Here is a 266,187-nt window from a genome sequence, read left to right as displayed (position 1 = left end):
TCCAGAAATAAGAAGTCTTTGCACTATTTGGAGGGTAATATCTGGGGAGGGTTTTTTTTCCAGATCTAGATGTTCCTTTGAACTCCCCCTCCCTCCACCTTGGTTTTCTTGACATGATACAATAATGGTGTGCCATTGCCTTATTCTGAGGTATGGAGGGTTATGGGCCCCTTTTACAAAGCCTTGGTGGCAGTAGCATGTTAAGGTCGGATGGGGCAGACCACCCCAAGACCCATCTCAGTGGGGGCGCCAACACCTCTCTGTTCCCCACGCCATACTCGTACCTTCCCTTCCCTACCCCCATCTCTTTAAATCTTCGACAGTGCGAGCAACCTTTCCAGCCTCCTACTCACGCCGGCCTGGCTCCCCCATAAAATCATTTCCGGGTCACGAGGCCAGGAAGTGATGTCAGAGGAAAAGTCAACACCGGCGTGAGCAGCAGGTCGGAGAAGCTGCTCATGCTGGTGATGATTTAAAGAGTTACGAGGGAAGGGAGGGTGTGAGTGTGGCGTGGAAGGAGGGGGCAGGTGGCATCACAGCCCCGGGTTCCTCCTACCCTCGCTCGGCCACTGTGCAGTAGTGATTCCTGCCCTACAAATGCAGTGCAATCCATTTAATTTCTATGGGCTGTGTCACATTTGCCATTCTGTAAAAGGGGCCCTAAGTGGCTTATTCAAGGTTTGCTAGAAGCTGCTATGGGATTTGAACCAGGGTCTTCTGGTTTCCAGCCTGCTGTGCTAACCATTCGGCTACTCCTCCACTTTCTGTGAGGAATTAGTACCCCAATTAATTAAATGTAGAATTTTATAGGAGATTCATTTTTATAGAGATAAACAACAATCAAAAAATTTGATCAAAATTAATTATGATATTAGAAAATTTAATCACAAGATTAATCATAGCATGTATCCCCCTCATCCAGCATCTCTCCTTCTACTCTCCCCCCCCCCCATCAGGAGATCAGGATCTCAGCTTTCTCACCCCTCTGCCCCTCTGTTTCTTTTTAACTCTTTCACTTCTATGCCAACTGTGAGTAGCGACTCAAACTCGCTGTTCAGCTAGCCCTGAGCATTTCTGTTTCTGCATAGGCAGGACTAGAACAGAAGGAAAGCTTGAGTCCATTATAAACAGCAGGTATATGTTGCTGCTCACTGCTGGCAAAGAACTAAGGGCTAGATTCACTAAGCCCACCGATCAACTTCTGACCACTTAGTGGCCCCTTTGCGACCCGATTCACTAACCTCTGTCCCGATCATCCTCCGATCCGCGCATGCAAATAAGGGGGAACAGTATTTAAATGTAGGCAGGAAGCGATTCACTAAAATAAAAAAGCAATACCGACTGGACTGGCCGATCCAAAAATAAGCAACTGCTGAGGACCAGATGGTCTGCGCATGCGTTGGGATCGCTATAGAGCGATCCTGGCAGGCTTTTGGGGGTGTGATTCCAATTGCCCTCATTTGCATGAGGGCGATTCATGAATCAGTCCCCCGGACATGGATCGGATAGGATCCCTCACAGATCGGATCCGATCCATGCCCTTAGTGAATCTAGCCCTAAAAGGTTTAAAAAGGTATGGCAGGAAGGTGGGGTAGAGAGTGGAAGGAGAAATGCTGGATGATTAATTGTGTTAATCACATTAATAATGCATTAACCCTCCCTTTTACAAAACGTGCCTTTTAGTGCCGACCAGCACAGTGCTGTGCACTGCTCCGATACTCATAGGAACTCTTTGAGCGCTGGAGCAATGCATAGCATTCAGTGCACTGGCTGTTGCTAAAAATTGATTTTGCAGTTTTGTAAAAGGGAAGTATATGCATTAGAGAATGACACGGGGACAAATTTTTCCCCATCCCCACAGGAACTCAATTTCCCCATCCCGTCCCTGTGAGTTTTATTGCTGTCCCTTCTCCATTCCTGTAAGCTCTGCCTTAACTGCACAAGCCTCAAACTCTTATGATTTTAAAGGGTTTGAGGCTTGTGCAGATGAGGACAGAGCTTAGGCATTGGTGGAATGAGGCATTATGACATCACAGTCTGAGCTCTAGAATGTTGTTACTTATGATTTTAAAGGGTTTGAGCTTGTGCAGATGAGGACAGAGCTTAGGCATTGGTGGAATGAGGCATTATGACATCACAGTCTGAGTTCTAGAATGTTGCTACTTATGATTTTAAAGTGTTTGAGGCTTGTGCAGATGAGGACACAGCTTAGGCATTGGTGGAATGAGGCATTATGACATCACAGTCTGAGCTCTAGAATGTTGTTACTTATGATTTTAAAGGGTTTGAGGCTTGTGCAGATGAGGACAGAGCTTGCAGGAATAAGGCAGGGACAGGAAAAGAACTGGCCGGGATGGGAAAATGAGTTCCCGCAGGCATGGGGAAAAATTTGTCCATGTGTCATTCTTCTTCCCTGGGAAGAGAAACCAGGTACCAAGTATTCAGAAACTGACAGAGTCCACCTAAGGGAGACTCCATCTATGCTAGTGCTGGATCCAAAAAAATCAAGGTGATTGGGATCAATCAAGGTGATGGGATCAATACAAGAGGTCCTCAAAAACCAAAGCTCATGTCTCATATATAGCTATGCTCAGCACTGCCATTGAGCCATTACTCTGGCTTCCTGCTTTTTAACTAAATTCCACACATTAACTATCCCTGCAGTGGCTCCATCCAGGATACTGTGATGACTTATGTGAGATTGGATGACTATTGTATAATTCTACTTCAGGCTTTAGGACAGGACATGGTATTTCCTGTGATTCACTCTGAAAACAGTAACACATTCAGAGCTGCTTCCTTTTGTTATTAATTCCGAGACTACTCTTAGGTGCAAAAACAGACTGTAAATAAACCACAGGTACTGCTTATTCCTGAAACATAACATAACATTTTATTTTTATCTTGCAAAGCTTGCAGATCGATGTGGATAATAGAACAAAGAGAACTGTATATACGCAGCAAATTACAATTATAATAATCACATTTCATGAAATCATTCTAACATAACACTAGCAAAATCCTAGAAACATCTTATAAATGTAGGATTTTAATGATTTTTTAAAGTGCAAGTAAGAAAATGAATATCAACAAGGAATGAAATTTAAGTTCCAACTTGCAGCCTGATAAGATATCAAACTCCCCTGTTATCTCTTATAAGTACAACCTTTAGCTGAAATGAAAGCAAAAAATGTTAAGTTACGCAAAGACCTTACAGAAGAGGAAAAAATTAAGTGATTTACTAGATAACAGACCATGGAATACCCTGGGATGCATTGGGAGGGGCCTAAGGTCCTGATTAGCCTAGGCACCTAAAGCCACTAGGGGGAGGGTCTTAGGCACCTGGGCCAGTCAGGGCCTTACGTCCCTCCCAGTTCATCCCAGGATGTAGTGGGAAGGGGAAGTCCCGCCATTTTGAAGAAGCGGGCCTTCGCAAAAAGTAAATTTGACCATGTCTCACCGCTCCCGTCCAAGCTTCACTGGCTTCCGATAATCTTCACTTTAAATGCGCCTGCCTAACTTTCAAGATCCTACACGGCATCCTTCCTCCCTTTATTCCACTTTCTTGGAATTCCTCAAGTCCTAATACCACCAGATCCACCCAAACTACCCTTCCCCTCATTAAAAGATATTTCCCATGCAGGAAAACTAGGGACTTCCCTCCCCTTCAGAATCACTGAGCTCTGGAACAACCTTACCTCCCCTCTTCGGAACCTGAGCTCCCTCCAACTTTTCCGTAAACATCTGAAAACCTGGCTATTCTCAAAAATGTAATTCTTCCTTCTTCTCTGGTATACTAAGCCCCTCTAAACATTCTTTATACTATGGCCTATAACCCTTCATTGGAGTTCCTCTTCTATCCCAACTCCGGTAAACCGTGCCAAGCTCTACGATATTTGCTCTATTAATAATAACAAAATCTCAGATTAAAACCAGTTAAACTACTCACAAAATTGTATGCAAAGTTGTGTGCAAAGTTGCGTACAAAGGAGCAAGATGTACCCCTTAGGCATGTCCCTTCAGCATGACATCTGAGGCTCGATACCTCTGGACTGATGTTGCTAATATATTAGCAGGTGACATCATCAAAGAAGCACTGAAGCGCCAAGTTCAAACAGGGAGCTCACCCCTTCTTGATCCAAGTAGTGAGACAGTTCTCCTGCGTGCAGGCAACAGCTCATAGTGTAAAAGCAAGTGTCTTCTCTGGACCGAAGCACCATGTTCAAACTGGGAGCTCACCCCTTCTCTCTCCAAGTAGCAGTCTAGAGGAAGGCTACTAAAATGGTGCGTGGTCTTCATCATAAGGTGTGTGGGGACAGACTTAAAGATCTCAATATGTATACTTTGGAGGAAATGTGGGAGAGGGGAGATTTGACAAAGACATTTAAATAACTATGTGGTGTAAATGCACAAGTTGAGTCTCTTTTATTTGAAAGGAAGCTCTGGAATGAGAGGGTATAAGATGAAGTTAAGAGGTGATAGGTTCAGGAGTAATCTAAGGAAATATTTTTACAGAAAGGGTGGTAGATGCATGGAACAGTCTCCCGGAAGAGGTGGTAGAGACAGAGACTGTCTGAATTCAAGAAAGCCTGGGAAAGTATGTGGGATCTCAGAGAGAGAGGAAGAGATAATGGTTACTTTGAATGGGCAGACTGGATGGCCATGTCTGCCATCATGTTCTAAGTTTTCCTGCATGCAGGCAACAGCTCTTAGTGGAAAAGCAAGTCCCTTCTCTGGACCGATGCCACTAATATATTAGTGGGTGATGTCATCAAAGAATTCTAAAGTGTCAGGTTCAAACAGAGATCTCACCCCTTCTCTGTCCAAGTAGTGCGACAGTTCTCCTGTATGCACGCAACAGATGATAGTGTAAAAGCAAGTCCCTTCTCTGGACCAGTGCCTCAAGCATTTCTGTAAGAAGCTGTGGCTCACAAGCAGCTACAATTAACTGTCACTGCAAGACATTACTTTGCTTTCTTGGTGACTGGGACCTATAAGGTAAGTGATATTTAATTGCTGTCCAGAGGTACTTAAAAGGGTAACGGTAAATATTGCACCATTCTGGAGACCAGCCTCTCTCAGATATTGTGCCGGTACAAGTGGTTCAGAAATAAGCTGCCATAATAACCCAAGGCATGTAACACAAATGTGTGCAATATTCTCATTGTATACACAGAGGATAGACAGAGCATTCAGTGAATGCATTCTGATATTTGACAGACGTCATTAAAATTATAGGAAGGAGCAGTTTTCCATAGAAAAGGAATTTCAAAGGCCAAGCATTCTGATCTGAAGCTGGAGGGAGGAAGGTTTCAGAGGAAACATAAGAAAAATATACACCTGGCAAAATCTAATGGCAGAAACAATGGAGACCAGCGATATGACAGATGTTTAAAAAATAAAATAAACTGGTTTCCAACCTTTGTTGTCTTTCTACCTCCCCTTTGCTGTTAGCTTGCCTACACCCAGATTCTGTTTCCTGGTTCTCCTTTCCTTTCTCCATCTCCACAGTCTTTTTGATATCTACCGTATTCTCTTTTCCATGTCACCAGGGAGGAATTTACTCCCTAAGTACCTCTAGGCACAGGAGGGGGAGGAATGTTCCCCTCTAGCATTATGCAAGTAGAAGAGTGCCTTTCTCCAACATGCCTACTCATGAAAAGCACTCCTCCATTCCAGCAGCACCATCCTGCCTGCATCTCATCAGACTGGTCCCCTTAAAAGTACACAGGTGGGCCAAAGGGCCATCAGAACTAGGACAATATCCCTGGCCCTTTTAAAATCAAGCGCCAACAGTGTTCAGATGATGACACTGAGGGGTGTAATTACCAGTATGCGTTAAAGGAATAACATGATATTTCCCTCTTAGAAATGAAACATGAAGGTAGATAAAGGCCAAATGGCCCATCCACAGCATCCACTATCTCCTCCTCTCCCTAAGAGATCACACGTGCCTGTCCCACACTTTCTTGAACTCAGATAGTCTTTATCTCCATCTCCACGCATCTACCACCCTTTCTGTAAAAAAGTATTTCCATAGATTACACCTCTCATTCCGAAAATTAGCCTCTATGGGTCTGTAGTGAGATGGTGAGGCAGTGGAGGCTATGTGGTCTTTTAGAATTGGGGTGATAATTATCTCATTGACCTCTAGAGGAAACTGACCTTCTGAAAGGAGAGTTTGTACCCATTCCATGAGTTGAGCATGGAATTGCACTGCGGATGATTTTAGGAGGTACAAAGGGCAACTATCAAGTTCGCATGAGGTACGGGTATATTTTCGGCATATCTTATTCAGTTCAGACCATGTTATTATTGGGAAATCATTCTGAATCCTACCACTGCAACAGCAGAAATAATTGCCTCCTCCAAAAGGCCAGTAATCATAAATTGGGCCCTAATGGTTAAAATCTTACTTTTTAAAAATTCTACCAGTTGGTTCCCTCTAGGCAGGAGTTGGTGTCTGTGAGCTCTTTTAAGAGTTTAAACAGGTTTTTCTTGTGTCTTGTACAGGTTTTTCTTGTGTCTTGTACCTCTGTTCCCACCAGTTTTGAATAGTAAGATTTCCTTTTTTGTTTCAGCTGAATCTTGTACAATTTAACCGCTTCTCTCTATTCCTTCTTTAGGAGCTCTAGGTTTATTTTTCTCCAGTCTCTTTCTAGTTTCCTACATCGTCTTTTGAGTAGAAGTAGCTCATAATCAAACCATTTGTCTGCTCGTCTATTAATCTTGTACTTTATATATTTTGGTGCTGTCTCATCTAAGATTACATTACTCAATGAGGGCCACTGTGTTACGAATTCTATTGAGCTGTAGTCCTTACTTATAGAGTCTGATATATTCCAGAATGTGGTGGTATCTATTCTCTGTCGTGTCTCATAGGTTGATCTCTAACTTTCTTTTCTGGCGCTATCTTTCACCCAATTAATGTTAAAGGTGTACATATAGTGGTCTGACCAAAGCGAGCCACCCCAAATCCCATTAATACAGTGTTACCACCACAAAAGATAGGAAAATATTCTCCTGTCATCAAATAATAATTAAAGAAAAACATTTTATGCAAAAAAAAATCTAGCAGTATTTTACTAAATGAACCTTAAATATCTGCACTTTATTGTGAAAAATAACAGAAATTTAATATACTTCACTAATAGCTAAACACATACACTTTAGTATAGTCATCTATCTACCAATGGCGTACACCAAAGTATGTTAAATTTCTGTTATTTTCCACAATAAAGTGTAGATATTGAAGGCTCATTTAATAAAATACTGCTAGAGTTTTTGCATAAAATGTCTTTTTATCATTATGTGATGATAGGAGAATGTTTTGCTATTCTTTTGTGGTTTTAAAACTGTATTAATGGGGTTCTAAGGAATCCAACCCTACTTGTTATAAAAAGCATATTGGAGACTCTGTAATGTTATTTCTGTACTGATTTATTGTTCTTTTTTAATAAAAAAAGACTTGACATAAAATGTATTTTTATCAATATATCATTACTGAGTTTTTTTTTTATTAATGTATCATTATGCTTCTAGCAGTTCAGGCTTGGGAGTAGAGCCTGCATTACAGTTCTGCCACGCTGGTTAGGAGCAGAGTCCTGTGTATGGAAAATCCCATGACCTCTATACAATCCCCTTGAGGAGTGTATGATTTAGGCTAAGTTCTTTCCCACCACTTACTAACAAGCACATACTACTGTATATGCAAGGGATTCAAAGCAGAACTAACTTACAGAGCAAAGCATCAACTCCTGTTCCCAAGTTACTGCCAACTTGGAATCTGATTTCAAATCACCGCATAGAAATCTCTGTAATACACTGAGCACTGAGTGGTCTGTCAGTGACTGAAACACATGCTTGTACCAGTATACAGTCACACCCCACTAACATCCCTGCCTGGCCTCTGTGTATGTGGACTGAACAAAGGCTTTGTGCATGGAGGACAGCAGCTATTCAGCTGCAAGATTGTGGGTACACAGGCTGGAAGAGGACCTGCACACATAATGGCACCCAAAGGGAATGTTTTTACGATGTCACATCTAGTTAAATATATATATTAACGTTGAGATTTAAATGCAGTTTTGTCTTCATTCTGCTCCAAGACTTTATGGCACAAACAGTATGGTGTTTACAAATGTCATTGAGGGCCCTAAGAAGTCATACTGGATGCTTCAAGCTTCCTGGGTACACTGGGGGAACCTGAGTGTGGCCTCTAAATACCAGACTAAAGGAGGAAATTATCAATGTGGACTACTATTAAGAGAAGTTATTTTACCACTAATGTATATTTTTGCCAAGGTCCCATTTAATGAAGTCAGACCCAGGTTAAATAGCACATCTTAATGGTAGCCCATGTTGATAACAACCTCCCAAAGACTGAACGATCTTAAGGAATAGATGCGTCCCAAAGGTCAAGGTAATGCTTAGAGATTCTGAAGAGCCAAATCTTTAGAAGTCACATCCACACCTGGGGAATTGTCCAGGTGTTACCTGGAAAATCTAGGATTCCAGGTCTCTGGAAAGAAATCAGAAAGCTTTGGATACCACTGGAGTTGGCTCAAGTAGGTCCAGGGTTACCATATGGCTGGCTCCAGATAAAAGGAAGACAGATTGAGACATCCAGGTTTTACTTCCATTACTTTCAATGGAAGTAAAATCTGGATATCTCAATCTGTCCTCCTTTTATATGCTGACCCTAAATGTGACTGTTACCACCGTCTTCATTTGATTCATACGGACCAGAAGAAGATTGAGGCAGCAGTTACATTGGTCTGCAAAGGCTGCAGGAAGACAAACTGGCTGTCTGTACAGATGAAAAAGGAAGATAGAGATGGCATAAAGTTTGCTCACATATGCTGGAAAAAAGCAGTGTGGTGGTGGTGGGCTTAGAGGCAGCAGTACTGTGGCAGCTAATGCCGGTTAAAGGAAGTGGGGGCCTTGTGGTGACTGGTGGCCCACACTGTCTAACTGAGGCACATAGCAGGGCTGTAGCTAGCTTTGTGCAGCCGCTGTAGTTGCATGGGGCACAAGGGAAGTCAGTGCACCAAAACTGTGCCCTGTCCACTGGCTTCCCTTGCTGACAAAAAGGAAGTGGGCAGGGCAGCAATGTGACAGCATTCGGAAACGTGTGGCACACGGTGCATTTGCCGCTTTTGATGCTCCTGAGAGATAGTAATGGCTTGCAGTCCCATTGGAGACCAGAAGGAGGCAGATCTAGTTAAATTATTTCATTGCAACCACAGCTGAACAGGCATGAGAGATGAGGCTGCTGAGTAGAGAATGACATGGGGACAAATTTTTCCCCATCCCCGCAGGAACTCTACTTCCCCATCCCATCCCTATGAGTTTTGTCGCTGTCCCTGTCACTGCCCCATTCCTGTAAGCTCTGCCTTAACCACACAAGCCTCGAACAGCTATGATTTAAAAGCGTTTGAGGCTTGTGCAGATGAGGACAGAGCTTGCAGGAATGGGGCAGGAAAAGAACTCGCAAGGACGGGAAAATGAGTTCCCGCGAGGATAGGGAAAAATTTGTCCCCTTGTCATTCTCTACTGCTGAGGTCAAAAAGAAGGAGCGTGTGTATGGCACAGACACATACTTGGGAAGGAAAAGAGAGGTTAATCTCTCTGCCAATCTGAGTATAGTGAAAGGAGACAATAGTTGGTGCTTTTCTTCCCCTACCCCCCCCCCTCCCCACACAAACACACACTCACACTAATCCACCTGGGTGGAAGAGACTTTGCATTTACCCCTTCCCCCTGTGGACCAAATCTCAGGGTGGTTAGAACTCTAAAAGTTCCTAAGTATGGTCACATGAAGCCTTAAAACTTCATGGCGAATAAAACTATGGAGGCCTGTACAACGGAGTGTACAAATAAATAACTCTGCCTTAGAGCAATCAACCTAAAAATGTTTTTTTTAACTTTCATGTTTATTGAGAGTTTATGAATATACTGTGCATCGTAACCTTTCTAAACCAGCTTTTCTTACTAAAAGGAGCCTTTTGATTAGGGCCAGAAGCGAGCTAAATTTCACAGCATTACTTGCCTGCCAAGCACTGGGGGCACAGTACACACCCCGTACAGCAGCACAGCTCAGCCACAGGCTAGCAGCTGGAATGCTCTCACCATGACTGAGGTGCTATTGCATTACAAAGCACTAACCACCCCCAGGATGGAAGAGTGCCAACCCGCCAGCACATGTGGCCAACTAAGCAACAGATTTTGCAAAACCAGAGGAAAAATTTATTTAAAGACTTGTACCAGCAAAGAAGGGGGGAAACACATGAGAAATGTAGAAAAAACTGTATTACAACAAAAAGCTGCTTTAATCAAAACCTGATACAGGAACAGTTAAGAAGAGGTGAACTAAAACTAAAGATAAGAGACTGGTCATTGCAGCATAGGACAGTGGACGAAGGACAAGATGGCTCAAAGCCAGCATAGTAATAACTCTCTGGGAAAAGAAGCAATTACGTTGAACAGGACTGCAATGTGCTGATTTCATAAGGCCTGTATGCAGAAAAGCACAACAAAAGTCAGAAGAGTAGCCTACTGACTAGAGCAGTGGGTTCAAGTCCAGTCTCTCCCACTGGTGGTCCCTGTGTCCTTGGGCAAATCACCCCAATCACCATTGTTTCAGGTAACAACTTAGACCAATGGTCCCAAACTCAAACCCTTTGCAGGGCCACATTTTTGATTTGTAGGTACACTTTCCCCTCCGTATTCGCGATGGTTAGGGGCAGAGCCGGCCCGTGAATATTAGAAAAACGTGAATAATATTTGGGCTGGTTCTGCCCCTAACCACCGCTTCCCCCGGTTATTTTAAGCCCTGAAAGCCGCCCCCCCCCCCCTTAGCCTTATCTGGTGGTCTAGCGGTTTTTCAGACAGAAGCGATCTTCCCATGCTCCTGCCCCGTGCAGATCACTCACAGGAAATGGCTCCCTTGAGCTCCCGTAGTCTCTCGAGCCATTTCCTGTGAGCGATCTGCACAGGGCAGGAGCGTGGGAAGATCGCTCCTGCCCCGAAAACCTGCTAGACCACCAGGTATGGCTTAAGGGGGGGCTTACAGGGCTTAAAATAGCCCCAAAAATGAAAAAGCATTTTTTGTTTTAAAACCACGAATAATTGAATCCGTAGATATGGAAACCGCGAATACGGAGGGGGAAGTGTACTTGGGGGGTCTCAGAAAATATAGGTGATGTTTTATTAAAAAATGACAATTTTGCATGAGGTAAAACTCTTTATAGTTTATAAATCTTTCCGTTTGGCTAAGTCTTAATAATAATATTGTAATCTATAGCTAAAGAGACATATGATCAAGAAACTATTTTATTTTACTTTTGTGATTATGATAAACATACTGAGGGCCTCAAAATAGTACCTGGCGGGCCGCAAGTTTAAGACCACTGACTTAGACTGTGAGCCCACTTGAGTAGGGGCAATATCTTATATACCTGATCCTAATTTACTTATTATTTCTATAGCACTGTATATTTAGTTTATTTAAAATAGTTTATTTATATCCCACAAATCCAACAACATTAAAACATTCAAGAGACAGTCCCTGCTCAGTAGACCTTACAACATTGGAAAAGGTTTTAAAATCCCAATTGCTTTATTAAGAAGATCACTGAGATCACACCCCAAGCAGAGAATGAAAAAGTTGCAGCCACCTACGACATTCCCATATCAGTTGATAAAACGTTTGATGCATGAAAATTGGCTATTAAGGCAAATGGGAAAAAGGCTATTCATAGAAATGGTGTTGCCAAGCAAGTATTTTGTACTAAGTAAGGAGAGAGCATCAAGTCCCAAGAAAGATGCAGAGGTTGTCTCAACTGCACTGGGTACCATCGGCTTGATTCAAAAGAACTTCCAAGTTCTCACTGATAAGCTGCTGCTGCTTGTTTGTGCTACACATTCTGACCTTCAGTAGGAAGCTCTTTTCAGTACAACAAAACTAACTAAGTCTGACAGCATGAGACTGGATTAACATGATCTAACTTACAAGTGAGGCTCATTCCTGGCCTCAGAGATATTACCTAAAAAAAACCCCAATTTCTGCTTTTGTTCTTTAACATTGTAACATAGTAGATGACGGCAGATAAAGACCCAAATGGTCCATCCAGTCTGCCCAACCTGATCAATTTAATTTTTTTTTAATTTTTTCTTCTTAGTTATTTCTGGGCAAGAATCCAAAGCTCTACCCAGTACTGTGCTTGGGTTCCTACTGCCGAAATCTCCGTTAAAACCTACTCCAGCCCATCTACACCCTCTCAGCCATTGAAGCCCTCCCCAGCCCATCCTCCACCAAACGGCCATATACAGACACAGACTGTGCAAGTCTGCCCAGTACTGGCCTTAGTTCAATTTTTAATATTATTTTCAGATTCTAGATCCTCTATGTTCATTTCACGCTTCTTTGAACTCAGTCACCGTTTTCCTCTCCATCACCTCTCTCAGGAGCGCATTCCAGGCATCCACCACCCTCTCCTTAAAGTAGAATTTCCTAACATTGCCTTTGAATCTACTAACCCCTCAACCTCAAATTATGTCCTCTGGTTTTACCATTTTCCTTTCTCTGGAAAAGATTTTGTTCTACGTTAATACCCTTCAAGTATTTGAACATCTGAATCATATATCCCCTGTCCCTCCTTTCCTCTAGGGTATACATATTCAGGGCTTCCAGTCTCTCCTCATATGTCTTCTGGGGCAAGCCTCCTATCATTTTCGTCGCCCTCCTCTAGACCGCCTCAAGTCTTCTTACGTCCTTCGCCAGATACAGTCTCCAAAACTGAACACAATACTCCAAGTGGGGCCTTACCAATGACCTGTACAGGGGCATCAACACCTTCTTCCTTCTACTGACTACGCCTCTCTTTATACAGCCCAGCATCCTTCTGGCAGCAGCCACTGCCTTGTCACACTGTTTTTTCGCCTTTAGATCTTCGGACACTATCACCCCAAGGTCCCTCTTCCCGTTCGTGCATATCAGCTTCTCTCCTCCCAGCATATACAGTTCCCTCTGATTATTAATCCCCAAATGCATTACTCTGCATTGAATTTTAGTTGCCAGGCATTAGACCATTCCTCTAACTTTTGCAGATCCTTTTTCATATTTTCCACTCCCTCTTCGGTGTCTACTCTATTACAAATCTTGGTATGATCTGCAAAAAGGCACACTTTTCCTTCTAACCCTTCAGCGATGTCACTCACAAACATATTGAACAGGATTGGCCACAGCACCGAACGCTGAGGGACTCCACTACTCACCTTTCCTTCCTTCGAGCGACTTCCATTAACCACCACCCTCTGGCGTCTGTCCGACAGCCAGTTTCTAACCCATTCATCACTTTGGGTTCTAACTTCAGCCCTTCAAGTTTGTTCAACAGCCTCCTATGAGGAACTGTATCAAAGGCTTTGCTGAAATCTAAGTAAATTACATCTAGCATATGACCTCGATCCAGCTCTCTGGTCACCCAATCAAAAAATTCAATCAGGTTCGTTTGGCACGATTTACCTTTTGTAAAGCCATGTTGCCTCGGATCCTGTAATCCATTAGATTCAAGGAAGTACACTATCCTTTCTTTCAGCAACACTTCCATTATTTTCCCAACAACCGAAGTGAGGCTCACCGACCTGTAGTTTCCTGCTTCATCCCTGTGACCACTTTTATGAATAGGGACCACATCTGCTCTCCTCCAATCCCCAAGAATCACTCCCATCTTCAGAGATTTGTTGAACAAGTCTTTAGCTCCTTCAGATAGCTAGTGCCCTTTGTGAAGCGGATAGTTCATTCAGGGCCACTCTAATGCCAGCAGAACTATGCCCTTCCCTGTACCCAGGGTTGAGCATTTCATCCCAACAGCTTGACTACCAAGAAACTCAACCACAGCAACCTGTGGCTAAGCTATCAGGTTGCCCAATAGTAGAGAGATGTTCACTGGTGTCTTCTCAGAGTAGGTCAAGTTTGTAAAGATCTAGTAGAAAACAGTCCATATCCCCATAGCAAAGAAACTAACTGTAGCAAATAAAGGAGTCCTTTTAATTCGCTGCAGGAGGAAAGGTATTGCTTACTGGTAGAGCTGCTGCCTCTGCACCCTGAGGTTGTGAGATCAAATCCCAGTACTGCTCCTTGTAGCCCTGGGCAAGTCACTTAATCTTCCAGTGCCTACTACTTTGAATGCTAAAGGCAGTATACAAGTCCTCTTTCCCTTTCCATTAGTGCATCCTAACACATGACTTTCACATGCAGCAAGCCCATTTCTAGAACAGCTGTAAAGGCAGCCTTTTAAAATTATTTCTCTTTCTGGCCATGCACTAATATTAGCAATAGTACACAGCCACTGAAATAAATTTAACACAGGAGACCTTACCGCCTCCTATTCCTTTACCTTCCCTATTTCTATCCTCTCACCTCCATCAAAGATCTGTCCATTCCTTTGTCCCTCACTCTCTTCATAGTCCTCTCTTGTCCCCTTTCCCCAGCATCCTTTGTACTCTCTTCTCTAATATTTCTTTCTTCCCTTCCTCAGCATCAGCACCCCTAGCTCCTCCTCCAATATTCATTTATCCTCTTTTTTCAGCCTTAACCCCACCATCCATTCTTTTGCCTCTCCATTATCACTGCCCCTTATTAATATCCTTACTTCTCCTCACACAGTATTCTTCTCTTCCTTCTTTCACCTCAACCCAACCCCTGCATCTGCCCCACTTCCTACTTCCATCCTTATGCCCTCTTCCCACCTTCCCTCTTGTCAGTCACTAGCTCCCTTCTTCCCCATCTCCAAGCCCCATCCCCCTTTTTCCACATGCCACCTTGTCAGCCTTCAGCCCCCCTCTCCCAGCTCCTGTCCTTAAATCAGGCCCATCTTCAAGCCCTGTCTCCTATATCCCACCTACTCCCTTGTTATTCCTCACCTACACTCCCCATTTCACTTCCCCTAGTTAGCATCAACCCCTTCTGATGCCAGCAGGCAGCCTGCTAGTTTGGAAGAATGCAGCGCAGGGGAAAGATGGAAAGAGGAGAGAGTGTCATATCAGCTGCCCCATGGAGGTAGGGAGAGATGCCAGACCAAAAGAGAAGGGGGAGCAATGATGACAAGTTGTGGATGAGAGGAGAGAAGCTAGACCCATGGGGAGAAGGAGGGGAAGAGAGAGGCAGTACCATAGGGATGAGGCAGGGGAGAGATGCTGACCCTGGGGTGGGAATGCAGGAGAAAGGGGAAAAGAAGGGAGAGTACATGAGAAGAGGGAGAGGGATGGGAACACAGAGGGGGCAGATACTGAACATGGGGGAATGGGGCAAAGACACAAAGGGAGATGATGGAGAGGAGAGATAAAGAGACAGAGGGAATGACTGTGAACATGGAGAAAGGATAAGGTCTGTAAGAGATTTAGCGCTATATAAGACACCACATTAAATTAATTTAATTAAATTAAATAGAAGACAGTGGAAAGCAGAAGACAGATGAGACTAGAGTGAGTGGGAGGAAGGGTGGGTGAGTGAGTGAGTGGGGGAAGCAGCAGAAGATAGATGGGGCTATGGAGTGTGGGTGGAAGGGAGGAGAATGGAGCAGAAGGTTGATGAGACTATGGGTATGGGTGAAGGGGATGAGAGGAGAGGGGAATGGAGCAGATGATAAGATGAGGCTAGGGAGTGTGGGTAAAAAAGAAGGAGAATGGAGCAGAAGGTTGATGGGGCTAGGGGTCTGGGGAGGGGAGGGGAATGAAGCAGAAGGTTGATGGGGCTAAGGTGAGTGGTTGGGAGAAGGATCTGAAGATGGATGGGACTAGGAGGTGGGAGTAGAACTGGCCAGGGGAAGGAACAGAAGATGGGGTGGCTAGGGAAGGAGCAAAAGCTGGATGGAATTAGAGGTGAGAGGAAGAAGTGGAATAGAGCAGCTTACTAAGGGGAAGGAAGTTTCACAAGATGGATATGACTAAGTTATGGGGTGGAGTGGATAAAAAGATGATTGAGCTTGGTGATTAAAATGGGAGAGTGTTTGCTCCCAGAACAGGGGGTTATAGATAGGAGACATGGAGTGGGAATTTTGAAGGGATAATGAATACTTGGTAGTTTTAAGTATGAGGAATGTATATTGATGGGTTAGGAGAAAAGAAAGGGGAAAAAGAATGGGACTTGATATACCACCTTTCTGTGGTTTACATATTGTATATACATGTACTTATTTTGTACTTGGTGCAATGGAGGGTTAAGTGACTTGCCCAGAGTCAAAAGCAGCTGCAGTGTGAATCCAACCCAGTTCTTCAGATCACTGCACTAACCACTAGGGATAAGAGAAGAAGGCAAGAAAGGAAGATGACAACAGGAAAAACTGAGAAGACCGGAGAAAGGATAATAGGCATTGAAAAGGGGTTGGGTATGGAATGAAAGGGATAGGTCAATGAAGGAGTTGAGTGAGGAAGGAAATGGGATTAAAAAGATATAAGAATGATCTTAGAAGCAAGAGAAGGAAGAAGAGACAAAGAGGATGGAGCTGGGAATGATAAGGTGATTAGATGTAGTGTAAGGTAGATGAGGGCTAAAAGGGTGAGTACAGAGTAAGGGAATAGGGGACTAAGGAAGTATGTGAAAGATGGGGGGAGGGAGACATATAGGGGACTATGGAAGTGTTGGAGAGGGAATGAGAGGTAGATGATAAATGAAACAGAGACTAAGGACTAGAGGGTGAGAGAAAGGGATATAAATGCAGAGAAGTGAAAAGTGTGTGTGTGTGGGGGGGGAGGGGGGGGGGCCATAAAATGAAAGATCAGTACCAGACAGATATAGAGAAGGAAAGGAAGAAAAGAGGCAAGAGATAAAATGGAAAAGCCAACCTGGAAAAGAATTTGGGAGAAATAAGAAAAATAAAATGCTCAGACAGCAAAAGTAGAAAAGAAAAAATTATTTTTATTTAATACTTTTAAAAGAACTTCATCAGTGACTGGAAATTTAGAAGGTAACTTTATAAGGCATTTTCTGTAGGTGAAGTATATTTTACACACAGAAAATGATTCTTAGTATATACAGTAAAGTAGATGTAAAACGTAGGCACACAGAAAGATTGCGCCTACGTTTATGCAACTTGTGTGAGACACTCCTAGGGACTTTGTTTGTACAAAGCTGGGCGGAGCTGTGATGTATGTTGTGCATGGTTTGTACAATGCACCAAAAGCAAAAACAAGACTCCCTAGAAAAATATAGATGGATACAGAGTGGAGATTAGGAGGAATGATATTAATCAAATGTAGCTAAAAATGCTAAGTTAATAAAGTACAAAATGAAAATGTCAAACACATTTTGAAACTTTTTTATATATATATGAGGAGATACGGTATCAGTGAATAATAGTGCTACCCAGCACTTTCAGTTGACACATCAATGTTGGAAATCGGCTTTACTGTCACTGCTAGTTCACATCATGTTACTTACTCCTCTAAGGCAGGGGTAGGGAACTCCGGTCCTCGAGAGCCGTATTCCAGTCGGGTTTTCAGGATTTCCCCAATGAATATGCATTGAAAGCAGTGCATGCAAATAGATCTCATGCATATTCTTTGGGGAAATCCTGAAAACCCGACTGGAATACAGCTCTCAAGGACTGGAATTCCCTACCCCTGCTCTAAGGGCTCCTTTTACAAAGGTACGCTAGTGGGTTTAGCGCACGCACCGGATTAGCACGTGCTATAGTGTGCACTAGCCGAAAATCTACCGCCTGCTCAAAAGGAGGCCGTAGCGGCTAGCGCATGCGGCAATTTAGCACACGCTATTCCGCGCATTAAGGCCCTAGCGTGGCTTTGTAAAAGGAGCCCTAAATTTTCTTTCATGAGAACTTAACTGAGTGCCCCTTCTTTTGAAAAGTGAACAAAATGATAAACACTGTTTCAACGAAATGGCATGCACTTCAATAACCACTTATTTCTTTTTTTTTTTTTTTTTTTTTTTTTTTTTTTTAGTTCAATAAATTTTTATTGAGTATTTTGGAAAAAATACAATGAGCAATTCAGATACATATAACATTTTGTATATATATGATCTATAAATATGCATTTAACTATAAAGGACCATAATATTAAGAAAAGCTCAGAGTAATGAAATTATTTGTGAAGATTGTATGAGAAAAGAAAACGAGATAGAATAAAATAAAAATTAAAAGAGAAAGGAAATGAAGAGAAAAAGTGAAGAATAGGTAGGGGAAGACAGAAGTGTCTACAAAGTAGAGCGAACATATGAGTCTAAGAATGACCAGGGTGATTTTTTATTTTTCATATTCGTGGATATTCTGAGCGAGACTCTATTTTCATATGCATATGATTCATATCTATGGTACATACAAAGAGAGTTCCACCAAAACGTATAATTTAATGACGAAGATAGTTTCCAATTTTTTAAAATATGCATGAGAGCAGTCACGATCATGGTATCAATAAGTTTGGGAGGGCAATTTGATTGTGTGAAACAGGGATGTTGAGATCGAAGGATTATAATGTCCATAGAAATCTCTTCCGAGCAGTTAGTGATAGATTGTATGGTGTTCCAGACTTGGGTCCAAAAAGGGCGGACCAAAGTACAATGGAGAAACATATGATCAAGAGTTCCCTCTTCTTTCAAACAGTTCCAGCAAACGGGATCTTGTTTTAGTTTGGCTTTCCACATGCGAAATGGGGTCCATATTGCATTCCACATAACAAAGAGCATTGACTGTGAAACTCTAGAAGATAAAAGTGGGCGGTTTGTTGAAGACCAAAAGAGTTCCCAGTCAATGTCCGAGAGTGGAATGGTTAATATATTATCCCAGTGTTTCATAGTATGATATGAAAAAGTAAAGGATTGATCTCTTAGAATATTATAGAAAAAAGATATAGCTTTTCCTTTTGATAGAGACCACGAAGACCAGTGGTATATAGTATTTTTGGAAGTCATAAAGTCATATTGTATATACACAGAAGATAATATTTCATTGAGTAAAATCCATTGTGAATAAGCAGAGGATGGTAGCAGGTATGTGGAACAGAGTATATCAAAAGGAATTGTCGTATTAAGAGTAAATAGTTGATGAACAAACCATATACCTGCCCGCTGCCACCGTTTCCATGAAAGGGATTTGCCTTGGTTTTGTATTTTGGGATTATTCCAAAGGGATATGAGTGGGCTAACCCTAACTGAGATTTCGGCTATATCATCTAAGTGATGGAGAGCATGCTGCGTTGAAATGAAAAGAGGATATTTTCTCAAGTGTCTGGGTATTGATATCGTTAGTAAGCAAGAGATGTGAAGAGGTTTGCATAGAAAACATTCCATTTCAAACCAAGTAGGAGGGTCTTGAGAAAAGGAGTCATTAACCCAGTAGGCTCCATATTTAGCTAATGAAGCAATATAATAGTGGTAGAAATCAGGGAAGTTAAGACCACCGTTAATTTTAGAGGCCTTCAGCTTGGCTAGAGCAATTCGAGGTTTTTTCTTGTTCCATATAAATTCAGATAGTTTCCTATTTAGCCAATGGAAAAATGATTTCTGGCATAAAAGAGGGAGCATTGAGAGAATGTAATTAATTTTAGGTGCTAGGGTCATTTTGATGGATGATATCCTGCCCCACCAAGACAAGTATAGTGGAGACCACCGAGATGTAGTGTTAAGAACTAAGTTTTTGATTTTGGATATATTAAGATTTTGAGCAAGGACTGGATCTTTGTGTATTAAGATCCCCAAATATTTCACAGCTTCATTTGACCATGTGAATGGGAAGTTAGTCAAGTCTGATTGGAGAATGTTATTGTTCAGAGGAAAGATTTCTGATTTCTCCCAATTGACAGAGTATCCTGAGATGCAAGAGTATTGTTTGATGATGTGTATAAGATGAGGAAGAGAAGATTGAGGGTTCCTAAGAAAAATTAATACATCATCAGCATAGGCTGCTAATTTGAAGTCTCGGTTTAAGGAGGGGATACCGTTAATTAGTGGGCTTTGTCTAATAGCAGAAAGAAGAGGTTCCAACACTAAATTGAAAAGTAATGGTGAGAGAGGACAGCCTTGCCTAGTGCCTCTGTGAAGGGGAAATTTATTGGATAAAGAATTGTTAATTAGAATACGAGCGGTAGGACTGTGATAGAATGTTTCTATCCACTTCGTGAAAAATGAGCCAAAATTATACCATTTTAGGACATAGAAAAGAAAAGGCCATTCCACTCGATCAAAGGCTTTTTCAGCGTCTATAGCTAGGCCTATTATTGGGTCTGTCAGTGTTTTAGCGTGAGCATTGATATGGTGAAAGAGGCGCAGATTATCTCCTATATATCTTTGTTTAATAAAACCCGTTTGATCTTTATGTATAAGGTGTGGGATCGCTTTGGTGAGTCTTAATGCAATTAATTTTGCCATTATTTTATAATCTAAATTGAGGAGAGATATAGGTCGGAAGTTTTTAACCAAGGTGGCGTCTCTGTCAGGTTTAGGAATTACTACAATGGTGGCTTCAGTGAAATTAAATTGTTTATCTGGATTGGAGTGAAGGAAATTATAGTATGTAAGTAGATGGGGAGCTAAGATGTTTCGAAATTGTTTATAAAATTCGTTAGTGAAACCATCTGGACCAGGGGCTTTCCCAGTCGGTAGGGAAGATATAGCATTTTCTATTTCTGTTGTGGTTATCGGAGAATCTAGTTCCAATTTAACAGGGTTCGATATGGTCGGGTGAGATAAGGAGGAGAGAAAAGAGTCTATATCTGATTCAGGGGCCGCAGATTCAGATTTATATAATGAAGTATAAAAATTTTCGAATTGAGAAGAAATTGAAGATCTGGTTTTGACTAATTGTCCTAATGAATTTTGGATAGATGTGATATATAGTCTTTTAGATTTAATTTTAAGGTATCTGGCTAAGGGACGACCCATAAGATTATCACCCATATAATGGCCAGAGTTAGAGATGAAGATATCCCGTCTGGCTGTGCATGAAACTAGAGTATTATATTCATATTTAAGTTTTTGGATACTTTGGAGAATAGTTGGGTCATGTAAATGATTAGACATATGTTGTAGTTCTAGTGTTTTAATAGAGTTTTCTAACTCTTTTTCTTTTTTCATGGACTGTTTTTTTTTCCAAGAGGCAATTTTTATCAATTCACCTCTAAGGGTTGCTTTGTAAGCTTCCCAGATTATGGAAGGACAAATTTCAGGATCTTTAGAGTTATTTTCAAAGAATTCTACTGTGAATGAATTGATTTTTTCAATAGTTTCTTCATCTAAGAGTAGGGCGTTGTTTAGTCGCCAAGATGGAGATTCTTTACGTGGAGTCGAAATAGAGGTGTATAAAGAAATGGCAGCATGGTCCGTAAGAGAGATTGGATGGATAATAGTATTAGTAAGGTCTTGAATGAGTGAAGAGGATATGAGAAAGAAATCAATTCTCGAGTATGTATTGTGTGGTGGTGAAAAATGTGAGTATTCTCTACCTTTCGGGTAAAGTAATCGCCAAGGATCTACAAGGGAGAAGGCATTTTTTAGAGCTTGAAGAGCTGTGAAAGATTTGGATTTGGATGGTTTACCAGAAGAAGATCTATCAATATACAAGTCTTGGATTTGATTAAAGTCCCCTCCCAATATTAGAGAACAAGAACTGAATTCAATTAGCGCTAACTGAATGTCTCTAAAAAAGTCTGGGTGATCTTTAACCGGGCCATATATATTGAGAAGAACAAAATCCTTTGAGTGCAACGCAGCATGTACCAGACACCATCTTCCTTCCGTGTCTGTTTTAATTGAATGAATAGTGGGGGAGAGATTATCTTTAAGAAAGATTGAAACACCATTTTTCTTTTGATGAGTTGCAGGGGAATATATATGAGTGGAATATCCCTTTAGTTGAAATTTCGTGGCGGCAGCGGATGGGAGGTGGGTTTCTTGTAAGAAAATTACATCTGGATGTTTGTTGGACACATAATTAGATATCTTTTTTCTTTTAATGGGATGATTTAGGCCATTCACATTAAAGGAAAAGACATGTAGGTCAGCCATAATATATGATATGCAGTGGAGAAATATGCAGTATATCACATTTGTCGAGAAAGAATGATTGATATAATATTGAGGTTAAGTAGACACTCCTGTCTAAGAAGAAAGGTATAATAAGTATTGAAATAAAAAAGAAGAAATCAGTAATAACAGCATAATATGTGGTCAGAAAGGAATTGTACCAAACTATTATGCTTATCTTAAAGTATTTTAAAGATGCTCTTATGAGCATAAAATGACACACGTAAAGCATCTAACAAAATCCACACCTAATTAGTAATATAAAAAGTGAGATTAGTGTGCTTAACTTATTAGGTTATACAAAGTATGTATTTCATTACATAGCATATTAAGATAAGAACTTATTGGTTCAGACTAAGATAACTAAAATAGGATTGATTTAATTGAACAAAGACCTCAAAATAAACTGTATGGTATCAAGTAAAATTAAGTCATTGGGGTATTATTGATCATAGTCTCAGGCATAGAGTCTATAAATAGTTGTGCGGTTATTTTGTCTGTGAATGTGTGTGGTTTCCCATCTCTCCATATGCGTAAAGACGCCGGATACACAAGTGCAAATCTCACTCCACGACGATGAAGCGTGGAACATAGTGGCACCATTGTCTTGCGAAGGTTGGATACATGTAGGGAGTAGTCGTTAAATAATAGTAATTTTTGACCTTCATATTCAAGTCGACCTTTTTTCCGAAAGGCTTGCATGATGAGCTCTTTGTCTTTCCAGTTGATATATCTAGCAATAGCTGCTCGTGAGCGGTTGTTGTTTTTTGTAGGTTGTCCCAAGCGGTGAGCCCGTTCGCATAGAAAACCAGTCTCAGGGGTCACTAGGCCAAGTTGTTTTGGGAGCCAAAGTTGAAAGAATTGGTATAGATCTTGATCAGTACGGAGATCAGGTAGCCCTATAACTCGTAGATTGTTGCGGCGTTGTCGATTCTCCTGGTCATCCAAACGTATTGTCAGTGATGCTACTTGATTTTGCAATGCAATTACATTTTCGCGATCTTGCAAAGTTGCATCTTCATTTTCAGACACCCTTTGCTCCACTGCTGCAATTCGTCCAGCCTGTGCTTCAAAACGATCGTTAATACAGTCTACAGCCAATTGTAATTTAAGAAGTTTATCTTCCAGGGCCGCAGTAACCATTTTTGAGATTTCTTGAGCCCATTCACCCCATTGTGTCGAGGTTATAGTTGGGGTCGGTGACGTCGCCATTTTGAATTCTGAGCAAGGTGATTTATGTTTAGGCGTTTTTGCCGATCTTACCGGCATTCCTATCTAATGCACCCTTTTAAACGGCTACACATATATAGGTAAGACAGAAATAATTTGAATAATATTTGTTCGTTTGTTAGATGCGCTCACTTTTACCCACAATCGCTGGGAAATACAAGATCACAAAAATGCCACAAGCTGTGATTATCTAGCTTATTTAAAATTCCATGTAGAGAAATTGAGTAGCTATAGAGTATAGACAATTTCATATATGGATGATGATATTGTGTGCAGGCTACACATGTACAAGAGCTCAGTGGTTATATCAGTATATGAGTAATCTATATAGTAAAGTCAATTTCACAAGTGTTTTGGATAATCACAGTGTAGATGATTGATGATATTGTGTGCAGGCTACACAGATTTAAGAGCTCTGTAGGTAAGGCAGAAATAGTTTGAATAATATTTGTTTATTAAGCACACTCACTTGTACCACAGCCTTTGGGATATACAGGTTCATAGGAGTGTAACAAGGTGTGATTATCCAGTTTATTTAAAGTTCCATGTAGAGAAATTGGATAGCTATAGATTAAAGTCAATTTCGTAGGCGATTTGAATGTTCGTAGTGTGGATGGTTGATGATATTGTGTGCAGTCTGATTTAAAGTCACCCAAGTGAAGCTAATCTGAATGATATCAAACTATAATGCTGAGCTCTTTGGAAAGCTCATACTCTAGTAACTCCTTTATGTGAAGAGATGTTTTTGACTTCAGGCTTCTTAACGGTGAGCAGTGCTGGAGAAATATTTTCCCCCTTTTTTTTTTTTTTTTTTTAATTTTATGTCGGTTTTATTTTATGTCAGGTTTTCTTCTTGAGGGGAGAAAGGATCAATCAAGGCTGGAAGAGGGAAACGGCTCCCCAGAGCCTGAGCCCCCAGGAGGTGTGAATGTCAAGGCTTCCTACCTCTGGCGTAGCCACAATTCCGCCATGACACACGGCCTGAAAAAACGGGCGATCACAAGCCTCCTGCTGCTGAGCAGCGCCAGAGAGACTCCATCCCCTTCCCTCTCCTTCTTTTTTTTTTTGTATCAATTATTCTCTCCCCTATTCCATGTTGGCCTCGCAGGCACCAAGCGAACGACTCTCACCACTGACTCACTCGCGCTTTCAGCGTGGTCCAGGATCCAATCCCCTGTCCGGGGCGTCTTTCCCTCGAGAGGACCTGAGGGGCCAAGAGCTCCGGCGGTAAAATATATTGCTATGTAAGGAAAATCATAGCGTATAAGCACAGTTTTATTAAATTAGGCGTGTGTATAGGGAGCCGTTAAGCCATCCGCTTGTTCCTCGTGGCGATCAGGCCACTTATTTCTAGAAAATAAAAAATAAAGTTCAAAGCTGCCTCAAAGTAAAGACATAGGTGCCCAAAAATAAGGCTGAAATCATGGCTTATCCCTGAAGTTTCATAAGCAAATCACTGGCCTCAAATGAGAAACACCAACGCTTATTTCAAAAACACCAACTACTAAGGATGGTATCTCGTGTGCTTGGCGCTACCGAGGTCCCCGTTTCGTTCTTTTCGTCAGGGATTTGCGTCTGAATCCTAATTGTAGCTAACTAAGCTTTTGAATAGAGGACAGCATTTTCTAAATGGAGGGCCAACATGGTCTATGACTGAAGTACGTGCACTAGTACATGTACAGATTACCCACATATATAGTATTTACGCCTTCTTTGGAATGTACGTAAATTTGTATTAGAGAATTTTAAAGTGTGCTACAGGGACTGGTTTTAGGTACCTGTTTTATGAAGGCACATAGGTGCCAACGTTGCCTTTATTAAACATATAAGCACAAAATTTTCTTAATCATGGCCAGGGCAGGATTAACCAATAAGCCCAGTAGGCACATGCCTAGGGCCCAAAATGGTGAGGGGGGCCCGATGAAGGAGAACATCAACATTGTTTTTTCCAAATGGCGATGGGCCCCCCTCCAACATCGATCAGCAACGCCCCCCCCCCCCCTGATCAGCAACATGCCCCAACCATCGACAGAAAGTAAGACAAGTAAGCAACGTGGGTAAGAAAGGCAACGGAAACTGTAATTTTGCAAGCAGTACTGCCCAAAGCTTCCGTCTGACGCAGCTTCCTGTTTCCGCCTGGGCGCATGGTGGGGTGGGGCGGGGCAGGGGGCCCAGTGTACTTGTGTGCCTAGGGGCCCTCGACAAATTAATCCTGCCCTGATCATTGCCCATAATTCGTTAAAGCTGAGCTCCTAAATTTGTGCCCTATTTTCAGGCAAACTTAGAAGCATAACTTTTCAGCTGAAAATTTGTGGTAATTTAGGAGCAATCAGCAACAATCAGTGTTTTGCTGACCCCTGCTAGTGCTTAAACCTGGAAATTCAATGATGGGCCATGTGCAAGGACTGGTACTGAATTTCTGGGTTTGCTGAACCGGCCAACACACAGCTAGTTAAGTGCGAAATTTAACACTTAACTGGCTATGGGTTACCACATAAACAGAGGACCTGCCTTTTACGCAGTTAACCTGGATGGTTACGTTCTGAATATCAGCACTTAACCAGCCAAGTGCTGACTTCACAACACCTCCAAAATAGCACTAACCGGTAAAATGTCACTGAAAACTAGCAGTTAGTCCTGAACAGGTGATTAAACAGGCAAGGATGCATTTCTGGCTAGTTAAATTGTATTGAATATCGACCCCTGAGCTTATAAATTTAGTCCTGCCATTCATTTGCAAAGTTATATGAGCCTAGTGCTGAAAATCAGTGCTATGCTCCTAACTTTTTTCACCTATCCTAAATCCACCCCTGTAGTCACCTATTTGTTTATGCTCCTAAACTTAGCAGCTCAGTGAAAATTTGAGTACCGTATATATTTATGCATTCAGCCCTAATAAATTTTCCAAGGCCAATCTGAAATTAGATCCCACAATTAGTTGAATAAATCCTGGACCCTTTGGGGCAATTCTATAACTGGGAACCACATCAATCACCATGCTCAGGTGCGCTGAGCATCAGTATCTATAAAGGCATCTGTGAGCACTGATGCTGTTATATGTAGAATACTGGTGTTAAACCCAAAGATCCATGCACAATGATAGATGTGTTAATGCCAGATTAATGGCAAGCATGAGTGCACCTAAGTGTTCCATGATCTGTACTCAGCTCTCTGTAAGCTGTGCATGTATCTGTGCAGAGGGCAGGATTAATTCTTCGAGGGCCCCTAGGCACACAAGTATACTGGGCCCCCCTAGCTCTGCCCCGCCCCTAACCTGCCCATGTCCCGCCCCCAACTCGCCCATGTCCCGCCCCCATTTATCTGTTTTCTTATTTACTTCTTTATTTCCACTTGTATTTCTTTTTTAAAATTCAAAACAAACAAAGATTAACATACCAGTGAACAGTTTTTCTTCTATGCAACCCCCAAACATCTCTGAACAAATCCCCCTTCCTTCCCTTCCCACCTACTTACCCAGGACTTTAACTCTGAACCCTTTCCATGCATATATAAAAGTGTTCAAATATTTGTAAAGCAGTAATATTATCCGAAATATAAGTCTATATTAATAACCAAGTTTACAACGCCTCTCAACTGCCTCACTCTACATCAGTGGTCTCAAACTCAAACCCTTTGCAGGGCCACATTTTGGATTTGTAGGTAGTTGGAGGGCCTCAGAAAAAATGGTTAATGTCTTATTAAAGAAATGACAATTTTGCATGAGGTAAAACTCTTTATAGTTTATAAATCTTTCCTTTTGGCTAAGTCAATAATAATATTGTAATTTATAGCTAAAGAGACATATGATCAAGAAACTGTTTTATTTTACTTTTGTGATTATGATAAACATACTGAGGACCTCAAAATAGTACCTGGCAGGCCGCATGTGGCCCCCGGGCCGCAAGTTTGAGACCACTACTCTACATCAACCAACTGTAACCCATATGTATGTATAAACAACTAAATCTGTAACTCCTCTAGTACGTTTCACTCCATGTAAGTTAACTTGCAATGAAACAACAAGGCAAGCAGTCCACCAAAGAATCCAACATGAAACAAAAGAAGATTGGCAAAAAATAAGGAGATTCAAATCAGATTAATTCAAGGTGCTCCCAAGAACCATGCCCTTATGCATTTCGCCAAACAAGACTAGTCAACGCTAACAAAAAAACATGTCTTTCATACAAACAGGTCACAGAAAACACCTTCACCTAGTATGGAATATGTAATCACAAACTAACCTCTCCCCCCTTTTACAAAACTGTAGTATGGTTTTTAGGCACGGCCAGCGCTAAAAAATGCTCTACAGTTTGTAAAAGGGGGGATAAAATATAAATATGTAGACAAAGGTTAAATAAAACCACCAAGAAGCTGGACTCTGCATACAATGCAACACCACAGAAACAGCGATGCATGTCCCCTAAAGCAAAAAAAATAAATAAATAGAAAATTTTTTTCTACCTTTGTCTTGTCTGGTTTCTGCTCTCCTCATCTTCTTGTCAATATCTTCCTTTCATCTTCTGTCCTTATGTGCCACTTCCAGAAACTGTATGCCTCCCCCTTCCATCTTTCCCTTCACCCTCATTGGTCTGGCATCCATCTTCTTCCATTCCCTCCTCCAGTGGTCTGCCATCTCTCTCCTCTCTTCTTCCCTTCCTTCTCCCCACCCCCATGGTCTAGCATTTCACTCTCTCCTCTCCCTTCCCACCACTTTCATCAGCATCAGCCCCCTTTCTTTCCCTCCAACCCAATTCCATCCAGTATCCTTCCCTTTACCTGCACACAATCCATCAGCATCTGCCCCCTTTCTCTCCCTCCACTACCCTTCCATACCACGCTGCCCCACCATCCTTCCCACCACCCTTCCATACCATCCTGCTCACTTTCTCTTCCTCCACCACCCTTCCGTACCATTCTTCTCACAACCCTTCCATACCACCCTGCCCCCTTTCTCTTCCTCCACCACCCTTCCATGCTCCTTTCTCCCCCTCCAAACATTGCTGCTGGCTCTGCCCTCTGAGCTTCTTTGCCCGAAAGCAGAATTATAACAGCTGACGGCAACGCCCCCCCTCCCCCCCGCAGCAAAGGCAACGGGCCCCCCTCCTGGCAGCAACCACAATTCAGCCAGATCTGTTACTGGAAGGTCCCACGATGACTGCTTCTGCCAGTTCATCCCCCTCCGACGTCACTTACTTGCTCCAGAAGAAGTGATGTCGGAGGGGGATGAACCGGCAGAAGCAGTCATCGCGGGACCTTCCAGTAACAGATCCGGCTGTATTGCGATTGCTGCCGGGAGGGGGGCCCGTTGTAGTTGCTGCCGTGAGGGGGGGCCCGTTGTGGTTGCTGCCGGGAGGGGGGCACGTTGCAGTTGATGCCGGGAGGGGACCCCGTTGCCTGCAAGGTGAGTTGTCCTCCTTCAGTGGGCCCCCCCTCATTGTTTTGGGCCCTAGGCACTAGTGTGCCTATTGATTAATCCAGCCCTGTCTGTGCATGTCAGAATACTACATTAAATTGTACTGGTTGAAACTGGAATACTGGATACATTACAAACTGTTGGCAATGGTATACTTATGTGTACATGGGTTAGCGCCAAGGTACCTAGTGGATAGTATTCTGCCATATGTTCCGCTCCCGAAACTGCATTCTGTGGAACATGCTGAATTGTTTATCCCGCCAGTTAAACAATTGCAGTTGAAAGTATCTAGGGCAAGCATGTTCTCCTTTATAGGGCCAAAGGGACGCAAAATAGGCGACCTTGATGCTCAATCTTTTTATTCATTCATTACCCAACATGTACGTATTTCGGCCATATGGCCTGCCTTAGGGGTCTTATCCTTAATGAGAAGCACTTTGTTTTCAAATCGCGGACGACACAAAACTCTCCAGTAGGGTTAGAACTGTTGAGGAATGTAAAGAACTACAAAGGGACCTGAACAAACTGAGTGAGTCGGCAAACAAATGGCAGATGAGCTTCAATGTAGAGAAATGTAAAGTCTTGCACATAGAGAAAGGAAACCCGATGTACAACTACATGATGGGGGGGATGGTACTGGGGGAAGGCAGCCTAGAAAAGGACTTGGGGGTTTTGGTGGATAATACAATGAAGCCGGCGGCACAATGCACAGCAGCCTCAAAGAAGGTGAACAGAAGTTGGGCATTATCAAAAAAGGTATCACTACCAGAACGAAGGAAGTTATCCTGCCGCTGTATCAGGCGATGGTGAGTACTGAGTTCAATACTGGTCGCCGTACCTTAAGAAGGATATGGCGATACTCGAGAGAGTCCAGAGAAGAGCAACAAAAATGATTAAGGGCATGGAAAACCTTTCATATGATGAGAGGCTAAAGAAGCTGGGGCTCTTTTCCCTGGAAAAGCGGAGGCTTAGAGGGGACATGATAGAAACTTACAAGGTCATGAAGGGTATAGAGAAAGTAGAGAGGGACAGATTCTTCAGACTGGCGGGGGCAACAAAAACAAGAGGGCACTCAAAAAAATTGAAGGGAGACAGATTCAGAACAAATGCTAGGAAGTTCTTCTTCACTCAGAGGGTGGTGGACACCTGGAATGCGCTTCCAGAGGAGGTGGTAGAGCAGAGTACGTTATTGGGTTTCAAAAAGGGATTGGACGAGTTCCTGAAGGAAAAGGGGATTGAAGGGTACAATTAGAGGGATACTATACAGGACAATGTTAAGTAAAAGATCACTTACAGGTCATTGATCTGGGGGGCCGCTGCGGGAGCGGACTGCTGGGCACGATGGACCTACGGTCTGAGTCAGCAGAGGCGATGCTTATGTGCTTATCCTGTGGTTTCCCGCTTCATGAAAGGCCTTTTCCACGTTCATCCGCCCCTTAAACCTCCTCCTGTGGTTTAGGATCTTAACGTGGTCCTTGCGTGCTTGATGAAACCCCCGTTTGAGCCGCTAGCGCGGGCTCACTTGAAGTATCTTACCTGGAAGGTTGTGTTTCTTATTGCTCTCACTTCTGCCCGTCGGGTCAGTGAGCTTCAAGCCTTGGTAGCGGACCCACCTTTCACTGTCTTCCATCATGATAAGGTGGTTCTCCGTACCCATCCTAAGTTCTTGCCTAAGGTTGTTTCTGAGTTTCACATCAACCAATCCATTATTCTTCCTGTGTTTTTTCCCAAGCCCCGTTCTCACCCTGGAGAAGTGGCTCTGCATTCTCTTGATTGTAAATGTGTGCTGGCCTTCTATTTGAAGCGCACTGCTTCTCATTGTTTTGCTCCCCAGCTGTTCCTCTCTTTCGATCCAAATCGCTTGGGTCGCTCTGTTTCTAAACGGACCATTTCTAACTGGTTGGCCACTTGTATCTCTTTTGTGGTGCGGTGTTCAGGGGGTGGGGGTTCCTCGGCAGGAGGGCTTGAGCTCTCTCCTGCCGGTATTGTCAGGGGGTTTTGGAGGTGGGGGCCTGCGCTTCGACAGGAGGGCTTGGGCTCCCTCCTGCCGGTATTGTCAGGGGGGTTTGGAGGTGGGGGCCTGCGCCTCGACAGCAGGGCTTGGGCTCCCTCCTGCAGGTATTGTCGCAGGATGGTTGGGGTGCCTGCAGGAGGCCCTGATTATGCCCCTCTATGCTCTAATCTGTAATGGTAACTCATTCTATAGTGCAGTAAAAATATATGAGAACAAAAGTACAATGCTATTTCTATTAAGAAACAGCTTTAACTGAAAGAAATGACAATAGAAACATAGAAACATAGAAAAAAGCAGCAGAAAAGGGCTATAGCCCACCAAGTCTGACCATTCCAAGTATCCCCTCCCCTGAATTTACTCCCTTAAAGATCCCACGTGAGTATACCATTTTCTCTTAAAATCCGTCACGCTGCTGGCCTTTATCACCTGGAGTCTGTTCCAATGATCCACTACTCTTTCGGTGAAGAAGTACTTCCTGGAGTCGCCATGAAACTTTCCTCCCCTGATTTTCAGCGGATGCCCTCTGGTGGTCGAGGGTCCCATGAGCCAGAAAATATCATCTTTTGACTCGATGCGTCCCGTGATGTACTTCTATGTTTCAATCATATCTCTCCGTTCTCTTCTTTCCTCAAGTGAGTACAGCCGCAATTTTTTAAATCTTTCTTCATACGTGAGATCCTTGAGCCCCAAGACCATCCTGGTGGCCGTTCGCTGAACCGACTCGATCCTTAGCACGTCCTTTCTGTAGTGTGGTCTCCAAAACTGAACACAGTACTCCAAGTGAGGCCTCACCATGGCTCTGTACAACGGCAAAATAACTTCAGGTCTCCTGTTGACGAAACCTCTGCGGATACACCCCATCATTTGTCTTGCCCTGGAGGAAGCCTTCTCCACTTGATTGGCAACCTTCATGTCCTCACTAATGATCACCCCTAGGTCGCGTTCCGCCGTGGTCCTAACCAAGGTCTCACCATTTAGTACATAAGTTCTACGTGGGTTTCTCTTACCCAGGTGCATTATCTTGCATTTTTTAGCATTGAAGCCTAGCTGCCAAGTAGTTGACCATTGTTCCAGCAACAGTAGGTCGTGTGTCATATTATCAGGTAATAAGCTTTTGCCTACTATGTTGCAAAGTTTGGCGTCGTCGGCGAACAGTGATACCCTTCCTCTAAGTCCTTGCGTCATATCTCTTATGAATAAGTTAAATAGAATCGGGCCCAGGACCGAGCCCTGCGGCACTCCACTGATCACGTCCGATGCTTCGGATGGGGTACCGTTCACCACCACCTTCTGAAGTCTACCGCTCAGCCAATCCCCAACCCATGTAGTTAGAGTGTCTCCTAATCCTATCGATTTCAGCTTGTTCAGTAATATTCGATGAGGGACGCTATCAAATGCTTTACTGAAGTCCAAATATACCACGTCCAGTGATTCTCCGGCGTCCAGTTGTCTAGTAACCCAGTCAAAAAAGCTAATCAGATTAGATTGGCAGGATCTACCCTGGGTGAACCCGTGTTGGTGTGGATCACACAGTTTTTCTTCGTCTAGGATTGTGTCAAGATTCTGTTTGATCAGTGTTTCCATGAGTTTACACACTATAGACGTGAGACTCACTGGTCTGTAGTTTGCTCTCTGTCCTGCAGCCCTTTTTGTGGAGTGGGATTACGTTGGCGGTTTTCCAGTCCAAGGGGACCCTTCCTGTGCTTAGGGAAAGATTGAAAAGAACAGATAATGGTTCTGCCAGGACTTCCCTTAACTCCCTGAGCATTCTGGGGTGTAGGTTATCCGGTCCCATGGCTTTGTTTACTTTGAGTCTTGATAGTTCGTCATAGACGCTACTGGGCGTAAATTCAAAATCTTGAAACGGGTCTTTCTGGTTATCTCCCGTCTGCAGCTGTGGACCAGCTCCCGGCGCTTCGCGGGTGAACACTGAACAGAAGTATTTGTTTAGCAGTTCTGCCTTCTCAGAATCTGATTCCGCAAAGTTACCGTCCGATTGCTTCAGGCGTACTATCCCATCTTTGTTTCTTTTCCTGTCACTAATATAGCTGAAGAAAGATTTATCCCCTTTCTTAATTTTCCGTGCTAGCTCTTCCTCCATTCGGAGTTTGGCTTCTCTGACTGCTGTTTTGACAGCTTTAGATCTGTCTAGATAGTCCTCTTTCGCCCCCTCTCTGCCTAAATGTTTGTAGGTGATAAATGCGTCTTTTTTCTGTTTAACTAGGTCTGAAATTTCTTTACTGAACCATTGGGGTCTTTTGTTTCTCCTGCGTTTACTTACTGGCAAATGCAGTTTACTTACTGGCAAACCGTTTATGTATTGGTCTGTTGCTTCGTGTAGGATGGACTTCAGAGACGACCACATATCCTCCACATTGTCAGATATTGCTTGTTTATGTAGCTCCTGATGGACAAAATCTCCCATGCGGTTGAAGTCTGTGCCTCTAAAGTTGAGAACCCTTGCTGCTGTGTTTGTCTTAGGGAAACCTTTCTTGAGGTTGAGCCATACCATATTATGGTCGCTGGAGGCCAGTGTGTCTCCTACTGAGACTTCCGTGATGTTATCTCCGTTGGTGAGAACTAGGTCTAGTAACGCCTGGTCCCTGGTGGGCTCCAATACCAATTGCTTGAGACGTGCACCCTTTATGGAGGTTAATATTCTTTTGCTGCTACCCGTAGTCACGGAGAGTGTGTTCCAATCTGCATCTGGCATGTTGAAGTCTCCTAGCATTACTGTGTCCCCGCGCAGTGTGATGTTCTCTATGTCCTCGATTAATTCCATGTCTTTGTCCTCCTGTTGCCTGGGAGGTCTATATATCACCCCAAGGTATAGGCATTTTTCATTCCCTCTGGCAAGGTTCACCCAGAGGGATTCCCCGGTGTATCTAACATCTGTGATTCTGGTGGTTTTGATGCTTTCCTTAGTGTATAGCGCTACTCCTCCTCCCAATTTACCCTCTCGGTCGAAACGAAGTAGGTTGTACCCTGGTATAACTATATCCCACCCATGCGATTCCGTGAACCAGGTTTCGGATATCGCTATCACGTCAAGATCGGCGTTTGTTATCTCAGTCTCTAATGCTAGAATTTTATTGCCCAAGCTGTGTGCATTAACATACATAGCCCTCCTTATCTGTGAAGAGATTCCTTTACGAGCTAGTGTGGCTCCTAAATTATCAGTGATATTTCTCCCTGAATTATTGTGGATATCATTGGTACTTACCTTAGACTTGGTAGTGTGAGTGCAACTTGCCTCCTCAGGGTGGTTTCTTACTGCTCTGGGATATAAGTATGTACCCTCCCCCAACTTACCTAGTTTAAAGCCCTATGGAGTAGGCGAGCCAATCGATGTCCAAATACGTTTCTACCTCTTCTGGTTAGGTGGAGTCCGTCTGGTCCTTGTAGTCCCTGGAGCATCTCGCCGTGGTTTAGGAATCCAAAGTTCATTTCTATGCACCATTCTCGGAGCCATTCGTTAGTCCGTTGAATACGCTCTTCTCTAGCTCTGCCTTTGTTTCTTAATGGAAGAATTGATGAAAAGACCACCTGTGCTCCTATCTGCTTCAACTTCTTTCCCAGCGCTCCAAAATCTCTGGGGATGTTCTCTGTGGCATTCCTAGCAGTGTCGTTTGTGCCTACATGGATGAGAAACATGGGAAAATGATCATTAGCTTTTAGAATTTTGTCTAGGCTAGTGGTAATATCCTGGATCCTGGCTCCAGGGAGACAGCAGACCTCTCTTGACTGCAAATTAGGCCTGCAAATTGGTCCCTCGGTGCCCCTTAGCATGGAGTCACCAATGATTACCACTCTTCGTTCCTTCCGAGGGGGCCGGTCTGCGTGCTCTGGATTTGACGTTGTGAGCTGGGTATCCTCATGAGTCCCTTCTGCTATTTCCTCGGTGGTTCCATCCTGTAAGATCTGAAATCTATTTCTGAAAGTTAGCTGTGGTATTGATGAACGGCTATCCTGTTGAAGAGAAAAAGAAGAAGAAGAAGAGAGTGAGAATGAGGTGGGTTTACTTCGCTTGCCCGTAGAGGATGTTATTAGTTGCCAGGGGCCAGCATTTCCAATCATCTCCTTTACTCCAATCATTGTGTTTAGTGCTGTAGGTTTGGGCGTGTCGAGGGTGGACCTGTCGTGGGTTCTCTCTGTGATGTGTGACAGTTCCAGGATGGCGTCGTCGATGAAGGCCTCGTCATCCCTGATGCTCCTCAGGCGCTTTACCTCCTCCCTGAGGCTCAGTAGTTCCTGCAAGATATCCTTGCCTAAGTTTCCTAGCTCCTCTGTCTGCGTAGAGACTGTAGTGCACTTTTTTAATGTACAAAAGATGAATGGATCTACAAGTTCTTTGTTCTGAAAAGGTCAAAGATAATGACACCAAGGTGTCCAACAGTAACCCATGAAGAATTTTAAAGACTAGACAAAAACATCTGGACTTTACTCTAGAATGACCCAGAGAACATTGGCCAAAGGTGACTGCTGAGTGACTTGCAGAGGGACTGAAGGGCTGGTGGCGACCGGCAGAGAGGCCAGTACATGGTACTGGGAGCTGCCCAAAGACTCAGAGGGCCAATGAAGGCTTGGAGTGGACCTGGAGAGGAATGGAGGGCCAGGGAGGACCCGGAGATGACCAGGAAGTGCCTGGAGGGACCTGGTCACATGTTTTAATACAGTGTATGTGAATAAAGTGTTACTGTTGTTTTAACAGTGCTTGGTGAATGAGAAGGAAGACCAGAGGTGCCTAGGGACAGATATGCGACGGGTGTTGGCTGCTCGGCCTGATCACAGTTTGTCAAGATAAATATGGATGTATTCATGTAACCCGTTCTGGGCTACCCTGGGATGACAGGCTAGAAAACTAAATAAACTTAAACCTAATCCATCCAGTGGTCATCTTTTAGTTTGGACACCTTTTTGGCATTTACTGTATTTGTTGTAAAAGCAACATCCAAACTGTGTCCTGGACATATTCCAAAATGTTCGATTATGGCAGAAAAAGTTCTGTCATAAGCCCTCTCTAATCCCGCCCACACCATGCCTCTAACATGTCCCCTTGTGATTTAGACAAATTGTGGATGAAAAGCACAGAAATCCATCTAGAAAATAGGGTTTGACAATAGGGTTTGGTGAGAAAAACATCTTTCTCTCCCTTTATGCCACTTTTTGGATGTTTTTTTCTTTTTTGAAAATGAGTCCCATAGTGTCATAGGCTCATACTTATATACTTCTTACTATAACTTCTCAGTGAGCCACTTTATAAAGGGAGGATGCCTAATCTTCATTAGTTTGAATGTTTGTTCTTCAGATAAATATTTTTAAATTCAGCATGCTTTTCAACTTATAATGAAAACTTATTAAAATAGGGCATTTATATAATGAGTTGATGAGTAAGAAATATATAGCATGAGCTTATGATATTTGCATTCATCTTCTGAAGATCTGACTTCTATATAAAATTATTTGGGCAAAAAGTTGAGCATATGTGCAGCCACATGCATGCCTCTCCTTTATAGGTACACCATGAGCCCTGGGAGTGAGTCAAATGCTGGGCATGGATCGCCTGGACATCTGCAGGCTAATTTTCTAACAGGGTGCCTATGTTAATTGGGTAGGGAAGTGCCTACAAAAACAGTGAGCATGATATTTAGGCCTGCTTGGGAGCAAGTCATAAGAACATAAGAATTGCCGCTGCTGGGTCAGACCATTGGTCCATTGCGCCCAGCAGTCCGCTCCCGCGGTGGCCCCTAGGTCAAAGACCAGTGCCCTAACTAAGACCAGCCCTACCTGCGTATGTTCCAGTTCAGCAGGAACTTGTCTAACTTTGTCTACATGTTAGTGCATAAAGTACATGCATATGCCTATATCTGGCTTATTCTTACTGTCCTGCCTTGGGTAAATGTATTAAAAAAAAATCAATAAGTGCTAAAAAAATAATAAATAAAATGTATAAAATATGCGTATAAATCATGACTCTGCCCAAATTCCACCCCCTAGAATTATGAGCCAGCTTGCACCATGAGTATTTTTAGGCATGATCTAATGTATTCATGTAACCCGAAAAAGGTTTATAAAATTACCCTCGTTATGTGCAGGGCACACAACTTCTTTTAAACAAACAAAAACCTCAGACCTCCACTAAGCAAAGAGAAAAGCAACAAATGCCAGTGTTCAGAGTAGCTGAGCCAGCAAGTCCCAGGTTTATTGAAATAGAATGATAGCAACAAAACACAAATAACAAATACATATAAATACAATGAAGGCGTTACAATATGAAACATCGAGTCCCAAATGCTATATTGGATTCATATTCTACCATCACCACTTACATTGACACCAATTTGGGATCAGCTACTGACCATATTGGAACAGCATGTGGGACTCCATGTTTCATATTTTAGAGTCAGTGACTTCCTTCATTGCATTTATATATATTTGTTATTACTGTGTGTTTTGTTTTTATCATTCTATATCAATAAACCTAGGACTTGCTGGTTCAGCTTCTCCACTTTTCCAGTTTCTCTGAGAACCTGAGATCAAGACTTTCAAAATACTGAAAGGAATCGACAAAATAGAGCAGGAAAAAAAAATTATTTACAATGTCCAATGTGACACGGACAAGAGGACATGGACTGAAGCTAAAGGGGGACAAGTCCAGGACAAATATCAGGAAGTTCTGCTTCACGCAACGAGTGGTGGACACCTGGAAACCTCTTCCAGAGGAGGTTATTGCGGAAACCACCATTCTAGGATTTAAAAGCAAACTAGATGCACATCTTACGAGAGGCATAGAGGGATATGGGTGACTAAAATTACGCCAGATGTATACCAGGCTGGGCCTCCTCGTGTGCAGATCGCCGGACTTGATGGACCGAAGGTCTGATCCGGAGATGGCAGTTCTTATGCTCATCCTCGGACTTTTGTTTAAATCTTCCAGTCTGGAGAAGTGTGTGGTGCAGTGGTTGGAGCTACAGTCTCAGCACCCTGGACTTGTGGGTTCAAACTAGAGGTCTGCACGGGAACGGGGATCGCGGGAATCCCGTGAGTCCTGCGTGGATCCCATGGGGATACCCCCCTGACCCATGGGACTCCCACAGGGACCCCCCCCCCCTCTGGCCCACAGGACTCCCAAAGGGATGGAAGCAGGGTTCAACTTACTGAGGCCTACCTAAATTCCGACACAGCTGAGAGACTAGTCCGGCACCGTGGCAGACACAGCCATGCTGAGTAGTGAGCTCAGCATGCACACAGCTGAAAGCCTTGCTGATTGGTCCTGTGGCACGGCGGGGCGGGAACAGCAAACAAGGCTCTCAGCTGTTTACATGCTGAGCTCACTGCTCAGCATGTATACAGCTGAAAGCCTTGCTTGTTGATTGGTTGGCAAGGCTAGAGCGGGAAGTCACAGGATACAGTATATTGTATTTAGTGATCCAGCTAGCACCCCTAAAGCCCTGATACTGGCAAGATTCGAACTTGAAGAGAGTGACCCGAGGAGACATGATGGAAACGAGCGATTTTTTTTTTCTCAGACCCAAGCTGAGGACGGAGCAGCAGTGAGCACAACAGGCAGGAGGAGGTACTTATCAACTTTCTTTCTCTTTCTCTCATGCTCAAATTCTTCCATATCCTGTCTCATTTTTACTTGGTTTCCTATTCCCTATTACCACATTTCTACCACCTGTTTGCTATCTTCCTCTCATTCATGTCCTCTCTATTCCCCTAATAACCATATAGTTCTATCATTTCCACTTCTCTCCTCACTCCTTCTCTAGTAGCTTTACATTTCCTTATTTCTTCCCCTTCACCCATCAATATCTTTTTGTCCCATCTCTTTCCTCCTGCCCCCATCTTTCCTTCCTTCCATCCTCCCCTTCACAACCATTATCCAATATGTCTTCAGAGAGGCAGGAAGATATGGCAGCCAGCGGGCAGGAGGAGGTGCTTCAGAGAAGCAGGAGGATTCGGCAGGTAATTTTTGAATTCATCTGTACCTTTTCAAATAAAGATATCACCAGGGTCGTCAATTCCACAGTTTCTTTTGTGTTTGCGCTGGTGTTTTCCTAGTGGAATCTCTGGTGGAATCCTTTTTTTGTTTTCTGTTCAGGTAATTAATTTATAAACCCCCTGTTTTATTAAGGTGTGCTAGTCGATTTAGTGTGCACTAAATGCAGACGTGTCCATTATATTCTATGGATGCGTTAGCATTTAGCGCACGCTAAATCGACTAGCACGCCTTAGTAAAAGGGGGAGGGGGGAATATAAGTTAATTACCTGAACAGGAAACAAAAAAAAGGTTCCACCAAAGAGATTTCACAAGGAAAACAGCAGCATAAACACACAAGAAACTGGAATTGATGATCCTGTCAGAAGTAATTGCTGCTTTTTATGGGGACAGGCAGGGATGGAAGGGATTCCTCGTGGGGACGGGTGGGGACGGAAAGGATCTGGGCGGGGACGGGAAGGATCCTGGTGGGGACGGGTGGGATTTCTGTCCCTGCCCAACTCTAGTTCAAACCCAACGCTGCTCCTTGTGACCAATGGCAAGTCACTCAGTCCTCCATAGCCCCAGGTACGTTAGATAGATTGTGAGCCCACCGGGACAAATAGGGAAAATGCTTGACTATCTGATTGTAAAACCACTTAGATAACCTTGATAGGCGGTATATAAAAACCTAATAAAATTGAAACTTAAACTTGATGTCCAGGGTGAGTGGCATTAGGATAGAATGTTCTAAGCACCAGCCCCTTATTCTATAATCTAGTGCTAGTTTGGTACTAATCAGTATTCTACAATCTTAGCATGCAAGTCAGAACCCACAAGCAAGGTGGAGCATCGACGGGTCCAGCATATATGCATATAAATTACAATACTGTAAGTTATACTCCAAAGTGCTGCATTGGTGTGCACTCACATTTGCTATTAACAATGTTGGTGCACAAATGCTTATGCTAGGCACCCAGATGCCTTTATACCATTAGGGGCTGATTTTACAAGCAGAGTTCCGACTAAAGGCTGAGGTAAATGTCCTACCACCATCTCACCAGCCAATCTGGACACGTTTTACAAACAAATTAATGCGGTGAAGGATGCCTACAATATAGGTGTCTGTCATTGTGCCTACAGAGGTGTCTAGGCACGCCTACTGATGCCCATGGCTGGTGTAGATGTGGTTTCTACCCGAAGTGGCTTTGGGCATCCGTAAGTGTCCCTATTTGTCTCTGTAGATGTGAGACAGACGCCTCAAAAGTAGGCATGTAAAATTCTGGCCTACATTTTGATTGACACGTGATCGGTGGCTGCTTCTTAGGCGGCCGCTGAGATCAGCGTCCTTTAGAGAATCAGGCCCATAGTGCTTAATGCGCTGCTTCTTGGCACTTAACTTTTGGCAGCCTTTGTAAAATAGCCCCCAGAAAATGTGCATGGCTGGCTTAAAGCATGAGCCAGATGAGGCACTGGCTCAGGGTATCAAATGTCTATTTCATTGATTCATCCTTCACAGTGGTAAGGGCATGTTTCTTTGCTTTTATAAGAGTTGGCTCTGGGCGCCATAACTCCAGCTCATAGTGGCATAGTAAGGGGAAGCGGTCCACCCTGGGCGCTGTCTTGGTGGGGGTGCTGGCACCCATCCTCCTTCCCCCCCCCAACACACACACATGCCCATTTACACGTGCCCATTTACACGTGCCCATTTCCTTCCCCCGTACCTCCTTAATGTCCCGGGCATGAGCAGCAACCCCAACCTACTGCTCACGCCAGTACCAGCTCTTCTTCTGATGTCACTTCCTGGATCTGCACCTAGGAAATGGCATCAGAGGAAGAGCCAACGCTGGTGCGAGCAGCAGGTTGGAGTTGCTTTCCGCGCTGAGAACATTAAAGAGGTACAGGGGAAGGGAAGGGGTGCATGCATGCGGCAGGAGGTGGCAGGGAAGGAGCGGATGGGGTGGAGCAGAGAAGAGGGCTCTACTAATATTCAAGCTATTTCTTTTACTTGATGTGTTTTACAGCTCAATGGTAATGTTTGTTCATTTATACATTACAGTTTCATTATTGATATTATAACGTTATATGAGCATATCAGAACCTTAGTTTTTGTGGAGTTCTCCATGTCCCTCCTTCTCCTGTCTTCTACTCTAGAGTTCTTGCATGCTTTGGAATGAACTGAAGGAGGTACCAGACTCTTTGGAGGTTTCAAAAGCTGTGATTGACATCTTTCTGAGTATGCTTGTGAGAATGGAAAGAGTACCCTAAGGTACTGGAAAAGATATTATCAAGGTAAGAACCTAATCTCTTTATCTTCACAGACCCAGGCACATTTGTACTTACAGTTTTGGTGTTTTTAGCATGCCTTTCACCAGCTGGTTTGCCCCTGATGCAGCCATATAGGCAAAATGCAGCATCAGGCACATCCTTGTGGTCTTGGGAATACTCTTAATAAAAACCTTATATTTGGATTTTGTTTGGTCTGCTTCTTTGTTTGTCCCACAGTGGATCTAGTGGACTGGCTGCCTACTTGTTGTTTTTTTTTTATCACTGAGGTAATCTATACAGGGCAAGGAACTGAAGGGTGGAATAGAGAGAGCATTCCATATGTGATGAAACCTGAGGGTAGAGAAGCAGAAGGAATGTACAGACAAGGCAGTTTGGGAGCATCTGCTGGTTGAGAGCTGGGAAAGGTAGCACAGTAATATAATAGATGACAGCAGAAAAAGACAAGTGTGTTCCATTCAGTCTGCCCAATAAGATAGATTCATAGTACTTATGTTACAAGACAACTGACTGTGAAGTAAAGATCAGAAAAAGGGATCCTGAGGATGCAACCCCTCCAAGCCCAATGAGACTAAATTGGCACCCAGTTTATAGAATATCTCCCAAAGTTAGGCACCTACATGCAGTGTGCTGAGCATTCCAGGCTGCATGATATCCTTAAAGGGCGATGCTCTTAAGACTATTTTTTCTCTGTCTCCATCCACTGGTAGATGGACATAACCCATTCGTTCTGGACTAGTCTGGCATAGATGTAAAAGAAAGTGCCATGATTAAGATAGCTTGGGGAAATCCACTGCTTATTCCTAAGATAAGCAGCATATAATCTATTCTCTTTGGGATCTTGCCAGGTACTTGTGACCTGGGTTGGCCACTATTGAAAACAGGATACTGGATTTGATGGACCTTTGCTCTGTCCCAGTATCACAACGCTTATGTTCTTAACTGGGTTTTGCCTATGCCCTCTATGCTCTGCCTACATTTCTCCCCCTTGCATTTTACTTGCTAAGCAAGTTGCGTGTTTCAACAGTGCTTAGAACCCAACTAGCACTTAGGTGTATGTATATTCATGTGCATAAACACTAGTATTCTGTAATTTTAGTAAGCAAATGGCACTTACATTTAGGTGCTAACGTTATAAAGGAGATTGTGGCTGACACCTAAAGGAAATGTTACTGAAATATGTGCTGAAGCTGTAGTTAACCCTCAAACACACCATTGGTGCAAGAAGAACTAGGGAGATCATGGGGGGAAATTCATAGTCAACATAGCAGGAATAAAACCAGCAGCAGTTATTGGCATGCTTTGTACATGCATCTCTATATTCATATCTATGTTTGTATGTCTGTACATACACACATATGTGTGTATGCAACCATACCTACTAGAAGCTTGTGTCAGTTAATTTCAACAGTTACTTATACTGTTTTACTTTCACAGACCCATATGCATCTGTCCACTCTCTCCCTTTGTTTTTTAAAACTTGGTAAAGAGACTGGTTATTTCTTGGCTCTCCTTTTGGCTGTATGAGTCCTTGCCATGTCCACACTGCCTGTTTCATGGAGGGTGATGTGCCACACAAAAGTTTGTAATTGTAGGTGTGCCTTTGATTTGAAAAGACTGAGACACATAGAACTAACTGATTAACAGTCTCTGGCCAGTAGATCTCCAAACCAGTTGAAATCTCTCCCTGCCTGCTCTCCTCTAGCTTGGTGGGACAGCAGAAATCCATGGACCCTTCATTACAGTTTGCCAGGCCTTCTCACAGTGTTTATTCCCCTTGTACTTATCCATCAGTCCACATAGAAGTGCTCCTCACAGAAGTGCGCCAAAATTCTGTTTGTGATCGATGCCAAGGTGTCCCCCATTCTCCCAGTGCCAAAAAACGCTTGAAGCAAGACCCAAAAATGGAACCCAAGTCTCCTACATGGGCAAAGGAAGGCCCATTCCATGGAATGTAGTTCAGCAATGACAACTTCATTTTGCTCTATAGAAGCTCTGTGGTGTTTCTGAATTACCATCCCAGACAGACTCTACGCAGTCTTAACACTGGACAGCTAGACCATAATTTTTATTGAGTTATGCACAATCTAAACATTGCCTTTGGTCATATATTCATAGTAGTGATTCAGTCTTTAGTGTGCTAGGAGCCTTGCATCGCTGTTTTCCAGAACGATGATTGTCGACGCAAAAGAAGTGCTAATGTCCTGTGATATATCCTCTTTGCCACTGGGTAGCATTCTCATGTAAACCTAAAAATTATAATATGATTAGGTAGGTTGATAATAGCACTGTAAATGTAAAACTAGGAGTAACAGACATCAACATATTCTGAAGTACAGAATATCCACACCCCATTTACCTTGCAGTCCCAGGAAGTGATACAACACCCCCTCTCCCCTCCCCCTTTTATCAAGTTGTGTTAGGGTTTTTTATTGCCAGCCACTGTGGCAAATACTCCGATGCTCATAGAATTCCGATGAGCATTGGAGCTTTTACCACAGCAGCCGGCGGTAAAAATCCCTAACACAGCTTGATAAAAGTGGAGGAAGGAGGGGGAGGCAGATGCAAAGTTTGCCTCTGTGGCTGCAGTCACTGCTTACATGTTTGCCACCTGTTCGCCACTGGTCCCTAGCCTCTGGAATGCACTGGGGCTTGTCCTGATTTCAGGCTCGATAATTTCGGTTGAGGAAACCTGTTGGAACGCAGATGATGAAAGCCTGGATCGTTGGGATGCCGAAGCTATAAAAGAAAAGAAAAGTAAAGAGGAAACAGAATTACTACATGCTGCCTCATCAGTGTCCTACACAAAAAAATAAAGACAAAGAATGACAGAGGAAAAGGCTGAAAAGACCTCTTAGAAATTCTGAGATTCAATTGAATAAGGTGGAACAATCACACTCAAAATGTAGTACTAGCTTCACAATTAATATGTGGCACATTTACATTACTTTATGGCCACATAGTAGAAGTTTTTTTTACTGCAAAAGGCCACATGGACCACTAAAATGGTAGGGGTTTTTTTGTCCTTTGTAGTGAATGAATAATGTGCAGATGTGAGCTGGCTTCTGTAACAATAAGCCATCTTCAGCTATGCATTCTAAAAAGGCAAATCTATAACTGGGCACCCCCATTTACATTGTACTTGGGCACGTAAAGATTTAGAATACTTGCATGCGTAAATAGCAGCAAAGCGACTATGTATGATTTTATAAGGGTATTCATAAGCAGCATAGCAAGGGGGTATTTGCATGGGTGGAACTTGGGAGAGGCATGGGTGGTTCTGCACTTACACACTCAACTTACAGTTATACGATTTTATTGTTATACCAGGTCAATGGCTGGTGTAACTGAGTGTGTAAATGTAAGGCTTACCTATGCTGGTATTCTATAACGGAATCTGGGTGCCCAGATGCCATTTTAGAATAAGATCTCACCACATGGCATCAGGATGCCTAAATGGAAGTGCCCACTTATAGAATTCTTCCCTAAGGCTGCCTGTAATCAATAGCAGGGATCCTGAAAACATCATCAACCCTGCGGCCACAGCTAGTCACTAAAACTTAAAGAGTATCAACTGTAGTGTTACTAATTTGCTTCTAAAAGGGAATTTTAGCACAAAAAATAAATGGAAATAGTTTTTACTAGCTGATTTAATTTTTCCTTCACTGTGTCATCTTTTCTGATGTTTTATGGTTTCATTTCTTTTTCCTGCCTTGTTCTTTTATCTTATCCTCTCTTTCCATCACCTTTTATCTAAAGAAGAACAGCTCTGCAAAACTATTCCCTGATAGACTGGATGAGAAGAAACAATAGCTGACAGCATGCATAAGGTTAGCAGTAAGAACCGAAGCCAGGCATGAGTTCTTCAAGATGGGAAGGAGTAAGATGAAAGACTGTGTATAATGGCTCTCTGATAAGCATATATGGAAAGGGATATGGAAAAAGGCCATGTGTGATGGTTTCCTTGTAAGAGCTGGCTGGGGTGAAGGGAAAAGGCCATGTGTGATGGCTTCCAGAGATGAGTTGACCAAAGAGAGGTCAGAAGCAACATTTTTCTGACTTTACAGGGGAAGGAGTGAGGAGAAAGTAAAGCGGAAAGAGAAGCTGTGGCAGGAGATAAAGCAAGAGCTCTTGAAACTCACAGGTAAGAGGTGGACTGCTACGCCCAATATAGGGGGTCGCAGAACGAACTCTGGAAGGAGGTCGTGGGGTCTTCATTCCTGGAACCATTGAAAGCACATGGTTAACATTTCCACTTATTGCATATATATTTACACATAAGGACACAAGAGCTTAAGAAAAGCCATGCTGATTCAGGTTGCTGTCCACTGAGCCCAGTATCCAGTATCACCAAATTTAGATTTATTATAACTCATTGTTCTTTGTCCACTATTCAACCATACCACCCCACTCATGATTTTATAAACTTTAGCCTTTCCTCATAGGGGGAGGCGTTTTATCCCCTTTAACATTTTTGTTAAAGGGTTAGGGTTCTATTTGACCTGGGTATATATTTGTGAGATGGGACAACCAGAAATGACCCAGTGCTAAAAGCATGGTCCAGTGGCATCTTTAGACAAAAATATTTGGTGTGGCAACCAGAGGTCAAGCCAATCTGATATTTTCACACTTAGCTTCAACCCACCCACCCACCCCCCTTGGAAAAGTCAGACATAGTTTACAAAAATAATAAAAACATTATAACAAAATCCAAATCTCAATAAAAAATAACTGAAAAAAATGTGTTTTAAAAGATTTTCAGAAAGTTGGAAGAGATGAAAGAATTCTAATCCCAACAGGAAGTTCATTCTAAATAGATGTGAAAATATATATAAAGGATCGAGAAATATAACCCAGGAATTTTATTCTTTTAAGAGATGGAAAAGATATACATCGAGAAGTTCTAGACTTTATAGATCATAATGAATTCAAAGAAATTGAGACTAAAGGCCCAAAAAATTCCATGTAAGATTTTAAATGTTATGCTACTACTAGGTGGATAAACAGGAACAAATGAGTCTACAGAGAATATTATCAACTCATTGGCAGGGCAATCTGTGCTAGCCTCTAACCTGGCACATATAGGTTTTCCACCTAGGAAGCTCTCACTTGCACTCCCTCTGCAAACCAGCCTACCCATGGAGAGAATCATCAGTGAGGCCTGCTGCCCAGTTTTCTTCAATCCCTCCCCTCTCCTTCTTCCTCTCCATAGTTCCTGAGAGGAAGTCTGTGTGGGATAGCAGGCTAGTTCTCAGTGCTGGTGTGACTTAAATTGATGAATGATCCTACCAGTTACCTCTACTCTGCTGATATGATTGTGAAAGAGGTTGGCTGGAGACTGGCTGATGGTCTTCTGGGGACCTGGCTGGCTCACACTTGGAAAAGTTGGCACTACTGCAGGGCCTACCCACAAAACACGTGTGATGAGGTGAAGTTACAAAGGCAATAAAGTGACTCTATCCATCTATTACATTACATTACATTAGTGATTTTTATTCCGCCATTACCTTGCAGTTCAAGGCAGATTACAGAAGAGGATTTCTGGACATGTCCAGAGGTGTTACAGAGTAGAGTGGGTTGCTTCAGAGGATTGAAATGTTTCATACGGTGTTAGTTAGTCTTCATGGATTTCTTGAATAGCAAGGTTTTTATTTCTTTTCTGAAAATTTTGTAGGCTGGGGTCGCGATTAGTAGATTGGAGAGTCGGAGAGATTGGAGAGTTGGAGAGTTATTGGCATGCTTTGTACAAAAAGGAGAGATTTGAAGTGGGATTTAAACTTGGGTCCCCTGATTTACAGTTCACTGACCAATAGGTTACCATTTAGACCTGTCATGCTCAGAATGCCCATGATATCTGATGTTGTCAGGGAGCCTACTTTCCCTTTCCAGTATAATTTCAGAGGTGAGGAAGGGAGGCAGAAATTACTGGGGAATTAATGAGGGGGTCATGCCTTAATCCCTCCAATGGTCAGCTACTCAATCAGGGCACTTTTTTTTATACCCTGAACATGATTGAAACAGGTCTAAGAAGATACCTTTCTTTTTTTTTTTTTGACTAGGAAGTCTCTTCCTGTTCAATTATTGCTGTTGGATGTCCTAAATTTGGGTCCTCCCTAGTCTCTCCTTTAACATGTCCACAGCATGCCTCCTTGCTATTTGGCCAACGTGCAGTATAGGACATCCAGATTCTGCCTTTCAATAATTGTGATGTGGACATTTTGAACGATTTGGTTGTCCTGTCTCCTTGATTCTTGACCACACCTTTGATTTCACCCATTGTATGCACCAAAATTGACGTTAGTAGATTCCTGCATTTAACCAACTTGGTGTGACTTCTCATGCCACAAGTGTGCACCTTAGCAGCACACATAAGGAGCAGAAAATGCTCCTTAGTGTGCTTCTTTGTGCGCGATTGTGTGCGCAATTATCTACTGATTTGGGCACTATGTTCATTCCCTTACTTCTTTTTGTTTTCGTGGTTTTTGTTGTGGCATCAGGAAGTTTTCTTTCCACTATGATGCCCTCTGAACCCATTTCAATTTTTGGGGGTCACCATCCCTGTTCAAAATTCATTTGTGTAAGTCTTTTAAATGTCTGCTCTTTATGATGGAAGCACTTTTTACTTAGGGATCTTATTATCCATTATTCCTAGTTTGTATAACTGAAACTTGGTTAGCCATTATTGAGTTCTTTCTCTCAGGCAGCACCTCTGGGCTACTCTTTCTTTTATAACAATCATGAGGGGGAGAGAGGAGATGGGCTTGCTGTCCATTATTTGTTTCATCTAAGGTTTTTTACATCATTTGGCCTGGTTGTTACTGAATTCCTTGATTTGGTTCAAGAACTCTCATTGATACAACATGTGACCTCAATAACTCATCAGGCTGGCCATCTCTTAGTTGTTTTCTTGGCCTCTAAGGATTTTTGCTCTGCTGTCTCTGGTTCTCTTCTACTGCCTGTGCCATGGACAGATCACTTTTTACTTCAGTTACTGTTCAACTTAATTGAGTGCCTCCTATTGTTAGTAGAAGGGCTTACAAAAACCTCACATCACTTCTGTTTGCAGCTCATCTTTCCTCCAAATTTTCAGACTTTTCTACTCTTTCTCTGAGTGATCAATTTGGTGAAGGTACATGCCAACTTCCTCAGGAATGAAGCAGGGTGAGGAGACTGGAGTGGCAGTACTGTATTTATTTGACTGGCAGCAGTGATAGTACCATTCCCTTAGTGAGATTCACAGCAGCCATACTAGAGGGGAGTTTTCATGTATGCGGCCTTATGGAAAAGCAGCAATATTTCCTTCTCACCATGCCAATGTTTTCTTCGTCTGGGAGGAGGAATTATCGTTGGAAACAGTAAGGTCAGCAAGAAGAGAAGGGAGCTCAAAACTGCTTGTCTGAAACTGGGGTGACAAAAGGAAGGCAACCCATTTTTCTGGAATTGCATTTGCACTCCACCCCCCCCCCCCCCTCCATAGCGATGCTTATGGTGTGATTGCACCATGGACCTATATGGCACAAAATAGGCCCAAACCAAACATTTATAGTACCGTTCCCTCTTCCCTGCAAAACCCAAGAGTTTGGCCCCCAGCAGAACACTCCGCTTTAGCATAGCCGCAGTAATATGTATCTGTAAATCCTGGGTCCATTGGGTAGCCAAAGTAGGATAATCCAGTTCTCCAGCCAGCTCCTGAAGAAATCGGTAATGAAAACGCAAAGGTATGGGCACCTGTGCAGTCAAACAAAAGGATTCGGACAGTTTCTCCTGAATCTCCTGTGATAAAGCTGAGCCAGGGAGAGAGTGAACATAATGTTGCAATTGTCTGTAAGAGAACCAGTCCGTTGCCACTAGAGTAAAAGAGTCCTGTAATGTCTGAAATGATTGAAGCATGCCATCCGGCTGTAAGACTTGAGACAAATAATATAGGCCCTTTTTGGACCACAAAGCGAGAGCTCCAGGACTCATGCCAGGGAGGAAATCCCCATTTCCAGCTATAGGTAAACACGGGGTCACATCAAATCGAACACCCAATTGAGTACAGAGTTGCTTCCAAACTTTGTGCACTGGTAATAATAACAAATCCCCAAAACGCAAAGCCCGTAGAGGCAGGCTCTTCACATGCAGCAAGTAGCTAAAATGGTATGGAACAAAAGCTAGGCATTCCACCCCAGTAGCTGAAAAATGTGAAGTTCCACAAAACCAAATCAGTCATATGCCTAAATTGACAAGCCAGATTGAGCCTGCCCAAGTGCAATAATCCCAGACCCCCCTGAGCAATAGGTAAAGTAAGAGTATGTAAAGGAATCCTAGAGCATCTACCACTCCATAAAAACAAAAGTAAAGATCTATGAAACAAGCGGAGATGACAGCGCTTGAGAAGGAGGGGCAAAGTCTGAAGAAGGTATAGCCATTGAGGGACCACCATCATATTATACAAAGCAATTTTACCCAGTAGGGTCAAAGGGTAAGATCGTCAAGTCTGCAGTCTTTGTCCAGTTTTAGTTAACAAGGGGAGAATGTTAAGAGAATAAAGTGTAGTCAAATCCCGTGGTAGAAGAATGCCGAGATAATGAATAGAAGAGGAGGCCCATACCAATGGAAAAGTGCCCCCCCACCAAGTGTCCCGAACTTCCTGCTGTAAGGGAAGCACCAAAGACTTCTGTGGGTTTAGTGTCAGACCAGAAAACAAACGAAACTCATCCAAAAGTTTCAAAGCACGGGTCAAGGATTGTTGTGGCCGCGCCAGGGCCAACAATAAGCCATCCGCAAAGGCTAACACCCGCAATTGTGAAGAGCCCTCTGGCAGCCCAACCAAATCGTCATCCCTCAATATTGTTCGAAGAAGTGGCTCCAGGTATAATAGAAAGAGTAGAGGGGATAAAGGGCAATCCTGACGCGTCCCTCTACCAACCGCAAAAGAGCGCGTGGGGATCCCATTCACCATAATAGAGGCCAACGGAGCTGAGTATAATGCCTGTAGAGCAGAACCAAACCAGCCTCCAATACCCACATACTCCAGAACTCAAAAAAGATAAGGCCATGGAATCTGATCAAACGCCTTAGCGGCATCCAAGCTCGCGAGAATTCCTGGGGTCGATGTCGATTGGGCTCTAGACATAGCCAACAACACTCTCCGGACGTTCACAACTGAGTGTCTGCCCTGTACAAAACCAACCTGCTTGGGAGATATAATACTAGGTAGGAGAGGTGTCAGGCGATTCGCCAAAATTTTTAGATCTACATTAATAAGAGAAATGGGACGATAAGATTCAACTTCATCTCTAGGTTTACCAGGCTTGGGGAGCAATGTAATAGTAGCAGCATTTGCGTAAGGTGGAAACAACCCGGCCTCCGAAACTGTAACAAAATAACCCAGAAACGGTTCACACACCTGCAGAGCCAACATTTTAAAAAATTCAACTGAAAACCCATCAGGGCCCGGAGCCGTACAAGAGCGCAAGTTCTTGATCACCTTTTGGATCTCTGTGCCCTGTATAGGCCGATTCAAAGCTTGTCTCTGCAGGTCCGTGAATTTCGGCATGCCCACATCTTCTATGTAGTCCAGGACATCGGGACCACAATAAGGGCCTGGGCTAGCATAGAACTCCGAAAAATGGCGATAAAAAGCATCCGCTATGTCATCCGGCTTCGTATAGTAGGAATCTGGGCCCGTCCAAATTCGTGAAATATATCTATCGTCCTGCCAATTCTTAGTTAAAGTGGCCAACATTCTGCCCGTCTTATTTCCATAACGATAATATCTATACTTCCGATAGAATAGCGAGTGTTTAGTACGATCATATAGTAAGGTATTAAGGGCAACCTGGGCCAACTGAAGTTCCTCCCGTAAAGCAGGGGTAGAATGTTGTAAATATCTGGCTTTCAATTGAGAGTAATGTTTTTCCAAACGAATAATACCATTCGAAATACATTTGCGACGGGCCGCCATGTAAGAGATAATATGCTCCTGCAAAACAACCTTGGCCGTCTCCCAGAATAGGGCTGAGTCCGATTAGTGGTGGCCATTAGTGAAGAGCTAATCATCCCAACTTTTACGCAAATCAGGATCATCTTGCAAATACGATGGGAAATACGATGGGATACCCCAGGAAATGTCCACCCAAATGAGGCAATGATCGGACACCTCCATGGGTCCAATAGTGGCCTCTGCAACCCGGGGGAATAATGATTCTGAAACCAAAAGATAGTCTAGGCAGGAAAAAGTCCCATGGGCACGAGATTGATGAGTGTAGTCCCTTTCAAAGGGATGGAGCAACCTCCAAGGATCTACCAAGCCCAGGGATTTACATAGAAAAGGCACTCCTGTGGGTAAAGCAGTAGGGCTAGATCGATCAAGCGAGGCATCCAACACCTGATTAAGATCCCCAGCCACTAAAAGGGGCAAAGATGTGTCCAACAGACTCAAAGAAACCAAAGAAGTAAAGTAAGTCTGAGAATAAGTATTAGGGCCATAAGTAACCAATAACCGAAAGTCAATACCCTGTAAGGAGATATGGAGCAGTAAACATCTACCCTGCGGATCTTGATGGAGTAAGGTGACAGCACACTTCAAACTCTTACGGACCAACAAGCAGATCCCAGCCTTTTTCCCCTGGGAGGAAGCAAAATATACAGAGCCTACCCAGCCCCGCTGCAGTTATCTATGTTCCTCTACCGTTAATTTAGTCTCTTGGAGATAAGCCAAATCGGCATGATGGTGCTTCAATTGTCGTAAGATCTTTGTTCGTTTAACCGGGGACGTTATACCAGAAATGTTCCAGGAAATTGGATCATCAAAAGTGAAAAGAACCATAGCGACAGCACTCAACTTCAAAAAAGGGAATTATGATGGCGTGAGGAAAATGGTGGGAAAGAAACTCAACGGCAACGCAAGGAAGATGGAGTCTGTAGAAAAAGCCTGGTCCCTACTCAAGGGCACAGTGCACGAGGCACAGAACCTGTACATCCCCAGGTTCAGGAAGGAGTGCAAAAAAAATCGAACAAAAAACCCAGTGTAGATAACAAATGCAGTGAAAAAGGCGATAAGTGACAAGAAAGCATCGTTCAAAAAATGGAAAATGGACCAAACAAAGGGCAACCAAAAGGAGCACAAAGAACACCAAAGGGAGTGTCACCGTGTAGTTAGGAAAGCTAAAAGAGAATATGAGGAGAAACTGGCGGGGGAAGCAACAAACTTCAAATCGTTCTTCAGGAACTCAAAACGCTACTTTTCAAAAAGCATATTCAAAACACCTAATCTCCTCTTCCACATACACCGACCAGGTTACCCACTCCCTGACACCATATCCTCAACCGACCAAAAAAAAAAAAAAAAAAAAAATAAAACCTAATTCTTCCTACCGATTTATTACCTACCAACGCCTGGAAAAAGATTTGATATGTAATGTAATATAACTGCTCTCACCCAATGTTACCAAGTCTATACTCATTCTGTAACTATGTCTTACCCTAAATGTCACGTACCCTCCTGGAAATGTCCAGCTTCTTCTTATGTAATCCGCTTTGAACCGCAAGGTACAAGCGGAATAGAAATCACTAATGTAATGTAATGTAATGTAATGTAATGTAATGTAAGGTACGTGAAGGGGAAGCAACCGGCAAGGGAGGAAGTGGGGCCATTGGATGATGGAGACAAAAAGGGAGTGATAAAGGAGGAAAAAGAGATAGCTGACAGGTTGAATAAGTTCTTCACGTCAGTCTTCACGAGGGAGGACACATCCAATATTCCGGAACCCGAGGACATCGTAAATGGGGATCGGGATGAAAAGCTAGTCCAACTAGAGGTAAGCCAAGAGGATGTCCTGAGGCAGATAGACAGACTAAAGAGCAACAAATCGCCAGGTCCAGACGGCATTCACCCAAGGGTACTCAAGGAACTAAGGAACGAAATAGCAGAGCCACTTCGCCAAATATGTAACCTATCCTTAAAAACTGGAGAGATCCCGGAGGACTGGAAAATAGCAAATGTTACGCCCATCTTCAAGAAGGGTTCAAGGGGTGACCCGGGAAACTATAGGCCGGTGAGCTTGACCTCGGTCCCGGGAAAGATGATGGAAGCACTGATTAAGGACAGCATCTGTGAACACATAGAAAACAATGGACAGCTAAAGTCGAGTCAGCACGGCTTCTGCAAGGGTAGGTCATGCCTCACAAACTTATTGTACTTCTTTGAGGGGGTAAACAGCCAGGTGGATAAAGGGGAATCCATTGACATCATTTACCTTGACTTCCAAAAAGCCTTCGACAAGGTACCGCACGAGCGACTGCTTAAAAAGCTGTGGAAACACGGGGTGCAAGGGGAGGTCCACCGATGGATCAAGAACTGGCTGGCAGGCAGGAAACAGAGGGTTGGAGTAAAGGGCCATTACTCAGACTGGCAATGGGTCACGAGCGGAGTTCCGCAGGGGTTGGTGCTGGGACCGCTCCTGTTCAATATATTTATTAATGACCTGGAGGCGGGAACAAAATGTGAGGTTATTAAATTTGTAGATGACACCAAACTCTACAGCAGGGTTGAAACCACGGAAGACTGCGAAGATCTGCAAAGGGACCTAACGACACTAGAAGAATGGGCCAAAAAATGGCAAATGAGCTTTAACGTAGGGAAATGCAAGGTCATGCATGTAGGGAAAAAGAACCCGATGTTCAGCTACAAAATGGGGGGATCACTGCTAGGGGTAAGTAACCTTGAAAGAGACCTGGGAGTGATGGTAGACACAACTTTGAAGGCGTCGGCACAGTGCGCCAAAGCCTCAAGAAAAGCAAACAAAATGTTGTGTATCATTAAGAAGGGTATCACGACCAGGACGAAGGAAGTCATCCTGCCACTGTATCGTGCAATGGTGCGCCCGCATCTGGAATACTGTGTCCAGTACTGGTCGCCGTACCTCAAGAAGGACATGGCGGTACTTGAGGGAGTCCAGAGAAGAGCAACTAAACTGATAAAGGGTATGGAAAACCTCTCATATACTGACAGACTGAAAAAGCTGGGGCTGTTCTCCCTGGAAAAGCGGAGACTTAGAGGAGACATGATAGAAACCTTCAAGATCCTGAAAGGTATAGAAAAGGTAGACAGGGACAGATTTTTCAGATTATGGGGAACCACAAGTACAAGGGGGCACTCGGAGAAATTAAAAGGGAACAGGTTTAGAACAAACGCCAGGAAGTTCTTTTTCACCCAGAGGGTGGTGGATACATGGGACGCGCTTCCGGAGGCTGTGATAGGCCGGAGCACGTTACAAGGCTTCAAAGAAGGTTTGGATAGGTTCCTAGAGGATAAAGGAATTGAGGGGTACAGATAGGAGTAGAGGTAGGTCAAAGGGATAGTCAGGGACCACTGCTCAGGAAATGGGCCTGATGGGCCGCCGCGGGAGCGGACCGCTGGGCGAGATGGACCTCTGGTCTGCCTCAGCGGAGGCAACTTCTTATGTTCTTATACATACGAAGTGTGCTATCACCCATGGGCTCCAAACAGGCAATATATATAGAACATAGCATACATATCCCACACCCGAGTGCCCAGCCTCACCCAAGTGTTTACCATGAGACACCCAGCAAATAACAAGTCAGAAGATAGCAATTGCAGAAAACAAAAACCCAAACAAAAGACATTACAAAATAGTACCTTATATAGCAACCCTGTGGACTGTTCCCATCCAAACCCTCCATATCCCTCCCCATCCCTGAACAAACCCAGAAAACATATCCCTAGGAATATGTAGTAGGTCCGTGAAAGACACCAAACGGGACCCTACTCTTCACATAACAGTTATAGAACCAAAAACAAGAAGGAGCATCAGTAAAGAATACTAGGCTAACCAAAAAGAGCCGCCATGACCTTGAAGTACAAAATAGAAAACCCCAGACAGTCATGGAGGCTCTGCAGAGGAGCCAAGAGTAACATTAATAAAATCTGCAGCCTCTGTAGCCACAGTAAAGGAGTGCCAAGTGCCATCATGCTGGATCTTCAGCAAAGCTGGATAGACAAATAGAAATTGATGTTTAAGATCCACCAGCTTCACACAAAGCGGGTAAAAGGCCTTTCTCCGTTCAGTCAGGGCTCCGAGTAGTCCTGACTAATGCGAATAAAAGAGCCCTTTAATTTCAGAGAGTCTCGTTTAGCCCTGTACTGGCGTAAGATATCCAGTTTGTGCCAATAATTCAAAAATTTGGCAATAACCACACGCGGGTGGGACTCACGAGTAGGCCGCACTCCAAGGCGGTGGGCCCTCTCCAGGCACAGAGAATCTGAGGCCACGGTATCCGGAAACTCCAGTTCTAGCCATCCTTCCAATTCAGCAAGCAATCGCGCATCCGGAATAATTTCAGGGACCCCCAAAAAACGCAGATTGCTGCGACGGGAACGGTTCTCTAGATCATCAAATTTGTCCGCCTGGAGTCGTCCGTCTCCTGCAGAGCTGCGAGGTCTAACTCATGCGAGTTGATCATGTCTTCCGCCTTAGACACCCGCTGTTCCAGATCTGTAGTGCGAGCTGCAGTGTCGGTGAGCAATTGTTCCAGGCGGTTCATTTGAGCAGCCAGAGTTTCTATTTGGGGGTCCAAGACCTGCGCTACCGCAGTTTTGATGTCGTTGAGCGCCGTGTCTTTAAACTCCGACACAGCAGTGCTGGACACAGCCGCCATCTTGGTCTCACCAGGTTTCGGGCGTTCCCTGTCCTTACGAGCTGGTTTCATGCGCGCTGCTTCTTGAGAACGCATTAAATATGTTTCCATGGGTCCCGGGCTCATCCGCCACTGTAAGAACCCGCCAGGGTGCCAAATCAGTAAGCTAACACTCCAGAAAGAAGAGCAGGGCCCCGGAGCCGATCAGGAACACGTCCTTATCAGGTCATAGCGTCACGTGACCCCGCCATATGGTATATTTAGATTTTAGCAAAGCCTTTGATAAATGTCTAATAAACTGAGTGCCTTCGGGATGGGCCCCAAAGTGATGGGCTGGGTCAGAAACTGGTTGAATGGAAGATGACAGAGAGTAGTGGTCAATAGAGATCGCTTGGAGGAAAGGGATGTTATCAGTGGGGTGCCTCAAGGTTCTGTTCTTGGGCCTGTTCTATTTAACATTTTTATAAGCAATATTGCTGAAGGTCTGTCATGTAAGATTTGCCTCTTTGCGGATGATACCAAAATCTGCAATAGAGCAGACATCCCAGATGGTGTGAATAACATGAAGAAAGGCCTAGAGAAGCTTGAAGAATGGTCTGAAATTTGGCAGCTAAAATTTAATGCTAAGAAATGCAAAATCATGCGTTTGAGCTGTAAAACCCTAAAGGAATGGTACAGTTTAGGCGGTGAAGAACTTATATGCACAACAGAAGAGCAGGACTTGGGTGTGAATGTATGTGATGATCTTAAGGTAGCCAAACAGGTTGAAAAGTGACAGCAAAAGCTAGAAGGATGCTAGGGTGCATAGGAAGAAAAGAATATTGTATACAATTCCAGAGACTGCACCTTCAAAAAGATTTAAAAAGGATGGAGACGGTCTAGAGTAGGGGTGTCCAACCTGCAGCCCAAGGGCTGCATGCGGCCCCATGAAGTATTTTGTGTGGCCCCGGTCAAGGGCGATGCAGTGTTTTCCTCTGCTGCTCCCAGGTGTTTACCATCTTGCCGGCTCCCTCCTCTGTCTTGCCACAGCGTTTGCACATTTGTGCGGCCCCAGAAAAATTTTTTGCGGCCAATGCGGCCCAGGGAAGCCAAAAGGTTGGACACCCCTGGTCTAGAGGAAGGCTACTAAAATGGTGCTTGGTTTTCATCATAAGGCATATGGGGACAGACAAAGATCTCAATATGTATACTTTGGAGGAAAGGCGGGAAAAGGGAGATACAATAGACATTTAAATACCTACATGGCATAAATGGCATGAGTCGAGTCTCTTTCATTTGAAAGGAAGCTCTGGAGTGAGACGGCATAGGATGAAGTTCAGGAGTAATCTAAGGAAATTCTTTTTTACAGAAAGAGTGGTAGATGCGTGAAACAGTCTCCCGGAAGAGGTGGTAGAGACAGAGACTTTGTCTGAATTCAAGAAAGCCGTGGGGTAAGCACGTGGGTTCTTTTAAGAGACAGGAAGAAATAATGATTACTGTGGATGGGCCGACTGGATGGGCCATTTGGCCTTTATCTGCCATCATGTTTCTATGTTTCTATATAGAAACATAATAATCATCTCAGTTTATTTTTTAAATAATCACCTCATTTCTATTTGATTTTTTTTTTTATAGCCTCAGCACACTGGGCTGAACATTTCAACATACTATTCACAATAATTTCCAAATCCTTTTTACAGGTAATGATTCCTGACAGAGAACCCAGCATTTTGAACCTGTAATTGGGATTGTTTTTCCATATACAGATCACTTTTCACTTGCTCACATTAAAGATTAAAGATCCTCTGTCATTTAGATATCTGATCTCTAGTCTGACAAGTTCCTTTTGCAATTCTTCACAATTATCTGCTGTTTTCATGACTTTGAATAATTTTTTGCCATCTACTATGGGGGTAATTTTAAAAGCCAGAGGTTTATGGATTAGTGCAAGGGACTTGAGCTTGTAGAACAATGCATAGAGCAGGTCTAAAGATGCACATGTATGGCTATTAGATTATACAGGTATATCAGATCAAGTTTAGATTGGTTCACCTCATATTTTAAAGACCGAACATCTAAAGTTTCTTTCAATGGATCTTCCTCAGACTTGTTCCCAAATGAATTTGGCATTCCACAAGGCTCAATACTTTCCCCTCTTCAACATTTTTCTGGCCCCTCTGATCACCCTAGGGCAATCTATTGGCTTTTCTGTTTTTGCATACACAGATGACATCCAGTTAACCTACCCAATTGACCTCGATAATCCAGATGACATTTCTACCATTAATCAAAAGTTGGAGAAAATAAGTAATTGGCTCAATTCTAACAAGTTATCGTTCAGTGTTAATAAAACTAAATCTATGGTTTTCCCATTCAAGAACAGTTTAACTTTACCCTCACCCACAGAATTTAGGTCCACCCCAATCCAGGCCGTTCAGACCATTAAGCTTCTGGGAATCACCTTTGATAGGAAATTAACCTTCCATGAACATATTAGCTCCGATTTTGGAAATGTTTTTACCGTCTCCGCATGATACGTTCTCTTGCCAAGCTACTTGACCACTCTTCTTTAAACACCCTCATCCACTCATTAGTCATCTCTTGTCTGGACTATGGTAATGCCCTATATAAAGGAATTACTAAGAAAGAGATTAGGCGCTTACAAATAGTCCAAAATCATTTTCAATGCAAAAAAATTCGATCACATCACGCCTCTTCTGTTTAAAGTACATTGGCTACCTATAGAACACCATATCACTTACAAAATTATGTTGCTGACATTCAAAACTAGAACAGCAGGGCAGCCTGAATTCATTAATAGACTTCTGATCCCTCTCAGCGCTCTCTTCGATCATCTAACCAAAATCTGCTTTTAATCCTCTCATTAAGACATATTAATACTATAAGAAACAACATTTTTTCCGTCTCCGCCCCCTCGCTTTGGAACTTGGCTCTGAACTATATAAGAGAGATCACATCGTTAGATAACTTTAAGTCCAGCCTAAAAACATTTTTTTTTAAAGATGCTTTTGAAGTATGACCATCCTTTAAGGGCATTTTAAGTTAATGCTAGTCTTGCCTTTCTGGCTAAAACCTGTATTCCCCCTCCTTCTTGTTTTTCCCTTTCTCTGTTCTTTCCTATACAAACTTTTGTAGTTCTCCCCTCTCTTCTTGTGCCAGATTGACATGGTCTCAAGTTTCAAGTTTCAAGTTTATTAGCATTTTTTGAATCGCCTATCGAAATATCTAGGCGATGTACACTCTAAAAGCCACAGATAGTGGTTTCACATATATTTTTGACATAATACAGACAATTTAAAACAATTTTAGAGAACGACCATTACACCTGCCTGTTAGTCTAGTAATCTCATTTTTGTTGTTTTCCAGTAATATTTTAAATTGTATGTTGTTTCTATGTTTTGCTTTAAATTTTTGTAAAACTGCTTTGAATCTTGATAAGGCGGATTATCAAATTTTAATAAACTTGAAACTTAATATTTCATAAAAGATTTTTGTAAAAATCACATTTTATGTGAGCCATTTTGCACCTTTGTAGGGAGTAAGCAGTTGATAAATTTAGAGATTAGATTAGAGTAATATGGCAGCAGAGCAGTGAGTTGAGAATCAGGGAGGTTGGGCAGCTCTTTATTTCTTCATTGCCCGTTACAAACCAGAGATACCAAAGGTGGACTTGATACCAGAAGGCAGACTTTTCCTATTTTTGAACTCATGTATCCCAATTCAGTGTGTTATTCATAGTCCCTGATTCTACCCTTTGAAATCAGCAGGACTGACCTAAAATCTCCCTCTTTAAACTGGGCTCTCTAGCTCTAACCAGTAAGCATTTGAAGCATGTGCTTGCTAAGTTCCAGTGTCCAGTCATAAACTATTACTGCTACTATACCTACAAATATTTTTATCTTATTCATTTATACCCTGCCTATAACTAAGCAGCTTATAATCATATACATAAACAATACTGTAAAATAAACATGCCTAATAGTAAAATATCCACATAATACATCATAGCAAATCATTCACTGGGGGTTCACTGCTATACCTGTAGTACCTCAAAATTGGAGGGTGGCCAATAGATAGGTATAGACCATTGCTCAGGAAATGGGCCTGATGGGCCGCCGCGGAGCGGACCGCTGAGCAGGATGGACCTAGGGTCTGCCTCAGCGGAGGCAACTTCTTATGTTCTTATGTTCTTAAATTTTAAAAAGGATTCCAGGGGAGATAAGGGAAATTACAGACCGATAAGTCTGACTTCAGTGATGGGTAAAATGGTGGAAACAATTATAAAAAATAAAATTGTGGAACATGTAGACAAACATGATTTAATAAGACAGAGTCAGCATAGGTTCAGCCAAGGGAGATCTTGCCTTACCAATTTGCTTAACTTCTTTGAAGGTGTGAATAAACATGTGGATAAAGGTGAATTGGTTGATGGAGTGTATCTAGATTTTCAGAAAGCTTTTGATAAAGTTCCTCATGAGAAACTTCTGAGAAAATTAAATAGTCATGTGATAGGTGGCAATGTTCAGTTGTGGATTAGGAATTGGTTATCGGATAGAAAACAGAGGGTAGGGTTAAATGGTCATTTTTCTCAATGGAGGAGAGTACACAGTGGAGTGCTGCAGGGATCTGTAATGAAACCAGTGCTATTTAACTTATTTATATATGATCTGGAAATTGGAACGACAAGTGAGGTGATTAAATTTTCAGATGACACTAAACTGTTCAAAGTTGTTAAAATGCATGCAGATTGTGAAAAATTGCAGGCAGACTTTAGAAAATTGGAAGACTGGGCGTCCAATTGGCAGATGAAATTTAATGTGGACAAATGCAAAGTGATGCCCATTTGGAAGAATAACCCCAATCACAGTTACCAGATGCTAGGTTAGTGGCTAGTGTCCAAGAAAAGGATCTGGGTGTCATTGTAAACAAAATGATGAAACCTTCCGCTCAATGTGTGGCAGTGGCCAAAAAAGTAAACAGGATGCTAGGAATTATTTAAAAAGGGATGGTTAACAAGATTAAGAATATTATAATGCCCCTGTATAGCTCCATGATTTGACCTCACCAGGAGTACTGCGTTCAATTCTGGTATCCTTATCTCAAGAAAGATATAGTGGCACTAGAAAAGGTTGAAAGAAGAGCAACCAAGATGATAAGAACATAAGAGTTGCTGCTGCTGGGTCAGACCAGTGGTCCATCGTGCCCAGCAGTCCACTCCCGCGGCGGCCCCTAAGTCAAAAACCAGTGCCCTAACTGAGACCAGCCCTACCTGCATACGTTCCGGTTCAGCAGGAACTTGTCTAACTTTATTTTGAATCCCTGGAGAGTGTTTTCCTCTATAACAGCCTCTGGAAGAGTGTTCCAGTTTTCTACCACTCTCTGGGTGAAGAAGAACTTCCTTACGTTTGTACGGAATCTATCCCTTTTTAATTTTAGAGAGGGCCCTCTCGTTCTCTCTACCTTGGAGAGGGTGAACAACCTGTCTTTATCTACTAAGTCTATTCCTTTCATTATCTTGAATGTTTCAATCATGTCCCCTCTCAGTCTCCTCTTTTCAAGGGAGAAGAGGCCCAGTTTCTCTAATCTTTCACTGTACGGCAACTCCTCCAGCCCCTTAACTATTTTAGTCGCTCTTCTCTGGACCCTTTCAAGTAGTACCGTGTCTTCTTCATGTACAGCGACCAGTGCTGGACACAGTACTCCAGGTGAGGGCATACCATGGCCCGGTACAGCAGCATGATAACCTTCTCCGATCTGTTTGTGATCCCCTTGTTAATCATTCCAAGCATTCTGTTCACCCTTTTCGCCACTGCCGCGCACTGCGCAGATGGCTTCATTGACTTGTCAACCAGTACTCCCAAGTCTCTTTCCTGGGAGGTCTCTCCAAGTACCGCTCCGGACATCATATATTCGTGTATAAGATTTTTGTTACCAACATGCATCACCTTACACTTATCCACATTGAACCTCATTTTGCCATGTTGCAGCCCATTTCTCGAGTGTGTTTATGTCATGTTGCAGATCTTTGCAATCCTCCTTCATCTTCACTACTCTGAATAACTTAGTATTGGCTGCATATTTAATCACTTCACTCATCATGACAATTTCCAGATTGTTTATAAATATGTTGAAGACCACGGGCCCAAGCACTGAACCCTGTGGCACTCCACTGGTGATGCTTTTCCAGTCTGAGTATTGTCCATTTACTCCCACTCTCTGTTTCCTATCTGCCAGCCAGTTTTTTATGTGTAAATATTTTTTATTAAATATTTCAATAAAGTGCCAGCAAGCAATACAGAGACGAACAGAGTTCTCAATAATGTGCACAAAATAAACCATTACGCCCACCTCTCCCCCCACCCCCAACCCACACACCATCAGCAAATCAAGAGCATCAAGAAGAGAGAGAAAAGTAAAATTATAAGTTCAAAAGTCTACTGCGGGCACGAGGAGTAAGGTCCATCCAAAAGTGTTCCCAGATAGAGCAAAATCGCCGTCCAGGCTTAGGGTCCAGGTTACCAATTTGTCTACGTTCCAGGGAGGCATGTATAATCAGCAACGATCTCCATTGGGCATAAGATGGTGGTTCAGGGGACAACCAGTTAGTCAAAATAGCATTTTTACCAAGGAGCATCACCCTTGAAATAAAAGCAGTCAGTCCTTTAGGTTTCGGAGATGCAATGATGTAATGTCCAAAAAGGGTTCGCAGGGCTGGTGTCTATCGCCTGTCCCACAAGGTTGTAGTATAGTGTCCCAAACGTTGCCAAAACTGGGAAATACATGGGCATGACCAGAACATGTGTCCCAAAGAGGCATGGAGACAAGAACATTTGGGACAAGAATGTACTGGAGTGATGCCCATCCGATAAGCTCGCATGGGAGATATAAAAAGACGTAGCAAAAACTTTAATTGAAATTCCCAATGGGTAACATTAGCAGATACCCGTTTCATGGTTTTTAACACTCACTGTATCTGCAGTGCAGACAGGGAACACTGCAAGTCCTCTGCCCATGAAGCTGCCACCGCCAGCCAATTTTTAATCCACGTGAGTATTTCACCCTCGATTCCATGGCTCGCACTTTTTTGAAGTAGTCGTTCATGCGGAACTTTCTGTAAATCCAGATATACAATGTCAACTGGGTCGCCTTTGTCTATGCCTGTTTACTCCCTCGAAGAAGTGCAGCAAGTTTGTCAAGCAAGATCTTCCTTTGCTGAAGTCATGCTGGCTGGTCCTCATCAGATTGTGTCTGTCAAGGTGCTCAATGATGTGGTCCTTTATCAGCACCTTTACCATCTTTCCTAGTACTGAGGTCAGACTCACTGGTCTGTAGTTTCCCGTATGAGGAAAGACTAAAAGGTTAGGGCTCTTCAGCTTGGAAAAAAGACAGCTGAGGGGAGATATGACTGAAGTCTACAAAATCCTGAGTGGAGTAGAACGGGTACAAGTGGATCAATTTTTCACTACGTCAAAAATTACAAAGACTTTGGGACATGCGATGAAGTTACAGGGAAATACTTTTAAAACCAATAGGAGGAAATATTTTTTTCACTCAGAAAATAATTAAGCTCAGGAACGTATTGCCAGAGGTTGTGGTAAGAGTGGATAGCGTAGCTGGTTTTAAGAAAGGTTTGGACAATTTCCAGGAGGAAAAGTTCATAGTCTGTTATTGAGAAGACATGGGGAAGCCACTGCTTGCCTTGGATTGGTAGCATGAAATGTTGCTACTCCTTTGGTTTTGGCCAGGTACTGGGACCTGGATTGGCTACCTTGAGAACGAGCTAGCTTGATGGATCATTGATTTGACCCAGTAAGGCTATTCTTATGTTCTTACCTTCTGTTAATTAATTAACTAGAAACACTTTCATAGAAAAGTGAGTTTTCAGGTGCTTTTTAAATTGCTGCATTGTTGTACAGAATAGGCTCTGCATTTTTCCCTACTACTTCAGGGAGGTGAAATGTTGGAGGAAAGACCACAAATGAAAATCTGGAAGGGAAGAAGGCAACAAAAGTGAATGTGACTGGAGTGGGGGGGGGGGGGGTCAGAAAAAATAAAATGGGGGGCAGTGGCAGATTGGCTAAACATATATGCTGTTCAAGGGCCCAATATAGTGTTAATCCTATTCTGGGCCTCTACCACAGGCTGCTCCATGCTACCCTAGACCATGCTCTTATGACTAGCACTTTGGTGCCTTAGGACAGAGTATCTCCTACAGAGAAAGGGCCTGATTATATAAATGACACCTACATTAGGCACCTCTAGGCACCTTAATCACGGATGCCTAGCAACACCTAACTAAAATTTGCATGTAACAATTGATTTTAATGGATTAAATGGTGTGGTAATTGACCATGCCATTAAAAACCCTATAAAAATTATTTTCATCTTGTAGAAGTCCAATGCACTATCCACTGCGCCACGGAGTCACCTAAAAGAAATTATTTTAATTGCTAATTAATGTTGCATGTGGATATCTGCATGGCACCTCATGACACCAACCTGAAAAGTAGGCATAGTTAGGGGCGGAGAATAGGCATAGTAGACTTAGGCATCACTAGGCGTTTGAGGTAGGTGGTAGTAAATTAGGCCAGGTAAAACCTGGCCTAATATACTGGCACCTACCTCTAGGACACCTAGCAATGCCTAAGTCTTCTTAGGTACCTCTAGGCGTGATTCTATACATGGTGCTGTGTGGTTGATTGATAATCACATGAAGTGTCATCATTTATAGAATCAGGCCCAAAGTGCTTATAATAAATGTAAACTGCTTTGGTTGTATTACAGAAAGGTGGTATATCAAAATCCATTACCCTTACCCTGCTGCCCAAGGCCAGGATCGCTCCCGTAGCTTCCACCCTGGTACCCTAGGCTGGTTCCTTTTGTGACCTGGTATCCTCCATTAAGATCTCTCCCATGGTCAGTGCAGTAGGATTCTTTGTGCACCATACCTGAGTTTCCCTTATCCGATAAGGAGTTACGATGCTCCTTGGAATCAATTCGCCCTTTGTAGATCACACCATCAACACCCATAACATGTACTTCAGTCTACAAACAAACAACTTGTGTAAATATAGAAAGCTATTAAGCTAAAGAATTCATGTGAGTAGCATAATACATGACATCCCACTTCATCTAACTCAACCAGCAGCTAAATCGCAACCTTACAGCTGTTTATAACCTGAAAGACAGGCATGTTGAGTGTGAGACAGAAGCTTCAAGACATGAAACAGTAAAGTGCAGAGACAGTAGAGTTGAGGGCAGAGAAAAAAAATGCTGAACTTAAGGATAGGAGCGCTGAATGTGAAGAGAATGACACGGTGGCAGAATTTATCACCATTCCCCTCCCCACGGAATCCCATATCATTCTTTAGTGTTTATCTCAACCTCAGTCCTTCTACACCAGCATTCTTCAATGCAAGGCTTGAAGGTCAGTGGCTGTGCTCATTCATACTTTGATCCTCCCTCTCTCCTTAAAGAATGATGTGGGGATGATTTCCTGCAGTTATGGTGAATTCTGTCGCCCTGTCAAAGTGAGTCAAATGCAAGGACAGAGCACCAAGAGCATGGAAAAGAGAAAAAAGTGTGAGAATCAGAGTGTATTGAAAAATCTTACACTAATTCAACCTGTAAACTGTATATTATGGATATTGGTATTAGATCCCTAGTATGTGTTGAGTTAGGATAATAACTTGTACCTGGAAAACTTGTACTGTACTCTGTTAACTATATATTGTGTATGTTGACCTGTAACCCATCCTGGGCTCTTTGGGGAGGACGGGATAGAAAACAAAATAAATAAATATTATGTCTCCCTTTCAGTATGTATTATATCTCTCTCATTTGAATTTCAGTGCTGTTAATAAGTTGTTGTTTTTTTTTGTAATTCTTTATTCATTTTTATAACCTACATCAAGTGCATCAAAAGGTATCAACCATTTTAACTTAAATATATCACTTGAAATTCTACAATTCTTCATATTAAATAGAATTATCCCTTTCCCTCCCATCCTTTCAACATCTCATAATGCTTATACAGTGGTACCTTGGATTACGAGCATAATCTGTTCAAGGAACATGCTCGTAATCCAAAATGCTCGTTTATCAAAGCGAGTTTCTCCATAGGAAATAATGGAAACTTGCTTTGATACGTTCCCCCCCCCCCCCCCGAGAACCGGCATTGCTCCCTCCCGAAGGCCCCCCCTGCGATCCGGTGCCCCCCCTCCGTGATCCGGCACCCTCCCCCCGCAATCGGGCACCCCCCCCCCGATGCAATTGGGCACCCCCCGCCATGATCGGGCACCCCCCCGCCGCTTCTTACAGTCATCTGGGCACTGGCACGTCCTGTGCTTGGTGCCGGTGCCAGAAGATCGTCCTCCTCCTCTGCTGGGCCTTGAGCATCTGCGCATGCTCAAGGCCTGCAAGTTTACGTGAACTCGCAGGCCTTGAGCATGCGCAGATGCTCAAGGCCCAGCAGAGGAGGAGGACGATCTTCGGGCACCGGCACCAAGCACAGGACGTGCCAGTGCCCAGATGACTGTAAGAAGCGGCGGGGGGGTGCCCAATTGCGGCGGGGGGTTCCCAATCGCATCGGGGGGGTGCCCAATCGCGTCAGGGGGTGCCCGATTGCGGGGGGAGGGTGCCGGATCACGGAGGGGGGGGCACCGGATCGCAGGGGGGGCCTTCGGGGGGAGCAATGCCGGTTCTCGTGGGGGGGGGGAACGTATCAAAGCGAGTTTCCATTATTTCCTATGGGGAAACTCGCTTTGATAAACGAGCATTTTGGATTACGAGCATGCTCCTTGAACAGATTATGCTCGTAATCCAAGGTACCACTGTATAAGCATTGTGAGATGTTGAAAGGATGGGAGGGAAAGGGATAATTCTATTTAATATGAAGACTTGTAGAATTTCAAGTGATATATTTAAGTTAAAATGGTTGATACCTTTTGATGCACTTGATGTAGGTTATAAAAATGAATAAAGAATTACAAAAAAAACAACAACTTATTAACAGCACTGAAATTCAAATGAGAGAGATATAATACATACTGAAAGGGAGACATAATATTTATTTATTTTGTTTTCTATCCCGTCCTCCCCAAAGAGCCCAGGATGGGTTACAGGTCAACATACACAATATATAGTTAACAGAGTACAGTACAAGTTTTCCAGGTACAAGTTATTATCCTAACTCAACACATACTAGGGATCTAATACCAATATCCATAATATACAGTTTACAGGTTGAATTAGTGTAAGATTTTTCAATACAAGTTTTTATCCTAATGTGACACCTATCGAGGGTTATGAACCAATATACATTGTAAGCATAATACTTATGCAGCATCTTATAAACATTCAAATAACATAAATATGATATGCTGGTGCCGGTGCCCAGATGACTGTAAGAAGTGGCGGGGGGGGGGTGCCCAATCACGGCGGGGGGTGCCCAATCACGGGCGGGGGGTTGCCCGATCGCGTCAGGGGGGTGCCGGATCGCGGGGAGAGGGTGCCGGATCGCGGGGGCGCTTGTAAATCGAGCCACGCTCAGGTTTCCGAGGCGCCGATTTTGCAAATGTTTTGCTCGTCTTGCAAAACACTCGCAAACCGGTGCACTCGTAAACCAAGGTACCACTGTACTATATAATAAAATCCCCCCTCCCCCATCCCATTCTTACATGTGTACAAATCATACTTATTCATTGCAATAATTTGTTAATGGCCCCCACACATCTTGAAATAATACTTATTCATTGCAATAATTTGTTAATGGCCCCCACACATCTTGAAAGTTATTAAAATTTCCTTTCTGAATAGCTAATGTTCTTTCCATTTTATAAATATGACGCTGAATTCCACCAAAAACTGTAGTTTAATCTATTCCAGTTTTTCCAATCGCATGTTATTTGTTGTATGGCAACTCCTGTTAAAATAAGTAAGAGTTTATTATTTTTGGAAGATATATTTCTTAAACTGTTTGATGGTAGTCCTATTTATTACGCTTCAATTTACTGATTTTAACTTTACCTCATTCATTGTATTTATGTATACAGTATATTTTGGTCTTTTTACTACTGTTATGCTGTTAATAAAATTTTATGTTGAATTATACCTACTGTATACCGCCTTGGGTGAATCTCTTCATAAAGGTGGTTAATAAATCCCAATAAATAAATAAAATCAGACAGATAAGGTGAGCATTAAAACAGATGTACTGATTGAAGGGACAGGAAAGCTGAATTTGGGATTACTGGGATAAGTGTACCTAGGGGCTGGTGTACACAACATGCAGAAAGATATATTGAGTATGGGGAATGGAGAGTTGAATTCAGGAATTGCTGGACCACTCAGGGCCTCCGACCATCCCAGCTTTGTACTCTGACAACTATTATAATGTACACAAGATGTCACTTACATTTCTGTAGTTCACAACTCCAGGGTCTCCATAAGGATAGACAGTTGTGAGATTCTGGGGCTTCGAGGATCGCTTTTTGGCGTAATTCCCTGAGTGGCGGATAGACTGCTGACATGCATCAATCACATCAAAAAGCCGGGGACTGGCAAGGGAAGGGGTGACAGCTCTTAACATCACAGTTCAGACTAGAATCAAAACACCCCACACCCCAACTGATTAACAATGAAGATTTACAAATGATTATGGATAAAAGTCCCTAATTTACCCCGACTCATAATGTTTGGCAGTGAGAACAGTAAGTGCTGATAGACTCACAAAGCCCTGAAAAGGGATTATTGGAAATCCAAAGCCCCACTATCATCACCATTTGTGTCTTTTGACAAATGGCTCTCAGATAATTCTGCAAGAATATAGCACGGTGTGGACTAGATGAAGTGTGGTACTGCCTTTGCTTTGAGGAGGGCCAATATTGACTTTGAGGCCCATGTAATAAGATCTGCATTAGAACTCTGCACTGAGCATGATGCTAAGGACTAGGGCCTGGATGCACTAAAAATGGTCGCTGAGATTGTGCGGGTCGCTATGGGCCGATTTCTTGGCCAATTTTAAAACAGTAATCAATGTTCCAACAAATTTGCATGTAAATGAGTTTCGTGGAGGTTAGCTGTAATCCCATCTGATCAATCATGCAGAAAACGACTCCCACATATGCGCAGAGCTAGCAGGGGAAGCTCGAAAAGCTGAGCAGCAGGGAAAGCCCCCGAAGTAGTTTCCTGTCACTCAGCTGTTTGGGACAGGAAGAGTTTTTTAATCTTTTTTTTTTTAATAGCACAGATGTTGTGAATGTGTTACTCATGCACAATACCTGTCCCCATTAAAAAAATTGTGCTGCCCACTCACCCTCACCCCTCAACAACAGCCCCCCATTAAAGAGAGAGAGGAGGGATTCCCACTCCCTCCTGCTTCAGCCACCCGGATCCCCTACCTTTAAATCACAGAACAGCAAAAGGGATGCCCACTCCCTCCTGCCACCAGATGGCTCCACATGATTGCAGCTGGGTTTCCCTACCTATTTTCATCATCCGTTCGGTAGTCAGATTCGACAGCACTGCTAGGACGATCTTTGGATAGAACCGATCCCATTCTCACAGTTACGAGGTGCCTGCAAAGAAGATTGGAGGAAAAGGTCATATGGAAACCTGTAGAAAAAGTGAAATTAATTAAGGTGCTAAAAAGAGAAATGGGGACAGATACTATTATTATATAACTATACTGTGAAAAGGGGGAGGTTGCTATTATACATTTATAAGGGAAAAGAGGAGGCAGGTATTATAAAATAAGGAGAAAGCTGCTATTACCGTATATATTCGAATATAAACTGAGATTTTGGGACCAAAAGAAATAGAAGTGCGGTCTCTAGAACTGTACACAGTATTCTAAATGAGGTCTCACCAGAGTCTTATAAAGGCGCATCAATACCTCCTTTCTCCTACTGGCCAAATCTCTCTCTTCACACCCTAGCATCTTTCTAGCTTTCACCATTGCCTTTTCAACCTGTTTGGCCACCTTAAGATATTCACATACTATCACACCCAAATCCTGCTCCTCTTACGTGCACAAAAGTTCTTACCAGACTGCAGTTCCTTACCTCTTCCTTACTTCTACTTTTGTGGACAGCGACCACATCTGCCCTTCTCCAGTCTTTCAGTACTACTCCCGACTCTGGAAAAGCATTGAAGGGGTCAACCAGCAGAGCCACCAAAACTTCTCTAAGTTCCTTCAGATGTACACAATCCAGCCCCATCACCTTTAGTTTAACTAGCTCCTCACGAACACAATCCTTTGAAAATCAATCAGGGTCTACCACACTTCTAGTCCTATTTGCATTTGTCATCTGTGGTTCCACTCCCAGCACTTTAGCTGCCTTACAGGCAGATAGTGGTCATTAGCCTGGAATTCATGAGTACCAGGGGAAGTGCCACAGTGCAAAAGGGGATGGGGAAGCGGGGAGAGCAGAACAGGGAAATGATCCATGCCTGTGGTCGATAGGGAGTCACAAACCTAGCAAGGAAAAGAAGTCTCACCTGTAGAGGAGAGTGAGAAGTAGGAAGCAGTGAAGGGATGAGTGAGCTAAATCTGCATCAAACTTCCATGAATTCTTCTGGTTAAGAAAAGTACATTCTAGTGCAAAAGGTACAGTAAGCTTTACAAGTGGGTTTCTTCCCTTCACCTGCGAGGTTTGCAAAAGGCATCATTTACATTTTTCAACTCTGTCTCTTTGTGTCACTGAGCAGTGCCTAGTTTCTCAGATTTTCCATTTGCAAGCAAGAAGAGAAAGTGTCTTTTTTCTGCTCTGCATCTGTTTTCTTATTTTGGGGGTTTTATCCAATCTTGGAGGTTTCTTAGTGCTACAGAGATTATGCTCTGCCTTAGAGAAGATAGAGCCTCTGGGTTCAGAGGGCTGTAATTGGAGTGGGACACCCTTTAACAGGGAACCTACCTAGCTGGTCTGCACTAACATTTAAGGCAGCTCAGAGAGTGTTCCCCTGGGAGCACAGCTTGCCCTGATTTTCAGATATTGGAATACAGGCTGATTGGCCCCATGTTGATCCAAAGGAATGTAGCAAGTATTGGCTGAATTCCCTCCCCCTCTCCCCGAAGACACGTGTGGAACTAGTGGGATCAATGGTTTCAGACACTCGGGTTCTGACTAAAAAGCAGCCCAAAGAGACAAGTTATGAGCAACTTACGAGCTTGAGGCAGAGATCTTCTCCATAATCCAGCTGCAGTGAGAGCTGATGCAGGCAAGGCACCTCCCAGTTCTGTGAATACAGTGCATTACTCTCTATGGGAGACATCGGGGGAGAGGGGGGAGGGACGGACTGAAATTCAAAGTTTTAAGGCTGTCTGGGTTTCCTAAAGGTACTTCCAAAAACCCCTTTCATGAACTTTTGGAACTTTAAGGAAGCTCCACTCCAGGGATTCAAGACAAAGTTAGACAAGTTCCTGCTTAACCGGAGCGTACGCAGGTAGGGCTGGTCTCAGTTAGGGCACTAGTCTTTGACCTGGGGGCCGCCGTGGGAGCGGACTGCTGGGCCGATGGACCACTGGTCTGACCCAGCAGCGGCAATTCTTATATTCTTATGTTTTTTGGCGCCAAAACACTGCCATGGTGGCCATCTTGGATTTTCCGATTTTTTTTTTTTTTTAAACAAAAAAAATTTTCTTTATTGAATCATAAAAAAACATACATACACAGCACAACAATACAACCAGGCAAAAAATACAGCCCAAATAAAGTCAGCTGTGTGGTTCCTTCATGGAGACTTAAAGATACAATATCCATTGGATTTTCCGATTTAATTTTAAAAGCCTCTGTCTGCCTCAAAACATCTCAATTTACCCCATTTTACTAAGGTGCGCTAAGCCTTAGCATTTAGCACATGTTTATTGCGCACCAAAATGCTTAGCGTACTTTAGTAAAAGGAGCCCTTAGTTAATAATTAATTTCTATGAACACCTCAGGCCTGCCAATACCACGACCCAATGAAACTGACACCTCTCTAGATGTATCAGTGAGTTTTTGTATGTCAGCAATGTTTCTGGTCCAGTACTAGAAAAGGGAAGGGGGGCATCCACCAAAGGTATGGCTCTTGCAGGTGTGCTGTCTTTAGCCCCCGTTGCTTGAGAACAAAAGCTCTGTACTGCTGCCAATCCTCATAGGCCTGCACTTGGACTTTCCTGCTGCCTGAGTCTTTCCTTTTGATGTAACTTCCTGTTTCACAGTTTAGGGGCGAGACTAGCAGATTGTAGGGGCAGGGCAGGGCACTGTGGGAGGGGGAGGGGTGGAGCATGTGAGGGATCAGGTGTCCTCTTTTTTGACTTAACAAATATGGTGACCCTACCATAGACAAAGGCTTGAATAATTTGACCCAAAAGCATTTAAAAAAAACCCAGAGAAACTGCTGCTCCAGTCCACCTGCACCATCTGCTGAAGGTACAGAAATAGTGGAATGTTTCTGGTCAGAAAAAAATGCCCTAACTGACCAGCTGACCATTGGAGGGATGAAGACATGACCTCCCTCTCCAGTGATTACTGATCCCCTCCCACCCCTCCAAAGATGTGGCAGTGAAAGTAGAGAGCAGGCTTATGACAGCTACAGATATTATGGCCTTTCCTAAGAAAGCAGCAAGCAAGTGGATGGAGTAGCCTAGTGGTTAGTATAGTGGACAATGAATAATTGGACCTGGGTTCAATTTCCACTTTAACTTTTATTTCAGTACAAACATGTGAGCCCTCCTGGAACATAGAAATACATCCTGTACCTAAATATATGTGACCTGCAAGATTGAGGGCTATTGTAGTGGTGGGCCTTTAGGTGTAGCAGAATTTCTCTGTTCCCTGAAGAGTTTACCATTAGAGAATGACATGGGGACAAATCTGTCCGCGTCCCCACAAGATCTATCATTAAGTGTTCGAGGCTTGTGCAGATAAGGACAGAGCTTACAAGGATGGCAGGGATAGGGACAAAACTTACAGGGACGGGGATGGAGATAGATCCTATGGGGACAGGGACAATTCACCATACTAGTACAATATGAAGGGGTTTAAGTGGGTCCCTTTATGTGATTCATTGCACTGATCACTAAGCTGGCCCTCTGCTTTGCTGGGATGTCTGTGTGGCCAGTTCACTAGGAATGCTGCCAGATAGCTTGTTTTTCTACTTTTTTTTTTTAATGGTACTTGGAGATAGTTGTGTTCAGTCTGCTATCATCTAGCTCTAAGCCACAATCAAACCAGAAATTTAGACGTTTTTCAGGTTCAATTATGCTAGATATTGGATTGAGAAGTTTTCAGCAAAACATCTCATTTCAAATTTAGATGTAATATCGAAAATGCCCGTCAGTGTAATTACCAAGGACCATAACTGGGCTCATTTGGTGTCAATCCCCTATTAGCTCTAGAACTTTCAAATAATTGCCTTTTGCAGTTAATGGCTGGTTACAAAGGAACCTGCTACAATTATGCATAAGAAAAACAGAAGTTTTTTGGATTGGAAGAAAATATTTTGCTAACAAGCTGGAAATATTAATCTAGCTTGGCTGGACCCAGGAAGGTTAGAAACATTTGATAATAAGTTATTTATGACAGCTCAAATTTATAGTATTTGTCAATCATGCTTTGCATTGTCACCCTTATTTAGCAAGCTAAAATGTTTCTCTATGGACAATACTGATTCTTACATTATCTCAGTATCTCGCAAACTTTTTCCACCGCAGCACACTAAACTCGGGGCTATGTCCACAGGGCCTCTGAGCATGTGCGGATGTTGACCAGTGATGTCACACACATGTGTATGCAACCAAATAAACATAGGTTGGAATGTTTATACTCAAAGGAGAACTTTTCTGAAATACCTCAGCCCCACCACTCCACCGCTATAATAGTATTTCAAGCGGGAGATTTATGTGGTGCCTCATCATTGGTAGATCATTTTAAAGCGCCATGAGTATATAAATTTTTTTACTTTTTCTATTCAAAAAATTTTTTTGTTAATTTTTGTTAGTTTTCGTATTAATTTCACAATAAATAGATAAATAAATAAGCAGATGTAAAAGTAGAATTTGTATACTTAGCTTCTACACACAGCTCAACCAGGGATCTACCCATGAATGATCTACCAATGATGAGGCACCACATAAATCTCCCGCTTGAAATACTATTATAGCGGTGGAGTGGTGGGGCTGAGGTATTTCAGAAAAGTTCTCCTTTGAGTATAAACATTCCAACCTATGTTTATTTGGTTGCATATGATAGTGGGTTGGCTACATTTCTAATTGATACTGGCTCTGAGGGAATAACACACATGTGTATGACATCATCATGTTGACAAATTGCTGGGTTTTGGAAATCCCTCCATTGTTGGGGGGGGGGAGGGCAAAGAGGAGAAGAGGCGCCGGCACCATTAACAGCAGTGACTGACTTGTCTCTTTCGTGGCACACCTGGAATCTTACTGTGGCACACTATTGTGTCACAACACACAGTTTGAGATACACTGCATTATCTGAACTATTGCAGCAATCTTTTGACTGGCCTTCTGATGAATTTCTCAACTTCCCTGCAGCAGATTCAGAATGAGATTGCCCACACCGTGTCACTTATGATGCTGCTTGTTACTAATAGTATGGATTTTCTCTGCACACTGTTTAGTACTGATACTACAGACACAATTCATTAAGTGCTGCTTTATGCTAATACTGAAGACGCTCACTCAACACTTTGCGATACTAATACTACAGATACTCAGTGAGCACTGTTTGGACAGCTGCCTGAGTCCTGATCTGTTGCGGCAGCGAGCAGCAGAGCGGCGCATAGGCAGGCGTGAGCTCTTTGTGCACCTGCCTGGTCCCGTGCCGCTGCCTGAATGGCTGCCATCAGTTCTCGCAAGTCCCACAAGAAATGACAGCAGCCATTCAGGCAGCAGTGCGGGACTAGGCAGGTGCGCAAAAAGCTCGCACCTGCCTTTGCGCCGCTCTGCCGCTCGCTGCCGCAACAGATCAGGACTCAGGCAGCCGTCCAGCGAGTGAAGGGCAGGAGCGCCTGCTGATACAGCGCTGGACCGCCGGGATTACAAAAAGGTACTGGGGGGGGGGGGGGCGGGTGGAGTATTTGCTCCATAAGACGCACCCTTATTTCCACTCACTTTTTTTTTTTGGGGGGGGGGGGAATAGTGTGTCTTATGGAGTGAAAAATATGGTAATAGGAGACTACAGACACTCACCAAGCACTGTGCAGTACTGATATGACAGATATTCCCTGAATTCTGCTTTATGCTAATACTATAGACACTCATTGAGCACTGATTGGAACTGATACTACAGACATTCACCATTGTTTGATACTAATACTATAGACACTTAATAAGCACTGCTTTGTGCTAATTCTATAGACACTGAATGTTGCATGGTACAGATACTACAAACACTGACTGAACACTGATGCTAATATTACAGGCTCTCATTGAGCACTATTTGTTAATGAGTGCTTCGTGCTGCTTTGTGCTGATATTATCATCAGTTGGGTTTGATACTCACGGTGCAGTCATCATCGTCAATCGTCTGTCACAGGAAACACATTTCACTTTCTCAAAAAGCTTCCTGAAAAGGAAACACGCACCTGTCACTGATGGAAGCAGTCTTAATCTTACTAGAAAGGCAGTGTGCATTACTATGCCCCTCACTTATTTGTCTAGGCTGGAGCAATGGACAGAAACCTAAATGTGACAAAGCTAATAGGAGGGATGTATTTATTACACAATGGTTAGTAAGTTTTCATTTTTATATATATTTTTTTTAATTTACAGTCTTCCAACAGGATTGTTGTGGCTCTTGATGTTAGCGGGCTATAAGACCAGATGTTATGTATGGACCAAAACTACCACCCCTCCCCCTTTATGCAAGTATGGATGTGTGTGGCTTTAAAACATGCCTACTAATACTTTCCTTCCATGTACTCCAGGAAATTACATGATTGTTGTTATCAACTTGGAACAATGCATTACTAGTGAACCTGTTGTGGAATGAATGCCATTTGTACAGGTACCTTCTAAGCAAGGTAATATGACCTATGTATGACCTAGGCTGCCTTTCCCTCCAGGTGCTCCAGAAGCCCATGCGATTGTTGTCATCTAAACTAAACCTTAAGCTTATAGACCGCATCTTCTCTATATAAAATAGAGCTCGTCACGGTTTACCAAAGATTAAAAAGAAAATATACAATAAAATATGAAGATAATATAGAAAGAGACAAAAATTACAGTTTTGAAAATAGCCAGCTGTTCAGATGTTTTTGAAATATTTGGAAAGAACCCAGACCATGCAGCTAAAAAGGAAAGTTATTCTAGAGCTCGATAATTTTAAAATATAAAGACTTCCTCAATTTGCCAGTGTAAGCAATGCCTTTCGACGTGGGGGAAAAAAATTTGAGTTTTTAAATAGTTCTAATTGTGTCAGGTCTTGCTGAAATTCCAAGAAAGAGGAATTAAAGAAGGAAAAATGCCATGCAAGATCTTAAATGTTAGGCAAGCACATTTAAAGTGCACCCTAGAAATTATAGGGAGCCAGTGAAGTTTTATCAAAAGTGGAGAAACATGGTCAAATTTGCTTTTAGCAAAGATCAACTTAGCTGCAGTATTCTGGATCAGCTGAAGTCTTTGAAGACTTTTCTTGGTCAAGCTTAAATAGACTTAGTTACAATAGCCCAACCTCGAAAGAATAATTGATTGTATAAGAACAGCAAAGTGTAGTTGATGGAAACTGGATCTCACTTTCCATAGCATATGAAGGCTAAAGAAACATTATTTTTTACCAGAGAATTAAGGTGATCGTTAAATGAAAGTGATAAATCTATAATAAAGCCCAGAACTTTACTTGAGAATTCAATCTTCAGTGATGATCCTGAAGGCCATGAAATGGACAAATGTAACTGATCTAATTTTGGGCCAAGCCAAAGTAATTGTTTTAGACTCATTCAACTTCATTTGCACAGTAAGGGCCCAAGACTGAAGTTTCATTATACATTCTATTATATTCGCAGCGAGGTTAGTAAGATTCAAATCTATTTCAAAGAGAACGAAGATGTCATCTGTGTACGTATACAGGTTTCAGAAGGAGATAGAAACATAGAAACATAGAAATAGACGGCAGATAAGGGCCACGGCCCATCTAGTCTGCCCACCTTAATGACCCACCCCTACCTTTCTCTGTGAAGAGAACCCACGTGACGATCCCATTTTGTCTTAAAATCCGGCACGCTGCTGGCCTCAATCACCTGAAGTGGAAGACCATTCCAGCGATCTACCACTCTTTCGGTGAAAAAGTATTTTCTGGTGTCACCGTGCAGCTTCCCTCCTCTGATTTTCCACGGATGCCCTCTTGTAGCCGTGGGACCTTTGAAAAAGAAGATATCTTCTTCCACCTTGATGCGGCCCGTGAGATATTTGAACGTCTCGATCATGTCTCCCCTCTCTCTGCGTTCCTCGAGTGAGTATAGCCGCAACTTATCCAGCCGTTCCTCGTATGGGAGGTCCTTGAGTCCTGAGACCATCCGGGTGGCCATTCGCTGGACCGACTCTAGTCTCAGCACATCTTTCCGGTAATGAGGCCTCCAGAATTGTACACAGTATTCCAGATGGGGTCTCACCATGGATCTATACAATGGCATAATGACTTCAGGCTTAAGGTTGACGAAACCCCTACGTATACACCCTATGATTTGTCTAGCCTTAGATGAAGCCTGCTCCACTTGATTGGCAGTCTTCATGTCTTCACTGATGATCACTCCTAAGTCCCGTTCTGCTACAGTCCTTGCTAGGATCTCGCCATTAAGGGTGTAACTTCTGCATGGGTTTTGGTTGCCAAGGTGCATGACCTTGCATTTTTTGGTATTGAAACCTAGTTGTCAGATCCTAGACCAGCGCTCCAATAGGAGTAGGTCGTGCGTCATATTGTCGGACATTGAGTTTTTGATCGTTACACTCCTTTCTACTACATTGCATAGTTTGGCGTCATCTGCAAATAACGTTATTTTACCTCGAAGCCCTTCTGCTAAGTCTCTTATAAAGATATTGAACAGGATCGGGCCCAAGACCGATCCCTGCGGCACTCCACTGATCACCTCTGTCATTTCAGAGGGGGTGCCATTCACCACCACTCGCTGAAGTCTGCCTCCAAGCCAGTTCTCAACCCATTTTGTCAAAGTGTCACCCAATCCTATAGAACTCATTTTGTTCAACAGCCTGCGGTGTGGTACGCTATCGAAAGCTTTGCTGAAGTCTAAGTATACGATGTCCAGGGGCTCCCCAACATCCAGCTTCCTCGTCACCCAGTCAAAGAAGCTGATCAGGTTGGATTGGCAGGATCTCCCCATAGTAAATCCATGTTGACGGGGATCCCGTAGATTCTCCTCGTTCATGATCGTATCCAATTGACGTTTGATTAGAGTCTCCATCAGCTTGCTCACTATTGATGTGAGACTCACCGGTCTATAGTTTGCAGCCTCCATTTTGCAACCTTTTTTATGGAGTGGAATGACGTTAGCCGTTTTCCAGTCCAACGGGACTATACCTGTACTAAGGGAGAGATTGAAGAGCGCGGATAGTGGTTCCGCCAAGACATCACTCAATTCCCTGAGCACCCTGGGGTGCAGGTTGTCTGGCCCCATCACTTTGTTAACCTTGAGTTTAGACAGCTCACAGTAGACACTGCCTGGCGTAAACTCGAAGCTACTAAACGGGTCTACTGAACAATCCCTCGTCTGTAGCAGAGGGCCAGATCCTGGCTCCTCGCGGGTGAAGACCGAGCAGAAGTATTCGTTTAAAAGTTTAGCCTTTTCCGAGTCCTCTTCTACATAGTTCCCGTCTGGTTTCCTAAGGCGTACTATCCCGCCTGTGTTTCTGTTTCTGTCGCTAATATACCTGAAGAAGGATTTATCGCCCTTCTTGATGTTCTTTGCTAACGTCTCCTCGTTTCGGAATTTGGCCTCTCTAACTGCTGTTTTGACGGCTCTTGCCTTGACCAGGTAGTCTTCTCTCGAGTCCTGATTCCCTGATTGTTTGTAAGAAATGAACGCTCTTTTCTTTTCTTTTATGAGGCCCGAGATCTCCACAGAGAACCACTGTGGCCTATTGTTCCTTCGCCGTTTACTTACTGATTTTAAATATCGGTTGGTTGCCTCCTGTATGGTATTTTTCAGAGCTGACCACATTTCTTCTACGTTATCTGTTACCGCTTGGTTTTGTAGCGCTTGATGGATGAATTCCCCCATGTCCTCGAAGTTGGCGTCCTTGAAGCTTAGGACCTTGGTCAATGTGTTAGCTTTGGCGAACCCCTTTTTGAGATTGAACCATACCATATTGTGGTCACTGGAGGCCAATGCCTCGCCCACTGAGACCTCTGTGACACTCTCGCCATTTGTAAGTAACAGATCCAGTATTGCCTGCTTCCTTGTTGGCTCCAGTACCAGTTGTTTCAGTCTTGCTCCCTTTATAGAGTTCAATAGCCTCCTGCTGCTGCTGGATGCAGAGGAAAGTGTGTTCCAATCCACACCAGGCATATTGAAGTCACCTAACAGTACTGTATCCCCACGCAAGGTGATATTCTCTATGTCTCCGATCAATTCCATATCCAGGTCCTCCTGTTGATTTGGGGGTCTGTATATTACGCCAAGATACAGGCATTTGTCTTTCCCCCTGGCCAAATTTACTCAAAGGGATTCCCCTGTGTACCTGACATCTGCAATTCTGGTGACTTTAATGTCATCTTTAGTATATAGTGCTACACCTCCTCCCATTTTGCCCTCCCTGTCCCGGCGAAGTAAATTGTAGCCTGGTATGACCATGTCCCACCCGTGGGAGTCCGTGAGCCAGGTCTCAGATATCGCCACCACATCCAGGTCAGCGTTCCTCATTTCAGTCTCTAATTCTAGGATCTTGTTGCCCAAACTGTGGGCGTTGACGTACATGGCTTTCCATGTCGCATGTTCGCTTTTAGTGCTAGTTTTATTGTGAGTATCTACCCCAGACACAGAAATGTGTGTACTCTGTGGGGGAATTCCCGTTTGAGCTATTTGGACTCTTTTGGTACAATTTGCAAGGTGTGTACCCTCCCTAGACCCCAATTCACAACATGTACCCACCCCAGTCTCGGAAATGTGTGTACTCGCCCTAGTCCTGAACCCAGAATTTCTGTGTCCACCTACCCCAGTCTCCAAAAAGTGTTGGCAGCCTAGCTCGCCAGGTGAGTTGATTGAGCCTGTACCCTCCCCCAACTTACCTAGTTTAAAGCCCTGTGAAGTAGGTGGGCTAGTCGGTGTCCAAGGACGTTTTTCCCTCTTCTTGTCAGGTGTAGCCCGTCTGATTCTTGTAGTCCTTGCAGCGTCTCTCCATGGTGCAGAAACCCGAAGTTCATCTCCTTGCACCATCCTCGCAGCCAGTCATTAGCCCTCTGGATGCGCTCATCTCTGGCTCTACCTTTGCCCCTCACTGGGAGGATCAAGGAGAAGACCACCTGCGCTTCCATCCTCCTCAGCTTCTCACCAAGGGCTCTAAAGTCTTCTTGTATGCTCTCATGGGTGTTCCTTGCAGTGTCATTAGTTCCAACGTGGATGAGAAGCATAGGGAAGTGCTTCAAAGTAGTCATATAAATGTTGAAGAGGAGACAAAGGTGATCCTTGCAGGACTCCATATAACAGCTTCAAGGAAGATGACAAGGTGCCACTCATATTAACAGCATATGAGCGAGATCCAATCTAAAACTACAGAATCAATACCTATCTCAGATAGTTGGTAAATCAAAATATTGTGGTGAATGACATCGAAGGCCACAGATAAATCAAATTGTAGCAAGATTGTAAACTTATTGTGCAAATGAAGTTGCTGAACTTTTGAAATTAATGAAACCAGTAAAGATTCAGTACTAAAGTTTGGTCTAAATCCATATTGGCAAGGTAGAAAATTGAAAATCTCTCCAAGTAAGATGAGAGTTGAGCAGATAAAATGGACTCAAGCATTTTGGTCAATAATGGAATATTCGCTATAGGTCGATAGCTAGATGGTGAAGATGGGTCTACTAGATCAACTTTTTTCAATAATGTGGTCAAAACAATATGACCATCTTTACAGAAAATAATCCTGATAGTAAAGCAGAACTTATAAGTTTAGTGAGAGATGTAATAGCCAATGTAGGGATACATATCTAAGACACATTTACAAGATCTTAATTTATGACACAATTTTGAGACTTGAGCCTCGGATACATGCTCAGAGGCTGTCCAAATTCTATCTGCTGAAATCATAGATGGGTTGGTGTCTACTGAGGACAGTGAGCATATCGTGCACTGAGTGCCAGTTGTTGCCCTCTAGTTAAGTGGTTCAGTGGTTAAAAGCTACAACCTCAGCACGCAGAGGTTGTTGGTTTCATACCCCCGCTGCTCCTTGTGACCCTGGGCAAGTCACTTAACCCCCCATTGCCTCAGGAACATTAGACAGATTGTGAGCCTGCCAGCACAGACAGGAAAAAATGCTTGAGTACCTGAAAAAATTCATGTAAACCATTCTGAGCTCCACTGGGAGAACAGTATAGAAAATTGAATAAATAAATAAAATAGGTAAACGTTCCTTGGACTATCCTTTTAATAGCTGACTTCTGTATTAAGTATGTTGGACTGAGATAGACAGAGAAGAGGCTTGGTGTGTTTGCATGCAGTGTTGTCTCACCCTAGAATGCTATGGTGATATCACAGGCAACTCTCTAGACCTAGTAGCCCCATCTAAGGGCATGTCAAAGGGGTGCATTCCTTAGCATACCCCTTGGAACATCATGGGCGTAGTTTTAGAAATGTTGAGTATGAATTTATTTTTAGGTTTATTAATTTGGGGTTTTAGAAAGTTATTCCCAGGGTTGTTGGAGAGGCTTTTATCAGCAAGGTGGAGGGTCAGGGACATTTAATAGTATGTGGAAAGGAGACAGTTGATTATAGACATGGAAAGGACAAGGTACTACAAGATATACTGCTGGATTTATCAATAGTGGAATAACAACCAAAAACCTTCTTGGGAGATAACTATATGTTGATTAAGACTAGATCTGTGGGCAACAAGTAGCTTATTCTGAATGATTTATTATCCATAGGGACTTGAATTGTCTATTTATTACAGAAACTTGGATTCCAGCATTCTTTGATTTGTACACCTGGATATCAGTTTATATAAACCCCCAACAGGGAGGAAGGGTAGCTATATACTATCTGGACTGGAGTATTAGAAAGATGAGTTTGGAGAGTGGAATTGTCTTTTATTTATACTTAGGGAATTGCCAAGGATGAGGTTTACATGTCTGTGTGTTTGTGTGTGTGTGTGTGGGGGGGGGGGGGGGGTTGTCCTCCAAGCCTATGCAGTAAATGGTCAGAAAGGTTATTGTAATGTATTTTAAATATTTGTTGAGATTGTTTCGATTTTGTAGTTTTAGGTGACTAATTTATATGTGTATTTCTTAATAATGACCAGGCAGGCAGATGATGGATTTACTGGTATGTTTGGGGTCATTGTCGTGTTGCAGGGTCTAGTTCCGCTTCAGCTTTCATTTTCGTACAGATGGTCTCACATGTTCCTCAAGCACCCTCTGATACACGGTAGAATTCATGGTGGATTCTATGATGGTGAGCTGACCAGGTCCTGCTGCAGCAAATAATCCCCAAACCATGACACTTCCACCTCCATGCTTCACAGCATTCTAGGCCCCTTTGGGAGGGGCCTTAGGCAACTGAACCAATCACGGCCTTTGGCTCTTTCCTGTGCATCACATGATGCACAGGGAGGGGAAGGGCTGTCATTTAGGACTGGCAGGCGTGAAGCAGGAGTCTCAGAGCAGGCTTCCTGCTTCCAACTTTTTAAAAAGATATGGGAGAATCGGCCAACATGATCCAGTCGGTATCTTTAGTGCATTTAGCCCATTGTAACAGTGAAAGGAAGCAGAGATGGTCAGCTGCTGAGAAAAACTTCCTTTTTGCCCTTTGAATATTTGTAGCAGCACAATGTTTATTAGGCACTGACCAGAAAAGTCCTTCATAGGATGAGCTATTTGAGTTTTTTGTAAATAGAAAAATTATAGTTCTCAATGCCAGTATGGGACACTAATTCCCCTAGGGATCCAGGGTATGGCTTCATCCCCAATATGGGTGAGGAAATAGGGGTTATTACTTTATCAGTTTTTATTCCTATTTCCCTTTTCTAGTTAAAGCAGCTCCTGAATATGGTGCATTTAGGGGGTAAGTTATCAACTACTGTTAAGATATGTTGGGCTCAATATTCAAATATCAGGCTAAAAATGCTTCTTGAACCCAAGTACTGACAGAGACCAAAAGACTAATAACTAATCTGATATGCAGAGAGAGATAAGTTCAGTAACATGTCAGTAGGGGCCCCAGCTTGAACTGAAGACTTTATTTTGTAGAATATGGGAAACAGAATCTGCTTAAGCCGTAGAGTCCCTGATACAGAATCAAAACGGGCATTTCGTTGGACTGAGAGAGGCCAGCAAGACATTTCATTATGAGTTCAGCTAAGTAACTTTGATAGTCCATAATGAGAGAAGCATGTACTTTAAGGGGCTAATGGCAAAATCATAAAGACATGTTATAATAATAATAATAATAACTTTATTCTTATATACCGCCATACCCATCGAGTTCTAGGCGGTTTACATCAATTAACAAATGATCTGCATTGACAAGCTTATTTACAACAAGTTACAAGCAGATTTACAAACAAATTACAAGCATATTTACAGTAGATTACAACAATTTTCAATTTACAACAGTCAGCAATGAAGTCACAATTTACAGTAGTCTGCAATGAGAGGAAGATGTACAACAGTTTAGCTGAAAATTGCGGCTTAGATCGAACTAGACAAGGGGAGTAGAGAGAGGGTCAAGGGGGAATCAGGTGAGGGAGGAAGGGGTTAGGGGTGGGGCCGGGGTTATGTGAGGTGAAGGGATTAATTAGGAGTCTTGTTTGTTGAATAGGTAAGTTTTTAGTAGTTTTCTGAAGGCAAGGTAAGTGGGGGCCTCGAGTATCATCTGGACTAGCCATGGGTTCAACTTGGCTGCTTGGAAGGCGAAAGTTCTTTCGAGGGATCTTCTGAGAAGGCAGTGTTTTGGCGAGGGGAAGGCGAACAGTTGAATTCTGCGTGCTGTCCTGTTGTTGCAGTAAAGGTTGAAGTGGGTATTTATGTAACTTGGAGAAGAACCGTTAACCGATTTGTAACAAAAGCATGCAAATTTAAAGAGAACTCTAGATTCTAATGGCAGCCAGTGCAGTTGGTGATAGAAAGGGGTGACATGTTCCTATTTCTTTAGGCCAAAAATGAGGCGCACTGCGGTATTTTGGACTATTTTTAATCTCCTGGTAGTTTTCTTTGTGGCGTTAAGGAAAATGATGTTGCAGTAGTCGAGAATGCTGAGGATGGAGGATTGTACGAGTAGGCGGAATGCAGTGTCATTGAAGTATTTTTTTATGGTGCGAAGTTTCCAGAGTGCCGAGAAGCTTTTTCTGGCGATGATGTCGGTATAGTTTTCTAGGGATAGGTTTTTGTCCAGCGTGACTCCCAGAATTTTTATGGTCAGATCGAGGGGGAAGGTCTTTCCTTTTAGTTGAATTGTGGTTTCCTTGATTTTATCTTTGGGGGAGGCTAGGAAGAATTTTGATTTGTCGGGGTTTAATTTCAGTCTAAATGAAAGCATCCAGAGTTCTATCTGGTTGAGAATGTTTGAAGTGTGTTCGAGTAGTTCTTGTGAGAAGTTGGTTAGTGGGATGGCTATTGTGATATCGTCTGCATAAATAAAGTATTTGAGATTTAGGTTGTGTAAGAGTTTACCTAGGGAGGCTAGGTATACGTTGAATAGGATGGGGGAAAGGGGGGAGCCCTGCGGGACCCCACAGGTGTTGTCCCAGCAGTAAGAGAAAGAGTTATTCTTGAATACCTTGTATGATCTCTTTTGTAGGAAACCCTGAAACCAGTTAAGGACCTGGTCTGAGATGCCAATGTGAGCTAGGCATTCAAGGAGAATGGTGTGGTCGACCAGGTCAAAAGCACTGCTCAGGTCGAGTTGTATGATCAGGGCACTTGAGCCTTGACTGAAGAGCGTGTGAAGATGGTCGAGAAGGGAGGCTATGACGGTTTCAGTACTATGGTCCGCGCGAAAGCCTGATTGGTTGTCACATAGAATGTTGAATTTTTCGAGGTATTCGGAAAGTTCCGCCTTTACCATCCCTTCCGCTATTTTGGTAAATAGGGGGATGCTGGCGACCGGTCTATAGTTAGATGGGGAGTTAGGTGGTTCTTTCGCGTTTTTTAGAATTGGGGTGATCATTATATGACCTTGCTCAGACGGGAAGTTTCCTGTGGATAGAAGGTGATTAATCCATGTCATCATTTTTGCTTTAAAGTGGGGGGTGAAGGGACACGTATCATGAACCTTGATAATTTTCCTTAGGCATTTGTTGTTTAAAGTTGTAAGAAAACCAGGCCCTGTTTGTCTTTCCTTCTTTGACATGAATGTTTAAACAGAGTTGTTGTGAAGTGAATTCAATTGTTTTGTTAAGCCGTATTTACAGACAGATTTAGATTAGAAGCTCTGCTGGTTAAGGCTTTTTCTGACCCTCTGTGGACTTCAATCTCCAGATAGAAAAAATGCTGATGTGTTTAAAGTTTCATGTGACCTGTGTCCATATATGGTTTGTGTTTACGTCACATGCTGACAAACCTGATTCATATAAAAGATGTGAAACTCATAATAAAATTTGGACATGTTTTGGAAGACGATTTCTGGTCTTTAAGATATGTCCCCAGGTACCTGACTTCCAAATGACAGAGACAGAGAAAGTATGGGGCAGGAATTGGGACCTAAATCCTTTTCAGTTGGGGGCTCGTCCGGGATGGGCAGATGATATCACCAATATTTTGTGAGTATTTCTGAATTTTTTCTGTTCTTTAATACTCACTGGGTAGTGGTGACCTGTACCCACCCTTTATTTTAAGTTCAAGCTTTGGGTTCTATTATGGAGTTTTTTCGGGAAAAATCTCGGGGTACTTTCGGTAAGCGCCCCTCGTAAATATAAGCAGCTGCCATTCTTTCGGGAAGAATGAAATTATTTATAGAACCCCCCTGCCCACTCTGTCATTTGTAAGGTTAAAACTTTTATAGAGTATAAGATTTTATTGTCTCTTATTACTGTACCTCGCTTAGAAGGTAAGATAAGCGAATATTTTTGCATTGTTATATTGGTTTTGTAATGAGTCATAAAGGCACTTAGGATACTCCTAGACAAATGAGACTTGTACGGCTGTGTGTATGTATGACATTTTTCCTTCAGCTCACATTAACAATCTTTAATACTGAGGTAGGACGTGCTGTTATGTGGAATGAAGTGAAAGCGCTGTTTGAATCAGTCTAAGATCTTTCCTTCGCAGCTTGTATACAAGCAGCTTTCATTATCAGGATCCGTGTATGAATGTTTTTGTCCCTTCCCCCAGACTTCTCTGTTTGGGCTTCCACTGACCCCCCTATAGTGTTTCTTTGAAGTTATTCATTCTTGTTTTTATCAAGCAGTAAGGTGAGATTCCACTGCTTGTCTCTTGACTTTTCTCCGGCATTATCAAAACCACCATCTCTTCTTATAATACGCCCATCGCTCTTGTTGTCAAAGCTGATGGCATTCCCCGTTTCGTCCTAGATTATAGGGCTGTTAGTGTTTTGGTAATTCTCATTGCACTTATGTTTCTTCCACCATTCCATCGGCAGCCAATGATTTTTTCTGTCATTGTCCTAAAGAATGTTTTATTTTAGTCCCTGTTGGTGAGGCTTTTCAGCTCTTTTTTTGCCTTCACCTTTAAGCAACAGTATACCTAGTGTGGAATGTCCTTCGGGCTATTCTACAAGTCATGCACTGCCCCTCATGATCCTATTCTCATTTTGTACAACTTTTTGTGTTCCATAATTCAGGAGACCTGTCAGGCTGATAGTTTGCACCTTTTATAATGGTTGTCTGTGTGTGGTCACAAGGTGTCATGAAATAAACTGCACTGGTGTACATCTGAAGTGAAATACCTGGGTTTTGTCCTGTCTCATGGTCAGAGGAAAATCTGCACTTTCTGCATTGCTGCTGTTCTGGGTCTGCCCCGCCCAGCTACCAAGAAAGACATGCTTACTTTTCTTGCTATGATTGGTCACTGCCGCCAATGGATCTCTGCTTGTTCCTTCTATGACCAGATTTTGAGACAGACCCTGGTTTCTGAAATGACTGCTCTTATCAGATGGACTTATGAAATGTTGGACATTTAAGATGTGCTTTGGTTTCTAGCTCAAGTCTGGGTTTTCCTGCTTATGCCCACATGTTTTATCTCTTTGTTTGGGACTATTGTAACACCATGAAGGGAGAACATGGCGGTAAGTTACGCTCTGTTGCCTTTTTTTATAGTCACTCCTGTTCAAGTTCCCTGGCTGCTTGTGCTATGGTGGTAGAGATGGTTACTTCTCTGACCCTAGGTCACCCCATTACCCTTCATACTTTTCACAATGTACAAGCCCTTCTTTTAAATGGGCTTTTGGATCTCATGGGTGAACAGGATTCTCTTCCTCTCTTTTTTCACAGCTTCCTCTGAATTTGATGCCTGGCGTTTGGCAGGTGCCCAAAGCCGCCCTTTTAGACGGACTTTGGTGCAAAGAGGGGAAACCCTGGATACCAGCTGCTAGCTCTCCCTTATTCATTGCCCAATATCATGGTATTGGTTATCGTAGTGCTCGCTCGACATTTTAACTTCTTGCTAGTGATATTTTCATTCTTGACCTTTTGCTCCTTAATACAGAGATATATAGTTCGATAATTACAGCTGGCACGGTTGTGAATTGAAAATAAATTGGAAAATACAATTCCTTTTTATTGTTTTAGCTGAAATTAGGATGTTGCTAATTTAAAATGTTTTTTCCGGATTTATACATAGCCATCCCAGATCAGTTTTGGCACAGATATTTCTAATGTTTTCCACGGGTCCTCTTTATCACTGCAGAGATAGAGACGCTCCAAAGAGACATTAGCTTTATGCCTTTTTTCAAATATGAGATGGTTATGATATACATTATTTGTAGTTTTGGTTTTTTTATATCAATGTGTTTATTTGCAGAGTTAAATTCAGCCCTGCACACTTGACAGATGGAGTAATAGCTCCACGCTTAAAACTTTATGTTTTGTCTGTGTCATGTCTACTTGTTTTAGTTTAGTGGGTACCCCAGGATACATAACATTGGCCATTTTTAGAGCTCTTTTTCCACTTCTTACTAGCCTAACTGCGCAATGTTCTTTTACTTTTAGCTTTTATATTCTGAATATAGTTTAGTTAAGGGTTATATGTTTAAGAAAAAGTTTTACTTTATACAGCGTTTATTTCGTGGTGTTCCCTACATATGATCCATACATTTCTGAATACATTCAGTACATCAGTATGGTCTCTCTGAGGTGCATAATAGTTATATGAAGCACGAAAAAACATATCTTTTTGGATTGTTCAATTAAGAACCTTAAGTAACTGAGTATTGTCTCTCTTTTGCCATAGCTATGCTAAGTAAATGAATTGGTATTGTTACATGTTGCCACATTCAGTACAGGCAACATGGTTTCTCTCGTTTTCTATCTCTTATTTGGATCACATTGGAGTACAGCTGCTGAATGATATTTGGAATGCTTTTCAAGCATCTCTTTTCAAGTATCTCTTTCTGTATGCACAGACATCTGGCTGCTCTCCCTTTGAGGTTCTCACGGGATGACCTTTCCCCGCCCCATGGGTAGATTTTCCCTTGATACAGGAGGAATACGTCCAAAAGCTAATTGAAATATTAGGGCTTGTTCAAAGAAACGTGTCTTGCACTTCTCCTTTCTCTCCACAGATTCCTACCCATTTTTTCCAGCCTGGTGATTATCCAGCAGCTTTCCAAGGATCGGAAGCAGACGGATTTCCCCTTTGGCCTTCCCACTACTGTGATCGCTGTGACCAGGCCCGCTGCACTCACTGAGGAGTTTCCTGTTTGGATCCACGCAAGTCGCTTGAAGAGGGTTAACCTAAAACCCCAGAAGCAAGTCTTCCCTGCGCAGATTTCACCTCCTCCAGTGTAACAACATGATGATTTCATTGCAGCATTCTACCAACTTTATCATTCTCTTACTGGCACCACTGCTGCTAGTTTTTCTCCCTGTATGGATCATTTCTAACTGGGTCTACAGGGATGATGTGTTCTGGGTCCACAACACTTTCTGCCCATACCCATCTGTAAATGACACTCCTGCTGTAAACAACACCCCCGACACCTCTTTGCAAACACGACGTCAAGCTGGACTACTCCCTCGCAAAGGCTGTCCTTCAATTGGAATCCAGAAAGACAGACAGTATGCTACCCTTTGGTATAATTCCAGCAGTGTGCAAGTTGCCACCTTCTCCTTTGAGTATTGTGACATTGTGGACTGTTCATCAATTGATATCCCAAGGCTGTGCCATTGGTCCTCAGAGATTCCTAAAACTAAAGACATATATATATATATATATGTTACTGACTCACGTTGGGGGGTTAAGTGTGCATTCTGGGAAGTGGTAGGGTGGAATATTGATACTGACTGGGCTTATAAACTAGAAAATACTCTGAAAAACAGTGGACCAAAATGGTAAATCACTGCTTACTTGTATGACCCTTCATAAGGTTGGACACTGTTATAGGAAAAGTGTTCCTGCACAAATTATTAAGCTTTCTCTTACTATTGACAACCCTAGACCTACTGATGAAGGTATGTACATTATGGACATGAGGTTTAAGGGTGGGTCTAGCTATCCGACCCATCAGTTTTCTTACGGGATCTATCTACCTCCACTCATCTTCTCCCGCCATTTTGTGGGGGCCCCAAAAAATACTAACCCACTGGCCCCTACATTCAATAAACTTACTGACATGATGGCTATTGCCAATACCACTTTTGAAGATATTGTGGCTATTGAGGTAGGGTTTTCAGAACGTAACCTTTGGTTAGAATGGATGAAATTCACTGCTGATCAACATAATAAGAGTAATTGTTACATATGTGCTCAAGCTAGACCCCATCTAGGAACCGTACCTCTGGACCTCCCTCCTGGTATCCAACCATGCTTTTTTGGGTTATTTACCAATATCTCCTCTAATTTTACCTATCCCCTTTGTGCACTGCAGTGTTCTAAATACCCTTTGTTGCCAGGACAGCAAAAGCTTGATATTGCCGTTACCATCTATAAGGGCAATTACACATGTCATGTTTCTAATCTGACACAGGGTAGTTTTGTAGGTAATTTACCCCCAGGTTATTGTTCTGTCTTGACTCATAGGTGTGCCCCATTGTTGCTGCATCAGATTTGATATTTACTGGCTTTATGGAGACTTTTGGCTCCCTGTTAAGCTACCCAGCCAGTGGATAGGCCAGTGCACTTTAGCTAAGGTTACCATGCTTCTGCATATTCTTTCTGAAAGGCATCCTTCCTATTCACATGGTTTTTCCTTTTATTTGTCTCGATATAAATCTGATCACATAGATGCTATAGGGGTCCCAAGAGGGGTCCCAGATGAATTTAAGGCTCGAGCTCAGGTTAAGGCTGGGTTTGAGTTCCTTATTCCCTTTATTACTATTAATAAGAATGTTGATCGGATTAGTTAAAATTATTATAATCAGCAACGCTTTGTGAACTATTCTAGGGACGCCTTGCAAGGTATTACTGATCAATTAGGCTCCACTTCTCAGATGGTTCTCAAAATCATATGGCCCTAGATATGATTCTAGCTGAGAATTCTGTTAAATTCTCCTCAGTATTTTATGCTGTTGTACTTTTCTTTCTGACAATATAGGTCCTCCTATGGACATTCAGAAATTAGCAGACCTCTTTGCTGAGTTCAAATGTAACTCTGATTTATCTAATTCTTGGGATCAGCACTTTAGTTGAATGCAGGGTTGGGTAAAAGACCTTTTTATTGTTATAATCTCTTATTTGCACTCTTGTCTTGACTGCTCATGTACTGTGTTATTCGTATTACAGCTCCTAAAAAACCCCTCCTTGAGAGCAGTGCTCCCTCTAAGCGGGCGGGTGTTGTGAGCAAACTTTTTTCACTGTGAGCTAAAAATATCGGGCGCCAGCAAGTTATGAGCCAACTCGCCCGATTCTCCTCTCGCCGCCCTGCCATCTGCCGTACGCCTCTTCCGATCGCCCCCCTCCCTGCTCGCACCCCCACCCCGACGTCCGATTCCTCCCCCAGCCTCCCCTTACCTTTGCGACGCGTTACATGGACTGCCAGCTCGCCTGCCTGCAAGCACGTGTGTGCGCTGTGACGAGAAACTTGTGCGCTGCGATGTAATATTTTGTGCGCCAGCGCACGCCAGCGCAGCTTAGCGGGAACACTGCTTGAGAGACATATCTAGAGTAACACTCCCTTCCAGCTCATGCTGTGTATTTATGACGTCATTTTCATGACGTAAGAGGGGATTTGAAGGGACACGTATCATGAACCTTGATAATTTTCCTTAGGCATTTGTTGTTTAAAGTTGTAAGAAAACCAGGCCCTGTTTGTCTTTCCTTCTTTGACATGAATGTTTAAACAGAGTTGTTGTGAAGTGAATTCAATTGTTTTGTTAAGCCGTATTTACAGACAGATTTAGATTAGAAGCTCTGCTGGTTAAGGCTTTTTCTGACCCTCTGTGGACTTCAATCTCCAGATAGAAAAAATGCTGATGTGTTTAAAGTTTCATGTGACCTGTGTCCATATATGGTTTGTGTTTACGTCACATGCTGACAAACCTGATTCATATAAAAGATGTGAAACTCATAATAAAATTTGGACATGTTTTGGAAGACGATTTCTGGTCTTTAAGATATGTCCCCAGGTACCTGACTTCCAAATGACAGAGACAGAGAAAGTATGGGGCAGGAATTGGGACCTAAATCCTTTTCAGGGGGGGGGGGGGGCAGTTTTCATGATATTTGGAGGGCATGTGTCCAGGTGGCAATAGGAGTGTGTGTACTTGTTGTAGTAAGTATTGAAGGTTTGCCAGTCGGTTAATGCGAATTGTTTCCAGCTGAGGTCGGCTCTGGTTCCAGGATCTGGATATGATGAATTCAAGTCTGTGAGGATGGGGAAGAGCTCGAGGGGGTTGGGACTGGCGGGTAGTATTGATCTTAATTTTTAGATCTTGGTGTTGAAAAAGTCGGCAAGGGTGTTGGCGGTTAAGGTGGATTCTTCTTGTAAGTTTGTGCAGGTTTCTATGTTGTAAAGATCGTTGACCAGTCTGAAGAGGTTGCTGCTATTGGTTTTAGTATTACCGATTTTGTGGGAGTAGAAGATTTTTCTTTTTTCATCAGTGAGGGTTTTGTATTTTTTTAATTTTTGTCTCCAGGCCAATCTGTGTTCTGGGGTTCCAGTTTTTTGCCATAATCTTTCGGCTTTTCTGAGATCCTTCTTGCATAGCAGCAGTTCTGGATCGAACCAGCCCTCTTGGTTTGGGGTTCTTATTCTGCGTGTTTTTGTGGGGGCAATCTCGTTTAGTATGTTGGTACTATCTTGTATCCAGGAGGTCATGATTTGTTCCGTAACTTCTATTGGATAGGTGTTGATTTCGAAATGGGACCAGAATTCCGTTGGGTCAATCTTTCCTCTGGAAGAGTGGGTTTTGATGGTTCTTGTTTTGCCGCTTTTAGTGGGTTTGAGTTGGCATCCAATGGTGAAGGTACATAGGCGGTGGTCAGACCAAAGGGAGTCTGACCAGCTGCCTTGTTTCCAATAAAAATTGGGATTGGCCTGTTCCTTGGAGGATAGAGTTACCAGGTCTAACTGATGTCTTCTTTGGTGGGTTTTGGTAGGGGGGTGTTTGTCAAAGCCTAGTTGGGAGAGCAATGACCAGAAATCCGAGATTTCAGGCTGGTCAGTTTGCTCGAGGTGTATGTTGATGTCCCCGCAAAGTAGGTTGTATGGGCTTGTTAGAGAATTGGTAAGTAGTGATTCAGCAAAGTCGTCTTTGGTCGTGGACCATTTTTTGGGGGGTATGTAGAATAATGTGATGGTTAGTGAGGAGGGGAGGGATTTAGAAGCTAGGGCGATGGTTAGAATTTCGGAATTGGGCGAAGAGGTTGTGTTGAGAATGGAAGCGTTGAGGTGGTCTTGGAAGATTATTGCTAGTCCTCCTCCTCTTCCACATGTTCTGGCTAGGGAGAGTATCTTGAATCGTGGTGGTAGACAGTCTTTAATGATGATGTCTTTGTCTGATAGCAACCAGGTTTCTGTGAGAAGGACAAAGTCGGGGTTAGTTCGGTCAGCCAGTCTTTGATCAGAGTGGATTTATTCCTCATTGATCTGATGTTCAGGTAAAAGACCAGTAGGGTCTGGTGGTTGGAGTGATTGGGTGGGGAGTAGTGGGAGTACGCAAGTTTTTTTAGAGTTCTTGGTTTTTTTGGGTGGGGCTTTGTCGGTTTGTGTGGCTGAGAGGGGTTGTAGGGCGAATATACGTGAGGGTGATCTTGTGTGGAGTGGAGAGTGCATGTAGGGGTTCTGGGTTTTACCGATCGATGCAGTGTGAAGTGGATAGGAATGGGGGATGCCTTGGAGTTGTCTGTGTGGCAGAGCCTGGAAGAGAACAAGAGGAGTAGTAATAGAACTACGCATTGGTGTGTGTTTGGCCTGGCCATTGTGACGGGCTCGTCCAACTGCAGTAGGCGCAGTTTGGGAGTTTCCTGTGGGCGTTAGTAGTGGGGTAGAAAGGGAGCAAGATTATTCTGTATGTTGTTTTTTTTTGTTTGTTTTTTATTTTTTTTTAAATTGTGATTTTACTTTACAAGAGAGGTCGCGCAGGTGCCTTCCATGGCGCTTGATTTAAAGTCGTCGGGCTCATGTTGGATTCGGGAGGGGGGCGGATCAGGGCTCCCACGCTCCTCTCTTTGTGCAGAGGGGGCCGGCGAAAGAGGCAGGATTCCTCCGGTGCTGTTTTTTTATAAAAGTTGGCTCTCCTGTGCCGGGAGGGGGGCGGAGCAGGGCTCCCATGCTCCTCTCCTTGTGCAGAGGGGGCCGGAGAAAGAGGCAGGTTCCTCCGGTGCTGTTTCTTAGCAAAAGTCGGCTCTTCTGTGTCGGGAGGGGGGCGGAACAGGGCTCCCACGCTCCTCTCCTTGTGCAGAGGGGGCAGGCGAAAGAGGCAGGATTCCTCCGGTGCTGTTTTTTATAAAAGTCGGCTCTCCTGTGCCGGGAGGGGGGCGGAGCAGGGCTCCCACGCTCCTCTCCTTGTGCAGAGGGGGCCGGAGAAAGAGGTAGGTTCCTCCGGTGCTGTTTCTTAGCAAAAGTCGGATACAGAGACTTTGAAGAATTATTTTCATTCTTAAAAAAATATATGAGAGAGAGAGATTTAAGATGATGTAACGTTTGCTATTGCTGTTAAGAGCTCACTGTTCTGTATATAGCACTTCCTAAGCAGTTTGTACTTGTATTTGTATTTATTTATTTATATCCCACCTTTCCCAAGGAGGGTCACAATAAATTACATACACAAACAGAATCACATATAGTACTTAGGTTCAAGGAGCATTTTTAGCCTGATATTTGTTATATTCTCCTTAGGGAATTTTTGTGGAGTGAAGAGGATTCAATCAGCCAGCAGTGCTCAGCATTTTGCTAACTGCCACTACTACTTATCATTTCTATAGTACTACTAGACTTACACAGTGCTGTACATCAAAACATAGAAGAGACAGTCTCTGCTCAAAAGAGCTTACAATCTAGTCAAGACAGACAAACTGGACAAGAAGGTGCATCAATACACAGTGATCAGGTAGGGGAATTACGGTGTCAGGTCAAAAGCGTGCCGAGACAAAGGCGCGCCCAGACAATTGAGCGCAGCGCGGAGGCGCGTGCCGCTCTAAATTACTGTTTTTAGGGCTCCGACGGGGGACGTGGGGGGGAACCCCCCACTTTACTTAATAGACATCGCGCCGCATTGTGGGGGCGTTGTGGAGGGTGTGGGGGGTTGTAACCCCCACATTTTACTGAAAACTTCACTTTTTCCCTGTTTTTAGGGAAAAAGTTAAGTTTACAGTAAAATGTGGAGGGTTACAACCCCCAAAACCCCTCATAACACTGGCGCGATGTCTATTAAGTAAAGTGGGGGGGGGGTTTCCCCCCACGCCTCCCCATCGGAGCCCTAAAAACAGTAATTTAGAGCGGCACGTGCCTCCGCGCTGCGCTCAATTGTCCGGGCGCGCCTTTGTCTTTCGCGCCGTTGTCTATGAACCGGGAATTACAGAGGGAATGCTGATAGATATTGGTGTGTAGCAGGTGGATTGGAGTTTGGAACTGAAAGCAGCTTTGAGTCTGGATTTTAATATTGCCAGAGATGGAGCTTGACGTATCAAGTCAGGCAGTTTGTTCCAGGCATATGGTGCAGCAAAGCAAAAGGGATTGAGTCTAGAGTTGGCCATAGAGGAGAAGGGTACAGATAAGAAAGACTTATCCAATGAGTGGAGTGTCCAGGGGGAGTGTAGGGAGAGATAAGAGAGGAGAGATACTAAGGAGCTGCGGAGTGAATAAGCTTGTAAGTCATTAAGAGGAAAGGGTGCCAATGAAGTGACTTAAGGAGAGGGGTAATGTGGTTCTTTATACCTAGAAATTCAATGATGGTTATATCTGGGCCTCAGCACTGAATTTCCAGGTTTGTGAAGTTGACTAAGTGCAATATATAGCATTGAACTGGATATGGGTCACAGCATAAAGATAGCATTGACTTTTATGGGGTCATATTTATGCTGAATATCAGCACTTAACCAGCCAAGGGCTGACTCCTTCCCTGAAATGCCTCTAAAATAGCCCTTTTTCAGTTTGGCACTAATTAGTTTAGTACTGCTGAAAATTAGCAGTTAGCCCCAACAGGCGATATTACCAGCCAGGAGCTATTTCTGGCCAGTTTTGAATATCAACCCCACAATTTTGCAGTTAACCCCAGTTTTTAGAAACCAGGTCTCTGCATAAAATGGGACCTGTGCTAAAGTAACACAAATTCATGATAAAATTAACGCATCTTAATGGTAGCCCATGCTGATAACTTAATTCTTTAAGAATTGCCATACTGGGACAGACCGAAGGTCCATCAAGCCCAGTATCCTGTTTCCAACAGTAGCCAACCTAGGTCCCAAGTATCCTAAGCAGCAAAACAGATTTTATGCAACTTATCCTAGGAATAAGCAGTGGATTTCCCCAAGCCATCTCAATAATGGCTTATGGACTTCTCTTTTAGGAAAGTATCCAAATCTTTTTTATACCCTGCTAAGTTAAATGATTTCACCACTTTCTCCAGCAACAAATTCCAGAGTTTAATTACACATAAGATCCATCAGTGACACTTTTTGTAAGGGCTTGTATGGAGCCTTGTTTAGGGCCTGCAAAACAATATTAAGATTCCATGTCAGGAATGGCTGTCGCATAGGAGGATGCAACTGCAATGTTCCCTCCAAAAATATGGGCACCTCAGGATGGGAAGCTAAAGAAACTTTCCCCACTCGAGCCCAAAAGCTTGAGAGGCCTGCCACTTGCACTTTGAAGGAAACAATAAGCAGGCCCTTCTCAATCCCATCCTGAAGAAAAGCAAGGACCACGGACATCGGAGTCTTAAAAGGATACACATTCTGCTTTGCACCCCAGTGCTGAAACATTTTCCAAGACTTAGCACCTTCTATGCTAAGGCCACACACTCAAGAGCTATGCCGTAAGCCCAAAGAGGTTTAAATTCCCCAGGGCAATTGAACTCTGCAAGAAAAGAGTTGGATGAAGTGACAGTCTGAGAAATTTGTCCCTCTATGGCCAAGCCAGGTCTGTGTACCATGGTCAACACAGCCAATATGGAGCCACCAGAATTACCAATCCAGGGTGTGCCACTATCCTTCTAATGACCTGGCCCATCATGGGCCATGGGGGAAACACATTCAACAGTTCTTTCTCTTGCCAAGGTTGTACTAGAGCATCCATGCTGGTGCTTCCAGGTTCAAATCTTTGGCTGAAGAACCAAGATCCTTTTTTTGTTGGCTGCCCTCAGATCAAACATCAAATGCCCTCAGCACCTCACAATGCTATCAAAGGCCTTCTGGGGTAAAGACCATTCCCCCGGGTCTAGGGTCTGCCGGCTAAGATAGCCAGCCTGCACATTGTCCACTCCCGCTACATGTGCTGCCGATAGAGCCTGTAGGCGGACTTCTACCCAGTGAAACAACAACAACTGGGCCTTCAGTCTCAACAGAACACTCTTAGTGCCTCCCTGCCTGTAGATGTATGCCACAGCTATGGCCTTGTCCGAGAAAACCTTGACTGATTTGCATTCCAGGCTGTTCTCCAATGACTGCAGTGCTAGATAAATAACTCACAGCTCCAATCTGTTAATATAACATATCCTTTGAGAGGGCAACTATCAGCCCTGAACTGGATGATCCTCACAATGACCCTCCCAGCCATAAAGACTAATATCAATCATCAGGATCACCCAAGAGGATATGCAGAGAAGCAGGCCCTTGGAGAATACCTCCAGCTGGAGTCACCAACCCACACTTTGATGTGCCTTTGCCATCCAGTTTCGCAGCATCTGGAGAGATTATGACTGTAGAAACCAGCGGGACAATAGTGCATCCTGGAGAAGGCGTAGATGAGTTTTCAATGACGGGACAATCTCTATGGTTGCTACTATCGACCCCAGCACCTGTAGATAGTGTCAAGGTGTAAGGGGTGGCATTGCCTGGATCTTTATAATCTACCATGTTAGCTTCAGTTTGTGTGGCTCAGGAAGAAAAATATGGCCTTCTACCATGTTGAAGCCTGTTCTCTAATACTCTAGGGATTTAGTCAGTTCCAGGTGGCTCTTCCAAAAACTGATGGTCCAACCTAGGTCCTGTAGCATTTGGACAACTTGTGTTGGCATTAGACTAAAGTCTGATATGCTAATTGTCCAAGTATGGATGCACCTGTATCCTTGCCTTGTGCAGGTGTGCTGCTGCAAATACCCTCACCTTGGTAAAGGTGTGAATTGCCATTGCAAGACCAAATGGAATTGGAAATGTCTCTCCAGCACATAGAATCTCATGAACTTCCTGTGAACCAGAATATGGGAATATTCAAGAAAGCCTCTGTCAAATCCAGGGAGGCTAGAAATTCCTCCAGTGCTACCAAAGCTATAACTAAACGCATGATTGCCACCCTGAATCACGACCCTTTCAGTGCTACATTGACTGACTTCAGAGCCCTGAATGATTTCCAGTCATCTGAGATTTTCTTGGGCATTTTAAAATACATAGAGCCTGATTTTTTAGTCAGTATGGATTCTATGGCTTGAATATCCATGTTTTAAATCTCTTAGCATTGTTTTTAAATCCTCTTTAGTAATGGGGGACAAAGTAGTGGATAAATCATTATTCTCTTCCTCCTCATCAGAACTCAACAGAGCTGTACCGGTGAGCACAGGGCCTTCATCTCAGTTGTTAACACCATGTGGTCTACTAGTGCTGTCTTTTCCCACGGCAGTGAAATAGTGTTTCATTTCTCCAGCTTTCTTTGTAGCCATGGCAGGCAGATTCCACACAAGTTCTCTTACTGCCTCAGTGTTTTAGCACAAATCCAGGTGAAAAACGCACAACTTATAGCGAAAATATACTGGGCAGTGTTGGGAGCTTCAGGCCGCTCCGTCCATCTTAGTCAGACATCACCGGAAGACCCCCCCAACATACCCTTTATTTTTAATCTCTTTATTAAAAATGAGAACAGAAACACCCATAATAAACAACACAGAACAGAAAAGTGCAATAACATTGTAGAATCCAGAAATCAATAGTCATATTTTTTTTAAATAAAATCTGCCCTTCCCCTCATGCACAACTCTCTTCATATTCCCAACATTCATGAGAACATACCTTTTAAAACCAGCAGCACTGTCTGAGTCCATGAAATGCCCTTCACTCAGATGTTTTCGAAATATGCGCCATAACTCATTCAGCTCTTTCCTCATTCCCTCCGCTTCTAAGCGATCTATCTGCAGAAAATCGATAGTCAGAGACCTCATTGTGATGCTACTCTGGGCAAGAATCCCCTGTCTACCAATAAGAGTGACACACTGATGCCATATGCATAGATGTATTTGTATCCCATGCCAGACTTACTCAACCTCTAATTCCAGAGGCACATACACTCAAGTCCTGACACCAGAGACATACTCACCCGCACTCCACACACATTCTCTCTATTTTTGCTCCATTATGTGGGGTGATTTTATGTCTGTACATGCACACTAGAGTAGTTTTGTGCAAAGTAAAATGTGTACCTCACTCTAAATGTTAAAGTCTTCTTTGTTGCTCTAATGACATTAGTTAACTTTATTATAAGGCAGCTGCACTACTTTATTTTGAATGTTTTAAACTTTGCCTTTCAACAATGAAATGGTGCGGTGGCCATGTTAATCCACTCTTCAAGATAATATATTGAAATAAAATAAAAACATAAAGGAGAAAACCCAATATCTAGTCCAATAAAAAGGTGGGGGATTTTTCTTTATGTTTTTGTTTTATTTCTACATATTACCTTTCAACAATAAAACACAGTTTCCCCAAACCTTTTTCTGTGGAAGACTTCTTTAATTGTCTTTTCTCATTAAGAGCCCCTTTTACTAAGTTGCGTTAAAAAGTGGTCTGCAATATAACTACTACGTGGATTTCACATGCACTGAGGTCACTTTGGGCTAGATTCACTAAAGTCAGCGATCGTCGCTAAACCTATTTTCACAGGTTTAGCGACGATCGCTACTGACCAACCCAATTCACTAAAAAGCATGTTTTTCCCCTCGATTGCCCACACATACAAAAGATCTGTCCCATTAAAAAAAATTTAAAAAAATCCCACATCGCCACCAATGGCCTCCCCAACAACCTCTGACAATCATGCCCCCGCCCCAAATGCGGCGATCCACCCAAACCTAAAACAAATGGCAGGAGGGATGCCCACTCCCTCCTGTCACCAGAGGCCCCCCTTTCCCTCCAGGCTCCCGTGCTCCGTACCTTAAAAGTTGGGAGCAGGAGGTACTGAAAACACCTCCTGCTCCTCCTCTCTCGCCGACAACACTTTAATCAAAGCCTTTACAAATTGTTTCATCAGGCCTAGCTTTATATGTCATGGTGGCAGTGGTTCATTGATTATATTTTGTCCTCCAACCAACATATATTCCCTCGGAGGCCAATCTTTTTTTGACCAATATTTATGTTTGGCTCTACTATCCCTAAGGCATATCTACTATCCCATAACCATATCTAAGAAACTAGAGCTGATGCGGTCTATCCAATGCAATTTTCTGAATCAGCGCCCCAAATAATTCCAGGAACAGGTCAAAAACCCATGGCACCAATAATTTTTTTTTGTTGTTGGCCTATGTAATCAGTTGAAAACTGTGCATTTGCTGATGGCAGCACCATCCTGTTAGGGTCAAAAGAAACAAAAAGCCGGGTAGACTTTCTATGTGCTTTAGTATGCTCCATATAAAAGGCCTAGGTGCTCTTGCAGTCCAATGTATGCAGTATGCTTTTGCCTTTGTGGGCAGGATTATTGATTAGTTAAGATGGCAGTCCAACACTACCTAAGAAAGGACTTTGGATGGGTGCACAGAACCACTCTATTGATGAAACACTTACCCCCCTCTTCTACTAAGGTGCGCTAACCGATTAGTGCATGCTAAACGCTAACGCGTCCATAGGCTAACATGCATGCGTTAGCATTTAGCGTGCACTAATTCGATTAGCATGCGCAAATCAGTTAGCACACCTTTGTACAAGAGGGCCTTAGTGTAAGGTGGGTCAGTTACTAGAGCATGGAGCTCACTTACTCTGTGACCTGAAGTAATCACCATCAAAATTTAAAAACTTTTCATGTTAGGTACATCAGATGACAGATATTAAAGGGCTCAAATGGAGATTTCACTAGCTGGGTAAGAACATTTGAGATCCCATGGCAGGTGTCTTGATGGAGGCTTCAATAGAAGCAAGCCTCATATAAGGCAAATAGCTAAAGGCTGTATAGAGATGGGCTTACCTTCCACATGATAATGATAAGCACCAACTGCAAGTGTACCCTTTGAGACCTGACTCCAAGATACTTAGAAGGTATTTAAGCACTTTTTGTATGGGACAAGTAAAAGGATCTAGGGCCTTTCTGTCACACCAGATGGCAAACCTCTTTCTTTGAAAACTGTATGACCTTCTACAGAATCTCTTCTGGAAGCCAACCAGACCTGAAAACAGTGTCAGGCACATCCAAACCTCTCAGTATCCAAGCTGTAAGTGCTAGGGACTCGATGCTGGGATGGTACAACATACCATGATCCTGCATGATCAGTGTTGGAAAATATTTCAGTCTCATGGAACTCCTGAAGAATCTCAACAGAAAAATAAACCAAATGTGCTTCAGCCAATATAAGACTATGAGAATCATGATTTCCTGGTCTTCTTTGAGCTTCAGAAGAATTTTTGCTATTACAGGAGTCAGAGGATATACATACAGAAGTCCTTGCTCTCAATGAAGGAGGATGGCAGCCGAGACTAATTTGCCATGTGTCCTTATCCTGGAGCAGAACTAAGAAATCTTCTTGTAAGTGGCATAGCTAAGGGTGGACCTGGGTAAGCAGGGGACCATCCACATTGGGCTCAGGCCTACCCTTGCTGTGGTGGTATGGATCTCCAAGTCCACCAGTTGATGGGTAGCTGAAGGCAGTGACTTAGAATGGCCTCCACTCCCCCAAGTCCATGCTCAGTTTGCATATGCTGAAGTCTGGTGGGGGGCGGGAGGTATACAAAAGATCGTGTCTACCCACTTTGGGCTCAGGCCCACTTGAAATTAGCTATCTGGCTACACCACTGCTTCTTATTGAAAGATGCCCATACTCTCGAAAAAGTTTGTGGGCAATTACTCTTGAAGAAGCTGTATTTAGCTCAAGTGCCTGCTAGAATATTATCTTTGTTTGCCAGATGTGGGGCCTTGAAGGACATCCTTTGGAAAATGGCCGTTCACATTCTGACATGTTCCCAAAATAGGAGCATGACCCTCATTCCTCTCTGCTTGTTCATGTAGTTGATGGCTACTTGATTGTCTTCTGAACATAAGAAGATAAGAGCTGCCGTACTGAGTCAGACCAAGAGTTAATTTAGCCCACTATCCTGTTTCCAACATTGGCCAGTCTAGGTCACGAGTACCTGGCAGAGTCCCAAAACATAGCAAGATTCTATGCTACTAAACCTTAGGGATAAGCAATGGTTTCCTCAGGTCTACCTTAATAATAGTTTATGGACTTTTCCTCCAGGAATTTATCCAAATCTTTTTTAAACCCAGCTATATTAACTACTTTTACCACTTGCTCCAGCAAGGAGTTCCAAGGCTTAATTATACAATAAGTGAAAAAGTATGTTCTCCTATTTATTTTAAATATGCTATTATGCAACTTCGTGAGTGTCCCTAGCTTTTGTACTTTTTGATACAGTTAGCAATCAATTCACATTTATTTATTCCACTCCATTCAGAATTATAGCCCTCATCACATCACCAAACTGAAGAGCACTGACCTCTTTATTCTTCATGTAAGAGTCCTTTCACCCCATTAATCAATTCAATTAGCCTTCTTTGTACATCAGAACTGCAAATAATTCCCAATACTCTCTGGGGAGAGGGAGAAGGGTTGCAGACTGGGCTGTGTTTGTCATATTTAATTTTGAAAAGTTTATCTAAACCAGGATTTACAGTGTTCTTTATTTGCTTTCAGGGATGGTTTTGATTGTGATTTGATAGTAACCAGTGCCATAGTAAAGGGGGCAGACTGCCCCGGGTGCCGTCTTAGTGGAGGCACCAGCACCTCTCCTCCTCTCTGCCCAAATACTTCTTTGGCTCTTCCCTGGTGTGAGCAGCACCTCCAAACCGCTGCTTGTGTCAGCCTCAGCTTTCCTTCTGAAGTCACTACCTGGTTGTGGGACCAGGAAGTGATGTCAGAGAGAGAGCCAAGGCCGGTGCGGGCAGCAAGTTGGAAGTGGCATTCGCACCTGAGAAGGAGGGGGGAGGGAAGGTGTACATGCAGTGGGTGGCGAAAAAGAGGGCGGAGATGCCAATGCACCAGGTACCTTCTGCCCTCACTACACCACTGGTAGTAACCATTGTTTATTGGTTTTGGCAATGTACTATTTGTACTAGTTTATCCGTCATTGCTACATTGTTTTATTTTCTTCATCTCTGGCTTTTATAAACTACTTTTCTAAATTAAAAAAAAAAAAAAAAGATCTGTGAAAGTCTTTAGAGAATTCCATATTGCTTTAAGCTCAAGTAAGTTTATCTGATATACCATATTTCCCCCAAAAAAAGACCTACTCCCATAATAAACCCTAGTCCCTGGAAGCCTAACCCAAATGTCCCTGGATTCGCCGGCAGCAGCACTTCCCCCTGCTCCTACCGTGCAGCCAAACCCCTGCTGACCCTCCCATCTTTCCATCTCTTCCTCCCGTCCGAACCCCGCCGACCGCGAGACCTACAAAGAGCAACGTCGGCAGCACTCTAAACAGGCTGCTTCCTGGCCTTCTTCTGCCAGGGCATTCCCTCTGCCGCATCACTAATGATGTCATCAGTAATGCAGCGCACAGAAGGCCCCGGTGGAAGAAGGCTGCGAAGCCGCCTGTTTAGAGAGTGCTGTCGACACTGCTCTTTGGAGGGAAGTATGTAGATCTCGTGGTTGGCGGGGTTCGGATGGGAGGAAGAAATGGAAGGATTGGAGGATCAGCAGGGGTTTGGCTGAGTGGTGGGGGCAGGGGGGCTGCTCAAGAGTTCTGCTGCATGGAAGGGAGGGATAGAAGCTGTGCAAGGGAGGGAAGGACAGAAAGATGCTGTGCACAGTGCAAAAGTTCTTCTGCACAGGGGGTGAGAGAGGTAGGGATAGAAAGATGCTGCAGAGGGAAGGCACAAGGGGATGGGTGAGAGGGGAGGAAAGATGCTGCACAAGTGGGGGAGAGAAAGGAAAGAGAAAGAACTGGGGTGAAGGAGAGGAAGGGAGAGATGATCATGTACATGAAAAAAAATAAGACCTAGCCTGATAATAAGCCCTAATGCATTTTTTGGGCCCCAAATTAATATGACACTGTTTTATTTTCAGGGAAACACAGTAGTTGTTCCTGAGGACATTGCCCCAGGTATGAAACCCATCTACATGAGCTCCCAACCTAGTTTGGAGGCATCTGTCAAGCAAGCTACATGGAATGGATCTATGCAATTTGAACTTACAAGAGAAGAGAAGCTCAGTTTCGTTTTAATCGTTGTCACAGTGTGACGGTTAATTTGTCCTGAGCATAAGTGCTTGTACAGGCTTATTAGTCCTCAGCTTTATTGTTTTTTTACCAGTACCTTACTAGTCCCCTGAAGAAGGCTTCTGCCGAAATTGGGATCCTAGTTGGGATATTATAGAAGAGTGGTGCTCTCTTCTTTGGACATTTTTATGGACTTAAGAAATACATTTCCATGGTTTGGTTTTAAATATCTCACTTGCCTCTTTTTGTGTACAATTTGAACTTATACACATACAGTAAGGTGGCTGAAAATCTTCCAAGTTCATTCAGCCAATCTACATGCATAACTCCTTATGTTCCACCAAAGATTTTGGAAAATTTATCTCAAATTTTCTAAACATTTCAGAAAAAAAATTAATAGCTATTAAAATGAAAAAGTGATTATGTGCTTCTGAGTTTCCAAATCAGAATAAATAAAAAATATATGGGAAAAAAAACTTTTAAAAAAATCATAAGACAGATATCCCTTGCCAACAAATTGCTAAGGCTGCTAAAATATCTATCATTGATCAAAAAACTCCACCTTCATACGCCAAATGTATACTCAAAGAAAACTCATGCAATCATATAATCAACAAATAGAGGCCAAAATGAATCCCAATATGATTACTACAAATCCAAATTTCACTAATTCACTCAAAAACCTATCTTCAAATGGATTTCAATAATTCCCAACAGGGATCCCTGTTTTGCCGTTGCTTCATGGGGTAGTGCTGTCTCCTCATCATTTCAGAATCATTTTTGTGGCATTGACTTTCGCAAGAGAAATAGCTCTACTGACCAAATGGTCTATGGACCAGTGTTCAAAACTATTTATCCACACAGCATCATCTGGATAATGCTGCTGATCCTTACAGACTGAATAGCACTGTGTTGGTCTAGGGGTAGAGCCAGAATATATCTGAGGACTGGCAATATTCACTGCCAATATCCAAATAGCTATTAAAAAAAAGCTGTATGAAGTTGCTCGGATGGATATCTATCTGGATACTGGCACTAAATATCAGCAGTATCCGGATAATGCCAGCAGTCACTGCTATATGTAGATATTCAAAGATAATATCCAGACATTAGCTTGTGCCAAATATTTGGGTATATCTTTCATAGCCAGCAGAGTTCAAATATTAAGAACATAAGAAGTTGCCTCCGCTGGGTCAGACCAGAGGTCCATCGCTCCCAGCAGTCCGCGCCTGCGGCGGCCCATCACCTGTCAGGTCCATGATCTGTCAGGTTTTCTTGATTTAGCCCTATAGCCCCCTTATTTTTCTATCTATACTTTTTCTATACCCTATCTACCTCTCTTTGTACCCCTCAATCCCCCTATCCTTCAGGAATCTATCCAATCCCACTTTGAATCCCCGTAGTGTACTCTGCCTGATCGCCTCCTCCGGGAGCGCGTTCCATGTGTCCACAACCCTCTGAGTGAAGAAAAACCTCCTGGCATTGGTTCTAAATCTGTCCCCTTCCAGTTTCTCTGAGTGCCCTCTCATACTTGTGGTTCCCCGTAGTCTGAAGAATCTATCCTTGTCTACCTTCTCTATGCCCTTCATGATCTTGAAAGTTTCTATCATGTCTCCTCTAAGTCTCCTCTTCTCCAGCCCATAATGTTTCTAATATTAGCCCATAATACTGTATTTTGATATGGAAATTCAAAAAGGATTAATGATTGTGTCCCAGTAGTCATAGAGTCATCCAACTATGATCTCCATTTCCTAGTTTGCACCCCAAATCTATCACATCACTAATGAGGCAATTCTATAACTTCCCACCCTGATGAAGGCACCACAATGTGCACACTGAAGGCCAATTCTATATTGGCATCTGGGCGTACCTAAATACTAGCTTAAAGCAATATTATTGCATCACACTTAAGAACATAAGAATTGCCGCTGCTGGGTCAGACCAGTGTTCCATCATGCCCAGCAGTTCACTCACGCGGGTGAAACTATTTACGCCAGGTCAATGATTAACATAAGATGCCATACCTAAGTATGCCATGCAACATGCTTAATTGATTGTATGCTGCAATAAGTTGAACACACTACTTTACAGCATATCTGTGGTTTATTCATGCTTCTCCCCTTTGAACACCCCCTTTCAATTATGCACTATAGCACTTACACATTGCCTTATGCAATATGTTGTGGACTTGCATGTATAAGTGCTAATTAAGATACCACTTACACGCAAAAGAAGCACATACCTGCATGTGCTCAGTTACAGAATTGCCCTGTAAATGCCATTGATCATATAACTTCTGTAGCACCTATGACAAGATGGTACCTTAGAGTCCATGTCATGAAGCAACTTCTCCAGAATCTTCTCCCACTCATCCTGCACAGAAGTCTTCTTCAACAGGTCCTCTATGATAGCATTTATCTCAGCCATGGCAGCTTCCAACTGGGCATGGCCAACCTTATTGTCCAAAGCTCGTTTATCTGCTTTCTAGTGCAAGTAAAATAATTCATAATTATTTATATCATTCTAATTTATTCAAATAATATGCAGTATAAAACATGGAGGGCCATTTTTGAAAAGGACATCTAAATTGGACTCAGATGTTTCCCACTAAGGGCTCCTTTTATAAAGGTGCGCTAGCATTTTTAGCACATGCACCGGATTAGCGTGCTATAGCATGCGCTAGCTGAAAAATTACCACCTGCTTAAAAGGAGGTGGTAGAGGCTAGTGCGTGCTAAAACCGCTAACACACCTTTGTAAAAGGAGCCCTAAGTGTTCAAAGTCTGAAGCACAGAAATGGTCATTTTCAAACGGGACATCCAAATAATTTTTTTTCGAAAATCACCTACTTGGATGACTTGGCTGCCAAAATGTGTAACCACCAGGATGTCTAACTTTATTCACAATTTTCAACCACAAAAACATCCCAGTTAGAAACATTCAAATCAGCACCGTTTAGACGAGGGAGGGGCCACCATTTTAATGTGCTGGCCACATAGATATGCCACTATGAAAAATTGGTATCTCACATGAAAATCACTCCTGGAATGCCCCTGGGGATAATGCACGTGTGTATAAGAGTGTGAATACACCCTAACTCAAATGAAAAAACCTTAATTAAAGTGGATTAAATTGAATGGATCAAAGGGATCAATCAGTACGGGCCCGATGCCCTTATTTCAACCATTGGCCCCAGGCGGAGTTTATACAGTGATAAACACTTAGAAATAAATCTAAATAAACCCAGCCTCGTACATCACATTGTCCCTTTGAAACCTACAAAAATATTTAAAAGGTCCACACATGAAACAAGGCTACTAGAATCCCCAGGTGCAGACCTCAGAAGAGAAAGTCATGAGGCAAAAAATCTCTCTGAAACCTCCCTTACAAAAAACCAAAATGTGAAAAAAATATAATAATAATAAGAAATGAGAATCCAAGGTCTAACAAAAAATTATAAATGCTACCAAAAAATTCAAAAAGTGAAAGAAAAATCCTCAATCCTTAATTAAGGTTTTTTCATTTGAGTTAGGGTGTATTCACACTCTTATACACACGTGCATTATCCCCAGGGGCATTCCAGGAGTGATTTTCATGTGAGATACCAATTTTTCATAGTGGTATTGATACGTATATTGGTATCTATTTATATATTTTTGGTATAGTTTTTTGGCCTTTTTGGTACACATAGATATGCCAACAGAGCAGTGTGGCACCTTAGAGGGCACTGCTGTGAACTTCACATAAAGGGTGTCAGATATACATTTCACCATATACCCCTAATTTATGGTGAACCTGCCAAAATTCCTCCAAAACCTACTATACCTACCTGTCTACCACCCCAATAGCCCTTATGGCTGTAGATTGCAGCCTTGTGGCAGAGTAGTAAGGTTTTAGTGGGTTTTAATGGACTCATACTTAACACCATAGATGTGGTTAGAGTGCCTTATGGGTCTGGATCCTCCTCTTAATGGTTCACTAGCCCACCTACCTGGCTACTTAAAACACCTATGTGATGCTCTACTAGAATTTCCCATATCAGATGCTGCTAATCCCTCCAGTAGTTATCTAATCAGTTTGGGTACCTTTTTGGTACTTAGATGCTTCTAAAAGAGGTCTAGCTCAAAACATCTAAATTCTGTCCAGGATGTCTTGGGTAAGGTATGATTATCCCCACAAAACATCCAAGCCCAGCCCGCCCAAAGCCCACCCATAACACGTCTCTTAACACGCCCCCTTGAACTCTGGACAAATAGCAGGTGAAATGTCTTGCTAGACATCCAGGAAAACAGTTTCGAAAATTGACACTTTGGTGTCCTGGCAATTTGGACATCCAAGTGCCAGCTCTATCAAGTACCAAAAACATACAGGGTGGGCCAAAAGTAGGTATACAGTATTTATTTACTTTTTATTTTATTTTATAGGTATTAAATAGATACTGTATAATACAGAACTGAATGAAAATCAAGTAAAAATGATACAATTTAACTGATACAAAAACTTCATACTAATGTTATTCGTTACACCTGTACAATAAAAAGAAATAATGAATAAATACTGTATATCTACTTTTGGCCCAAACAGTACAATAGCATGCCAGACAAGGACTACAGTGTTTATGCAGCTTGCATAAATTATTTCCTATTGCATTTTTACAGGATCCATTTTGACTAGAGATTGCTTCTGCTTATCCCATCCTTTCTTAAACTCTGCTTTGGTTATTGCATCCACCATAATTTAATGACCATTCAATGCATCCACCAGTCTCTCTGTGAAGTAATGCCTTGATGTTATGGGAAATTAGAGATGTAGACCTCACTCATAAACAGACACGTCGTTTCCCAGCTATCTGGAACACATACAATACATCCAATCCTTGTCTCCGAGGATGAGGAGTTTAATTTTGAATAGACTACAATTATAATATTTGATTCTTGGTTAGGTGGTTAGGGTTATATCTGTCCCCTGGGTTTGGACCATAAGGGGTTGAGGGAGGGGGGTTTAAAAGGAGGGGGGAGGGAAATTTTGGGTGATGTTAACAGAAGGGCTGATATGTAGTCAGTTAGGGAGTTTCAAGTTTATTTAAAATTTCTTATACCGCCTAATCAAACCTTCTAGGCAATGTACAAAAATGTTAAAAACCATCTACTGACTAAAATACAGTTTAAAAAAACAAACAACAACACTAGGGCAAATACTAGCTTTTAAGGACTAATAAACTAACAAAAAAATTAACGAACAGAGACAAGCGGGAAAGAAGGGCTGGAACTACAATATGTAAAGAAAAAGAGAACATGTAAGGGAGAAGAACAATAGGAAGAGGAACATGTATTAAGATTCCTTCTAAATACTGGGTAGTCCTTAAAAGGACAATTAGGAGTCAAATGCGTCGAGTTTTGACTTAAAGTCTGTAAGTGTAAGTTTTTCGCGTAAGTTTGGAATATTGTTCCAAAGAGAAGTGGCTCTAACATATGTATTTATATGTTTCAATGATGGGATAACAAGAAGGTTTTGAGCTATAGATCACAAAGACCTTGTAATGTTGTAAGGGATAAGTAGGTTATTAATGAATTCAGGCTGATTATTTTTGCTGGTTTTAAAAGTTAATAAAATAATTTTATAAATAATTCTGTGTTGTATAGGGAGTTTATAAGGAACAAGGACTTCCCCTTTAGTAGTATCGGATGGTGTTTTCTTTTATCATTTCTTTTACTTTATATATATCAAGCTTTTTTGGTCTTACATTTACATTACATTAGTGATTTTTATTCTGCCATTACCTTGCGGTTCAAGGCGCATTACAGAAGAGGATTTCTGGACATGTCCAGAGGTGTTGCAGAGTATAGCAGGTTGCTTCAGAGGACTGAAATGTTTCATACGGTGTTAGTTGGTCTTCATGGATTTCTTGAATAGCAGGGTTTTCAGTTCTTTTCTGAAAGTTTTATAGTCTGGGGTCGCAATTAATAGATTGAAGAGTTGGCGGTCTAGTTTTGCTGCCTGTGTGGCTAGAAGGCCATCGTACAATTTTTTTCCATTTGATGTCTCTGATTGAGAGTATGTGAATGGTGGCTGGGTTCTCCTGTGTTTGGTTGTGGTAGTTTGGATTAGGCGGTTGTTCAAGTAGGATTTATGGATTTAAATAACAGATAGTAGAATTTAAATAGTATTCTTGCTTGAATTGGGAGCCAGTGTGAGTCGAGGTATGCCTCGGTGATGTGGTCGTGTTTCTTACTGAATAGATTAGTCTCTGGACTATACTTCTGAATAAAGGGAAGGGGAGGGGTTTGGGTTGGGAGTATTTCTGTATTATATTGAACAATACCAATGTTCATTTGTTGAGTGTATCTTACTTTATTGTTCAATAAAAATTGTTTAAACTTAAAATGAATGTGTGTACTTTATGTAACTCTACCCAAACTCCTAAGTACAAATCACATAAGGGTAGGTAATATCTTTCAGTGTGCCTAATTTTCCATGAGTATACCCACACACAGTTTTATAAAAGACATTTATTTATTTATTTAATTCATTTTCTGACCTGTTGTCCCCAAAGAGCTCCGAACAGGTTACAGGTTAAACATGCTTAGTATACAGTTAACAGGTTACGATTTGCACTGGATTTGCCATTGTTTCAGTACAAGTTTTATTCTAACTTGACACATACTAGGGGGTATAATACTAATATACATAATATACAGTTTGCCGATTACAATTTACCATAGTTATCCTTACGATGCAAGTTTTCCAGTATAAGTTGTATCCTAATTGACACAGATAGTTTACAGGTTGGATTTGTCATAGTTACAATGCAAAATTTTACAATACAAGTTTTTCTTACGTGACACATACTGGATTCTGGTACCAATATACATTTCTTTGTAATCCATCAGTCAAGGGCAGGGGGTTTAGGTGAAGAGGTATGTTTTTATTGCTTTTCTAAAGTTGAGGAATCCTTCAGGGGACTTTATTTGTTTTTGATATTTGTAGGCTATGTCTAAGACAGCAATGGAAGTAAAATCTTTTTTTCTGGAATCATATGGTAACCCTGTCGGGGGGGGAGGGGGGCTTTAATTTTGTCATGCTACTGCTGCATGTTGAGGCAATTATACTTTTTTTTTCCATATGCATTGTCCCAGCCCAGACCAAGTGAAGTTCCTGGTATAGGAATGTGTGAGAAAACTGCATGACACTTAACTAAGGATGCAAATGAGCTAAGAGTTCATTTGTATCTCTAGGTAAATTCTATGTAAAAGGATGTGAACTCATGAATATTTTAATGGGTTAGTACATAGGCCTGTAAATAAGGAGAATGGTCTCCAGTGATGGTGGGAATGGCTCCTTATTCACTGCCAGATAGGGGCACTGTGAGGGGCAGCAAGTTCATGCCTGAAGGGCCATTTGTACTGATGAGAGGGGAAGTATGGACTCACGCCAGCGAACATTTCAAGAGGTACACGGGGGAGGGGACAGAGAGGAGGAGAGGTACCAGTGCTCCTGCCAAGACAGTGCACAGGGCAGTCTGCCCTCCCCGCTCCCACATTCCCTCTTACTACACTACTACTCTAAGTGAAAAAATAATTCCTCCAATTAATTTTAAAAGTATTTTCCTGTAACTTCATCAAGTGTCCTCTAATCTTTGTAATTTTTGATGGAGTAAAAAATCGATTCACATAAAGATGTGTTGCCCTTGCTTTGGTACATTTCATTGCAGCCTTTTTTTTTTTAACCTCAGACAGTTTTGCCCACCCTACCAGCGTCTCCTTGAGATACCCCCTCATAGCCCTGACCACCATATGACCAGTCTCTGCTATCATACTGATTGTTGAAAGTTTCACACAGTAGCAACTGCCTCCATCTTTTCAACAATCACTATTGCCTCGACTGCTGACAACAATCTCGTGACTTTGTAGGCACCATGTGGATTAATGCTCAGCACTTTGGTTACATCTGAGATAACAAAAGCGAATAACTGATGCCAACAATTTCTCACTTACCGCATTTATTTCCACTGCCAGCTGCTCCCGGTCCATTTTCTTTAGTTCCATTTCACCAATATCTCTTTGAAGTTGCTATGTCAAAGACAAGAATATATTAATAATGCCCTTATCTGTCTGCAACTGAGATTTCATAGTATATAATATGAAGTTTAAAGTTTATTAAATATTTGATATACCATCCATCTGAGTGGTTTACATTATTTACAATAATTCTTAATGAGAAGAAAAAAAAGAAAACTAGGAGAGGAGTCAAATGTAGATGGGAAATGGAAAGAACTATAATGTATGATAGGAAAGAATAAGGGGAAGATGGGAATAAGGGAATTCACACACCAGCTGTTAAAACATTAATAAACATGAATAAATGATGCTAGTTAGTGGTGGAGGAGGGGAAGACATTCTTAGGGTTGAATGCAGTAGTATCTTGGTATTATGTTCCAAGATTGCTTATATATGAGGTTAACAGAAGATAATAACAAGAAGAGGCACTGGAGATGTCACTGCCAACTGATGGTCACAAGTCTTTTATTCAAAGTAAAACATCTACAATATATAAAAACAAACAAAGTGCAGGAGGTGTTCTTACTGGGAGCATGGAGAGGTCACTCATCAGCTTCTGATTTGTTTCACCAAGCAAATCACACCGCTTTCTCAGCTCTTCTAGGGAATTCTCCATATCCATCAGCATCTGTTTGTCCTAGCATCCATCAGAAATGAAATATAAAATTAAAATTAGTTTCTGACAGGTATTTTCTTTCCTTGCAGGTGACTGGGTTACCAGAGAATGGGCCTAGCAATCCTTGCAAACATATACTTTGGAAAAACTCAGGCATTCTAAATACTTGATTGATCTAGTTGCTCTCATGTTTGTAGACAGAGTGCCAGTGGCTGTCAATGCCACAGCATGAATGTATTTTCTAAATATCACCATATTTTTACATCCTTACTTGCAGGGTCCAGACCCAAACTGTGTTTTTTAAAAATAAAATATCAAAATTGTCTTTCAATGATCAATAATAGTTGTATTATTTTAATCCATAGATTCTCACAGTAGAACTAAGGTGTAGACATACAGTACCTTTCTTAAACATGAGGACACTTTGGAAAACAATTCATAAACAGTGCTGGACATAGGCATCAGAACAAGGGGGCTCCATGGGTGCCATGGCACCCCTAAAAATCCATGTCCCCACTGACATTGCCGCTACTGCTGCTGCAGCAAATCAAAGGAAAAAAGACCACGGTGCCACTTGACTCCTACTTGCTGTAGGCTCTGCCCCGGAAGAAGTGATGTCAGAGGTGGGCAGGACTGGAAGCCGAGAGTAGGAACTGCTGTTGCTGTTCTCCAGAGTAACATAAGCAGCAGTAACGGCGGTGAGGGTGTCGAATCAGTGATGGGGAATAAAGAGTGCAGACACTGGATTAGGGGGACAGGAAGAAAGTAGATGGGTGCTGGATGAGGGAGAGATGGGTGGAAGCTAAATGGGGAAGAAAGGGGAGAGATGCTTGATGTGGAGAGGGAAGAAAAAGGGCAGGCACTGGATTAGGGGAGAGAGGAGACAGATGCTGGATATGGGAGGGGAGAGAGGAGGCAGACACTGATGGGAGGAGAGAAGGGTGCAGATGCAGATGAGAAGGAGGAGCAGATGCAAAATGAAAGGGGAAGGGAGGAGGCAGATGATATATATGGGTGTTCAAGAGATGGTCAGATGCTGGATAGAAGGGGGAGATGGGGATGTGGAAGGGGGAGAGATGAGGCAGATGCTAGAAGGAAGGGGGGAGAAGGAGATAGACTCTGGATGAGAGGGAAGGGCAGATTCTGAACGGAAGGGAAAGGAGGAGGCAGATGCTGTTTGTGAGGGGTTGAAGAGAAGGCAGATGCTGGATGGAAGGGGGAGAGTGGTAGATGCTGAATGTGGGGAAGGAAAGGAGGGGGACAGACATTAGATGAGAAAGATGAGATGCAGATGCTGGATGGAAGGGGGAGAGAGGATGTGGGTTGAAGAGAGAAGGTAGATGCTGTGTGGAAGGGAAAGAGAGGGGGTCAGATGCTGATGGAAGGAGGAGAAAGAAGGGTAAGAGCAGATACTGGATGGAAGGGGAAGAGAGAGGAGGGGGTAGATGCTGGATAAAAGAGGAGAAAGAGAAGGGAGCAGATGCTGGATAGAAGGGAAGAAAGAGGAGGAGGCAGACAATGGATAGCAGGGGAAGAGAGAGGAGGGAGCAAATGCTTGATGGAAGTGAGAGAGGGTCATGTTGGATGGGGGAAAGAAAGAAGACAGAGTTATTGAGAGACTGGAAAATAAGAGGAAATTAAATAGGAGAACCAGAGTAGAGGAAAGAAATAGCAAGCTGTAGGACAAGGGTGTCAAACTCAGGCCCGTGGGCCAAATTTAGCCCGCAGGGTAATTAAATTTGGACCAAGATTTGGCCCTCTGGTTCTTCCCGGTCTCATCTTTAAAGCAGCCTGCAGAGGATCACTGGTCGGTTGTAATGATCCTAGTAGGCTGCCTTAGCCTCCACTGCACTTTCCCTCAGCGATCTCGCCCCTGACGTTAGAGGAGGGGCGGTACCACGGCAGAGGGAACATGTTGCAGGGGCTGATGGCAGCCTGTCAAGGATTGCTACAGCACTGGCAATCCTCTGCAGTCTGTCCTAATTATCTGAAGGTGAGATCGGGAGGCCAGTCGGGAAGCCAAAGGATGCTACAAAGAAGGAGATTACATGCAGGCCTTTAGGGGAGGCCCTGGTGTAGAAGTACACAGAGGGGGGGCCCTGGTGTAGAAGTACACAGACACAGGGAGGGAGGGAAGGGGGGAACAAAGAGACGTGCATATGCCAGACTGAGGGGGGAAGGGGGGGAAGAAATAATGGGTCTAAAAACAGTGGCGAGGGGGAGAAATGGTGGACAATGGGATTTAGGGAGGGAAGGAACAGAAATGGAGAGAAATTGGACTCAAGGGATGGTGTAGAGGGGGGGATAGAGATATTGGATTTTGTAACCTGTTCTGAGCTCCTGGGAGGATGGGATAGAAATCAAATAAATAAATAAAATAGGAGGATAGTTGGAAAGAGAAAGGGAGAGATGGTGAACCCTGCGATGGTGGGGAAAGAGGGAAGGGAAATGGAAGGGGAGGACAGAGATTGAAGATGGATGGTTAGCATGGAGAAAGAAGAAAACAACAAATGGGCAGGAGACCCTGGCAAGCGAGTTATCAGAAGACAACCAGAGCCTGGAACCAACATGATTTGAATAATGACCAGACAACAAAAGGTAGAAAAAATCATTTTATTTTCTGTTTTGTGATTACAATATGTCAGATTTGAAATGTGTATTCTGCCAGAGCTGGTGTTAGACAGCAAGCATGAACTAGGATCTAAAAGAGAGAGGAAAAGTCATTTTTATTTATTTTGTTTACATCACAGAGACGGCGTGAGGCTGGAGAGGTTGTCACCCTATACTTCTACTAAGGTACGCATTTAGCGTGCACCAAATCGGTTAGCGTACCTTAATAAAAAATTTGGCCCGCGACTTAGCCTAGTTTTCAGCCCCGTATGTGATTGAGTTTGACACCCGTGCTGTAGGAAGACACAGCTAAAAAAAAAAAAGGTGGGGGAGGGAATTGTACACTGTATGAAAGAATTAAAACTGAAAAGAGGCAGAAAAATAAATTGAAGAAAGCTGAATGGTAAAGAAGAAGAAAGGAGAGAAAAATGACAAACTGACAGGAAATCTTGGCAAGAGGGTTAAGAGGGAAACAAAGAAAGCAGAAACCAGAGACCGGGACCAACACGATTAGAAAAAGTAAATGGGCAAACAAAGGTAGAAAAAATAATTTTATTTTTAGTTTAGAATAAAGTAGTGTTGTGTCTGTGTAAATAAACATTAATAAATAATGAAAAATGGAAATAAAGTGATATTTCTTTATTGGGCTAATTTTAATAAATTTGTGACCAATGTTTGGAGACCAAACCCTTCTTCCTCATGTCAGAACAGGACACCAGAACCGCTGTATACTGTCTTGAATTGAGGAAAGAAGTTGTGGCCACTGAAACCTAATTGAAACATGTACTTTGGGCTCCTTTTATTAAGCAGCGCTAGCAGTTTTAGTGCGCGCTAAATTGCCGCATACGCTAAATGCTAATACCAGCATTGGTTTGGCGTTAGTTCTAGCTGTGTAGCGCGGGTTTAGCGCACGCTAAAATTCTGCTTGGGCTAAAAACACTAGCGCAGCTTAGTAAAAGGAGCCCTTAGTCTAATAAAATGGTATCATCATCATATTATCCAAATTTTCTTTTGTTTGTAGTATAACGATTGGAATACTCATATGTCAGTTTCTGAAATTTACTTCTGCTAGCTTTATATTTTGCAACATGCATCATTTTTTTCTCTTTTTCCAGTGTTACAGTGAGGCTTCTTGGAATTTCAATTTAATATTTCTCCATATATTTATATTTTTAATTTATGATTAGTTATTTTATGCTGCATGAGGGTCTGTCTGTGTTCTGGGTAAATGAAAAAGCCATGGTTTTGTTAGTTCAGAATGGATCTGAACTAATCTGGCTTATTTAGTTTTCTGATAGGTTTACAGATGATCTTGTACCCATTGCAGTGGTTGTGATGCTGTGTTTTTCTAAGTAGGTGCTTGTTATGTGACTCATGGAAGTTACTACTATTTTGGTATGGTACTCGTAGAATTGCTCTAAAAGCCCAGATTGGCATTTATAGTGTTTTGTATTACTTCACAGTATGTCTGGTACTAGATTTTGGATTTAGATCACATCTTTCTCATTAATAGCTATTTCCCTGTCCCTGTAGAGCTTACAATTTAACCTGCGTTAGGGTTTTTTATTGCAAGCCACAGCGGTAAAAGCTCCAATGGTCATATGAATTCTATGAGCATCAGAGCTTTTACCGCCATGGCCTGTGATAAAAAACCCTAATGTGGATTAATAAAAGGGGAGGGGTAAGCTTTGTACCTGAGTTAATGGAGGGACTTGGCCAAGATTTCAGGGAGCAGCAGTAGCTTCCATGGTTCTCAGCCTGCAGCTCTGTTAGGTACTGCTAATACAGATAATACATATTATCTTTGGTAATTCAATTGCTAAAGTCTAGCTGAGCTGGAGCCTGATACCTATTTGTCAACCTACCAAAAACATAGATAGGTAAATTATTTTATAGTTGCCAGAAACCCTCAAGATTTCTGCTACAATGCTGCTGAACATCACTGTTTACATGGCCAACAAGAAGATGCTGAACTGGGGAGCTAAGGCTGACTGAAAGCCAAATGTTAAAATACCTGCATATAGTTCCAGAATACTACAAATATTCTTCTGTTTTAATATGTTGCATTGTTTTGATTTTCTTGGTACATAATTCCCTGAAGTGTATAACGATGTGGGGGAGGCAAACGGTTGACAGTGAAAAAGTCCTTCCCTGCTAAGCTCAAAAATGCCCCACTGTCCCCTCCCCCTTTTTTTAAGAGTTGTGCTTATACAGGAGATGCTGTGTTCCCTCCAAGCTTCACTATACATCCAGTAGCTGAAGAAAGCAGACTATAAAAGACTGTTAATTAAAAATTCTCTGTATACAGTGTGCTTTGTGTAGTTTAGTTTGTGGTTACCATTATATCCACTATAATAAAACCCTTAGCGCACATGCGCACTTCAAACTCTGTGCATTCGTGATCCATGCTTCTGTACCGCACATGCGCAGTGCCTGCTGAGGTTGTTCTATGCCTTAAATAGGTCTGGGGAGGGCCAGCTTATTTACCTGGACAGGTAGATTTTGGTGAAATGAGCAAACATGAAATAAAAAATTCAGCCATTACACTTTTTCACATTGCACAGGATTCACTAGTTAGAAAAACCTGTTGATAGATAGGGCCTAATCCAAGAGCAGGTGAGAATGTTGTATTAGAGGCTAGAATATAATAATCAGAGAGGCAAAAGCAAAAGATGGGAATTTAATATATTGATTTCACACATGTGTTATGTGCTTGAAGGAACAGGAAGGCAGACTGGGACATTAGTGTGATTGATAAGCACCATAGCAAATTTACCCCAGATGGCAAAGCTTAAGTTTCATAAGGTTTCTTTGTTCAGATGTGTGTCCAGTCTGGACTAGGCTGGTCCTCAGGGAAGTTATGGCAGACAGGAGTTAGCCTCTGACCTGGTTGCCTTACATTCTAAGGGGCCCTGATTTTGCAGTGAGAAAGACTAATTGAATCCACATGTGTAATATCATTGTATAAATACAGAATTAAGTTTTAGTAAGTCAGTAAGTCATTAAAACTACACAATAGGAATTTACTTAAGTAGCTATAGGTAACAAGTGTAGATCAGAATATATTTTACTTTAATTTCATATATTTGAAATCTGAAGAAATTCTGAGAGGACTACATCTGGGATTTAACCTCTGACCTTAAGCAACTTTTTCCACTCTGTGAAACTCTGATGGGAGGAGGGGTTAATCCCTCCTTCTCCTCTAGTTTCAGTTAGTCAACGGGACATGAATTTCGCAGCACAGAGATGATTGTAACAGAAAAGGATTTAAAAGCTGTATGTGTACATTAGTTTTGTGAGTATATCTGTCTTTGTATTTCTTCTTTATAAAACATGTAAGCTTAGTATAAGAATGTAACTTTTTAGGTATAAAAATGTAACACGCTTTTGTGACACGCCCATATGAAGGTATAGAAGCAAGCCTTAAATGGAAGCAAATAATTTGGACCAGTTAGATTGTAGCGAAGGAATGTCATCATTTAGAGTATAAATGGATGTGTAACTCATAACAAGTTGGAATTCGTTACTAGCAAGGCCAGCTTTTGGCTTCTGTAATAATTCCCATGATGCAAACAACCTTATGATAAATAATTTTTGATAATTAATAAATAATAATTTTTTTTGGGAAAATATTTGCATCATTCCATTATTCCTGTGCATTTCTGCACACCTAGAGCAAAGCTAGCAGCTTAATTGGCACCCACACAGGGACTGCTGCTTTAGAGTGCGCTTGTGTCCAATTACCTTGCTTACTGCCTAAGCTGATTTCCTGCCCCGATCTCCGACGCTGGCTGACTTTCTGCCTTCTGACTATGCTGCCGCTGCCGGGGATGCCTCTTTTTCTCACCCCTGGACCAGCAATGGCAGCAGCTGTGGTTTCATCAAGCAGCCACAGGGCATTTGCTAGGCCGGCCCACTTCGATAATGCAAGGCAAGATGGCCTTGCAAAAGCTCCGAGGCTGCCTGGCCTAGCGGATGCTGGATAGGGAGCAGGGCAGGGAGAAGGGCTACTGCTGGACAAGGGAAGCAGGGAAGGGATGCTGCTGTACAGGGGGAAGGTAAAAGGAAGGAAGAAGGGCTACTGCTGGACAGGGGGAGCAGGGAAGGGGTGATGCTAGACAGAAGGGAGGTTAAGGAAGGGAGAAGGGCTACTGCTGGACAGGGGGAGCAGGGAAGGGGTGCTGCAGGACAGGGGGGAGAGACAGAAAGAAAGAAAGACAGACAGAGAGGGGGCTAGGGAGAGAGACAGAAAGAAAGACAGACAGACAGACAGACAGACAGGGGGCAGAGAGAGAGAGACAGAAAGAAAGAAAGGGAGCAGGGAGAGATTAAAAAAAGACAGACATAAAGAAAGAAAGAAAGAAATGCCTAAGTCTACACATCTATTCTAGCACCCGTTAATGTAACAGGCTAAAAAACTAGTATTGTTAATAAGATTATATTGTGTGTATATGAAGAATGAATGGAAGAAATGGCATTACAATTAGTACAATTATTATGGACACAGAGTCTGGGGCAGAGCATGGGCACCCTCCAACAAAAAGGAATTCCATTGCCCCTGGTGCTGGAAGCTGAACTATCCTGATGGATAAAGAAGCCCAAGAGAAAACATGAATACCATGGGCCCATTATTCAGAAAATGCTAAGCTCCTAAATTTGTGCTTTAGTTTCAGCCAAATTTAGGAGCACATCTTCTCAGTTGAAAAACCATTTTAATTTAGGAGTTTAGAAGTTATACTCATAAATTTAGGACTGTCATTTGTTTGCCCAAATTTATGAGACTACTGCTCAAAAATTAGTGCTAAGCTTCTAACTTCTTTTCCTTGCCCTAAATCTGTCCCTGTTACCACCCACTTTTTATGCTCCTAAATTTAAGAATTTAGTGAAATTTTGAGTAAAGATGCACTCAACCCTAGTACATTTTCAAAGAGGCCAATTTATGAGCATAACTTTCAAAAGGTAAGAGCACAAATCCTTTGAATATCAGGCCCCATACTTTTGCCCAGTTCCTAACAAATCTATATTCCTCATCCCTTCACCATCATCTCAACCACTTATTGAGACTGCCGAGCTCTGTCTGCCTCTTGGGTCTTGTGCATGGAACGGGAAGCATTTCTGAAAATGCTCCCCTGGAGGATCTGGCTTTCAGCTTTCTGCCCAAAAGCCTAAATTTGGCTTTCAGCCTAACAAATCTAAATTCCTCATCCCTTCACCATCATCTCAACCACTTAGTGAGACTGCCGAGCTCTGTCTGCCTCTTAGGACCTGTGCATGGAACGGGAAGCATTTCTGAAAATGCTTCCCTGGAGGATCTGGATTTCAGCTTTCTACCCAAAAGCCTAAATTTGGCTTCCAGAACCTCCCTCCCACATTTTCTTATGTCATTAATACCCATATGTATCAAGACAGCCAGCTCCTCCCCAGCACTATCTAAAATTCTATCTAGGTAACTTGTGAGGTCCACCACCTTCGCATCAGGCAAGCAAGAGACCAGGCGATTCTCATGTCCACCATCCACCCAACTATCTAAATGTCTAATAATTGAATCACCAACTACAACTGAAGGAGTCTGGGACTGGTTTTCCTGAGTTTTAAATTAAGTTCTCTTTTCAATAAAATAAGAACATAAGAAGTTGCCTCCACTGAGGCAGACCAGAGGTCCATCTCACCCAGCGGTCCGCTCCCGCGGCAGCCCATCAGATCTATTGCCTGAGCAGTGATCCCTGACTATTTCTATAACTTACCTCTTACTCCTATCCCTATAACCTGCCTCTACTCCTATCTGTACCCCTCAATCCCTTTGTCCTCTAGGAACCTATCCAAACCTTCTTTGAAGCCCTGTAACGTGCTTCTGCCTATCACAGCCTCCGGAAGTGTGTTCCATGTATCCACCACCCTCTGGGTGAAAAAGAACTTCCTAGCGTTTGTTCTAAACCTGTCCCCTTTCAATTTCTCCGAGTGCCCCCTTGTACTTGTGGTTCCCCATAATCTGAAAAATCTGTCCCTGTCTACTTTTTCTATGCCCTTCAGGATCTTGAAGGTTTCTATCATGTCTCCTCTAAGTCTCCGCTTCTCCAGGGAGAACAGCCCCAGCTCTTTCAGTCTGTCAGTATATGAGAGGTTTTCCATGCCCTTTATTAGCTTAGTTGCTCTTCTCTGGACTCCCTCAAGCACTGCCATGTCCTTCCTGAGGTACGGCGACCAGTACTGGACGCAGTATTCCAGATGCGGGCGCACCATTGCACGATAAAGTGGCAGGATGACTTCCTTCGTCCTGGTCGTGATACCCTTCTTGATGATACCCAACATTTTGTTTGCTTTCCTTGAGGCTGTGGCGCACTGCGCCGACGTCTTCAATGTTGTGTCCACCATCACTCCCAGGTCTCTTTCAAGGTTACTTACCCCTAGCGGTGATCCCCCCATTTTGTAAGTGAACATCGGGTTCTTTTTCCCCACATGCATGACCATGCATTTCCCTATGCTGAAGCTCATTTGCCACTTTTTGGCCCACTCTTCCAGTGTCGTCAGATCCTTTTGGAGATCTTCGCAGTCTTCCATGGTTTTAACCCTGCTATATAGTTTGGTGTCATCTGCAAATTTAATGAGCTCACATTTTGTTCCCGCCTCCAGGTCGTTGATAAATATATTGAACAGGAGAATCCCAGCCCCAACCCCTGCAGAACTCCGCTCGTGACCCGTTGCCAGTCTGAGTAATGGCCCTTAACTCCAACCCTCTGTTTCCTGTCTGCTAGCCAGTTTTTGATCAATCGGTGGACCTCCCCTTGCACCACGTGGTTCCATAGCTTCTTGAGCAGTCTTTCGTGTGGTACCTTGTCGAAGGCTTTTTGGAAGTCAAGGTAAATGATGTCTATGAATTCCCCTTTATCCACCTGGCTGTTTACCCCTTCAAAGAAGTACAATAAGTTTGTGAGGTATGACCTACCCTTGCAGAAGCCATGCTGACTAGACTTTAGCTGCCCATTGTTTTCGATGTGCTCACAGATGCTGTCCTTAATCAGCGCTTCCATCATCTTTCCTGGGACCAAGGTCAAGCTCACCTGTAGTTTCCTGGGTCACCCCTTGAACCCTTCTTGAAGATGGGTGTGACATTTGCTATTTTCCAGTCCTCCAGAACCTCTCCAGTTTTTAAGGATAGGTTGCATATTTGTCGAAATGGCTCTGCTATTTCGTTCCTTAGTTCCTTGAGTACCCTTGGATGAATGCCGTCTGGACCTGGCGATTTGTCATCTTTAGCCTGTCTATCTGCCTGAGGACATCTTCTTGGCTTACCTCTAGTAGTTCCATTGTGTGACAGTTTTGGATAAGTATTGTTTCTTTTGGATATGATTTTCACTTTTTGGTATGGTTTTTGACTTTGTTTGTGATTTTGTGTGAGTTTTTTGAGGGGGTTTGGCTGGCAGGGTTTGTGTGGGGGTCGCTCAGGTTGTTTGTGTTGAGTTTCATTTACTCACTTTGATTGTTGATTGGTTTGATTTCTGCACACACAGGGCGCTCGATGATGGTGTGCGGGTGGAGGCTTATGGCCTTGACCCAGAAGTGAAGTGTCGGAGCTGAGCTCCTATCACTGAGGGTTCACACTGAGAGCGCCCTATAACATCATATAATGTGACATGTTTTTTGACATATTACATTATATTTGGTTTGTAAGTTGTGAGCCAAGTTAGACACTTTGAGCTTCCCCCTCACAGACCTTGATGTGACATGGTTGCCTTCTTTGTTTTTTCTAGTTTACCTCTAGTTGGACCAGCTTATCGTCCTGATCTCCATTTACAATCTCTTCGGTTTCCGGAATGTTGGTTGTGTCCTCCCTCATGAAGACTGATGTGAAGAACTCATTTAACTTGTCAGCTATCTCTATTTCCTCTTTTACTACTCCCTTTCTGTCTCCATCATCCAAGGGTCCCACTTCCTCCCTTGCTGGTTGCTTCCCCTTAACGTACCTGAAGAATTATGTTTAGTTGCAGACCTAACTTATCTCATGTTCTAGCCTGCCTACACTGGGTGTTTTAGCTGGGCATTTTAGCTTCTTATGGTTATCTCAGCATACACAATATTGTATTCCGCCTTCCTGGACATGTAACAGAAAGACTGCAGGGCTTAGATAAGTGACCTGCAAGTATGAGCTTAGGACCAATGATTGTTAAGAAAAGTAACATGTGAAAAGTTATTTCTAGAATTCAGTTGTATAGCCAGAAAAGTGTATAAATATCTCTGTAACTTCCTGGTTTTGACACTTCTGAAGCTGCCAGCTTGGGGGCTCAGGGGTCCGCATATGCTTAATAAAATATACCTGTCGCTTTCTTCAAATCTCTATGTTTTGTGGCTGACCGAAATGACCTTTCACAACAGCTATCCTAACTCTTCCCTCCTGAGCTGAAACCCCTGGAGACACATCTTCAATGTGAAAGGATTTGCATCCCCTGTTGGGTAAGTACTGGCTACAGGATTATTTCCTGCTTCACAAAGGTGATGTTTTCCTTTTAGGAGACCTCCCTCCTCCACAGTAGCACAGGGCTGCCAAACTAGAGGTGGGACTTCTCTACAACATCCCTGTAGGTCTCCTCTATGTACTCTCTGTCTCCCTCAGCTACTCCAAGTCTGCTACTTTAGCTTCAAGGGAACAGACTCATTCTCTAAGAGCTAGGAGCTCTTTGTGCCAAGCACACACATATAACTTCATGCCAACTGGGAGATAATCATACATGCAACACTCAGTGAACAGCACCCCTCTTGCTGCTGAACTACTGTCTGCATCTTAGTATTATTGAGCTGTTTAACTAAACCTTGCTAACCTGCTAGGAATGTTAGACTAGTATACAGTAGAGAGCCAAGGATTATATTCTCTGAGATCTCAAGACAGAGTCTTATTGGCTGTTCCGACAATTTGATCCATCACTAAGGTTACAAATCGTTCATGTATGTTCCAGGCAGCTAGTCCTCTACTGTGGAATTCGGTGCCAGACTCTATTCATCCGTTCACTGATTTTTTGGCATTTCAAGAAAGTCTGAAAGCCTTTTTTTATTGCCTTTTCAGATCTGCCCACTTTGTAATTTTGTATTTGTCTGGTTTTAAAGATATTGGAATAAATTACATTACATTAGAGATTTCTATTCCGCCATTACCTTGCGGTTCAAGGCAGATTACAAAAGAATATATCTGGCAATTTCCAGGGGAGTTAAAGAGTAGATCATGTTGCTTCGGGGAATTGGGAAGGTATTGGGAAGTAGGAAGGTACTTGCGGTATTAAGTTGTTTTCAGGGATTTTCATGTATGTTGTTTGTTTATAATATTTTGTTATGTGTTATTTCATTATGAATGTAATATTTTGTTTTAATTATGGATGTATTCTTTGTTATCCACATAGATGGTTGATATGCAGGCTATAAGTGTTTTAAATAAATAAATATTGTGTGATTTATTTAGAGTTTAATTCTTAGCAAGTTCTCTGGTTGCCCTAATTAGAATAATTGACTCTAAATTAGACTATAAGTGAAGAAATGTGCTAGGGATAGGTGGGAGTTGGGGAGTGTGGGTGGGAATGCCTTCCAGAGACTATTTAAAGTTGTAGGCTGGGACAGTTAAGTTTCTATCTCTAGTAGAAGTTCAAGTTTAAAAGCTATGGGGAAAAAAGGCTTTTATACTATGGAAACTAGGTAATAAGTAATGTTTGTTCTTTTAAGATCTAAACTGCCTTTATAAAGGAACCTACAATTTATCTTTTATCGCACAATTATCAAAGCACAGAGCAAAATAATGGAAGGAAACACTCATATGGAAAATACAGGATCACAAAGCATATTTCCAAATGAAAAATTTTATCTTAAAAAAAAACCCTCACTGTATTCCTTACAAAACCCCCAGTATATTGTTTTGGGAGACCCTCCGAATCTGCGGTTTCAGTATCCACGGATTCAGTTATTCATGATTTTCTCTGTCTAAGGATTTTCCTCTATTTTTCTTCTATTTTTAGGCTGTCCGAGCCTCCCGGATCTTACCTGGTGATCTAGCGGTGACATGGGGCAGGAGCGATCTTGCTATGCTCCTGTCCCGTGTAGAGCCATCATCAAAATGGCTGCCGTGAGACTACAACGGGAACTCACGGCAGCCATTTTGATGACGGCTCTGCACGGGGCAGGAGCATAGGAAGATCGCTCCTGCCACGCGTCACTGCTAGACCACCAGGTAAGATCCAGGGATGCAGGAGGGAGGTGGGGGTGGATTGGAGCCAGTCGAAAAACTTATTCGTGATTTTTCACAATTCGCAGGCCGGCTTTGCACCTAACCCCCGCGAATACGGAGGGAGAGCTGTAGTTATAAATCTATATACTATTAAGAAAACATGAAAACGCTGAAGAATAAGGCACCATCAGCTAGACATGAGAATTATTATAAATTAGGTTGCAGATATTGCAGGAAAATGAAAGTTTAGCAACATTTGTTGGCAAATCCTGCCTTTTTATTATCCAGAAACAGTCTCATTCATTTAGGGTCAAACAACACATAATTTATCACTGAAAAATTTAATAGGACACTTAGCAGGAAAATGCAGGAAGAACAGCCCTTCAAGGGCCCTTAACTCCTACTTCATTTGATGAAGACTTGCCTTTATCCCAAGTCTGATTCCAGACATCAGGATGAATCCATATGTGCTGTCTCAAAACATAATTTGATTTTGACAGAAATACAATCTCAAGAGTGACTCATCAAATACAAAGACAAAAGACACCAAAATTAGGCAACTCTTTTAAATGTCCTCATCTGATGACTCCAAATAAGCTGTTGAATCCAAACTGTCTGATGAAGATATCACCATTTCTGTATCCAATCAACACTTTCTAAAATGGAAGAATAGATCCTTCCAAAATTCAGAGATTCATGCAGAAACCTCTAAAACTGTTTGTGGATTACAGTAAGAATCCAAAGGAAGTTTAACATTCTCAGATTCAATGTTCTAGATCTGTTCTCCGCAATTTTTATCTTGTTAAAAAGACGTAAAGTCTTCATCATTGCCAAGCTAGTTCCTTGTAAAGAGTTAACTTGTGATCCCATATAATTTTAACTTGTACTTTCCATGTTGTTACATTGATTTCTCTGTACCTAATTCTGTTATATCTTGTTTGGGATGCAGTGATCAGAATTGTACACTATATTCGAAGTATGATCGCACCATGGAGTAATACAAAGGCATTATAATATTCTCATTTAGTTTTTCATTCTTTTCCTAATAATTCCTAGAATTCTATTTGCTTTCTTAGCCATCATTGCACACCACGCAAAAGGCAGCTCAGTATCAAAACAAATTGAGGAATAGTAGTTTTCCTCTTCCTCTTGTCCATTGCAGTGAACAGAATGAAATGTATAGTAGGTAAAATCCTTAATTAAGAGGGCATCTTGCCCAGCCAATATCATCTTGGAACTCTCTCCCCCAGGACAATTTTGTAAGAAGTACATAAACTAGTATATAAGCCTATGAAATTAGCCTCTAATGAGGGTAAGTATGAAATCATAAGAGCAGCTAATCAAAGCTTCAGCTAATATGCGTACTGTGACCTCATTAAGACATCTAGCAAATGCAGTGAAAAAAAAAATTTGGAGGAATGAATGAATGTGATTCATATTGCATTGCTAAAGTTCAAAGGGAGAGTAGCTCAGGAGTAGTTCCCCTACCTGCTAAGCACCAATATCTGTCTTATCATTCCCTCTGTAATTTCCCCACCTGAGCACTGGGTATAGAGATGCACCTTCATGTCCAGTTTGTCTGTCTTGACTAGATTGTAAACTTTTTTTATTATTATTATTTACTTATTCAATTTCAGAACTACATAACAAGCAAGAAAACAGAGTCCAAAACATATCTAGAAATATAAATTACAAAGGTATACAATTAAAGAAAAAAGGAAAAATATAATTACACCATCATAATTAGGAGATGTCAGTATCCAGGAGATAAAACGAAGAAAATAGATTATTCTACAAGTAAGGACAATACTTGACTTTCCTGAACCAATTACATTCTATCTAACCTCATTAACCCTGGAGAGATTCTTAAGATCTATAGAAGATCTCAATTGAGCTGGAACAAAAAAAAAAACACATATTTAATCCCCAGATAACATACCATGCATTTACATGGGTAAACTTATAGAAAGGAGCCTCCGAGTCTCTTTTTTTCTTCTCTCATTAATAAAAATTATCTTCTTCTTTCTTGAGTCATCTTCACCAGGTCAGGATAAGTCCAAATCCTTTGTCCACAAAGCAGTTTTTGACTATTGTGGAAATATAGCTTTATGATTGCATTTATATCTTGCTCAAATACAAGTGAAACTATAAGAGTTGCTCTCTCCTGTACTTCAGTTAAAGAAGTCTCCAATAGATTTGAGATATTTCCCAATTAGCTTGATTCTTCTTGAGCTTGTCCCTGAGATTGAACTAGATTTTTACTCAAATCTGTTTTCTGTTTCAATGATAATTGAGGTAAATAATATATTTTATTAATCGGGGGAATAGCTTATTATGAAATCTTTAGGAGTAAGTAGAACAGATTTGGGAAAATTCAATACTCGAAGATTAAGCCATCCTTTATAACTTCACAGACTGTTTCTTTAAGTATATTTACTTCATTCTGAACCTATTACAATTGGCCTAAACATTCTGTTTTCACTAAATCCATGTTTTTAGACAGTCTTACCAGCCATCTGGGTTATCTGAGTGAGAAGATTTTTCCACAGTAGTATCCAGCTTTTTCAAGATCATCCAAATTTCTACTAGGGAAACCACCAGAGAAACACTGGAATTTGCAAATGCTCTTTTGCATATATCCTCAGAACTTATTTGATGGGTTTTCCTTTTTCTCAGTCGATAACCGCATTAACACCATCCATCCCTGCGGAATCATCAGGTTGAACCTGTAAATCTGCCGGACACAGCAGTAGGTTAGATGCTGGGGGGGGGAGAGTGAGACATCAAGTCCCAAAGAGGAGAAAAGCGCTCCCTCGCTAATCTCCTCAGCTGGAACCCTACGCACCAGCAATTCCAGAACAGGTCTGAAGCGGCCAAGGGTAGGCTGAGTCGGTGAAGATATCCGAGCAGGAGAGGACACAGCTTTAACAACACCCTTTCTTTTAAACTTTGATGCTATTTTAAAATTTGATGTCGTTTTGTTGGGTTTTTTTTTGTCTTACTTGTTTTTACCCTCCTGAAATGTATTATGAATGTATGCCGCTTTGAAATTTTGAAAAGGCGGGATAACAAAATTTTAATAAACTTGAAACTTAAAGGAAAAAAACAAAGCAGGTAAATAACTCAACTGCCAAGAAACGCTAGCACATGCTGCCAGAAATCAAGCCGCCATCTTGACCTCACCTCTTTCTATCATGGAGTTTTGATTGTAAGTTTTTTTGAGCAAGGACTATCTCTTCTATGTACAGCGCTACGTATGTCTAATAGCGATATAGAAATGATAAGTAATAGTAGTAGCAAAATGTCCTCTTATCCTCTCCTCTCAGAAAGAGAATCTATTTCTGTGGGTAAAGCAATTTACCTGTGGAAATGGTTTGAAAATTGCACCCAACTATGACCAGAATGACAGAGATAATTATGACACTGTTTGTGAACAGTGTGACAGGGAAGCTCCTGTCACAGTGAAAACTACTGCTAAAACTCCCCAGAATGCAGCACAGGGCTCTGTAAAACCCGGCCTGGAGCCAGAACAGCTGGCCCAGCCAAGAGAATGTAAGCCAAGGCAGGTCCCAGCACAGCTGAAGAGCCAGTTAGGGAAGGCTCTGAAAACCACTAATTTCCCCTATCACTCCTTTCCCCAAGTCAGGGAGAAGCCTGAGACCAATTTGGAGAGGGGTGGAGTCAGACCCAGGAGTTTGCCTTATAGGCAGTCAGTTGGGGTGGAGAGGGGAGGACACAGCTGACTCGGATGAGAGATGCCAAACCACTCAAGGAGGTTCCAGGTCACGGAGGGTGCCTAAGCCCCAGCATGATCGTATGACAGGAAGCCAGCACCTAAGGAAAGGTGGTACAGCACTTGGGAGGTACAGTGACTGGCAGCTTAAACCCCAGAGAGAAGGGCTGGAAAATTATCCCCAGGGAAAAGCTGCAGGCATTTTGGCAGACCTGCAGAAAGGGGGATGGGATGCACAGCCTGGGAGAAATGAGGAAATGCTAAGCCAGAGTTCCCATGAGGGTGAATGGGAAATGTGCAGTGTCCCGAGTGATAATGTAAGTGAAGAGGACATGGACCTGGGGTATACAGTATGTGAAAGTCCTCAGCTAATCTCATGAAGAACGTTCTCCAATTGTTTTCTTTGTTTCACCCGGAAGCCAGAGCATTACTGGCAGAGCTAATTAGGTGAGAAAAACTTGTCTGAAGATAAAGAGAGCTGAGAGGTGAAAAGGCTTGACACAAGCCGTGCTCAGCTATAAAGCCAGAAGGTGTTGGGGTCCAGAGAGATCAGTAAATCCCAGTGGGGATACGAGCTGAGGAAGGCATTGAACTGAGGCAATATTTTGAGTTTATAGTATTTTTCCCTTTGATAAGGAGGGGCAATCCAGCTCCTCAGTAAAACCCCTAAGACTCACCTGGACTGTGATATAATAGCATGCAGGATGCACCCAAAGGACTCTAACAAACCAATGTGAATGTTTTCTTTTTGCTTCTGTTTTCTTTTCTTTGTACTTTGGGACACTAATAAACCTGGTACTGTTTTTCAAGGAATCCGGTATCCAGGTCTTCCTTTCACCACCATATAAAAGGCGTCCTAAAATTCTTGCTTGTGGTCCGAGCCGGAGTTTCCCACCTACTCGGGGACGGGCCCAGCCACAACAGAAATTTTAAGGGGCTTGGTGGTGAAAAAGGTTCAGAATTTTAAAGATAAAAACCTTATATTCTGCCATAAAGAAAACTCAAATTAATTTCTCGGACCTGGCACTTAATCTTGCTCCTTGGGCTATATGGAACTGCTAACCCTCTCCCGTATAATTGCCCATTGTACTTTTGAGCAGTATGGCATTGTTAATCTGTAATCTTACACAGAACTAAGACATAGAGTACTTTATGTGCAATACAGAGCAATTTAAACTTGCTTCGGAATGGAATAGGTAGCCAATAATAGATCAAAAATAAAGGTGTCACTTGATCTGACAGTCGAATATTCCCTAATAGTCTAATTGAAGTATTCTGCAGCATTCTTAGGAGTTTAATCAAGGATTGAGTCAATCCTATATATATATATATATAATGTTAGCATAATCTAGTCATGATGTACATAAAGCATGAATCAAGGTCTGAAATGCATCCTCATCAAATATGCCCTCACAGCCTGAAGTTGCTTCAGCATGAAAAAGTCCTTCTTCACTACTGATGAAACTTGATCATGAAATGATAAAGCTGAATTAATTATTACTCCCATATATCTGAAGGTAATAACTGGGATTATCTACTTGACAAATAGCGTAGGAGATATATTAAGGCAAACACATTTCCCTGATATCTATCATGCTGTGTTTTTTGCAACAGTCAAGGTACTGAAGGAAATAGACTTAGTAGATAAGGACAGGTTGTTCACCCTCTCCAAGGTAGGGAGAACGAGAGGGTACTCTCTAAAATTGAAAGGGGATAGATTCCATACGAACGTAAAGAAGTTCTTCTTCATCCAGAGAGTGGTAGAAAACTGGAACGCTCTTCCAGAGTCTGTCATAGGGGAAAACACCCTCCAGGGATTCAAGACAAAGTTAGACAAGTTCCTGCTGAACCAGAACATACGCAGGTAGGGCTAGTCTCAGTTAGAAATATAGAAACATAGAAAGATGACGGCAGATAAGGGCTACAGCCCATCAAGTCAGCCCACACCATTGACCCACCCTTATAATTCTACTGGCCCCCTTATCTCTACTGACCTGCTCTATTAAGTCAATATCCTAGCAACCCTATTCATTGGTATGACCCTCGCAGTTATCCCACATAGGTATCCCATTTATTCTTGAAGTCTGGGATACTGCGGGCCTCGATCACCTGTACTGGAAGCTTGTTCCAATGCTCTATCACTCGTTCCGTGAAGAAGTACTTCCTGACGTCTCCACGAAACTTCCCTCCCCTGAGTTTGAGCGGATGTCCTCTTGTGTTCGAGGGTCCTTTGAGAAGAAAGATATCATCTTCCACCTTGACCCGTCCCGTGATGTACTTAAATATCTCAATCATGTCTCCCCTCTCCCTATGCTCCTCGAGAGTATAGAGCTGCAATTTGTTCAGTCTTTCTTCGTACGAGAGACCTTTTAGCCCCGAGACCATCCTGGTGGCCATCCGCTGAACCGACTCAATTCTGAACACATCTTTACGGTAATGTGGCCTCCAGAATTACACACAGTATTCTAGATGAGGTCTCATCATGGCTCTGTACAATGGCATCATGACCTCAGGCTTCCTGTTGATGAAACTTCTTTTGATACAACCCATCATCTGCTGAGCCTTAGATGAAGCCTTCTCCACTTGATTGGCAGTCTTCATGTCTGCACTGATGAACACTCCCAAGTCTCGTTCTGCCATAGTCGTGGTCAAAGTTTCTCCATTCAAGGTTAGGGCGCTGGTCTTTGACCAGAGGGCTGCCGCGTGAGCGAACTGCTGGGCACAATGGACTACTGGTCTGACCCAGCAGTGGCAATTCTTATGTTCTAATTTGTGTCACTCTTGCCACTCGACTACTGCCCACAATCCTTCCTGCAAAAGGGATAAGTCCAAGTTGATCAGCGAAACCCTTGCCAAAATAAGGGCATTATCAGCATAACAATAAATGCTTAGTCCTTTTTCCTGAATTAACTTTATCAAGGGACTTACAAATGATGTTAAATAGCAAAGGTGACAATCCTGAGCCCTATGGGACTCAACATTCTAACATTATGGAGTTTGAGTCATCAGATCCTTGGCTCACAATATACGAACTATCAGTAAGGAAAAACAGGAACCACTTTAAGGCCCCATCTACAACACCAATGGACTTTTGACCGAGGTTGAGAGGTGTGGCTTGTGATAGGTCAAGGATCTGGTTTATGTACTGTGATGCTATTCTAAAGTTATGCATAATTTATGTTTGTATTGTCAAATTTTTATGCATGTTTTTATGTGAACCGTGTAGGCTATATGTGGTATATAAACTTTTAAAATAGTGATTACTTTAGGGGCAGTGTTTCAGCTGAGATTTCCATGTAAATGTTTTGTCTCATATCAAGGGAGTAATTATATTTTCTTTGAACCTGCCCAATTAGTTTTTTTCCTAGAAGGTATAGGAGTCTCGACACAGCCAGAATGAATCAGGATATAATGCGGTATTTAACTAAAGGATAGGTTAACATCTTATTACTGCTCTATTTCCTTTTCTTTTTCTTTTGTCTATGAATTTCCCCTTTTCCCGAGGGGTTTACTCATTTTGCCTCTCACCCTCAGATTGTGGACTGTGTTAGATAAATATTTCATTGTTTAATTTCTGGTGCTTAGTTTGTATAGCTAAGTGAGTTTATAATTTTGTATTTCTTTGATCATCTATGTATATTGGATGTATTGAAATGATAAAAATTTTTTAAAAACCTTTTAAAATAAATAAATCATGATCCACTAGGTCAAAAACAGCCATCAGATCTAAAGAAACTGCTAGCACCAATTTACTGCCATCTAAAATTTCTCAAATCTCACTAACCATGGTTGGTAAAATAGTCTCTGTGCTATGGCCCCTCCTAAAGCCAGATTGCCTTGGTTGTAGCACATTTGTTTTTTTATGTAAAATCTAAGACATGTCTCAGTATTACTTTTTCAATCAATTTTGCTGGCAGACACAGATATCGATCTGTAGATTTTAGCAGTGTGCACATCCAGGGAAGGTGACTTCAAGACTGATCATACTCTTGCACATTTCCAAGTTGATGATACCATGTTTTCTCGCAAACTGTTATTAAACAATAATAAAGGACCTACCGGTAATCCTTGCTTTGTCATCTTAACCCAATTCAACAGGATTGGGTCCAGTCGGGGTCTGGGCAGAAGCGATTTCCAATCACTCCTGCTCTTGCTGGTGTTAAGTTCAAAATGTTACCAATGACCCTTTGTGAAAATCTCGCAGTACTGCTGCTAGGGTCAAGCTGCCATGTTTGCCCTTATATATCAGTTTGATACCTGGCAATAGTAGCTACGAGTCACCAGGGCAGTTTGGAACGCAATGCCAACAAAGGAAGAAGTGACTGGGAATCACTCCTACCCAGACCCCACTAGACCCCAGAGATTTTTCAAGGTAAGCCCAGTGGGTCTTACAGAAGGAGGAGAGGTCAGGGATGGGACGGAGTCTTGTGTCCTCTTTTTTTACTTCACAAATATGGTAAAAGTGGGGCCTACAGAAGGAGGGGTGAGGGGGGCAGAATCTTGTGTCCTCTTTTTTACTTCACAAATATGGTAACCCTATCTAATATAATAAAATGCTAGGCCACGCATGCACACTTCCTATGTGTGCGCCAGTTTTCCGTGAGCTGTAGCGACACATAGGAAGTGCGCATGCGCGGCTTACGCTCTGTCCTGCTCCCTGATGAAAGACGCAGCGTCTCCCTTACACTAACTTTGCCGTCGCCGCCTCTCCGCTCTCTCTCTTCCTCCCTCCTCCCCCCCGAAGCGGATGGCCAGCGGCTTACGCGCATGCGCTGGCTTGGCGCACCAGAGGGCAAGATGAAGGGGGTGCGGAGCAGCGCTGGTGGCGGCAGTGTCCGGTAGGGAACACGTCCACAAGTCCCCCCTCCCGCATCAACTGCTGCTGCTCCTGTTTTAAGCGGCCTGCTGAGGTTTGCGGCTGGCTGTAGTGAACCTCGCAGGCTGCTCTCCACATGGAGAGCGGCCTGCGAGGTTCACTACAGCCGTTCGTAAACCTAAGCAGGCCGCTTTGAACAGGAGCGGCAGCACCAGAAGCAACCATGGGTGGATGGAGGGAGGGGGAAGAACGGGAGGGGAAGCGAAAAAGAAGGACTATGGAGCAGGCAGGAAAGAGGGCTGCTTTGGGGGGAGGGGTGTGCTGGGGCCAGACAGCAATCGGGGGGAGGAACAGATGGGGGGCCATGAAGCAGGCAGGCATTGCACAACAGGGGGAAAGGGGGCTGCTTTGGGGGGAGAGTTGTGCTGGGGGCAGACAGCAATCGGGGGGAGGGAGGAACAGAAGGGGGGCCATGAAGCAGGCAGGCATTGCACAACAGGGGGAGAGGTGAAAGGGGGCTGCTTTGGCAAGCAGGGGGGGCCAGGGAGACAGACAGAAAGAAAGATGCACAGACAGGGGACCTGGGAGAGACACAGACACAAAGAATGACAGACAGACAGCGTCCAGGGAGAGAGACAAATAAAAAAACAACAACACACCATACATACAGACATCTACTCTAGCACCCGTTAATGTAACGGGCTTAAAGACTAGTATAAATGTAATCAAACAGAACATAAAGGCAGTGAAGTCTCCTTTATAGCTAGATAATGACCAGGTCAGAATAAATAGTTTCAATTTTACCTTCTACATTTTGAATGATTCTGGGCCTTTGCCTAGTCCTCAATGTTTTAATCTACACAAGTTTTACAGCTTAAACCAGAAAAGTAGTAAGAGCTTTGATATTTGCTGGACAGGACAATGTAAGTACAATGTCCAAAACCTAATCATCTAGTCACTCCAAGACCAGCATGAATTTCAGCAGGTAGCAAAACTGGATGCTCTTTGGACATGTTCTTTTAATATTTATTCCTGCCTTTGCTCTAGCAGACTTCACAGTCTGGATAGACATCACCATGACCAATCTATGAAACATTTCCAAGTTAGCTGTGGGAAAATATAACCTTACTCATAGCCAATCCTACTTGCACACTTTCCAACTCACAATGAAAAACATCCCTTGGACAGATGCTAGCCCCTAAAAACCTAGTTAACTCCAGAGGTTTGACATTTTTCTTCACCTGGGCTCAAAGACATTGTCAGTCATCTCTTGTCAGCTAAAACATTTCTTTTTGCAGGCTAGCAAGTGTAATAGTTGGACAGCAAATGCTTAAAATACTTACCTTCACTCCTTCCATCTGCAAGTTGTCTATTTCATCTTGCAAGTTTTGTAGCTGATGCAGTAAGTTGGCAGGAATATTGATGTTGGCTGCAAACAAAACAAAAGGTTAGTTCTATAAATCTCTTATGTGCATACATGCCAACAAAATTGGCACTTACCCACATTAAGTGCACCACATAGTATTCTATAAGATAGCACATAACTGGAAGGAAATGTACATGTGGGTATAGAATATACAGTATAGTATGCTAGTGGCACCTAATGGTAGCATTGTAATACTACCACACGAGATCTACACAAGTATAGAATACTATGTTATATGCATTTCATGGTGAACCTAGGCATTCCCATTTATGCCTGCCTTTTACTTAGAGTAAACTGTCATGCCTAAATAATGGGACATTAATTTGGATTTATGCTAGTGCTCTATAACTGCTATCAAAATACAAAAGCCACTTAGCTTAGTATGTGGTCATAAAGTCTATTAAACAAAAAGTACTAGCTGTAAAGTATTTAGGTGCTGGACAAATTATCATGCGAAAGTTTGTACTTAGATTTCTAAGCTTTTTTTGAAACACTCCTTAAATTAAATAGTTTTTTATGTATGGATCTTCAAAGTGCAATCGGGGACATCATACTCCCGATTGCTTAGGTCTACATCGATCCAATTTTTAATGAGTTTTTTGTATATATATCACTATCTTTTCTTATTTCTTCTTATCTAAAAGATTCAAGTAACATAGTGTATTCTTCCTGCTGAGTGTTTTTGATGCTAGTACATCAATACATAGCGCCAAATCAGCTGAGTTTAAAAATGCAGGAAATACAAACGACCATGATACACGGCAGTTTAATGCTCCCTCAAACGGTAAGGGGCCGTTGAGGGGATATATAGCAAGGGCCCAGTGTTCCCGCTAAGCTGCGTTGGCCTGCGCTCGCGCACAAAATATTACATCGCAGCGCAAAGTTTCTCTTCACAGCGCACACACGCGTCGGTAAGGTAAGGGGACGCATTGGGGGGATTGCACTTCCCCACAATTGCCATGCTTCGGTTCCTCTTCTTCCTTCCTTCCTCCCCCCCCCCGCGGGACCCTGCGGCACCATCAACTCTTACTCCCTCTAATGTCGGCCCTGCAGCTCCAGACTTCCTCGCACCTTCTCCCCTCCCCCTTTGGATCGCTATTATTTTAAATGTTATAGCCGCGGAGCTGTATCCATCAGTGGAGATGTCTAACCTCGGCCTGCCCCGGAACTCTTACTGCAGCAGACGCCCGTCTAGGCAGGAACAGGAAGTCACTGTTGCAGTAAGAGTTCCGGGGCAGGCCGAGGTTAGACATCTCCACTGATGGATACAGCTCCGCGGCTATAACATTTAAAATAATAGCGATCCAAAGGGGGAGGGGAGAAGGTGCGAGGAAGTCTGGAGCTGCAGGGCCGACATTAGAGGGAGTAAGAGTTGATGGTGCCGCAGGGTCCCGCGGGGGGGGGGAGGAAGGAAGGAAGAAGAGGAACCGAAGCATGGCAATTGTGGGGAAGTGCAGAGCTGCAGGGAAGAGTGTTGCGGTACCCAGCTGGAGGGAGAAGGAAGATGAGGGAGGGAATTAAAGGAGATGCCAGGGCTTGGAGCGTAGGAGGAAGGTATGCCAGTCTAAGGGAAAAGGAAGGGGGAGATGTGAGAGCATGGAGGGGGAGCGAAAGATGGAAGAAAAGGAAAGGAGAGAGATGCCAGAGAATCAGGGAAGGGGAGATACCAGACTATGAGGAGAGGTGTGGGAGAGGGAAGGCGAGGAGAGAGATGCCAGACCAATGGGGTGAAAGGAGAGATGGAAGGGGGAGGCATACAGTTTCTGGAAGGGGCATAGAAGGAGAGAAGATGCCATATAGGGGAAGAGAGACGGCAGACAGTGGATGGAAGGAAGAGAGTTACAAGAAGATGAGGAAAGGAGAAACCACAGAAGACAAAGGTAGAAAAAAATTTCTATTTATTTATTGCTTTAGGAGACATGTGTCACTGTTTCTGTGAAGCATTGTATGCAGAGTCCAGCTTCTTGCTGGTTCAATTTAACCTTTGTCTATGTATTTTTATTTTATCCCCCCTTTTACAAAACTGTGAAGCGTTTTTAGCACCAGCCTTGGTGGTAGCAGCTCTGATGCTCAGAATTTTATGAGCATCAGAGCTGTTACCTCCGTAGCTAAAATCCACACTACAGTTTTGTAAAAGAGGGAGGGGTTAGTTTGTGATTACATATTCCTTACTAGGCGAAGGTGTTTTCTGTGTTCTGTGTGTTCGAAAGACATGGTTTTCTGTTAGGATTGACGGTGTAGGATTGATCTGTGCTGGTCTGGCTTGTTTAGTTTTACAATGGGTGTATTGATGTACTGCTCACTGCAATATGTAAGATGCTGCCTTTTCCTAGGTACTCATGTGTGACGTGTGGTTTGTTACTAAAAATCATGTTTTTCTTACAGATGGGGGGGGGTGCCAAAAAATGATGGGCCCCGGATGTTACATATGCTAGGTACGCCACTGTATGTAAAGATACCAGAAAGCTGGCGTAGCAAAAACTTCTAAGTTTTGAGTATTTAACCCTCCCACAATCTCACGGGCACTCGTTTCAAGTTTATTGAGATTTTGATTTAAACGCAATATCAAATATTTTCAATGCGTATAACAAAAATAAATTTGGGGAAATAAATAAAACCATTTGAACCAGTGTTCCCGCTAAGCTGCGCTGGCGTGCGCTGGCGCACAAAATATTACATCGCAGCGCACACGTTTCTCGTCACAGCGCACGATCGGAAGAGGCGTACGGCAGATGGCAGGGCGGCGAGAGGAGAATCGGGCGAGTTGGCTCATAACTTGCTGGTGCCCGATATTTTTGGCTCACGGTGAAAAAAGTTTGCTCACAACACCCGCCCGCTTAGAGGGAACACTGAGCAAGGCTGAAAGCTAAGTATACTCTATCATAGAATCATGAATAATTAATAGAAAAAAGAAAAAAGTAAATAGAAAAAGTAAAAGAACAAGTGGAGGAGGAGGTACCACGGGGTAATATGAGGAAATAACCCTTTCAAACTATGTTGTTTGTAAGACAATCTGATATCCCCAAGGACTTCTGATAAAAATTATTATAAAACTGCACCATATATTATTGCTGACTCTGTGACTGAGAGTGTGTGACTGCTGTTTGAGTAATCACGGATAGGAAGATTGTTACAGATCCCTCAGACGGTAAGCATGTGTAATTTTGGCTATCACTGCTATATTACATTGTTATTGTACTTGGATGTTGAATTATGAATACTTGAGTGAACATATTTTAAGTTCAATGTTTTTTATTGGTTTTATTAATAAAACAGTAGTACAAATATTTGACAGATTCTACAAAAAGTGTAATGAGTCAGAACCATAAAGAAATATAAAGAACAAGCATAAACAGTAGATGACAAACAGTATCTAAGAATTCGACATATTGTGACCAATAAAGTGTGCATCACTAGTGTATCAATGCAAGTGAAAATACATCAGTCATGAGTACGCAGAGCTTCACAGTAAACTGACAGAGGGTGCCATATAATATCATGTTTATTGACCCCTCCATGTTTGATAGCGAAACTCTGTTCATATCGCATAATTAAACAAACATTATGCCACCATAAAGTGTGAGACAGATTATCAGGATTTTTCCAGTTGGAAAATATGAGTTTCAATGCAATCAGAATTAAACATTTTAACAGTTTTGCATTGGGGTCATCAAGAGTGTTTGTTAACCCATAAGAACCATAGACCACCACAGCTAATGTCAGCTGTTCTTTGATTTTAAGTATATCAGTAATTGTTTTCCAAATTCGTAGCCAGAAAGTTTTTATAGGAGGACAGGAAAAGATCATGTGATCAAGTGTACCATCGTACATCCTACACGACCAACAACAGCTAACATCAGAAGTAGGCAATTTGGCCAATTTATAGGGGGTCCAGAAAGCTCTGTGCATTAGGAAGAAAGAGAATTGCACGATATTTGCAGAATGGAGTGTCAAAATGGTATCTTTCCATATTTTGGACCAGGTACTTAATTTCATAGTGACACCAGTATCCTGTGCCCATATGTCATACAAACCTAATGTAGCATCAAATTTGAGATTGACAAGCATTGTATACCAAGCAGATGTGTGTCCTTTGCATTTAAGCTTCATTAAATCATATAATCTCAATATAGAAGGTCTGGTTTGTTTAATAGATCTCAAATCATAACTCGCTGTAATAGCGTGACACAATTGTAGCCATCTATAATGGTGAGACGACGGCAAATGATAATCTTGACACAATTTTTCAAATGGAATCCAAGAACTGTCACAATATAAATGCGCTAGAAAAGTAATACCAGCCCGTTTCCCCGGAATCCAATTTATGGTTTTATCTTCAATGACAATTTTCGGGTTATTCCAAATAGAGATGTAAGTTGTATCCCTCCATTTCGTCTCTAGAAGATTATCCACGTCTTTAAGTGCCAATCTAGTGGATGAAACAGGATCACAAGGCAATTCAGGTGTAGTTGTCAGGAATGTGTCAGTAAAAACATCGGCATTGTTGATAGTAGCTGTTTCTAGAGTAACCCAAGCCGGGAAATCTTCATCAAAAGGGTCCAATATCCAGTGTGCTCCCTGACGTAACAACATAGCGGAGTGGTATTCATAGAAACTTGGAAATCGGACTCCCCCATCAGTTTTATCTTTTTTTAATTTCTTTAGACTGATATGTGGAGTAGAGTTATTCCATAGAAATTTGGTGAGTAAGGATTCAATCGACTTGTAAGTAGATCTTTTAAAATAGACCGGTATCATACTTAGTGTGTAATTTACCACCGGAGCTATCATCATCTTTATTGTGTCAAGATGCCCCCACCATGATAATCGAAGGGGCAGCCATCTAGTAGTCATTTTCAAGACTAGATCAAGAAGATTTTCCGTATTAAGTTGAATTGTTTCTTCAATCGTCGGTGCAAAAAATACACCCAGGTATTTGAGCTTTCTTCCAGACCATTGTAGTCCCATGCGTTGAATCGTTTTGCACGCTTCTGGGGCATTCAAAGCCATCACTTCTGTCTTTGTGAGATTCAACTTGTATCCAGATACTAGTGAATAAGAGTCAATGAGATTTAATGCAGGACGGATGGAATCCAAGGTAATATATAATAACACATCGTCTGCATAAGCGGAAACCTTAATTTCATTCCCAGCTGTACAGATACCTTTGATATCAGCATTATTCCTCAATGCTATTAGTAAAGGTTCAAGTGCCAAGTTGAACAAAAGAGGAGATAAGGGGCACCCCTGACGAGTACCCCTTGTTGGATTGAAGGAAGTTGAAAATAATCCATTTATGTATATTCTGGTGAGAGGAGAAGTATAAAGCACTCGAAGCATGGTAATAAAGTGCGGATGGAATCCAAACCATTGAAAAACATGGAATAAATAAGACCATTCTATCCTATCAAAGGCCTTCTCCGTATCTAAACTGACAGCAACCAATGGATCTGTCATTTCACCAGCTCTCGAGATGACATTGAGGAAAGTGCGAGTATTGTCACTAGAGAATCTATCGGACAGAAAGCCATTTTGGTCCTTTGCAATGACTTTAGGAAGCACAAGTTGTAGTCTGGTAGCCAGGAGTTTGGCAAAGATCTTTGCGTCAGTATTTATCATAGAAAGGGGTCTATAATTGGAAACTTTTAGTGGATCCTTATTTGGCTTAGGAAGTATTATTATTGTGGCCTCCGTAAAGGAACCGACGACATCCCCAGTTGTAATGAGATAGTTGAAATAGGTAAGCAAATGAGGCACCACCAGTTCGCTAAAGGTAGAGTAGAACTCATTTGTTAACCCGTCAGGGCCTGGAGTTTTTGATTTCACCATGGATTTGATTACCTCTATTAATTCAGAGGTGGTGATAGGCTCACTCAATCTTGCGTTGTCCGGTTCATCTATGGTGTTATGAGGTAGATCAGTGAGAAATCCAGTGATGTCGACCTCAGTGTCCAACTCCGATGCATACAGACGATTGTAAAATTTTTGGAAAGAAGACAAGATATCTTTAGGATCTGTCAACAAGGCGTTAGTATCGGTGTGTATCGCTGTTATATTGGTTTTATCTCTCCTACCCTTTAAGTAGTTGGCTAAACTATGGCCGCACTTATTAGTGTCTGCATAATAGATAGCATGTTGTGAGTAAATTTGATTAGCAGCTAATTTACTTAAAGTAACGTTGTACGAGAAGCGTGTAGCCCTCAGCTTACCCAACTTTACCATATTAGTAGTATCCAAGGAATGTTCCCTTTCCAAAGTTTTGATCTCAGATTCTAGACTAAGCAATTCATTCATTGCAGTTTTTTTCCGAGATGCAGCATAGGAGATGACAAGACCTCTCACGAACGCCTTAAAAGCATCCCAAATGAAGGGCCATCTTGTGTCTTTGGGTTTGTTATTATAGAAGTATTCAGTGATTGCAGACCCAATATATTATTGAAAGTCCTCCTCATGTAGGAGTGAGTTGTTTAGCCTCCACTGTCCTGTTGAGGAAACCTTTCCAAATGCAGTTAGTTGAAGTTGTACCATTGCATGATCTGACACACTAATTTCGTTTATGTCAGATGACTTTATGAAACATACTAATGATTGACTAATTAGAAAAAAATCAAGTCGTGATTAGGAGTTATGAGGCATGGAGTAAAAGGTATAGTCCTTGTCGTCTAGATGTGTAATTCTCCAAGCATCCACGAATTTAAATTGAGAGATAATATCTTGCAGTGAAAACCAATTTTTAGACTTTTTATAAGATATTGACGACTTCCTATCTCTTGAAGGGTCTTGAAAAACATTAAAGTCTCCTCCAATAATATAATGGGAGTCTCTACTTTCATTTAGAATCTCAGCTATTTCCTCAAAAATTTTTTAACATCATCCAAATTAGGGCCGTATACATTAACTAACATTAACTTAGTCCCAGCTACATCAAGGCATACCTTTATCCATCGGCCGTTAGAATCTGTAAGATGAGACTGAATGGTGATGTCTTGCCTTCTTTTGATAAACAGTAAAACGCAATTTTTCTTTCCTAGTGCTGGTGAATATAACACCGGAAAGGCCCAAGGAAGACTGCATTTTTTGGATTCAGATTCAGTAAGATGTGTCTCCTGTAAACAAATGATATCTGCCTGATATTTAGAAATGTAGTTAAAGATTTTTTTTTTTCTTAATCGGGTTATTTAACCCTTTAACATTGAGCGTTAAACAGTGAAGAGGCATACAAACAGTAATAAATGAATTCCCATAAGTGAAGCAATAATACACAAGTAATAGCACAGCAGGTACACGTGACAGCAAACACTCAGTTTGTCATCTATAGAGTAACAATAGAAAAAAGAGAAAATTAAGAATGTAAGCTCATTCAACATAGATGGAAGTTAAACACGGGAAAGTGAGCACGTGGAGAGGTCTCAAACATGGCCAATAGGCGTGAGCAAATAGCTGAAACTAGTCAGAATAACGAGATCAACAACATGTTCAACCACAATATAAAGTCAGTACCATAACACCGTGGTATTGACCAACAATCAATGACAGATCATTATAGTTGATATTAAAATGAGCAGAACATAAAAGATGATATACTCATCAGGTATTATCAATACGGCTCGGTGACAGCTTTTCAAGGTAGTCAGCAAGCTCGTCTGGTCTGGTAAAATCCTTTGTGCAGTTATTTAGTGTGATTCTCATTTTGGCAGGATATAGCATCCCAAATTTTGCTCCAAGCTGCTTCAGCTTGGGTCTATATTCCAACAGCTTTTTTCTGGCTTTAGCAGTTTGTTTGCAAAGATCTGGAACAAACAACAGGGTATGGCTTTCATACTTGATAGGAGCTTGTAATCTGGCCTGCTGCATTATTTCAAGCACTTGCATGTACCTGAGCAGTTTCACAATCACTGGTCTCAGGTATTTGCCAGGAGTGTTGGGCTGCTGGGTAGGGACCCGATGCACTCGTTCTACTTCAAATGCCTGCTTGAAATCCAACTTGAGCAACTTAGGAAGCATGTCTTCCAGGAATTTCACCATGTCTCGCCCTTCTCGAGCCTCAGGTATGCCAAGAATACGAAACTTGCTCCTTCGAGAGCGGTTGCCATAATCCTCCAGATCACTTTCTAGCTGTGTAATTCTGTTGAGTTGTCGCTGCATCAATTTGATATTTTCTGCATTTACTGTGATTTTAGATTCAGCTGTATCCAGTCTTGTGTTTAGGTCAGCTATTTCCGATTTAAAGGTCGATATTTCAGTCAGTATTTCATCCGTCACGGTTTTATTTTCGGCCATGAGGGAGCGGAGCGCACGCAGTTCTTCGAGTAAGGAGGCCGTGGTGACATCATCAATCTTGAGCGGCGGTTTAGAGGGAGAAACCGGCTCTAAACTGCGGCGCTTTCCCGATTTCCCCTATGCCTTAATGTTCACATACTTGCGAATAACTGTTTTTAAAACAATTAATGAGCTTAAACACGTCGTATTTGAGACTTTCAGTTTCACTCACGCCGGAGCTACACGCTTAAGCAGCCATCCCCGTCGCGGCACACTAGCGCCCCCGAGTGAACATATTTTAATAAGAAGTACAGTCAAACCATGGTTTGCGAGCATAATTCATTCCAGAAGCATGCTTGTAATCCAAAGCACTCGAATATCAAAGCAAATTTCCCCATAGGAAATAATGGAAACTCTAACGATTCATTCCACAACCCAAAAACTTTAATACAAAATACTATATGTACTTGTATTGCAAGACCTCGCTCATTCGTCAGAGAGAGAAGAACCATCGGCTCAGTTGTGATGATGTGACGTATGTATACTGTATGTACTCGTATCACAAGACATTGCTTGTATATCAAGTTAAAATTTAATAAAGTATTTTGCTTGTCTTTCAAAACACTTGCAAACCAAGGTTTTACTGTATTTTGTGCAGTTATAGATCCCCTCAACCCTGAAGAAAGTTTTCTGTGAAACATGCTTGTTGGGAGAGGTAGTGAAACAGAAGATTTAACAATGCACTGAATAATATGCACAAGATAAGTGGTATATAAGTTTTATTCTTTATTATTTTTTGCACAGTGATAAGAAGAAATAAGAAAAGATAAAGAGTGATATATACAAAAAAACTCATTAAAAATTGGATTAATGTAGACCTAAGCAATCGGAAGTATGTTGTCCCCGTTTGCACTCTGACGATCCATACATAAAAAACTATTTAATTTATGGAGTGTTTCAAAAAAAGCTTAGAAATCTAAGTACAAACTTTCGCATGAAAATTTATCCAGCACCTAAATACTTTATACCTAGTACTTTTTGTATAGTGCGAGAGAGGGAGAAATGTTGGATGTGACAGTAGAGGGGGGAGAGATGCACCCTGGATCTCTATCTCTCTTCCCCCACTCTCTTTGCAGCAAGGGAGAGAATGAGAGAGAGAGGAAGATATGTTGCCAATGGGGGTGGAGGTGAGAGGAAGAAAAGTTGGACTCATGGAGGGTCAGAGAGAGATGCTGGTTGGGGAAGGGAATGAGGTCCGGAGGAGAGGAAGTATACAGGAGGCAGAAAGAAAGAAATATTGGATACACAATCAGAAGGAAGTACAACCAGAGACTAATAAAATCACCAGACAACAAAAGTATGGAAAATGATTTTATTTTCAATTTAGTGATCAAAATGCATCATATAACAACATCTTTGTGCACAGATGCTATTATAGGATTGGTGTTTAGTGCACAGTATTGGCGCATCTCACTGGAGATGCCAAGTTATAGAATTACCCCTTTGACAGTGGTGATAAAGACATAGAACAAATCTGTGGTTATGTGAATCACACAAAAAGAGCTATTTTCAAAGAGACTCATTGGGTAAAAAGTGTTACACCCTCATAAATTAGCTTCTAAAATTTTTTTTACTGTCTACATAACTAAAAGTTAATTTGTTGTGTTTAGAATGGGCAAGGAAATATATGTTTGTGAACTGTTGTATTTTATAATCACAGTGTACAATTTCAAGCAATATTTTACCTGCATGTAAAATAGGTACAAGTAACTTCATGTACTTTGTTCCATGGCAATTTTCAAACAGAAACTCCATGCATTGGTTTAATTTGAAAACTGTTACAACAACACAACAACATCTACAGGTAAAAAGTATGCATAGACTTTGTATCAATGTGGGCAGATGGAAAATTGCCCCGTATAACTAGGAATAACAATCCAGGTTGGATTTTTTTTTTTAACCTAAAGTTTCATTGCACGATGATACAAGGGGTGTTCAATCATTTATCTACCTGAATATGAAAGAAAGTAGCAAGCATGTTGAAACAAGTCTGTGCATATTGTGACATTTCTCAAGGTTACTAATGTGGTTCAGTGTGAGTCTAGCATTCCAAGAAACAGGATGTCAGGAGAATCCTCATGCGAATCAAATAAGAAACTGCTAGATTTGGAGCATCGTTCAGTGATAAAATTTCTCACAAAAGAAGGGAAAAAGCCAAAGGAGATCCATGAATGCATGACTGCAGTTTATGTTGAGTCTGCCCCATCATCCTACAAAGTAAAATTTTGGAGTAAGCAGTTTAAGGATAGAGAGTCCATTGAAGATGACCCTCACACTGAACGGCCTGTGGAAGTAACTTCCACAGAAATGTGCAAGTAAGTCGAGGATTTAATTTTGTCAAAAAAATGAATTAAGGTTTCCCCAATAGCGGAAGAAATAGGCATCTCAGCAGCTACAGTTTGGAAAATAATTAATGAAAAGTTGGGCATGTCCAAGGTTAGTGCAAGATGGGTTCCAAGAATGCTGACACCATGTTAGACAGCCACAAGCTCCAGTGCTGTCAGGAGAACTTGGAGATGCTCCGTGAAGACCAAATTAATTTTTTTCATCATTTGGTGACTGGAGGTGAAACTTGGGTCGATCTCAGAGATCCTGAGTCCAAAATGGAGTCAATGCAGTGGAAACATAAGTCATCCCTGCCCCATAAAAGTTCAAGACAAAAAAATCTGCAGGCAAAGTCAAGGCAACTGTCTTCTGGGATGATGAAGGACTTTTGCTTCTGGAGTTCATGCCACAGAAAACAACCTTAACTAGGGAGAGATATGTCAACACAATGATCTCTTTGCAGGAGTCAATCAAGGAAAAAAGATGATGAAAACTCACAGCAGGCATGATGCTTCTTCACGACAATGCGCCGGTGCTCATGTCGCACAATCACAGGCTGCCGAGAATGTGGGTTTCAGCAGCTGAACCCTACAGTCCTGACCTGGCTCCCTCAGATTATTTCCCATTCTGTGGTTTGAATAAATTCCTCCATGGACAGCGGTTTTCAAGTTATGAAAACATCAAGGAAGCTGTGATACCCTGGTATGAAGGTCAAACAAAAAAAATATTTTCAAAGGGGTTAAAATAATTGCAGGAAAAGTGGATGAAGTGTATGGAGCTATTAGGAGACTATATTGAAAAATAAAACAAAAATTTTTTGAAAATTTTTTCTTTCCTATTGAGGTAGATAAATTATTGAATGTCCCTTGTATAGCCCCTATTTTAGAAGTTTGCTCATTTGTAAACAGCAGTTTTTACATGAATGGACTGGTATACACATATAAGCCCCTACTATCAAAAACTCCATTGGTTGCCCCTGGAGTCGCGAATCCTGTTTAAGTTCGCTTGTCTGTGTTATAAATCAATATTTGGTCTGGCCCCCACTTACCTAGTCTCCCAATTTAACCTGGCAAGTTCTATTAGGCCCACACAAAGAATACATCTGTTTACCTATCCAACAATAAAGGCCTGTCACTTCAAAAGATTCTTCCAGGCAGGCAAATGGAACAATTGGCTTAGTAACGTTATCACGCTCTCCTCATCCTACTTCAATTTTAGAAAATTGGTAAAAACAAATTTGTTCAATCGATTTGTAAACTAAGAATTTATACAGCTCTGCTAATTCAACCAGTAACCTTAAGAACTATATAGCTTTCCACTTCTTTCATTAATTAAGATTGTATTGATGACTTTGATTTGAGCCTCTTCACTGATTGTCCAGTGCTTCTTGTTGTAAACCGCCTCAAACTTCCATGGCTTTGGCGGTATATAAGAATAAAATTATTATTATTATTATATAAAAAGGACTATTTATATGCCATAATGCTCACCACATTTGCATTGCCAGGATGCATGGAAAAGAAAAAGTAAACCTAATAAATGATAAACTGGTTACTCCTAAATCTAGGAACTTATTTGCTCTCTCTTGTTCTCATCTTTCCTTGCTGTTTATTATTTTCTAATTGACTCATTTTCTTATATTAATATATGCTAAAGACACGATCTGAGTCATTTTAAAAGTAACTTAAAGAGTTTCCTTTTTAAAGATGCTTTTAATTTTTAGATTTTGTTCAAATTTTATATTAGTTTCCTTCCAGGTTTCTATTTTTCCCTCCCTAATGTTCTTTCCATCTATGGTTCTTCACTGTACTTTAAAGCATTGAATTGTAGTTCTGTCCCTTCTTACCTTGTGTATTGATTAGTCTGTAAGTCTGTTGATCTAACCTAGGGGTGTCCAATGTCGGTCCTCGAGAGCCGCAATCCAGTCGGGTTTTCAGGATTTCCCCAATGAATATGCATTGAAAGCAGTGCATGCAAATAGATCTCATGCATATTCATTGGGGAAATCCTGAAAACCCGACTGGATTGCGGCCCTCGAGGACCGACATTGGACACCCCTGGACTCTAACCCATCATTTTTAAATTTTAAATTGTATGTCTAAATATATGTTTATATTTTTTATTAATGCTGTATCTCGCTTAGTAAACCTAAATAAGCGATTCATCAAATTAAAATAAACTTGAAACTTGATGTGTTCTTTTAGAATCATCCTATAATGGTACTATGATGCCAGATGCTGTTTAAACGTTCTTAATGGGTTTTTTTTGTTTGGTTTTTTTAAACTAGAGTTTGATTAGCAATTGAACATGTCAAGGTTATATCTTTGGGTAGAAGAATGTCCCCAGTCATGGTACTTGGGCTTGTCATGCCACTGGGGCTTGCGTACATCTGAGAAGCTGAAAGCTATGCCATCGATAGTTCACTACCAGCAGGGCCTCCCAGAATGGACAGGTTTCAGCGGCGATGTCAGATTAACAATGTACCACCCATCTGGGCAGCAGATTTAAATAGACAGTTTGTATTTTCAAAAGGATACATTTTTGTACTTGAAAAAATGGCCTATGGCCTGCGCTTAAAAGAAGGTACAACTACATATGAACATTTTTTATTAGGACATTTTCAAAGTATATGTATGCAAACGGACTTTGAAAATGGATACATCTGTGCACTACAATAGTACAATACGAGGGGGGTGCAGAAAAGTTCTCAGCCCATCCCACCAACTTCCTAAATTCTGAGCCTTATTTTGCCACTGTAGCTGAAAAGAATGTTATCTTATTTTGTTAAGTGCCAATTTACAGAAACAAAATTAAATGTTTTGATATTGTTTCAGATCATTGATTGAATCATATCCATATCATTCTCTTCTTTGTTGGGCTAAGAAATTTTCAGCACTCACTCGTGACAGCATCTGGGCACCTAGATTCTGCTGTAGAATAGCGCGTAAGCTGACATATATGCACCAACATTTTGGCATCATCACTTACTGTATGTCATGTAAAAGTCTGGTATAAATGTTAACACTTACATGCACAACTTATAGTATTTTAGAAGTTTCATATTGAAGTGTGTAACCTGCCCTTATGCACATTCCTTTGCAAGTTATACACTAAAGTACTTATTATTATTTATAGGGTTAAGGTCATAGATTGATATGCTACCTTTATGTGACATTACATAAAGGTACATTCTCTATCCTTAGTGGGCCCAGAATCTAATTTTTGTTTTTTTCTTTTTCTTTTTGTTCCAGGGAAAATAGAGGGTTTAGATGCCCTTTTACCAAAACTTAGCTTATGCTAAATGCTAAGACTTCCATAGGTATAAAATGAGCATCTTAGCATTTAGCACATATTAATTCCATTAGCATGCGCTAAGCCTTTAGTAAAAGGGCCCTTTAGTGACTCGTCCAGGAACACAAGGAAATGCAGTGGGAACTGAATTCAGTTCCCCAGGTTCTCAGCCCCTGGACTATTAAGCTACTCCTCCAGTTATGAAGGTAACTGATGTTTACTCCCATTTTGCTGCATAACTTCTGTTTGGGCGCCAAAAATTATGTGACAAATTGGCGCCTAACTCCTGACATAATAGGGTTAAACATTCTCCTGGGTTTTGCAGCAATCCAAATAGTATGGCAACTGCCCTCCAAATGGGTGAAAAGGCCTCTGTGGATCATGCATTAAATGTCTCAGCACATAGATTTATCACCCAAACAGTATCCACACTAAACATCAAAACCAATTCTATTACTACTAATATAACCACCCTTGCGTATAATGTTATAATTTAATCAACTGTACATTGTAATTCACTATATATTGTATTCTAAGTATTTTTAATAATCTGCATATTGTAACTCTCTGATTGTCTGCATATTGTAATTCGCTGATTGTCCAGCTCGCTTCAATGTGAACCGCCTAGAAGTCTTACGACTATGGCGGTATAGAAGAATAAAGTTATTATTATTATATACGAGGGGCTGCTGAAAAGTTCTCGGCCCAACCAACAAAGCTGGAGCAGTCTCCATCGAGACCTATACACGTGGAGGGGCATAATCGAAAGGGACGTCTAAGTCCGTTTACGTCCATATCGCAAGTCGTCCAAAGTTAAAAAGAGCCTAAGAAACATTTTCAAAAGATATGTCCAACTTTTTTTTATTTTAGAAAATCGTCTAATTATACGTCCTGCCGATCTGATCATCCAAGCCACTAAATCGTCTATCTTTATACCACTTTTCCGTCCAACATTCCGTCCAAGTCCAAAACGCCTAGAACAAGCCCTGTTGGACATGGGAGGGGTCTGCAAAGTGATGGACTGCACACCCAGACATGCCACCTAAATAGTGGGGTATCTTACAGGGCACCGCTGTGAACTTCATAAAAAGGTTGCCATGGCTTCTCCTCACTACAGCTCCCTTATAGGTGACGGTGAGCCCCCCAAACCACCTCCAGAATCTCCTAGATCCACTTATCTACCACCCCAATAGCCCGTATGGCTCAGGAGCCACTTATATGCCAGTAAAAAAGGGTTTGGGGGATGTATAGGGCAGTGCACATTTTCAGTATCAATGCAGTGATTACAGGGGCTTATGGGCATGGGTTCTCCTCTCCATGGGTACCTAACCCACCCCCAAGACGACTTAAGCTGCCTCTGGGCTGGACGACTAGGCTTTCCTATGCCAGGCGGCCAGGTGATGATGGTCTGGAGGCTGAAATTTAAAGTTGTGAATAAAATTTTTATGGGGTGGGGGTCTAAGTCACAACGTGCAAGTTCCGTCTAGGCTCTGTTGTTAAACTATCGGTTATCCATGCTGTACAACTAAGTCTAAGCCGGTCCATGTCCCGCCCAACTCCCGCCCTCGACACGCCTTCCAAAACGCCCCGTTTAGCTTTGGACGTTGAGCGACACTATGAAGGCCTAGGTCATTTTTAAATACGTCCAAAACCTGTTACCTTCTGTCCTGTTGGCTGCTGACTGCCTCCTGTTGCTGCTCTGCCGCCTACCAGGAGCTTGGTCTCTCTGCCTCAGCCCCAAGGTAAGGAAAAAGGGGTAGAAATTGCTGTTGAAGGTAGGGGTGAAAACTGCTGTTTGAGGATGGTGAGGGAAGGCTAAGGGAGTAATCAAGAATCTTGCTGCTTGGCCCCAAGGTAGGGGGTGGGGCATAGGAGACAGGACATAGTAGGGGGAGGGGGACGCAAAAGTTGGTTCGGGGCACCACAGCCTCTTGAGATGGCCATGCCCCCAGGACCTTAATCTCACCATTAAGGGGGATTGTGATCTCCGCTAATTCTGGGAACACACTCGGTACATCGGCGCTTGGACGTTTTTGAGAATGTTCATCCAAGTGCCGACTTAGGCCAGTTTTTGGACGTTTTTCTCTTTCGATTATGAGCCCCTTAGTCCAGCAATTTTCCACTTCTTGTGTTCCATATTTTTCCAACAGAATGAAATAAGTGGAAAATCACAAGACTAAGTGTATAGCCCTCGATAGAGACTGCCCCAACTTTGTTGATTAGGCTGAGAACTTTTCAGCGGCCCCTTGTATCCTACTGTATGGTTCTGTGGCAAGTTATCAAAAATTCTGAGATGTATAAGGACTCACCTATATCTGTCGCTTGATTTCTTAGCTCCTTTTCCAGCTCAATGACTTGGTTTTGAAGCTCCTCATATTTTTGTGGAATCTGTCCCAAGGAATTAAGCATCTCTTTGGCTTTCGCACGTTTCTGCACATCACTGAGAGATGCGCTTGGGTGCTGCAACATAACAGAATACATGCAAACTTTATAGAAGACAATGCCATAGAGAAGAAATGTAATTTTTCCTGTTGCCTGAGTAGTTGAAAGAGAACCCACTATTCAATTACTATGCCCATCTATTTTGAACAGCTCTTAGAAAATAAATATCCATGTCACCAACTAATATGGCTACCCCTCTGGAGTTTGCATCATTCATATAACAAGGGAGAATTGTGAAATGCAGGACAAAAAAAAATTCAAGAAAATTCCTGAACCAGTCAGAGTTTAAAAAAATGTATTTTGAATTTAGCTCATAGTGAGTCACCTTTAGGTACAATACAACATGTATTTTCCTTTCTCCAGAAAGCTTACAATCTTTTGTAGCTGAAGAAATGGAGGGTAAGTAACTTGCCCAACGTTACAAGCAGCAGCAGTGGAATTTGAATCCTTCTTTCCCTGGTACCTAGCCCATCTAAATTAATAACTAGACTCCGCCTCTTCTCATTTTCTGAATAGGCCTTCTGCCACTGATTTCCCATATGTTCAGGAAATCACTTTATCTCATTAAGCCCACTCTTTCTAACTATAATAATACTTAAGGTGGCGATGCACTTTTTAAGTGGTCCATACCGGGGCTCCGTCGTTGACGTCACCCAAGTGTGAGAATATGCTGACTGCTTGTCCTGGGATAGAGTTTTTTGTGGATGCAAAGTACGGTTACATTTTATATATAAGAACTGATATACGGTATCAGACCAAAGGTCTGTGAGGGTCATGTATGCAGTCTATCATATTTATGAGCATCATCCATCATGTACGTCCTGGCTGACCAAAGGTTGTTGGCCCCAACAGGACATGACTATGGCACTTGACTTATTCCTCCTCCCTCTTCTCTCCTTCTTCTGACACTGCCTGAGGTTACATACTTGACACCAGATTCATGCCCTTCCCCTTTGTGGCAACTGGCCTATGACATTGCTTAAGTCCAATCCCTAGCAACAACTGGCCTCTGATAGGTGCCCAGAGCACTTTGGAACCTCCCAGGCCTTTCCCTCCCAGATGACACATCACATGCTGGTTGCAAGGCATGCTGGGATTGTAAACCCAACATCCAATCTCAGCGTGCTTTGTAGATATGAGCAGGATGCTGAAGCATTTAAACTGTTTCAGCATCTACCATGTTGTTTTTTTTGTGGGGGGGGGGGGGGGGGGTTGCTTGTCGCTGCCACCTGTTACTTTCTGTCCTGTTGGCTGCTGACTGCCTCCTGTTGCTGCTTTGCCGCCTACCAGGAGCTTGGTCTCTCTGCCTCAGCCCCAAGGTAAGGAAAAAGGGGTAGAAATTGCTGTTGAAGATAGGGGTAAAAATTGCTGTTTGAAGATGGTGAGGGAAGGCTAAGGGAGTATTCAAGAATCTTGCTGCTTGGCCCCAAGGTAGGGGGTGGGGCATAGGAGACAGGGCATAGTAGGGGGAGGGGGAACGCAAAAGTTGGTTCGGGGCACCACAGCCTCTTGAGATGGCCCTGCCCTTAGGACCTTAATCTTACCATTAAGGGGGATTGTGATCTCCGCTAATTCTGGGAATGCACTCGGTACACTTAATGGGGTTTTTCCTATCCACAGTATATTTGTCTTATCTGGGTTGATTTTCAAATCCAAAGAACAGAGCCATGTAAATAGAACATTAAAGACCTCTTTCATACACGAGTACACTAAGTTAGATCAAAAGGTATAATGGGGAAAAAGGTATAATGTCTATATAGGAGAAATATTGGATTCCAAAAAGTTTCAAAACTTTACCCATATCTTTGAGATAGAAATTATTAAGAATAGGGGATAGTGGGGAACCTAGATAGGGAAAGAAAGGCTAGTTAGCAGAGATATTCAGTGGCACTAACTGGTTAAGTGCAGCTGAATATCCACAGAAAGCCCCACACAAGCCATTTAAGTGAAAACAATTTTTATTGACAACCAAAAGCAGAGAAACAGTACTGAATACAAAATAAGCAGAACAGACTCAGCTAAACAGAAGCAGAGTGAGCATTGCAAGTCATCAAATTTCTGCACCCTCTCACCACCCCCTCCGCAACCCAATCCCAACCCCAACCACCCAACCCCCCTCCTCTAAATATAGCACTGAGGTATAAAGGAAGGAAAGAAACAGATTGCTGCACATAAATAGACAATATTTTTCTAGGCATTTAAACTAGAAGGTGGGGTGGTGTATGTACGAAGGACAATTATAGAGACCACCCCCGGCAAAAGAAAAGATGTGATAGTAGTAAAGGCTGCAACATAAGCAATATCAGCAACTCATTTCTTAGTATTGCAACGGAAAGTGAAACGACACAAAAATCCATACGAAAAAGGAGATTATCGCTGAAAAATAGCTGGAAAGCGATGACCACAAATGCTCGCAGTCTAAGCAACAAAGTTCATGATCTGCAAGCCCTGATATTAGAGGCAGATCTAGATATTGTTGCTATCACAGAGACATGGTTCAGTGAATCACATGGATGGGATGCAAACATACCGGGATATAATCTTTTTAGGAAGGACAGAGATGGTCATAAAGGTAGAGGAGTAGCTCTCTATGTAAAGATCAATATCCAAGTGACCGAAATGCAAGGGACCTGGGGAGAGGAAGAAGCGATATGGACTGCTCTGAAAAGAGAAGATGGAACTTCTATCTACGTGGGTGTAGTCTACAGACCTCCGACTCAATCACAGCAAATTGATAAGGATCTGATTGTGGATATCCAAAAGTTTGGAAGGAAAGAGGAGGTTCTGCTGTTGGGAGATTTCAACCTGCCGGATGCGGACTGGAATGTTCCGTCTGCGGAATCGGAAAGAAGTAGGGAGATTGTGGATGCCTTTCAAGAGGCTCTGCTTAGACAAATGGTGACGGAACCCACAAGGGAAAAAGCGATATTGGATCTGGTCCTCACAAATGGAGAGAGTATCTCTAATGTTCGAGTGGGTGCCCACCTGGGTAGTAGCGATCATCAAACGGTTTGGTTTGATATAACGGCTAAAGTGGAGAGCGGCCGCACGATACTTAAAGTCCTAGATTTCAAACGTACGGACTTTAATGCAATGGGAAAGTACCTGAAGAAAGAGCTGTTAGGATGGGAGGACATAAGAGAAGTGGAAAGACAGTGGTCTAAGCTGAAAGGAGCGATAAAAATGGCTACGGACCTTTATGTGAAGAAAATCAATAAAAACAAGAGAAAAAGGAAGCCGATATGGTTCTCCAACCTAGTGGCTGAGAAAATAAAGGCGAAAGAGTTGGCGTTCATGAAATATAAAAAAACCCAAGAAGAGGAGAGCAGAAAGGACTACAGGGTGAAACTGAAAGAAGCCAAGAGAGAGATACGTTTGGCGAAGGCACAGGCGGAAGAACAAATGGCTAAAAATGTAAAAAAGGGAGATAAAATTTTTTTCAGATATATTAGCGAAAGGAGGAAGATAAAAAATGGAATTGCTAGGCTAAAAGATGCTGGGAACAAATATGTGGAGAGTGATGAGGAGAAAGCAAATGTGCTAAACAAATACTTCTGTTCTGTGTTCACAGAAGAAAATCCTGGAGAAGGACCGAGATTGTCTGGCAAAGTTACACGAGAAAATGGAGTAGATTCTGCGCCGTTCACGGAGGAGGGTGTTTATGAGCAACTTGAAAAACTGAAGGTGGACAAAGCGATGGGACCAGACGGGATCCATCCCAGGATACTAAGGGAGCTCAGAGAGGTTCTGGCGAGTCCTATTAAAGACTTGTTCAACAAATCTCTGGAGACGGGAGTGATTCCTGGGGATTGAAGGAGAGCGGATGTGGTCCCTATTCATAAAAGTGGTCACAGGGATGAAGCAGGAAACTACAGGCTGGTGAGCCTCACTTCAGTTGTTGGAAAAATAATGGAAGTGTTGCTGAAAGAAAGGATAGTGTATTTCCTTGAATCTAATGGGTTACAGGATCCGAGGCAACATGGCTTTACAAAAGGTAAATCGTGCCAAACGAACCTGATTGAATTTTTTGATTGGGTGACCAGAGAGCTGGATCGAGTACATATGCTAGATGTAATTTACTTGGATTTCAGCAAAGCCTTTGATACAGTTCCTCATAGGAGGCTGTTGAACAAACTTGAAGGGCTGAAGTTAGGACCCAAAGTGGTGAACTGGGTCAGAAACTGGCTGTCGGACAGATGCCAGAGGGTGGTGGTTAATGGAAGTCGCTCAAAGGAAGGAAAGGTGACTAGTGGAGTCCCTCAGGGTTCGGTGCTGGGGCCAATCCTGTTCAATATGTATGTAAGTTACATTGCTGAAGGGTTAGAAGGAAAAGTGTGCCTTTTTGCAGATGATACCAAGATTTGTAACAGAGTAGACACCGAAGAGGGAGTGGAAAATATGAAAAAGGATCTGCAAAAGTTAGAGGAATGGTTTAATGCCTGGCAACTAAAATTCAATGCAAAGAAATGCAGAGTAATGCATTTGGGGATTAATAATAGGAAGGAACCGTATATGCTGGGAGGAGAGAAGCTGATATGCACGGACGGGGAGAGGGACCTTCGGGTGATAGTGTCCAAAGATCTAAAGGCGAAAAAACAGTGTGACAAGGCAGTGGCTGCTGCCAGAAGGATTCTGGGCTGTATAAAGAGAGGCGTAGTCAGTAGAAGGAAGAAGGTGTTGATGCCCCTGTACAGGTCATTGGTGAGGCCCCACTTGGAGTATTGTGTTCAGTTTTGGAGACCGTATCTGGCGAAAGACGTAAGAAGACTTGAGGCGGTCCAGAGGAGGGCGACGAAAATGATAAGAGGCTTGCGCCAGAAGACGTATGAGGAGAGACTGGAAGCCCTGAATATGTATACCCTAGAGGAAAGGAGAGACAGGGGAGATATGATTCAGACGTTCAAATACTTAAAGGGTATTAACGTAGAACAAAATCTTTTCCAGAGAAAGGAAAATGGTAAAACCAGAGGACATAATTTGAGGTTGAGGGGTGGTAGATTCAGGGGCAATGTTAGGAAATTCTACTTTACGGAGAGGGTGGTGGATGCCTGGAATGCGCTCCCGAGAGAGGTGGTGGAGAGTAAAACTGTGACTGAGTTCAAAGAAGCGTGGGAAGAACACAGAAGATTTAGAATCAGAAAATAATATTAAAGATTGAACTAGGCCAGTTACTGGGCAGACTTGTACGGTCTGCGTCTATGTATGGCCGTTTGGAGGAGGATGGGCAGGGGAGGGCTTCAATGGCTGGGAGGGTGTAGATGGGCTGGAGTAAGTCTTAACAGAGATTTTGGCAGTTGGAACCCAAGTACCGGGTAAAGCTTTGGATTCTCGCCCAGAAATAGCTAAGAAGAAAAAAAAAAAATTTAAATTGAATCAGGTTGGGCAGACTGGATGGACCATTCGGGTCTTTATCTGCCGTCATCTACTATGTTACTATGTTACTATGAATGTCACAGAACACGGATGCTCAAAGCTGCCCACACAAGCCATTTAAATGACTTTATTTATTCCATTGTTAAATGGTTATATTCAAAAGTGGACTTGATTGGATAAGTGACACAAAATATCTGGTTAAGTTCTCTGGATAGCCTGCTACCAGGCTAAATCTTGGCTCCTATGATTTGTCCAGCTGATATTCAAATTGCCTGTTGCTGCCTAACCCATGATATTATTCAGCGGCAATTAAGCAGGCAGTATCACTGAATATCACCTCTGACTGGGTAGGTCAAGGGGAGTACAGGAGATGGCATTAGGAAGGAGTCCGAGGTTATGCAGGTGCCAGAAATATTCAGTGCCGCTATCTTATAGCTAAGTGGGCAAATTTAGGGCAGCTCAAAAGCTGTCCTAATTCACCTTGCTTATCTATACAAGTGTTGGTACTGAATATTGGCTCACATACCTGTTTTTGTTTTAGTGTCAAAAATCCTCTCCCAGCCCTCCCAGAAAGTCTTCTCCTTCCCTCTCTCCTCCCTGTGCCATATATAAGTCTCCTACCCACCTCCAGCACATCAGCTCTCCCAATAGTCTAGGTAGGCCTCCTTGGGCCTACCACTGCTCTTTAGTGGTCTAGTGGGGCATTGGAGGTAGAAGTGCAGCCCCCTCACTCCTGCCTCATCTTCTTCTAAGTAGACTCGGATCATTGGGAATTACTGATGTTGTTCTCCAATGGTTTCAGTCTTATTTTTCAGAACGATCATCAAAGGTAACATTCAATAGCTCATCTTCGAATACAATTTCAACAAGTTTTGAGATTCCGCAAGGATCAATTCTATCTCCCTTATTGTTTAATGTATTTCTGGCTCCTCTGTTAACTCTTAGTCAATCAATTGGGTTCACACCATTTGCATATGCTGATGATGTTCAACTTTTGTATCCCTTAGATGCAAGCTCAGTCGAAGAAATCTCAGCAATCAATGAGAAATTGTCAAAAATATCCAAATGGTTACATGATAATAAGCTGGCTCTTAACACATCTAAAACAGAGGTTATGCTAATTCCATGTAGGAAGGAACAGAAAATAGGAGCCTGCATAAACATAAACAAAACTATACTTAAGGAAGTCACAAAGGTAAAGATACTCGGGGTCATTTTGGACCAGAAATTGAACTATCATGATCAAATAAGTTCACTTGTTAGAAACTGTTTTTATAGGTTAAGGTTGATCATTATCCTCATTTCTTGATGAATCATCACTGAATATTTTAATACACTCGTTAGTCATATCAAAAAATTGACCACTGTAATGCTTTGTACAAGGGAATAACCTTAAAAGAAATGCGTAGATTGCAAATCCTTCAAAATTCCGCAATAAAAATAATTACCAAAAGAAAAAAAATTTGATCATGTGACTCCCCTCTTAAAGGAAAAGCACTGGTTACCTGTAAATCATAGAATTACATATAAAATAGTATTACTTACACACAAAACATTAACGAACAAAGCTCCTGTATTCCTAGAAAGGCTTCTAATCCCTCATATTCCTACAAAATCTTTAAGATCTGAAGAAAAATCTCTCCTCTTAGTCCCTTCACTAAGACTCATTTATTCAAGGAGGGACATGATCTTTTCTGTCATGGCCCCTCAAATCTGGAATTCGCTCCAAATCAATATAAGGGAAGAAAAATTACTTAGTAAGTTTAAAAGTCTTCTGAAAAGCTGGCTTTTTAAGGACGCCTTTAACTGAGTTATTTGAATTCTATATAATCAGGATACTCTACAGCGGACTAATAGTGTTGTTAAGTGAAAATTAAGCAGGTAACCTATTCCCATCCTATTGTATTTAATCCTTTTTTTTTCCTCTTGTGTCTTGTTTTGTCAAAAGTTGTATTAATTGTCTGGTTTAATCAATTTGTTTTTTTCTCTTACCCTGATTTTATTGTTATTTGTAAATCGCATTGGATTATGATTTTGCTGTCAAATCAAATTTTTAAATAAACTTGGAACTTGAAACTTGGCCTGAGGAAATAGCTGTCATGACCTCTCACAGGAGCCTCACGGTACTACACAAGTACTATGAATTGCTGCAAGCGGTAAAGGCAGCATTTTACTCAGGCCAGCAGCAAAGGACTAGAGTGAGAGGGTTGCGCTCCTGTCCCCGACACCCCACCGGTCCACCAGGGAGCAAAGGCAGGTCTGAGGGATCTATCTAGACCACCAGAAGGGTTGGTGGTAGCGGTCACGTGCTGGGGGTTGGGGGCTTATATATGGCTTGAGTGAGGGGATGGGAGGATAGCATGTCTGGGTTTAACAAAGGTTTGGACAAGTTCCTGGAGGAAAAGTCCATATTCTACTAATAAGTTAGACATGAGAAAAGCCACTATATTAAACTACCTATATTGCTGCAAAGTCTACAACTACCTTTTACTCACAATCTTGAAGTCAGTATGTATACATTCACTCTGGAACCTGCTGACAGTGCTTCATACTCATTCTTCTTGTAGGAACCTTTTTCTCAAAAATTTACATTTTCACTTATATGTTTGCATGATTCTCCTCCCACAATCTAAATACTCTATCCCCTACCCAGAACACCTCCATCTACTGTGGTTAGGAGAATCTAACACCTTCCCATCCATACACATACCCCAGAACACCTCCACCTAATGCAGCTAGAAACAACCAGCAAACCACACCCCCTGCCCACCTAATATGGCTGGAAGCATCCAGCCCTTTCCTACCCAGAACACCTTCACCTAATACAACTGGAAGTATTCAGCTCCCACCCCCCACCCCCAGAGCACATTTACCTAATGTGGCTAGAAGCATGCAGCTCCCACCCCCACCATCCCCTCACTCCAAACGCCTCCACCTAATGCAGCTAGAAGCATCCAGCTCCTCCTCCAAATACTTCCACTTAATGCAACTAGAAACATCCAGCCCCCTCCTCCACAACATATCCACCTAATGTGGCTGGAAGCATTCAGCTTCCCCACTCCACATCAGAACACCTTCACTTAATGTGGTTGGAAGCATCCAACACTCCACCCCCCAGAACATCTCCACCTGTGGCTGCAAACATCCAACCCATCCCTGCCTCAGAACATCGCCACCTAATCCATCTAGAAGTATCCAGCACCCCCCACCCCCACCCCCTAAGTACATCCACTTCATGTGGCTGGAAACATCCAGCACTCCCTTCCCCTTCAGAAAAGCCCCTACATCTAATACAGCTGGAAAAATTCAACCCCCTTCCCCCACCCTAGAACCCCTCTACCTAATGTGGCTGGAAGCATCATACATGCTATAGAACCCTGCTTTTAATTTTGGTCAGGTTCAGTCTTGGATTCCTTCCTAAACCTAATGCATGATGGACCCATCGGGCATAATCAGTTTAAATAATAAATGTGTTTTGAGTTTTCTAGTCAGGAAGGAACTTAAAATGAAGACCTCAGGCTGTAAGAGAAGAAAGCAGTTTCTATCATTTGGCTTGTCAGAAGATGTATGGTGCTCTAGTGTTAACTTCAATCCTCATCTCTACCAGATTGATGTGCTGCACTCACCTTAATATCCAGAGCATCATGCAGAGAAGACCATTGCAGCAAGTTCTCCGAACTGTAGATTTTAGTCATACTATGTTGTACGTCATCCTGCGCACACAAAGGAAAGAAGTTTTACTACTTTTTCTTTAAACACTGCTCGCTTCTAGCTCTGCACACTTTGAATCATGACTCAACATAGTAAATTCAATAGAAGTATGTGCCAATAAACTGTCTTTCTAATTTCAAGTGTCCCCTAATTTCCTCCCCTTTTCCCCATGGAAATTTAACTACCCTCTCATATCACTTACTTCCATATTTACAACTTTGACCCTACCATATGAAAAAAAATTGCCCTTCTCATATCTCTAAATTCCCTAAAATTAAAGGATGATCTCCCCATAAGATAATCACTATCATATATCCTTCACCTTCAACTTATTGTGACAGAATCCTCTCCCCACCAAAACCAAAAAAACATGGGGAAGGGATCCTGCAGTAAACTTTGGCAAACCGTGGTTAGTCCGCAGGAACGGGAAAAATGCGGCCAGTTTACAGCGGGAATGGGAACGAGACTTTCTACCATCCTGCATGAACAGTACACAGCCTTATTCCTGCAGCACAAAAAATTTGTACCAGGGTCAGCGTGGCAACACTTTATCTCCCCACCACAGCTCAGCATCCACTCCCCAGCTCCCCTCGTGTCTACCTTACCCGAACCAGTCAGCTGCGCCATGCCAAAAAATCTTCAGAGGCCTTCCTTCTGCCGATGAGCTCCTCCTTGATGTAACTTCCGGTTTCGCAAAACCGGATGTTGTATCTAGGAGGGGCTCGTTGGCTGAAGGAAGGCCTTGGAACAGGCCTCTGAAGATTTTTTGGTGTGGCATGATGTGGCTGGCTCATTCGGGTAGTAGGCACAAGGGGAGCTGGGGAAGAGATGCTGACCCGTGGTGGAGGATGTTGCCTGCTGCTATTACTGTACTTGCGGGAGGGGGGGTGCTTGCTGGCTGGCTCCAGAGCTGGAACTGAAGGACGGTGCTGGATCTGGGCTAGGGAGAAGAGGGGTGTTGGATCCATGGGGGAGATTGGGGCTGGAAGGAAGGGAACGAGGTACTGGACTTATGTGGAGGGGGACTGGAGCTGGTGCTAGACCTAAAGCTGAGAATTGGAGGGAAGGAAGAGGTATCAGATTCATGGCTCAGAGCTGGAGCTAGAGGGGAGAGAGGTGTTGGACCTATGGGAAAGGGGGGGCTAGAGGGAAGAAATAGAATTGTTGAGAGAAGGGAGAGAGGTACTGGACTGCAGGAAGAGGAGGCTGCAGGGAAGGGTAAGCTAGGTGTTCAATCTATGGGAGAAGTGCTGAGGGAAGGGAAAGAGAGATGCTGAACCAAGGGGATGAAGGAAGTGAAATATTTAACACAGTGGAGGGAGGAAGGAAAGAGGGGGGAGAGACACTTTGGTGTAAGGGAGTAAAAGGGAAGAAGCTGGAGACAGGGAGATATACAATAAGAGAGGAGATGGTGGGCATGGATGGGAGCATAGGGACAGGGACACAAAGGGGAACGCTGCATGCGAGTGGTATATGGACACAGTCACCGGGGCAATGCCAGACATAGGAGGGTATATAAACCCAGAAGATGGCTAGACATGAGGGAGGAAAGGAACACAGAAGAGAGATGTTGGACTTGGGAGGGGGAACATAGGGACACAGAGGATTGACACTAGTCACGAAGGGGATAGGGACACAGAATAGTGTTGATGATGAAGGCAGGGCTCATGGGGATGGAGACTGAGCTCGCAGGGATGGGGTAGGGACAGGGACTGAGCTTGTAGGGACAGGGACAAATTTTTCCCCCATATCATTCTCTAAAAAGAAAACCACACTCATCACTTCGTATTATCCAGACCCCATCTCATATCTTTCATTGTTTCTCACTGACAGCATGACCCTCCGCCCTCAGAAACAAACAAACAGCATCATGCAGAATTCTCTTCCACCTTACTCTGAGAAAGAATTCACTCAATAAAAGAGAAAAATCCCCTTCTCATACTTCTTAGGTTTATTCCCCACATTGGATAAAGTCATTCTCTTATACCTCTCACTTTATGCTAAAAAAGATTCCACCATAAGATGTCATCTTCTCACACCTCCAACCTTCCCTTTGGTGTAATGGAAACTGCCCATAAGATAGTCACCTTCATTTATGTTTCACCTTCCTCACTGGGAGGGGTCTGCCATTCTGTCTGCTCTATTAGGCAGCACTGTAATGGAAACCCTCTCAGAGAAGGCTGTCACTCTCAGAAATCTGAGGAACAAGTCCCATAAGAAGACGGTCATTTTCTAATACAGTACATCTTATCTGGTACTCTCCCATTACTGTATCCCATTTTTGAAAGAACGACAACTGTAACAAATACTTTAAAAGAATTCTATTGGCAAATAACTCTTCAGTTTTTAGGGGCTGGCCCAACAGTTGAATGGGAGTTCTCTATTGTACCATATGAGTAATTAGGGTTAATTTCCCAAAATCCTCAGGCTAGCTGGAACTGGTAATGCCCTAATAATGAAGGAGTCCCAAATATTGTGCTATGCTGACACCTAGAGGGCAATTTCCACAATGATTTAGACATCTAAGGAGTTAACTAGATTAAAGGGCTTGAAAAGTACCCTCCCCACAGTGGCTAAATATAGCTTCTTAATTTTCACTAGGTGACTCTTGTATATGTATATTATACCCTGCCCCATTAGTCTAGCACAGTGGTTTCAAACTCAAACCCTTTGCAGGGCCACATTTTGGATTTGTAGGTACTTGGAGGGCTTCAGAAAAAATAGTTAGTCTTATTAAAGAAATGACAATTTTACATGAGGTAAAATTCTTTATAGTTTATAAATCTTTCCTTTTGGCCAAGTCTTAATAATAATATTGTCATTTATAGCTAAAGAAACATGATCAAGAAACTGTTTTATTTTACTTTTGTGATTATGATAAACATACCAAGGGCCTCAAAATAGTACCTGGCGGGCCGCATGTGGCCCCCGGGCCGCAAGTTTGAGACCACTGGTCTAGCAGGACTGCCCAGAGTGGCTTACAAAAAGTGGAAATCCAATTAAAAATATACTTTGAAAGTTGAATTTATAAGAAGATTATGTACTTACCATGGTAAGCTTTTTTCCAGTAGATAGGTGAGACATTCTAGACAATAGGGTTTAGCCGCATGCTGCAGAAGGAATCCACTTCGGATTTCTCACTTTGCCTCTATAGTACTTCACTGGGCTGTTTAGTACCTTCTATAGTTAGTAGTACCTAAGCACAAAGAGCCATAAATCATTCCCCCTAACGTTGTTGTCTCCCTCTCTCCATGCTGTGTCTTGCCTTCTGGCCTCCCCCCGGTGTTATTTTCGGTCCAGCTCCCTCCTCCTCAGTGCTGCAGTGCACAAAGCCGTGGGCAGTGGCTCCTCACACGTCCCGCACCTCATCTGGAAGCCTTTCCTCTTATGTTGCGATGTCAGAGAGAAGGCTTCCGGTTCAGGCACAGGATGCATGTAGGAGCCTCTGCCCACGGCTATATGCTCTGCAGCACTGAGGAAGAGGGAGCCGGCCCAAAGACAATGACGCATCAATCGTATCGTGGACCGGCAACTGTCTGGGGCTCGATGTAGGTGCCGGCCCTGAAGTTGAAGTGCCCCACTATTGCTTGGAACACCTCTGGGGTCAGGATCCACTCACCTGAATCCAGAGTCTGTATGCTTAGGAAGTCTGCTGGAATGTTGTCTACTCCCACCACATGTGCTGCCATCAGTGCTAGAAGATGACGCTCCACCCAAAGAAAAATAAGGCGGGCTCTCTGAGCCTGAGGGGTGATTTTGATTCCTCCCTGGTGATTGACCTAGGCTACTGCCATCACAATGTCAGAGAAGATCCAGACCACTTGGCCCTCCAATGTCTTCTGAAATCTCATCAGAGCTAGGCAAATGGCTCTGAGCTCCAACTGATTGATTGACCACTTTCACTGAGAAGATGTCCAACACCCATGAACAGGACAATAATTGCAATGTGCTCCCCAGACCCGATGGCTGGAATCTGTCATCACTACGATCCAGGAGGCAATATGTAGCGGAAAGCCCCTGTGGAGCGAATCCTGGAGAAGTCACCAGGCCATGCTTGCTCAGGCCTTCAGAGTCCAAGGTAGACAGTTTGCAAGGCATCCCTGTGCGGAGCCCAATGAGAGAGCAAAGCATGCTAAAGAGGATGCAAGTGCATCCTCGACCAAGGAACCACATCCATTGTGGCTACCATTGATCCCATAACCTGAAGATAATCCCATGTCGAAGGAGCCGGTCACTCCAGAAGGGAAGAAATCTGGGTACACAACTTCTGCCTGCGGGCTTCTGGTAGACAGACATGGCCCGCAGCCATGTTTAAAAGAACTCAGGTATTCCATCAATTGTGTGGGCGTAAAATAGCTTTTCCTAAGTTGACAATCCAGCCCAGGTCTTCAACTCCATCGTGCAGTGTCCCTTGGCCAACAAGGAAGCTCTGATCATCCAGTCGTCCAAGAAAGGATGCACCTGGAGACCCAACTGTCACAGGTAAGCCGCTACCACCACCATCACCCTTGTGAAGGTCCAGGGCACTGTCGTTAGCCCAAAGGGTAGTTCTGAGAACTGATAATGGTGTTCTAGAACATGAAACCGAAAGGACTTGCAATGGGCTGGAAAAAAAGGAATGCGCAAGTATGCTTCTGTGAGATCCAGAGAGGCATGAAACTCTCCTGGGGCCACTGCTGCAATAACCAAACAAAAGCATGGTCTCCATACAAAATCAAGAAATCTTGAGAGCTGCAAAAATCCATGTGCTGATGATCCAGAATAGGCCTTTGGCACGATAAAGTAAATGGAGTATCTGCCTGAGCCCAAGAGGTTGGGTGATACTGGCTCTATAGCTTGAATATCCAGCAAGTGCTGAAATGTTGTATAAACCCTGAGCGCTTTGTCCAGGTGACCTGAAGGAGAGTCCATGAACCAATATGTCAGAGTTAGAGCAAATTCCAGCTTGTCCAAGATTCAGTGGTCGGACATAATGCACATCCAGGCCAAAAGAAACGCTGAGAGCTGACCCCCTATCCACAGAAGGGTATCCATTGTGCCTGTTCAGCAGGGGGTGCAGAACTGAAGTACAGAGGCTAGGAATGCCTGAAGCCAGTATACTGCCATTGGTAGCCATGTGAAGATCTCTGCGACTTGGCACATGCATATGGTTGGAATCGTTGTGAGCCACAAAATTAGAACGACCGGAACCCCAGTAGGGTCTGGGTCTGTTATCAGGCAGAGTCTTAGGACGATGGTCCATCTCAGAATCCATGAGGTTGTCCAAACCTTTGCCAAACAATAACTTGCCAAAGAAGCCTTGGAAATGGAATCATCAAAGCATTTTGCGGGCAAAGTAGTATGCTGATACCTTTACCAAACTCACAAAAGGTTATACAATGCATCCGCCATATAGTCTGTCCTTGCCAAAAAAAGTTGAGGTGGAACCACCGCCTCACTCTCCAGAGTGTGCTTTTGAGCGTGGCAGGCACGTGCAACAAAAGATGTTGCCAAAGCAGCTGTAATGCCTAAAGCAGCTGCATCAAAGAGTTTCCTGAGGACCACCTCCACACGTGATCCTGTATAACTTCTAACATTAAAGGTGTATTATGTCACCTACACCAGCAACAATTTACCCTGGACTGATCCAAAAGTTGCTGACAATATGCCATAAAATACCAGCATGACAAAACTCTAGGAACATACAGAGCACCCTCCAGAGAATCAAACTACTCAGAGACCAGAATGCACATATCAGGGTGCCAGGGGAAGGGAGCAGACTGCCAGCACACACACAAAGCTAGAAGGCAGAAGTGGAAATGGCTTTGTGACTAAAAGGACCTCCTGTAAAGATTCAGAAAGAAGGTCTGGCAAAGACGCAGACTCAAATACCATGTTTCCACGAAAATAAGACCTATCCTGAACATACGCCCTAGCACAGGGGTGTCCAATGTCGGTCCTCGAGGGCCGCAATCCAGTTGGGTTTTCAGGATTTCCACAATGAATATGCATTGAAAGCAGTGCATGCACATAGATCTCATGCATATTCATTGGGGAAATCCTGAAAACCCGACTGGATTGCGGCCCTCGAGGACCGACATTGGACACCCCTAGCATGATTTTCAGGGTAGGTCTTAATATAAGCCCTACCCCAAAAATAAGCCCTATTTAGATCGCCCCCAAAGCCCCTCCTGAATGTTCCCTCGCTCCCCCTCCTCTCCATTCCATCCCCCTGTGCAGCATCTTTCCATCTCTCCCTCCCATCCGAACTCCACCAACCCTCCCACTGCAAAACCAACATACCTCCCTCCAAACAGTCTTCTCCCGCCGGATCCTACCCTCTGCCACATCACTGATGATGTCATCAGTGACACAGCACAGGGAAGGCCCCGGTGGGAGAAAGCTACGAAGCAGCCTGTTTAGAGTGCTATCGACGCTGCTGTTTGGAGGGAGGTATGTCGGTCTCGTGGTGATGCGGCAGAGAGTAGTATCTGGTGGGAAAAGACCACAAAGCAGCCTGTGCCGACGCTACTGTTTGGTGGGAGGTATGTCAGTTTCACAGTGGGAGGGTCAGCCTGGTTCTGCTATGTGAGGGGGATGGGAGGGAGGGATAGAAAAATGCTACAGAGGGAAGGCACAAGGGAATGAGAGGGGAGGAAAAATGCTACACTTGGGGGAGAGAAAGGAAATAGGATTGGGGTGGAGGGGAAGGGAAGGGAAGGGAAGGGAGAGATGATCATTGTACATGAAAAAAATAAGACATCCCCCCAAAATAAGCCCTAGTGTATTTTTTGGACCCAAAATTAATATGACACTGTCTTATTTTCGGGGAAACACGGTAGATGCAGACTCATGAGAGCATGTCCAATCTCCCAAAACCCCAGAGGGATCCACAGATCCAGCACACAGTCCCTGATCTCCCAGCTCAGGAAGCGAATTAGGGGTCAGCAATCAAATCATCCACATCCGGATTCCCCAGATCAAGGTCAGGCAGCGCAAGCAGAGTGGCAGAGTGAATCTAGGACATGTCCAAAGAAGTAACACCACTGTGGAGGTGGATTGGGATTGCACAGAGGGAGAATACATGTGTCCAAAATCCAGAGTGCAAAAATTTAAAAATTCTTTAAAGGTGTCTGGCTCCTGGAGCATAAGGCACTCTAAGATGGCTAAACTGTGCATTTCTGAGACTGCGGAAAGTCCGCAGCCTGGCAGATGGAATTACTAGCCGTGTCAAGCACAGAAAACCATGATGGCCACCCTGCTGGGATAGCTGAGCGTTTGGTCACCTGCTTCAGCAGAGGAGAGGCTAAGCTAGACACTGCAGCCCCCCAGCTACACCACACAGTGCAAAATCCTAGCAAGAATCCACATGAGGAGAGCCCAAGGACTCCATCCTAGCAAATGTCCAGGCAAAGTTTGCGGTTTTGAAGAAGCAGAGAGCTTTAGAAAATAAAATCGCTAAAAATCCAAGAGGGCCACTATCACAAAATTCGCACCAAAATTGTAATATTTTTCAGACTTCCCAAACTCTAAAAACAGCAATTTTAGGATTTTTTTTAGGAGAGGGAACATTCAGAAACACTCAAACCCCCACTTTTCCAACCTCCCCCAATGTCTCTCACAGAGTGTCAGCCTGTGTACTTATTCACTGTGACCTGACAGGATTAATGCTGCAGCCTGTTTTCAGTTCTCACAGAAGCTGTATGAGAAAATTCACTGCCACAATGCTGGGAATAGTTCAGGAATGCTGATCTTTGGGCTGCCAGTCAAACTTCTATGTCTGACTACACCGCCACCCTGCAGACCAACGGATGTGCACCGATACGGGCGGAGGTGCAACGATGCAGCCGATATCCTGCAAGACAACGCTGAGCTTCCTAATGGCGCCTAAAAGCCTGCGCTCAACCCCTGATTAACAGTAGGTGAGACCACATCAGGGACGGCCTTGATCTCCAGAGAAAACTATGAAGGCTGGTTAACAGGTACACAGTGGGATTGGCCTGTCAGCTACAGACCAAAGTCTGTGAATTTTCAAGCAAGCAAATCTTCAAAATCGCTCCAAGCACTAAAATACCTGAAAAGGGAACAAAATTACATCGAATTAAAAATAATAAAATAGGGAGAGTAGAACAAACACATCTACAGTCATGTGTGCAGAAGGAAAGAGCTGTAGAGGGAGCTAAACAGCCCAGTGAAGTACTATAGAGGCAGAGTGAAAAATCCGGAGTGGATTTCTTCTGCAGCATGCGGCTAAAGGGAAATAACCCTACGGTCTCACCTATTGCACTGGAAAAATACCTATACAACACAAAGAAAAAAGAGGTTCATAAACAATACACAGTTTCATCAATACAATACAAAACAATACAATACAATGAAGACAATCTGCCCTATATTCAGCGTTATTTAACTGACCAGGAATGGCTCCTGGTCACTAAGACGGCTAAGTGCTAATGTTCAGTATCAGATGGTCACTGAATATTAGCACTTAACAGCTATACCATAAGACTTAGCCATCTAACTGAAAATTTTAACGTGCTAGCCAGCTATGTTTAGCAGCCAAATTAGGCTTAAATAGTTGATCTATCTTGGCCGCTGTACACTTAGCTGGCCAGCGCTGAATATCAACTGAGCTGGTTAAGTTTAGAGAGGTCAAAACTAAACTGGATATAAAGTGCTGGTCACCAGAAACAGCACATCATTGAACATCCAGGCTCAGCGCCGACCGCAGGAATTAGCCCAGCTAACTCCTGCGGTCTGCATGTTGGCCCCAATGTATTTATAATCTGATCTGCCCTATAAAATAATCAGTGAGTGAAGCATGATGGCAAACATAGTTTAGCTGTACAGTAGATGGGGTTTTGGGAGCTGAAGTTGGGCTGGAGGAGCAATCTACACATGTACGAGGTATACAGAATTTACAAATATAAGCATGTAATTTTCCCTGTCCAAACCCAGCAGATAAAGTAGGTTGCAAGTCCACAGATACTTTTGTACCTGTGTAAGCTTTCGTAAATGTTCCCAGAGAAATTGTGTGGGTAGTTCTTTAGCACATTTTCCATAGAATCCAGGAGAATCTTGCTGCTAGGTGATTTGCAAAAATTGTCACTCACTGGTCAATTTTCAAAATGATTTAACCAGCCAGAAACGTCTGCCAATTGGTTAAATCGCTTGATTGGGGCTATCTGCTAATTTTCAGTGGCATTTAACCAGTTATCACCACTGAAAATTAGTGGTTAGTGCCTGAGTGAAAACCTGCTATTTTGGGCGCATTCCAGGGGCAGAGTCAGCACTTAGCAGATATTCAGCACTTAATCGTCCAGGGTAACCACATAAATTGGACCTTATAAAATACAGTCCTATCTTTATGTGGCACCCATAGCCATTTAAGTTCTGAATATTGACTTAATTGGATATGCATTAGCCAGCTCCACATAAACTAGATATTCAATGCCAAAGCTAGACATGACATCTTTCATTGAATATCTGAGAATAATGCTAGCAAGAGTCAGCATAACACTCGTCACTGCTGGCCAAATATTGACCCCTCAGTGATTAGTACATACTGTACTGGCTTTTGGAGGAAGCAGTGGTCTGTGGACCCTAGGAAGAACTATCAATTTAGTGCTTTAGCTAGATAGAACAGGTGATTAAAACTGGGACGGGGGAGGAATATCAGATTTTATTATTATTTTTTAAATGGCTAGAGGATTATCACCAGCTATACCATAAGACTTAGCCATCTATCTGAAAAATTCAATGTGCTAACCAGCTATGTTTAGCAGCAAATGAAGGAGGAATATCAGATAGTTTGCCAATGAAGGCATATGGTGCCACAGCTCTAACAGAGGCTGCTCCATACGGGCTGCAAGCCAAAGGAGCACAAGGAAACTGCCAGGTCAACATAGGGCACTCAGTTATAAATAAAAGCTACATCTCAAAACTTTTGAAGTATTACAGAGAAAATTATTGCACATTTTTTTCTTGGCATGGAGTCCCAATGCCATGTCCTTGTATCTTCTCTGCAGAGAGGAACCATGCCTGGACTCCCTTCACGACCAACACCCCGTGGAAAGGCAGCTGCTTTTCAATCACTGTTTTCTACCAGCTCACCAATTTGTCTTCTAGTGGTTTGATGTTCTCAATCATTTCTTCAAGTTTTTTGAGTCTATCTTCAATATCATTTATGTTGATCTGTAAAAGGACATTTCACATTCATCACTAACAAGCCAGCATATGGTCAATACAAAATATGGTTGGTTGGTGGCTCTAAAGGGAAAACTCCTTCTGAATATGACAAAGAAACACTGGGTCCAATATTGAAAAAAATGTAAGCTCTAGAATTAGGCTTCTAAATTTGCCCCCTATTTTCAATGAAACATAGGATTCTAATGGGGCAATATTTAAAAGCAGCTATCCAGATAACAGTACCTGCTATTGAGATAAGTACTGCTGACCAGATATTCAGCAATACAGTGTTGCTGAATATCCTTATAGACCCTTGCGACACCATGTAGATAGTGCCACGGTGGAGAATGGATGGAGTCAAGGCAGTACTGAAACTTACCTGGATAATGGAAATATTCAGTCTGCTATATAGATCAGTAGTTCTCAACCCTGTCCTAGAGGACCACCAGGTAGTCAGGTTTTTGGAATAGCCCTAATGAATATGCATGAGAGAGATTTGCTTATAATTGAGGTGACAGGCATGCAAATCTACTCCATGCATATTCATTAAGGCTATCCTGAAAACCTGACTGGCTGGTGATCCTCCAGGACAGGGCTGGGAACCACTGATCTAGATAACTTAGGACAGATAAAAAGCTATACAAAGTTAAGTTACCCATGTAAGTTTTATGGACAGTGGACTTAATTTTGCCATTATTCAGATAAGTTCCAATGCTGACTAACATCCAGATATTCAGAGCTGGTTTTTAACCAGATAGTAGCACTAAATATCCAGATCTTTTTTTATCATGGCAGCTGACATTTATTAAAAAAAAAAAAAAACCCCAATCATGGCAGCAGAATATTGACTCATAAGTTTTCTGCTGCAAATTCACCTAAATTAAGGAAATAGAAGTTATGCTCCTATTATTTGCTTACTACTATTTATAATTTTTATAGCACTAAAAGGCATACGCAGTGCTATACATTTAACATGTAATAGACAGCCTCTGTTCTTAAGAGTTTTCAATCTAATATGGACAGACAAACAGAACATATAGGGGTTGGGGAGTTTCTTGCAGAAAGAATGAAAGGATGGACATAGGTGTCTTACGATGAGTGGGAGTTAGAAGTTGAAAGCAACCTTGAAAAAGTGGTCTTTTAGCTTGGATTTGAATATTGCTAGAGATGGAGTCTGATTTAATGAATCAGGCAATGTGTTCTAGGCATATGGTGCAGCAAGATAGAAGGGACGGATTATGGAGTTGGCAGTGGAGAAGGAGGGACTTACCCAATGAACGGAGTTCACAGGGGAGAGACACGTGAGGAGAGGCTGCAGAGGGGCTTCAGAGTGAATGATCTTGTAGGTCAATTAGAGGAGTTTGAACTGTATTCAGAAATGGATTAGGAACCAATGAAGTTACTTGAAGAGAAGGGTAATGTGAATATGGCAGCTCTCATGGAATATGAGTCCTGAGGCAGAATTTTGAACGGATTGAAGGAGAGAGAGATGGTTGAGTAGAAGACCTGAGAGAAGCAAGTTGCAGTAATCTAAGCAAAAGGTAATGAGGGTATGGATAAGGGTTTTGGTAGTGTGCTTGGAAAGGAGAGGTTGGATTTTGGTAATATTATAGAAGAAGTGACAGGCTTTAGCAGTTTGTTGGATCTGAGCAGAGGAGAGAGAGGAGTCACAGATGACCCCAAGATTGCAAGCTGATAAGACAAGGAGGAGGAGTGTTGTCCACAGAAATAGAAAATAGGGGAAGGGGGGAAGTGGGTTTAGTAAAAAAGATAAGGAGCTTGGTCTCAGCCATATTGAGTTTTAAATGGCAGTTAGATATCCAAGCGGCAATATCAGACAGGCAGCCTAATTTAGGTGCTTAATACTGAAAATTGGTACTAAGCGTCTAACTTTTTTCTTGTTCTAAATTTGCCCCTGTTTCCACTCACTTTTTAGGCTCCTAAATTTAAGAATGAATTTTTTTTAAGTTCAATATTTTTATTGGCATATAGCAAAAAACAAGAACAAACAACTGTAGAAGAACAACAAAGAAGAGAGATCAGGCAGTGTACCATAGTCCGTAATACATGTAGCAGTTGAAAAGAGTCATCACATGTGCAATACTCAGCAGCAGTGAAAATCTAAAGTAACATGAGTAGAAAATATTCATTATAAAGAATACGCAATAGAGCAGACAAAACATACAAATTATAACATGGAGCAAATTGTGACTAAAGAAATCCAAAACCAAGGGGAGAATACAGATGATACAGCAATAGGGCAGCAATACCTTAGTACCATCCCTAACTGTATGAAGAACAGAATGCTAACAAAGGATCCCAAATCTCATGAAATTTCCGGAGTGAGCCAGTTTTTCAACATATATTTGTTCATATTTCATAGTAATGGAAACATAGGACCACCAACTAGAGTAGGTAGCAGAGGACAGATCTTTCCAGTTCGATAATATCACCTTTATTGCCATAGTCATTAGGCCATTCAGTAATAATGATGCAGGTTCAGAAAGGGGGCAACGAATCGCCACTGTTCCAAATATGACTCCGGCATAAGATAAAGATTGATTGATGGACAGAATATCCTCTATTGTTGACCAAACTTGGTTCCAGAAATTCTCGAGTAGAGGGCAATCAAACAGCATGTGTCTAAGAGATCCCAGGACACTGTTACAAGACCAACATGCATTAAGATGGGGGGGAACCCATTTTAGCAACACATGGTGGAGTCCAAAATGCTTTGTGTAAGGTGAAGAAGGCAGATTGTAGCAACGAAGAGGAGTGTAAGGTCTTCCTGATGTTAGACCAAACAGTTGTCCAGCAGTCGTCATCCAGTTCCAAATCCACATCAGTACTCCAGGAGGCTTTAACGCGGATATCTAGTTAGTATTTATTCAATTGGAGCAACATATACCAGTGGGAAGCTTTGCGCCGCTGTGTAGAGAATTTATCACAGAGAGATAAGTATGATGGATAGCCACAGCATGGAGATGATTGAAGAAGGTCCTTTTTGATAGTATGTGTAAGCTGGAGCCATCTAAAAAACTGTGAAGGAGGCAAGTCAAAAGTCCTGCAAATATCAGTGAACCATTGTTGACCATCAAACAGTTGTCCAACATTCCAGATGCCGCGATCTTGCCATAATTTCCACAACACTAAGTTATTTAGTATCCTAATTTTGGGGTTGTTCCATAATGGTATTAGTAAAGAATCAATCTCATGTATAGCAGTAATGGTAGCTAGCATGATGGGATTCAATATCAGTGGTATGGATTTGCTCATTGCATGCTCAAATTTCAGTTGAAGAGAACTAGAGATGGATTCCAGAAGCAGCCAGGGTGGGTAAGACGATGTTTCCAAATCAGTATTCCATTTAGAGGCCTGTCTTAGAATGAAGAAGATTTGATAGTCATAAATACTAGGAAAGGAGACACCACCATCCTGTTTGGAGCATTTGAGCTTCTGTAAACTAATACGAGGTGTTTTGTGGTTCCAAGGAAAGTTGGTGAGAAGGGATTCGATTTTTTTGTAGAAGGACTTGTGTAAAAGGCATGGGAGCATATAAGAATATAGGTAATAACCGATAGTACCATCATTTTTATGGTATCGAGGCGGCCCCACCATGATAGCTTAAGTGGTGACCAAGTTGTTAGTAATGAATTAACCTTACGAAGAATATACTCAGCATTAAGAGATAGGGTGTCTTCCAGGGTAGGACCAAAATAGACACCTAGGTATTTAATTTTCTCCTGTGTCCAATGAAATCCAACATTCTTAACGTCAGCGCATGCATCCAGACAGTTTAAAGGCATTATTTCAGATTTTGAAAGGTTAAGTTTGTAACCAGAGATCTCAGAGTAACGGTGTATCACAGATAATATGTGCGGGAGAGAAGATGGAGATGCATATATCAACACATCATCTACTTAGGCAGAAATTTTGAATTCATGGGTGCCCAATTTATATCCTAAGATATTACTGTTAATTCGAAGAGCAGTTAAAAGGGGTTCCAGAGCAAGGTTGAAAAGAAGGGGGAACAAGGGACACCCCTGCCTGGTACCCCATGTGGGTCAGAAGGTAGATGAGTAAGTGTCATTGATAAACAGACTGGTTGATGGATTGGAGTATAGTACCCATATTAAGGAAATGAAGTAAGAAGGGAATCCATGCCAAGATAAAACATGGACTATGTAGGACCATTCTATGCGGTCAAACGCCTTTTCAGCATCTAGGCTTATGGCTAGTAAAGATTGAGGTGAAGACTGAGATCCATGTATGATATTAGCGAAAAGTCTAGTATTATCAGATGATAGTCTTCCCACCATGAATCCCGTCTGATCAGTAGTAATGAGGGTATCTAGTACTGGTTGTAATCGAGTTGCAATAATTTTCGCAAATATCTTGGCATCTGTGTTAATCAGCGGTAGTTCTTGACATCCGTTGGATCTTTCCCTTCTTTAGGTAGGACAATAATTGTCGCCTCTGTGAATGTACCACGACCATAGCCATCCGTTATCAATGATGTAAAGAATGCATGCATATAGGGAAGAATTCGGGGCAAAAAGCACTGATAGAATTCCAAAGATATACCATCGGGCCCAGGGGCCTTTTGCTTTGCTAATGAGGAAATGGCAGCTGACACTTCAGAAGGTTGAATCGGTTGCTTGAGTGCGCCCACTTGAGAATCGAGTAGTAATCTCCGCGGTAAATCTTGTAAAAAAGTAGAGGTATCCTTCCCGTCTTCCACTTCAGATGTATAAAGGAATTGGTAAAACCGATGGAACAGTGCAATGATCCCATCAGAGTTAGTTATGTTGGCCCCAGTTTTGTAGGATAATGCAGCCACAAAGGTCTTAGATGGCTTACTTTTAAGATACTGGGCTAAGGTATGACCGCATTTGTTATTTTCCATATAATATGTGGCATTCTTTAACAGTAAATTGTTGTTAGCTAATTGACTAGATAGTAAGCTATGTTGTAATCTGAGAGAGCGAAGCTTAGTGAGGAGGGAATAACCATTTTGAGATTAGATGTGTTGTTGTTCAGTTTGTTTAATATCGGTTTCCAAGGTTTGCAGGACAGCCATTCTCTGTTTTTTTGAGATAGGCAGCAAAGGAAATAATCCTCCCTCTAATATACGTTTTAAAGGCATCCCAGAGCATCACCCAATCCATATCGACAGGTAAATTGTTCAAAAAGAAGTCATCAATCGCTGAGTTAATATGGATGATAAAATCAGGCTCAATCAATAGTGCGTTGTTGAATCTCCATCTCCGTGTAGAAAATACGGTACATAAACCACCTAATTGGAGAGTCACAGCTCCATGGTCAGAGATAGCTATTTCTTTTATTGAGGATGTAGCAATAAAAGTCAACAGAGCCGCACTGAGCAGGAAAAAATCAATACGAGAATAAGTGGCATGAGGTACAGAGAAAAAAGAAAATTCTTTGACGTGAGGATGTTGTAAGCACCAAGAATCAATAAGGCGAAATAGAAGCAACATGTCCTGTAGTTTGTGCCATGATCTAGATTTTTTAATATATTGCATGAGATTTTTGATCCAAAAGAGGGTCAATTATCAAGTTGAAATCACTACCCATAAGTATGTACTGTTCTGAAGAGGACGCCAATTGATTAGAGAGGTCATCAAAGAAGGATGGGTCATCGATATTAGGACCATACACATTGAGGCAGGCAATCTTTTTGTCATTAAGTTGAATATTAGCAATTATCCAGTGGCCCTGAGTGTCTGTACAGTGATTAAGAAGAACAATATTCTTACTCTTTCTAATGAAAGTGAGGATACCATCATGTTTATCAATGGCTGGTGAGTATAAAACAGGTAAGGCCCATGGAAAGGAAAGTTTAGCAGAGTCACCTACAGAAAGATGTAATTCCTACAAGAATAAGATATCAGGTTGTAATCTTTGAACATACTCCCATATTTTTTGTTTTTTCAATGGGTTATTTAGCCCCTTAACATTGAGAGAACAGATATTAAACATCATGTGTGTGGATAAGAAAAAAAAACAACTAGCATGAAGGACACTCCACAGTCGTGCACATTCCTAATATGACAGAAGGGAGAAATAGCTCCAATGATAACATAACAGAAAGCAAATATTTGTACAAAATACTTAGGAAACAGCACATAGGGCCGATCAAAACAATCAGTAGTAAGCAATAGAATAAACAAAAGACACACTGCTGAAATTACATTACATTACATTACAGATTTCTATTCCGCCATTACCTTTCGGTTCAAAGCGGATTACAAAAAGAGTTATGGAAGAAGGGTTACAACGTTAGATCAGAGAAGGTTTCCAAGAGAGGAAAAAGTAGGATATGGGGTTAGGGAGGGGATGGTAAGAGGGGGGTTAAGCTTTATCATGGTATTAAGCTTTATTAAGGGATTTCTTGAAGAGTATAGTTTTTATTTCCTTTCTGAACATCTTGTAGTCTGGGGTTGTTGTCAATAGGTTGGAGACTTGGTTGTCTATCTTCGCTGCCTGAGTGGCCAGTAGTCCGTTGTATAGTTTTTTCCATTTTACTTCTTTGATTGGGGGGTAAGTGAATGGGGGGGGTGTTTTTCTATGCCTGGTAGAGGTGGTTTGGATGAGGCGGTCGTTTAGGTAGATTGGGCTGTCTCCATTTATAGTTTTAAATAGTATACAGTAGAATTTAAATTGTATTCTTTCCTGGATTGGAAGCCAATGAGAATTGATGAATGCCTCAGTAATGTGATCATGTTTTTTCAATGAATAGACGAGTCTCAGAGCTGTATTCTGAATTGTCTGTAGTTGTTTAATCATTATTGCAGGGCAGGGAAGGTAGAGGATGTTGCAATAGTCTAGGATACTTAGGATTAGAGATTGTACTAGGAGCTGAAATTGTGTTTTTTCGAAGAATTTTCGGACTTGTCAAAGGTTTCTCATAACTGCGAAAGATTTCTGTATTGTTTTGTTAATTTGTGGTTCCATGGTGCAGCCTCTGTCAATAGTCATACCTAGAAGTTTTAGGGTGGTTTGCAAAGGGTAGTTGATAGAGTTGATTTCTAAGTTGGTTATGGTTGGGATTTTGTTATTTTCTAGGAGGATGAATTTAGTTTTGTCTGGGTTGAGTTTCAGTTTGTGGTCTTCTATCCAAGTCGTAACTGTAGCTAGAGTTCTATGTAGTGTGTCTGACATTAAGAGCATTGGTTGGTCAAAAGGAATGAGGATGGTGATGTCATCAGCATAGCTATAAGAGGATAGGCCTTGTTTGTTCAGGTAAACGCCAAGAGAGGCCGTATATAGGTTGAAGAGAGTAGGGGACAGTGGGGACCCTTGTGGAACGCCGCAGGGGTTGGACCAAGGTTTGAATTTTTCTTTGTCTGATTTTACTATGTATGTTCTGGATTTTAAGAAACCTTCAAACCATGAGTATACTTTATCTGAGATGCCTATTGAGTCCAAGATTTGCAGTAGGATGTTATGGTCTACCAGGTCAAATGCCGCCGTCAGGTCCAACTGTATGAGCAGCATTTTTTTTCCAATGCTGAGGTGTTGTCTTGCTGTGTCGATAAGGGAGCCTAGTAGTGTCTCTTTGCTGAAGTTAGTTCTGAAGCCGGATTGCGTGGGATGGAGTAAGTTATGGTCCTCGAGAAAGTTGGTGAGGAAATCAGGAAAATATCCAGTACTTCTGTAAAAAAAGGGAGAAGAGATAGAAGCAGACATAGGTACAGAAAGGCAAAAAGATGGGATAGTAAGTCCACAAGGGCTGCAATAGGGTGCACCGGCTGGCAGGGAATATAAACAGAGAAATAACATCCAGTAGCTGCAGTGCAATTAGAGTAGAGCTGGTATACGGAGAGTCAAGGTAATATATTAGTGTCATGTTAACATGCAATATATATACCAGAGAAAGCAATAACAACATATAGTATATCCACTACTAATATATCATAAACAGTGGGAGCGAATACAAGAACAGAATAGTATGTTGTTAAAACAGCAGAACGTATCGAAACTTGCAAAGAAAAGCAAGAATGTCTGGCACAGAACACAGGCGAGGGCCAGGTTCAGCAAATCAACAGTGGTAACAACCGAAGCAACAGCCTCAATTTTAAAAAGGAGTAGAGAAGTTAAATTTGTTGAAACATCAAGTTTTATCTATGGCACTGGGAGCAGTGCGCTCGAGGTAATCAGCCAGGTCGATAGGATTTGTAAGGTTCTTCGTCACGTTGTTGTAGGTGACCTGCATCATGGCGGGGTAAAAGAGGCCGAATTTTGCGCCAATAGCTTTGAGGCGAGGTCGATAGTCCAGCAAAGATTTCCGTCTCTTAGCAGTTTGTTTAGCCAAGTCGGGCACAATAAAAAAGGAAGATCCCTCAAATTTCAGGGGGTGCTTGAGTTTAGCTTGTTTCATGATATCCATCACTTGGCTATAATGCAATAATCTTACCACTACAGGCCGAGGATAGCGTGCTTCAGGATCAGGCTTGTGCGAAAGCACGCGATGGGCCCGATCTATCTCGAGGTCATATTTAAAGTCCAGATCAAGAATTTTCAGGAGTGTAGCATGTAGAAAGGTCAGAACGTCTCGACCCTCATGCCCTTCCGGAATCCTGAGTATCCGGAAATTATTGCGGCCGACCTGTTTTGCGCATCCTCAAGCTCCTGCTCAAGGATTGCCATTTTTTTTCACTTGTTGTTGCAGCGTTTTTATATTCATGGCATTCGTTTCTACACGTTGTTCCATAATATCAACTCGGGATCTAAACACGGCCATCTCAGTTGATAGAGAGGTAAGATCAGTCTTCAGATCCTCTGTGTTTTGAACCGAGGTCTGAAGTAAATCTCGCAGGGAACGGAGCTCTTCCATGACCGCCTGTATGGCTTCATTTTCTGTCTCACCTTTGCTTGCAGGAGCTTTTTGGGGCGAGATCGGCTCAGTGCTTTTCCTCTTCCTGGTTTTAATAGCTTAGCACCCACTAAGAGCTATTAAGGGAACCTCAATAGCAGGTTTTGCAGCTATATTCGATCCTTTATAGTATTCTGTTAGCGGAGCTCAAATACTATGCAGCCATTCCTTGTTGAGCTCACTAGCACCCCCTACGAATGAATTTTTAAGCATAAATGTAGGTACTTAATCCTAATAAATTTTCAAAGATGACAATTTGAGGAACTCTCACAGTTGAGAAGATAAATGTTTTGAAAATGGTCCCCTGAGACACTCTTCAAAGAGAAGTATCCAGTGTCTTAGACAGCAACACTAAAACATAATAGCCATACTGGATCAGAACAATGGCCCATCTAGCCCAGTATTCTGCTTTGAACAACGGCCAATCCAGATCACAAGTACCTGGCAGAAACCCAAATAGTAGCAACATTCCATGCTAACAATCCTAGGGCAAGAAGTGGCATCCCCCATGTCTATCTCAGGTGCACAGTACTACTACTATTTGTCACTTCTATAGTGCTGAAGGGCCAGTGGCGTACCTAGGGGGGGGGGCGGGGGGGGCGGGCCGCCCCGGGTACCAGCCCTGAGGGGGTGTTCCCGGCCTTGCCGCTCAGTCCCCCCCCACGCCCGAAGGACCGCTCGCCCCACTGACCTTCCAGCACACCTATGAAGCAGCCCGCAGCAGGATCGCGACGTCAGCAATCCCTCAGCTGCTTGGGCGCTGCTTCCTGCGCCGCGGTCCAGTCCCTCCTCTGACGTCAGAGGAGGGGGCGGGACCGCGACGCAGGAAGCAGCTCCTAAGTAGCGCAAATATATCTGACGTCGCGATCCTGCTGCGGCTGCTTCATAGGTAGTGCGGGGAGGCAAGGGGGGCGAATGGTCCTTCGGGGTGGGTCGGGGATCTGACCCAGTTCTAATACCTCTCCGTCTCCGTGCCGACCGACCCCCTCAAGGACCGACCCTTGGAAACATGTTTTCAGGCTTGGAATCCAGTTAAAAGGCAATAGACGCTCTGTCTATACCTGGGACCAAACTGAAAGAAATTTGTCCAGCCCTGGCAAGTTCAAACCCAACTCAAACCAAATTCTGCACTCCTGGGGAAGGGGGAGGTTTTGCTTCTGAGAAAGTGCTCCTTAGTACATCAGAATCTCTGTCTGCTTCTTGGCACCAGCACTGGAGAAATAATGAGACGCCCTACTTTCTTTCTGCATGTGAAGCCATCTGGAGGGGGGGGGGTGTGTTTGTGAGTGATGGAGGGCACTAGGGCCAGCAGGAGTGAGGTACATAGTTAGAGCTGTAGAGGGGGGGGGGAGAAGGAGGGTGTCCCTATTGCAAGGGAGGAGTGAGGTTTTCCCTCGCCTTTTCTTCAGTCCTAAAGTTCACATTTTCTGGCTTTGGCTGCCTTCAGCAGTCATGCGACCGGGTAACAAAGCCCCCTGACACTGCACGCTGTCTGATTCGGCTGCTGTTGAACAGTTTGCGTGCCGGAACCCTTCTCAGGCTGAGTGGAATTTGGGTTATGAGCTGCAGGGAGTGGTTGTGAATTTCTCCGTGAGAACCTTGTGCATCCTCCTCCAGCTTGAGTCCGCACTAGACGCCCGCACTAGACGTCCCCACGTAGACGTCCGCACTAGACGTCCCCACTAGACGTCCGCACTAGACGTCCCCACTAGACGTCCGCACTAGACGCCCGCACTAGACGTCCCCACTAGACGTCCGCACTAGACGTCCCCACTAGACGTCCGCAATAGACGTCCGCACTAGACGTCCCCACTAGACGCCCGCACTAGACGTCCCCACTAGACGTCCGCAATAGACGTCCCCACTAGACGTCCGCAATAGACGTCCCCACTAGACGTCCGCAATAGACGTCCGCAATAGACGTCCCCACTAGACGTCCGCAATAGACGTCCCCACTAGACGTCCGCACTAGACGTCCCCACTAGACGTCCGCACTAGACGTCCCCACTAGACGTCCGCACTAGACGTCCCCACGTAGACGTCCGCACTAGACGCCCGCACTAGACGTCCCCACTAGACGTCCCCACTAGACGTCCCCACGTAGACGTCCGCACTAGACGCCCGCACTAGACGTCTAGTGCGGACGTCTACGTGGGGACGTCTAGTGCGGACGTCTACGTGGGGACGTCTAGTGCGGGCGTCTACGTGGGGACGTCTACGCGTGCGCGTCCTCGTGCGCGCGTCTTACATTCAGCACCAAGTGGCAGAAACCTAAACCCCAAACTCAGATAAATGCATTCCCAGGCCTTGTTCTCCCCTCCTCCAGGTCAGATTGCTGTTGAAAGCTGAGGCAACAGGAAATACGTCAGCCTCGGGGAGGATCGGAACTCAAGCTGGAGGAGGATGCACAAGGTTCTCACGGAGAAATTCACAACCACTCCCTGCAGCTCATAACCCAAATTCCACTCAGCCTGAGAAGGGTTCCGGCACGCAAACTGTTCAACAGCAGCCGAATCAGACAGCGTGCAGTGTCAGGGGGCTTTGTTACCCGGTCGCATGACTGCTGAAGGCAGCCAAAGCCAGAAAATGTGAACTTTAGGACTGAAGAAAAGGCGAGGGAAACCTCACTCCTCCCTTGCAATAGGGACACCCTCCTTCTCCCCCCCCCCCTCTACAGCTCTAACTATGTACCTCACTCCTGCTGGCCCTAGTGCCCTCCATCACACACAGATCTACTAATATACCCCGTTCCTTCCTCGCAGTGCCTTCTGGTACTCACAAACACACACCCCCCCCCCCCTCCAGATGGCTTCACATGCAGAAAGAAAGTAGGGCGTCTCATTATTTCTCCAGTGCTGGTGCCAAGAAGCAGACAGAGATTCTGATGTACTAAGGAGCACTTTCTCAGAAGCAAAACCTCCCCCTTCCCCAGGAGTGCAGAATTTGGTTTGAGTTGGGTTTGAACTTGCCAGGGCTGGACAAATTTCTTTCAGTTTGGTCCCAGGTATAGACAGAGCGTCTATTGCCTTTTAACTGGATTCCAAGCCTGAAAACATGTTTCCAAGGGTCGGTCCTTGAGGGGGTCGGTCGGCACGGAGACGGAGAGGTATTAGAACTGGGTCAGATCCCTGAAGAAGCTCATTCTCCTTCTATCAGTTTGGTTCGGTGCAGTGGCGTACCTAGGGGGGTGCGGGGGGTGCGGGCCGCCCCGGGTACCAGCCCTGAGGGGGTGTTCCCGGCCTTGCCGCTCAGTCCCCCCCCACGCCCGAAGGACCGCTCGCCCCACTGACCTTCCAGCACACCTATGAAGCAGCCCGCAGCAGGATCGCGACGTCAGCAATCCCTCAGCTGCTTGGGCGCTGCTTCCTGCGCCGCGGTCCCGTCCCTCCTCTGATGTCAGAGGAGGGGGCGGGACCGCGACGCAGGAAGCAGCTCCTAAGTAGCGCAAATATAGCTGACGTCGCGATCCTGCTGCGGCTGCTTCATAGGTAGTGCGGGGAGGCCAGGGGGGCGAATGGTCCTTCGGGGTGGGTCGGGGCATCAGGCCTTCAGGGTGGGGCGGGCGGGCGGGCAGGCAGACTTTCAAGGGGGAGGGGGGTGACAGGCAGGCAGGCAGGCCTTCAAGGGGGGGTGCAGGTCTTCGGGGGGGGGGGTGAAGACCTTCAAGGGGGTGCAGGCCTTCAAGGGGGGGGACAGGCAGGCAGGCCTTCAAGGGGGGGACAGGCCTACAAGGGGGGGGGGACAGGCCTACAAGGGGGTGCAGGCCTACAAGGGGGGGGGGACAGGCCTTCAAGGGGGGACAGGCCTTCAGGGGGGGTGCATGCCTTCAGGGGGGTGCCGACCTTCAAGGGGGTGCAGGCCTTCAAGGGGGTGCAGGCCTTTGGGGGGGTGCCAACCTTCAAGGGGGGGTGCAGGCCTTCAAGGGGGGGGACAGGCCTTCAAGGGGGGACAAGCAGGCAGGCCTTCAAGGGGGGGACAGGCCTACAAGGGGGTGCAGGCCTTTGGGGGGGTGCCAACCTTCAAGGGGGGGGACAGGCCTTCAAGGGGGGACAAGCAGGCAGGCCTTCAAGGGGGGGGTCAGGCCTTCAAGGGGGGGACAGGCCTACAAGGGGGTGGGACAGGCAGACCTTTAAGGGGGGACAGGCCTACAAGGGGGTGGGACAGGCAGACCTTTAAGGGGGGATAGGCCTTCAAGGGGGGACAAGCAGGCAGGCCTTCAAGGGGGGGTCAGGCCTTCAAGGGGGGGGACAGGCCTTCGGGGGTGCAGGCCTTCGGGGTGGGTGCAGGCCTTCGGGGTGGGTGCAGGCATTCGGGGTGGGTGCAGGCCTTCGGGATGGGTGCAGGCCTTCAGGGAGGGACAGACCTTCGGGTGGGGGGTACAATCCTTCGGGGAGGGTGCAGGCCTTCAGGGGTGGGGTTTAGGCCTTCAGAGGGGGACAGACCTTCGGGTGGGAGGTAAAGTCCTTCGGGGGGTGCAGGTCTTCAGGGGTGGGGTGTAGCCCTTCGGAGGGGGGACAGACCTTCGGGGGAGGGGGGTCCTGGTGTAAAAGTACACAGAGGGAGAGAGGGAAGGGGGGGTTCAAAGATACGTGCATATGCCAGACTTTGGGGGTTAGAAATAATGGGTCTAAAAACAGAGGAGTGGGAGAGAGATGGTGCATAATGGGATTTAGGGAGGGAAGGAACAGAAAGGGAGAGAACTTGGAAACAGATACTGGATAGGAGGATACTGGATAGGAGGATAGTTGGGAACAGAAAGGGAGAGATGGTGGATCCTGGGGTGGTGGGGAGTTGAGAAAAGGTGAATCTGTGGATGGAGACAAAAAAAGGGAAAGATGCCAGATCTCCGGGAGAGGGAAGGGAAACGGAAGGGGAGAACAGAGATGGCAGACGGATGGTTAGCACGGAGAAAGGAGACCCTGGCAAGCAAGACAACAAGAGCCTGGGACCAACAAGATTTGAATATTGATCAGAGAACAAAAGGTAGAAAAAATAATTTTATTTTCTGTTTTGTGATTACAATATGTTAGATTTGAAAAGTGTACATGAGACAGCTTGAAATGGGAACTTTTCTATTTTTGTGAATGGCAAGGCTGAGTTCAGTTAAAATATATGCTTTATAAGAAAATATAATAATGTGTTTTATAAAGTTTATAAGCATTGCTGGCATACTCGGTGAGGTGTTCCTAGTGTTGGTGGTGGTGGTAGCATGTCAGTGTGTTGAGAGGAAGAGGTAGTCTGGGAAATTCTGCTGAGCAAACTCTGGGCCCATTTCCACCCCCAGTTAGTCCACTCCACTCAACTGGTTCACACACTGAGTGGGTCTTTGGGTGTTATTTCTGGGTAGTTGTTTTAGAATCTCTTCCAGTGGTTTGTCAGTATCTCCTTCTGGTCCAAGGAAGGAAACTTTGTCAACCTTAGCATTGACCTTCAGAATATGTTTGTAACAGCGCTGCTTGTGTGGCATTAGGCTATGTAGTGATCGAAAGAAAAAAACAGACCTTTGCACATTTTTGCACTATATGGTGGGTGTATGAGGAGATTCATTTCCTGCACAGTTAAGTCCATGTGAAGTTACCTTGTCCTGTATTTGACATCTAGCAAGGTCTCTGTTTGGAAGGAAAGATCTAAGCTTAAAAATGAAGTGGCCAGAAGTTATGTTAAAAGTAGATAGCGTAGCTGGTTTTAAGAAAGGTTTGGACAAATTCCTGGAGGAAAAGTCCATTGTCTGTTATTAAGACATGGGGGAAGCGTCTGCTTGCCCTGGATTGGTGCACTCAGTTGTTCCCACTTGGAGAACCTATTGACTTTTACTGCTTTTCTGTGTGGCTTTAACATTTTTGCTATTCAGTATACCTAAACTATTATTCAGTAGAAAAAATTTGTTTGTTCAATCAAATCCTGTGTGGACATTGGACTTCTATGAGTGAATGTTCTGCTTGATTGAACAAACTAAATTTTTTCTACTGAATAATAGTCTAGGTACAATGAAAGTAAATAGCAAAAATGTTTGAGTAGATAATTAAGGAAATCTTTTTCATATTGCTTGCTTATGGACTGGGAAAAAAGACTGTTCAAGCAAATGTCTCCAGAACTGCTTTAATGGAAAAATGTGATTTTTTTTTTTTAAAGTACTTTGTGAAATTTATTGTTGTTGTGAAATTTATTGTTATACTTTGTTTAAACTTAAAAAGCGGTGTCATTAACAGTGAATCTAATCGAAAAATCGATTCAACAGGGTGAATCGGATCGAATGAAATATTTTTCTCTGAATCGGGCAGCACTATTGGCTACCATGAGAATGGGCTACTGGGCATGATGGACCATTGGTGTGACCCAGTTAGGCTATTCTTATGTTATGTTCTCATCTGTAGGGGCCTTTGTTTTCACTTCTTATTTTAATGTATTTTTTTCCTGGGAACTTATCAGTGTTTTTTTATAATGGGAACAAAAATGGAAGAGAATTAATGTGTGTGGAATGGGGGGGGGTAACTAATTTCTTCAGCTAAATAATTCAATCCACTTCAAACAAACATAGGAGAACTCACGCACCATTCACACACCCTCCAACCAAAAACGTCAAAAGAAAAAAACTGTTCGACAACCTCCTAGCCATTCGAGCTGCAACACTTGACCCCCAACTCTACAACCTATTGACCTCGACCACAAACTACAAAACCTTAAAAAAAGAAATAAAAACCCTTCTATTAAAAAAACACATAAAACCAAACTAACATAATCAGAACTGTCCCAAGCATCACCTGCAACTACTCCATATGTACTTCTGATGTCATGACAATTCAGACATAATTTATGTTATGTTATGTTTGGAATAATGGTTACATAAATGAGGTTCAATAAAAGAAAATTTTCTGTGGGAGCATTTGTTGGAACTTCTGTTATCCTGATTTCTTCTATCTGTGGGCTTTCTTTAGCTAACCTACTTATCTGGGGCTTTCCACTTCTGCAGCTGCCCTTTTCACGGTCCACTTTGCGCTTGCACTCTCTGGGGAGGGGGGGTTGGGTCTGGGCTTGGTGGGGTAGGTGTGTCTGGTAGTTTTGTCTGGGTGGTGGCTGGGTGTTTCTTGGGTGCTTGTTGTGCGGATTGGTGTGTCTGGTGAGCGGTCTGGGTGTTGTTGCTTGTGGGGGTTTTTTTCATTATAAAATATGGCTGAGGGTCTAGTCCGGCTTATTATTCTTGTGGGTTCTGGGGTGGGATTTGTTTGCTTGCCCCAAGTTTTGGCCTTTTGTTGTGTATTGCTATGCCTCTCATTGGCAATTTTCTCTTGGGAGAGGCTTGTTCATGCTTGTTGTTGCTGTTACTCTCATTCTGTGTTCTTTTTGATAATGTATAAGTTTCTGTACAGACCATGGTTGCTTGTCTGGACCTTTTGCCATTCTCAATAAAAATACTTTGAAAAAAAAAAAAAAAAAAAAAAAAAGAAAATTTTCACTGCCTGTTTCTATTCTGACCATTTATTCCATTTCATGGTTATTGCAAAAAAAAAAAAAAAATTTTACATGAGGGGGGGGGTGTCAAAAAATGATGGGCCCCGGGTGCCACATACCCTAGGTACGCCACTGTGAAGGGCATATGCAGCGCTGTACATTTTGACATTAAATAGATGATCCCTGCTCGGAACAGCTTACAGTCTAACTTGGACAGACAGACATGACATGCATATAGGGTTGGGGAAGCAGAATCCAAGGTGAGAAGAGTTAGTAGTTAAAAGCAGTTTTGAAGAGGTGGGCTTTTAACTTGGACTTGAATACTGCCAGAGACGGAGCCAGCCATAAGTATTTGAGCAGTTTGTTCCAGGCATACGGCGCAGCAAGAAAGAAGGGACAGAGTCTGGAGGAGTAGGCAGAAGAGAAGAAAACCAAAGAGAAGAGGGACTTAACCACATGAGCGATTGCTCAGGAAACTATGGAATCATGGGGTGCGAGGGGAGGTCCACCGATGGATCAAAAACTGGCTGTCAGACAGGAAGCAGAGGGTTGGTGTAAAGGGCCACTACTCGGACTGGCAAGGAGTCACGAGCGGGGTTCCTCAAGGGTCAGTGCTGGGACCGCTCCTGTTTAACATATTCATCGATGACCTGGAGGCGGGAACAAAATGTGAGGTCATCAAATTCGCAGATGATACCAAACTATTCAGCAGGGTTGAAACCACGGTAGATTGCGAGGATCTCCAAAGGGATCTTACGACACTGGAAGAATGGGCGAAAAAGTGGCAAATGAGCTTCAACGTGGGGAAATGCAAGGTCATGCATATAGGGAGAAGGAACCCGATGTTCACTTACAAAATGGGGGGAACAATGCTAGGGGTCAGTAAGCTGGAAAGAGACCTGGGAGTGATGGTAGACACGACATTGAAGGCGTCAGCACAGTGCGCCACAGCCTCGAGGAAAGCAAACCAAATGCTAGGTATCATTAAGAAGGGTATCTCGACCAGAACGAAGGAAGTCATCCTGCCACTGTACCGGGCTATGGTGCGCCCCCATCTGGAATACTGTGTACAGTACTGGTCACCGTACCTCAAAAAGGACATGGCAATGCTTGAGGGAGTCCAGAGAAGAGCAACTAAACTGATTAAGGGTATGGAAAACCTTACATACACTGACAGACTGAAAAGGCTGGGGCTGTTCTCCCTGGAGAAGCGGAGACTCAGAGGAGATATGATAGAGACCTTCAAGATCCTGAGGGGCATCGAAAAGGTTGACAATGACAGATTTTTCAATTTGAAAGAAACCACAAGAACAAGGGGACACTCGATGAAATTGAAGGGGGACAGGTTTAGAACAAACACAAGGAAATTTTTTTTCACACAGAGGGTGGTGGACACATGGAACACCCTTCCGGAAGCCGTGATAGGAAATAACACAGTACAGGGTTTCAAGGAAGACCTGGATAGGTTCCTGGAGGACAAAGGGATTGAGGGGTACAGATAAGAGCAGTGGAAGGTTTAGTGATAAGTGTAGAGGTAGGTATAAAATTAGTCAGGGACTGCTGCTCAGGCAATATGCCTGATGGGCCGCCGCGTGAGCGGACCGCTGGGCAGGATGGACCTCTGGTCTGCCCCGGCGGAGGCGACTACTTATGTTCTTATGTTCTTAACAGCTGAGCGGAGTGTGCGGGGGGGGGGCATAGGGGGAGATAAGTAAAGAGAGATAATGAAAGGCAGCTGAGTGAATGCATTTGTAGGTCAGTAAGAAGAGTTTGAATTATATTCAGAAACAGATGAGAAGCCAATGAAGTGACTTTAGGAGAGGAGTAATGTGATTATAGCAACTGTCATGGAATATGAGTTGTGTGGCCGAATTCTGGACGAAGGGGAGAAAAATGGCTGAGCAGAAGACCTGAGAGTAGCGAGTTGCAGTAATCTAAGTGTGAGGTGATGAGGACATGAATAATGGTTTTGGTAGTATGCTCAAAGAGGAAAGGTCAGATTTTGGTAATATTATAGAGCAGTGATTCCCAACCCTGTCCTGGAGGAACACCAGGCCAATCGGGTTTTCAGGCTAGCCCTAATGAATATGCATGAGAGAGATTTGCATATGATGGAAGTGATAGGCATGCAAATTTGCTTCATGCATATTCATTAGGGCTAGCCTGAAAACCCAATTGGCCTGGTGTTCCTCCAGGACAGGGTTGGGAACCACTGTTATAGAGGACGAAACAGCAGGTTTTAGCAATATGTTGTATCTGGGTGGAGAAGGAGAGAGAGGAGTCAAAGATGACCCCAAGATTGTGAGCAGACAAGAAAGAAAGGATGAGAGTGTTGTCCAAAGAGATAGATAACGAGGGAAGTGGGGATGTGGGTTTAGGCGGGAAGATGAGCAGCTCCATTTTAGCCATATTCAGTTTTGTATGGCGGTGAGACATCCAGGCAGAAGTATCAGACAGGCAGGCTGAGACTCGAGTCTGGGTTACAGTAGAGATGTCTGGTGCATTGAGGTAGATCTGGGAGTCGTCAGCACAGAGGTGATACTGGAAACCATGGTATAACATCAGCACTCCAAGTGAGCAAGTGTAGATTGAGAAAAGGAGTGGTCCCAGGACAGAGCCTTGAGGTACACCAACTGATGGAGAAATGGCTGTGGAGGAAGAACCACCGTTGCATGCACTGAAAGTGTGATGGGAGAGATAGGAAGGAAACCAGGAGAGAGCAGAACCCTAGAATCCCAGTGAGGATAGCATATCAAGGAATAGGTGGTGATCAACAGTATCAAAGACAGCGGATAGATCAAGAAGAATGAAGATAGAGTAGAGGCCTTTGATCTGGCCAGGAACAGGTCATTGGAAATTTAGTAAGGACAGTTTCCTTGGAATGCAGTATGCAAAAGCCTGATTGAAGCAGATCAAGAATAGCTTGGGCTGAGAGGAAATCCAGGCAACAGCAGTGAACAGCACGTTCAAGTAACTTGGATAAGAAGGGAAGGCGTGAGATGGGGTAATAGTTGGAGGGGGGTGAGGAGGGGTGTGACACCAGCATGTTTGAAGGCACCAGGGACAGCTGCGGTGGAGAACAATAGGTTGAGGATGTGACAGATAGGAGGGATGACAGTGGGAGAGTGGGAATTGGAGCAGAGGAGCAGGTAGTGGTTTGGGAGGATGAGAGAAGATATGTGGTTTCCTCCTCGGTGATTTCAGAGAAGGAGAGGGTAGCAAGTGTTGAGGGGAGTTTAGCAGAAGGGACAGATGGAGGGAGGGGAGGGGGAGAAAGCCTGGTTGAGAACTCAAGGCGAATCTTCTGGATCTTATTGTAGAAGAACTCTGTCATAGTCTGGGGAGAACTTGAAGGGGGGAAAGGAGGTGAGGGTGCTCTAAGTAGGGAGTTTAGTGTGGTAAACAAATGCCGAGGGTTGAAGCTAAGAGCGGTGGATAAATGAGTATAGTATTCTTGTTTGGCAAGCAAGAGGGCAGACCGGAATGATGTCAGCATGAATTTGAAGTGTATGAAGTCAGCATGTGCACAGGATTTAAGCCAGAAATGTTTGGCGGAACAGGCACAGGAGTACAGGTAGCGGATCCGGAGAGTCAGCCAGGGTTGGGGTTTGGTACGCCTAACAGGGCATGAAATTGGAGGAGCAAGGGTATCTAGAGCAGAAGAGAGAATGGTATTATAGGAGAATACAGCTTCGTTGACAGTTGAGAAGAGGAATGAGACTGCGGTGGACAGGGCTCCAGGGTGAATAGCCTGAAAGTTCTTGAACATATTGGTGGCGATTGACTGGGTGTGGGGAGTGGAGTGATGAATTGTGAATGACAGCAGATGATGGTCAGAGAGGGAAAGAGTGGTTTTGCATAATTAAGTGGTCGAGCAGTTAGAGGAAAGGATTAGATCCAGGCAGCACCCATTTTGGTGTATAGGGGTGGTGTAGCACAGCTGGAGTTTGAATGAGTCTGCTAACCTCTCCTTCTGCTGTACCAATTCATATCTTTTCTTCAACCGGGGATCCCTAGTGACTAAGGGGCTCATTTTCAAAAAAGAAAGACGTCCAAAAAACAGAATAACCCAGCACTTAGATGTTTTAATTGTCAAATGGTCCAAATGCCAATTTTCAAAATTTATTTCCTAGATGTCTTGCTAGGCTTTTTGTCTACAGTGAAACCATAATTCAAGAGGGCGTGTTGGAGGTACATTATGGGTGGGCTTACTGCTTGGACATTTTGTGGCGATAAATGAACATTTACCAAGGCGTCCGGTACACTATTTAGATGTCCAGAGCTAGACCTCTTTTAAAAGCATCTAAGTGCCAAAAAGTACCCAAACAGTCTAGATGACCACTGGAGGGATTAGGTCATGACCCCCTCACACACACACACACTCTAGTGGTCACTGACATCCTCCCACCCCCCAAAGATCTGAATGAAACAGTACATGCCTCTCTCTATAACACAGCAGCTGGTATGGGAAATCCTAGTAGAGCAGCAAATAGGTGTCTGGAGTAACTTGGTGAGTGGTGTAGTGAACCATAGAGAGGGGTACCCAGGCCCATAACCCACTCATACCACTACATTTATGGTAGAAAGTGTGAGACCACCAAAATCCTACTGTACTGACATATAGGTGGCACCTGCAGCCATAAGGACTACTTAGGTAGTAGACAGGTGGGTATAATAGGTTTTGGAGGAGTTTTAGAGCTCACCATACATTATAAGGGTGTTATGGTGAGATGTAAACCTGACACCCTTTATGTGAAGTTCATAGCAGTGACCTCTAACATGCCCACATAAAACATGTCTGTGTGGCCAGTCTAGTATAAATGATGACCCCCGCTTATATCCAAATGGCTTGGGTTTGGATGTTTTTAGTCGGGACGATTTTGTTTTCAAAAATGGCCAAAAGATGTCCTGAGGGTCAAAACATCTAAATAGGTAATTTTAAAAATAAAAGATAGATGTCTAGCGATTTTGAAAATGGACATTTCTCCACCTGATTTTTTGATGCACTTCCCAAGATATCCAAATCGAACTTATTTGCACTATCGAAAATGGCCCTTTAAGTAACTTAGGTGTGTATTTCATTTCATTGGAATTGATACTGTGAAACTTAATGACTTAACCACATATTTTTCTTAATAGCTGCTATATATGGTTCTATATATGGTTCTATAAAGTAGCTGCTAACATTAAGATGTTACATGTATAAATGTTTCAAACACTAGCATATATGTCTGTAAGTGTACAACATATCCACATATTTCCAACAAAGTGCTGCTATTCTGTAACTATATGCATATCTTTAATCATTTATAGTTTGCAGGTGGGTATTATGTTTACTAAATATAATTCTCCACAAACTTAACAGAACTAGACCAAAAATTGGCATGTGGGAAAACAAGTGCAAAGACACGCTGAGTTCAAAAATGGGCCATATTGGAGGAGCTCCAGAAAAATAAAATCACCTTGTACATATACACCAGTGGTCTCAAACTCAAACCCTATGCGGGGCCACATTTTGGATTTGTAAGTACTTGGAGGGCCGCCAAAAAAATAGTTAATGTCTTATTAAAGAAATGACAATTTTGCATGAGGTAAAACTCTTTATAGTTTATAAAACTTTCCTTTAACAGTTAAAAGGAAAGATATATAAACTATAAAGAGTTTTACCTCATGCAAAATTGTCATTTCTTTAATAAGACATTAAATATTTTTTCGGCGGCCCTCCAAGTACTCTATTTTTTCTGCAGCCCTCACATTTAAAGTTTAATATCTTTTCTTTCTCAAAACTGGCACATTTCAATCACTATATTGTTGTCTGGTGACTTTATTTTTCTGTGCTTTCAACTATGTTTCCAGGGCCTTCTTGTCCTTTGACTGTTTTTCTCTCTGTCTTCACTTTCTGCCTTGCATCCATCTTTGGCATTAACTTAATGTTCAATTTTTCTGCTTTCTTTTCAAAATCTATGTTTCCATGTCTTACCTTCCCTTCCTCTCTCTTCTTCCGTCCTATTTCCATGGTCTGGCATCTCTTTCCTTCCTTTCCCCTGGTCTGGCATCTGTCTCCTTCCCTCCCCCAAATTTTTATTTATTTCACCATGCCCCCTTCTTTCTTTCTCTCTCTATCCATGCCCCCATTCTTTCTATATGCCTGTATGTCTTTCTCTCTCTCTCAGTGCCCCCTTTCTTTCTTTTTTTTTCTTTCTCCATGCTCGCCCTTCCTCTCTCCATGCCCCTTTCTGTCTGTGTCCCGTTTCCCTTCTTTCTTTCTGTCTCTCTGTCCCCCCTTTCTTTCTTTACTTCTCCCTGCCCTCCCCCAAGCCACCACCATTGGGGAACAGGCCGCCACCGCCGCAATCGGGGAACAAGCTGCCGCCGCCACAATCGGGGAACAGGCCAGTGCCAAGGTCTTAACTCTCCCTGCTTATCTTCCCCAGCGCGGGGCCAACCAATTCACGCCACCCGACATCAATTCTAACGTCGGGGAGGAACTTCCGGGCCAGCCAGGCAGCGATTGGCTGGCCCGGAACTTCCTCCCCGACATTAGAATTGACGTCGGGTGGCGAGAATTGGTCGGCTCCGAGCTGGGGAAGATATGCAGGGAGAGCTAAGACCTCGGGCGCTGGCCTGTTCCCCGATTGGGGAGGGCAGTGGGAAGGGAAGCAGATTGGGGTTCCCTGCTTTAGGCAAGGACAGATCGCGGGCTGCAAAATAGTCCCTGGGGGGCTGCATGCGGCCCGCGGGCTGCGTGTTTGAGACCACTGATATACACAGACACACACAGATACAGCCAGAGACAGAGACACAAATAGAGACATCAGTCAATTTCAGGCAAATATTAGTGCAACCCTAAATTGCTTCCACTTGTGGAGTTCCCTTAGCCCTCTACCATATAACTTTGCTAAGGCCATGTCCAGTGGCATAGTAAGGGGGGGCAGACCACCCCGGGCATCATCTTCATGTGGGGCACCCACGCCTCTCCTCCTCTCCGTCCCACCACATATCTCTTTAAATGTTTGCTGTAGTTCTGGGTCTGGGGAGTCTGGGATAGGTGCACGTTGTAACTCTGGGTCTAGGGAAAGTACAAAACATGCGAATAATGCTAAAGGTGTCCAAGTAGCTCAAGCGGGAACATCCCCACTGAGACTTAACAAACATACAACATGGAGGGCTATGTACGTGTGGGCAGACTTGATGGGCTGTAACCCTTATCTGCCGTCATCTTTCTATGTTTCTATGTTTCTACGTAAACGCCCACAGTCTGGGAATCAAGATCCTGGAATTAGAAACAGAAATGAGGAATGCCGACCTGGATGTGGTGGCGATATCTGAGACCTGGCTCACGGACTCCCACGGGTGGGACATGGTCATACCGGGTTACAACTTGCTTCGCCAGGACAGGGAGGGCAAAATGGGAGGAGGTGTAGCATTATATACTAAAGATGACATTAAGGTCACCAGAATCACAGATGTCCACTACACTGGGGAATCCCTTTGGGTAAATTTGGCCAGAGGGAAGGACAAATGCCTGTATCTTGGCATAATATACAGACCCCCAAGACAACAGGATGACCTAGATATGGAATTAATCGGAGATATGGAGAATATCACCTTGCGTGGGGACACAGTATTGTTAGGTGACTTCAACATGCCTGATGTGGATTGGGACATGCTTTCCTCTGCTTCCGGCAGCAGCAGGAGGCTATTAAACTCTATGAAGGGAGCAAGACTCAGGCAACTGGTGCTGGAACCAACAAGGGATCAGGCAATACTGGACCTGATACTTACCAATGGAGAAAGTGTCACAGAGGTCTCGGTGGGCGACACATTGGCCTCCAGTGACCACAACATGGTATGGTTCAATCTCAGGAAAGGTTTCACTAAATCTATCACACTGACCAAGGTCCTCAAATTCAAGGACACAAACTTCAAAGACATTGGAGAATTCGTTCACCAGGCGCTACAAAGCCAAGCAGAAACCGATAATGTGGAAGAAATGTGGTCGACTTTGAAAGCCACCATACAAGAAGCAACAAACCGCTATGTTAAATCAGTAAGTAAACGGCGAAGAAACAATAAGCCACAGTGGTTCTCTGCGGAGATTTCGGACCTTATCAAAGAGAAGAAAAAAGCATTCATCTCTTATAAACAATCAGGGAAACAGGACTCTAGGGAAGTCTATCTGGCCAAGTCAAAAGCCGTCAAAACAGCAGTTAGGGAGGCCAAATTCCGCATGGAGGAGTCTCTAGCGAAGAACATTCAAAAAGGAGATAAATCCTTCTTCAGGTATATCAGTGATAGAAATAAGAACTCAGGCGGGATAGTATGTCTTAGGAAACCAGACGGAGACTATGTAGAAGCGGACTCGGAAAAAGCCCAACTGTTAAATGAATACTTCTGCTCAGTCTTCACCCGCGAGGCGCCAGGACTCGGCCCTCAGCTACAGACAAGGGTTGACGCAGATGACCCGTTTAGTAATTTCGAGTTTACACCCAGCGGTGTCTACTGCGAGCTGTCAAAGCTTAAGGTTAACAAGGCAATGGGGCCTGACAACCTACACCCCAGGGTGCTCAGGGTGTTGTGTGATGTCTTGGAGGAACCGCTAGTACGGGTAACGTTCCGTTGGACTGGAAGACAGCTAACGTCATTCCACTCCAAAAGAAAGCTCCAAGATGGAGACAGCAAACTACAGACCGGTGAGTCTCACATCAATAGTGTGCAAACTAATGGAAACTCTAATCAAACGTCAATTGGATACAATCCTGAACGAGGAGAATCTACGGGATCCCTGTCAACATGGATTTACTAAGGGGAGATCCTGCCAATCCAACCTGATCAGTTTCTTTGACTGGGTGACGAGGAAGCTGGATGTTGGGGAGTCCCTGGACATCGTATACCTGGACTTCAGTAAAGCATTCGATAGCGTACCACACTGCAGGTTGCTGAGCAAGATGAGCTCTATAGAATTGGGCGACACATTGACGAAATGGGTTGGGAACTGGCTTGGAGGTAGGCTTCAGAGGGTAGTGGTGAACGGCACCCTTTCCGAAATGACGGAGGTAATCAGTGGAGTGCCGCAGGGCTCGGTCCTGGGCCCGATCCTATTCAACATCTTTATAAAAGACTTGGCAGAAGGGCTGTGAGGTAAAATAACATTATTCGCCGATGACGCCAAACTAAACAATGTAGTGGGCAAAAGCACAACAGACATAAATTCAATGTACGACAACATAATGCACGACCTACTCCTACTGGAGCGTTGGTCTAGGTCCTGGCAACTCAGCTTCAATGCCAAAAAATGCTAAGTCATGCACCTGGGCAGCCAAAATCCATGCAAGACTTACACCCTTAATGGCGAGATCCTAACAAGAACTGAAGTAGAACGAGACTTAGGGGTGATCGTCAGTGAGAACATGAAGACTGCCAATCAAGTGGAGCAAGCTTCATCCAAGGCAAGGCAAATCATAGGTTGCATTCGCAGGAGTTTCGTCAGCCGTAAGCCTAAAGTCATTATGCCATTGTATAGATCCATGGTGAGGCCCCACCTGGAATACTGTGTGCAATTCTGGAGGCCGAATTACCATAAGGATGTGCTGAGACTGGAGTCGGTCCAGAGAATGGCCACCCGGATGGTCTCGGGACTCAAGGATCTCCCGTACGAGGAACGGCTGGATAAGTTGCAGCTGTACTCACTCTAGGAATGCAGAGAGAGGGGTGACATGATCGAGACATTCAAGTATCTCACAGGCTGCATCGAGGTGGAAGAAGATATCTTCTTTTTCAAGGGTCCCGCGGCAACAAGGGGGCATCCGTGGAAAATCAGGGGCGGGAAACTGCACGGGGACACCAGGAAATTCTTTTTCACTGAAAGGGTGGTTGATCGCTGGAATAGTCTTCCACTTCAGGTTATTGAGGCCAGCAGCGTGCCTGATTTTAAGGCCAAATGGGATAGACACGTGGGATCTATTCAGAGAAAGGTAAGGGAGGGTCATTGGGGAGGGCAGACTAGATGGGCCGTGGCCCTTATCTGCTGTCTATTTCTATGTTTCTATATGAGCAGCATCTTCCACTTGCTGCTCGCGCTGGCGTCAGCTCCCTCATGACATGGGGCCAGGATGTGAAGTCAGATGGGAGCTGACACAGACACGAGCAACTGGTGGAAGGTGCTGCTTGTGCGGTGAACATTTCAAGAGGTAAGTGGGGGGGGGGGCACTCAAGCAGCAGGGAAGAGTGTGGCGCGGTGATTCTGGGTGCCACCAACTTCTCTCACTAAGCCATGTCCCAGGTGGCTGTTGAAGAGTTCACAATCAAGACAGCTATACCAGAACACAGAAAGAAAGAAGTGAGTCATAGTTTGAGAATATGATCTTCCAAGTAGGTCCAATGACAGCAACCTAAACAGAATTCAAGCATGCTTCAGACATATGCAGAGAGTGATGGTAAAGGAGCAGACTTTGTGGTGAAAGATTAGGCAGAGCAACTGCATAAATAGGTCAAGAGGTTCTCCTCTGCTAACAAGAGAAGATCCAAGAAGAACAGCTGAAGGTTTTTAGTTTACGAGTATTTCCGAAAGAAGGTATGTGTGTGTGTCTGTCTCCCCCTAACAACTTTTTTGTTTAGTGTTCTACCCATACTAAATGTTCATGATACATTTGATAGAGATGACGTTAATACATTTGATAAAGATGATGTATTTCAGATCAACTCATATGCGCAGATTGCTGACATGCACACATCCTGAGGAGAAGGATCTTTACATTCTGAATGAAACGTTTTAAATAAATCATGTTTAACTTCAGCTGGAAAATATTCAATACAAAACTGGCATGCATTAAAGACTGCTTATACTTGTCATCAACTATACAGGCAGGTGTTGCAAGTTCCATGATCTCAATCATTTTCATTTACTGCAGATCCTGACTGGTACTACTGTGCTTGCAATATTCCCCGGACCAGTCTGGAAGATGTCACCAATGATCTGATTTATATAACATTGTGACATAACAAATGATGGCAGATAAACACTAACATGGTCCATCCAGTCTGCCCAGAAAGGTGACCAGGGTTGTACTTGTCACTCCCCCCTCCCCCACACCTCTTTTATTAAAGAGAAAAAAGAAGTCTGAAAGCTATTTATGTTTTGCTTTGAGTAAAATTACTTATACTTGTCATTCATCTTCTTGCTTTATAGGGCTCCTCTGTGTTTATCCCACACCGTTTTTGTCCCCACCATCTCAGACCTGACACTAAAACAAAAAGCTTAGGAGTTCAGTTCAGTTTTGCATTGTAGAAAGACTTGAGATTAAAATCTATCTGCACTAAATGCCACTGAGTGATTAAGCAATATCTTGATCCTATTAAATTTATGTTTTAGATCAAGATAAAAAAATTCCAGTTGGTAGCATAAATTTCTCCTAAGAGGCCTTGTAGAGTATGGGGGAGGGGAGGTAGGGAAGGAGTAAAACCACTTATAGCTGTTCCCAGGTCTTCTGAGGTAGATTCCCCCTGCTCTGGGAGCCCTTTCCAATATTTTGCTTGGGGAATCTTCATTTGAACTTCTGCCACTGCTTCCCATCCATTTCCCCGTACTTAAAGCTGCATGTGCACTGTCACCATGGAATTTGCTATCCCTTAGCTGATGACATCTGTAGAATTTTCTGAATCAATCTTCATATACAAACATGATGAACGCTGTGAGCAGTATGTGACCAACATGTATCCTTTTGCTAAATTCTATCATTATTTCTTAAAAGAAGACATGATTTTCTGAGCACATGGAGAGTGGTAAGTGTTAGAAATCAGAGATGACCCCGTTAAAGCTGAAATCTTCCGAGCAGTGCCTTACTTTTCCGATGAAAATTTTCTGTATGCCCAGCTCAGATTCGATATCATGGGTGGTCTGTTTCAGGCAGTTGAATGTGCTGAGCATCTCCTGGAATGACGTCATGGCCTGGGGAAGGGAAGAAAAGCAGTGAGAGGCAGGCTACTTTAGAAATTGGCAAAAGAAGGGGAGGGTAAACAAGAGAAAGAACAAGAGACAGGATGAGAGAAAAGAAAGTGATTGGCATAGGGGAGCAGATGAGCAAATGGTGGGAAGATAGATAGATCAAAACAAAGCCAAGTGAAAGGAAGACTGGAAGATATGGTACTACTATTATTACTATTTATCACTTCTATAGCCCTGAAAGGCATATGCAGCGTTGTACATTTGACATTTAATAGACGGTCCCTGCTCAGAAGAGCTTACAATCTAACTTGGACAGAGTGACATGACATATAGGGTTGGGGATGTAGAACCCAAGGTGAAAGGAGTTAGGAGTTGAAAGCAGTAGAGGATGAAAGCTGAACTAAAGAGAAATGGCTGGACAATTTTAGAAGAGACAAAACAATGGGAGAATTGAGGCTTGCGAAGTATTGCACTGATTAGAACACAAGCTTCTTATTAGCAAAGCATCATAAGAGAAAAATACAGAGACCAGGAGTAATGGGCTTTTGGTACTGAAGCCTCAGTCTACCACTGCTCAGAGACAGCACAGGAAGGACTTGATAAGATAAACGGTCACAAGATTGTCAGCTACTAAGGTCCTGCAGAAAGACATCAACAGGACAACGAGTCCCAAGGTAACAGCTTTCCAAAGCAGTTGGAACACGGCAGTATGATGGCCTCAGAGTGGCACTTTTGATTGAATTTGGGTGAAGAAGCTGAAGTAGAGGGCTTCCAAGAAAAAAAAAAACCACATAGGAAAATAAAAAAGCCCCAGCTATTAAATTATAATCTCAGCAGACCAATACTACTGTGAAATGTTCATGTCCGAATATTTTAAAGTTGAATTCAGTTGGAGAGGGGGGTGAGGACAATATTTTCCTGTTAGATCCTAGGCTTCTTTGGTTTTCAGTTAGTGTACCCATTTTCTAGCAGTTTCCCTGTAGCTCAGTCAGTAACAGACACAGAACATTCCATGCAAAGCCAGCTGACTCAACACTGGAACATTCATGGGTCCATTTAAACATCTAATTGTTGAATACTTTGTGAACCAACAATATGTTGAACCAACAATATGTGAAAATAAAATTGCCAAATTGACACAAGTCATGGTCTTTTTCTCTTCAGGATTTTGTTTTCAGGTATGTTTCATCTGAGTGACTGGGGAGGCTCCATCCATCTTCTGTCTGTCCATAAGTACATGTAGTCAGACACATACAGGCACATGCCCTCATATAGCCTGTCACTCTAATTTAGCAAATCTTTTCACACCCAGTCTCCAAACAGTCACGCATGAGTTTTGTCATACTGTATGTGCACCCTAATGCCTAGATTCTGTATATCATGACCAAATTTGGATGCAGATCCCAGATCCATGTGCAAACTAATTAGTTAATAAGCCGTTAACAATCAGTCATTAGCATTAATTGGCACTAATTAGGATCTACACATGGATCTGTCTGAGTGCTATTCTATGACATAGCATGCCTAAATTGACTTGCAACACATTTGAAAAGGGGGCATGGCCATGGGGGGGGCATGGGCAGGTCAGGGTCATTCCAAAAATTTAGACACAGTGTTATAGAATAAGGTTATTTGCATGCCCAACTGCCATCAGTTGAGCGCAAGGTTTTACACCAGGTTTCAGAAGGGTGTAAGTCATCGCAACCCTAGATGGGCGCTATGCACTATTCTATAAAGGGCACTTGGTAGGGATCATCTGTTATAGAATAGAAGTTTAATGTGGATCTTTCTTGCGCCTATCTTTGGGCACCATTTACTGAATCCAGCCCTAAATATTGTAGAATAATAAATATAAATAAATCTACACAATGCATAAGTTGTCTAGTCAAGAACACAGTCAAAGAAAAAGTATCCATAGCATGCAGCAAGACCAACACAAGATACAGTTCACTTCCATTAGGCAACTCAGCAAAAACAGAGAAAACCCCCAAGATTATCACACTTGGGCCCTTATTTGAAAAGCAAAGAGACTTTTTTTAGTGCAGATTAGCTACATGTGCAAATTGCAATTTTTTTTTTTTAATAAAGCTGCTATTTACACTTGGAAACCAACACAACCTCCATATTTCAGGAAGGTGTGGTTTGGACAGGCCAAAAATCTAAGGGGTAAATACAGTGGCGTAGTAAGGGAAGGAGGAGCCCGGGGCAGTGACGCCCCCAGCCGCATGCACCCCATGCACTCTTCCCCACCACACGCCCGCCCTTGTACCTCTTGAAACCTTGGCCGGCAGTGAGCAGCAGCTTCTCCCTGCTACTCACGCCAGCCTCAGCTCTCTGACGTCAATTCCAGGTCCCGCAACCAGGAAGTGACTTCAGAAGGAGAGTCGAGGCCAGAACATGCAGCAAGGAGGAGGTGCTTTAGCAGCCGGTGAAGATTTCAAGAGGTAGATGGGCGGAGAGGACAAGAGGTGCCGTTGCTGTTGCTAGCACTCCTGCCCAGATGGCGCCTGGGGCAGTTTGTCCCCTCACTCTCTCCCACCCCCCCACCCCTCCCATTTACTACACCACTGAATAAATATTCACCCAGCAACAGTCAGTGTTTTTTTTATTTTTTTTGCTGCCATGACATTATGCTCTGATATTCAATGCTGGATGATGTCTAGACACCAGCATTAAATATCAAGATTTGTGTGGCTGGCTACCCTTAATCCGATTAAGTGCGGTATTCAGCTCTTAACTGCCTAAGTGAAACCAGACAAAGGTAGGACTAAGTTTTATGTGATTTGTCCAGTTAATTTAGGTGGTTAAATGGCTATGGTTTTAGTAGTTAGTAGCAGTTAGTGCTGATATTCAGTATAGCTAAGCCGCTGAATAAAGAGTAAAGTGCAAAGGGTCATGGACTTGATATACTGCCTTTCTGTGGTACAACCAAAGCGGTTCACATTTACTATATGCAGGTACTTTTTCTGTCCCTAGTGGGTTCACAATCTAAGTTGTTGTACCTGGGGCAGTGGAGAGTTAAGTGACTTGCCCAGGGTCACAAGGAGCCACGGTGAGAACTGAATTTATTTATTTTAAAAAAATATAGACCACTACATCTACAATTCTGAGCCGTTCACAATAAAACATCCATAATAATCAATAAAACAAACATGACATTATATAACCTTTTTCTATTACAGCCTTGTTTAACAGAAAGTCTGTTGAAACAGAAAGGTTGTTAGTTGTTTCCTGAAGGAAAGTACTGGCAAGGAGCCATATAATTGCATTAACACATAGAAATATGATGGCAGATAAAGGCCAAATGGTCTATCCAGTCTACCCATCCGAAGCATCCACTATCTCCTCCTCTCCCTAAGAGATCCCCATTGAATTCAGTTACCTCAGGTTCACAGCCCACTGTACTAAAGATTAGGCCCAGTTATATCACTTTGAATATCAACCTCTAAATGTTTATTCACGATTTTACAAGGGAAATACACATGTTGGCAAAAGTTTAGGATGTCAGCCTTTATTCCTGCCCTAAAAGCAAGGCAAGCGCAAGTCTCATCTTCAGGGGGCAAGGGCAAATGCTGATGTCAGCAACCACCCCACCACCAATAGCATTGATCCCCCATCTCCCAACATCAATATCCCCCAATCAGATCCCCTGACATCAAGACCCTCCCACCATACAACCGATCACAGCTCCTCCCTGACATATCCCTAATATCAATACCCCCTCCCCTGATATGAAACCCCCTTCAGATGGGCTATCTCTGGAAGGCAAACTCTGTTCCCCAATCCTACCTCCAGCTCTTACCAACTGTCTCTGCTAGTCTATTGAAAGCAGAAGTGATCCCAAGTTACTCCTGCTAACTGTGGCTCTAGGTTCAAAATGGTGCCCTTGACCCCCCTATGTAACTTAGTTAGTTAGCTTTCTAGCCCGTCGTCCCCTAAGAGACCAGAACGGGTTACGGGTTTAATATATATAATTTCTGTACAAGTTTTTAGCCTAACTTGATATATGCTAGGGGCTAATGATAATATACAGTTTACTGATTACAATTTGCTATGGTTGTCCTTACGATGCAAGGTTTCGAGTACAAGTTTTACCTAATTCAACACACAGAAAGTTACAGTGAAAGATAAAAGTTACACCTAATTTGACACACTTCACGGTATGACTACTAGGGGTCAAACTGCCAAGTCTTCTTCCCTAACAGCATCCTCAAAGTAGTAATTTGAACCACTTGTAACTGCATAAGCTGGTATTTAGGCAAAATAAAATATAGGTTATTACAATAATCCAATCTAGATGTTACCAACACATCAATAAGTGCGGGAGGTTGTTACTGTAGCAAGATATGCTGAACCTAACATATTACTCTAAAAAAAAAAGAAAAGAATGACGCTTGTACCACTGCTGAAATTTATTTTATAAAAGCCAGTTTTTCATCTAGTACAACATCCAGATTACATATTTCCTTATTACAGTACCTTGAAGAACCACTCCTCCAATACTAGGTGAATGCAACAGTGGTCTCTGTGATCTATGTATCTGAATAAAAATTAATAGTTTAATAGTTTAACAAACTTGATAACTCATCCTTCAAACAATTGTCAAATTTAAAAAAAAAAAAAAAACATTCAACATATTATTAAAATGAGAACACATTAAAAATAGAAAAGATCCACCAGTCAATCAAGAAAACACACATACATCCACCCATTGTTCAACCAAGAATAAAACAACTACTTTTTAATTTATCTGGGTTTAATTTCAGTTCATTAAAAAAAAGAAACATGGAACTGTTCTCAGACATGTTTGAAGGTGATGTAAAGACTTTTTTTAGACTTCCTCAACATAAAGTACCGACTGGATGTCATCTGCATAAGTATGACAAACAAGTCCAAATTGCTCAATAACAGTATGAGCGGGACTCAAAAATACATCTGAGACAATTTTGTAAGTTAGCATTTCAGTTTAGGCATCCCAATGCCATACACTTAGCACTAATTCTATAATGGTATCTTGGTACCAAAAGTCCATTATTACAGTTACAATCATTGTTATACCATAAATACCTTTGCAAAGTTCATTGCAGTTTACAGCTAAGAATGGAGACATCATCCAGAATAACAAATTAAATCAACATTAAATTTTCTAAAAACAGGCCCATATTCTATGAGGGGGTGCTGAAAAGTTCTCAGCCCAATCAAGAAGAGAATGACATGGATATGTTTCATTCAATGATCTGAAATAATGTGGAAACATAGAATTTTGTTTCTGCAAATTGGCACTTAATGAAATAAGATAACAATCTTTTCTGCTACAGTGGCAAAATGATGCTCAGAATTTAGGAAGTTGGGCTGAGAACTTTTCAGCACCCCCTCATATAAACAGCACCTTAACTTAGGCGCCTAAATTAAGTGCAAAACGCTGTTTAAAATAACTTTTAAAACAAATTTCAAGGCGCCTACCAGCACCTCAAAAAATGTCCATGGAGGTGCTTTATGGCATCTAACACCACTGTAGGCGAGGCTAATGCCAGAAGTGGCGTTAGATGCCAAAATGCACCTCTGAAGGTGCAATTCACGTCAAAGGTAGGATCGGAAATGTAGGCCTTGAAAACCCTGGCCTACATTTCCGGCACCTACCTTTCCCAAAGGCGCAATTCTATAAATAGCACTGTCATGTGATTGACACACCATTGGCAGCTACTTTTAAGGCAGCTGCTGACGGTGCTATTTATAATATCTGGGCCTTAGTTTTTGTTTTTTTAACACATGTTTACTAAAAAGATAAGTCTCCAATGCCCTTCTAAAACTTTTATACTTAACCAAAGATGTAATATGAACTGGTATTTCTTTCCAAAATTTTGCTGCTTGCTAAATAAAAGTTGATTTAAACAACCTAGCATATTTCTTCCCCCTTATTTCTGGAAACCGAAATGCAGTGGTGTGCCAAGGGGGGAGGGGCAGTTTTCCCCAGGTACAGACCATAAGGGGGTGCTCCCGGGGTTGGCGTCATGGTGCAGGAACTTTACTGTTCTGCCGGTGTTGGGCCTTCCTCTCTGCTGGGTTCTTCCTTCACAGAAGCAGAAGGAAGGCCCGACACAGACAGAGCAGCGAGTTAAGGCTGCTGACAATGAGAGAACGCTCTGAACAGACATCTCATGGCCTGCCAGGGCTTTTCCTTTGCAAAGTCACTGATGACACCACTGATGATGTGGCAGAGAGAAGCCCTGGTGGAGCAGGCCACAAAAAATCTCACTGTGGGATGGGGGCAGTAGAGTCAAGAGGTGCTGCACAGGGGTATGGGAGGGAGGGATGGAAAATTGTTACACATGGGGATAGGAGAGAGGGATGAAAAGCTGCTGCACATGGGGGGAGAGAGGAAGAATTGTTAGACATGGGCTGGAGAAGATGAATGGATATAGATGGCAGATAAAGGCCAAATGGCCCATCTAGTCTGCCCATCTGCAGTAACTACTATCTCTTTCTCTCTCCAAGAGATCCCAAATGCTTATCCCAGGCCCTTTTGAATTCAGACACAGTCTCAGTCTGCACTACCTCTTCTGGACGACTGTTCCATGCATCTACCACCTTTTCTGTAAAAAAGTATTTCCTTAGATTACTCTGGAGTGGTGCTGCCCGATTTGCGATTCGAATCGATTCGAATTGATTCATTTTTACAAAAACCAAACTCTCCGATTCAAGTCGGCCCCCTTGCTAGAGGGGCTTTCCCTCTGCCGCCGGAGTCCGTCCATCTAATGTAACTTCCGGTTTTGCAAAACTGGAAGTTACATCAGAAGCAAGGACTTCGGCAAAGGGAGCGCTAAAAAGTAGTAGTAAGTTTAAAAAATAGTAATAAAGGTCCCATCCTTAATGCACACTAGCGAGATAAAGCGCTGACTGTTCCCCCTGTGCACGCGATCCCAGCTGAAGAAAGCAAACGTGACTCTCCCTCTCCCTGGTTCTGACCAGCATCCGCCAGGTTTCTCGCAGCCCAGGCCGACTGCACAGTTTTTCAACCAGACGCAGAGCTGATTCAGTGCCAGTAAAACAGAGGCCATCTAGGTTCGCCGATGCTGCTTTTCTGTGTGCTTCGCTCTCATCTCTCTTCCTGTTGGCTACAACATGCAGGAGCTGTTCCTCCCGCCAGCACCAGTCAGGCCTAAGCAAACGACTTGGGGTCCTCGGGGTTGGGAGTCTTCAATTGAACCATCTATTGCATTAAATTCCAATTACTGGCCGGTAGCCAGTATTCCGCTATTCACAAAAGTTATGGAAGGAACGGTTAACTCCGTTTTGGTGAAACATTTAGAAAAATATGATATTCTTCATGACTGCCAATCATAGTATGGAGACGGTATTAGCTTCCTTGATAAATTATCTCCACTGTTTATTTACCAAAGGTTCAAGTGCTCTGATTATCCAATTGGATCTAAGCAGCGCTTTTGATCTAGTTGATTACAAAATATTACTGGACAGTTTGGACTCAATAGGTATCTCAGGAAAAGTTTGGAATTGGTTCGAATGCTTTTTGAAAACAAGATGCTATCAAGTGTTCAGTGAAGAAAGTTACTCTTTTACTTGGAATAATTCTTGTGGAGTACCCCAGGGTTCTCCGCTATCACCTACTCTATTCAATATCTATTTAGCCCCAATAGGTAGATTGCTGCATAGTTTGGGGGTTAAGTTCTTCATCTATTCTGATGATATTACCATAGCAATCCCACTTATGGCCTTTATAGGGAGGTACTAAACCAAATTTCTCAATTACTAATTCACATTGAGCAATGGACAAAGAGGGCAAAACTAAAACTGAATACGGAAAAATCAAAATTTTTTCTGGCTAGCCCCTCAGATAACATAAAGGAAAAAGATTTACATTTGAATGGCCAAACTTATTCAATCTCTGCTTCTATCAAAATTCTGGGCGTCATACTGGACCACCAATTAACTTTGGAGGATCACACGGATCTACAAGTAAAAAATGTTACACAATTTTGTGGAAACTCTGGACGATTAAAAATTTTTTTGATAGGGCATCATTCAGACTACTGGTACAATCATCCATTTTGTCTTTATTGGATTATTGTAATATAATATACCTTGGATCTTACAAAAAGCTCCAAAAGAGATTGAATCTTATACAGAATACAGCAATCCGAATAATCTTTAGATTGAAAAAATGTGACCATATTTCCCCATTTTACACTGGTTGTCTTTTGAAGCCAGAGTGCTGTTTAAGTTTGGTTGCACCTGTTTTAAAGTACTCTTTGGTATGGCTCCTAACTACTTGTCTTTATGCTTTGAGCGATACAGTCCCAATAGGAATATGCGAAAGCAACGTTTGTTTACTTTTCCAACTATTAAGCCCTGTCGATATAAGAGATTTTTAGATAAACTGCTCAGCTTTCAGGCAAGTAAAATGGATCAATGGCTAAGAACCATTATTTCTCAAGCTCACTCTTATATGTCCTTCAGAAAATTACTAAAAACTGATTTATTCAAAAAATATGTAAGTTGATGTCCCAGATTATTTACTGTAAATTAGATATTGACCTCACAGCTAGTATATTCCAGCTGAATCTTATTGTTTTATAGCATAATGTATTCTAAGCCCAACTTTTTAGAATATCATATACTGATCATATAGCTAGCACTTTTTGACTGAATTTTATGGAATCAAAACATATTGCATTCAATTATCTACTCATTTATTGTATAATTTTAACTTAATTTTTTATTCATTTATTTTAGTTTAACTTTTTAGAACATTGTATTTTTAATCATTGACTGCATATTTTTAGTATTGTATGTGAACCGGCTAGAATTATGTGGTTGGGCGGTATATAAAAATAAAAATATTATTACTATCCTCACCACCCTTCGCGATATTGATAATTAATGTAAAAAACCAAAACTGCATGAGGCTGCCAGAAATCCCAGATTGGTCTGAAGGATCCACCCTGGAACTGGATAACTTGTTAGGTCTCATGCTATTTCTTAACTAGGTGGAGGGGGGATGGACTTGGGGGAGTTCAAGGAGAGATGAACTTGGGGGAGATCATGGAGAGGAGAGATGGGGGAGGGAGAGGGGAGATGGGGAAGGGATGGAAGAAATAATGGATCTAAAACCAGGAAAAGGAGAGAGATGGTGGACAATGGGATTTAGAGAGGGAAGGAACAGAAGGAGAGATGTTGGATAATAAGGGATGGAGTAGACAGGGGTTAGAGATACTGGATGGGAGGGTATTTGGGAAGAGAATGGGAGAGATGGTGAACCCTGGGGTGGTGGGGAAGGAGAGAGAGATGTAAGATGAAAGGGTAGTTAAGAAAAGGAGATGATGTATCTGGGGATAGTGGGGGTCCATCGCTGCAGCTGTAGGGATGGAGACAAAAAAGAAAAGATGCCAAACCTCTGGGGGAGGAAAGAAAACGGAAGGGGTGGACAGAGATGGAAGATGGATGGTTAGCACGGAAAAGAAGGAGACCCTGGCAAGCACGTTATCAGAAGACAACCAGAACATGGGACCAACCTGATTTAAATAATGACCACAAAAGGTAGAAAAAATAATTTTACTTTCTGTTTTGAGATTACAGTATGTCAGATTTGAAATGTGTATCCTGCCAGAGCAGGTGTTAGACCGCAAACATGAGCTAGGATTTAACAGAGAAAGGAAAATAATTTTTTGTTCACACCATATCGCCAGTGTGGGTAGGAGAGGGCAAAGGGGTGAAGAGGTTATAAAATGGGTGAAGAGGCTATAAAATAAACCCACTAGGATGTTTAAAAAATTTTTAAAAACGCCAATTGGGCAGGAAAATCGAATGGAATCAAAAAATCGATTCAATAGGCTGAATCAAATCAAAATATTTTTCCTGACTCAGGCAGCACTACACTGGAGCCTATCACCTCTTAACTTCATCCTACGCCCTCTCATTGCAGAGTTTACTTTCAAATGAAAGAGACTCGACTCATGCATATTTATATTTTTTGGACCATAAGATGCACTTTTTTCACCCCCATGGACCGAATACACTGCGCGCACCCCTAGTATCTTTTTTAGTGGTGGTGGTCCAGCGCGGTCTTCTGGACGGCTGCCTTTATCTTAGAAGAGTGACATACAATGCAGAAGTTTGACCTTTGAGCTTCCTGCCTGGTCGCGCCGCTCTACGATTGGCTGGTGCGTTGCTCTTCTAAGACAAAGGCAGCCATCCAGGAGACTGTGCCGGACCATCGCCACTAAAAAAGGTACCAGGGGAGCTTTGGGCAGCTTTGGGCGGCTTTGGGAGCTTTGGGCTCCGCGATCGACTCACTTTGCCTTGGCGATCGACCATTTTCCGGACCTGGCCAGCTGTGCACCTCTCCCTAAGGCTGCACCCGGAGCGGACCGCCCCCCCCCCCCCCCGTCCCCTCTTGGTACGCCACTGCCATTCCTTCTTTCTAAATTGATCCACAGTGCCACTTCCTTGCCCTGCAGATCCTACAATTGTGTGGCTTTAATATGATCTTTAATATACAACGCTACTCCTCCTTCTTTTCTTCCTACCCTGTCTTTCCTGAACAGATTATAGCCCGGTATAATTACATCCCACAAAGAAGTAGAATGGGGTGAGAGGAAGAAATCCTGCATATGGTAGAGGGAAATGAGACATGCATTGAGAAGAGATAAGGAGAAATGTTGGACATAAGGTGGAGGGCAAGGAGAGATGGTGCATGGGGAGAGAGAAAGAAATGTTGTACATAATAATGGAGGAGAGGATGGAAGAGATGCTGCATGGAGAAAAATAGAAAGTTTTGACCCAGGGCACAAGGCAGGGAGAGAGAAAGAAAGAGAGAGAGATGGTAGACGGGAAAAACCCAGAAATGTTGGATATAGCAGCGGAAGGGAAGGTACAGAAATGGAAAATGATGGTGACCATGGAGAAATGGGCAGGAGACACTGGCAAGTGAGTTAACAGAAGACAAACAGAAACCAGAGCCTGGGACCAACCTGATTTGAATAATAAAATGACCAGACAACAAAAGGTAGAAAAAATAATTTTTATTTTCTATTTTGTGATTACAATATGTCAGATTTGAAATGTGTATCCTGCCAGAGCTGGTGTTAAGACAGCCAGTGTGAGCTAGCACCTAAAAGAGAGAGGAAAAATCTTTTTTTATTTTGTTTACATCACAGCGCCGGGGTGGGGTTAGAGATGTTGTTACCCTATGTAATGTTAAATTGTAACACTGTGAATGTTAAACTGTAACCTATTCTGAGCTCTTTGGGGAGGATGGGATATAAAAATAAATAAATAAATAAAATTACTAAAAATATTTTTTTATATGGAGTGTGTGTTAAAAAATGATCGGTCTCGGGTGTCACATATCTAGGTCTGCCATTGCCAAAATGGGGATTTTATTCTGAGATGATGAACCCCTGATACTGAACAAAAACAAGAGGGCATTCGCAAAAATTGAAAGGAGACAGATTCAAAACAAATGCTAGGAAGTTCTTCTTCACTCAGAGGGTGGTGGACACCTGGAATGCGCTACCAGAGGAGGTGGTAAGGCAGAGTACGATTTTAGGTTTCAAAATGGGATTAGATGATTTCCTGAAGGAAAAGGGGATTAAAGAGTATAGTTAGAAGGTTACCATACAGAATATTAAAGGATTAAGGAATAGAATGTTTTAGGTATAAGATCACTTACAGGTCATGGACCTGGGGGGGTCGCTGCGGGAGCGGACTGCTGGGCATGATGGACCCATGGTCTGACTCGGCAGAGGCCATGCTTATGTTCTTATGTTCTAAATAATTTTTTTTTGTAGTATTTTATAGAATACAAGCATATGTTAGCATTGAGGCACCCTTTTACACCATGTAATTGGCAGGAGTAAGTTGGCATGCCTAAGTATACCATATGATGTGTATAATTTATAAAATTCCATAAACTACTTATTTAACTGGGAGACATGCCCATGGCCTGACCATGCTCTGCCCAGTTTCCAGAACAAGGGAAACGCTCTCCTGACCACTAAGGTAATGGTAGGAGGAGACCCCTTTTGGAAGGAAACTGGGACTGATATCCCTAGCTACTGTACCCAAAAGCAGTGTTTCCTAAATCAGTCCTGTATGCAGGCACTTTTTCTGTCCCTAGTGGGCTGGCAATTTAAAGTGCTTTTTGTACCTGGGGCAATGGAGTGACTTGCCCAGAATCACAAGGAGCTGCGGTGGGATTCAAACTCAGTTCCCCAGGATCTCAGCCTTGTAGGAATATTGGAAATTTGGCTTCCACAAACTAGATTGTCCTAGAGTATTGGCTATGATTGAACTGTGTTTAAGTCCTAACCCCACTGAATTGTAAAGCACCATATTTGTCTGTCATTCCCTCTGTAGTTCCTTTCCTTCTCTACCTCTTCATCCCTTTGCATTTCCCTACATGAACTGCATATTCACCATTTTTGTCCAGTGAGTTTTGTCATAATTAGATTGTAAGCTCTTTTGTACAGGGACCTTCTCTTGCATGACAGCAGAACAAATTTGGCCCACGTGCTAACAGGGAGGACCTATATAATCCTGAGAGTGATCATAAGGCCCTGTCTTTATAAGCTTTCTATGTTAATTTCTTGGAAAATCGGAGTAAAACTCAATGAATATTGATTTTGTATATCCCCTTCAGAAAGAGTACTGAGCATGAGAGCTACAGAAATGAGGCCAGTCTTAGAATGCCCTTTGGTCTTCCAGTGAGAAATGCAATGTATCACTGGCATCACTATGTGGGGCCAGCTGAGCACAGTCCCTGCCTTGCAGTTTGAGTTCTGTTGGCATTTAGTTCACAATCCTTCGGTTGTTGTGCAGGCTGCATACAAGGGTAAAAACTATGGCATCACATATTGAGAAAAGTCAGATGGCTATGAAGAAAGACAGTGTGGCACTCTGAGCATTTCTGTGTTGGACTTAGTAGTGAATATGTGGAATAACTTGTAAGTTTCATGGCTCCACATCATTCTCGTCTTGGTTGGGCTGAGAACTTTTCAGCACCCCCTTGCTGATATTCAGCACTTAACTGGCCAGATTAATTGCATAAAAAAGACTGCATAAAAGTCAGTCCTATCTTCTCATCCTTTTACAAAACTACGGAAGTGGTCTTTAGCGCAGGCTGGCACGCTGAATGCTCTGCACTGCTCCCAACGCTCATAGGAACTCTATGAGCGTCGGGAGTAGCACAGACCATTCAGCGTGCTGGCTTGTGCTAAAAAAACACTTTTGCAGTTCTGTAAAAGGGGGGGTTTATGCAGTAACCCATAGCCCTGTTAAGTATTGAAGATCATACTTAATTGGCTATGTGTTAACAGGCTCCAGAAAACCAAAAATTCAATGTGGGTGCCCAGATATGACCTGACATTGAATTTCTAGGCATGATGCCAGCAGTGATCAGTAAAATGCTGATCACCGCTATTAGACCCAATATTTCTAAACTCCTAGGGGCCTAAACCGCTACAAAGTCCAGTTTTCCAAAGGTCACATAGGTCTGGATATACACAGTCTCACATGAATTTTAAAGATGGCTCACTGGACATGTAAGATACATGTAAGAACGCAGGAAGTGCACATGTTTCGAGGACATAGCGCAGGAAAAAAACAGTTAACAAAAGAACATGTTCAAAAGAAGCTTTGCATATGTAAATGCTGAGTTTGCATCCTATAAGTCTCTAAGCTGCTGAATGTCACAAAACTGGGCAACCTAGAAGAACTAATTAAGGAACCAAGCTAAAAAGATACCCTCTAACTTTTTGATTTTTTTAGATGTTCTAAACAGCAGAAGGGTAAGCACAACTGTGTCTCAATCACTTGTGCAAATTTCAGGTCTAAATGAGCAGTTAGCTGGCACCTTCATTTGCCTCAATATATGTGTAAATTCCAAAACAATTCATTAAGAATATGAGTCCTGCCACTGCAAAACCAGAAATAGAACCATATGTTTTGATCCTGCCTGTATATACCGGGCCTACATCTCTTTCTGAACTAAATGCTGTGAATCTACAAGAGCAAATGTGTATTTTCTAAAAATGCTGTTTAGTGCTATTTCTACATGCAAATACCACATAAGCAAAACACCCTTTCACAATCCATCAAAATCCTGACATGGATCAACCAGATCTCATCTCCAAATTCACCTCGGGCAAAGCAGGATACAGATTGCACAACGTCTGGGGTGGTTTATGTTATAATCTGCCCCTACAATTTAGTTTATGTGGTAGGACAAAGCAGCAGATTCATGTCAGAATGAACAAAAATCTAGGATACACACTAAAAATCTACAAGCCCCTATTGTCTATCACTGGTTGGAAAAAGGGCATATAATTGAACAACTGAGGTGAAGAGTTATTGACTGTGTGATAGCTGGGAGGGAGGGTGGCAACATAGAAAAAATCATTGAATTATAAAGAACAAAGATGGATATATTATCTATATATGATAAATCCAGATGCTTTAAATGAAGAAATAGACTGGCAGTCACTTATTTAGGGGTTTGTAAATAAAGTTGCTTAAAAAGGGAATCCTGACACGTCTTTTCGGCTTAGCCTGAAGAACTGATGACATGGCAGTCAGCTGGGAGCAAGTGTAAGGTATTTAAACTGCTTTTAGAATGCCGCCACCATCTTGATTTGATTAAGTGGTAGAACGGGATGGTGGTGACCTTATAGGTAAGAGCTTATTTATTCTTTTTGTAGGCTTGTGTGGCTAGAGTAGGATATTAATTTAGCTTTTGTGTTTATTAGGGAAATGGTCTTGAGAAAGCAACAACGAAACAAGTCGACCATGACTCCCTGATAAGAAACCACTACGATAAATGTATTTATGAAATTAAATTATGGTATAAAGTTTTGAAACTAAAATTATTTGAAATAATTCATAATTAAAAATTACAAATAAGTGAGGTAGGGGGCATTGAATCTATGACAAACTGACACATGAATCTCAAGGCAATGAAGTGTTTGGGCCTTGAGTGGTGTGGCTGACGTTTGGAAGACTTTTTTTAAAAAGTTTTTTATTTGAGGTATTCTGTTGGTGAAAGTTAATAATATTAAATCACCTTCAGAAGAACTCATTTGCCAAAGTTATTTTGTTGGTTATTTTTCTTCAGTCATTTCTTCTCCAAGCTGAACAAACCTAATATACGAAAGAGCTTCAAAAAGTTTCTGCACTTTTAGTTTTTTGTTAAACACTATTTAGTAAATATCTCAAAAGCAAATTACATCACTTTTCCACATAATCACCCTGTTTGCGATAATTTTTCCCTACTAACTTCTCAATACCATCAAAAAATAATGTTTTGGGTTGAAGAACCCTCATATTTAACTTTTCCTCATAGAAGAGTTGTTTCATCTCCATTATCATTCTGGTTGCCACTGTACTTTTGCTAGTTCCATGCCTCAGTTTAGTGTTAAGTGGAATACAGAATTCAAGGTGAGGTCACACCATGGACTTGTGCACAGATTTATTCTCCATTTTATTCTCCAAGCATTTTCAAACAATTCTTAACATTCTAACTTGATTTTTTTCACCACCATGCCAAGGAAGCCTAATGTAGCATACCAGTGCTGTTAAGGTGGTAGCCACCAGTATGTGAAGCTACTTCTTGGCTATCACCATGGCTTCTGGCATCACTTGGTCATGCTTCTATGATCCCTTTTACAACTAAAGATTCTCTATATTTATCCCATAATTTTTTAAAGTCCATTATCACTTTATTTCTACTCATATATTTCTTGGGAGGGTGCAGAGGATAGAATTTGACATTCATCATTTTAGCCATAAAAAATAGTTCCTGTTTCTTCTGATTCTTTCCTAGGGCTTCATATCATGATCCCCTAGTTATACAACAGTCTTAAAAAAGTTTACCTCTTGTATATTAAGAATAACTTTTCAGAATTTTAAAGTATCCATTATACCCCGTGTCTTTTCTTCTGTAGAGTAGATATACTTAGGTCCTTAAATCTCAGTGCAGACCCTTCATCCTTTCAATTGTTTTCTGGACTACCTATAGGCTACCTATACAATTTCAAAGATGGACTTCTGGAATGAAACTGGTGAGGTCTTATCATCAACCTAAATAGAGATTTGATCATTCTCTTCTGTTTTCATAAGCACCTAGAATCCTTCCAACTTTGGTCATTACCTTATCACACCTTTTTGCTACTTTGAGATCATTGAATACTATAACTCCTGAGGTCTCTTTCCTGGTCAGTGTTGATCACACATTTGGTACAGGAGTTGAAGAAGAATGTTCATTTTAAGAAGGTTAATCATGCTAATTCGAGAAACATAAAGGTCTGCCCATACAGGTCTCTCAATTTTCAGATGACAATATCAGTCCTGACTCTTTATCACTGCTTGATAATATGGACAGTATGTAGGGACCATCTGTACAATCAACACATCACATGATCTCTCCCTTAAAGCCCATTTAGTGGCTTCTCAACACCTTGTTGTCAAAGTGCCTTCTCTAATTTTATGGAGCTTTAAGAAATGCAGAGAAGTCAAGTCTTGGGTTAGTCTGAGAATGGAGCAAGTCATCTGCATAAAAGTTCATCTTGTATGTTATTCCAAGAAAATTAAAGTTAGCAATAGCATGCCAGATGCTAGGGTCCACCTTGGGGGTTAGCACCCAAGAAAAGAATTCGGATGTCACTGTAGACAATTCGATGAAACCTTCTGCCCAATGTGCGGCGGTGGCCAAAAAAGCAAACAAAATGCTAGGATTATTTAAAAAGGGATGGTTAAAAGACTAAGAATGTTATAATGCCTCTGTATCGCTCTAAGGTGCGACCTCACCTGGAGTATTGTGTTCAATTCTGGTCTCCTTAGCTCAAGAAAGATATAGCGGCACTAGAAAATGTTCAAAGAAGAGCGACCAAGATAATAAAGGGGATGGAACCCTCTCGTATGAGGAAAAACTAAAAAGGTCAGGGCTCTTCAGCTTGGAAAAGAGATGGCTGAGGGGAGATATAATTGAAGTCTACAAAATCCTGAGTGGAGTAGAACGGGTACAAATGGATCGATTTTTCACTCGGTCAAAAATTACAAAGACTGGAGGACACTTGATGAAGTTACAAGGGAATTATTTTTAAAACCAATAGGAGGAAATATTTTTTCACTCAGAGAATAGTTAAGCTCTGGAATGCATTGCCACAGGTTGTGGTAAGAGCAGATATCGTTGCTGGTTTTAAGAAAGATTTGGACAATTTCCTGGAAGAAAAGTCCATACTCTGTTATTGAAAATGACATGGGGAAAGCCACTGCTTGCCCTGGATTGGTAGCATGGAATGTTGCTACTCTTTGGGTTTTGGCCAGGTACTAGTGACCTGGATTAGCCACTGTGAGAACGGGCTACTGGGCTTGATGGACCATTGGTCTGACCCAGTAAGGCTATTATTATGGTCTTAACTGCTCCAAGAGATCAGTGGGTAACCTTGGCAAGTTGCACTGAACATCTGAAAGACAAATGTCCATTAACTAGGATCTGAGCTCAATTAAGCCATCAGAGAAGAAAAACTAGCAGAATAGCAAAGATAAATAATCAATGTACTCTGTCAAATGCTTTATATCAGAGATCTGACCACACTAGTCTAGATGTATTGAATTATTTTTTTATTGTTAACAGATGATAGACCCTTAGTAAAAAGTTTCATCTGGTATGAACATGGAAAACATGATGGCTTTCAATTAATTGATCTGTACATATTAATTTCCAGACCGTCTTCATCTGCTTTTATGTATCATCATTTTCACTAGGAATCTGTCTGAAGACAAAGAACACAAAAATCAAAGATACTGTTTTTATGCTATGTGATGATATGTTTTATACTTATGTTCACTTTCGTGACTACAGATAATTAAGAACATAAGAACATAAGCAGTGCCTCTGCTGGGTCAGACTAGAGGTCAATCACACCCAGCAGTCTGCCTACGTGGGGGCCCATCAGGTCCAGAACCTGTATAGTAATCCTTTATCTGTACCCTTCAATCCCCTTTTCCTTCAGGAAATCATCCAATCCCTTTTTGAAACCCAGTAGCGTACTTTGTCGTATCACGCCCTCTGGAAGCGCATTCCAGATGTCCACCACCCTTTGAGTGAAGAAGAACTTCCTAGCATTGGTTCTGAATCTGTCCCCTCTTAATTTTTCTGAATGACCTCTCGTTCTTGTAGTTTTTGAAAGTTTGAAAAATCAGTCCCTCTCTACCTTCTCCATGCCCTTCATGATCTTATAAGTCTCTATCATATCCCCTCTAAGCCTTCGCTTCTCCAGGGAAAAGAGGCCCAGTTTCTCCAATCTTTCAGCATATGAAAGGTTTTCCATACCCTTTATCAGTCGCGTCACTCTCCTTTGAACCCTCTCAAGTATCGCCATATCCTTCTTAAGGTACGGCGACCAATATTGGATGCAGTACTCCAGATGCGGGTGTACCATCACCCGATACAACAGCAGGATAACGTCCTTCGTTCTGGTTGTGACACCTTTCTTGATAATACCTAGCATTCTGTTTGCCTTCTTAGAGGCCACTGCGCACTGTGCCGACAGCTTCATTGTTTTGTCCACCAGTATCCCTGTCCTTCTCTAGGCTACTTTCACCCATTACCAGCCCTCCCATCGTATAGCTATACATCGGGTTTCTGTTTCCTACATGCAAGACTTTACATTTCTCTACATTAAAACTCATCTGCCATTTATTTGCCCACTCTCCTAGGTTGTTCAGGTCCCTTTGCAGATCATCACAGTCCTCTTTATTCCTAACCCCACTAAAAAGTTTTGTGTCATCAGCGAATTTTATAACTTTGCACTTCAGCCCTGTTTCTATGTCATTTATGAATACATTGAACAACAGCGGTCTGAGTACCGACCCCTGCGGAACACCACTCGTGACTCTTCTCCAGTCCGAGTAGTGGCCCTTCACTCCTACCCTTTGCTTCCTACCCGCCAATCAATTTTTGATCCATCTATGTACATCCCCTTCCACCCCATGGTTCTTTAGTTTCCTAAGTAGGCGTTCATGGGGTACCTTGTCGAAGGCTTTTTGAAAATCCAAGTACAGTGGAACCTTGGTTTACGAGCATATTTCATTCCAGAAGAATGCTCGTAAACCAAATTGCTTGTCTATCAAAGCGAGTTTCCACCTCCTCCTCCCCTCCCTCCCCCGAGGCTACCGGCGCTGCTCCATTCTCTGCCCCTTGAGGCTACCGGCGCTGCTCCATTCTCTGCCCCTTGAGGCCACCGACACTGCTCCATACCCCTCCATGATCCGGCATCCCCCCCTGCGAACCGGCATCCTCCCCACCGCTCGCGTCGCCCCCACGATCCTACATCCCCCCCAGAGCACCAAAACGACATCCCTTACCCTGATTGGGCACTGGCACCAGCACCAACACACAGGACATGCTGGTGCTGGTGCCTGAAGATCCTCCCTCTTCTGGAATGGGCTGGGCGGTGCATCGGAGATCCTCCCTCTTGCCTGTGCTGGGCTGGACTGGGCCTTGAGCATTTGCGCATGCTCAAGGCCTTCTGGTCTCGGTCTCTCCAAGATTCTGAATCTGAGAATCTCGGAGAGAGCGAGACCAGAAGGCTTTGAGCATGCACAAATGCTCAAAGCCCAGTCTAGCCCAGCACAGGCAAGAGGGAGGATCTCCGATGCCCCGCCCAGCCCAGCCCAGAAGAGGGAGGATCTTCTGGCAACAGCACCGACATGTTCTCTGCGTTGGTGCTAGTGCCGGTGCCCAATCCGCCATCTTCCCTGGAACTTTCAATACCCTAGGGTGGATTCTGTCCGGTCCCGGAGATTTGTCCATATTTAATCTATCTATCTGCTTAAGCACGTCTTCAAGGCTCACCTCCATGGATGTTAATATTTCTGCTTGATCTCCTTTAAAGATTTTTTCAGGTTCCGGCACGTTGAATATGTCCTCTCTTGTAAATACTGATGAAAAGAACATGTTTAGTCTATCCGCCACTTCCTTTTCCTCCTTCACCACTCCCTTCCTATCTCCTTCATCCAGCAGTCCCACCTCCTCCCTTGCCGGCTGCTTCCCTTTAACATATCTGAAAAACGGTTTGAAATTTCGCACTTCCCTGGCTGGCCTCTCTTCATATTCTCTTTTTTGCTCTTCTAACCACACAGTGACATTCTTTTTGATATTTCCTGTACTCTTTCCAGTTTTCCCCGGTTTTGTCCTTTTTCCACATCCGGAATGATTTTTTCTTATCTCCTATCGCTTTCTTCACTTCTTTAGTTATCCATGCCGGGTCTTTTGTTCGGTCCTTTTTGCATCCTTTTCTAAATCTGGGGATATACAGATTTTGCACTGCGCTCACCGTGTCCTTAAATAAAGACCAGGCTTGCTCCACAGTCTGTGATTTCTTTGAGTTGTTCCTTAGTTTCTTTCTTACCATTACTCTCATCGCTTCGTAGTTTCTCTTCTTGAAGTTAAAAGCTGTCGCTGTGGTTCTCTTCCCCTTCGATATTCCTACTTCGACTTTGAACTGGATCATATTGTAATCACTGTTTCCTAACGGCCCCACTACTTCCACTTCCTTTGCAGGTCCTCTTAGCCCATTGAGGATTAGGTCCAGAGTGGCAGTTTATCAATAAACAAACTATATTACATGAGTCAAATAACCTAAGATAATTAAACTGGTGACACAGAACTGGGGTACACTTAAAAAGAATTTTCTGTGCAGTTCTAAACATAAAATGACAGATCCAGTATAGGTATTTAGAGGCTGATATGATATTAAAAAAATAAAAATAAAAAACTGAGCTCCTAAATTCTATATCAATTTTCCATCCCATCCCGTCAAGTTCTTTTCCTGTTCCTGCTCCATTCCCGCAAGCTCTGTCCTCAACTGCACAAGCCTTGTTTACAGTGTGCATATAATTTGCATGCTATTAGTTTTGAGAATTGGGAAGTTTTTCTGCCCTATTCCCAAGGTATTTTCAGTTGCACAATTGGTTTGGAGCATAAGCCGAATGGTTGTTATTCTATAAACTTAGCACTCAAAATCTATAAAAGGGATGGGATTTTATATACTGTCTTTCTATGGTTACAATCAAGAGGTTTACATATTATGTACAGGTACGTATTTTGTACCTGAGGCAAAGGACAGTTAAGTGACTTGCCCTAATTCATAAGGAGCTACATTGGGAATTGAGCCCAGCTCCCCTGGTTCTCAGGCTATTGCACTAATAATTAGACTACTTCTGTACTCCATAGTGAGTAACTGGGTGGGTCAGGGGCATGTAGGGTTTCCAGATGTTGAGGAGTGGCGTTATCGGACAGGGGGGGTGCTAGGGTGTGGCATGCCGTACTGGAATGGATAGTGTGCAAAATATTTTTGTTGAGTGCGTAGTAGATTTTTCTACATGAAGACACCTACTTTTCATATGACTCTGGGTAAATCTAGTTAGTAATGCACTTGTGGTAGACAGGGCCATTGCCCAATTAAGAGCCTATGAAAAGTTAGGTGCAAAGATATAAAAATGTGAAAATGGATTGCAGCCAAGGCCAGAAAAACACTAGGAATTAATAGTAAGAATGGTCATAATAATATTCAGTATTTATGTGAATTGCTGGGTGAAGCAAGATCATAATGGAAATTGGGTATATACAGAAAATATTTGTAGAGATATTTAAATTATAAATGTTCATGTTTCCTTCTCTCTTTGTCCAAGTTTCCCGCCTGCAGCTTCGTGGTTTAATTGATAAATGAGGTTCCTGAATTGACTGGCTTGGAAGATATTTGATCTTGCATCCCATTATTTGGTAGAGAAAGGGAGCTTGTATCTCTTAAATGTACGTTGATAATAATTATCATATATGAGATAAGATATGACTTGTTGCTTGTGTATGAATGTGGGATACCAGAGTGTGATTGGATGGATGTGAATTGTGTGTGTATTTAAATATGAAATGGTTTATAAGACTAATACTATAAAATTTTAGGTTTTGAAAATTCCAGAAGCAACATATAGAAATGGTTAAGTTAAAGCCAGAGACACTGTTAACATGGAAATGTCAATCTTTGAGAGGCCCAGGATTTAGAAAGGTCAGCTAGTTTGACCTTTGGTTTAGGAATATGGTAGAGAATTGGATGTCTTATTCTGAATATTGTAACATTCCTTAAATTTATAATACTGTATTAGGTCTTGGGAAGAATAATCTTTGGTTTTTCTTCTTCATAATAATTAAGCAAGTGAAACAAAGTAGGAATGCAAGAAGTCTCTTTAATTGTTTTGGTTTACTTCTAAACACATCTCTGTATTGTAAAGGGGGCTTCTTAAGTCCAGTATAGGAATTCTCATTAAAGGGGGTCATATGGGCTGCTTCTGTAACTTGAAACTGTCAGCTTCTTCAGAGCATGAGTTCCTAAAGACACAGAGAACTGTTTTGATTCAAATTCTTAAAGATACTGGAGAAGGGGAGTTTTCTTTGGGTATATTATAATGTTTTATGCATATTCAGAAATTGCTATAAACAAATATATAATTTGTAAAACTTTTCTTTAAGCCTGGTATCAATAAGAGCTAAAAGGAATTCTATTATTTAAATAAGCTCAGCCTTCTTCCGTGATGTGTTAGCTGACCATTGGTAGATTGGAGTGATGTAATATTGGTCATTGCGAGAGTACATAAGCAAGCACCAGCTTTTCTTCAGGGGGAGAATCCTCTCTCTCCATATAACATAAGATTTGCCACTGCTGGGTCAGACCAGTGGTCCATCGTGCCCAGCAGTCTGCTCACACAGCGGCCCTTAGGTCAAAGACCAGTGCCCTATCAGTCTAGCCTTACCTGCGTATGTTCTGGTCCAGCAGGAACTTATTTAACCTTTTCTTGAATCCCTGAAAAGTGCTTTCCACTATAACAGCCACTCCTATTAAACACAGAATAATCTTCAAAGTCCTGCTCCTTACCTTTAAAGTTAAACAAAACAACTCTCTGAGCTATATAGATCATTTACTTATTCCTCACATTCCTACCAGATCTTTACATTCTAGTGAACTTCTTAATTTTTCCCTCTCCAAAACAAATAATTTATGATACTACACGTAAGACCAGTTTCTCTATAACAGCGCCAACACTCTGGAATGTTCTACTGTCCTACCTGTGACATGAAATATCCCTCACAAAATTTAAGTCCATGTCTTTGAGATTACCATATCATCCAGATAGGCTTTTGTGTACTCCTGGTATGGGAAGAGTACCTGGTTCATTATGCACTGGAATGTTGCTGGGGCCCCATGTAGTCCAAACAGGAATAAGGTAAATTGATAAAAGCCCTGGTGTTTTATGAAGGCTGTTTTCTTCTAGGATTGTTCGTCTAACGAAACTTGCCAGTATCCTTTAGTTAAGTAGAGAGTGGACATGAATTGAGCCTCTCCTAGTTCCTCCACCAGCTCGCTCACTCTGGACATTAGAAACACATTGAATTGGGAGATGCTGTTGACCGTCCAGAAGTCCACACAGAATTGCGTGGAGCCATCAGGTTTTGGCACAAGGACTATTGGACAGGCCCATCTGCTGTTCGACTCCTCGATAACTCCTAGGCATAGCACTTCCGCTACTTCTTTTTCCACTTCCTTTTTGTTTTTTCTTTCTGGTAACCAATAGGCTTTCTGTTGGATGACCCGTCCCATCAGAGTCTCAATATGATGGAATCTAATTTTGGAGTGTCCAGAGAGAGGGGGAAAAACATCCTTAAATTGCATCAGTATCCGTCATCATTTATTTTGTTGTTGTTGTGTTAAGGTTTCTCCAAGGTTGATGGGCGTTTCTCCAGGGTCCCAAGTTCACATCTTCTTCCTCAGTTACTTCTCTAATTAGACCTTCTTGCTCCACCCAAGCCTTAACAAATTCACATCATCGACTTCAACTTTATTCCTCTCTATTCTAACCTCATAGGTTACTGGGGTCATGTCTGGTTATTTCAAAAGGGCTTTTCCATTGGGCCCTTAACTTGTTGGTTGAGGTCAGCATCATTATCAAAATTTGGTCATGAGGGTGGAATCCTCATTCTCAGGACTTCCTATTATAGTAAATTTTCTGTCTTGGGACATTTCAAGATTAATTTTTTGCCATTTCCTAGTCTATTCTCCAACTGTTGGATATGTTGGTACGGCAATCCATTTCTCTTTGGATCCTGCTCAGGTCTCTCTCACAACCTCCAACATGTTTCTTGGATGCCTCCCAAATATTCATTTGAAAGGTGAGAACCCCAATGATGTCTGAGGGACCTTTCTTTAGGCAAAGAGAAGATAAAGTGCAGCCTTGTCCCAGTCCATAATCTCATCAAGTCATTTTTTTTATCATCCATATAATTGTCTGGTTGAACCTCTTTACAAGACCATTGGTCTGAGAATGGCAAGCTGCCGTTCAGATGTGCTTAATTCCAAAGGTTTTCCAGGTGTGATTCAATGTCCCAGACATGAAATTCATTCCTCTATCAATCAGTATTTTTTGTGGAAATCCAACTTGACAAAATATATTCAGCAGCTCCTGGATTATGTTTGGGACAGATGTTTTCTTCATAGGTATAGCCCAGGAGTATTTGGTACCATAGTCCACAACTACCAGGAGACAGTGATATCCACTAGCAGTTGGCTCTAGAGACCTAATGATATCTATCGCTATTCTGTCAAGTAGTTGGCTCATATTTGGAAGAGAAATTAACAGGACTTTTTGGGGAGTTGTTCCGGTACTTTTTGGCAGGCAGGGCAGGATTGACAGAAATATTTTACATCTTGATGGACCCATGGCCAGAAGAAGCAGGGAGCTAGCCAATTGAATGCTGCAGTTTCCACCAAGTTTCCAGCCAAGGCATGGGCATGGGCTAGCATTAACAGGGGTTGCCTCAAGAGGCTAGCGACCATTAACTGATGTATTTTTTGTTGGTCCACCCCTTGTTGCCCTCTATACAGCAGTTTATGCTTAACTAAAAAGAAAGGGTAGTTCATCCATCCACCTTCCCAAAGTCTATTGGCTTTTTCCCAGTATTTCTGCAAGGAAGGGTCCTTTCTTTGTTACTGGGGAAATTTGTTATATTTTCTAAGGGTTTTCTCTTATAGGGGTTCTGCCCTTTCTTTGGGAATCAACCCCTTCCACTTTTCCTCCTTTCGGTGGGTTTTAGACTTCCTGTCTTTCCCGGGTTCATCTATCACTTTGGGATGGGAAAAGGGAAAAATATCTCTCAGCTGAAGGGCTTCTGGATTCTCAGTCGAGTAGTCTTTCACCCTGGACCACTTTCACCCTGGACCACTTTCACCCTGGACCACTTTGGAAGTCAGAATGTCCTACATATCCTCCTAGTCCCTATCTAAAATTAAAAGGAAGGGGAGTTTCTCTACTACTGCAATCGTTAGAGGCCTGGTCTTCCCCTTGTCAGTGATTGGTACTTCATCCGTAACATCGGGCTTCACATCTCCATCAACGTCTTCCCGATTCTTAATCCCTAGCTAGTGGGCCTGATATCGGAGACTGATTGCTCTTGGTGTTGAGTAATGCAATTACATCCCTTCCTGCCAACTGGATCCTTCTTTTTAGAGCAGTTGAGCCCCTTTCTTTTAGAGTGCCTGAGTTGCTGTTTCCTCCCACAAAGGAGAATTCCATTAACGGGCACTCCTTTTTAAAATGTCCTCTTTCACCACATATATAACATCTTAGCAGGATTCTAGGGAGGAAGGAGGATCTATTCTTAGAGCCTCTTTACTGCTTTGCCTAACCTCCCAAGGAAGGGTATGTCTCAGAGTTTTGAGGAACATTTTTGTCTCCTTCTTTGGAACTCTCCCTCCAGAAAGATAACTGGATGTTAGGAGCCCTCTTCCTGAAGGATTCCTAGGGCCCTAATTCCCCTCCCCTTTCTACTTCTAAGTAGTGCTCAGCAAGCTGTGTGGCTTCTGTAAGAGAAACAGGGGCATGTCGGGCCATCCACATTTATATCGGGGTTAGTAGAATATTTAGAAATTGCTTTAGTACAACTTGATTCACCACCTCTAAGGCAGTTCTCTTTTCTGGCTCTAGCCAGTGGATGGCACTGTCCAACAAAGTCTGAGCGACTGCCCTAGGTGGTTCTCCTTTTTGGAATTTCTGGCTCCTGAACTTCTTCTGGTAAGATTCTGGCAACAAGCCTAATCAGTCCTGGATAGCAGCTTTGACTTCTTTAAAGTTTAAGGCTTTCATGGGAGTGTGTGGCGCAGTGGTTAGAACTACAGCTTGAGCACCCTGAGGTTGTGGGTTGAAATCCCATGCTGCTCCTTGTGACACTTAATCCCTCATTGCCCCAGGTACATTAGATAAGAGTGTGAGCCCACCAGGACAAATAGGGAAAAAATACTTCAGTACCTGAATGTAGATCACTTAGGCTTTAAGTGGTATATAAACACTAAAAATAGATAAATAAAATATCCAAAGCTCTGTAGGTGGCCTGGGCCTCACTGGTCAAGAAGGGGGGCCAGTTGAATAGCCTACTGGTCAAATGGCCAGCGAGCAACTGCCACTATTTTTTTATTGTATTTGATATACCATTTGTACATAAGTATTCAGCAGTTTACAAAAACTAGAACATTAGGCACATTAACTTCCCTCACTGTCCCAAACGGATTCACAATCTAACTATCCATTCAAACATATGTAGATAGGTCTCGAAGATCATCTTCTGGACCCAGCTTTATTATGATTAGTCTCATGGGTGTGGGTAGGAGACTCCGCTCCTCATCCTAGTTTGGTGGTTTTCTAGGTTACTGTTTGCTGAATCCCATTTGCAAAGCAGTACAGCTCCCGTACTTACACTTCCACCAATTGGAACATGGGTAGTTGTCTTTGAGATTGCTGTTCTAAGGTAGGCATGAAGTGCTGCTCCAGGGTTTCTTGTTGGTTCTGCATTTGGTCTGCTAACCATTTTAGACCGGCTTCAGATGCCATACTGTGAGGTTAGGACCTAATGTGGATACTACTTTGCATGATGCTAGGTGGTTTTGTAAATCCTACGTCTGACACCAATTGTCATTATTTTCCCGCTCAGCGGAATCTCAGAACTTTATTATATTCTTCTGGATCTTCACAACTGCTACCAGTCACTTGAGCCCTTCAAGTCTGTCGTTTCTTCTACTTACTTCTGGTCTTTGGGTTCTTTTCTAATTACTCGGCTCCTCCAGTCACTTCTAGTCACTCGGCTCCTCCAGTTACTTCTGGTCACTTTGCTCCTCCAGTTACTTCCAGTCACTTGCCTCTACCGGTACGTTAGGTCTTTGGCAATGCTCTGGCCACATAAGGTAGGTTAGGCCCTTGGCCACTCTCTGGCTATACAAGGTAGGTTAGGCCTAGAGAGTTCTTGTTGCCAAGAACTCCTGCCTGGGTTCTTATAGTCTAGAGGTCATTAGAAAAGGTGAAACTATAGGTCTTTTCCAGCAGGCAATTCTCCAGTATGCAGATGAGTTGGCATCAGTTTTTTTAAGGGCTGTTTCCTTCTTTCTTAGACCCATGCCATCTTATGGTAGTGCTCTCTCAATAAGGTGTTCCTCTTTAAGTTCCTAGTCTCTGGTGATGGGACATAAACCCCGTCATAATCGGGCAGATTCTATAATAGTGTGCATACCTGCCCGTGCCTCTCCTGTGGCCACACCCCTTTTTTAGTTCCACACACTAGAATTTAAGAACACCTCTTTATAGAATACATCTTAAAAGATGCAAGGGTAAATTCTAGGTAGTGCCAATTAGCTGATAATTGCTTGTTAGTGGCTAATAGGTGCTGAATGGCTTATCAATCAATTAAGTTGTGCATGCAAATTGAATGTGTACCTAAATTTGTATACACAACTCAAAGCACCATATATAGAATAAAGGGCTGAGCATAAGTTAAAGTGTATAGCTGCAGCATTTAGTCATGGACATTTATACCAGCCATTGACATGGTGTAAGTAGCTATCCCTATTTGTTGGCACATAAATACCAATTTATGATAACAATCTATATAAGCAATTTCGCACATATTGCCAATATAGAATTTGCATTTAGCACATAGCATCCAGACACCTAACTTTAGTTGACCTATATAGAGTTACCCCACCATGTTAAAAGACTTCCATATAGGGCTGAGGCCCCTTCCAGTCTTTGAATGCTAGTTCTAGTCCAGGGGTGGGCAACTCCGGTCCTTGAGGGCCGGAATCCAGTCGGATTTTCCCAATGAATATGCATTGAAAGCAGTGCATGCACATAGATCTCACGCATATTCATTGGGGAAATCCTGAAAACCCGACTGGATTCTGGACCTCGAGGACCAGAGTTGCCCACCTCTGTTCTAGTCACTACTGATCCTTGATTCTCTCAACTCTCTCCTGCTAAATCTTGCTCCCTTCTCCCTGCAGCATCCTGTGACCCTGTGCAAATCACTTAACGCTCCATTATCCCAGGTACAAAACATTGTGAGACCACTAGGGACAGAAAGTACCTGCACATAATGTGTACAGTGCTGTATACATCTGGTAGCACTATAAAAATGTTACTAGTTATAGTAGTGGCTGCAGTTTGAACTGCACAGTGCCCTGTAGATCGATTGGCTAGTTCAGAAACTGTAGCTGGGTGACAGAGGAGACTGGACACAAGTATGATGCTATACTCTCCTCCCACCAACTCAGTGGGAGAGGAAACAACAGAGACCAGAAACTGGCAGTGGTGGCAGGGAGCATGGAAATCAGCTGGGGAGAGAGTGTCTTGTAAGGATAAGATCAACTAAGGGAGGTTCTTATTGGGGGAAGAACCTTAAGAATACAGGACCAAAGGATGTGCAAGGGGAAAATGTTCACTTATGATCTATGGGGAAAAAGGTGACAACCCCTACCTCTATGACTGCTCTGCAGTGTAAAGTTTGCTCATTTTACTGATGTGGAGAGCCATTTTTGAATACGCTCAAAATCCCAGTATCAAACATGCATATTTTCAAAAGCAAAATCTTTCTCTTGGGCTTTTTTTTTTTACTGGCCATTTTTCAGATTTGCTTTTATCTTTTTGAACCATAAAAGAAAAATGCACAAAACAGGCCATTGGGATGTAGGAGGGGCCAGCATTTGTAGTAGACTGATAACACAGACATCCCAGCAGAGCAGTGGGACACCATAGGGGGAACTGCAGTGAACCTCACATAAAAAGGCCTGGGTAAACATCTGACCCTAACCTCCTTGTAGTGTACAGTGAATCCTCCAAAATTCACCAAATGTACTCAACTATACACCACACAAATAGCCCTTATGCCTGTAGGTGTCACCTGTATGATGGTCCAGTAGGGTTTTGGTGGACTCACACCTTCCATCACAAGTGTAGTAGTTAGAGTGGGATATGGGCCTGGATCCCCTTCTCTGCAATTACTGCACTGACTATCAGGCTACCCCAGACACCTGATTGCTGCTCCATTATGAGTGGGTATAACATTTGCAGTTGGCATATAGGCAGGTATGTATTGTTTAATTTACATCTTTGGGAGTGGGAGGAGGTCAGTGAGCACTGGAGAAATGTGCAGGGCCATGCCTACATCCCTCCAGTAGTCATCTGGTCAGTTTGAGCACCTTTTTGATATTTATTGTTATTAAAGCAGATCTAGCCCCAGACATCCAAACTGTGCCCTGGATGTATTTCTTAAATGTTCAATTATGGCAGAAAAATGTCCAAGTCATCGGCCCGCCCTAGTCCTGCCACACTACACCTCAACACGCCCCCCCCCCCTTGAGATTTAGACAAACTGCAGACTAACAGCATAGATATCCGTCTAGAAAACAGGTGTCAAAAAGAGCGAATCGGAAGGATTTGGCAAGAAAAATGTCTATCTGCCCCTTTATGCCACGTTTTGGACATCTTTCTTTTTTGAAAATGAGCCCCTAATGGCACATTTGGTTATTGCACAACAAAAATAGAATCTGAAGGATGGAATGTTCTGATGTCATTGAACAATAGGACAATCTTTGTCTAATGATCATGACCCATTGCCTCATAACTTAGAGATGGGCAAAGGTTTGGCAGTTCAGAACTGTGACTATAAACCCTGCCTTATAATCTATGGACTTCCTCGTGAACAGCATTTATTAGTTTGTAATAATAAATGGAAAGGTTTCCAATTGAATCTCACTGACAGCTGGGACCTCGATTGTCCTTGGGAAGCAAATAAGGTTTCTCAAAAAAATGTACCAAACCTCAGCTCACAGAGGCCTTAGTTCTGCAAAACTTCTGAGACATATAAAAATAACTGAATACCTTTAAATATTTTGACTATAATGTTTTCTCTCATGCTGCAGAAAAAAGATAAATCAGTTCAGCTGATCTCAGGCGCACAAAGATTTATCTCATGAGGCCAGAGAAAATAACTTTTGGAATGGAAAGTTATTGTATTATTTACACCTAAAGATTGCTGGCTAGATACTATATTCCGAAAGCAAAAAATCCAAACACCACTGACTGCTTGCCAGTGCATCTTCACAAACCTTTTTTAGGAAGGCAAGATCAATGATTCACAATGGCTCACTATCTTTAGTATATACTGTTAGTGCAATAAAACTGGGTGGATTTATTAGCTTAAAATAAACCTTTCTTTAATGTATATTTTTATTTGCTTGTTTACTTTTTTCTTTATTTAGGGGCTCTTTTAATAAGCTGTGGTAAGCACTGTTGCCCTGATTCTATAAAATCCCCCTAAAGTTAGGTGCCAATATAAGCGCCTAATTTAATTGAGCACAGTAGCGTACCTAGGGGGGGGCAGGGAGGGGGTGGTCCGCCCCAGGTGCACGCCCCAAGAGGGTGCACAGGAGAGAAATCTGAACGGGGACAACGGGGGACCCGCGGGGTTAAATATAACTCGAGCTGCGAGGCTCGTCTTCTGCTCCTACCTGCCCTGCCGCTCACATATAGCCGATTGAAAGTCTTCCCCGATGTCAGCGCTGACGTCGGAGGGAGGGCTTAAGCAAATCCTGCCCTCTGACATCAGCGCTGATGTTGGGGAAGACTTCCGGTCGGCTATGTATGCGCGGCAGGACAGGCAGGAATAGAAGACAAGCCTCAGCGGCTCGAGCTACATTTTGCTGAGAAAGTTGCTAAGATGGGCTGAGAGGCAAACGCGGAACACAAAAGGGGGGAGGGAGTGCATTTTGGACATAAGGCTTGGGAGAGAGGAAGGGAGGGAAAGGATGCTGAGGTGGGGGATGGAATGGGTTTTGGGACACAGAAGGCATGAACTTGGGAGAGAGGAAGGGAAGGAAAGAGATGCTGAGGTGGGGGAGGGAATGCGTTTTTGGACACAGAAGGCATGGACTTGGGAGAGAAGAAGGGAGGGAAAGAGATGCTGAGGTGGGGGAGGGAATGTGTTTTTGGACACAGAAGGCATTGACTTGGGAGAGAGGAAGGGAGGGAAAGAGATGCTGAGGTGGGGGAGGGAATGTGTTTTTGGACACAGAAGGCATGGACTTGGGAGAGAGGAAGGGAGTGAAAGAGATGCTGAGGTGGAGGAGGGAATGCGTTTTTGGACACAGAAGCATGGACTTGGGAGAGAGGAAGGGAGGGAAAGAGATGGTTGTGTACACGGGGAATAGAAGAAAGGAGAATTTTTGGTCATAGGGAGGGAGTGAGGTACAGACAGTGGCATACCAAGGTGGGAGTGGGATGGGGTGGGGTGGGGGCAGTCCTCCCAGGGTTTACACCCCAAGGGGGTGCACAGCTGGCCACCCTCAAGTGTTCTCCCTAGGCCGGCAAACTGCGTCTCTTTAGCCACTTGAGTGCCACCGCCGCCATCGGGAAAAGGCCGGCGCCGAGTTCTCCCTGCTTTTCCCTGTGGGGCCGACCAACTCTCGCCACCCGCATCAATTCTGACGTCGGAGAGGACGTTCTGGGCCAGCCAATCGCTGCCTGGCTGGCCCAGAACATCCTCTCCGACGTTAGAATTGACGTCGAGTGGCGCGAGTTGGTCGGCCAAGTGGGGAAGAGAAGCAGGGCGAACTCAGCGCCGGCCTGTTCCCGATGGTGGCAGTGGCAGCCTATTCCCCAGTGGCGGTGGCAGCATTTTCCCAATGGTGATGGCATAGGGGAGGGCAGTGAGAAAGAAAGAAAGGATGGGACAGGGAGCCAGAAAGAAAGAAAGGGGGCAGGGTGAAACAAAGAAAAATGGGGCGTGGAGAGAGAGAGAAAGACAGACATACAGAACGAAAGGGGGTATGGAGAGAGAGAAAAAGAAAGAAAGGGGCAGGGTGAAACAAAGAAAAAGTTTGGGGAGGGAATGAGGTCTGGAGGAGAGGAAGCATACAGGAGGCTGAAAGAAGGGAAGAAATATTGGATGCACAGTCAGAAGAATAGAAACATAGAAAGATGACGGCAGATAAGGGCTATAGCCCATCAAGTCTGCCCACACTGTTGACCCACCCTTTTAAGTCTACTGACCCCCTTGATTATAGTTATACTGCCATTCTATTAACCCGCTCTTTCAGGTCTATACCCCAGTGACCCTATTCCTTTGCTTGACCCTCGTAGGGATCCCACATAGGTATCCCATTTATTCTTAAAGTCTGGGATGCTGCTGAAGAAGTACTTCCTGGTGTCTCCACGAAACTTTCCTCCCCTGAGTTTGAGTGGATGTCCTCTTGTTGTCGAGGGTCCTTTGAGAAGAAAGATATCTTCCACCTCGACATGTCCCGTAATGTACTTAAATGTCTCAATCATGTCTCCCCTCTCCCTACGTTCTTCGAGAGTGTAGAGCTGCAATTTGTTCAGTCTTTCTTCGTACGAGAGACCCTTTAGCCCCGAGACCATCCTGGTGGCCATCCACTGAACCGACTCAATTCTGAGCACATCTTTATGGTAGTGCGACCTCCAGAATTGCACACAGTATTCCAGATGAGGTCTCACCATGGCTCTGTACAACGGCATCATGACTTCAGGCTTCCTGCTGACGAAGCTTCTCTTGATACAACCTATCATCATGCCTTAGATGAAGCCTTTTCCACTTGAGTGGCAGTTTTCATGTCTGCACTGATGATTACTCCTAAATCTCGTTCTGCTGTAGTTTTGGATAAGGTTTCTCCATTCAAGGTGTAAGCTCTGCATGGATTTCCGTTTCCGAGATGCATGATCTTACATTTCTTGGCGTTGAAGCCCAACTGCCAGGTTGAGGACCAACTTTCTAATGTACGCAGGACATGCACCATAGTATCCTGTAGATTGCCGTCGCTTACTATATTGCATAGTTTGGCGTCATCAGCGAATAAGGTTACCTTGCCTTGAAGCCCTTGAGTCAGATCCCCAATGAATATGTTGAAGAGGAGTGGGCCCAGGACTGAGCCCTGCGGCACTCCGTTGGTCACCTCTGATGTTTTAGAGAGGGTACCGTTAACTACCACTCTCTGGAGTCTGCCACTTAGCAGACTCCAGAGAGTGGTAGTTAACGGTACCCTCTCTAAAACATCGGAGGTGACCAGCGGAGTGCAACCAGAGACTGATGAAATTACCAAAGGTAGGAAAAATGATTTTATTTTCAATTTAGTGATCAAAATGTGTCCGTTTTGAGAATTTATATATGCTGTCTATATTTTGCACTATGGCCCCCTTTTACTAAACCGCAATAGCGTTTTTTAGCGCAGGGAGCCTATGAGCGTCGAGAGCAGCATGGGGCATTCAGCGCAGCTAACTGCGCTAAAAACCGCTATCGCGGTTTAGTAAAAAGGGAGGGGGAATATTTGTCTATTTTTATATAGTTGTTACTGAGGTGACATTGCATAAAGTCATCTGCCTTGACCTCTTTGAAAACCCGCGGAATATAAATAATTAATATTTTCTCTGCGTACAGCGTGCTTTGTGTTTTTAAAATTTTATTGTTGGTAGATCATTTTGACTTGGCCACAAAGGTAAGGGGGAGGGAGGGAGGGGAGCTGCTGAAAGACATCTAGTAATCCTTGCAGGTTTGACTGTGGAGGGAATTATTTTTGTAAAATCATGTTTTGTTATGTGACTGGCATTATTTAGACTTTAATTTCTATGAATGAATAGAATGAAAATGATATAAAATTACTTGCTTGTTTTTATGTGCGTGCGCTGAAGGAAAGTGGAGAGAGAGTGGGCTGAGAACGCTGAAGGGAAATGGGGAAGAGAGAGTGGGGAGAAGACGCTGATTTATAAATTGACAATTGTACAGAATATTGTTTCTTTTTATACTTTAATATAAACAATTTAAGGCTTGTGTGGATGGAATCAGGTGGTTTGCGGGGATGGGGACCGAGCTTACGGGGATTAGTCCAATAAAATGGTATTTTTTTATTTCTCATTATTTGTTTTTTTTTATTTGTTAATTTGTAAAGTGGTGATTGTTATGTATCAGTTTTTTCAAATTTACATCTACTGTCTTTATATTTTGCACTGTATTAGAGGATATGTGTTACTGTTTTTGTGGTGTTGCATTGTATCTAGGGTCTGGTTTCTTGGCGGTTCAGTTTAACTTTTGTCTACATATTTCTATTTTTAGTTTGTGATTATTCCATATTGGGCGAGGGTGTATCTCTGTTCTGTGTGTATGAAAAGAACATAGTTTTCAGTTGGCATTGATCAATTGACTGTGCGGGATCTGGCTTGTTTAGTTTTACAATGTATGTGTTGGTGTTCTAGTGCTCACTGCAGTGCTTAAGATGCTGCCTTTTCTTGTTGTGCGATATGTGGATTGTTACTAAAAATCATATTTTTCATATAGATGGGGGTGTGTCAAAAAATGAAGGGCACCGGGTGCCACATACCCTAGGTACGCCACTGATTGAGCAATAGACTTAATCAGTGCTGCTATTGGCACTCAACACCTCAACTCAAAAAACTCAATTCTATAAAAACTAGGTATCTAGCCCAAAGTGCCTATAGGCATAGTTAGGAGCAGATCATGGGTGTGTTTTCGAGTTAGGTACCTCTCTATGAATCAGGTGCTATTAGTCTCTGATATTGGCTCCTAACCCTATGAAAAGAAACCCTAGCATAAATTGGGGTAGTCTAAGGGCTCCTTTTACAAAGGTGCGCTAGCGTTTTTAGCGCACGCACCAAATTAGTGCGTGCTATAGCGTGCCCTAGCCAAAAACCTACCGCCTGCTCAAGAGGAGGTGGTAGCAGCTAGCGCGTGTGGAATTTTAGCACGCGCTATGGCCCTAACGCACCTTCGCAAAAGGAGCCCTAAATGTTCAGATGCTGAGCGCTGCCTAAGCATGCTCAGGTGACACTAAGCATGATTCTATAATGGGCACATAAGTTTTATAGAATTGGTGCCTAACTTTAGGCAGACTTTATAGAATCAGGACCTGTTACTGCAGGGTAAAAAGTACTGCCGTGGGGCACACTCAGGCATCCTGTGGGAGTTTGGGATTGGCGCATGATTCCCATGTGCTAAAATTTTTTTTTAATTCTTTTTTAGTACAGGGGCATGTTTAGGGGCAGAGAGTAGCCGTATTCTATACTAACTGGCTACATCGGCACATACCAATTGATTAGCATGGGAATAGTGTGGGGACCCTTACTGCATAGAATAGATGTTAATAATAATAATAATAATAATAATTTTATTTCTTATATACCGCTGTACCGTGAGGTTCTAAGCGGTTTACAGTAGAAACAAAAGAAATGCAATAAGTATGGCTTACCAAACAGGTGAAGGAAGCCATAAAAGAAAAGAAGGACTCTTTCAAAAAATGGAAATACATAAAGACAACCAAAGCCTGGAACAAACATAAAGATGATCAGAAGAAATGTCACAAGGCGGTGAGGGATGCAAAACAGGAATATGAGGAAAAAATAGCCCAGGAGGCCAAAAACTTCAAGCCCTTCTTTAGATACGTGAAAGGGAAAAAACCTGCAAAAGAGGCAGTCGGACCCTTGGACGCCCAGGGAAGAAAAGGGTACATCAAGGAAGATAAACAAATCGCAGACAAACTAAATTCCTTCTTTGCGTCCGTCTTTACGAAGGAGGACACCTCAACAATACCTGAAGCGGAGAAAGTGTTTGCAGGAGAAATAGAAGACAGCCTCACCACAGTTGAAGTGGACTTAGACCAGATATACTATCAGATCGACAAACTTAAAAGTGACAAATCCCCTGGACCGGATGGAATTCACCCGAGAGTCTTAAAGGAATTGAAGGTTGAAATCGGAGAGTTATTGCAAAAACTTGCAAACCTGACAATCAGAACTGGACAGATACCGGACGACTGGAGGATAGCGAACGTCACCCCAATTTTCAAAAAAGGATCGAGAGGGGAACCGGGCAACTATAGACCTGTGAGTCTTACGTCTGTCCCTGGCAAGATGGTTGAAGCACTGATCAAGGATAGCATGGTCCGGCACTTGGACGCACACGACTTGATGAAACCCAGTCAACACGGATTCAGGAAAGGGAAATCATGTTTGACGAATTTACTCCAATTTTTTGAGACCGTGAACGAGCAAATTGATAGTGGGAAGCCGGTGGACATAATATACTTGGACTTCCAGAAAGCGTTCGACAAAGTTCCACACGAAAGACTTCTCAGGAAACTACAAAGCCATGGCATAGAGGGGGATATACAAAGATGGATAGGCAAATGGCTGGAAAACCGAAAGCAGAGAGTGGGCATAAATGGGAAGTTCTCCAACTGGGAGAAAGTGACTAGTGGTGTACCCCAGGGCTCGGTACTTGGGCCGATCCTTTTTAATATTTATATCAATGATCTGGAGGAAGGAACATCCAGTGAGATCATCAAGTTTGCAGACGATACAAAACTATGCCGGGCGATCAGATCGCAGGAGGATAGAGAGAAACTCCAGAGCGACCTGTGTCGGTTAGAAACATGGGCGGAGAAATGGCAGATGAAGTTCAATGTGGAGAAATGCAAGGTAATGCATTTAGGCAATAAGAATAAGGAATACGAGTATACAATGTCAGGTGCAACTCTGGGGAAGAGTGAACAAGAAAAGGACCTGGGTGTACTGATAGATAGGACCCTGAAGCCGTCGGCACAATGCGCGGCAGCGGCAAAGAAGGCAAATAGAATGTTGGGCATGATAAAGAAAGGAATCTCGAGTAGATCGGAGAAAGTTATAATGCCGCTTTATAGGGCAATGGTCAGACCACACTTGGAATACTGCGTCCAACATTGGTCTCCCTACCTAAAGAAGGATATAAAACTGCTGGAGAGGGTGCAGAGACAAGCAACAAAACTGGTGAAGGGTATGGAGAAACTGGAATACGAGGACAGACTTATAACACTAGGATTATTCTCCCTTGAGAAAAGGAGACTGCGTGGGGATATGATCGAGACCTTCAAAATACTGAAAGGAATCGACAAAATAGAGCAGAGAAGATTATTTACATTGTCCAATTTGACACGGACTAGAGGACATGTAATGAAGCTAAGGGGGGACAGGTTCAGGACTAATGTCAGGAAGTTCTGCTTCACTCAGAGAGTGGTTGACACCTGGAATGCCCTCCCAGATGAGATTATTGCGGAATCGACCGTCCTAGGCTTCAAGAGCAAACTAGATGCATATCTCCTTAAGAGAGGCATGTAAGGATATGGTGGACTATAAATTACGACAGGTGTACACCTGGCAGGGCCTCCGCGTGTGCGGATCGCCGGACTTGATGGACCAAAGGTCTGATCCGGAGATGGCATTTCTTATGTTCTTATGTTATGTTCTTAAGATTAATTAAGATGAAGAGAAAGTACTTAGAGTTCCCTGACTGTCCCAAAGGCTCACATTCTTGCTAAAGTACTTGCTCCAGCACTAATGGCCACATACTAATGAGGAAATTAGCCTGTGGCAACTAATAGAGGAAATAGAAAATGTGGCTGTTTTAAAGCTGCACTAAAAGTTTTCAGCATGCAGGAAAGCCCTGAGCTAGTAACAACACTGGCCACTTTTTAGCACAGCATAGTGAAAAGGCCCCATATCTATTAAGATTTATTTACCACTTTTTTGAAGAAATTTATCCAAGGCAGTGTACCACATGAATAATTTCAGCAGAAAAAATATTCAATTATGGCATAGTATGCTACTTGCAATGCCAATACAATATAAAATAAAAAAATAGATAGCATAGGGTATAAGAAGAGGTAGAACATATATAGGGGCATTTTCAAAGCATAGCATAAATCAGCACTTGGATATTTTCTCGCAAAAACGTCCAAGTACTGATTTCCAAAACCATCTTTCTGGATGTCTTGTGAGATATCCTAGCCACTATGCATAAAAAACTAAAGGGGGTATGTTGGAGGCATGTTCTAGGCTGGTTTTGGTCAGGCTTAGACTTGGACATCTTGAGGTAATAATTTAACTTTTCTCAAGATGTCCTGGACGAAACTTAGATGTTCTGAACTACACCTGTTTTAAAAGTGTAAGTGCCAAAAAGTTACCCAAACTGACTAGATGACCACTGAAGGGATTAAGTTAAGACCCCCCCCAACACATTTTCCCAGTGGTCACTGACTCCCTCCCACTCCCAGAAATCTGAATGAAACAGTACATACCTGTCTCTGGAACAGCAGCATCTGGTATGGGAAAGCCTAGTAGAGCAACACATAGCCTGTTGAATGGGCTAATGAGCTATAGAGAGGAGGACCCAGGCCCATAAGTTACTCAAACCACTACATTTAGGTTGAAAGTGTGAGCCCACCAAAACCCTACTATACTGCCATATCGGTGCCACCTGCAGCCATAAGAGTAATTGGGGTGGTAGACAGGTGGGTATAATACGTTTGGGGGCATTTTGGAGGGTTCACCACACATTATAAGGGAGTTATAGTGAGATGTACTTCTGAAACCCTTTATGTGAAGTTCACAGCAGTGCCTTCTAAGGTGCCCCACTGCTCTATTGGGAGGTCATTAAAAATAAATAAATTGGACGTTGTGTGATGCTGCTGGTTTCGAAAATAGCAATTTCTCCACATCTGAATTTGGACATCTTGCAGGAAACATTCAAAGTCGGTCTTAGATGCCTGCCCTTCATAGTCAATATGATAGAATAATGATGGCAAATAACAGGCTAGCTTATAATTGCATTTGAAATCAGAAAGGTGCATGAAAATGATATCAGCTAGGGTGAGAGTGGATAAGCAAGTCCTGCTACACTATGTACAGCTTGTGTATATAGTTATTTCTTCCATAAAAGGCTTGAGAGAAGACCCAGGCTTTCACCTGCTTCCTAAGTAGAGAATGTTTTGTATTAAGCAAAGCCTTTCAGGGAGTGCATTCCAGAGTGTGGGAGCTACTCTGTAGAAGGCTTGTTGGTGGGTATCACATTGCATGATATCTTTTGGAAAGGATTTAGTTAAGAATATATTCTTTGTCAGGACCTTAGCAACCTTGGAAGTGTGTTGAGGGAGATCCTGTTCTAGGGGGCCAACCAAATTTTTATTTCAGTTTCAGATTCAACACGGAATGCAGCCTGAAATCTGGGTTCAGGTTTCAGCCGAAAATGCCAGTATATTTTCAGATGAAACTGAAACTCTTCCCCATCCCCCCATGATTACTCTCTGCTCCCTCCCCCATAACTCTCCACCCTTCCCATCCTGCTCTATCACTTGTAGACCCCTCCTGGACCCCAGGCCTATCTGAAGAAGCCCTAGGTGGCCTTTTCGAGGGAAGAACAAACCCCACTTATTCCTACCTAGTACTACTGTTCAGTAGAAATGGCTACCAAGAGAACAGCAGGAGGTCCCAGAAGCCTTTTTGAGACTGGAACCAGTACAGGAGAGGGGATATTTTGGATGGAAAAGAGCTGTTCAGTTTTGGTTTAGAGAGTTACACAGGAGAGACAGGAATTTCACCCATCCCTGCCCACCCCCAATGAAATCTAACCCATATTCACCTATACCTGCCAAAATCTATTCTATCTCCATCCGTCCCCACAATTAATCTCCTCCATCCCCACCTGTTTCCGCAGAAGTTGACACTATCATTTACTTACTCACTGTCCTCTGTTTCCTTCCAACTCCAACAGCTTCCCATGGATTGTTGGATTGTAGTAATTATTCAACAATGAGTGCTTCAAGCCTCAATCTGGTATTCCAGCTGGCATTTCAAGCCTCATTCTGGTGCTCCAACTGCTTCTCTCCATACATTCCAAGCTTCATTCTGATGCTCCAATTGTCTCTCTTAGTGCATCCCAAGCCTCATTCTGGAGTTATTAGAGATTTTGAGTACACTCCTGCAGGAATCTCTTGGCAACTTCTTCCATCTCTGTGGGAATCCCCATTCCTATTCAACTCTCTATTTTGGTTTCTGCCAAAAGTGAGCAGTCAGTTGTGGTTAGAGATTCAGTTTCTGCAGAAACAGAAGATCCTGGTTTTGGTCTGGCTCTTTCCTGTTCTTCAAGTACTCTGGCACATTTCCTTTAAGGACCTTGATGCAGACAAGGTGTGAAGCATGACCATGTCGGGTCTTTCATGAACTGTTTTATAATTTATTTATATTAAAGGTTGATGTTATATCTGTTTTTTTGTATCTAGAGACTTTATACTGCCGGAAATTAGGCTGAAGAGGTACTTTATCTTACTTTTGAGTCATTCTAGGTGATGTGTTTCTCTAAAAGATGGGAATTAATTTATTTTTACAACTACTGGAAAATCTTCACTGGAAAATGTCCAGACAAATCTTTTGTAATCCGCCTTGAACTGCAAGGTATAGGCGGAATAGAAATCCGAAATGTAATGTAATGTACCATTACATCTTCTGGATAGGGCATTCCATTCTATTAGACAGCGGATCTGTCTGATCTTATTCTTCAACCAATAGCCCATGATAGACCTTTCATGAGGACAAGACTACTTTGTTTAAAGAGTAAGGCAATCCACTGTGTCTATGCGGATTTTCAAGACCAGCCCAATTTACCTGAGGTCTGTCGACTTGTGAACCACCAAGGACATGAAGCTTCCGGCTGGTATAAAACCTATAGGCTCTATAGAAAGAAAAGCCTTTGAAAGATTTTCATGATATTTGGAACAGAGAAACTAATGCTGATCTCCCTTTTTATCTTTGGAACCGTTTGATCTAATAGACTATGTTGTTCAGCATCTGCTTCTATGCAATAATCCCTTTTCTTTGTAGCTCAGTTTTATGGACCCTGGTGAACTTTCTGGATACTTCTCCATCGAAAAGATGTTGGAATTGTGCATCTTATATAGGCACTAGATCATTTGCTCTTTTACTGCTCTGTGGTGTACCCTTTTTGGTAACAGATTTGGCTAAAGATTCAAATATCCTTGGATGCTCAGCTTCCTCTCTCTTCTGCAGGAATTCTCTTTGGCAATCTTGGTCTGCTCAAGATCAGTTATTGACAATTATGACAGGAGTGGCTCTGAAAATGGTGGTTAGAGGATGGAAACCTGACACTCAATTAAATAGCCAATTCTGGTGGGACTCACTATGGAGGTCATTTTCAAAAAAGAAAATCATCCAAAACGTGGCATAAAGGGGCAGATAGATGTTTTTCATGCCAAACCCTTCCAATTCACTATTTTCAAAACCTACTTTCTAGATAGATTTCTAAGGTGCTTGTCCGCAGTGTGTCTAAATCTCAAGATGGTGTATTGGAGGTGTGGAGTGCACAGGACTAGGATGGACTTACGAATTGGGTGTTTTTCTGCCATAATCAAACATTGAAGAATATGAGTTACATCCAGAGCACAATTTGGATGTCAGGGGCTAGACCTGTTTTAAAATTCAAAAAGTGACAAAAACATGCCCAAACTAACCAGGTAATTACTGGAGTAATATAAGCATGACCCCCCATCACTCCCCCAGTGGTCACTGATCACCTTCCAGCCCTCAAAGATGTGAATAAAACATGCATATCTTCCTGTATGACAGATTTTGGAGTAGCTTAGTGGATGGTATAGTGAACTATTGGAACTCAGGCCCATATCCCCACTCTAACTACTGCACTTATGGTGGCATATGTGAGCCTTCCAAAACACACCCAGATCCCACTGTACCTACATATAGGTGGTACCTAAAGGCATAAGGGCTATTGTTATACAGTGGGGTATATAGTAGATTTTGGATGGGTTTTGGAGGACTCACCATAAAGGGGGCTATGGTGAGAGATGTACTTGTGACTTTTTATGTGAATCAGAGAAACATGATAGCGGATAAAGGCCAAATGGCCCATTCAGTCTGCCCATTTGCAACCTCCAATATCTCCTCCTCTCCTTAAGAGATCCCACTGCAATGCACCCTAGGGTGCCCCACTGCTCTGCTGGGATGTCTTTTTGGCCAGTCTACTAAGAATGCTGGCCCCTCCTACGTCCCAATGGTTTGTTCTGTATGTTTTTCTTTTAGACATGCTTTTTTGGAAAATGGTTCAAAAAGATAGAAGCACAGAACACAATTACATTCATTTTCGAAAAAACAAGATGGACATTTAGCAGTTTTGAAAATGGGCATGTTTGGTACTGGATTCTATAAAACATCTAAATTCGGATTTAGATATCATATCGAAAATGCCCTCCATGTCTCATATACCAATATGAAGCCAATATGGCAGAGAAAAATAGGACCCTAAGTTCCTTTCTTCTGATTTGGACCCCATTAAAAGATTATGTTCATACTACTTTTATGATTTCAGGTCAACAGGGGCTGTCATTTCTTTTTAGTGTAACTATGCTTTTGTCATTATTATCTTGTATCCTCCTAAGTGGATGGGGAGGTTGGGTGGGTTTTATACTCATGTACTCACATTTGTTCAACTTTTTTTTAGCTGCCTACCTATGTTATTGAAGATTATTTATGGAATGTTATTCTTTTGAAATATTAAAAATTTAAATAAATGTTTGAACTAAAAAAAAAAAAAAGAGAGAGAGTATGGCAATCATGATCTTCCATACCCCCTTTTTTCTCCCTAAGTCCTAAGTTACCTTTCCTGGACTTTAAGCTTATGTTAAGACACATAATAAAGGCTTTGGAGACTCTGTGTGCTGTCCCCATCTTAGACTTTCCTCTCAGGATATTTTAAGAACATAAGAAATGGCAGATTGGTTCCAAAGATAGAGATGCTTGGGTGTGGCAAGTACTTTGATGGGAGGCATCCAGAGAACACTGGATGCTCAGGGACAGATAATTTGAGGGAACCCCTAAATCAGTGGTCCTCAACCCTGGCCTGGAGGACCACCGGTGACGGGACTAAATCGCGCGAGACAACGGCGCGCAGACAACTGAGCGCAAGGTTGACGGCGCGCCGAAGAAAAGCACTATTTTTTAAAGGGCTCCGACTGGGGGTGTGGGGGGGAACCCCCCACTTTACTTAACAGACATTGTGCTGGCGTTGTGGGGAGTTTGGGGGGTTGTAACCCCCACATTATACTTAAAACTGAACTTTTTCCCTAAAAAACAGGCAAAAAGTTTGGTTTCAAGTATAATGAGGGGGGTTACAACCCCCCAAACTCCCCACAACGCCAGCGCGATGTCTGTTAAGTAAAATGGGGGGGGTTTCCCACCAACACCCCCCGTCGGAACCCTTTAAAATAGTGCTTTTCTTCGGCGCGCCGTCAACCTTGCGCTCAGTTGTCTGTGCTCAGTTGTTGATGCGCCGTTGTCTCGCGCGATTTTGTCTATGGACCGGACCACCTGCCAGTCAGGTTTTCAGGATAGCCATAATGAATATGCATGAAAGAGATTTGCATGTAATGAAGATGATAGGAATGCAGATCTGCCCCATTCAGAAGGGCTATCCCGAAAACCTGACTGGCTAGTGGTCCTCCAGGACAGGGTTGGGGACCATTGCCCTAAATCATCATTAACCACTCTGTATGTGATAAATATGGCCAGTGCAAGAGTACTATGTACCACCAGGTCAGAGTTTCCCAAGTCGGTCCTAGAGTACCCCCTTATCAGTCAGGTTTTTAGGATATCCACACTAAATATGCATGAAATTGATTTGCATACACTGCCTCCATTTTGCAAATCTCTTTCATGCATATTTATTGTGGAGATCATGAAAACTGAACTGACAAGGGGAGTACTCCAGAACCAAAGGGAGAAATTGCCACAGGTGAATCTTCAACCTTGTACATGCCTTAGTTATCTTTCAGACCTCTAAGTCTTCCACCAAAATGCTTTTGCTAATTATACTCAGCAAGTATGATTACCATATCATACCCCATAATGATCCTGAAAAAAATATATAATTAGACATCATACTTTTAAATACTGAAAATTGTTTCATAACTATAAATATATTTATATCATATATACACATGAAAACAATTTCCAAAATCCATTTTGTGGTTAAATGGGTTATTTAAAAACTGCCACCTCTGCAGGCAAAAGTTTATGTGGTTGTCAGGCATTATTTTTTGCTTTCACTGCAGCTGCACCTCAAAAGCTGCAGCACTAGAGCCCCCCTTTATCAAACTGCAGTAAAGCTTTTTACCATGGACCAGCGAGGTAAATGTTCCAATACTTATTCAATTCCTATGAATATTGGAGCACTTACCTTACGCCTTCAGTAAAAAGCTCTGCCGCGTTTTGATTAAAGGGGGCTCATGAGACTACCTAGCCTTTCTAATGAGTAAGCTGACCAATAGGTCAATATTTTCAAAATAAACAAAATGAAAAACAAGACAGAAAGCATTAATCTACCAAAAAAGAAAACCAGTAACGGCTGCAGCGTTGATTGCCTCTAAAGAAGCATTTCAGCACAGCTGAATTTTAAGACAGCTACGCTACAGTGTAGCAAACTACTTTATAGTATGTATGTATATTGTAGCATTGTTAGTGGTTATTTTGTTGGACAATCATAAGACTTTCAGTTGTCACATTGATTCAGAAGTCACACTGTTTCTGAGGACAGGGACTTTAGAAGCTCTAAAAGCTTGCATCTTTTAAACATGTGCTAATTTTATTAAAGGTTTCATCTTCTCTCCCCAACTATTTTATAGATTTTCCTTTGAACTAAATCAAGTTAAAGATGTTTACTGATCTCTGTGAGTGTTCCATACTGATGAAAACAAAAACAAAAAACTGTGGATACAGATGTTCTGGAGATAATTTATTAAACACTGACATATAAAAACATGAAAATTCAATTTAAAAAGTACAATGTTAAAAAAATGCAGTGATAAAAATCCAACCGGAACCTACACGGTACGTGTTTCGGCGAACACGCCTTCCTCAGGGGTCCAATGGTTTGCAAACTCACATATAAAGAATTGGACTGAAAACAGTCTATTGTCTTTAAACATGTGAGCAAAGCTTGTCTGCGGTGTTCTTTGCTCACATGTTTAAAGACAATATAGTGGCTTGTTCAGTGAGCTATCATCGGTTCCGTTTATACTCTCTATACCAATAATTTATAGTTGTTTTTATATTTTTATGTTTTTGTATATATTATTTTTTTATGCTTTTTTTTCCTATATTTGGCACAGCTAAAATACTTAGTATATTACTCTTCCGTTTTAATAGAAATTACTTAGCTTTCATATTCTTTGGCTAAAAATATCTTATTTCAATTTTCTTCTCAACGACGGAAGATCTCCGTTTCGCTCCTATTCAGTAAACAGGAGCTTCATCAGGAAAGCGCCAAAGGCAGCACTGCCCTTCTGAAACCCAGCAGGGAAAGAGAAGGGAACCAGACTTTCTCTGTCAGGAAACAGAAGTGCACCAGAGCCTTATACTCCAGAAGGGCAGTGCTGCCTTTGGCGCTTTCCTGATGAAGCTCCTGTTTACTGAATAGGAGCGAAACGGAGATCTTCCGTCGTTGAGAAGAAAATTGAAATAAGATATTTTTAGCCAAAGAATATGAAAGCTAAGTAATTTCTATTAAAACGGAAGAGTAATATACTAAGTATTTTAGCTGTGCCAAATATAGGAAAAAAAAGCATAAAAAAATAATATATACAAAAACATAAAAATATAAAAACAACTATAAATTATTGGTATAGAGAGTACAAACGGGACCGATGATAGCTCACTGAACAAGCCACTAGCTTTGTAACATACATCGGGCTTCTGGCTGTGAGCACTTGAGACCCCTGGTTTCTCTCTGTAATACCTGTTCATGTGATCATATACTTGTGTGATAGCCTATTCTTATAAGATTTTAGTGTAAGTCACAAATTTTGCAAAGTGGGTTTAAAGACAATATAGACCAGGGGTGTCCAACCTTTTGGCTTCCCTGGGCCGCATCGGCTGAAAAAAAAAATTTCTGGGGCCGCACAAACATTAACACTAGCCGATGAGCAAAAAAAAGGTTGAGCAGGTCCCAAATCTGCAATCACTAATATAGAAGATGTATATATCTAATAATAAACCTTCATTAAAGGGACACTGTGGAGAGGAACCCAAAAAAGCAGTAATACTTACCCTGACTGAGTGATCCTCCACGTACACCACTGACAGTGGGAGCAGCCAAAGGCTTCCGCATCCCCACTCTGATGAGTAGGGATGCATGCTCCTGGTTCTCCTATTCACTTCTATTACAGCTACGGTGAGTCTCTTCAGAGGTGAGCCTCATCAGAGCGGGGATGCTGAATCAGCTGTCAGCAGCGCACATGGAGGATCGTTTAATCAGGGTAAATATTACTGCTTTTCTGGGCCTCCCACTTTGAGCTTAGACTCCCTCAAAATGAATATCTCCCCTGCTGTAGCTAGTAGGGATCCCCAAGCCTCACCAACTGACAGCCACCTCCTCCCTCTCCAACTTCCCAAGTTCTACAGCTGGCAGCAATATTGCAGAGCTGCCTCCTTCCCCCCTTGGCTTTCATGTATGCATGACAATGTAGTTCTTCCCCCTCCACCCTAATGTTTCATGTTGTATTTTGTCTATGTTTAAAGATTTTATCTTTTTATTCAATTTTGTTCTTGTTTACCCAATATTAATATTTTATGTACATCGCTTAGAAATTATTGATAGGCGATTGATCAAATAATGAATAAACTTGAAACTTGAAACTTGAAAGCAGTGGCAGCTTGAGGATATTGCCATTGGCTGCAAAGCTTGGAGCGTTTGAGTTGCCAGACTGGAGGAAGATGTCTTCAATTGGCAGGGCTTGGGAATCCCCACTAACTCAAGTACTGTATTTATAAATTGCACTCAGGTGGGGAGAAACTTTGGTGCCCATCCATTAATTTGGGGCACCAGTCCCTTCCCCAAATCAGCTGTATATGACTACACCACTGAATACAAAAAAATAATTGTGATGCACATATCCCAAAGCTAACATATTCCAGTTAATAAATTCAAAATAAAACCATTTTTTCTACCTTGTTGTCTGGATGTTTTGTTTTTCCATCATCTTGGTCCCAGTTTCTCTTTCTGCTTTTTCTCTATCTTCAACTAATTCTCTTTCCAGTGTCTCCTGTCCATTTTTTTTCTTCTCTTCTGTCATTCCATTTCCTTCTTATGCCTATCTCCAACGTATTGATTTTTCCCCTTTCAGCTTTCTTAACTTTTTCTTTTCTCCCTCTGTCCATTCAAATCTTGCCTTCTTTCTCACCCTTCTTCTTTTTAAATGTTCAGCTACCTCTCAATTCTCCATCTTCCCTCAGTCCCTAGCTTTCCCATATCACTCCTTTCCCAGCCTCCTATTCCCTTCTATCTACTCTCCATTACCACATTTCTACCACTGTACTCACTGCTCTCTCACTCATCTTGTCATCTCCCTTTTGACCTCATCCACATGGCTCATCACTTTCAGAATCCCCCTCCCTCAGTCCACAGATCAGGCTATAACTCCCTGTCCCTCTCTCCACTGGTCAGGCTATAATTCCCTGTCCCTTTCTTTCAATCCCCTAGCATCATCTTATCCCAGCTCTCTTCTCTCCTGCCCTTCCATGTTCCATCTCTCCTCCTCTATCTCCATGGTCCAACATTTTGCTCCCTCTCTTTTTTGTTTTTCTTCTTCTCTCCCCCCTTGATACTGAACAATGAAATGGAGAGAAAAAAGAAAGATGCTGCATCTCTCTGCCTTCCATCCTCTGCCTTCCATCCACAGGTCTAACATTTCTCCCTACCTCCCATCCCTAGAACCAACTTCTCTCCCTTTCTCTTCCCAACTGCCCTCCATCCCATCTTTCCCCCTGTCTGCCTGCCTCCCTTCCCCAGGTCCACCTTTCTCTTGCCAACAGTTCTCCCTTCAAGTATGTCTTTCCCTCTTCCTTCACACCACCCCAGATTCAACTTCTCTCCCTTCAGACCATTGCCCACCATCTCTCTGTCCTGTTTCTGGCCCCATAAGCTCTCCCCCCAGGCCCAATCTGGCACTTCTTTTAATACTCCCCCCCCCAAAAAAAAAAAAAACAACAACAACATCCAGGAGACTTTCTCAGCCCAGCATGTTCTCCCCCTTCTCTCCACGCCCTTGCATCTCTACCTCACTCCTCTACCACCACCATGTCCAGTAATTCTCTCTGTCTCCGTCCCTCCTCTCTCTGCCCAACAGTTCTCCTTTTTCTTTATCTCCCCAATTGAACCATCTCTTTCCTTCTCTCAGACACCCAATTCTCCCTTTCTATTATCTCCCTCACCTCTGCATTTCTTTCCCTCATTCCCTCCATTCTTCCATCTTATGGCTCATGCTCCCCTCTATCTTTCCCTTCATTCTGTGTCCTAAGTTCATGCCCCTCCCTCCTTCCTTCCATCATTTTTCCTAAGTTTGTGCTCCCTCCCTCTCAAGTCTTCACAAGTCTCACGCCCTTCTCCCTTTCTCCCTTCTGGGTCGCGGGTGTTTACCTTTTTCCTGCTCCCTCCTCTGTCTTGCAGCGTTTCCTCAAAGCCGCTGGCAGTGGCTCCCACGTGCCTCCCGCGGCTGATCTGGAAGCGTTCCCTCAACACGCCAGTCTCCCTTTCTCCCTTCTGGGATGTGGCTGTTTACCTTTTTCCTGCTCCCTCCTCCGTCTTGCAGTGTTTCCTCAAAGCCGTGGGCGTCGGCTCCCACGTGCCTCCCGCGGCTGATCTGGAAGTGTTCCCTCAACACGCCAGTCTCCCTTTCTCCCTTCTGGGTCATGGCTGTTTACCTTTTTCCTACTCCCTCCTCCGTCTTGCAGCATTCACTGAAAGCCGTGGGCAGCGGCTCCTACGTGCCTCCTGTGGCTGATCTGGAAGCGTTCCCTCTGACGTCACAACATCAGAGGGAATGCTTCCAGATCAGCCATAGGAGGCACGTGGAGCCGCTGCCTGCAGATTTCAGGGAGGAGGGAGCCGGCAAGACGTTAAACAGCTGGGGGCGGCAGAGGAAAACACCGAGCACGAGTGGGGCTGCACAAAATTCTTCACGGGGCTGCATGCGGCCCGCAGGCCACGGGTTGGACACCCCTGATATAGACTGTTTTCAGTCCAATTCTTTATATGTGAGTTTGCAAACCATTGGACCCCTGAGGAAGGTGTGTTCACTGAAACACAGACCATGTAGGGTTCGGTTGGATTTTCATCACTGTATTTTTTATCATTGTACTTTTTTAATTGAATTTTCATGTTTTTATATGTCAGTGTTTAATAAATTATCTCCAGAACATCTGTATCCACAGTTTTTTGTTTTTGTTTTCATCGGTGGATTGTTTTCATTGTAGATTATTGGGTCTCCCCATTTTTCTTTGTTGTGTTCCATACTAATTACAGTCCTTCACATAGTGGTGGGAACTATTCCAGTCAAAGGTTTGGATTTAGATGCAACTATTAGCCTTTTCAAATCCAAATTCAAGGCAAGTTACAATCAGATACAGCAGGCAGTCCACTGCCCCATAGAGCTTAAAATCATACATCCTGGATAGCGATCCAAGATGGCCGCACGCTGGAAGTACTGAGGAATGCTCCTCAAAGTCCAACTGATTCCAAGGAAAATTTTGGGGAGTGAGATCACTACCTACCAGAGATGCCGAAGAGACGTGGCCGGAGTGCCGCTGCTGCCTCGCGGCACACCAGAGGAATCTCTGCCGGCACCACAGACAAGCTGCTGAGGAGGATGCAAAGTGCCCTGTTGGCGTCGGCAGTTGGCCCGCTGGAGATGCTGGGAGTAGGCGGGACTGCGGTGACTCTCCTTGGGCCAGATACTACCCTTAGCCCTGATGCAAGAGCACCGCCTTTGCAGCCTCGGACCATAAGCTCTCCATGGAGTGGAGAGACCCCGCAGACTGAATTGTCTCCCCCTCTGGAGGCAAGCATTGTAACACCAGAGAGCCTGCGAGATGGGGAATTTCGGCAGGAAAGCCCCATCATGGAGACGGAGGCAATATCATCACTGAGTGAAGGACATGCCCAGAAGGGAAAGTGGCAAGCAGATTCAACTGACAGTAAGCATTTTTTCACTAAGCAAGAAAAAATTCTTATAACTAAACCTGCTGAAGTGACCCTGGAATCATTATAGGACCTTGTGGCTAACTTTGGTAAACAAGATGAAAAAGATTTATCAATCTGTAGATTTGCCCCATCTCTTTAGACTTCTTCTCCCCAAGGATCAGGTGAGTTAGCCAATTCCTTTTCATCTTGATTATCTTTTGGATTTTATTGGCTACGATCCAATTAGGGTTTTTTACTAGTAACTTTGGTAAAGCCATAAGTCCCCATTTTCAATACATAGAAGGGAAACTAATTGAACAAACAAAAGAGATAAAAGAACTTAAAACTGATATGGTTTCTTCTAAAGTAACTATTGGAAAAGTGGAACAGGACTTGGTATCTTTTAAAAATATTCAAGAGACATTAATTAAAGATAATACAAATCTTAGGAGAAAAATTGAGTCTTTGGAAAACAACGCTCGTGGTAATAACCTAAAATTGATTAATTTCCCAAGGGTCGCTATGGTGTCCCCAAGAGAAATGATTAAACGATATCTACAAGAAATACTGGGAATATTGGAGGAATGCTTACCTCCATTCTCTCAGGTTTATTACTTGCCTACAAAAAATCAAGTTCAACGTCAAGTGATTAATAACCAGGCGGTATTAGATGTATCAACCTTTCTTGAGACATCAGATAAAGAAATGGCAATTCCAGCGGCATTAATCTTAACGGTGGTTCTTCAGCCAGACAAAGCATGGATTTTGAGACTATTCTTCAGACAAAACAGACAAAAATAATTTCTTGGACTTAAAATTCAGATGTTTCCCGATCTCTCACGTGAGACGCAGAAGCGCCGATGTGAATTTTTTCTTTTGAAGCCAGGTGTTTTAGCTTTAGGAGCTAAATTCTATTTAAGGCACCCTTGCAAGTGTATAATGTATCACCGTGAAATTAAGTATGTTTTCTTTGAACCTTTTCAGTTAACTAACTTCTTGGCATTATTCCATTTGGAGGAAGAACATCATTAGCTCTTTAGATTAATTTAGGCATTAGCTCTCAGCCCTATAGCTTTATATCCTTGACTATTTACTTAATTTTATTGCATTTTTATTAATCTTGAATCCTTTTGTAGGACTTGAGTAAAGTTAAACATATATATGTCTTTTTTCTTTTTTGTCAGTTGTAATGTCAATCTTGATGGAATTTGTTCTTATGTTTAACTTCTTTCTGTACAAGTTATTATGCTTGATATAAGTTTGAAAATGATATAAATAAATAAATAAAAATCATACATCCTGATATCAGCCCACAGCAGTCAGCTATTTTAAATCCATACTGGGTTGTTAGACCTAATCCAGGCACCAGCAATTAATATCCAGGTCATGTACAGCTACTAAAGGTTATCTGAATTAGCTGTTATTTAGACTGGAATCCAGAAAACTAAGCAGGTAAAGTTAGGACAGTGGACTGAAAATTTGCACTTAAGTCCCTGCTCCACCCTAAGCCCACCTCCAGACTGCCTGGTACTAATTAAATAGTAGACTGACACTAATTAAATAGCAGACAAACAAACTCAAGTTAATAAGGAAAAAATAGAAATCACTCCATCATCCCATTGTCTACAATGATTAATCCATTCTTTGTAGACCATCTCGTTGGTTACCTCCGGTTCCTCCTAGTCCCCATCTTACAACATTCAGAGATATGGTATTAAGAGAAACAAATAAAGTGTTAAAAAAGAAAAAAGATTTATCAACCATATAATTTAACCAAAGAAGAACATCTGGCTCTGAGGGCACTTAAGTCTAACCCTCATATAAGAATATGTAGAACCGAGAAGGGAGGAGCGGTTGTATTAAACATGACCTATTATAGAACTGAAGTCAACAGACAGCTTTTGACAGCATCAGATTATTTAGAATTGGGTTTGGATCCTGCTGACAGTCTGAGGATAATTATTAAATAACTCACTGCCAGGGGTCTCTCAGAAGGTTTCCTCACCAAGCGTGAACATCAGTTTTTGAACACAGATAATCCCAGGGTACCTGTTTTCTACATCCTGCCAAAGTCCATAAGACTTTGCATTCTCCTCCTGGACAACCTATAGTTTCCAGTAAAGGTTTGATTTTGGAACCCTTGTCTTGCTTTGTTGATGTTCATCTTCAACCTCTAGTAGTAAAAGGCTTTTCATATTTGAGGGATTCTGCTCATTTTTTTGACCAGATTGAAAGAGATCACTGAAGTGGCCTCCATCACTTTTCTTGTTATTCTTGATGTGAGGTCTCTATATACTGTTATTCCTCAAGCAGAGGCCATTTCATAATTGAGGAATTCTTACATATATCTAGTGGTTCTTGAAGGATTTTGGTTTGGAAACAGTTTTTTCCAGCAAGTTTCAAGAGTGGCCTTGGGAGCCACGATGGCTCCCTCAATAGCCAACCTGTTCATGCAAAAGTTTGAAGGCTTGTGGATTAAACAAAATCCTTTTTCTCAATATATAGCCCTTTGGCTCAGATTTATTGATGACATTTTCATGGCATGGACGGGTTCCAGAGAAGTACTGGATGATTTTTATAATTGGTTGAATATGAGACACAATAGTATTAAATTTGAAATATCTTTTCATCTAGTTTCTATCTCATTTTTAGATGTCCAGATATATGAGAAGCAATCAGTTTGATACATTCATATTTTGCAAGAAACACTTTTTTAGAGTTTTCCAGTAATCAGTCCTTGAATCTTAAAGTAGTCTGCCAATCTCCCAATTCCTTAGGTATCACAGAATCTGCTCTGACATATCTGAATACAAGAGACAGAGTAGTATACTTTCTTGCCGTTTGAAATAGCGAGGCTATTTTCTATCAGACATTAAGAAAGCATACAACAGAGCCAAAAATATTGATAGGGATTTGCTATTTATCCCTAATGAACGGGGACAGAATCCTCAAGCCATTACCGTATATTCACGCAGATAACGCGCACCCGTGTATAACGCGCACACGGGTATAGCGCACAGAAACCACGATTTTATGTATAAAAACTTTTGTATACCGCGCTCACGGGTATAACGCGCATGCTGCCCGACTGTCCTTTCGCCCGCCCCGACTCTCCTCTGGCCACCCCGACTCTCCTTTCGCCCTCCCCGACTCTCCGTGCGCTGTCCCGACTCTCCGTTTACCCACCCTGCCCTGCCCTGCCCCCCCCCCCGGCAGGACCGCTCGCACCCCCACCCCGAACGACCGCTCGCACACGTTCCCACCCGCACCCGCATCCACGATCGGAGCAAGAGGGAGCCCAAGCCCTCTTGCCCGGCCGACTCCCCGACAATATCGGGCCAGGAGGGAGCCCAAACCCTCCTGGCCACGGCGACCCCCTACCCCCACCCCGCACTACATTACAGGCAGGAGGGATCCCAGGCCCTCCTGCCCTCGACGCAAACCCCCCTCCCTCCAACAACCGCCCCCCCCAAGAACCTCCGACCGCCCCCCCAGCCGACCCACGACCCCCCTGGCCGACCCCCACGACACCCCCACCCCCCTTCCCCATACCTTTGTGTAGTTGGGACAGACGGGAGCCAAAACCGCCTGTCCGGCAGGCAGCCAACGATGGAATGAGGCCGGATTGGCCCATCCGTCCCAAAGCTCCGCCTACTGGTGGGGCCTAAGGCGCGTGGGCCAATCAGAATAGGCCCTGGAGCCTTAGGTCCCACCTGGGGGCGCGGCCTGAGGCACATGGTCGGGTTGGGCCCATGTGCCTCAGGCCGCGCCCCCAGGTGGGACCTAAGGCTCCAGGGCCTATTCTGATTGGCCCAAGCGCCTTAGGCCCCACCAGTAGGCGGAGCTTTGGGATGGATGGGCCAATCCGGCCTCATTCCGTTGTTGGCTGCCTGCCGGACAGGCGGTTTTGGCTCCCGTCTGTCCCAACTACACAAAGGTACGGGGAAGGGGGGTGGGGGTGTCGTGGGGGTCGGCCAGGGGGGTCGCGGGTCGGCCGGGGGGGCGGTCGGAGGTTCTTGGGGGGGGCGGTCGTTGGAGGGAGGGGGGGTTGCGTCGAGGGCAGGGGGGCCTGGGATCCCTCCTGCCCGTAATGTAGTGCGGGGTGGGGGTAGGGGGTCGCCGTGGCCAGGAGGGTTTGGGCTCCCTCCTGGCCCGATATTGTCGGGGAGTCGGCCGGGCAAGAGGGCTTGGGCTCCCTCTTGCTCCAATCATGGATGCGGGTGGGAGCGCATGCGAGCGGTCGTTCGGGGTGGGGGTACGAGCGGTCCTGCTGGGGGGGGTGAATCAGGCGTCGGGCGGGGTGGGAACTATGTAGAAAAACTTTTGTATACCGCGCTCACCCGTATAACGCGCGAGGGGTATGCGCGGTAGGTAAAAACGCGTATAACGCGCGCGTTATATGCGTGAAAATACGGTACATGTATTTTGCAATATTCTCCCATTGTGAAAAAGATAGTGCATATTGTAAGACATCAATGGGAAATTTTGAAACATGATCATGCTTTTGAGGATTCCTTCCTTAGATTGGCATACATGCATCAAAGGAATTTAAAGGAGATACTGAGCCCCTCTGATACCGACACAGCAGCACAGCATTTACCAACTGATGCAACAGGGGGGCATAAAAAGTGTAATTCCTGCCAGATCTGCGATATCACCTTTAAATTCGAGAAACATTATTTTCACCCCCTCATAGGAAACTGTTTTTTTTGTCCTTCATAAGACATCGTGCACCACAACCCATGTGGTTTATCTACTGATTTGCCCTTAAAACCAGGATCACAGAACACAAAAGTTGTTTGAATACCAACAAATTGCAGGCACCAATTGTAGCACACTGTCTTGAACGCGATCACAGTTTTAAAGATTTGAAATGCTGTGTGGTAGATTTCATACCTGAGCACACACAAAATAGGAAACAGTGTTTGCTGCAACGGGAGTTGTTCTGGATACAAATCTTAGGAAAGTGAAGAGCTGGCAGGTTTAAACGTGAGGATGGACTGGAGTCAATTACACTTCTCCCTCCGTATTTCAGTTTCCCTCCGTATTCACGGTTTCGATTATTCACGGTTTTTAGCTTGCTGACTTCTCCCTCCCCCCCCCCCCATTACATCAGCTTGCATAGAGAAATCTCTGATTCCAAGCATTTACAGAGAAAATAGCTGATTCCCAGCACTTTCTTCACCATGTTTTGCCTCTCCTTCAGGAACAGGCCAGGTCTCCTACCATGTTATTTGCGGTTTCACCATGTTTACAATGGTTTTTAATAGAAAACAGTGAATAACATATGAAAAAGTTATTCATGGTTTTTCTGTATTCGCAGGTCCCTATCACAGCGAATACGGAGGGAGAAGTGTAGTTTGATTGTTTTTTAGGGGTTCCCGCGGGTTTTTTAAAATTTTCTGAATCGGTGAAGGCGCATATTCAACTTGTACATCCATTGGTCAGTGATTTGGTGTATCTCAAACTTAAAGGGTGGAGCTACCCGTGGCCATGTCTGTGAAGCTGCTTGGATGCTGAAGAGAATAGAATGCACGAATGAGTAAGCCAGCACAATGAGAAAATAATTTACCTTATCTGGGTCTTCTGGGATTTCAAACATTAACAATAAATATGCTCATATTTCATGAGAGAGTTCTTACATCCTGAAATAGCCTATCTTGGCGAAACACAGGCCTTTGTCGTCGATGTGAGAAGAACTCTACATTAGGATAAGTATTCCTTTTATCTCATTTTGATTGGACGAAAATAGAAATGCGTGATTTGTTCAGTTGTTAATCACTGTTCTATGGGCTTTTTTACATCTTGCAGCATGTCTCTGTCAGAGATAGGGATTTTCTAACACTCGTAGCTGCTGCCTAAAGAGTGTGTGATTTGTGATTTAAGGGAGTTGTATGACTAATTAAATAGTGCCAAGGTAGGCACAGCTAATATTCTGTGACAGTGTCCGGTGCTGCTGAATATCAGAGGCAGAGCTGGCCTAGTTGATTTAATTGAGTAGGAAGCTCTCCTGTCTGGTTAAATCATTTTGAATATCTATCCCTAAATTTATACCCAAGACATAGCCAAGAAACTTGCCCACAGATAAAAGAAACATCAGAAGGAGATTTAGGATTTGAATCCTATCTTGTAGCCCACTGACCTTATCATTAGGCTACACTCCTAGAAATAGGAAGCAGCTCTCCTAGTTAATCTAAGAGGTAAAGCCAACTCCTTTCTAGTCTATCACACTCCATATTTCATGGTTAGTGCACAGATATCATTAAAAGAATGTTCATTATGTGGCAAAACACAGACTCTCTGTTGGTTTCCAGTGGAGCATTCCCTGTGGTTAGTGCACAGATATCATTAAAAGAATGTTCATTATGTGGCAAAACACAAGACTCTCTGTTGGTTTCCAGTGGAGCATTACCTGTCCTTCATGTTCTGAAGAGGCAGAATTGAATGTTCAGCAAACTGATTAGTCTATATTGGTGCCTCCAGCCTCTATCATTTTTGTCCTGATAGAGCTCTGAAGGAGTCAGGTGGTGGTACAGCACTCAGAAAGAGATTCAAAATACCCTCAGAGTGCGCAAAAACAGCAGTAGGCAAATGTGGATGAGAAGCAGGTCCAGGGCAGCAAATCTAGGTCCAATCACAGCATGCCAGCATGGTGCCCTAAAGAATAAGGAATGAGAAGGGAAGGGGCTTACCTTTGTAACTCCAGCCTCATTCATTTCAGCCTTCTTCTGAAGCTGCATCATCTGCCACATGTCCTCCACAGGTTTGCTGAAAGACACGCTCTGTTCCAGCAACTTTTCAGAGGTGGGCAGTTCGTCCAGGATGGACAGCTTCCTCTCCAGGGTGGAGACTCTGTCCTGCATCTGATGGAAGACAGAGGTGCTTTTGTCAAAGGGTTTCCCCTCCTGTGCCTTGGAATAAACCAGGGTGGATGCAGACGGCTTGAAGAACTCTTCTTCATCAGGTGAGATGGCCCTCCTCACTTCCGATATCTTGAAGTGCTCAAGAAGGCCGTGCAAGAATATGTGCAAGACATTGAAATTGACGGAGCCTAGCTCTGGGGTGCCCAGGGCTAGATTCACTAGCTCTGCGAAGGACAGAGACAGGCTCATGGTGCTTGTCCTAGCAGGACCAGTGGGGGTTGCTGGAGACGGTGCCGAGGCGGCAGAGGCAGCAAGTTAAAGTGCCTCTACCATCCTATCCGGGAGCGTGTGTATGCGCGCCGGTCGCTTCTTCTCCCCACGAGTGCGCTCGCGCTCAGAAAGTTTCTGCCCGTTGCTAGGCGACGTAAGAACGCCTTGAAATGACAGGACACGGGCAGCTTCGGCACGTCTCCCGGTTACCATTCAGACACCCCGCCCCGCGGGCACGCGCCGCTATGCTGCGGCCTCTACCACTGAAATGTGCGGGACGGCGGGGGGCAATTGTGGGCTTTGAGGCCTACCTCACAAGGGGAAGCGGGTTTAGTTGTACTGGCGGGGCACAGGGCTGAGGCTTCGTTGGCCTAGATATTTCTGATTCAGGGTGAGCTTTCATCTTTCTGAAATCATCAGCCTTAAGAGTACAGCTCATAAAAATAAACGTGCCAGCTGCTCGGCGAATATTGGCACGCGAGAGGAAAGCGTGTTGCCCCTGTATACAGATATGTATAACCGTATACCTACAATCGCAACTTTTTAAGCTCAAAACAAATTGCCCCTGGGCATAATGAAGGAGTTGGGAATGCTCAAGAATCCTCAGTACTGCACCTATGCTACAAGCTAGGAAAGGTGTATACGGAGGATACTAGCATTGGTTGTCACAGAGATGTCCCACGTTCGGACCTGCCCCCTCTCCTCCTCGTTAAGTTCTTCACATCTTCAGCGAAGACCACATACAGTATATGTATGTTTGCCAAGGCAATACTGCACTTTTTGTCTATATGGGAAATGCAAGTCCTTACCTTTTAGCAGGGGCCACCCCTCAGTAGTACTCGTATCTATCAGGGCTTCTGAGGGTATTTTGTAGTTGCACTTTTTTCCAACCCAGCTATGAAAATAAATTATAAAGGAGGTGTCTGTCAGCAAAAATAACTTTCTGAACATGTAATGTGCATGGGGGGGGGGGGGGGGGGGGGACACATCAAGTTTAAAAATTACCCAGATTGGATCAGGGGTTTCTGAGAAATAACCCCCCCCCCCCTACATACACACACACACACAAGAAAAGAGACCTATGCATTTCTATGGGGAAGCTGTTCCAGTCTCTACAACATAAACTGAAACATAGCAGGCAGGGAATTGCTCCTTTCAGACTGCCTCTCCCCTCTTCTGTGTCACAAATAGGCACAAAGAGATACAGACATATATGCACACACATACACCACCAAGATACACATAACACAGACATACAAATGTATATATGTAGATATACAGTACACTCAAGCTACTATGGTAGGCTTCCAGATTTACTTAACAGCATTGTGGTGTTGAAATGTGAAAGAAAACTTCCAGAATCCAGTTCCATTACAGAGGCCAACAAAAAAACATTTTTTTTGGTGCCTTTGGTTTTTTTGACTAGTTCCTGGGGTTATTTGGAGTTAGTTGGGGTGTGACGAGGTCAGTGAACATTGGAGGAGTGTGTGAGGGTCTTTACTTTGTTTCTGCAGCCAGTCTTGTTTACTCATTTCATCAGACAAATGGGTAAAGATCTGGCAGTAAAATTGGAGGCAGATTCCAAATATTCAAAGGAGTATATGGAAACTTTGGATATCAAGCATCCTTCTAAAGAACTACTCAAACTTCATTTGCATGGTATCCTGAAGGAGACTCTTGTAAAAATTAGGACTCCCCTTATTCCGTACCAGCAACTCCTATAAAGCTGGATTATCAATATAGGATTATCCCTATTCCTGGTTTCGACAAGCCTCAACTCTCTCACCAGTCTCTTGTAGTGGAGTCTACTCTCAAGAAATCTGCCCCTTCTAAGGTCTACGCCACTATACCTCCAGGACATGAGGGTAGATCAATGAATAAATTTGGCAAATGTCGCTACCAGAATGCCATGCTGGCTAATAGTCATCAATTATAACTTTCATTTCACATGCTATTTGAAATATTGGATCAAAACCATGCCAACTTACTTCAAATATCTGCCATCACATTGAAAGTCAGATTTTAAACACATGTTCCATTCTCTCACACAGCTCAGATAGCATTTGGTTCAATCCTCTTACGATGCCTTTGAGCTGTCTCCGTGGCCAAGAGAAGACTTGCTTGGTTAAGAGTCGCCAATATGGATCCTAACCTTCAAGACCAGTTGGCCAATATCCCCTTGTCTGAGAGATGCACCTTTTGGGGATACTTTGAGAATTCAACTAAAAAGCTTTCAGAACATGAAAAAAAAGTCTTTTAACTCATTGCACAGGCCTAAGTCTAAATCTTCTGCCTTTAAGCTTTACAAACCATCTTCCTCATAAGAACATAAAAAGTTGCCTCCACTGGGTCAGACCAGAGGTCCATCGCGCCCAGCGGTCCGATCCCGCGGTGGCCCATCAGGTCTATGACCTGTGAAGTGGTTCCTGACCATTTCTATAACCTACCTCTACTTCTATCTGTACCCCTCAATCCCCTTATCCTTTAGGAACCTATCTAAATCTTCCTTGAACCCCTGTAATGTGCTCTGGCCTATCACAACCTCCGGAAGCATGTTCCATGTGTCAACCACCCTCTGGGTAAAAAAGAACTTCCTAGCATTTGTTCTAAACCTGTCCCCTCTTAGTTTCTCCGAGTGACCCCTTGTACTTGTGGTTCCCCACAGTCTGAAGAATCTGTCCCTTTCTACCTTCTCTATGCCCCTCAGGATTTTGAAGGTTTCTATCATGTCTCCTCTAAGTCTCTGCTTTTCTAGGGAGAACAGCCCCAGCATTTTCAACCTGTCAGCATATAAAAAGTTTTCCATACCTTTTATCAGTTTAGTCGCTCTTCTCTGGACCCCCTCAAGTACTGCTATGTCCTTCTTGAGGTACGGCGACCAGTACTGAACACAGTACTCCAGATGTGGACGCACCATTGCACGATACAGCAGCATGATGACTTCCTTCGTCCTGGTTGTGATACCCTTTTTAATGATACCCAGTATTCTGTTCGCTTCAGTGTTGTGTCCACCATCCCCCCAGGTCCTTTTCAAGGTTGCTCACCCCTAGCAATGATCCCCCCATTTTGTAGCTGAACATCGGGTTCTTTTTCCCTACATGCATGACCTTGTATTTCTCTATGTTAAAACTCATTTGCCACTTTTTCGCCCACTCTTCCAGTCTCGTTAGGTCCCTTTGCAGGTCTTCACAGTCTTCCGTGGTTCTAACTCTGCTGCAGAGTTTGGTGTCATCAGCAAATTTAATAACCTCACATTTCGTCCCCGTCTCCAGGTCGTTAATAAATATATTGAACAGGAGCGGTCCCAGCACCGACCCCTGTGGAACTCCGCTCGTGACCCATTGCCAGTCTGAGTAATGGCCCTTTACTCCAACTCTCTGTTTCTTGCCTGCCAGCCAGTGTTTGATCCATCGGTGGACATCCCCCCTGCACCCTCATATCAGACGTTATACCCCAAAGTCTGCTCCTCTCTCTAGACCACAACAGAAAAAGCAACGTCAGCAGCGTCCTCAAAAATCTTAGACCCTTCCTGCTCCCAAATCAAATCAGCTTTTTTGACCATCTTCTGGAGAGCATAATCTCAATCAAGATATCTCTGTCTCTCCCTCTTCCCATCGGAGGCCGTCTACTTCACTACCATCATCAATGGCAACTCATCACCTCTAATCTCTGGGTTCTCAATATCACTCAAGAAGGTTATTCTCTTTATTTCCTCCAGATCTTCCTCCAAGAGAGTTTCCTTCCAACCCTCTTCAGTCCTCTCTTCTTCTCCAGAAGTCGAATCTCTGCTCATTCTCAATGCCATCGAAAAGGTTCCTTTGGACCAGCAGAGCATGGGATTTTATTCCTGCTATTTCCTTGTTCCGAAGAAGACAGGAGGTCTTCGACTGATATTGGACCTCAGAGCTCTCAACAAATTTGTCATAGAAAAATTTTGGATGCTTTCTCTAGTGTCACTATACCCCCTACTGGATCAAAACGATTGGTTATGCTCTCTAGATCTGAAGGAGGCTTACACCCATATCCCCATTCATCCAGCCTCTCGCAAGTTCTTCTGATTTCGGGTGGGAAATCAGCATTACCAATACAAAGTCCTGCCTTTCAGCCTTGCATCATCTCCCAGAGTCTTCACCAAGTGCCTTGTAGTAGTAGCAGCAGCAGCCTTACGAAATCATGGATTCCAGGATTTTCCATATCTGGACGATTGGCTCATCAAAGACCCTACGTCTCAAGAGGTTTTGGTAGCTACACAGCAGACTATACTGTTCTTACAAAATTTGGGATTCTAAATCAGCTTTCCCAAATCTCAACTATAGCCTTCTCAGACTCTGCAATTTATTGGAGCTATATACAGTGCAATTCAGAGCATTCCTTCCCCAGCAACGTCAAGATACTCTTGTACAACTTTGCCATCAAGTGTACATCCTTCCTTCACTTTCGGCGAAGCACATGATGGTTCTTCTAGGTCACATGACTTCTACAGTTCATGTACTCCTTTTGCCAGACTTCACCTAAGGATTCCTCAGTGGATGCTGGATTCTTAATGGTCGCAGGCTCTCGATCTGCTCTCCCAGCACATTACAGTAACATCTTCTCTGCGGCAAACTCTTCAATGGTGGATGCTCTCTTCCAATCTTTCCAGAGGTTTGTTGTTCCAAATACCCCCTTCACTAGAAGGTTCTCACGACAGATTCTTCAACTTACGCTTGGGGAGCTCACCTAGATGATATCTGTACTCAAGGTCACTGGTCCGCCACAGATCGTCACCATCACATAAATCTATTGGAACTCAGAGCGATTTTCAATGCTTTCAAGGCGTTTCAACATCTTCTTCAAGATCAAGTCATTCTCATTCATACAGACAATCAAGGAGGAACAGGATCCCTTCTCCTTTGCCAGGAAGATCAGAAAATTTGGAATTGGGCAATTCTCCACAACATTTTTCTGAAAGCTGTCTACATTCAAGGAGAGAAAAATTCTCTGGAAGACAAATTAAGCTGCATTCTACAAACCACATGAATGGATGCTCAATTGACCAACTCTTCAAATTTTTTCTCAATGGGAAACTCCTCAAATAGACCTTCTTCCATCTCCCCACAACAAGCTGCCCAAGTTCTGTTCCAGACTCTACTTTCCTCATTGCCTGGAGGACGATGCTTTTCTCCTGGAATGGACAAGCAAATTTCTCTATGCATTCCCTCCATTTCCACTTATTCTCAAGACACTTGTCAAACTCAAACAGGAGTCAGCCACCATGATCCTCATAGCTCTTCGGTGGCCCAGACAACCTTGGTTCTCCCTTCTACTTCAACTCAGCAGCAGGGAAACTCTTCTACCAATATCTCCGTCTCTGTTTACACAGAGTCACGGTTCTCTTCTTAATCCCAACCTGCAGTCTGTACATCTGACAAGCTGGTACCTCTCAGGATAACGTCACACCTTCAGTTTTCTCAATCTGTCAAGAGACATTTTAGATGCTTCCAGAAAACCAGCCACAAGACTGTGTTACATGCAGAAATGGACTAGGTTTTCTACTTGGTGCGATCTTCATCACCAGGAACCTCAGTCCACCTCCTTGTCTTCGGTTCTGGACTATTTATTCTATTTATCCCAATCTGGACTCAAATCCAACTCCATTAGAGTCCATCTCAGTGCAATTGCTGCTTTTCATCAATCATTAGATGGAAAACCTCTCTCTGCTCATCCTATGGCTTCCAGATTTATGAAAGGACTTTTCAATGTCAAACCACCTCCAGTAGTTTGGGGTCTCAATGTGCTTGCTCATCTGATGAAGCCTCCATTTGAACAAATGTCCACAGCTCATCTTAAATATCTCACTTGGAAAGTAGTCTTCCTCATCTCTCTCATGTCTGCTTGCAGAGTCAGTGAACTACAAACTTTGGTAGCGGATCCACCATTTATAGTATTCCATTATGATAAGGTGTTACTCCGCACCCATCCAAAATTCTTACCCAAAGTTGTTACAGAATTCCATCTCAATCAATTGATTGTTCTTCCAGTCTTTTTTCCCAAGTCTCATTCTCACCCTGCAGAAACAGCTCTTCATACTCTGGACTTGCAAGCGTGCTTTGGGCCACTATTTGCAAAGGACTAAGTCACATAGATCTTCTCCACAACTTTTTGTCTGCTTTGATCCAAACAAGTTGGGGCATCCGGTTTCCAAGAGGACAATTTCCAGCTGGTTGGCTGCTTGCATCTTGTTTTGTTATGCTCAGGCTGGGCTGCAACTGGATGGTCAAGTCACAGCCCATAAAATTCGAGCTATGGCAGCTTCAGTAGCTCTCTTACGTTCTACTCCTATTGATGAAATATGCAAAGCTGCTACTTGGTCCTCGGTTCATACCTTTACTTCACAATACTGTCTAGAATCCTATTCCAGATGGGATGGCCATTTCAGCCAATCTGTATTACAAAATTTATTTTCCTAAATGCCAACACTTCCACCATCCCATTCTGGTTAACTTGGAGGTCAATTTTTACAAACAATTGACAGTGAGTTTCAACATCCCCTCCAGGAAGGGACCCTTTTAGTCACAGCGGATGTGGTGGCTTTGTACACAAACGTCCCCCAAACAGGAGCTTACTCCATGTGAAGAATCAAATTCTCAAGCTACAAATTTCAAATTTTAAGAAAATGCTGCTAGAGAAGTTAGCAAAAATAGTAATTTTCGATAATTATTTTCAATTTGAAGATACAGTATACCATCAAACTAAAGGGGTAGCTATGGGGGCCACGGTAGCCCCCACTATAGCTTGTCTATATATGACAGAGTTTGAGGAGACGTTTGTGTACAGATCCAACCACTTCCGCTATGTAAGATGCTGGAGGAGATTCATCGACGATGTGTTTTTTGTGTGGACTGGGGATCAACTAAAATTGAATGAGTTTTTGAAAGAAATAAATCAAAAAGATCAGAACATATAATATAGATAAATACCAGATGTCGTTCCTGGATATAAAAATTTATATTCAACAAAATAAGATATCCACCAGTCTACACAAAAAGCCATCTGATCGTAATAATCTCCTCCAGTATCAGAGCTATCACCCACGGATTCTAAAGAACAGCATACCAATAGGGCAGTTCCTGCGATTAAAACGAATCTGTTCAAATACACAAGACTTTGACAAACAAGCCGAGATCATGTATAAAAAATTTATAGATCGAGGATACCCTAGTAAAATAATCAAGAGAGCCTGGAAAAGGGCTAAGTTTTGTCAGAGATCTTGGCTAATGCAATCAAGTGTCAAAACAAAAGAACACCATACAGTTTGCGTACTTCCATATTCAAACAATAGTAACGCAATTAAACAGATTGTATTAAAACATTGGCCTATAGTCCAATATTATCCAGCGTTGATTGAAAAAACCGAAATTTGCTTTTTCCAGGTCTCAGAACCTGGGGGAGATGTTGAAATATAAGAAAAATGCCAGGGTGTTCAAAAATAATACATTACCCCCACATAAACCATGTGGACATTGCCGTTTATGTAGTCACGTTATGCAGCAAGCATTTGTGTTATTTCCAGCATCAAAAGATAAAAAATTTATGTTATCTACAGGTACAAATTGTGAATCGCAGGGAGTGGTGTACTGTATAGTATGCCCATGTGGTCTCCCATATATAGGGCAGACCAGTCGTAAGATTAAAATAAGAATAACAGAACATCTAAGCAACATACGAAAAGAAAGAATTACTGCTCCTTTGGTAACCCATTGGCTACAAAAGGCACACTCCCTGGAAGATTTAAAGTACACGGTTTTGATTCATGTAAATTTACAAGAAGGAGATATCACGAAATGCTTGCTGCAGAAAGAACAACGTCTTATTTTTAATAAAAATACTATGCATCCATATGGACTTAATTCTGAAATAGAATGGTTAAATTTGTAAGCTTAAGGTGGAGTCCGATACGTCATTTCCGGTTAGAATTGAGAGACTAAAAGAGGAGGGACCAAAAGCAATATGGAGAGAGTATATATAAGACACGATAGTTGGTAGATCCCCAGCGTGTTCATTTTGAGGTGACAACCCAGCAGAAGTAAGCCATATAGGTATGTAAAAATGAATTATTTAAATAGGTTGGTTTAAGAGATTAAGTAGGATAGAGAAATTCAGTTCCGTTTAAATATTTGAGTTTTAATAAGGTTTTAATTAAAATTGTGTTTTTAACAGGGACCCCTCCTGATGAAGGACCCGAAACTCGAATCGGGGGGCCGGGCTTAAGAATAAGTTTTAGCGAACACGGAAGTTAATAGTCAATACTATATGCACAAGCACTTTATGATTTAAGCACTTTACCTCGCTGCAGCTGGAAGTTAAAGAGAATAACGCCAAGCCTATTGGAACAGCTATAAAGATAAGTGTGTTTGTTTATAAAACAACTATCTACAAATATATATAATGAGTATTAAAGAGTCTTACCAATTATATAGAAGAAGGAGGCTGGCAATGGGACATTAGAAGTGCGATGATGGTCCCAAATGTACCCCAGTTCAGTGAGATCACAGAATACACGGGTATTGGTCTGAACACTTCACAAATTAGAATTACAATTAATTATTATTTATAGAGCTGTGATAATAATAAATAAGAGTAACTTGGAGGTCACCCACATGTGAAAATATGCTGCCTGCTTGTCCTGGGATAAAGCACAGTTACTTACCGTAACAGGTGTTAGCCAGGGACAGCAGGCAGATATTCTCACAACCCACCTACCTCCCCTGGTTGGCTTCTTAGCTGGCTATCTGAACTGAGGAAATGCGTGCCTACTTCGGAAGGGAAGGCACTTGCAGGCAGTTGCAAACTTTCTAAAGTTCTTAAAGTGCACGTACACTTTGAAAGCTGTCTGCATCGGGGCTCTGTGGATAACGTCACCCACATGCGAGAATATCTGCCTGCTGTCCCTGGATAACACCTGGTAAGGTAAGTGTGCTTTACTGCTGTGATTCCTACTGTTGTAGTTATTCTGCAGTCAGGCTTAACTGCAAATAAATTACTAACACATGGATACCTGCTCTTGAGCAACCCAAATGTTGAGTGATTCTTCATTATGTCGGAGGTGGGGGGAGATGTAATTTGTGCTTAGTTTATTATTTATTTAAAAATTTATACACCACCTAAAAACGTAGGCAGTTTACAAACAACATACAAAATTATTAAAAACATTCCATACAAAATTATTAAAAACATTCCATAACACATACAATAAAAATCAGTCTTTAACATTTGCACTGCTGTCCAACTCTCCACTTGCTCACATAAACGTACTAACAAATAGCTGTGTCAAAACTCATCCAGAACAATCATTTTGAAAAGTTGGCTCCTAGGGATTGGAACGAAAGCTACGATCACTTTAAACCAGTGGTCTCAAACTCAAACCCTTTGCAGGGCCACATTTTGGATTTGTAGGTACTTGAAGGGCTTATTAAAGAAAT

The 266,187-nt window shown here is 42.9% G+C and overlaps 1 protein-coding gene across 4 annotated transcripts; it reads right to left on the bottom strand.

Moving 5' to 3' along the window:
- Positions 1-42,518: 42,518 nt before the first annotated feature.
- Positions 42,519-256,826, bottom strand: C11H16orf96 (chromosome 11 C16orf96 homolog). Of its 4 annotated transcripts, XM_033914533.1 has the most exons (18): positions 239,292-239,379; positions 203,810-203,870; positions 199,229-199,333; positions 170,967-171,047; positions 160,790-160,876; positions 151,658-151,808; positions 135,331-135,416; positions 112,538-112,648; positions 111,949-112,023; positions 106,279-106,440; positions 98,554-98,672; positions 75,115-75,177; positions 69,088-69,180; positions 68,019-68,160; positions 64,420-64,648; positions 45,103-45,180; positions 43,561-43,699; positions 42,519-43,209 (listed from the first exon to the last, which is right to left on the bottom strand). In XM_033914533.1, exons 1-18 carry the CDS (start codon positions 239,330-239,332, stop codon positions 43,200-43,202), a joined length of 1,833 nt encoding a protein of 610 aa, XP_033770424.1. In that variant the 5' UTR covers positions 239,333-239,379; the 3' UTR covers positions 42,519-43,199. The 4 variants fall into 4 exon arrangements, with proteins under 4 accessions (XP_033770424.1, XP_033770420.1, XP_033770423.1 ...); XM_033914529.1 differs by lacking the exons at positions 203,810-203,870; positions 239,292-239,379 and adding an exon at positions 256,286-256,826; XM_033914532.1 differs by lacking the exons at positions 203,810-203,870; positions 239,292-239,379 and adding an exon at positions 256,286-256,826 and having other exon boundaries at positions 64,552-64,648.
- Positions 256,827-266,187: the final 9,361 nt, after the last annotated feature.

The sequence above is a fragment of the Geotrypetes seraphini genome, chromosome 11 (genome assembly GCF_902459505.1).
Source record: "Geotrypetes seraphini chromosome 11, aGeoSer1.1, whole genome shotgun sequence".
In the NCBI taxonomy this organism is placed as follows: Eukaryota; Metazoa; Chordata; class Amphibia; order Gymnophiona; family Dermophiidae; genus Geotrypetes; species Geotrypetes seraphini.
The sequence above is the reverse complement of the archived record's forward strand: the minus strand, read 5'-3'. Positions and strand labels throughout refer to the sequence as shown.

Coding starts and splice junctions, on each gene's coding strand:
- C11H16orf96 (XM_033914529.1), bottom strand. CDS start 256,705: ATGAGCCTGTCTCTGTCCTTCGCAGAGCTAGTGAATCTAGCCCTGGGC. Junction 199,334..256,285: donor ATGAGGCTGGAGTTACAAAG/GTAAGCCCCTTC, acceptor TCCCTTCCCCAG/GCCATGACGTCATTCCAGGA. Junction 98,673..106,278: donor TTCATGACATGGACTCTAAG/GTACCATCTTGT, acceptor GATTTTCTGCAG/ATAGATCGCTTAGAAGCGGA.